The sequence below is a fragment of the Mustela putorius genome, unplaced genomic scaffold, assembly GCF_011764305.1.
Source record: "Mustela putorius furo isolate JIRA1106 unplaced genomic scaffold, ASM1176430v1.1 tig00000407_pilon_pilon_pilon, whole genome shotgun sequence".
NCBI classification, from domain to species: domain Eukaryota; kingdom Metazoa; phylum Chordata; class Mammalia; order Carnivora; family Mustelidae; genus Mustela; species Mustela putorius.
The window spans coordinates 11,707,369-11,995,726 of NW_025421373.1; the positions used below are offsets into that span (position 1 = coordinate 11,707,369).

Below are 288,358 nucleotides of genomic sequence, written 5' to 3' on the forward strand. Positions count from 1 at the left end.
TGCTGGGGGGAGGGGCAGAGGGAGAGAAAGAATCCTCAAGCAGATTCCCGGCTGAACACAGAGCCTGGTGACACAGGGCTCGATCCCAGGATCCCAAGATCATGACCACAGCCCAAATCAAGAGCTGGTGGCTTCACTGACCAAGCCACCCAGGTGCCCCAAGGGAATCATTTTATATTCAGAGTCTTCTACTAGAGGGTGTACTTATCCTTGTTTTATTTTGAATAACAGTTCTTTTCAGGGAAGATACATTATCCCCGAAACACCCTCAATCTATGCAAGATTCAATGTTTGTAAGTGAAATCGGTGAACTTGAACGCATATTTAATTATTCTTTCACTTAGGTGAAAGGCCTCACATTTGCAAGAGCCAGCGTTAATGTGAATAAGCCTTTTAAATATCACTTTTTGCAGTATTACAGTAAGTGGCTGCGCAGGGGATGTTGAGATGCAACAGCAGGACGAATAAAAGAAAACAATCCTCCTAATGCTATGCTGTTGCTTGGGATAAACTGAAATATGAAAAATATGTGGGGAAAAATGGGATTATAGAAATATTTCTTTATATGAACTGTAACATATATACAAAATAGTATTAGCATATCCATTTTATAAGCACATAAAATGATGTTTAAAGTCTATGTAACTAAATTAATAAATTAAGTAGATGGTTGGTGTTTCTTGCTATATCTTTGAAAGTCAGGGCAGGGGAGGGAAAGGGAGGACTTACTTGGAAAATGGAAGAGGGGCTCACATTTGACATTGCCTTCTATTAAGATATATATGGTAAACACATAGACCAGGACTGAATCCTACCTGGGGTTCAGGGAGGGAAGAAGAGCCAATGCATTCACAGCGAATTCTTTTCTTCCCTCAGAGTTATGGAGAAAGTATGTGCACCTGAGTGTAAAGTCAAGATATCTTGACTTTATCAAGATATCTTGACTCCAGATCCTCAGTAGAGGATGGCTCTTCTCTACACATGCCCACATTCATTCATGAAATAAGCACTCTTCCTTTGACATCAGAAACCCCGGGAAGCCCTCTTGCAAAAGGAGCCACTCTCAGAGACCCTATACATTGATTCCAAGAACGCCGGTCACTAGCCAAAGCTGCGTGGAAACGCCTCTTTGAGGGCTGCCTTCAGAGTCCATTCATAGGACAAATGACAGAGCCAGGCTCTGCACTTTATAGACAGCATTTTTTCTTTTTTAACCCCAAATGGTTATACTCACGCCATTGACCAGATTGGCCTCTGGATGACTTTCTGCTCTTTCCAGAAATCATTAAATCCACTCCCTTGCACTGGCTCCCATCCCCCACCCCACCCCAAAAGACGAAGACTTGGCACAGAGTGGGACTCTCAGAAAAATGCTTTGCAGGCTCCGAAGACAATTCCACAAGAGGAGTTCCAAATGCTTAGAGGAAAACAATGCAATCAGAAGTCTATGACCTCCCAATGAGAATGTGCTGAAAAGAGAGTGTGCTGAACATTCCTTCGGGTTCCAAGTTCTGGGAGATCACGTTTTAAGAATCATTTTATATTCCTACTTCATGTTTCAAATTTATAAGCCTTGCATTAGACACCAAGTAGCCAGGTTTGGTCTGCTTACTTCTTAATTAAAATAGAGAGCCTTAAGCTCCTTCTTCTTTTCTTCTTTTAACAGTATGCACAATGGCCCTCCTTTGCCTGCTAGCTTTTTTAGCAAAAGAGTGAGACCCTAGTCCCAAGTCACCACACTGACCTCAGAGCTATAGAGGTAAACATGTGATACAAGGTAGGAGTCATGAACTCTGTCTTCGTTCTGCATTAAGGAGGGTCTGAAAGCTACAGTTACATGGACTTGTCTCATTTGCAGGCCTGGTTAATACATCTTTCCTCTCACATTTTGGCCCTCTGTGTATCATACTCTGGTCCTACTCTTTGTTGGGCAGTGATTTTGTCGTGAATTCTTTACTATTCATTTTTCAACACGGTCTCTCAGAGCACCTAAGCTACTCCTTATTGGGAAATTACACGGATTTAGAAACATACTTTAACTCTTTCAAGCTACAAGGATACTATTTAGTAAATTCACCAAAGCAATAATTACCCATGTAGGAGTAGCTGACCTTTTAAAGGCTGTCAAGTGCCCACCTTGTCACTTGATAGGAGGATCTGAAAAACACAGACCGAGGTAACCAATCCCAGTTAAGAAATAAGTTCCTTGAGGGATTTAAAAAGAGAGGATGAGTCCAGGGAAATTTGCTAATGCTTTTGGACAGAACTCTAAGACTAGGAAATAAAGGAAAACAAATTAGGCTTTTACATTTTTGGATTTAAGAAGAGCATTTGATTCAGAAAAGTAATTTTCTGGTTAGATTAATTCAAGCTGGGTTGACTAGATTTGCAGCCTAAAATACACGATTCTAGTATGAGACTCAACAGCTTCCCATTTCCCATTACCTCTAGAGAGCGCCTATTGCCAAACACAGACATGTAAGATAAGTCCTTTCACTGTGCAAAAGTTTTAGGAAACTTTTTCCAGGAATTTAAACTGGAGGAAAACCCAACAGAAACAAAAACAATTTACATTTGTCCACACTAGAGCATTTTCTCTGGGTTCTGCCAGACATTTTTTAGATAGTCTTCCATCAATTCCTCTGGCATCTCCCTACAACAATATGAGACATTGATAGAGTGTTTGCAGCTGTCACATGCTTTCTTTGTACCTCGTGAGGTTGGATCTGCACAACCATTTGTGGCTTTACACACTCGGCTCCACCTGAATGGAGGCTCCAAGAACGAGGGATTTTGTCTACCTTGCGGACTGTCCTATCCTCAGAACCCGGAAAAGTGCCTGGTCCATGGAAGGCATCAGCAACCATTCGATGGCTTGTGTAGAGGAGAAAGCTACGGGACCTCCAGAGGGATAATAATGACACATTTGTTAAACTCCCTAAAGTCTTCAGACAGCTGGTCCATTTATTCTGTTTTTGCAGACTCCAATATTTTACGAGGACAGTACCTCCCTTTTTTGTCATAATTACGCCTTGCAGGCACCCCCCCCTCCAGTGCCCACCCCCACCTCCACCTACTCGCACAGATATACTCTCTATTGTCTCTTGCTTTTCGCTCGAGCCTCTTCTTGAGAAATGTTATCTATGAGAGACTTTTTCTAATACCCCTAAAAGTAAGGACAAAGCTGTATATTCAAAAGTAATAAAAGTGGGGCACCTGGGTGTCTCAGTGGGTTAAAGCCTCTGCCTTCGGCTCAGGTCATGATCTCAGGGTCCTGGGATAGAGCCCCACATCCAGCTCTGTGCTCAGCAGGGAGCCTGCTTCCCCCTCTCTCTCTGCTGGCCTCTTTGCCTACTTGTGATCTCTGTCAAATAAATAAATAAGATCTTTAAAAAAAAACAAGTAATAAAAGCTTTAGCCCTGCACTGTCAGAAACCATTGTTCACCTGGCACAAAGTTGCTATGCCTACCACATTTGAGGCAACACTATTCTACGGGTTCCTTCTAACAGTCCCGTGGGAGAAACCCCGGAGCCAAGCAAAGCTGGCATTGTTAGCTCCAATTTACCAATGATTCAACGGAGGGGAACGGACTCGGGGTCATACAACCACCAAGCCATAGCTGCTGGACTGGGACCAAGTCTCCTCATTGCCGGTTCAAGGTCTTCCACTCTTTTACCCCTCCCCCAGCATTCCTGGGAAAGCTCGGCCGCTTCTTGCTCCTTGTTAGGGAGGCTGCCTGTACGGAGGGTCTAGTTTCTAGCTGTTTGGAAGCAATCATGAGAGGATGAGGGAGACACAGAGAGGTCACCTTAGGCAGGCCTTAATTTGTAGCTCGATCCAAGAGAGGAAGCACATGCTAGAAAACTGTTGGGGAAACTCTAATTGGTAATAATGAGCACAGGATGGAAAAGGGTAGAGAGGTGGAAGGTGAAGGGGAAAAAAATAACAATTAGCTTGGAAAAGATACACTCCCTGGAAGCTTGTTTTCATGTCGTATAGAACCAAGTGAGGCCTGTTTTAGGCGAAGATGCCAACAGCAGTTACGGCAGACGACCATGCCCACTAAGGGCCACCATGTCACCTGCGGAGTTGCAAGTACTCCTCGGGGCAGGTAGGCTTCCCCACTCACAGGGCTCTTCTTCGGATCCCACACCTCAGAGGAAGCAGAGCTAGACTTTGGACAGGGTCTCCCCCCCCCCCCTTGTGCAGATGCTTTCATTTCACTCTCCATTGGCTCCATGTTGTTAGCTCAATGGGGATGAAGGCCTCCATTCATCTTCAGCACGGGGGACTAGTTTATGGTCAGATGATGAGACCGAATAATGCTGCATGCTGGTAGATAAAAGCTTACCTGGCCTGCAGGCCGGTTGAGATGGGCAGCTCTGAGATGTGGTCATGGCCTTGTGGTCCAGATTCACCTGCGATTTTACCCGAACGTCTGGATGACCACGGAGGAACCGCAGGATCTCCGTCTTCCAGCCCGCTACCTTGAGTGAACCCACACACGCTGAGCTGTGCGATGAGGTCCTGACGTTGCCAAAAGTGCTGACCAACTCTTTAAGATGAGTCTGGATGACCCTCGGTTTGTTTTGTGAGATTAAGAGTCACTTATGGTTTGTCTCCCTCCCAATCCCATCTTGTTTCATTTATTCTTCTTCTACCCACTTAAGCCTCCATGTTGCATCACCACTTCCTCATATCAGGGAGATCATATGATAGTTGTCTTTCTCTGCTTGACTTATTTCGCTAAGCATGATACGCTCTAGTTCCATCCACGTTGTTGCAAATGGCAAGATTTCATTTCTTTTGATGGCTGCATAGTATTCCGTTGTGTATATATACCACATCTTATTGATCCATTCATCTGTTGATGGACATCTAGGTTCTTTCCATAGTTTGGCTATTGTGGACATTGCTGCTATAAACATTCGGGTGCACGTGCCCCTTTGGATCACTACATTTGTATCTTTAGGGTAAATACCCAATAGTGCAATTGCTGGGTCATAGGGCAGTTCTATTTTCAACATTTTGAGGAACCTCCATGCTGTTTTCCAGAGTGGCTGCACCAGCTTGCATTCCCACCAACAGTGTAGGAGGGTTCCCCTTTCTCCGCATCCTCGCCAGCATCTGGATGAACAGAGCGAGCCAAGGTCAAGTGGCCAAAGCCCAAAATAAGTCTTTCCCAGGCTGCCATAATGCTGGCCTGTATTTTTTATAGTGACTTGGAAGGATCCTTGCCTCTGGACCCAAGAAAGGATGACAAAGAGAAGAGCAAAAATCTGTCCTTGCCTCCCCTACCCCCCACCCCCCCACCCCCGCTGTTACTCTGTTGACAGATCGCTTCTCCTACTGTTTGCATGCTCGAGGTCCGGTCCATGCCCTTCAGCACTGGTTTCCAATGAACTGCACGGAGAACACATAGTCCAGGGAGCAAAGGAGATACTTTGTTCTAATCCATCTCCCATCTTTAACCTTTAAGAAGGCAGTGTATGAAAAAAATATTTTAAAGTTTTTTTTTTAAGATTTTAGTTATTTATTTGACAGACAGAGATCACAAGTAGGCAGAGAGGCAGGCAGAGAGAGAGAGAGGAGGAAGCAGGCTCCCTGCTGAGCAAAGAGCCCGATTGATTGGGGCTGGATCCCAGGACGTCGGGATCATGACCTGAGCCGAAGGCAGAGGCTTTAACCCACTGAGCCACCCAGGCACCCCTGAAAAAATACTCTAAATCTTTATATTTTTAACCACTCAATGTTTTAAAGCAAAGAGAGTGACAAGAACAAACAAACAAACAAAAAACAAAAACAAAAATGGAAAACAACTTCTTTGGTAATACATCCCAGCTCAGGTAACTTAGGAAGTCAAACAAAAGCCCCACTGAGATTCCAACCCATGGTTCTCCCCTCAAGGGAAACTAAAGAGAAAGCTCTCATGAGGGGCACACTCCCACATTTTGAAGGAGCAGGCAGGAAGTTGCTGTTGGCTACTTGCAAAGGAGGTGGAAGAAAGTTAAGACTTTCCAGGACTCATAAAAGTCTGGTGGCCTCATATGACAAGGAGGGAAGTTCACAGAACAAGCTAATGTCCAGGGCTAGAGAAAGACAAGTGCCATATGGATGGGGGGAGGAGATGGTATCTGTGGAAGGAATACAAGGCCTGCCTCTGTCTCTTCAGGCAACGCCTCCTTAGAAGAGCAAAACTTGTAATTAGGTACATCATTTCCTAAATTCTCTAGCAATGGTTCTTCACATCAGAGTGTCCCTTAATAGCTATCTTTTTTTTTTTTAATAAAAAACTTCCTTTCTCTAGTTTTCTCTTTTTTATTGAACTAAAACAAAACTGTTTCCGTGAGAAGTCTAGTGGCTCTAACTCAGAAGTGTCCAAAACACCACTGTTTACCTGACTTTAGACAAAGTACCTCAGAGGACCTATGAATACCTCCTTCTTCCAATTTCTGCCACAAGACTGATTTTATAGCATCATAAACATTTGAAAACATCATAATCCTGTATCCAAGAACTAGTCACTGGAAGTTACTCCAAGACCCCTGACCAGCCAGCCCGGCGGAGGAGACTCAAGGAGAAAAGATACAGGTCAGTATTGGTAGCTGTCCTTGTCTGCTCTCCTATGGATTCTAAGAACCAGCTCCCCCAAGTCTTCTGCTTCCTTTAGAACACCAAGCTGGTTCTCAAATTCTCTTTCGTAAGGTCTGACTTCTTCTGTGGTAAACCACCTTTGCGTATCCCCAGTGCACCTTCTGATGGCTTCACTTGGTTTCTACAGCTGCTAACACTTCTGCGTAATGCAGGAGGTAGATCCGTACCCATTTCTGCAGGGTCCTTTTCCTCTCTCTCTCTCTGTTAGTGGCTCGGTATGGCTCACTCTTTGGCAGAACTGCTTCTGCCTCACTGAGGTGGAGAAAGGAGGAGGAAAACGGGAGGAGGGAAGAGTAGGGAGGCATCAGCATCGGTGTTACGACTCTCCCTAGGCTCTTCAAATGCCGGGCTTACCCTCCCGATTTCCTACTGTGCCTACATGGACCACTGTAATGGTCCACTCTTCTACAAACCACTATCTTCTTGGGGGTTTTGGAGTAAGTTCTGTGGGACATTTGAGACTTTGCACATGATGTCACAATCTTAAGCTTTCCTCCCCACAATCAGCTTTTGATGCGTTGGCCCCTTTCCCCCTTTCTGCTCCAGGATAAGTTGTTGGTCCCATTCAGGAGCCTTTTGAGAAAACAACATGTCCGTTCCCCCACATGCCCCATTGTGTTGGACTGGCAGTATAAGCCTCCAGCCCTTCCTGCTTATTATCAAGTCTCTGACTCCATGACTGCTTCTCCCAGGGATCAAGAAGATTCTCCAGCAAATGGAACACTCAGAAGCATACCCGAGGCCATAGTGGTTTCTAAAATGGGTGTGTGGATTAATTTCTCACTTTACCCCAGGACTCTTAAACAATAATGGAAATAATATAATAACTCAAAGTCAAAGACACTAATTGGTATATTTTTTACATAAGGTAAAATATATTATATAAAGCACGCCCAGCCTTCTGCCATGACTATCAGCTTCCTTTGGCAGGCAAACCAGTCCTCTTTCTGGTCACCTGTCATACCTGGGGACTTTACATAGCAGGAGGTCAGACCAAGGGCAGAGGCAAGTCCCTGTCCTTGAACTACTGATGACAAACTTGTTGTTGTCACCTGTGGGCCCCTGCTCTCTCATCTTGGGGCCGTTCTTCTTTGTTGGAATGTAGGTCTAGCCTCTTGAACTTCCTCTCTGAAATCATATTGCCTTCAGCATCTTTTGAACATCTAGCTGGAAACTCCCATCAGTTTACAGAGAAATAGATTCCTGTCCTTAAGAAATTCTCCAATTCTGAGTTCATCTCTGCCCTCTGGAGCCAAGAGCAGACCCTCTTTCCAGCTACTTTTTTTTTTTTTGAATGAGACCCCGTCGAAATGGCGACAGTCCGAATCTACCTTTCCCGAACCTTCTACCTCCCTGACTTCCCTTGTGTTGACCTTCTCCACCACCCAGAAGCCTTCGATGCTGACAAACTGGAGAAAAGCAAGTTCCAAAACAACCACATAAAAATGTGTGCATGTACACCCCCTCTCGCTCCCCACCCTCTGCCTTGCACGTTTCATTGTGTGACAGTGGCCAGCAGCCATCTTTGACTTTTAAGAATTGGTGGAAGCTCTTTAATTAGGAACATTAAAAACCAGAAGAGATTCAACATCAAAAGGAAATAATGACAATTTTGAAATAATAACACTTGAAGTTGGAGTCCTTTCACAGTTCCAAAAGGTCACGGGTATGTTCACATTTATTCTTTGATTTTTAAAAAAATCTTTCATGATGGTAATTCTCGAGCATGAACAAAGTATAGAGATTAGTACACTGAATCCTTATGAACCCAACATCCAGGTCCACCAATGACCAGCTAAGGGTCAATCCTGTCTCATCGGTAACATCCACACTTTTCTGTCTGACCCTTCCTGGGTTGTTTTGAAGCAAATCCCAGACACTCTATCATTTCATCCATAAATATTTTAGGATCTATCTCCAAATGATAAGATTTCTAAAAAATTACATCTAAAAATGCTTAGAATAATTCCTTAAATGTCATAAAGTATTCAATTAGTGTCCAAATTTCCCTCCAATGTTTATAACAATGTTTTTATAGCTGCTTTTTTGAAGCCAGGGTCTAAAAATTTCCACCCATTGCATTTGGGTGGCATGTTTCCAGACTCATAATCTACAGCCCCCTCCCCTCTTTTATTTCTGCAATTTCTTCATTGAAGACACAGGTTATTTATCCTGCAGAGCTTCCCACTGTGGGTCTTGCTAATTTTATTTCCATACGGTCGTATAAGATGTTCCTCTGCCTCCTCTTCCCTGTAAGCCGAAGTTTGACTCTCGAGGCATGAGCTGATTCAGGATCCTTTTTTTCTGTTGCAAATACGTGCTAGATGGTGTTGTGTGCTCTCCTCAGGAGGGTCACCATTACTGTCTTCTTGTCAAGTTGGCAGCCATCATTTATTCTTAAAAATTCAACCTACCCCAATTTTTTTCTGGGGTGATAATACACTGATTTCCAAATATTTACTAAACGCACCTCCGAATTTTATTGTGCTCTTAGCGCATCTTCGTTTCCATTAGTTCGGCTACATTCTTTAAGCTCAACTTTCAGAATTCCCATTAATCGCATTACTGTGCCCCCTAATCTGCAACGAGAGGTTCACCCTTGCTCCAGTTCTCCCTTCCTCCACTTCCTGCCCCGCCCCCCTTCCTCTAGGAAGAGGATAGGAATATCTTGATGGTGCCTTTGGTATTTTTTTTAAAAAAAACTTATTCATTTATTTAAGAGACAGAGAGAGAAAGAGAAAGAGAGAAACTGCTGGGGACGGGGAGGGGCTGAGAGAAAGTATCTCAAGCAGACTCCGGGTGAGATCATGCCCTGAGCTGAAATCAAGAGTCCGAGCTCAACCAACACCACCACCCAGAAGCCCCACATTTAGTATTTTATTGCCATTCTTTTGGATTATTGTCTTATTTTAACAACATTTTTCTCTGCCTGTCCCATAGTGCCTTATCTTAACCTGCCTTCCTTTGCCTTCTCATTCTTCTACCCACACACGGTACTCCCAGTACATGAACATATTTCATTTCTATGCTGCTGAGAGCTAATGTCCCACAAATTGGAGGTCCTGACTCAGCCTCCTCTTTGGTTTCTCTCCAGCCTCTTACCCCACCCAGGAGACGCTGAGCACTCCCTCCTTCTTGAAACCACCTTTCTCTCCCAAGCACCCCTCTCTCCTGGTTTACCCCCTGCCTTCCATCTCACTCCCGCTTAATCTCCTTCCAAGTCGCCTCTTCCTCCACCCGTTCCTGAAACAAGAACACCACCCAGATTTTAGCCTTTGCCCCTTTCTGTTCACATGATGCTGAGTGATCCAATCCACCCCCTTGGCTCAACATCCACACAGGAGCCTGACTCCCAATTCCAGAACTTCGGCCACGCTTCTCTTCTTAGCTCTAGGATTGCATATGCGACTGTTACCTAGAAATCACTCTCAGGTAATTCCTCGGTAGGTGCAGAGTGGAACCCATGACCTTTCATTTCTAGCTGGCCATCCCTGCCTCCAATCCCAAACCTGCCTCACCTCTGTCTCCAACCCCTTGAACTCCACCGCTACCGACCACCATCATGAGATCAGAAACCTGGGCTCCTCGTAGGCACTTTCTTCCATCAGATCTGACCGTCACCATTCAGGCTGACTGCTCCTATTCTTGCTTTCTCATGCTTGTCCCTTGTAGCCATGCCTGTCACCTTATCATTGCTCACTTTCCTTTCCTCCTTCCTGCTTTGTGCCCCCCTATCCATCTCTGGCGCAGCTGCCGATATAATCTTTCTGAAACACAAATCTGACTCCCATCACTTTCCCATTTGAAGTCCAATCTCCTTGATATGACAGTCTTTCTTCCAGCCATGACCACTGTCCCTCTAGCCACCACAATGTACACCCCAATGTTCATATCCAGTAACACACATTAGTTTCCACAGAGTGCCCTGCTCCGTATCCAGCAACTATTTTCAATTTTTGCACAAGATATTTGCTCCCTCTCGCGTGTCCTATGCCACTCCATGCTGTTACGTCTTTGTACCTGCTTTCTCATCCTCCCCACCCCTGCTGGGCCCCTCTTCCACTTGGTGGCTCTCACTTCTCTCTTAAGCCTTAGCTCAGGCGTATTTACCTCAAGGAGCCTTATTCTGAAAGCACATGTAACTAAACACCTCTCTTCTGTGCTCCTCAATGTCCCTCCATCGCTTCTGTCCTGGCCCCCACTTGGTTTAGTGTTGGTTTACTCGCATCCCAGATTGTTAGGCAATGGTAGGTCCTGAGGTTTAATGTTTGTATTCTTCAATAACAAACACACAGTGCCTGGCCCGTGTTAGGTGTTCAATGAAGGCAAAGATGGATGAAGGCTGGTCATTTCTACCTCTACGCATTCCTGACTATGGTGAGTTCAGACCCTCATCATCTCTACCCAGATAACCATAATTACTTCCAAGCTGATCTTCCTGATTTCAGTCTCCATCCTGGTTAATTCATCTCGTAGCTCTGACCCTACCAATTCCCTCCCTAAAAGGTCCACCATCTTCTAGTTCCAATATGACTTCAGCAGGGTGGGTACCTGTCGAAAATCTGGGATTGTCATACCATGGATATAAATGGTATGGAGGCAGAAAAGCGGTTGAGGAACACTAGGAACACTAAAATCCAGACTCCTCAGTATGGCTCCGAAGTGCCATGTGATTTGGTTTCTGTTCTAACTTCCAAACAGCCTCGGACCCAAGCCATCTAGGCTTTCACACTTTCAAAATGCCCAGGCTCTCGGGCATTCATGTCTTGACCAAGAAAACACACGAGGACGCCTGGAATTCCTTTCTTTCACACCATCTTCATCCTTCATGATCCATCTGAAATGCCACCTCTCCCGCCAAACTTTTCCTGACTCTAGGTTCCCCAACATGTCCTGAGTCCCATGACTCCCTCACATCGCCCAGAACAGAACTTGACTGTCAGCCTTCTGCAGATCCAATTGGCATTTTTCTTAGCAAGAGTGGTTCTTCTCTTATAGCCCAAAGCTACTAGAACTCACCACGCCCTCCATGGGTGAACGCTAATTTGCCAAATCTCTTACTTCTCCTTTTCTACCCACTGGGGACCTTTGGCCTCATCTCACCTCGAACCTCCACATTCTTCACATTTCCTTCTGCTAGAACTTTCCTTTGCTGGGAAAGAAACATTCTACTCTAATCTCTCTTGAAAACATAATATCTGGGCGCCTGGATGGCTCAGGTCATGATCTCAGGGTCCTGGGATCGAGCCCCACATCGGGATCTCTGCTCAGCAGGGAGCCTGCTTCCCCCCCTCTCTCTCTCTGCCTGCCTCTCTGTCTACTTGTGATCTCTGTCAAATAAATAAATAAAATCTTTAAAAAAAAAAAACCATAATATCTTAGCATGCTCAAGATTTCTTCCATCTCATTCTCCTCTATGTGTCAGATGCCACATCTGTTTCCTTGAAGAAGCCAAGCATACCTGGCATAGCCTGCTTTCCCATTCAAGCCATTAATGCCTCCTCATTTCTGACTCCCACCCTCTCCAGAACACCATCATCTCTTCTTTTAGATCTTGGCTTTTTAAAAATTCTTAAAAAAAAAAAATATTTTATTTATTTATTAGACAGACAGAGATCACAAGTAGGCAGAGAGACAGGCAGAGAGAGGGGGGGAAGCAGGCTCCCCACTGAGCACAGAGCCCGATGTGGGGCTCGATCCCAGGGACCCTGGGATCATGACCTGAGCCAAAGGCAGAGGCTTAACCCACTGAGCCATCCAGATGCCCCTAAAAATTCTTATTCTCCATCCATTCTGATGTCTTCCCAACACAACAATGGGAAACAGACTCCTCGCATTAAAGAACCTTGCGTGGAGAGAGCCCTGGCCCCAGTGTTCCAGCCTCCTTCACCAGAACTCAAGTGTCATTGCCGTCCTTAATCACATTTATTTTATTGCATCTATAAAGCAATAAAATATTTCAATCCACACACTGCGCAAACAGTTGGCTGCAGCCAGCTACAACTTAGGAAGATTAAAAGCGGGTTCCTGGGCTATTGGATGAGGTGGCCTGGGGTTACAGAGGGCATTTCTCCTCTAAGTTTTCCTCTCCTCTCGCCTGGCTGAGGGTCCCTCGGTTGTCTGGGTTTTTTCCAATTTGCTTTTGCACGGTGCTTCCTATCCATTTGGATTTGAGTTGGGCCCTCGTTGGCCTTTCATTCTCTTTAAATTGCTTCTGCTTTCCACATCTCGTCTGCACTGATGTGAATAGTCTGCAGTCTCTTCTCTGCATGTTCACTGGAGATTCTGTGTGGTCTGTTTACTGCCCTATGTCTGCAGAGGGGGCACAGCATGGGGATCAAGTGTCCTGTCTGGGGCATCTTCTATTTGTGTAATCGTGGGTGAGTTGTTTAACATCTCTGAGACCCAGTTTCCTCATCTAGGGAGCAGGGCTAGTAAGATTCCTTAGCTCATAATGAACATTAACACTAGAGGTCATCATCATGGGCTGTTTGGCTCCAACTAGATGATGAAATATGGGTTTTTCCTGCAGTATTTGTATGCTGGATAGTTTCTTAATATATTGCTCCCCCCACCATTTTAAAAATGTGTGTGTGTGTGTGTGTGTGTGTGTGGCAGGGGGTATCTCTACAAAGAAAAAATAGTAGGTTCTACACTCGTCTCTATCTTGAACTATTTGACCCCAGGACTCAGGGGTCTGTGAGGTTTCTGGGTCTATCCGTAGGCTTTGGAGCCACCAAGGATGTCCTTGGAATTTATGCTTGGTTTGCTAGACTCCCCTGAGAGTAAAGTAGGCCTTAGTACCCACCAGCAGCAGGATTCAAGGTAGGGTGGAAAGATCCAGGGCTCTTCTCCCACTGTGAGGTGTTAACCAGTTCTCCAGGAATAAACAAGAGCTCAAACTTCCAGGGGAATCCCATAATCCATTAAATCATTTAGAATTGGGCCCAAAATAAGCACAAAACAAGCTCCCTCAGCCAATTTTCCAAGGACCAGAAGGCTAGATCTTCAATTTGGACAGGGGGGAAAAAATTCAGAAGTTTGGGTGACTTGGGCATATTTGCTGTGTGACTCAAGGCAAATCAGTTGCTCTCTCTGAACCTTGGTTTCCTGATCTACGAGGAGAGGACCGGATCTGTGAGGAGGCTAAGTTCATTCATCATGAAGATCTACTCCATCATGACCATTCTGTGACTCTACAAAGCAGTTCTTCATCAGCCAGGCCAGTCAGCTGTCCATCCCCATAGGCATCGATACCTATCCCAGATTTTGCAATATAGCAATGGCTTCAAATAGTTTCTCTAGTTCTCAAAGCACATTCAGAAAATATTGCCAATTCGAGAGGGGCTCCTGCACATTGACAATAACACTCTCTGATTTGCTTAATGGGCTCAGTTGCAGCCCTCCAGGTCAGTGTCCAACAGAACACTGTGATGCTACTCATGCCCTCATCCCCAGCAGCTGGCCAAGCCAGCTTAGGAGCAAAGCCTTTTACTTATTGAACCAGCACTTATGTGGCGCTATTCTAAAACTATGCAAATATCAATTCATTTAATGTCCATAACCATATCAGTCGAAGATTTTTATTATTCCCCTTATACAAATGGGAAACTGAGACACAGAGAGGTTAGGTGGCCCAAGTCAGGAAGTAGATGATCTAGTTCTTAACTCTACAGTAAGCTGCTGCTGTCAGCTCCAGGCGCATGGTAGGGGGAGTGACGATAAGCGTTGCTGGACACTCAGTTCTGGCTCATGGTTTGTATTTCTTCTCAACATCACTATCATCAGATTCTTTTTTTTTTTTTTTTCTTTTTAAGATTTTATTTACTTATCTGATAGAGACAGACAGAGCAGGAGTGCAGGGGAGGGGCAGAGGGCAAAGCAGACTCCCCACTGAGTGGGGAGCCTGACGCCAGGGCTTGATCCCAGGACCCAAGGATCATGACCTGAGCCGAAGGCAGATCCCCCACTGACTGAGCCACCCAAGTGCCCAGTGTCTTCATTCTAAGGGCTCATCATAGCGAATCTCTTAGTAGACCTTCAGGCTTCCACCTCTAAGTGGCTATGGTATAATGGCAGATGCTCATTCTTATGGCCCAAACATGTGGGTCACATCCGCAGTCTACCTTTTACTGGTTCTGTGACTTCAGTTACCCATCACCTGCATCAATTATTTCATTTTAAAATATGTTAAAAAAATATGTTAGTACCTGCTCAGCAATGGAGGGAAAATCAACAAATCACAAATGGTGAAGTATCTTAAAAATTATGAAATGTGGGGGGTTCCTGGGGGGCTCAGTGGGTTAAGCCTCTGCCTTCAGCTCAGGTCATGATCCTAGGGTCCTGGGATTGGGCCCTGAATCGGGCTCTCTGCTCACAGGAGAACCTGCTTCCTCCTCTCTCTCTGCCTGCCTCTCTGCCTACTTGTGACCTCTGTCAAATAAATAAGTAAAAATCTAAAAAAATATATGATGAAAAGTGAAATATAACTGAAGGGATAATTGGGACCATCTCATCCCTCGCATGTTATGGTCATTTATTACTCATTCATTGACTTGATCACAGACAAGAGGCAACACAAAAATTAGGAGGGTACACTAAGGCACGAATACATCCAGTAGGCAGTGGTAGCCTAGCTAGGTTTGCAATAGGAAAACCAAAGCCATGATTTTCCTAAGCCCGTGTACCTTTAAAATGATCTGCTCTAAATGGACACATTTTCCTCAAAGAAGCTCAGAACCTGGGTGCTCAGGAACCCACGTGTGTGTCCAGTGGAGCCAAGTGATAGGTCGAGCCCAAACCACAGGCCTGGGCTCTGGGGACGGATGACGGAGGAAGCTGCTGGGTGTGGTTAGGAGGGAGGCCTGTGTCTACTGAGGGCAACCGTTCCTCCCAGTCGTCCTGCGAACTTGGTGACAAGAACCCAAATGGATGTAGCCAGAGCCCAGTTTTAGCTAAATCTAAATAAAAGACTTAAAATATTTATTTTTTAAATCTCTGAAAACAGAAGCTTGAAACAGCAACCCCTGATTCCACCCCAGTCTCAAGGTCAGGCCATCCAGGGGGTCCCAGCTGGTGACCATCCCCGGCCCCTGGGTCAGCCCTGGCTCTCGGTTCAAGTGCGCCTTGACTCTATTGCCTTGAAAGAATGCGTGAGCCACTGAATGTGAGCAGTGTCCCCTTTTCAGTGAAAAATAAATTTTTTTAAAATAATAAAATAAACAGGTCCTGCTGGCTTAGAGGAAACCCTGTGAGCTTCCAGGAATCAACATTCCCCAACTCCAGCGCATTTTCGGGAGCTGAGCCTGCGTGCGATCGTGGTGACTTGTTTAGAAACCATCTGGTCCGTGTGAAGTGAGCAGGAACGCGACCACGGGGGCAGCGAGGGCTACTGGAGACACTGCCTGTGGCTGATGAGGGTTAAAAACACGGCCACACATACATTCAAGGAAGAGAGAGTGCGGGCTTGAGGTGAGAAATGTAGAGTCAGCATTCTTGAATCCCCAGATATTTTTATAGGGGGTTAAGAGGAAAAAAAAAAAAATTACCAAAAACTCCCTACAGGCCCAGACAAAGCCACAGTGTGTTCCCATTTACCGCCAGCCTGATAGTCACACCCTTCATGTCTTTTCCACTTAGGCTGCAGCCCAGCGAGTGGAAGGCACTTCCTATAAACAAAGGCTAGCTGAGATCCCATCGCCTTCCTCCTCCTTCCCAGGCAGCCTCCTCTGCCCCCCTCTGCAGAGCCCAGAGGTCAAACAACCGCTTAAACTCTTGGGTTAATTAACATTTTGGCTCCCTTTTGCAAAGGAAGAGCCAGAGATCAACAATAAATAAATCGGTCATTGGAACTGGTGGAGGAGAGCTTACAAGCAGGCTGAGGCTGCCCTGTGTCCCAGCCCCCCAGCCCCACCGCGGAGTCTGTGCCCACTGAGGCTGGGGCTCGTTGGGCCTCCCAGGCCACAGGGTTTGGATCTCCATGGAACACAGCATTGCTCTGCCCGCCGGGCCCCGAGCAGGGGCAGCAGTTCTTGGAGGATGGCGTTCTGGATGTGAGATGGTGGAGACTAAGATTCTCACCCACAGCCCAGCCGTGGGAAGGGAACCGCATGCCCAGTCTAGAACTGGCCTCCTCTCCCAGCCTTCGCTCCCCAGGAGGGAGCCCTCTCACTCCTCCCTCCTTCCTGTTTATTTTCAGTACCTTCCTCTTCACTCCCGAAGTTTAGCTCCAGACCTGCTGGCCTTCCCCCACAGTCTCACCATCCCTGGGAGCCCCTCACGTCCTCACTGGCCTCCAGATCGGGAACTCTGAGGATTCGGCTGTGTGGGCCCTACAGACGAGCTCTAGCTGTCCCTCTTTGTGAGTCCCTTCTCACTCTGAGGGATAAGTTTGCCTTCCTCTTGCTTCATCCTCCTTCCCCGCTCACAACTAGAGGTGAAGGCAGCTAGCTACAGAGCAGCAAGTCTTTAATATATCACCACCGCCTATAAGATAGCAACCACTTTTTTAAGTTGAATACCTGGCCAGTCAAATGTCAGCTGATCACATTCTCCCCAGTCCCTCCAGGCCAGGCTTGGCGTCTGCCCATCTGGGTGACTCCGTCCACACAGCACACTGGTCTTTCATCCTATGGTCAGGCTTTGTCTTTGCCTCTTTGTGTCATCTTTCTCACAGGCACACTCCCAGGGAAAGGGTCCTGGATGGACATCTTCTCTCTGCCCCTCCAGCAACCCGTGGACTCCCCAGGAGTCACTGGTCACCGGACTACTGCTCCAGAAGGTATGGGATTGCGGTGCCACCTCCGCTTTTCTGTTTTCTGTGTGTGTATAAATTTTGTGTCCTTCCGAAGACTGCAGAGGAGTGGTTGTCAATCCCCAGAACATCTAAGTATCACTTGGAGGCTCAGGAAAGCAGATGCTGGCTGCCCGCCCCAACCCCCAAGAGATCTTAGGAGATCACTGGTGGAGAGTTGGGGCTGGGAACCTAGCTTGGAGGACTGCATTCAGAGTCAGTCACTCTCACGCTATTCAGTGTAGACAGCTCAGCTCTTAAACGGCTTTTGTGTCACCCACGGGATAAGACAGAGTTGACCCAGGATAAGGTGGCTGCTCAGAGCCACTCGCTGGTTGATTAAAAGGAGATGGGATTCCCATCCAAAACCGGTCTCCTGAGCCGGCCTGTCCTCCACTATAGGGTTAAGAATTTTCACCTGGGCCCCTCTGAACTAAATGACCTCCACACAACATATCAGGAAAATCCCTTAAATTCCAAGCTAATTGACAGATTCCAGGGATAGTTGGTAAATACTTCTCCCTTCTCTATTGAGAATCAGCAAGAACAATAGTTGGCCCTCGGCCCACATAGCGAATATCATTCCACCAAGGTCCTCTGCAACTTTTCAGGCTTCTCCTACAACATCGATGAAAATAGAATTTTTCTGAAATAGAATTCCAAGTCTAAAAGAGAAAGTTTTATGATACCTGGAGGCAAACCATTCAGATGTTTTGAGTTAATTTGGCATGGTGGAAAGAATTTTTACATTTGTAAAAATATCAGGTCATTTTCTGCCTCCAAAGAGCTTTCAAACTGTAATGAATTTGACATAAACCCTGAACTCCATTTCTCAGTACGGGATTTTTGTAAAGACTGAAAAAAAAAAAAAATCCTCCCAAACAAACAAAGAAATGGAGTGTGAACTAATATAGTAACAGATTTCAGAATCAGAGAGGGCTGAAAGCAAGCCATGCTAGACATTTCCTAGTCCTGACCCAACATTTAAAGTTGGGAAAACTAAGGTTTTGTCTTAGGCATATAAGTAGTAACAAAACAACAAGAGAAACCACAGTACTCAAAGACTACTTTATCCCAAGAGGGGGATTGAAGCGAAATATAAACGCAGTGTACATAGGATGCTAGAATTTGAAATGCTCTTAGTGGGATAAGATGATCTATGGATGCAATACGTTTGCAGAGTGGGGGAGGGGGGGCAAAAAGAATGACAGATTGACAGACAGGAGGCAAGGGTTCAATATTGCATCTTCAAAACCTAGCGCGTCAGGACTGAACTTCAGTGTTTTCATCTGTAAAATAAAGGTAACAAGCAGCTTGTTTTAAGGATGAATAAAGCAGTGTAAGTGAAAGCACTCTCCAATCCTATCGTCTCCAAGATAGAACAACATGCATGGACTGTGTCCAGATGGTCTGCTCAGAGGGAGGTCTTCCCTTAGCTTAGTTTCTTCTGCCTTGCCACCAAAGTATAGGCCAATTTTTTCGTGGTTCTTTCTGGCCCTTTTGTCTTCTCTGATCCCACCTGCCTCCCAAAGAGCCCCCCTTGGCCCAGGGATGCCCATTTCCATTCTGGATCCAGAAGAACAGAAGTATAAGCCAATATCTTTCATTTCTGTCTCCCAGGACCTACACAGTTGCCGACCTAAAGCAGTTCCTCAATGTTTATCAAATCCTACTAGAAGGAATAGAATCAAATGGAAAGGAATTGAATTCTGTAAAAATCAATTCTACTCCTTCCCTGGTCCAAACTGGTCTGCCTTAAAGAGCAGAACTAACTAAGAGACTCTTATCTGATGAGATAAAGATCAAAGGCAAAACAAAACAAAAATAAAAACAGTGAATTCTACCTATTGCCCCAAAGCAGAAGAGACTTTTTTCTGTTTATTTTTTTCTAAACTGAGCTCTTCCCAGATCTACTGTCTACTTTTCCCAGGGAAAACAAAACAAAACAAAAACTGTCTTCTTTCTTCCAGGAGGAAGTATATAGGTTTAGGTGGGAGGATTCTGTTGATTTGGCCCAAGATTTCCTTTGCAAGCTCTCATTATGGGCAAAATGATCACTATTTCTCTTGGGTGGTTCTGAAGTTTTTCTAAGAGCCATCATGAGGAGACTCCTAGGAAAGCCAGACAGTAACTCAAAGTAATAATTTTTCTGCTTTGCTTTTATTGTCTAGTCTAGAAACTGTGGCTCTTGCTACACTCTTATCTGTGGGTTTGTGTTGGCTCTCCCCAAAAGAAGGTTCTCACTTGAACAGCACCTTGATACAATCCTAACTCAGCAAAACCTCCAACAGCAGGTACAAGACACTAAATATGCCCAAGTCAAAGACATTACAAAATGTTTAAAGACCACAAGGGTTCATCAGCTTCTTAGCTTGGACTGTTTACCAAGACAGGGCTGGTCTCTCCTTGGAGATCTCAAGTCATTGCCTGGGGAGGACTCCTCCCACCCCTTACTGGAATACATGGAATGTTCTAGAATGTCATGGAATGCCCTGACCTCCTTGGGATGAAGTCTTCCCCTCTGTCCCTAAGGAGAAGCCTCAACACTTGCACCTAATCTCTCTCCTTCTCCACCCACAAGACAATGAGACCTCAGTAAGAAGGGAGGACAATACCACTACCTGAAAAGCCATTAACACACATTTTTATTTTACCCAAGAGTTACTAGAAGACAGGAGAGTGATGTCTGAGTGGTATTGGCTACTCTGGGTCATGACTGGAGCTGTATATATCTTCTTCTTTTTGTTTTTTTTTTTTTTTAAAGACTTTATTTACTTGACAGAGAGAGAGAGAGATCACAAATTGGCAGAGAGACAGGCAGAGAGAGAGAGGAGGAAGCAGGCTCCCTGCTGAGCAGAGAGCCCCATGCAGGGCTCCATCCCAGGACCCTGAGACCATGACCTGAGCCGAAGGCAGAGGCTTAATCCACTGAGCCACCCAGGTGCCCCTGGATATGTCTTCTTAATAGCACTGGATATTTGTCCCAGATGTTAGAGTTTACAAAATTGTTTTTTTTTTTTTTAAAGATTTTATTTATTTATTTGACAGAGAGAGATCACAAGTAGGCAGAGAGGCAGGCAGAGAGAGAGGAAGGGAAGCAGGCTCCCTGCTGAGCAGAGAGCCCGATGCGGGACTCGTTCCCAGGACCCTGAGATCATGACCTGAGCCGAAGGCAGCGGCTTAACCCACTGAGCCACCCAGGCGCCCCTACAAAATTGTTTTCATGAGCATTGTCTCATTTGATCGTGGCGCCCCCGCTCAGGGGATTGCGGTCCTCATTTTAGAGATGAAGACACAGAAACTCAGAGAAGGTCTTCAGGTCCAGCATTTTTCACCCTACCTCCACCCCCAGGCGTCCAGCAATGACAGAGAACAGGCGGCCGGACAAAAGTCAGGTCAGCTGACCACCATGCTCAGCAACACTGTGAAAGAAGGAAACAAATCTTGAGCCCCCCCCTGTGTCAGGAAGGGGCTGTATATTCTGTTTTCTCACTGAATTCCCCCACTTCCTAGGTTCAAATCCCAACTCCAACACTTCTTAGGCCAAGTGACAGGCTCAGTCTGTGCCTCAGTCTCTCCACGTGGAAAATGAAGATACCAACATGTCCTCCTTAGAGTGTTATCATGAGGTTTAAATCGGGCAGTTCCCTAGAACACATAGCCCGGTGGGAAGATAAGAACTCACCGCATATTGCCAATTATCACCACTGTTATTTCCCCTTGTTTTAACAGGAAGGAAGAATGCTCATGAAGATTAACATTGCAGAGATTAGAGTGAAGTTCAGCTCCAAAGACCTGATTATTTGCTGCCTTCAGGTATCTGTTGACTTCCTATGTGCTGCTCTTTTTCTTCCTCCTGGACCCTCCCCCCTTGGCAGTTAGCCCAGTGTCCTTCGAAGAGTTCCTGTTCCTGGGGTGCTTGCATGAGAACAATCTGAGACCCTCCCATATGGACAGAATCAGAATTTCTAGAGCCAGGGGCCCAGAAATCTGCATTTCTATACAAGCAGAGCAGATGACTCTTTTGCACTAAGAGAAGGTCAAGAGCCACTGACCCAGATGGACCACTTAGGCAGCTGTCACTGCCCAGTCCTCCCCACCTCCCCCTTCACCCAGGAAGTGCTCCAAATCTGGATTGCCGTAAAGCCTCCTTCCCCTGCACAGTCCCCATCTGCTCCTTCACGATTAGCCATGATTAGCGATAAAAGGCTGATGCCTGCTCGCTCTGTTGGTGACTGGCCATTTAATCACTTTGAATAATGGCTTATTGCAGTGATGGCTTGTTTTGCCTGCAAGTTAGGCAGGTTCATGAGAGCAGGTAGGGCAGAGAGAAGATGGGGAGAGGCAGAGGGTCAGGCAACCTCCATTTCATGCACAAAGACCCACCATGCACAAGAATGCAACAACTACCCGCCTAGAAAATCTCCAACTGCACTGAGGTCAGGCTTACAAAAATGAGATAACACATCATGGCAGGACCGCACAAACGAGGAGAAACTAACTCGGTATTTGCATTCGAGCTTTATCTTATCTCACAAGCACAGCAGATCCCTTCCAGAGTGGAGGCCAGGTGTCAGTAACCACGTGCTTTCCCTTGTGCTTGCTTTGCAAATAATAGTTAACTGCCCCCACTCCCATCCGTGTGTCCACCAAAAAGCTCTTACCAAATGACCTATCAGAAAGCTTTTACCAAATGACCCTCTGAGGATAAGACTGCACCTCAAACTGCAACCCCAAGGCAAACAATATTTCTGCTTTTTTATGGTAATTTTTTCCCCGAATGTCTTCTTAACTGGACTTAATCTCTGGTTATGTAAACAGCTGAAGATATCCTAATTCCTGAGAGGATATCAAAGATCCGTACTTGAGAAGGAGAAAATGTTGAGGGTGTGGGGAAGAGTAGAAGGAAAACAAGCATTAATTATTAAACATGTGCAAGATTTTAAAAATTACATACCATTTGGCACTTTTCCTCTCCAAAGTACTCTGTCCCCATTAAAGGCAAGGAAAGGCAGGCTTCTTGCCATGACGAATTTGCCTAATTATGTTTTCTCTCTCCTCAAGTGGGAAGGATTCAGCGTCACTGGTTTAAAAACACCCTTCCTCTGGGTGGGATGCTCTAGATGGGAACGCAGTTGCCTTCTGTGTTGATCTGATGCAGTCTCTTATTTTACAAACTGGACTTGGAACCACTTAACAAAAGGCACTCTGCAAATACATGTGGCCAATATGCCAGTCAGCTCTACAGCCCAGAATCCAGGGCATGATCTTAGAACAGAACAGAAACCCTGTTCTCAGCTTTATTTCACTGGCTGGGGCTTGGGACAAGGCAACAGCTCAGGTCTGCCTCAGGAAAGCAAGGCTGGACCTAAAGAAGTTCCTGAGGTGACTTGCCCTCCACAAATGGCTACGTAGACTTGGGTCTACCCACCATGTTTTCCATATCATTGAATTTCTGCTGCAGGTTTCATGTTACTGTTGCAATTATTGTCACCCCATAATTCAGATAATAGGTGTTGGGGTCTGGGGCTGGGAGGTCCAGTCACTGCCATCATGGTGCAGTGCATTCCATGATGCACTCAGATCTCAGGTTGGAATGGCCCAGGGGAGTCATGCCCAACAGCCCCCTTAGACCCTGACCAGACACCCAAAATCAGTGGCGAAATCATCCTCAGACACCATCTAGTCCAACTCCCTCATTTTCCAGATGGGCAAACTAAGGTCCAATGGTCAGGGGTCACTGTGACACAGTGAGTTGGTGGCTGCACCAAGATAAGAATTTGGGCTCCATGAATCTTAGTCCAGAAACCTCCATGTTGTTTTTTAAGTTCACAAAGAAGAGAGACAATATGAACATGTTTTCTGAATTCTCTGTCACTTTAAGAAAGAGAGAGACAGAAGGGGTAAGGATGAAGAAGCAAGCTATGTGTAATAGTGGGGTACGGTGGGGCAGAGCCTTTTGAGCTTGGGCTCTGAGATGGCCCACAACAGGGATCAGCCACTTAGCTGATGGGTGGACCTGGGATTTACCTAATCTTGTTGAGCCTTAGCCCTCATCTTTGAAACAGAGAGAACAGTGCCTACTGCATGGGGTTGTGTTAGGATTGAAGGAGATAATACTCAGGTCCTGGCACACACAAGATACTTAATAAACGTTGGCTCTTGTTACAACCCCAGTGCAGACGTCCAAGAACTTAAATAGACTGCCAAGGCATCAGTCCTGGGGGGCCTGTCCTTAAGCCAGACTTCCTCCTTGCCAGCTCCTCTTTCCGGGTCACGACCCTGGCTGTCCCCACCTTCCCCTCCATCCCTCCAAACAAGACAGCCATGATGGCGTTAGTACCCACCATCATGGATCTTTCCAGAGGGGAGGCAATGTACCGACTAGAAATGAAGTTGTAAAAGGGCATGGGATAAAGGATAATGGTAAGGAAATGACAGTGGGAAGGTTAGAAGAGCTCCTTATGGGGTGCCTTTCATCTGTTATCACATGCTAGGTCATGTACTAAAACCTTTATAGTATAGGGAATATGAAATATAATCAGCAGCAAGTCAGTCTCCTTGGGAGAAACACCGGTAACAAAATGAATGCCCATGACTTTTCTCTCTCCTTGCCTAAGTCATGAGACACTCCGGCTTCGTGTGTAAGGTTGGTTGGTTTTATCCCCTCCAAGACCGTTAAAGCTGTCCCCCAAAAGGTGACTTAAGTGGCATTCTAATCACCAGGTCTTTGTTCGGTTACTGTACAAGGATTATTAATATTTATAAAGATGACCCTGGTTCAACACAGAAAGATCAAATTAAAATTCACTCACTATAAATAATATGCTAATACACATAATATTAATGCAATAGAGTTTTCCCAAGAACTACATCTGGTCATGTTCTGAGTCTCCGAAAGCCCATTCTACATCCGTGGGGCATATGAACCACAACAGCCTATCTTCTGGCTCTTTCAGAAAATACGATTCAATCTTTCTTAACTCCAGATCTGTAGTTTTCCTTTCGAGTCCCCACTTATCTTCTTGCGAAATATGTGCCCAAAAGGACAACAGGATAACATTTTCTCAAGACTGTATTTGTTTTGCTGAGCATATCCCAGCTGCTGGCCACCGCCCAGCAGCTGGAGACCCTGGGGGCTGAGAGCCTGAGGCTCCAACATCGCAATTGAAACCCCAAAGCACAGCGGATTTTCATCTGGGTTTCAGAGGAGTCATTATCTTCATTTTGTTTCTGGACACTGGCGCTGACCGCCCCCCCCCCCGCCTCCCCGAGATAAGAACAAACAGAATGGGTTCTGTCTTCCCAAAGATGCTACATCAGCATGTGTTTCCCACTTAAAGCTTTTAAGCATTTGACTTACACATTTATGTATACCCCCAGTGGACCGTTAGGGTTTGGTTTAATCCCCAAGAAAACTGGCATTAAAATAGACCTTTTCCCGGCAATAATAATCTCATTTACGATAAATTATTCTATTCTCAGTACCTTTGAGACACATGAGAGCTTTTATGTAATAAAGAAGCCATTTATTTCCGAATATTTTAATGCATGTTTCCATATTTTCCTCATTTTTAATGCAAGGGCCATTGACAGTCCTGTAAGAGAATGTCTTTTAAAAGCAAATTTATGGCAAATGTTCCAGCGAAATGGGCAGCAACATGCATCATTGTACCACTCTGCCACTGAGAGGAACAGGGCAGAGATGTTCTAATTCTCATTTACGTGCATAAAAGTGTAACCTCTACAGAGAAAGACAATGTTATTGGGTAAATTAATAAGAGACAGAGGACCTCTGTCAGTTTGGGCCCCATCCTTTGCTTTGCTATAAGCACGTAGCTAGTGCGTGGCTCGCAGGCCACATCTGAAATACAGGAAGGAGGCCAAGGAACAGATGCTGGGGGAGATCATGATAGCTCCTGACAAAAAGAAAGTCAAGTCGGAGCCTTTACATGTCAACTGGAAAGGGAAGCTGTTTTGAAAGGGCAGAAAATCAAGGAGCAGAGAGAATGCCCTTTGCTAGAAGTTGGATTATTTTTATTTTCCAAACTTTCATGTCAGAGTGAATTATTTGGTTGCTGCCATGATGGGGGGTCTTGACAGGGAGGGTTGGTAGCAGGGTGTGGAAGCAGAGACAGTGTCAGAACCAAAATATACATATATCTCTAGTTCTGTGAGATCCATTCATGCTAGACTCTTGGAGCGGACAAATATTTTGAGAAATCTCCTCAGATATGGCATTCTGATAGGCTCCCTGACTAAGAACCATCACACGTGTGTAGGTGTGAGACTTATTTTAACCACTATCATAGGTACTTCTAAGAGACAAAAAAAGTGGGTCCCTGACCTGAGCAGTACAGCATTTCTGAAATAGGAAGCCAACTCTTAAGGTTAGCTTCCCGGTGTTCTTCTGATAGAAAGCTCTGTGCCTTTTCTGGGCAGGAATACCATCCATCAGTTCTACGAAGCCTGTGTCTTTAGTCTAGTTGGTCTGATAAACCAGATAAACCCTCCAGATAAACCACAAATGGGCTGGATAAACAACACAACAGTCTCCAGAACAGGGTCTAGTTTGAATTCTGGCCAAAGGAGCCATGGTGGCCTTGGGGATATGTTGGAGGCCACGGCATGGTTGGAGTCGAAGACCAAACCAGGCCCTGACTTTGTCTCCTTCAAAGTCCGGACAAGGGGTTAAGGATGGGAAAGTTGAGTAACACTGAGAAAGGGTCTGTGCTATGTGTCTGTGCCTGCCTAAGTGACTTCCCACACCCTCTCCCTACAGAAGGGAACAATGTGGTCAGGGTCATGAATTCTTAGTTGGTCCTTGTTGTTCCTGTACCTCTCATAACCCACTCCCTGGTTGACTGTCTTGCTAATGGCATTAGCTGAGACTACCTGGCATCACGAGGTTTGCTTGTAGTTGATGTAAACTTGTTATAGAAACTTGCGGTCATCTGACTAGGTACTGATGTATTACTCCTTCTATTGTGGTTTACCTTATAAATGATTGTAAGATGTGGAATAAAATCGGCACTGTTGGACATCCTCCTCAGTGTCCCTCCTGCCCCCATCTCTTTGTCTCTGAATTTCTTTTCACCATCCTCTTAACCCTCAAGTTTTCCTGGTCAATTTGTCACGCCGGCCGCGACAGGGATGTCACCCAACCCTGCACTAAATATCACCTCCATGCTTCCCAGTGCCCTTCCCAGCACCTGGGAAAGGTGAACAATGGAACAAGGTGAGAAGGAAAAGATAAGTCAGTTTGAGGATGATTTAGTGAAAGCAAAAGCTAGAAGGAAAGAGTAACCCAGGCTTCGCCCTCCTCCGTGTGCCAGGCTCTGTGCTATGTGCTGACTCAGCTAGGACAGAGACCTGTCGTGGAAAACATCTAAGGAGCTGGGTTCCCACCACTGACGGTCTGCTACCATACTGAGTGGCATGTACACTGCCAAGTTCTTGACATGAGCAGTGCAAATTAAGATGTGTTGTAAGTATAAACTACATAGCAGTTTGAACAATTTAGTACAAAATTTAAAAAATAATACGTTACCTCATTAATAATCTTTAGACTAAATATATGTTGATCTGATAATATTTTGGACATTGGGTTTGATAAAATGTATTGGTAAAATGAATTCACCCCTTTCTTTTTTCCTTGTTTAAATAGGCAACTGCAAGCTTGCCTGGGTGGCTCAGTTGGTTAAGCATCTGCCTTCAGCTCAGGATCCCATGGTCCTAGGATCCAGTCCCATGTCAGGCTCCCTGCTCAGTGGCAGGAGTTGCCTTCTCCCTCTCTGCCTCCCCCCTACTTGTGATCTCTTTCTTTCACTCTTTTTCTCTCAAGTAAATAAAATCTTTAAAAACAAAACAAATGGGTGACCATCAGAAAATGCAAAGTTCCCTATGTGAGGCTTGACCTTGGGGCTCTCATTATATTGCTGGGGGGTGCACAGGCTCAGACTCTTAGACTCAGCGCTGAAGTCTAGCAGTGGAAACCCTCTGACTGAAGGCGATAATCTGCAGTTCTCCAGGACCTCGCAAAGGTTCCGATGCTCTTCTTATAGAATGAACCTGTGAGTCGCTACATGTTATTGGAGGCACTTTGCACCCATGAGGGCTACACCAATGGCACAGGCTTTGACCAAGGGCCACTGGGAAGAGTTCTGCATCCTCTCCACATGGAGAGAGGAGCTGCATCCCTGTGCAACCAGGAAAGTAGTGACAGGAAAGTGTGCAGTGCGCCAAAGCCACGTGAAATGGCTGCACAGGGAGTGGCACTGAAACGGGGAAAATGGGAAAAGGACCTGGAGAGAACAGGAACCTAAAGAATCTGTGTTTGCAATTTTCAACCTCAAGCTTTTGAACACCGAACAGGAATTCCATTGGTAATAAAGCAAATAATCAATGCATCCTTTGGACTGCCAAGTCCCCTATGAACTGTTGCCATGCACCAGCCCCTCGAAGCCTATGAAAAACCCTATTAGGCAGGCATTAGGACTATCCCATGTTACAAATGAACACTGGCTGTTCTTACAGCAGGGCGTGTTTAGGATACAGCTCTCAAGGCTGGCTGCCCATCACCCTTCTCACCACCTGCCCCCCACAGGTATGGGAGGCAGGATGTTTAGAGTCACGAGACATAGAAGTACTCAAGAGCAAGCCAGCTTTGCCCCGTGGCAGAGAGAAGAGGAGCAAAAGAAAACTGCTGTAGGCTTGAGCCTTCTTCCTCTGGAGATGACAGAGTGTTGAGATGCCTGAGGACACCTCCTAGATGTTTCTCAGTGCAAGAGCTGGGGTCAGTTTGACCTCCCCTTGCCTGAGGTAAGGAAAGAGCACTTTTCCCCAAGTAGGGAAAGGATCGTTCTAGGGGAGAGGACCTCCAGTCCCCCGCCAGGACAGCCCCCTATTGGCACAGCTCCATGGGCTGGCATAGCGAGGTGGGCCAGCAGTGTGCCGGGTGGGCTGGACCAGCACACAGGGAGAGGCAGGACTGAAGAGCCTCCGGAGGCTTCTTAAGTAGAAACTCTTTCCACTTACAATTCATGTAACCCACTTCCTTATCTTTGGAAGGGATGTTTAGAAGTTAGAGATACGTAAGTGTGGTTTTCCAAGACTTGGTGCATCACTGAGGAGGAGTTACTCTGGCGCTCAGGCCAAGATGACCACACAGAAGGAAATCGGATGATCGCCATTAGGAGTGTGGGGCACTTCAGAATGAGAGGCCTGCCTGTTGCATTACAGAGGGGTCAGGTGCTGCTTTACCTTGGATGGGAACAAGGGAGAAAGGGAAGCTGGGGCCAGACCTTGAAGGGTGGTCTCTCCTTCCTTCCTGTTTCTCTGTGAAAGACTACACGTGGGGCGCCGGGGTGATGCAGTCAGTTCAGCCTCCGACTTGATTTCAGCTCAGGTCATGATCCCATAGTCAGGTCATAATCTCAGGGTAATGAGCGTGCTGAGCTCCATGCTCAGTGAGGAATCTGCTTGAGTTGGTCTCTCCCTTTTCCTTCACCCCTCCCCCCACCATGCTCACCCTTGCTCTCTCTCTCTCTCCCTCTCCAATAAATAAATAAATTTTTTTGAAAAAGAGTACATGTTACAGACAGCCTAGACTCTGAGCAGAGAAAAGCAGGGCCCTGGCTACTACTGGCAGGAATCATAACATCTCATCAAGGAAGAGATTCTCTATCACAACAGGGAGTCTCAAATTAGTCAAAGACTTGGAATGGTTTCCTGATAGATGAAATGTAATCAATTATGGTGACTTCTTTTGGGGATGTTAAATGTCTTGTTCCTTCCCCTTTGTTTTCTTTGGATTGCCACTGAGGTCAAGTGCAAAGTTGTTGATCTCATCACAATAGCCCAGAATACATGAGCACATCTGCCGCCCAGGATACAGCACTCAAAGGACCAGATGTATAATATGGTGCTAAGTGAACCGAGCAGCTAAGGAGACACAATCTGGCAACAACAACAACTGTGAGCTATTCGAAAGCTATATTTATTAGAAAAAAATATGTATATGCTTTTTGTGTGATATTTTATTTTTTTTAAAGATTTTATGTATTTATTTGACAGAGAGTGGAAGAGGGAAAACAAGCAGGGGGAGTGAGAGCGGGAGACGCAGGCTTCCCGCTGAGCAGAGAGCCCAACGTGGGGCTTGATCCCAGGACCCTGGGACCATGACCTGAGCCAAAAGCAGATGCTTAACAACTGAGCCACCCAGGCGCCCCTACGTGATATTTTAAAAAGAGATATGACAATACGAAATGTTGGAGCAACTTCAACTCTCATGCATTGCTGGTGGGAATGGAAATAAATATTACTGCTTTGGCAATACCTCCTAAGCTTAAACATGAGAATATCTACTTTCCAACAATTGCACTCCTATGAATATACCTAACAGAATTATGCACAGATGTGCATCAAGACACATGTATAAGAATGCTCACACATTCAAAAAAAGCCAATACACGGACATCTCTTTAGCACAACTTCAAAATCCATTTGACTTTACCTTTGTTGTCCCAGCTGACTCCATGCAGCTTTTGGTAAAATCCGTAAGGCCTTGTCTATGACGTGCACCGCATACATCGGACTTCCTACCACGTAGCCTTTCTGACTTGGGATTCCCTTGGGAAACTCATGCATGCACAACCTAGAAGAACAGAAATTATGCTGGTGGCATCACTGTTGGCCAATGGGAGGTAGGAGCCAATGGGCAGTGGATAAATGTTTCTACTTCTGTTCTCCCTGGTGAACAGTTCTGAAATGCATTTCACATGGCCCTTCAGAAGATGCAGGACTGAGCACCAGCAGCCTATAGTAGTGGTTAACTTTGAGACACATCCATAAACTGGGCTCCCTGCTTCCATGTCACTGTCCATGGCCTGCATACTAACTCCCCAGAAACACATTCTTTTTTTTTTTTTTTTTTTTTCAGAAACACATTCTTGAATGAACTGTTCAAAGGTAAACCTCTGTCTTAGGCTCTCCTTTTGGGGAGAGCTAAAGTAGATCAATTTTGAAAACCCCCATAGTAGACTGAATGAATAAATTGTGGAATATTTATAGGAAGAACTGTGGAATCCATCCATTCCCAATAACGACAGGAACTCACAAATAGAATGTCGATCAAAGCGGCTAGATATAAAAGAATATATAAACTCTAGATCCTATTTAAATAAAGTTCAAAAGCAGGCAAAATGAAATTACAGCGTCAGAATTGGGAGAATGATTACCTTTGGGAAGAAGGAAGGGGGCTGTAAGGCGGAAAATTAAGAGGGGGCTCTGATTATACCGCCAATATTCTCTTTCTGAAATTGGATATTGTTAAGTGAAGCTCACTTTATGATAATTCCTTGAGCTGGGCTTTTAAGTTTCGAACATTTGTGTTATACTTGAATAAGAAAGGCTATGAAATGGCCCCAAATCAAGATTGTGATGACTGGCCTTTCCCCCTTACTCAACAATGTACAAGCTTTCTTTAGGAAGATCACCATTGATAGCCATAGTCTATTATAGGAGATGAAAATTCCAGTTCCTTCCCTAGCCAGGCGGTAACATAAATGGGTGATGATGGCCCAGTGGGACTGTGTTTTTCCAAACAGGGTGAATTCTCTTTAGTTCCAGCCTGTGAAGTTATGGTGTCAAACGGACACTCCCAAAGAAAGGAGGAAAACAGTAAGTCAGCAAGCGAACAAGAGGAGAAAGAGAGACAGAGAGAGAAGGAAAGGTGGAGGGAAGAGGAAAGAAACAAGGAAAGAAAGAAAAAAAGAAGGATGGAAGGGGGGGAGGGCAGGGGAATTAAAAGCTCTCACTCAGTCACCTGGCCTGTGTCTGTGGTGTAAACAATCCTACTGCTGGCTTCAGGCTATCAAGCATTTAACGGTTGGCCCACAGCATTTCTGAACACTCTAGAACTGCTTCTCATGGGCCATTCTGAGCAGGCTCCAACACACCACCAGCCCGGCCAACAGTCACCATCTGTGAGAATGGTTCCAGTGTGCCCCCATCTTGGAATTTTTCAAAAGAAGCCAGAAATCTGGATTTGTAGGTGAAAACCCTTGCTTTTTAAAATGAAATCAGCTCGTTTAAGTTTTTCAAAAACACTTCACAAACTCAGAAAAAAAAAAAAAAAAAGCACATCTACAATATAGATTTAGCCCAGAGAATGCCACTGTTTGACCTCTGGCCTATAAGCTAAACCTTTTAAGGAGAGTCTCCAGGCTCCCCGATGCAGCATAGCCCTCTGGCTACATAGGGTGAGGACTGCCTCCAAGAGGCTGACGGGAGCAGGAGAGTCCTACCTGGGTTCTAGCCCGAGTTTTCACTATTGAAATTGTTTCACTGACCTGAGCCTCAGTTTCCCCATCTGTGTTAAGATGCCTTCTGGACTTCTTGCATCAGAACTTCTTCTCATATCAGAACTACTAGGGTATCTTCTTGTATCAGAACCTCTAGGATAATGTAATGAGCATAAAAAATCCACAGGACTATCCTTTGGGACTGGACAGATGTCACAACATGGCAGAGATAATCCAGTGGGGCCCGGTCATTGGACAGGGATTGCAGGTCACTCATCAAAGAGAAGTGAGGCTTTCCTCAGGCCTTCAGTAGAATGATGTCCATTGGCCTGCCAGGAAGTCCCATCTTGGTGCTCCATAGTCCTCAGACTCCTTGATTTTTGGAAGATGACAAGTCCACTTTCTTGAAAGGAAACAGATTATGGCAGGAAGACCTGAGCCTTGGAGTTGGTCAAACTTGGGCTTATACTTTGGCTCTGCCATTTGCTAACTAGGGACATCAATCTCACTTTCCTCCTGAGCTCCTCCTACCCTACAGGGATTGTGACAAGAAGCATCAGCTGCTTAAAGTGTCTAATTCTGTTTCTGGAACAGTGTCAAATAAACGCTAATCATCATTATCATCATTACGATTTATCAAGGCATCGACGTAGAGGGGCTGGACAGCCAGCGGCCTTGATAGTCATGAAAATTTAATCTTATGTTTCCCTTTGTTTCATTCTGTCTTCTTTACTCTGTTATTTTAGAGATCCAGCCAGAACTAATATTTCTGCAGATCCCAACAGGTCTGGACACAGATATTCTGATCTAATCCAAATTTTATGGGCTCTGGAATGCTCACAGGGAGATGCTGCTATGTATTTTGTTGGAGAAAAATCACATACCAGGAGGGAGAGATTCAAACTTGGAATATCTGAGAAGACAATTATGTCGCTTCATTTGGATTGTTAACTTATTTTAAAATAATATATACAGGTTCCCTAAAGATAGGATCTGTAATTACAGCAGAACTTGAGACAAAGGGAAAAATCATTCATACCAATCCTGTTCTTATTCAAAAGTTTGATATTTTGTTCATCATGGCTTTTTTTCATTAATTTTTATTTTTTAAATATCCCATTAAAGTATTGTCTCGATCACTGGATTGTTGGGTTCCCATTACATTTGTACCTCCTCACCTTTGTCCCAGTCCTACTCACTGTCCTAGCAGTACCGTAAGCCAACAGCTACTGGGAAGGATATTTATGTTTTTAAGAATTTCCAGTTGAATTCAATCAAGAATAAGATTCAAGTCTCCTTGCATAGTGAGGCAGGTTTTTGTGGAGAAAACCTTGCATCAGGAGTTAGAAAGCCTGGTTCTAGTTTTAATCTGGACATACTAAATCACTTGAGTACCTTGCTAGACTTTTCTGAAAAGTCTGTTTCTTTGACTCTAAAATAAGGATAAGTGCATGCATATTTTCTTTGCAAGGCTGGAATACCCAAACATTTACTAAAAGAGTACATTAAAATATTCATTTTGACTGCTGAGTTTTTGGTATGCCCCCTATGTGCAAGGAGAGTTAGTAATATGCTTGCAAACACCTCCCCGTGGCTGCTTCTGGGGCATTCACTGCACTCCCCTGGTTAATCCACAGGCTATCTGGAAAAGCTGGATAATTAGGCTTGGCAGCTGCTTAGCTAGGACCAACACTCTAATTGTCCCAGGAGAGACTGCTAGTAACAATGCTGCAGGGGAACTGCTATTAGGACCTTCAAGAACCTGTGCCTCTGCAGACCCAGTCTCTCTGTCACCCTCGTGGAAAGGCTTCCACTCAGCACTCTTGGTTCTGCATATTCTCCTCCTAAATCAAAGTCTTGCCTGGGTGCATTTAAGGAGGCCAGGCCTGTGCTTCTATCCAGCTGCAAAGGAATTTGGGAAAAGAAGTCTCTGGCTCCTTCCTGGGGAAATGGAATTATAAATCTGGAAATCTTCAAACCGACAAGGGGTCCTGGGAAAGTGCTGAGCTGTTAGATATCACGATGGATGTCCACGAAGGGGTACATCCACCCACAAACAGGGTGGGGGAGGGGCTTCTGCAGGTCCCAAAAGCATTCAGGCGTACGTCCAAACACAGAGGCAAGGGACCCAATATACACTTGGAAAAATCACCTCCCTTTCCCCTAAAGATGCACAGGCTTGAAGCAGCCCATTCTCCCTGCCTATCCTGGAAACAAAAGTGTTTATGGCATCCTAGGCTGATAACTCCTGGTGTCCCATCATTCACTTCAACCCTTAGATCCCCCTATTTCCTGGTAATCTGATAATAACGTGACAGTCTTGCCCCATGGGAGGCTCTCTGGACTCATTTGTCTGAAAATCCTTGGGAAATGCATCTTCTGAGGCCTATAGCCAACTGTCACCATGGTCAACTTCCAGACAGGCAGCAAAATATTTTCAAGTTCTAAAATCCTGGCCCTAGCCCATCACTTTACCTACCCTGGCTAAATTCTGGAGGACACAAACAACTCAAAATGACTGCCTTGTCTCTTTTAAATAGATTACCAGGGGTTCAGGACACCAGCCCAAAAAGGTGTGTGTGAAATGAAATGGTGAAGTTCCCAGAACTTCTCTGAAGCTTCTCCTCTTCGCGCTGTGTGTGTGTGTGTGTGTGTGTGTGTGTTTGCTTTGCTCCTTCTTTCAATCGTGAATTGACTGATATTAAGGACCAAAAATCACCTCTGCCTCCTCCACCCAACAATATCTCAAAAAAGAAAAAGATACTTAATTTTTAAAAAGATTTTATTTATTTATTTGACAGACAGATAGAACACAAGTAGGCAGAGAGGCAGGCAGAGGGAGAGGAAGAAGCAGGCTCTCCGCTGAGCAGGGAGCCTGACTTGGGGCTCGATGCCCAGACCCTGAGATCATGACCTGAGCTGAAGGCAGACGCTTAACTGACTGAGACACCCAGGTGCCCCAAAGTTAATTTTGTTTGAAATAACTTCTATTTTGATGCAATATTAATCTTCCTTTTGCTCGTTTTCATCACAAATGTTTTGTTTTTTTCCGTAGAAAGAATGTAATAAGTGGCGATTATATCCTAAGGGGAACATCATAAAGGCCTACTGAGTCAGTAGCATTGCTGACAATTGTTTATTATAGAGGAAAGAAATAAGAAAACTTTTTTTTTCCCCCTACACCGCTACTCAAATGAGACATAAAAGCAATACTCCCACATAAATTATTTCAGGAAGAATCTATAACTTGAAGGAGGCTGGAATTCAAAGATTGGGTCTCTTCAGAGGCGAAGGAACATCTGTGGGTTCCTTAAAAGGCTCTATAGATGGGGGGAAGGGAGGGCACCTGGGGGTCTCAGTAGGTTAAGCGTTCAGCGTCCAACTCTTAATGTCAGCTCAGGTCATGATCTCAGGGTCCTGAGATGAGTCCCAGGTCCACCTCCACACTCAAGAGGGGGGTCTGCTTGAGATTCCCTCTCTCCCTTCTCCTCTGCTCCTCCCCCTGCTCCTATATGCTCTCTGGCTCTAAATAAATAAATTAAATCTTAAATTTAAAAAAAAAAGTCTCAATAGATGTGAAGTTCTGGCAAACCAGAAGATGCCAACACTGGCTCTTTGTTGAATCTAATTTCATTCCAAACCAGGGCAGTTAAATCTCTAGAACTATTCTTAGGCTTATTAGACTTCCAACAGCTTGTCTTTTGGCTCACAAATGGGACCAAGAAAGGAGAAGGAATGCTCTTCTCCAGGAAGCCTTTCCCATCTCCCGCCTCCAACTTCAGAAACAATGTCTCCCTCTTGGGCCATTCCATAGTTTCCTTTTTTTTTTTTTCCTCTCTCTTATATTATTGATTACATTTTCCTGTGTTTTCTGGTTAATGGGGTATACATCACTCTTCTTCACCAAAGTACACATTTCCTAAAACATAGAAGGGCTTGCGTCTGAGTTTGTTTGGGCTGCTGTGATAAAAATATCGTCAACTGGGAGGCTTATGAACAACAGAAATGTGCTTCTCATAGTTCTGGAGGCTGGAAAGCTCAAGATCATGGTCCTGGCACATTCTGTGTCTGGTGAGAGTCAGCTTTCCCCCTGATGGCTATCTTCTCACCATGTCCTTACATGCCAGGAGGGACAATGGGACCCTCTGGGGTGTCTGTTATAGGTGCTAATCCCATTTATAAGGGCTCTGCTCTAGCAACCCAGCATCTCCCAACAGCCCCAGTTCCTACCTCAACTACCTTGGGGGTTTGGTTTCAATACGTGAATGTCGGGGGGACACAAACATTCAGCCCTCAGCAGCTTGGAAGAGGGTGGACTCACAGAAAGAGTTCTATTATCATTATTATTGTCTTGATGCATCTAATTCCTAAGTCAGGCTGTTCTGTGGGCATTCGACCTGTGCTTATTAAAACAATGAGTGGGCTCTGGAGGCTCTGTTTTTAAAGTGACTCCTCCAGTGCACACATACTTCCCAGTACACACACACACCCCACACACTCTCAGAATACCGTGACACCATTCCTACCACTCACAGGTACATGGGAGCCCTACTTTACAAAACACGGAGGACATCTGTTTTAATGAAGTAAGATGCTTCATCTTCCCTGGGGGACCAGAAAGTTATCAGACCACACTGACTGCAGGGAGTGACTCTAAGCCAGGAGGCTGAGTCCTTGAGCAGTTTTCTCCTCTGTATTTTGGGGAATACTGCCAAAGCTTAATGAGGGGTTTATTGAGATCAACGGGTCCCCTACAAGACCTTGATCTGGATACCAGTATCTCTCAACCTTGTTTATGACTGAGCTGCTAAACACACTTTGCTACAGCTGAATGCTGCAGAACGAACATGTTATACTCTGAAATCCCATGCCATGGAACGGATACCGTTTTCTCTTACTTCACTCATGGCTGCCCAGGACCATCTTCCACACGGCGAAGAAGGCAGGAGCCTGCTCTGGCATTGGGTAGTGTGTTGGTGCTGGGACCTTGGCATGGCCACTCTTGCAGGACAACCCACGTGGAGTTTTGTGCATTTAAAGGTATCTTCAGTGTTACAGGAGACAATAATAATACTACACCAGCAGCTGAATTGGCAGGCAAATCCAGACAATGTGATTATTAACTCTCTGAGCGAGGTGTCCGATTGGCCGGTGTGTGAGTTCCGTTCCAGCTGGAGGTGGGCATCGGCCCTATGGGAGGGCTCTGGACACCTACTCCTTTAAATGCCAACCAGCAGCTCTAGATCAAAGGTGAGTCCTTGGGGAAGGGCTACTGATAAGGTAATTCTTGGAAAGACTGTCTCAAGCTGAGTGGAGAGAGAAGGCCCACCGCCACACATGGGCAGGCAGGAACAGGGCCTGTGGGACTCCGCTGCTGGCCAACCCACCTTCTTACTTCTCTCCTGCCTGTTGGCAGCGCCCCTCATTTGTCCTTTTGGTATAAAGCAAATGCCTGCGAGGAAGGCAGCTGGCCTCTTCACGCCTGCTTGTCTCTGCCTGAGTTTGGAAGTTCCTCCAAGGCCTTTCTGTAGCAGACATTCAACCCGTTGGCTGGAAAGCAGCATGGCTCCATGAGAGCTGGGGGGGGGGGGCCCGTGCCAGGGATGCTAAGGAGTCTGCAAGATGGAGACAGAGCCGGGTCCCATGGCAACCCCCCAAGGATGTCCTGCTCCGAGCCGGCCTGTCTCGCAGAGCCCACTTCCTCACCATCGCCCTGAATTATTCATCAGCTCTTGCAGAGAAACAAAAGGCGAAGTCATTTTATTTCCTCCAGAACTGACTGTCCTCCTCACTGACCTCGGGGTATCTTAAAATTCAAGACAGAGCAGCCAGCACTCCCATGCACTCTGGGAAGGGACAGGAAAATGCCCCATCAGCTTCCCCTTCCAGACTAGACGAGTCCAACTGAGCAAATGTCTCTGGTCGCTTGGTCCTTCGGGCTGTGCTTGGTCCCTCTTCTCATTAATCATGAGAAGGACAGGCACGTAACCTTGGCTTCTTGTTGAAAGACCTTGACATGTTGATAGGTACCAGGGGTCAGGACAAATGCCCTCCCTTGACCCTAGGGCCATGCTCAGCCTCCTAGGCTTCTCTTCAGAGAAGCTCTACATTCCTGGTGCCGGCAGCGCTGCTTCCCATGAGACTGTCCGTGGAGACACAAAAGGGACTCTGTCTCATTGCCACTACCAGTCCCGCCCCCTTTACTTCAGTCTGAGCCCTTGATTTCTAATTCACCAAGGAAATGCAATCCACCAGGCACAAGCTTTTCCTCCCTCTACCTCTAGAATTGCAGGCACACACTGTCTTCACACTATCTATCAACTCCTCCTTTCCGGACTCAAAGGAATCTTTCCTCTGAAAACACTACTGGCTCCAGTGATGCTTTTGGCCTGAAATCCCCGCCCCTTCGCCAGTACCCTGCTTGCTTTTGTTCGCCTCCTCTTACAGAGTGGCAAGCTGGTGTGCTAATTAGGCGGTGAGCTCTGGGGCTGTCCCCTCTGCCCCCTACCAGCCATGTGACGTGGGGCAGTTTTAGGCTGCCCTCAGCAAAGACGTAGTTAGGCGACTGTCAGGGTTTGAGGGAGACAATAACAACCTCCAGTGACCAGAGGTAAAGCAGTCCCGGACAAGCCCTCAAACAGGTACCCATGGCCATGGCAGCCAGTCTTAGATCGAATTCTGTAGCAAGTGCAAACATTTATTGGCAAGCAGGCACAAAACTGTTCCCTGACATCCATTCGCATAAGTTTGGCTTGGCCCTGCTCACTCCTCAATCACGCCAATAAGCACTTTGTATGAAAGTTTATATCGCACTTTTGGGGTGCCTTGGTGGTTCGGTCAGTTGAGTGTCTGACTCTTGACTTTGGCTCCAGCAGTGATCTCAGGGTCATAGGATGGAGCCCCACGTCGGGCTCTGCACTCAGCACGGAGTCTGCTTGTCCCTCTTACTCTGCTCCTCCCCCACTCACATGCAAGCTCTTTTCCTCAAATAAACAAATAAATAATAAAATTTTAAGAAGGAAGGAAGGAGGGGTGCCTGGGTGGCTCAGTGGGTTAAGCCTCTACCTTCGGCTCGGGTCATGATCTCAGGTTTCTGGGATCGAGCTCCTGGTCAGGCTCTCTGCTCGGCGGGAAAACTGTCCCCCCCACTCCATCGCCTGCCTCTCTGCCTACTTGTGATCTCTGTCAAATAAATAAATAAAATCTTTAAAAAAAAATAAAAAAGGAAGGGAGGGAGGCAAGAAAAGAGAGGAAGGAAGGAAGGAAGGAAGGACCCTTCAAGGCCGACGGAACAATATATGACAGCAGGAGCAGCCAGCAGGACTGGGGAGAGGAGCTGGGGGGGACACTGCCACGTCTTCAAATGTCACACGGAAGGGTATGCTGAAGTATCTTCCATCATCACACACACAGTCTACCAGTGCCGGACTTAAGCTCTCCAGGCATCAGTTTCCTCACTCTGGAAAATGGCAATAATGATGCTATGTGCTTTCCGGAGGTGCTGGGAGAAGGAAATGAGTCAGTCAATACCTGTACAACATGTACGACAGAGGCTGGCCGCAATAAGCACTCGCTCAATTTGTGTCATATTATCCCATCCCTTAGAACCTCCTCATTCCTATGCACCTCCAGGACGCCTCAGTTTACACCCTCGGCGCTGCTTAACTCCTTCGAAGGCTCACCCTCATTCTCTGTCTCTGCTGAATCGACTTGACATCAGCCTTCCACGGGACTCCACATTTTCACAGAATTTCTTACTCAGTTCCTCAAACATCTGTTACCCTCCTCCTCCTCCCCTATTGGGCCTCCTGGGGCAGGGGCAGGAGGGCTTTCAAGGGATGAGTCAAAATGGAACTCTTTAAGGAGCTCCCAAGAGTTGGAGATAGGATGCCACATGGTACACTCCCCAAAGACCAGGGCCTCATCTTCAAGGGTGACTTTAAAGTAAAGGAAGGCCTGTCCATAAGTCACAGACAGAAATGACTCACCACCCCCAGTAGCACATGCATCAACACCTTAATATTCCTAAGAGCCGTGAGGTTCTAGAAACAGAGGTGATTGACCAGGGTGGAGTCTCTCCATTCAAGGCTGTTTTGGTATAAAATACTTTTACCACCAAAATATATTTTACCAATACTATCTTATAATGCAAAGAAAAGTAAAACCCAATCAAATGACCACTTTGAGGGAAAGCTCAAATTTTCTTTGAGCAGCTGAGTCAGTAGCTACCTAACATGAATGCTAAAGCCAAGCCTGGGGACGCCGCTCAGGGTGTTTTTGACAATCAGGGCAACAGGGAAGGATCGAGTCAGTATCTGGGTAATCTCTAGCAGTCTAAGAAAGTCACCCCCAAATTTCCCTGGAAGGTGACTCCCAGAATATGGCAGGATGACCTGAGTGATCCCCTAAATTCTTCTATAGGAGAAAGACGTCAAATTTGGCACAGAAATGTTCAAGCGTACCAAAACTACGGTATTAATATTTTGCCTTAGGAATCTGTGCACATTTGGTATTTTAAGTATGTGAACATTTAGGATAATGTGGCCTAGTGGAGTTATAAATAGATCAGTGTTAAAATTTCATCTTTCAATGTTAATTGAATCACTAATTTAGACTTTTGATTTTAAGTCAAGATCTCACTAAGTTTATATTGCATTGAAATATCTGAGAAAACTTAAGCTTCACTACCTGTGTAAGACCAGGATCTGTTAATTCCTTAAGAGAGTATTCAGGTACTCAGGATATTTTGTTAAATCAGGCAATTGAGTTACTTAGAAAGGAAACCAAATGTATTAAATTTGTATGCACAGTCTAAAATATTTCAAGTAGTTGAACTAAATTTGTAAGCGATATAACATCCATCTAAGGTCTTAAAAAAGGATTTTTCAAATTTTCTAGATTTGTAAGTATGTATCTGTAAGCAGAATTTAAAACTAAGAACTTGAGTTTTACATGTGTAGCTTAACAAATTGAACTTTAAAGAAACAAACAACAAACACAAAAATGAACCCCTTGATTTTTTTTTTCTTGCACAAAAACTGCCCTTAAGTCATTAAAGCAGTTAAATAAGTACTTTCGATTTACCTTGCCTGTGCCCTCTAAATCTCTGTAACAACAACTTGCGCATAGTCTCATCTCTCTAACAAGCTCATTTGTGGCACAGACTGGGTTGCCTATTTCTGCCATGTCCCCCAGAGGGTGGGTAGGCTTAAGGCATGTGCTCAGCAAATTCTTTTCCCACGTGGCTGTGTGACTTTGGACAAGTCCCTTCACCTCTCTGAGCCTCGGAGATCAGCATCAGAAAGGGAGAGAGTGGAGCATCCCACTAAGAGGTGGTGTCCATGAGAGAAAGGTCCATATCTGTCTTGTCACATAGCAACCCCAGGACCCAGACCTGGCTGAGGCACACAGCGAGAACTCAAGGAACACCACTGAGTGAATGAACAAATGCACTAGAAAATTCTAAGGTTCCTCTTACATGTCCCCCAGCTGTTCTGTTTCATGATATCTGAAAAGGCCACGAGAGCAGTCCATGAACAGAAAGACAGTAACTGCAGTCCAGTCACAGCAGATTAGGGTCACAACTGAGATCCAAGAGATGAGGCAAGGGAGATCTTGACTGTTCCTACCTGGTCACCTTTCAATCCAAATAGTCTGCTGCAGACCAGTGTGCCCTACTCGGCTGCTTCAATCTGACCTATGCTGTCTCAGGATGACCTACTCCTGGCTCCATCGGAGAAAGCTACCATCCTTCGGAGAGAAGCATGAACAAACCCGGCTTTACCAAATTTGCTTCTACAACGGGCTTCTAGTAGCGTTGTTGTGCGGCATTCTCAAACTAGAAGATCCTGTGCTCCCCGGGGTGATGGAAAGGGAGGCAGGAGGTAAAAGGGGCAGGTAAGCTCCTGTGCATACACTTGGAGGGAAGTAAAATGTGTGAGTTTCAGTGCTGTAGCCAGCGGTTAATCCGCAAAGTGACCTGGGCAGTGTGGTGGCACAGTCTTCTTCCTGAGCAATTAATCTTCCTGAGCAATTAATCTCCTCTTTGGGACCTCCTTCTCCAACTCTATAAAACAAGTGCTGAAATACAAGATCCAAGGCAGAAATTCTCAAACCTTTTGTCTCAGGACTCTTCAGTACCCTTAACAATCACTGAAAACCCAAAAAACTTTTGTTCTATCTATTGGATTATTATTTACTGATATTTACTGTAGTAGAACTTGAAACTGGGAAACCTTTCAAACAGTAATTCAGAAGCACACATTCTATTTATCCTCAGGGCGAAGAGGCGATTGCCCTAAAAGAATTCTGTGATACACTTGAAGAAACCCAGAATATACGTCCCCTGGATACACCTCCTTTTTTTTTTTTTTTAAGATTTTATTTATTTATTTGACACAGAAAGAGCGCTCACAAGGAGGCAGAGAGGTAGGCAGAGAGTGGGGGGAAGCAGGCTCCCTCCTGAGCAGAAAGCCTGATGCGGGGCTCAATCCCAGGACCCTGAGATCATGACCTGAGCCGAAGGCAGAGGCTTAACCCACTGAGCCACCCAGGTGCCCCTGGATACACCTCTTTGACATGAAAAGTATTTTGAGCCGAAGACAATTAGAAGCAGTAAATGCAGAAAAAGCTGTTGGTTTTCTGCCCTAAGGGAGGAAATGCATTCCTTCTCACTTGAGACAGATGCCCATCAGCCCTGAGAGGCTTCAGAGGAATCTGCAACCAAACCTTGATAAATTCACTCTCACCTGCCCAGTAACTCTTCAGCATTCCCACTCCTGGCTCCAAAGTCCTTGTTTCGTCAGCTCTTCACAATGTTATTGTTTCTTTGTCTAAAAGCTATAAAAGCTGCTCCACGCCTTGCACGTCTGCATTCACCTCCCACCTCCCAGGGCGAGATCTATAAATGTTCTGGGATCTCCTAACATTTTTGGAAAATCTCACATATCCTCCTCACATATTTTTTTAAGTTAACGTATAACATTTTTACTGTAAGTTTAAGTAATTGAGAAATAGGTAACTTCTGGCATTTTGACTTTTACAGGTGGTTCAGTCACTCGATAAAATGTATTGAATACCCACCTTCATCTATCCAAAAGACACACATATTGGCTCTTCTTAACAGCTAGAAAGTCTCCATCACTTATTAGTCCCCCTTGCGTGCATATTTTCATCTATGTTACCCACAGAACTTTATCTCAGTAGGATATACTTTTAAGCTTGAAAATCCTGTACTGGTCACCATAGCATAATTCTTGGTTCTAAAATAGGTACATAAGTTAAAATTTTACATATTAATTCTTCTCCAGGTTAAGTTTAAGAAGAAGAGTTTAAGAGATTAAGTTTAAGAGATTAAGAAATCTCTTCTTAATTCAAAACTGAAAAAGTGAGAACTTCCTATCACCAAAAGAATTTACATGTCATCAATATTATAGGTTGATTTATCACTATAGTTTATATTAGTAAATCATTGGGTGAAATAAAATAATGCTAATATAAAATTTCAAAATAATCATCAAGCATAAAATAAGAAATGAGCTTTTTTTCCAATATGAATATTGCTTATTGCTAGAATAAGATAATATTTTGTGGGAATTACTAGCAGCAAAGAAGAGAAGCTAGTCATAGGGCCATTATATGTACAGAAAAACTGAAGCAAGCAGGAGACTGGTACCAAAGTTAAGAATGTCTATGAGTTCATAATACATAAAAATCTAAAGAAGATTGTATCTCCATGTGATTGAGTAAATGTTTAAGAAAACATTCTATATAATTTACTTTAATTTAAAACTATAATCTTAATCTCGCACCTCCTCCTACTTGAAATCAATGCCAAACGTGTCCTTGAGATCAGACATCAATCTTTCAAGTTGACCCTTTATTTGGCACACTGGGGGATTCTCCTATGGGAGGCAGTGCACCCAGTGACAGACAGAAGCAAGGGGATGGGGCTTCCTTTTGAGAAGTACCCAGGGGCACCCTGAAAAGGGGGAGAGTTGGGGGAGAGAACCCAGTCTGGCACCTAGGATGTACCCCCATAGGGATCAGTTTTAGGGAAAAGCACATATGGAGACTAGGATCTGGACACTCCTTCTATTGAAATTACTCCTTCATGGGACTCTGTGTGTCCTGGCGGTGGTCATTCTCGCGTACTCTCTGGCCATCCTCTTCCCTTGACTGTACCCACCCCCATATCCATGTCTTCAAGCCAAAGATCTAAAGCCCTGGTGTGGGCAAGCCAGCGAGAGAGCTGTCCTCTAGCAAGTCCCAGTTGCTCATTCTCCCCACCGCCCTACCCTTCACCTTGCAGGCACCATTCCCACCCCCAGCGACCTGGGGTCTTGGTTCCTGATTGCTGCACAGTAAGTGGAGTCTGGTGAACAGCGGAGAGGCTGATCTGCAGTCCAAAGGTAGATGATTTCTAAAAGGCCTGCCTCTGCTCTGTGACATAAGCAACGCTGTACCTATCTTCTTATGTCCTGTGTTCTTTCCTCCTGCTTTCCCACCTCCTGGAGACTCTGCTGTATCTCTGTGTTTCTAGAAGCAATCAGCTGCAAACACCCACGACACCAAGCAGAAATCCAAACACCAGCTCAGTTTGCTGGGCAGAGTCAACCTTGGACCCCTAGCTTGGAAGGCCCTCCAAAGCCCAGTTTCTGCGGGGAGTGCCACAGAAGGGAGATGGGGTTTCTCAGATGCCGTCAGGATAGAAGCGCAGAATCAGAGGGTGCTGGATGCCTCGGTGAGTGAGAGGCTTGGCGTTAGGACCTACGAAGCCCCTTGGGTTCCCCATCACCCCACCTCTCCCCACACCGGTCCTGCCGCTGGAGAACTGCCATAGCCGAGTGGAGAACACGACTAGGAAAGAGGGCAGGAAGAAGGTGATGACTCCTGCTCTTGAGTTCTGTTTTTCTGGATGAAGGGAAAAGGAAAGGGACTGGCTTGAGGCCACATCTCTAAGCCAAACAGAGTTTCCTTGGCATCCTGTCATCTTCTTTCCCAAACTCCTCCCATCGCGCCTCCCACATGGTGTCTGCCCTTTCTCGCCCCAGCTCCCTGGCAGATATTTTTAGGCTGAGAGGCCCCCCTCGCTGGCAAGCAGAGAAGAGGAACACCCAAGCACCTGCACCCCTGCGGTTTCCTTGACTCAGAAATCCAGGGATTCCTCCTTCTTCAAGCCTCAGCCTGACAGCTCAAGATGTGTCAAGAACTTTCTGGAAGTAGACCACTGGATCTGGATGAGTGATCTAGTGAATAATTTTGTAGCTATAAAAGGACTCCTTCATTTATCATTTTATCAAGGCACAGTTTATAGCCTCCTTAATGAGGCCATTAGCCATACATCTTACAGCATGTTATGCTTAAAATATTTAATGACCTCTGCGGAGAAACAAGACATCACTGTGTCTTAGGTATGATATCAGCTCTATGATCCTCATTTGACACATGAGAAATAAGTAGTTTGCCCAAGACCGCATGGTCAGTATCTGATGGAAAGGAAATGTGAACTCGGGTGTTCCTTTTACCCGATTCCAAGGCCACACTTGTTCTTGGCCCCACACTGCCTCTCAGCCTCCTAGCCTAGGCCCTCAATAACCCCTCTTCCACCTTTCATACCTTTTCCTTCTACCTCTTGTAGAAGAGCCAAAATGCATAATCAGCAACATAACAGGGCAAGCCTAACAAGGGATACTGTCAAAAACACCCCAATTTCAGCCCTGCACACCCATGCAAATTCTACTGCCCTCCCTGAGCATGTCTGCAATCCTGTCCTCTCCATCTTGGCACTCAGCCCTACCCCTCTCTGGGTACTTTCTCTTCTCCTCCTTATGACCCCATTGCTTCCCACTGTGGGAGGACAGGGCTCTCCCCAATCAAACCTTCTCTCCTTAAAGCTCTGTTTCAAATCAAGGTAGGATATAGATACAAAAGCAGATAATGTAGATGATTCTTAGTAAAGGAGGGAAAAAGGTAGAATCTCTGTTAACGTAATAATACACTGGGGTAATGCTATTAGTCCATATTGGCGAAAAGAAGGTGGAGATTTTTTTTTTTTTTAAATATCTGCTCAAACAATTGTTGAATGAATAAATGATGCACTCTGAAGCTAGACCAGGAAAGCTGCTTCTCCTTGCCTATGATCAGCACAAGCCAGGAACCAAACGGAAGGGCCCAGGAGGAGGGTCAAGAGGGTAAAAGCAAAGAAGACCCTGTAAGAGGAGCCCAGAGTGAAGGCAGGACTATTCCTGAGTCCCATCCGAGGTGAATCATCCCAGACTAAGAGCTATCCCCAGGGCAGAGTCAAGGGCTGCTTTGAGCCACTTTTCTGTTGCTTGTTTGCACTTGATTGACCCATAGCAATGTTTTCTTTCTGCTAATGGGGTTTCTTCCACCCTCCAGCAGGTAAAGGGATAATGAAAAGCTTACACCAATGTGTGTGTTTTTCACCTACAAGGTGAAAACTTCTTGAGAGCAGAATCCCAGTCTGGTTCATCTTGAGTCTCCCATAGACTTGACTCCACACTACAATGTCCTTGTCAGTAACAGGCATTGGATACTCATTACTGATTTGTGAATAAATGGGCAAATAACCCTTTTTTATGGAACAGATGATTACATCTTGGTGACCAGCACCGTCCTCCAATTTGCCTTCCACTTAATGTATCCATGATACACAGCTGAAGCCACTTGTAACAGTTTTCAGAACTATATCCTTTGATGACTCTATGCTATCTATAAAGCAATTCTGTGGAATGAAAATAAAACATCAGGGGCATCTGAGTGGCTCAGTGGGTTAAACCTCTGCCTTTGGCTCAGGTCATGACCTCAGGATCCTGGGATCGGCCCTGCATCGGGCTCTCTGCTCAGCGGGGAGCCTGCTTCCTCCTATATCTCTGCCTGATGCTCTGCCTACTTGTAATCTCTCTCTATGTCAAATGAATAAATAAAATCTTTAAAAAACAAAAAGAAAAGAAAACGTCATATTACTGAGCTCCAAATGTTCTTATTCTACTGCCCTAGAGTTTGTTTACCAACGAGAAGAATATGAAAGCTGATTCTGCAAATAAACACTTGATACCTTCTTGAGTAACTTGTGTTCACTGAATTTATAAACCGTGATGCCCCCAAATGGGATATTTGGGGGGAGCAGGGATTCCTAAACTGAGATAAGAGAATATGGGAGGGGAGACAGGTAGAGGGTGCTGGCCATTGAAAAATGTAAGGTACTACACCTGCTTTTGATAAACTGGTAATCTCATTAGACCAACCACACACTGAAATGATAACCTAACAAAACCCCTCTCGGTGCCTAGTAATGAATGCTTGGGCTGGAAAGGGAAAGCTTCTGAGGGAGTTGAGATGGGAGCAGGGCCCTGAAAAATGATGAGAATTGGGGGAGGAGATGGAAGGCCTTAGAGAAGGCTGAGTGAAGCCTGGGAAGGGTCCAGAACCAGAGAGAAGCCAACTTCCCACCAGCGTTGTCCCACCAGCTCACACCCATCTCTGCGTCAGCCTGCGTCCTGGTGCTCTCTCCACATTTACTCCCCTCCCAAACGGCACCATCTCCTCCTCCCCGAGCTGCTACTTTCTCAGCCCCAGTGGCAGGTGGAGATTTGCTGTGTGTGGCAGAGGCTGCTGATCAACATGATAGTCCTTCTCCCTTTATTCCCCTTGGATAGAAAACAAAGTGCTGACCAATGGGATATAAACACAAGTGAATTGAAAATGTCCTTCAAGAGAGGTGGCTTATGCCACCCCCAGCGCCATCTCCCCCTGCCAAAGGGAAAGCCAGTCATGAGGTAGGAGCTCGTGTGGAGGCTTGAGCAGAGAATAAATTCTACAGAACCCAGTGATGGGTATTAAGGAGGGTCCACGCTGTGATGAGCACTGGGCATTACACGCAACTGATGAATCACTGAACATTACATCTGATACAAATGATGTACATATGTTGGCTAATTGAAGTTCAATAAAAAATTAAAAAAAAAAAAAAAGATCTACAAAGCCTGGGTCCCTGACAGCTTGGAGTGCAGCCGTAGCCCTGGACTGACCCCAGACCTCTTTCCTGTGAGAAAGAAAAACAGCCACTGTTACATTTTGTATTGTTTGATTTTTTTGTTTTTGTTTTTGTCATTTGCTTCCAAGCCTAATGCTAATTTGACACTCTACAATTGGAGCAGATGTGACACATGAAAAGTTAGAGTAATTGAACAAAAGGAAAGATGCTTGTCTACTTAGCAGTTAAAGAAATGGAAATTAAAACCACGAGATGCCATTTTGTCTGCTAAATTCTAAAAGGAAAGAAAAACAGTAAAAGTGTAAGTCTTCAGGTAGGCTGACGACAGTGTCATAAGTTGGTACAATTCTTCTCGAAAATACTGGCTTCTTAGCTCACTTGCCTCAAATACGTTTCTACAGTATGACACAGTGATCCGATTCTGGACCAAAACGATGACAGCAGCGTTATTTTAACAGCAGAAAACAGAAACTGCCTAACTAAGGTGCTCTAAAGGAGTGGTAAATGATTTCACATTCATTCGATGGAGAACCATCCAGCCATCAAAAACCGTATATGGGGGCGCCTGGGTGGCTCAGTGGGTTAAGCCTCTGCCTTTGGCCCAGGTCATGATCCCGGGGTCCTGGGATGGAGCCCTGCATGGGCCTCTCAGCATTGAGCCTGCTTCCCCCTCTCTGCCTGCCTCTCTGCCTACTTGTGAGCTCTATCTGTCAAATAAATAAATAAAATCTTTAAAAAAAAAAAAACCGTATGTGACAAATACCATGAAATAACTTACAAATATCTTAAGGAAAAAAACTACTTCAGGAAACTGCATATACATTGGGACAGCAGCTTCAAATCATGGTTCTGTGCCCAGTCAGATGCCTTTAATCAGGCTCAACTCATCTACACAGAGTCTGGTGAGAACTACATGTCCCAGATCTGTTTAATCTGTTTATCAGGAATTCCAGTTCTCTTTCTACGTGGCTACCCTCGCAGAAACAATGCCTTCCCATTTTTTTTTTTTTTGCTATTTATTTGTTCTTGAATTTGGGGTTTTGGGTTTTACAAAGTGGTTTCCAATGGAACATCACAGGTAGACAAAAGAACTTCTAAGAATTTTAATGGCATTGCCTCACAGCCACCAGACATGCCCGAAGAAGAGAGATGCCAATCTCAAAAAGAATTTATGGATGTGGTTTCGGAGCATGTAGCAAACTGAAGTGACAATAATAGAACACCTATGACATTTTAAAGAGAGTTGTACTGGGAAAAAACAACAACAACACAGCTACATTTTGGAAAATCTAAGAAGATAATAAATAGATCGGTGGTTGCCAGGGTTTGGTGGGGATGAATAAGCAGGAACACAGAGGTTTTTTTAGGGAGCTGAAAATAGTCTGTATGATGCCATAATGGTGGTATGTATCATTTGTCCAAAACCAGAGAATGCACAGCATGAAGGGTGAGCCGTAAACTCTGGATTTTGAGTGACCACGATGTGTCAATGAAGGTGCATCCATAGTACAGACGTACAAATTCTGCTGATTGTGGCGGGGCTACACATGTGATGAAAGATTTCTGTACTTTCCCCTCAATTTTTCTGTGAACCAAAACTATTCTAAAAACAAAACAAAACAAAACAAAAAATAAACAAATAAAAAACCCTCTTCAATAAAAGCAAACAGACTACAACAGGAAAGTAATAGCCAGCTTGGAGTAAAAGGGGCTGAGGTTTCACAAACTGTAAAATGGCCTTTGGGCCCCCAACTTTTTTATTTTTTTTTTTTTTTTTTAAAATTTTTTTTGTTAAGAAGCTACCTCAGAAAGCTACTTAGAGGCCAACACAAACTATTTCTTAAGCAAAAAGGAAGGCTAAGTCAAGAGCCAGGCCACAGGCGCCAAGAGCGATAGGGAACAATGGATTGGGAAGCTAGTCCCAGGGACAGAACAGGGTCCTACTCTCAGAATGGAAAGACCTGGCAACACACACCTGGCAGGGTGCCAGAAGTCTTATGAATCACTGCCTGCTACATATCTTCCCTTAATTCCATTTTTTTTCTATTTTTTTTAAATTTTTTATAAACATATATCCTTAATTCCATTTTTGAAAGGAAATATTTACTGTGATTGTCCTGGCCTGATCTTTCCATGTTTGTTGAGTATGCAGAACATACAATTTGTCTTTTCCACTTACAGGTTTCTGAACACAAAGGAGCCACAGCCAAAGAGCTCAACCTCATTTGGACTTGACAGAAATCACAGGACCCAGGACTTTGAGCCCAAAGCTACAGATGATTGAGATTTGTAGGGATGCTTGGAGGAAGGCAGTATTGCATATGACAGGGACACAAATAATTGGCATTAGGGGGGAAGCTGTGGTCTACTTTTGTAATCATGGCACCAGTGATTCATGCCTTCAGGTGGCCACCTCCCACATTGACTTTGGGCTTGGCCATGTGACTTGCTTTGATCAACAGGGCATACGTGAATGTAACACAAGCAGAGGCTTGAAGAAACACTTGTTTATTGGGGCTTGCCCTTTCTTGTTTTTCCCATGGAGCCCCTCCACCACCATATGAAGAAGCCCCGAGAACTAATGGAATGACAGATCAGGTGGGAGAGAAGCCCCACACTGTTCCAGCCAGTCCAGGTGCGATTTCAAAGATGAGAGAAGGTCCCACTCCAGCCCAGCTGGTCCACACAGACAGCTGACCCATAGAATCATGCTTGTTGCATTAAGCCATCCAGGTTTAAGGTGGCTTTTTCACCCAGTTAATACAATGAAGCTCAAAAAAGGGTAAATCCAGCATATGGAAGCTGGGACAAGTGACTTTGCAGCAGGGAAACCTCTGGGAAGAAGAAGCCTACCTGGGAGGGCAGTTTTCCAAGACAAACTAATGCAGAGTCACCGTGGGAGATCAGACTATGGCTAATGAGGAGCTGAGAAGAAAATGCCAGAAGTTAAACCTAATGAGAAATGCGATGATGAAAATTAGAACATGAGCAACTCATTTGGAAGTTTGTGGGATTAAGAAAAAGCAGGTAGTGGGAGGAATGAATGGGTCAGGACAAGTAATTCAGAAATAAAGCACTGAACACAGAGAGCTATAGGTCTTCCTTCTATGGAGTAGTTAACATGTAATTAGCATGGTGTGCAATTAACACTGAATCAGAATCTGGGAGGGTGTGAGCTTGGAATCTGCACACTTAGCAAGCTCCCCAGGGAGATTTTAATGTATGCTTTCCTCTCAGTGAGCTGCCCTATATGTCAACAGGTATTGAAAGATAAACTTTGTCAAGTTACCAAAGTTCTATTACACCCTTTCCCTAGGACAATAGGTGCTTGGTCACCTCAAACAAAACCAAGGAACATCAGTGGTTCTCAAAACTAGGTGCACATTAGAATCATCTGGGAAACCTAAAAAAAAAAAGAAGAAGAAGAAGAAGGAGAGAAAAGAAAAGTAGAAAAGTCTAGGTCTTACTGCGTAAGAATTCAATCTGACTCTCTGGGAATAGCATCTAGGCATCAGTATTTTAAAAGCTTCCCAGGTGATTGGATTATGGGGTAGAAGAAGACTCTGGAAGAGATGATGTAATCTCTACACCCAGAGTCCATCAGGTTTCTGAGAAATGAGTAATAAATGCAGAATATCTCTGAACCTCCTTGTTTTCATATATTTGGCAATTGATCTAAACTGCCATTAAACTCAAAGAACAGTGTGAGGGATTTGGTGACTAATGGCTATTTCTGAGTCAAAAATGAAATAGCACTCATTTTCATGATGTAATAAAAGTCAGGAGAACATTAACTCAGACTCAATGAATCAGCAAACATGACTATTTGAACAGAGCCTGAGCGAAATTTTTGGTGAAAATATATTTTGCTTAATTTGTTATACAAAGCTTCAAAATTTTGGTAGTAATGTTTAAACTCTACTAAAAAAAAATGTCATATAAATGAGTAGAGCCAGCCTGATGTCTGAAACAATAAAAAGATCTATGACAAATCAAATTTTCAGGGATGGGGAGACTTCTGTCCCAGCTAAACTGAAAAAGATTGAAGCCCAATTTAAGTCACAGGCTGCCAGTCTATGGACCTCTGAGTCATAAAATAAATGATTAGAATATAGACACGAATATGAAATAATGACTTGTGAAGGCAGAGGCTTTACCCACTGAGATACCCAGGCACCACTAAATCATGATTTTTTTCAATGTAATATTCCTTCATTTTTATGATAGCATTATTTATTTTGTTGTTCAAATTATCCTTGATTTAACCATTGGGGTTAAATGTGTTTTTGGTCAGGAAGAATAATTTGAAAGAAGGGGGCCATAGGAATCTACATTAAAAATTGAATTATAACCTCTATTTCTAAAATATATATATTCATTCTATATATTTATAATTCTTTTCTCACATTTTTGATACTCTATAATTTATATAGGATATATAGTGGTTTTAGTCTACCCCCTAGTTCCACTTAGTCCATCTGGACTTATGGGGAGAGGAAACTTTCTTCTTTCGGTCTGTCTGCAGCTCCTGCTGGTTGGTTAAAGTATGGCTAAGACAAATGTATCAATCACCAACATATCCAATATATAGAATAGTAGAGAAAGATCAGGGATGACTACAATTAAAGAAATCTCAATTATGAAAGAGGAGAGTTGGGAAAGCATGCATGTGTGCACACACACACCCCAACACAGACACATTCCGGACAATAATACATGTAAGACATTACTCCCCTGGGGTGGCTATGTGACTTGGAGGTGAACATGACTTAAACAGTCTAATCAGGGTGAATCTCGGGACTCTGGCTCAGAAATACTGGTACCAAGGATCTGCTTTTTTCTTCTCAGCCTCAGGTTCTGATAATTCTCTGACAGTTGAGGAGTAGGTGAATTGATCTGGCAAGGCTCTGGTTTTCTTTTCTTGGAGGCCTTTTGTTCAGTGACATAGCTAGAGAAGTTTCCCTTTCTAGGAGCTGCATAATCCCCTTTCCCATGTGTGACTTCAAGGAAGCTGAGGTTGCCATAGGAGATGAACAGTCCTAGACCGTGGTCTGGACTGGGATTTCTTAGGCCATATAGCTCCTTCATAAACTTAGTCATCATGAAGGTATTAGACTCTTCACTTCCAGAGGCTAGGAACCATAGACAGAGGGCTTGTCTCTGGGCGTTGTATTTGAGTCTGGGACTTTATGTTGTCTAATGCCAGCCCTCTGTTGTAGGATCATCCCCTAAAGCTGCAGTGTAATGGCTGCTACTTTTGTGTTGGCTTCCGTTTCTGGCAAGTTTCTGACATAACTTGGTGTGGAATGATTTCTTCCCTGACCTCAGGTTCCATCACAGCTGCTCTTATGTGCTTTGTCAGGTGAGGGCTGTTTAGTAGGATGTTTGGGGAGTGACCTCAGGTTTGTCCTTTGCCCCAGTCTTATGTCCTGTCTTTACACGTATGAAACTTCTCTTGGAGTAGAGTGTTTGCTCTTTGCAGAGCTAGATTCCAGTAGTCTTGATTGCAGTCCAGACCCAGAGACAGCCTTTCTAAGCAAAACTACACTTCCTTCCTTCTCTGCTTCAGACGGGTCACTTCTCTTAGATTGTTTCTTTATTGTAGGAATGTTCTGTAATCAACAATCCTGGATATTTCCTACCATTTCCCCTGATATGCCTCTAGGTACAGGCCTGGCTCCCAACAGGCTACTGCTGTTCATCTCCTCACTTCTGTTTGGCCAAATCCACATTTTAGGGTTTGTATTTTACTGGACCTCATTCCTGAAACCAAATTTCTATATCAGTTATCCCATCTCTGGCGTGAGAAACAGGGAAGTTGGTTTGTATCAGCCAGGCAATAAAGGAACCTATTAGTCCTTATACCTTGAAGTTCAGACATGAGGCAAACCCCAGAGCAGGGGACCACTTAGCTGCACCCTTCTCTTCACATTGGCTTTGACCTTAAGCTCTTCCCATCCTAGCAGCAAAATGGCCCCAGCAGCTCTTGATACTACATCTTCATCCTCTGGTGCTGCGAGGAAAAGCACTGAAAACAACTTTGATACCAGGATTGCATGCCAGAGTCCCAGGATTAATGCTGATTGTGATGAGGGAGCAGAAGGCTGGCTGAGGACAAAGCAAAAGCTGGCACCTTGCAACCCCTCTCCACCTGCTCCCCTTGCTAATAATGTGTGTGACAGTCCTCACACACCTCTGGCTGCCCTAAAAGAAAAACAAATAGTTAACTTGCAGAGATCACAATCCTGCAAGGCAGGAGTCTCCCTTGGTTTACAAATGTCTTTGAGTTTTACAACAAAGAAGTTACCTTATCAATAGCCCAATTTCCAAAGGCACAGAACTCAATTCCTCAAGCCCTAATGTCACCCTCCCCTCCATAAAAACTGAAGGAGGCTGAGGTAGAAGGAAAAGTAAATAAAGTTAAATTTCTTCTAAACCTAAATCTCACTAACAAGGACACTTGATAGGAGAAATGTGAAACTTTATCTCTAAATCTCCAAGATAGTGTAGAGAATCATTCCCAAGCATATGGCCCACTGATAGACATCTAAAGGGTCTCACAAGAAGATTTTTACTACTAGTAATGAATAACCTTTCTCCCAACAATAGCTAGCCCCTCAAGGTCCTGTAGACCTTGCTTCCAAAATTCCTTAGAGACTAACATCGCCCTTTTTGTCCTCACCTACCCAACTCCTGTGTATATAATCAGCCACTCCTCAGGATAACGGCGCAGCAGCATCTCCATCTGCCCAGGGGTCCTGTCCCCGTGCTCTAATAAACAACCTTTTTGCACCAAAGACGCCTTAAGAATTCTTTCTTAGCCGTCGGCTCCGAACCTCACCCCATTGAACCTCACCTAGGTTCAAGAACTTCATCAATTGGACTGTTTAGATTACCTGGCAACTCCTAAACCAATGGGGAGTTGAATATATGTGGCCTAAGCCAACCAGTGCCCCTTCCATGGGGGGTGTGTGGCAACCCTAGACAGAGCTCTACTTGAAAATAGCATGCCCAGAGAAAGGGGAAAGTGATTTTTGGGTAGGCAATTAATAATAATCCATTACCAAGCCTTTAAAAATAAACTTAAAAATAAACTTAAAAAGTAACTTCATGTTATTTTTTTTTTTATAGCATTCATCTGTATTGAACTGATGACCCTCCCAAGAATCTAAGGCTGCATGAGAACAGGGACCTTATCTGTCTTGCTCATTTCACTTGAAATACAATGCTTGGCATTCAATAAATATTTGCTTAATAAATGAATGAATGCATTGTGTTTATCCTGCATCTCTGAGACCTTCCAGCATAATGTCCCAAACCTCTAGGGCATGCATATTTCATCTGAGACGCTTGGGGCTTAAAGCTTCACAGCTGGTAAGTGGACAGCCAAAACGTGAACTCAGGCTTGCTGACTCCACATCTCTTGCCATTTCCGGCTAGTCCAAGCTGCTTTCATGTGTTAAAATGAGCCCTCAGAGTTTTAGCACAGCTGTGCTCAGGAGACATGTAGGAAATACATAAAATATGCTGACAGCTAGTGTCCAAATAACAATCTGGAAGATTAACAGGACTCTAAAACTGGCATGAATTGTTATCTGTTTTTCTGTTCTGCAGTTATCAACATGCTCCAAGTTAAAATCATATTCTGCCTGATAGTATATGAAGGAAGAGAATTGATCAGTTGCTTGTCTCCTTTCTCACTTTGTCATGGCAATAATAGAGGCACATTATAATTTTTCTTATTGCATGTTGCCTCTGTTGAAGACGAACCCTTTTTATCTGATGGTGTTAGCAGGAAAGACTGATCAACAGGGTAGGAACACCAACTGATTGTTTTCCAGAGCAAGATACTTCAGTCATTCGTTCATTTACATATTCTAATTTTTATCCAGTTATTGAATATTCATTGAGTACCTTCCATGCAGCAGGCATTGTGCTAAGGGCTAGGGAAATAACATTTAGCACAGGCTAGGGAGACAGTACAATGCATGGACTAAGATAACAAACTTAAGTCCTAAAGATTCAGAGTTCAAATCCTGACTTTGCTGTAGCTTGTGAGAGCCTCGGCATATACAGTTGACATATCTTTGTCTTATTTAAATTTAAATGTTTCATTACATGAAATTGTTCTTTTTTTTTTTAATTTTTTATCGCTAAGTAATCTCTATACCCAACATAGGGCTCAAACCTACAACCCTGAGATCAAGAGTTTCTTGCTCTATGGACTGAGCCAGCCAGCAGCCCCAGGAAATTTCTCTTTAACTTACGCACAGTTATTTTGTGAGGCTTATGTGGGATGATTTAAATGTACTTGCCATGTCTGACACATTATAGTTTCTCAGTTAAGTGTTATTTTTATTACTAGATGGTCCCTATCCCAAGTTGCTGACTTACAAAGAGTACAGAAAATGGAAGTCTTCATGCTTAATTTCCCACCAAATGTTCTAAGTGTTATTTTCCCCCATAGATGAGCAAGGAAATTAAGAACTTCAAGAATTTGTTCAGGCCTCAATTAATGAGTAAATTAGGCAGAAGTAAAAATTCAGAGATGTCGGAGTCCAAAGCCATGTTATTTTCAATTATCTACACGAGGAAATGAGACAGTGGCTCTAGTCCTGACTTCAGATTAGTGGTTCTCAGCCCTGGAGAGCACTTACAAAGCAGCAACTGCCAGGACCCTGTTCCAATTCAATTAAATCAGCATCAGGATCAAGGCTCATGAGGCATGGAGTATTTTCAAAATCTCCTCAGGAGAGTCTAACAGGCAGCCTGAGTTGAGAACTACTCAACTCTCTCAAGGCTCTTCCAGCCTTAACAGTCCATCCCTTTTACATAGACAGCAGTTGTCAGAATGAGATGGGCACTTGTCAAAGTGGGGACATTCCCAGGACTTTCCTCCCCTGGGGTTCCATGTCATTACTGTGTATGTTAGAGGAAAGGTGGGTGCAAGTAGAGCTGCTTACACCTAAGGTCATTGCTATGGAGTTTTAAAACAGAGTAGAGAACCCACACAGAGTCCCCAGCAGCTGCATGAGGGCTGGTGAAGGGGAGTGATGAGAACCCAAGCTCCCTCTTCAATGTAGGGTTGACAGACCAACAGCATCCTTCACACATGGAGGAAGGAGCAGCCTGGGAAATGTCCCAAACAAATGCAGCTGTTCTTTGTTTCTGGAGAGGATGCCAATAACATTTTGTTCCTTGGGGTTCTCAAGAGTGAAAAGTGTGCATAGCTATAAAAACAAATCCATAGGGATAATGATCATACTAACCTAAATGTCATTTAGACACTTATTTAAGTTAATTAAGTCATAACATTCTGACCTATAGTCTACTACAGACTTTGTGTCAGGACATTCAATAAAGGGAAGAAGAATAGTTCATCACCCACTGGATCTCCTCTGGGATATTTCGGTCACTCAGAGTCAAAGTTTTTGCAGCTGCTGAAAAGGGGGTCATTTCAAAAACTAATCCCAGAGTCTGGTCCACATACATCTAATCTGTCCCCTGTCTGATTTCTTCCTTATAGCAATTCTGGGAGACACGTAATCGGGTAGCATTTTCCTATTTTACAGAGTTAGAAACTGAGGCTTAAAAAGGTTAAGTGAGGGACGCCTGGGTGGCTCAGTCGGTTAGGCCGCTGCCTTCTGCTCGGGTCATGATCCCAGGATCCTGGGATGGAGTCCCGAATCGGGCTCCTTGCTCAGTGCGGAGCCTGCTTCTTCTCTCTCTGCCTCTGCCTGCCACTTTGCCTGCTTGTGCTCTCTCTCTGACAAATAAATAAATAAAATCTTTAAAAAAAAAAAAAGGTTAAGTGACTTGCTCAATGACTAAAAAATGCACATCCTACATTCAAGCATAACTGCCCAGATTCTAAATTCTCAAGTTGATGTTCATCTGAGTCAGGGGATATTACCCTACACAGGCACTCCATGGATGCGAAAACATACCAACCAAATGAATGCAGAGACGTTCCAGTAGAGGCACAGGTATTGGATTCTGATTATTTATTACAGACATGTTAAGGCTTAACCACTGCTCTCTCTTCCGGAATCCAAGAAGAATATGCCTAAGGCTAGCACAGGGGACCCAGACCCTGGGGTCTTCCTCATACCTCATGACCTCCACCCCAGTTTCAAGTATCAGGCAATGCAAGGCTGAAGCTTCATGTACCACCTCTGGTACAGGCCCTGGACCCCCAAACATTCAGTTAGGGGATGAATAAAAATTACCACCCATGAGAAACAGTTGAGAAAAAAATCATAGTTAGGGATGGACTGTCACTATCCAATAGAAATAGGATATAAGCCACACACATAATTTTAAACTTTCTAGTACATACCAAAAAGGGTAACAAGAACAGGTGAAATTAATAATATATTTTATTTAACCCAGTATAGCCAAGATGTTTCAAATTACGATATAGAATTCAAATTATTCAAATTCTATTTGAACATTACTCAAATAATGCATATTATTTCAAGAAATGTTCAGATTATATAATCTACAGAAAAAATTCATAATGAGATAGTTCATTTTTTTGTTGTTGTTTTGAATCTGAATCTGAATCTTCAAATTCTGGTGTGCACTTTACACTTGTACCATATTACAATTCAAATGAGCCATGGTATACGTGTTCAGTACCCACATGTAGCTAGTGGCTAGGCAGTGCTGCTCTAAACCACCTCAACATAAATATCGGGCTGCTGTCCTTACTATATAAAATTAGCTCTTTTTTTTTCAAAGATTTTATTTATTTGAAAGAGAGAGTGAGCCAGAGAGAGAGAAGGAGCAGGGGGAGGGAGAAGCAGACTCCCCACTGTGCAGGGAGCCCAATGTGGGTTTGATCCCTGAAACCTGGGATCATGACCAGAGCCCAAGGCAGATGCCTAACTGACTGAGCCACCCAGGCATCCCTATAAAATCAGCTTTCTGATGGCTTTCTCGTTATTTGGGGTTTGATTTGCAGCAAGCTAGATTCTGATTGAACATGAAGGATAGGATTTCCATTAGTAAGGCCGCAGAGTTTTTATAAAGTATTGTTATTGCCAGATGCTGCATTTGGCTCTGGGAGCATGGGGGTGAGGAAAACAGAGCCCTGGAATCCTCTGAGTGGAGATATTTAAGGATAACTATCCATCCATCTCAAGTTCTGGGAGGACAGTTCTAATTAGAAGCTCGTGGGATTACAGAGAGAAATAATGAAAAATGGAGATGATATAGAATTACAATTTAACAAGTATCCTATTGTGAGCTCTGCAACTACTATGGGTGGTAGGTTATATGAAGAATATATAAGATAGGATGTTAACCACCTAGAAGACGTACATATAAAAGAGCTGTGTTCTTTGGTTCCCACAACGCTTCCCACTCACACAGGATTTGAGTTTAAGACATTCATCTTGGATGCAATCTTAGGAAACAGGGTAAGGGAGAGGGGGCAAGCAAATCCATGATGCATGAATGAGGGGGAGGGCTCGATCCCTCTGGGGATCCTCTCAGAGGCTGCATGGAACACGGAACCCCCTCGCTGGGACACGAGGGAGCTGAACACTTTATCCTTTAGCCCAACCCTTGCTTATTAAAGGTCCTTTCTGGAGCATTAGCACCTGCGCTTTCAGCCTGCCGTGCCCTTGGCCTGAGCTCACGCCTGCTGCCAGAGAACACCCACAGGAAGGGAAGGAAGGGACAGGAAACTGTGAGTGTGCGTGAACTTTGACAGGCAATTATGGAGTAGGCCAAGAAGATAGGACTTGGGTCCCAACAGTGTCTGCAACAAGGATCGACATTCCAAAGCTCCTGTGATCACGGTACCAGACACTGTTCTAAGCACTCTACAGGTCAATGCACTTAAGCTTTACAATTCTAGGCGGTAAGACACCTATTACTATCCCCATTTCAAAAAGGAGAACATTTAGGCGTAGAGAGGCCACGTAGTTGTCCCAAGTTCATACAGTCAGAAGACAGGGCCAGGCTCAGAGTTGGGTGTTTTTTTTTATTTTTTAAGAGTTTGTTCATTTATTTGTCAGAGAGAGAAAGCAGAAATACAAGCAGGGGGAGCGGGAGACAGAGGGAGAAGCAGGTTCCCCACTGAGCAAGGAAACTGATGTCAAGCTGGATCCAACCTGGACCCTGCAAGCATGACCTGAGCCGAAGGCAGACGCTTAACCGGCTGAGCTCCCCAGGCATCCCACGGTGTCTTAATCACTGTGTGTCAAGCTACCAAATACTAAAGCTACTCCCCCAAACCAGCCCAGCCTTTCAGAGAAAGCCTTCCGAGTCATGCTTCACAAGTACGGAATCTTCTGTTTCAACAGACTTGCCTTATGAGCGCTCCTCTCCATTTTACATTCTGGATGATCTACACAACTCTTATCATCAAAATCTCTGCAGAGAAAGTGGTAAGCTCCAAACCCAGAGCTAGGCTAGAGTTATCAAAGATAGAGCTTTGCTGAGCTGTGTGTTCTAGAAATAAAGGGGGTATTTTATATGACAAGTACCAAGACTGCAGGTCCCCTAAAGTGTTCCTAAAACCATAATATGCAAAGGCAGTTTTCTCTGGAAAAATAAGTGACACACTGAGGGGCCGGATCCTCATGGAACAAATTCAAAGCTCTTTTCCCACCGCCTGCCCTCCAGCCTCCTCTGCTGCATCTCTCTTCCTCAGCGTGGAGGTACCTCAGACAGACCCCTTATCTCTTCCAGTCAGTCAGACATCAAGGGTGTCTCATTTCCCAGGTATTAAAAAACCCGGTTCATCTAACACAAAACTTCAATCTCCCATATATTTCAAAGCTCCCCTTCTCCCCCATTCAGTTCTGACCCAGGCTCAAATACTTACATTAAGGAAGGGAAGTGGGTATTGATCAGCTCCTTAATTGCCCTGAAACACCCTCTCCTCAACTTACTCTGTGGCTTCCAACTCCTCCAGCACTAGGGTAAGGAGACGGAGGAGAGGGAAAGGGGCCAAAAGCTACACTTGACCAGCCCTATCGCAGTAATGTCATGGTGCCCACTACTTGGCAGATCGTGGCTTTTTCTCTCATACACCACTTCTGTTGGTTGTTTGGAGACCTCCTTGCTGGGGACCTCTCCCTGAACAGAGTACTATCCGCGCCCCACCCCCCCGGACCTGCCGGCGGACCAGTCCAGATCCTCTTAGCTCCTATAAAACAGCTGACCTTTCTGTCTCTGCTAGGCTGTCTGGTCGCTGTGGGCAGACCCTTTGGGTGGGGTCCTTTCAAGGAAACCAGAGCCTGGCTTTTATCTGGGGTGTCCCCCCGCCCCCCAGCTGACAAGATAACACCCATCCCTGCCTGTGACAGACTGGAAGTGTTATTTGCTGGCCCTACGGCCCTTCTCTTCACCCCACTATTGAGGACAATTCTATCAATCTTTCTCCCTCAGACTGCAGACTCTGTGCCCTGCCAACTCTAGAGAACATTTGTCAAGCTTGCCCAAGGATTCTCTCTGAATCTATGGTCATCTTGGGTTTCTGTAGTGAGGGGTGCATGGTCAACAGCCCATATCTTCAACCCTTTTCCAGCTCCTCTCACACATTTGATTTGAGTGGGACACTGTGAGGAAATACTCTGTTCAGGAGAATTCTCTCCCACTGACCTTCTTTTAGCATTGTTATTGCCTTTTTTTATGTGTGGGTAAGGACGGGTGATATGCTATGGGTAGCAAAACTCATTCCAACTTCTTAGCAAGTCTTGCTGATGGTCTAGCACTCACTGCCCTCAGCTTTGGAGCCTGAGCCAAAAGGACCACGCCATTTCATTTCATGCTACAGATAAAGTGAGCTGGCCACCTCTCCAGGCTGGCTTAAATACAGTCCTGCTTAGTCACCCAAGGAGAAAATTGTAATTAAATCAAGTAATCAATTAAGGAATTGAATTTGAGCAATCAAATTACCTCAAGTTGTTTTCCAACACTCAGTTTTAATATTCATAAGCTTAAGCTTTGTTTGTCTTTTCTAACCACAGGACAAGCCCTAAAACAAGCCTTGAAAAGTGGAGGAAATGCTTTTTCTTCTTTTAGACATATGGAAAAATATGCCAGGTGTAATAGAGAAAAGTGGGCCAAGGACCCTTAGTTTCACCAAAATATCAATCACTTAACCATGAAGAAGCCTTGGCAAAAGGGGCATCAGAATGTAAGCCTTTGGGGGCGTCTGGATGGCTCAGTGGGTTAAGGCCTCTGCCTTCAGCTCAGGTCATGATCCCAGGGTTCTGGGATCGAGCCCCGCATCGGGCTCTCTGCTCAGCGGGGAGCCTGCTTCTCTCTCTCTCTGCCTGCCTCTCTGCCTGCTTGTGATCTCTGTCAAATAAATAAATAAAATCTTTAAAAAAAAAAAAAAAGAATGTAGGCCTTTGAAAGCTGTGTTCCCCTCCTCCACTAGCACTTATCCGCAGAAAAACTTGAATTAAGTTGAATTCCGAAACTAAGTAATTTCTATTTCCATCCCTGGAGAGACAGAGGGAGAAACAGATCAAGAGAATACATTTTTAAATGTTTAGTGAAACTTCACGTCCAAAGAATCACAGATCTGTCTTCCTCTCTGATCATATATAAAAAATCTCTTCCACTTGAATAGGTTGATCTATAGACCATTCTTTCCATGTCATTTTTCTTCCTTCTTATAGAGAATCTGTATGAATCACTGTGGCCATAAAACTATATGACTGAATACTGATAATTACATTACCTTCAACTGGAAGAGAGCAATGTTTTAGTCCTCCATCTCCTCACAGAACCATCTTAGTCAGCCATAGATTTTCTGTCAGTGAGCAGCCAAGAGTCGGGCTTCGTTGGCCAGGGGGTCTCCTGTCTGTGGAAGACTCAGGCACAGCAACCTACAAGACTCAGAGGGGCAGCTTGCTGCGCCTTCCTAGAATCCTTGTTCAAGCGTGGCCTCTGCCTGGCCTACGGGGGCGGCCATGTTCCAGAGCTGGCAGCACCCCAGCCCCCCGCACCCCCAAAGGCTCTTGGCCAGATCTCTCTGCCTGACCCTGCCTGGAAAACCTGGGCACAGAGGGACAAACCTTCTCCCCTTCCACTCTGACGTGACACCAGCCAGCACAAGAAGTACCAAAGTACAGGAGATTGGTTTAAATTGTGATTTAGCCTGCTCCCTCAAAATAAAAATGATGTGCCTTTAATTATAACATGTTCCCTTCATAATACTGAACACAGTATTTACAGGACAGCAGTTCCAGCGGGGGGCACCCCACTCAGTATCTTCCATCCAAGTGCCCTCAGATGCATTAGCTCGCTGGAAGGGGTGGGGGGAGGAGATGGCCCGAGTGTTACAACCTCTCTTTAAAGCCATGGAAACAGGTCATCACACTGGATAAGTAACATGCCTCACCTCACGAAGCCAGGCGCTCCCAGGGTCAGAACTGCAAGCCCAGTCTCCTCACCCTCCCAGTTTTACTGCATTCACTGGGGAGAGGAAGACTGCGCGGCATTTGTTTAAAGAATAGTTTGTATTTTTTCTGATTACAGAAGTGATGTGTATTCATGGCGGGGGGGTGGGGCGGGTGGGGAGGAAAACACAAAGCACTAGGAAAAAAGAAAAAAAAAGAAAAATCATCCATATTCCCAGACCCACACAATGACTACTATTAACATTTGGAGGTATAATCTCATATGCAAATTTTTCTTTAAAAATGGTTTCCCACTGTGCACACTGTTGTTAAATGAGGTTTCTTTCCTTTTCTTCCCAATTCTAAAGGTATCACACACTTCTTACAGGAAAGCCAGAAAAGCATGAATGATCACAAAGAACTCAAAACCATCCTCTAAACCCACCACGACGCCACCCTTGCGAAGTACTTTCACTGAACTTGACATTTAGAAAGGCCATAAAGTGGCCACATGCCTCTAAGGCAAGGGTTAGATGTCTTAAAGACGATTAAGGAACCAGTCCTCTGTCCTTTAGGATCTTAAGCTGATTTGTCTCAAATGAATGTCTCTTTATTCCAACTTCCCGATTCATGAACACAGGCACGGATTTCCAATTAACTTCCCAAGAATATTTTGAGGATCAATGACATAACATGGGTTCGGAGTTCTGAATGCTCTGAAGGACATCTATAAATTTCCAGGCCACGAACTGTACTCATTCAACTGATGTTTCTCCTTGCCAAGCCAGACCACACGGAATTGGGGCCACATAAAAACAGCAGAAGGTGGTTTGGCCAGAGATACGCCCTCGAGCTTGATCTCAGCCAGGGAAAGGAAGGAGCTGACGAAGCAGAGGAGCATGTGGAAGCCCATCCTTCCTCTCTACAGGCAAAACCACCCAGGCCCCAGCCACGCACAGGTGCTCAAGGCTCTGTAAGGGACACCGCTCTCTATCCTAGAACACATGCTGATTTTTCTTCAAAATCTTTTTTTCTTGTGCTGTGTATCTCTCTAAATTCCCTTGAAAACGACAGTCAGCATGCAGACTGGTCTGCCATGTAACTTAATAACCATCTTAATCAGCTTACATAGCCGTACCTACGTAAACTGAATAGACACAAGGGCTTAACCAGCCAAACGGCAGCACCAAGGTGAAAGTACTTTGCTGCTACAGAACATGAAGTCTCAATGGCAACTCCTGAGAGAGGTAAATTTTTGGTCATGGCCTCAAAGAGTCCCCAAGAGTAAAGCACTTAGGACTGTGTTACCGGCTAAGATAAAACAGAACATACAAAACAAATGAAAACACTAAGCATCATTCTTGGCACCTCCCCCTTTCTCATTCCCCATATCCAATGAGTCAGCAAGCCCTGCTGAGTCTCACTAGGTCTCCAACCCCCCCTTTCTGCCACCCCCACTTCTGCCAGCACCGTCCACGCTGCACTATCTCTCATGTGATCCGCGGCTCCCTACGTCGCGGTAGTTCCCATTTCCGCTCTCGCTGTCCCCCTGCCAGAGTGATCCTCCCAAAACACAGATCTGACAGTGCCTGAAAACCTTCCAAGGGTTTCCCACGGTTCTTTGAATCAAAGAGTCCTTTCCATAGAGCAAAAATCGCTCTTTTGAGTGTATGATTTTGACAAACACATAGTGATGTAACCATCACAGCTTTCAAAATAGAGAACAGATCGCTTTTGTGATGAAAGATGAAGCTGTGATAAAAATTCAGGGTTTTGCATGTGAAAGAAAGTTTTCCTTCCCTTTGGGTAAATACCCTGGAGTGGTGTTTCTGAGACTATGACAAATGCACAGTTCATTTCATAAGTAACTGCCAAGCTGTGCCCCAAACGGGCTGTACCATTTTGCCTCCCTGTGTTGTTGGATAGGGTCTGGACTCACTCCATAGTAGGTTTGCCAGGGTTCTCCTGCCTCCCGCCTCTCTCCCACCCATAACTCTCTCCACTGCCCCACCCCTGCCCCACCCCTGCCCCACCCCTTCCGCACCCCAGGCCCCAGCTAAGCTCAACTTCTTTCACCACTGCTGCTCTGCTCATCTCCAGGACTTCTGACATGCTGTGTCTTCAGCCCCGACTACCTGCGCACGTGCCCCCCGTACCCTTACCTAAGCATCGTTTATATCTGACCAACTCATTGACTTAAATGTCAACTTTGTCAGGAAGTTTCCTGCGCCTAAATTATTTCCCCATGTACTTCTTTCATTTCCTCATTCAGCAAAGGTTTGATGAAAAACCGCCAGGATCTAGGTTCTGCTCCAGGCACCGAGGAGGTGGCAGGGAGGGAAACAGACGAAAGTCAAGGCTTCTGACGACAACGGATGATGTCACCACCAATGACAAAGATCCGTACTAGAATGTCAGGTGGCAGCAAGGACTATAAAAAATGAAATAAAGCAGAGCCATGGGCAAAACCAGAGTAGAATGTGGGGCCATTTGAGATAGAACAGCTGGTGGACGCCTTTCTGGGGTATGAGCGATACAGGGGAGCAGCTCCGCAGTTGCTGGGGAAAGGTCATTCCAGGCAGAGCGAGCAGCAAGGACAATGATGTGAAGGCAGAAAAGAAGAGGTATGAGGAAGCTGGCATGTTCAGGAAGTAGCCTGGGAACCAGTGGCAGGAACCCATGACCCAGGGAAGAGGCCCAGAAGACGGGGCAGGCAGAGAGCCAGGGGCACACCCCACCCCGTCTCCCGCTTAGGACGCTGCCGGGCTACGGCGTCCCAAGTTGCTCATCTTTCCCATCCGGCCATGTGCTCAGGGAGGCTCAGATCATTCGTTCTGTCATTACTGACTGCAAGGGCTTAGCTCGGTGTCGGCCACACCGTAGGCTCTTACTAAATCTCTGAACGGACGAATAAGTGGGCGAGATACTCAACCACAGGAGGTCTCCTGCTTGAATGAGAAACCCCTGAGAGGTCGCATGAGCCCACGTCACTGGTGGAGAAAGGGAGGCTCAGAGGGCTTGACACGACTTTCGCCGAGGGAGAGGGGAGGAGCACAGCGGGAATTCAGTCCCCTTCACAACACCTGCACTGTGTGTCCCGGGCCAGGAAGCAACGCACTCTCACATCCAAACATCTTTCTGCCTATCCTTATTCTCTGTCTGCTGACCAGGAGGAATATGAAAGACTAGCTCTGGACCATCCCTTAGGGCGGCAGTTGGTGGGGTCGGGGGGATAACCCGGAAGTCAACAACTGTTTTTTATTTGACCCACAGAATGATTTCAAAAAACTGGAAAACGTCTTCATTAAAAAATAAATAAATAAATAAATACTTGAAAAATTTGAAGATGTGGCAATGCTGAGTCTGTGATCTCCCAGCAAAAGCCCACCGAGCTGCAGAAGTGACTGACTGACCCCATACACAGCATGTGTCCCCTAGAGTTTGCCACAGCCCTCCACGTGTTGGTACCAGGGACCACTTCTCTAGCTTCTCCACTGGTCTGCTTCTCTAGCTTAGACTGCTTGTCTGCAGGCAGTGGGTTTACTGCCCCCATAGCCCGTGCTTCAGGGCCTAGGTAGAGGGAGTTTGGAGACCAGGGCCGGTGCGCTCATGTCTTCCATTTCTCTTTCTGGCATATTCAAGGGGTTGAATCCAGAATGGAATGATGACCCAGAGCAGCCAAAAACTCAGGAAGTCAGGAAACAGAGGAGATGCACCCCCAGAGCTCTGTGTGGCAGAGGAAATCCTAAGACACAGGCAGGGAAGCAACGATGAAGACGGAACCCAAGCTGGCCCCGCCCCCAGCCAGCTCAGGGCTCAGGCTCTTACCTGCATAGTAGCCTGTGTGGTTTGTGGCACCAGCTCCCGGCACCTCTGCTTCTCCCTAGACGATTTTACTCGGCATTGAGTCTAGACCATTGTTCTACCAAAGCATCGATGCGTAGCCGGCAGGACCGATCGGAGTGACAGCCTGGCTCAGGAGAACTCTGGAAAGGAGCTAGAAGAAATTTTCCATGCCAGCTTATGTCATCCAGCATCTACCACAAATCCTGGCACACAGTCACTGACCGAGTTCTTGTTGAAGATGAATGAACCCTGTGTGAGTTACTTCTCCTGCTTCTAGTGGAGAGCGAGGGGTTTTCACTCCACCAGCCCTAAAGACTTCACGTGGCTCCCACACTCCGGACTTCTATGGATTTCTAAGGACTTCCGAGCAGAGGAGGGGTCAGCAATAAATACCACGGGTCTCCTCCATTTCCTGGTCTTTAATGAGGGCAGAAAAAGAATCAGGAAGGCTCCGGTTTTCTGGGGCTGAGCTGAAATAATGCCATTAGTCATAGCTGCGTTTCTCAGCCTTGGTGTCAGGGCGCACGGATCAAAAGTTCACATTTTGCGTACGAGCAGAGTTTATTTGCCAAAAATGAATTCATCAGAATTTGCCTGCAGGATTCAAGACACGTGGCTGGAACGGGTGTGAGACGCAGGTGAGGCCTGTGTGGGCCGGCCAGGTGACGGACTGGGGCCGCCCGGCTGGGGCAATGTAAGGAGCACGCTTGAAAGGCTCCTTGCCCAGTGGTTTTCTTCTGTTAGGCCGCTTCAGTGCCTCAAATTCCCACTGTTAGTCCCACCTTTGAGTTAAGACCTTGGAACACGCGGTCCAGATGCTCCAAGGTGTGGAGAGACGTTAACTCAAAAACATTTGCATCTGTTCCCATGTTCGGAGAATAATTTTCTTGGACAACAATGGTGATATTTGCACGTCCTGGACCACTAACCCTGCACCCAGCACTAGATGCACCGTGAATGCATTTCATTTCGTGTCGTGCACGCTACCCTTGCTTACGGGGTGAACGGAGGCTTGGCGAGAGCCAGAGGTCACACAACCCTAAATGGATTCAAACCCAGATCTGCCAATTCCAGATTCTCTCTCTCTCTCTGTTTATGGTATAACTTCCACACAGCAAAGTACACAATCTTAAATGCATAGATGGATGAGTGATTACATAGGCATATAGCTCACACAACTTGTACTCAGACCAAAACAGAGAACATTCCCAGCACCCCGGGAGGCTCCTTCATGTCCCCTTCCAGCCGGCCCCCCAGGACCTCTCTCCTGCAGGCATAACTCTTTGGTTCTTTGAAGGGGGCTGGTGGCCCAGCCAAGCTCAGGGAGAAAGGAAATGGTGCAAAACAAAGAATATGGGGGGTGGGGGGTGGGGAGGGAGGCAACACAGGGGAACTGCCTTGAGGAAAGACAAGGGCTTGTCCTCAGGCACCACCTGCTCCTGCAACACAGCCAGCCCCTGCCGAGGTAGCTGGGACAACCAGCAGCTCCTCCAAAGCATGTGTGCAGAGCCGCGGCGGGAGCGCGAGACCCGCCTAGCAAGCAGCGCCCCGTCTCTCCCGCTGCCGGGAATCCCGGTCTCTAACAAGAAGCAGAGTGCTGACAAATGAAAAGGAGATGTGTGTGCTGGCACAGTGTCCACGGAGTGGGAACACGGGCCAACCCAGGGCTCCCACAGGAAGTCTCAAGCCCACTTTGTAATTCTTAGTTGAGCTATCATCAACTCTTCCCAGATCCAATATTGTGTTTTTACTTTTGCTCAGTTTAAGTCAACCTTCTCTGATCGTCTTGCCGTCTGCCCTAGGGTCTGGGATGCCGGCTGGGAACTGCACAGCCTCCTCGGGCTTCTGTACAGCATTTCGGCGGGGTGCTCTCTGCGAGAGCTCCCCCGCAAGCTGTCCAGGGTTGACTGATGGCTCGTTGGTGATTCTTTCTTATCTGCTCTCCTTAAACATGCCTCGCTCTATCTCCAGATCTGAAGGCTGGAGAGTTGGCAGGTTGCAACACCCCTCAGGGAAACTCTGTGTCTCGATCTGTGGGGCCTCTGCAGACCAAAAGGACAAGCCACGTACACAGCTTTCTGCGGATGGGGAAAGAGGAGCGAGGTTTGGCAAACTGGGACAAGGTGGAAGAAAGAGGGAGGAAGAGGAGGGTGACGGGTGGAAGGAGAGAGGGAGAAGCAAGAGAGGGAGAGGGAGTGGGGGAGGCAATGAGAAGTGGAGGAGGGAAGAGGGAGGAAGACGAATACGGAGAATGAGTCCAGGAGAGGAGAGAAGTAGTGCAGACTCTGAGAGGACAGGAGAAGACTCTGTAAACTAGCCGCAAGGACTTCGGAAGGCTTAATTATCTATGTTAATTGTCAACAACCAATAGCCCAGTAGTGCCAGACACCTACCCCAGGGGGTGCCCACAGGACACTGGGCACCGTACATGGCAAATATCATTCGCCCCAGGGTCACTGTAAGTGCCCTCACACTTAGCAGACCATGGGGCCACTATATAGGTAGCAGTGGAAATACATTTGGCCCTCATCAGCTGTGTGCAACTTACATAGCTGAGAAACTGTTACAGGTGGCAGAAATAAGAGCAAACAGAAACAATTCAGGGCTGCTCACTCTCTACAACTGCCATGGAGGAGATTTCTTTTGCTGTAGTCAGTTACGCTAAACTGGACACACTGCTTTCCAGAACATTCTAGAGGTCAGGGAAGCATGAAATTTACCTTGAAGAAAGTTCTAGCTAAACTGTTTTAAATATTCTGTTTCATCTTTATAGCTAAAAACCGAGCTCCCACCCAAATGCTGCATCCCCGCCCCTGTCCCCCAGGGGGTCTCCAGAGCCCAGGTTTTCCTGCATGCATTTGTTATCAAACCTGGAGAAGACCTCAGAGATCTGCTGGTGGTGGGTCTGTTAAGCTAGGTTTGGGGAGCAATAAAACATTTCACTTTTAGCACTGACTTAGCATTCAGTAACATCCCTTACTATCCCTTTAAGTATCAAAAGATACTTAAAGTTCAAAAATTCAACTTCTACCGATAAAGAAACTCACTTTGAAGCATATAAAAATAGTGGCTGAAATGTATAATGATATTCTCTTGGCATTTTTCCTAAATCGGCAAATAGAGAAGTGCTGATCATTATCACACAGAAGTCAGAATTCTGAATCTAGCAATCTAAGTTCACATCTTAGAAAAGCTGCCCACGGAAGGCATCTTAGTGAACTAGAAGCACTAGAAACCAGAGGATTTTAGTTTTACTAAATGTGTAAAAGAGGAAAGAGGAGGAGTGAAGGAGTGACTAGCAAGCAGTGCTGGTCTCTCCCCGTGCCGGGAACCCCAGTCTCTAACAAGCAGCAGAATGCTGACAAATCCTCGAAATGGGTATTAATTAGTGGGGGGAGGGTAAGTAATATATTTATTTATATATACATATATATAATACATATAATATACTTATATATAAACATATAAGTATATAAATATATAAATTATGTATCTATTAATTACATATATTATATTTTTATATAAGTATATCTATAATATATATAATACATATTTATACATTATATTTATCATATATAATAAAACATTCATATATATTTATATAAGTATATAAATATAATATATGAATTATATTATATTTATATATAATATATGAATTATATTTATATACTTATATAAATATATAAGTATTTAATATATAATATATATATAATATATAAATATACTTATATAAATATATATGAATGTTTTATTATATATGATAAATATAATGTATAAATATGTATTTTATATATGTATGTATATATATATATATAAAAACAGAATGTTCTGTTTGTTCCAGAAATAGTTTCTTGAGCACTTAGTATGTGCCAGACTCTACTGATCTCTGAGGATATAGAAAGGAAAGGCTAGTTCCTACCACCCTCTCCTTCTTCACAGAATGTAAGCAAATTGTACCTGATAAATGTGAAGCCGATCACGTAACATTGCCTTCTCGAATTAGGCTATAACACAGCACAAGAGAGGTAGCTGTGCTATTTATTGTTCACCTTCCTTTCTCCATCAGCTAAGGCAATATTGGGCACATGATATTTGGCCAGCAAAGATTCATCAAATGAAGTTTATCATAAGTTAACATTTACATAACTTAACTCATTATTTCATTCAATCTTCTCAACAACCCCATGAGGTAGGTCCTGATCTTCCCAAGTTACAGTCGGAAAAACTGGCCACGGGGCACAGAGAGCAAAACTGGAATTCAGACCCACACAATCTGGTGCCAGCCTCCATGCTCTTCTCCACTATCCTTGACTACCTCCAAGTAGACTGATGAATAAATGAACTAATAAATCAGTGAATGAATGAATGAATGAATGAATGAATTTAAGTAGTTCACAGACTCTGGGCTTTAGGATCATTATTTGCAATATGAGGATCCTGGACAGTGCTCCTTAACTTTTCCACCAGAGTTTAATACAAGTTCTTTTAACCAACCACTTGCCTAGATCCCCAGCCGGTACTCTCCGTTCGTTATTTGACATGTATTATCTGCTGCACTGGAATGGTGGAGGCTAGGGGCCTGCGTCCTCTCTCGCACACCCTTTTATTTCTGTTACTGCCACCTGACTTGTACCATTCCCAAGTCTGGGTGTGCTTCTGTACTTATTTCAATTATGTGTTTCAATGAAATATTATTTAAATGTGGAGATTATGATTACAAAAGAAATAGAGCTGCGTGAAAACTGTCCTGATTAGGTGGCAGTGAATATGCAAGAATGGATTCTCTGTGTGTTTGAAATATTTTAAGATAGACAGTGAATGCTGGAAAGCTAAGTAAAAACTTTGGAAATATTTAAAAAATGCAAGTCACTTGCATTTGCAAATTGCTTCCAAATATTCCATGAAAGAGACAACCGTGAAAGAATTGTAAAACATCTCGACAGATTTTTTTCACTTAGATTGCTTTGCCAGTGGCTTCAGATTCTCATAAGGACCAGACACTTAGAGATATTAGGCAATAAGAAAATCAAATCAATGAACTTACTCTTATAGAAATCCCCTTAGACTGACATAAAAAGATAAGGGAAGGAATATACACTTATGTATTTTATATGTGTGTGTGTATTTGCTATATATTATACTTTTATAAATGTATATACACATATTTTAAGATAAAATAAGACATTTCAGGCAAGCACACGTCTTTCTCTAGGATTCTCGTATTTAATCATTTTAGCGGGTGCACATATGTTTCAAGAAACTTCTTCAAAGTCTTAGGTTTCATCCTAAGTTTATATGAGATTTGCACCCCATTCTGTGGTAGACATTAATATTGTTCACCAAATATTTCTGATTCTCCTGGGCACACAGTAGAGCTGCACTTCTCTGACCCTCTTTGATAATAGGTAGGTCTATATTACCTTCTTTGGCCAATGACGTGTTTGAGTGGAAATGATAGGTGCCCTTACCAGGTGAGTATATGATGATCTAGCTCATGATTTACCCAATGTCTTTCCCTCCACTAAGACAACAGACAAAGTTCTACAGAGAACCTCTTCCATCAGTCTGGATTCCGGGATGAGAACAACATGGAACACAGGCTTCAGCTGACCCTCATGGACATGTTGCATGAGTGAGAAATAAACTTGTCTTAAATCACAGAGATTGGACATTTTTTGTTAGCAGAACACAATCTAGTCCACCCTAATACACACCCCATGATATTTTTGTACTTGTTTAAACGTATAAATGTATTCCCCTCCCAATTTGAAGATACACGGAGCACTCCGGAGACACACCCCACATTTACCTAGTGCTTTAGGGAACTGCTTATCCTTTTTTCCCACAGTAGAGAACCAGATGTCTCTAGAATCCCTACAAATACTAATATTATGTCATATTATGTATGAGGAAAGAACAGGCACCCATGAACATTGTACCTATGTCGCTTCCCTAAACTAAATAAAATAAAATTAATTTGATTGGAGAGATGTTATATCTGATTGTGGAACAATTGATTAGATTCCCATAGAGTCAATCTGATTTGGTCGTTCTTGTTTCAATCGTCTTAATGAGGGCACTGGATGGCACAGTGACCCAATTGATTGTTTTGGCCACTGGCCTACCAAGTGTTGGCCACTTAGCCAGTGATGCAGCTTAACCCTAGGACAGAAGGTAAAATCAATGCACTTGCATGCCAAATTCAAGCATTTTCCCCTAAAAGTCGCTATGTGTCAAGTACTGTCCTATAATGAAAAATGTTTATCAGCTGTAAATATTTAAAATGTACAGTCTCCCCCGTATACATGCCACACCAAGAGATCTAAATATTTTGTAATGTTATAAACTTTGGGTCAAGCTTCAATGTTAAACTCTGCGCAGACCTCTCCCTCCCTACAGAGCTTCATTTTCACCTCTCTTAGAATCAAAAATGGATTATCCCTTGCCCTTAAAAACAACTGATTCTGAGTCCATTGATTCAGAATGAAAGTACTTGTGCCACGGGTGGAGGGCGGACTCCAGCCCCAAGGACTTGTTCATTCTCATCATCCCCGTATGCCCTTGAACAATGCATGGGCGTATTGTAGAAGGTGAAAGATGGTGAACAAAGAAAGGAATGAGCCATTAGCTAGTGATGGAGAAGAACCAATATTCCTTGATTTTAGTTATTTTCCAGAAGTGGAAGGAGTGTTTTTTGAACACACGAAGAAAAAATATAGGTCACGGTTAAGTGCTCTGGGTTTGCAGTTAGTGGAGTCTGAATTTGATTTCTGATCTTGGCAGCATGGAAGATTATCTTTCCCAAAGATAGTCACAACGATACCTCCCATGCCTCGCACTTTTTTTGCGATATGAACTTGCCACTCCCCTATCATGAGGTCATCCCTTTTTCTGCCATATTGAATCTGCGTGAGCTCTAACTAGTTTGAGCAACAGAATCAGCAGAAGTTACAATGCGCCAGTTACAGATGCCACTCTTAACTGATCGGGAGGTTTCTGCTTCTTGTCTTTTGGAAACCAGCCACCAGGTAAACAGTAGAACCCTAAACATGAAGGTTCTGGTTGGGCTAGTCCATGGATGATGCAAGCACAGATAAATGATACATTTTGAGAGAAAACAGGGTAGATTCATTTTCAGACACGTTGAATTTGCTTTGCCTTTAGTGCCCACAATTTTAGTAGGCAGTTGGCTGTTCGGATTTGAAACTCAAAAGACAGCTATGTATTGGAAATGTAAATTTGGTGGTTAACATCAGATAGAGAGTACCTGGAGACACGGAAAGTTGGGAAGATAGATAGCAAATGAGATCATCTTTAAAAATAAAAAGCATACAGTGTGAGAAAAGAAAGTGGGCCTGGGATAAAAAATATGAGGAACACCATCATTTAAGAGGAGGGCAGAGGAAGAACAACCATAAAAGAGATTAAGAACAGAGGTTCCAGAAAGGTAGGTGGCAATCCAGGAGAATCCTGCATTACAGAAGCAAAGCAAAACGGCTTGGAGAAAGAAGATGCTGTCAATCAGGCCAAATGCTGCTGAGAAGTCCAGAGAGCTGAGGACAGAGCTATTTGGCAAGACTGCAAAGCTAAAATCTCTGTTTTCCACTATCTCTGGCAGCTGGGGTTTTAGGTCTGAATGAAGCTTCACTCATTAGATGCATTGTTTGAAATTTGGAAAGTGAAATTGAGTAATCTTTCTGGAGTTTTTGGCTGTTTCCATGCCCTTTGGTGGTGCATTTGGGAAAGCTGTATCTCCGTGCTGCTTCCAGAGAACACATTAGCCAATAACAATCTGACCATGAAGGCCATCAGAAGCCAAGCCCAATTGTCTAAAATGCTTTTTTAAAGGACACAGTGGATGTCATTTATCTGCAAATACTATAAAGTTGAGAAGCCACAAAGTGATGTTCCATCAGGCTTTCAGATCTGGACATGCCATCGTAAAAAGACTCTGGAGTGCCATCTGCCTTCAAGTCAAAGAACGAGACCCAGTTAAATCCTAAAACTTGTCAGTTTACATGAACTCACTCTGGCCAGGAGAGCAGAATATGAAGAATCAAGATGGGGAGAAGGAATGTTTGAACAGTGGGCATGCAGAAACCCACCTCCAACTGATAGGACGGGGTTTGGGGCAATGGAGATATTAAAACAACAGATAGACTTATATAAGAACAGCAGAGGGACTCAGGCTGGCTTTTCCTGTGCATGGAAAAACTCACACAGACTGCTAAGAAGGTACCAAGTGCAGCAGACACTGGTTGCCTCCTGGAGCTAAAGGGTTATGTTTCCTTGGATCCTTTCCGAGGATGAGAAGAATTTTCAGCTGCTATAATGAGTGGCAGCTTTAGAAAGAACTCTAGGATGTACAAGGGTTTTCCCATTTAGTATCTCTCTTCCACAGCTTTCTTCTGGGAGAGATAGAAAAGAAATTAATCTCATTACTTCCTGGGCTAAATTTTGGCAAGGCAAGGTTGAAGAATTTCCTAAGGTCATAACCAGAAATGATCTTAAGACTTTCGTAAGTTGCTAAGTAATTCCCAGGAGACGTCCCAGATATGTAGTTGTTTACAGTTTTTGAACTCTATTTCATTTCATTCTTGCCAAATTCCTAATAAGAAAATAAGGCGAGTGTTCATACTTGTTTCCATTTCACAGATGAAGAAACTGAGATCCTACAGAGTTTGACCTAGTGAGATCATATCACTAAAAACAGCAGAGCCAAAGTTAAAATGTTGGTTCTATCTTTCCCAGTCTTTTGGTGAACTCCATAGGTTCATTAAAGACAGTCCAGCTTGGGGGCGCTGGGGTGGCTTAGTGGGTTAGGCATCTGACTCTTGGTTTCAACTCAGGTCATGGTCTCATGGTCCTGAGATTGAGCCCTACATCAGACTCCACACTCAGTGCAGAGTCTGCTTGAGAGTCTCTCTCTCTCTCTCTCCCTCTCCCTCTGCCCTTCCCTATCCTCACATGTTCTTACTCTCTCTCTCTCAAATAAAATAAAACCTTTAAAAATAGAAGTTGATCCAGCTTGATTTGCAAAAGTTGAGGTTTGCTCAGTTACTGAGCCTATAAAATTCACTAGAAAAAACCAAGAAATAACATTCTGAGATAGCCGGGGCTTCAAGGTCAAGAGAAATATTCAGCGCTATTCTAACCAAGCTGTGTAACAGCTAATTTGATATGATGAGAAAATGATAATAGGCAAATAATGGTACTGTAGTTAATGGTTTAGCCTCGATGAGCAGCACCAAATGTCTTCAATGTCCTCAGTTTCTTTGTACCCTAAGTTTTCCCTCCACCGTTGGTGGAGGGTGCCTGGAGGCTCGTGAGGATCACAAGTACTCCTAAGAAAATGGCCAATTCTCTGCCGTGTCTTCCTGCTCTACAGGTTCCCTCTCCCCTCCTCCCTTAAAACTGAAGTAAAATGCAGCACGACTACAAAGTACGTGCAAACCTTTTCCACAACTTTCCCTTTCGCCCCTACCAGAGATCAGAGTTTTGGCATCTCTACCCTGTCGTTAATTTTAGTCTATGTTCTGAACACAGAGTCAGGAGGTCTTCAAGGCTATGGGTGACTGACAAAGTTTAGATAAGTCCAATTAAGTTTCTTATGTTTAGATAATCTTGGGAAGATAAATAAATCATTGCAACTTTCATTATGAAAACTTCATTTGGCAAAATGGTGATGTTTCTACTGGGAAAGCAATGAAGATTTATGTCAGGAGGAAGGGTACAGCCATTCAAGCGTAGCCTGCCAGGAGGAGCATTCCTATCATGGAATGAGCTGAACAAAACATCCAGTTCAACTCTGTTTGTGTGTGTCACTCTGCTCCCTGTCCTCAGACCCCTTTTCCAGCCTTTTTTGCTTGGTAAAGTTGTGAACTGAAGATACTTCCTTCACTAGAGTCCTTCAGTCAGGTCTGTGGTAAGGAGGCAGTGGCCAACACACCTGCAACCTGTTATCTGGTTCCCAGGCCCTCCCTCTACCCTGTTCTGCCCCTCAAGTGTCTGTCTGTCTTCTCCCAGGCTTCCTTTCCACCCAGGTGTAGCCCTAATACAAGTGAAAATTGAAAGAGTTTTCTAGTTCTTCTGGAATTTTCACCTGGAACAGTAACCATCCTCCCAAGTGGCTTGTTCCTGTTCCCTCCATCTCCAGGGCATCTGTGAGTGATGCTTATGAAGATGTCAGAAGTCATTAGGAAGATCAAGGAAATGTGCATGTGAACTAATTATTCAATGGCATTACGGGATATTTGTTAAATTTGTTAATTCCTGTTGTGGTTATGTAAATTTTTTAAAATGCTCCTAAGCTGGGGATACATCCTGAAGCGGTACAGATGAAATGTCCTAATATCTGAATCGGCTTTTAAAATACTTCAGAAAAAAGCAGTCTTGACAGAGACAGAAACCACACTATTTATTGTAACAGGGAATGAAGAATTATCAACCAGCTCATGGACAAGCAAAGAGAACCAGTAGGGTCATGAAAGGACCCTGGAAGTAGCAACTGCAGGCAATGCTTACTGCCCCGGGGTCAAGAAACAAGGCGAGGGTTGGGAATTGTCAAGACCCAGAGGCTTGGAGGAAGCTCCCCACTCAGCTGCACACAGACCTCTGAGAAGACCCCTGGAGTCTGAGTTCCAGGACTGGCTCTGGAGAGTGCTCTCTGGCCTCCTAGGGCTGATGAGGCTACTCTTGTGAACTTAGAAAACCTGCAGCTAGTTACTGCCATTACCCTGGGCAAGGACAGCCACTGCTGTCCCAGGGAGAAGCAACCTGCAAGACGGTACAAGTGGGAAGCAAACAGGAAGAAGCAAGTCCCTTCACCCTTCTCCAGCCTCAGTCTCCCTCTGCACCCGCCCCTGGCAGAGTCCAGCTGGGAGTCAGCTGACAAAACCAAAATGAGGTTTGAAGCTCCCCAGTTCCAGCATCTCAAGGAGAACACACGAGAGGGTTTGGAGGTGAGATAATAACTCCACAACCAGGACAAGGGGGGGCAATGCAGCCTAGAATGGCCAGATAGAGGCCAACGGTCGGACCTGCGTGATCCACACGTGAGGCTGGACCCACTGTTCTCTCTGCTTTTGTATATGTTCGAAATTTTCCTAGAATATGGAGTTAAGATAAAAAGGAGCTCACTTGAAAAAGAAATTTTTTAATCTTTTGGTGTTATTATCATTTTTATTATTATTATGTCAAAAATAACAAAATGATTTTCATAAAGTTTTTTTAAGGTCACTATTCTGCCATTCAAAAAAACCAAATTTGCTTTTTTAACAGCATTAAAGCATCCCAAACACCAGGGCAGGGGTGGGGGGAGCTGACCCATGTGGTTTACGGTCATCCTCCCCGCCCCGCCTCTAAGACAAGAGTTCTCAGCTTCTACCTCCATTTAAAGACATAACCTAGCTCATTGTCAGGCTGACAAAGTGATACATAGAAGTATGTGTCCCCTTATCTTCTCTCCATGCCTCTTTCTCCCATTCCTCTAGTCATTACCACTCTCTTTTTAAACCCCTTCTAGTTAATCCATGGACGTAGTGGAATCTACAGGGTTCAGTGGAATCTCGAAGAATGGTTGTTACTAGAAATGACCCATTAGCCCAGATGGTGTTCTCTGTGTCTCCTAGGCCAAGGCGGGGCATTTCATTTTTCTTTCCAGGCTTCCAGCTGCCTCTTAGGCCCAATGTGAAAATGATCGTAAAATGGGTTGGGTGGCAACTGGAAGAGTATGCATGGTTTCTTGCAGACTCCTACTCTGTCCAATTGGAACAGCTCGATGTTTTAGAAATACTGCCCTTGCTGGAACGTCGAGAACGGCTGGAAGAGGAGCAAGACGGGGTCCAAAGAGGAAAGCCAGGATGCTGAAAGAAGGCTCCAAGCAAAAGTGGATGATAACCTGAACTAGAACTGAAGGGGTCCGAGAAATACTAAGGACATAGAATTGACAGGGAGTGAATGTGGATTGGAAGTAGTGAGGTGGAAAGAATAGCCAAAAATGACTTCCATAGTCCTTGTTTGTGTGGTTAGGTAAGAAAGGGATGCCCTCATTCACTGGGACAGAAAATACAGGGAGAAAGAAACTGGAAAGAGGAGATGGTAGAGTTTTTTGGGGGGGACATGAATGTGAGGGTTCTGCGGGATATCTAAGTAGAAGAATACGATAAGCAGTTGGGTACATGGCCCTAGAGACCAGGTTTGGAAGGCTTTGGGATAATGTCATAAATGAAGGGTTATCTTTTGGTTTTCATAATTATATTTGTTTTTAATTCCACAAAGAGATACACACACACACACACACACACACACCCCACACATGAGTTGTAACACATTCAAACAACACACATAAATAAAGTATCTCTTGAATGTCCTCGCCCCATCCTAGATCCTCCCTGAAGGTAATTGCTATTGTCATTTTCACCTATACTCTTTCAGATTTTCCCCCCTGCCTTTATATATGTACAAACTTACAGAACTACGTGCTGTTTGTGCTTGTTTACCCCAAAGGTATTGGACAGCCCTAGGTTCCCCAGAAAATAAAATCTGAGATGGAGATTCCCATGCAGGAGATTTAGTTGGGGGGGGTGGGGAATGAATCATTGGAAGAACACCAGCAGGGAGGGAGGGAGCAGGGGTGGGCAGAAGGACAAGTTGAACTGTGGTACAGATACAACTGATATCTCCGCTGATCTCATGGGGGACTCTGGAACTGGGATAGGCCTTTGGAGTTGACCCCATGGAGGCGAAGTGTACCCTCACATTAACCAGCCATTGGGTGAGAGATGTTCCTGAGGAGGGCATGTATTTCAGAAAGCATGACTCCCTTCAGCTGAGGGATACTCCTAAGGAGGGATCCCACTGTGATCCGTCAACAGCCCGTGCCCTTGGCAGCTGGCCAAAAGAGCACACTGATCCTCAAAGGAGACCCTGGGAGGCACAACACAGCACCCTCGACATAGACTATACAAACAGTTTGGAAACTTGCTTTTCACCCTAGGATTATGTCCTGGAGATCTGTCCTTTTTAGTAGTTAGATTGAGCTTATTCTTTTTAATGGCTACATAGGATTCCAGAAGATTACAAGATAACAGCTTTGTTGGTGGACTTGAAGTCAAGCTGTTCCCAGCTCTTTATGGTTAGAAACAATACTGCAGTCAAAAGGGTTTCCAGCTTCCGGTAATGAATGGCTAAGTCCTTACCAGAGGATGCTCTTTCCCTTCTGGAAACAATGATAAAACCCACATGAAATACAAAGGCAAGTAGCTGAAGTCACTGGAGAGTGAACAGAAGCAGATAGACTGTGGTGGGGAGTAAATGCTTGGAGGAGAGGAAATGCTAGGAGATGGGTCCCCAGTTCTCCTGCTTTTAGTCCAAGATGAATGTGGTCCATTTGGCATTTGGCAGCCTAATGGTGAGGGCACTGATGGAAAAACTCATCATCTTTCTGGTTAGCAGAATCAGAAAAGTGAAGCTGGGGAACTGTTACTGAGCTTAATGGGGAGATCCTGGAAGGAAAGAGAGAGGACACAGAGAAATGTTCCCTAAATTTTATCCACCCACATCTCCCACTGACCTCTGAACCATGGATGCATGGGGCAAAATAAAGCAGCGTAGCTGAAGCAAATGACTTAAGCCAAGAACAGAGCTGCTGCCTAAAGAAAAAGAGTTTGCAGTTCAAGCCTAGCTGGGAAAACTGCTTGCTAACGCAAAGAAAACAACACATATTAGAAAAAAATAATAGAAACCCAAATCTTCATAATTTCATATTCATAATATTCATGATACTTTCCAAAATAACTTGACATATGAAGAATCAAGAAAACGTAGCCCATTCTCAAGAGAAAAGAAAATGAACCATATCTGACCCCAAGCGAACCAGACATTGAAACTAACAGATAACCAGCTTTTTAAATTATCCTTGATAAGGAAAAGCAGAATATGCCCTTAATGAATGAAAACATAGAGCAACTTAGCAGAAATATTTAAACAATAAAAAAAATAAGTGGAAATTCTAGAGCTAAAAAATACAACATCTGAAATTTAAAAACTACCAGATGAACTCAATAACCAAATGGAGATATAAACTTGAAAATAAAATCAGTGAAATTATCTAAATACACAAACAAAGAGAAAAAAGATTGGAAAATAATGAACAAGGGACCTCTCAGATAATAACACACAGGTGGCCTCACAAGAAGAAAAGAGAAAGCATAGGGCTGAAAAAGTATTTGAAGGAATCATGGACAAAAGTTTTCCAAGTTTGTTGAAAACCAGAAATTTACAGACTCAAGATGTTTTGTCAACACCAATTAGAATAGATATGAAGACTAACATTTAAATGCATGATAGTTAAACTGCTGAGCCAAAGATAAAGGACAAAGCTTGAAAGAGAAAAAAAAATGACACATTACATACACACACATTTCAGATGAAATTCAATTAAGAAATGAATGAAGGGGGCGCCTGGGTGGTTCAATGGGTTAAAGCCTCTGCCTTTGGCTCAGGTCATGATCCCAGAGTCCTGGGATGGAGCCCTGCATTGGGCTCTCTGCTCAGCAGGGAGCCTGCTTCCTCCTCTCTCTCTGCCTGCTTCTCTGTGATCTCCATCTGTCAAATAAATAAATAAGATCTTAAAAAAAAAAAAAGAAAGAAAGAAAGAAAGAAATGAATTAAGGGGGCACCTGGGTGACTCAGTCATTAAGTGTCTGCCTTCAGCTCAGGTCACGATCCCAGGGTCCTGGGATCTAGCCCCACATCGGGCTCCCTGCTCAGCAGGAAGCTTACTTCTCCCTCTCCCACTCCTCCTGCTTGTGTTCACTCTCTTGCTGTCTCTGTCTCTGTCAAATAAATAAATAAAATATTTTTAAAAAATGAATTAAGAAATGAATCTGGTCTAAGAAGGCCAGAAGAGAATGAAATAATATCTTTAAAGTGCTGATTGTTGGGGGGACTATCAACCCAGAATATCTTATCCGGCAAAAATATCCTTCAAAGATGAAAGCCGAATAAAAACAATTTTAGATAAAAGAGAACTAAGAGACTTTGTTGCCAGCAGATCTGCACTATAAGAAATGCTAACAGAGGGGTGCCTGGGTAGCTCAGTTGGTTAAGCGATTGCCTTCTGCTCAGGTCATGACCCTGGAGTCCTGGGATGGAGTCCCACATGGGGCTCCCTGCTCGGCAGAGAGTTTGCTTCTCCCGCTGACCTCTCTCCTCTCATGCTCTCTCTCTCTCTCTCTCAAATAAACAAATAAAATCGTAAAAAAAAAAAAAAAAAGAAAAGAAAGAAAGAAAGAAATGCCAAGAGAAATTCCTTAAGCCAAAGGGAAAAGATGCTAGATGGAAATATGGATCCTCAGAAAAGAATGAAGTGCATAAGAAATGGTTTAAAATGCCTACACACACACACACCCTAAGAAATTGCAAAAAAATCTTTTTTGTTTTTTCTCTTAATTTTTAAAATAAATCTGTTTAGAGCAAAAACTATGACATAGACTTACAGGATTTATAATTTGGATATGTATAAATGTATATGTATATAGGTATATGTAATCTACGTAACAACTCTAGGACACAAAGGACACGGCAGGGGTGGATATGGCTCTATGTATTCACAGGTTTTCCACATTTTACACAAACCATTATCATGTTGACTGTGAAAAGTTAGGCATATATACTATAATATCTGGTTAACTACTAAGGAAAAAAATGAAAATACCTATTCTTTACCTATAAAGAATAGGTAAGGGTCAAAAAGAAAATTTAAATAGAATTTAAAATATCCAAATAATTTCTAAGGCAATGAATGAAGAATCTGGCTAAAAAATAGAGGAGACAGGTAAAAAAATAAACAAATAAAGTGATAAATCTACCCAAACAAATAATTACACTAAATATTAATTGATTAAAAATTTCATCGACTGTCAGAGATTTTCAGAATGGATTTTAAAAACTCCTGTTTATAGGTGAGACACTTTAAATCTGAAGACACAAATAGGCTCAAAGCAAACGAATTGGAAAATATAGATATATACAATGCAAATAGAGATAAGAAGGCTGCAGTGGCTATATGAATATCAGACAAAATAGATTTCAAGGTTGAATTGTGTTTTCCAAAAAGATGTTGAAGTCCTAACCCTTGGCACCTGTGAATGTGACCTTATTTGGAAATAGGGTCCTTAATGATGTAATCAAGTTGAGATAAGGTTATAGTGGATTAGAATGGACTCTAATCCAAAAATCAACGTCCTTCTAAAAAGAGAGAAACTTAGAGGCGCCTCGGTGGCCCAGTGGGTTACAGACTCTGTCTTTGGCACAGGTCATCCTGGGACCGAGCCCCACATTGGGCTCTCTGCTCAGTAGGGAGCCTGCTTCCTCCTCTCTCTCTCTCTCTGCCTACTCTTGATCTCTATCTGTCAAATAAATAAGTAAAATCTTAAAAAAGAGAGAGAGAGAGAGAAACTTAGACCCAGAGATATATGGAGAAAGGAAGGCACGTGATGACAGATGCAGACGTTGGATTGATAACATCCACAAGCTCCGCCACACCAAGTGTCAAAGGCAACACACAGAAGCTGGAAGAGGAAAAGAAGGATTCTTGCCTAGAGCTTTCAGAGGAAGAATGGCCCTACCAATACTTGGATTTTTGGACTTTGAGCTTCTAGGACTAAGGGAGAATATATTTCTATTGTTTAAAACCACCAAGTTTGTGGTACTTTTTAAGTGGAATCCTAGGAAACTAAAAACTTGAGACAAAAAGTGTTATCAGAGATAAAAGGGAATATTTCATTATAATCAAAGGGTCGGTTCATTGAGGAAGACAAACAATCATAAATGTGTATACAACTAATAAAAGTACATGAGGTAAAAACAGCATTAAAGTGAAATTTGAGGGGCACCTAGGTGGCTCAGTCAGTTAAGTGTCTGCCTTTGACTCAGGTCATGACTCGGAGTCTCAGGATCAAGTCTGACATCTGGCTCCCTGCTCAGTGCGGAGTCTGCTTCTCTCTCTGCCCCTCATCCCGCTCATGCTCTCTCTCTCTCAAATAAATACACAAAATATTTAAAGAAAAATAAAGAGAAGAATTGACAATTCCACAGATTTCAGCAATCTTCCATCAGCAATTAATAGAATAATAAGGCAAAAAAATCAGCATAGGCATAGAGGATCTGAGAACACTACCAACCACATAAATATATAAAGGAAGGAAGAGCTGTTAGGCTTGGAACATTATTTTTTTCTGCTTTCTGCAATTTGCCTGATGTCCTCAATTATAGTCTTGGCCTTTTCTGATATGCAACATATTTACCCTATTTTCCCTTTAAACTTGTGGTTGCAAATGTTTTTGATTTGCTTTTAAAAAATATCTTTCATCTTACATCATTTGTGCTTTTTTTTTTTTTTTTACTCTTCTTGGTCAATCATTTTGAAGTTCTCTTTTTCTTATCAATGTATATCTTCTACACGTTTCTCCTTTCTGTTTTATCCTAAATTCATACTTCTTCTCGTAGATTTCTCATTTCCTTAAAAATATAATACTGAACACTTCCAAATGCTCTAAATATATTCAGTCTTTTAATTGTTTACAACAACCATTAGAAGTAAGTACAACTTTATTCCTATTTTATAGATGAGGACACTAAGGCACACAGAAGGTGAATAATTTATTCCAGATCACACACGAGGAAATGGTAGAGCCAGAGTCTAACCAGGCTGTTGAGTCCCAGTATCTGTGCTCTTTAACTACTGGGCTACAGAATCTGCCTTTCTAGACCATCAATTAAATATCTTGGTTCCTTTTTTTTTTTTTAATAATAACTCCTCTTTTATTTCCTCTTTACCAACTTCCTCATTTTCAAAGATTTTGCTCATTCTATATTATATTAACTTCATTAAGTTATATTATATTATTAATATAATATTAACTTCATTATATTACTTCATTATATATTATATTAACTTCATTATATTATATTAATGTCATTATATTATTATATTAACTTCATTAAATTACTTCTCACTAGTTCCTTTAACATCATAAAAACAATTTTCTCTCTAAGCCTCCTGAGGCCGATTAAAACACACCCCATTCAAATATATCCATTTCTTAATCCCTGCAACCTGTAAATGTCATTTTATATGGCAAAAATTCTGCAGGTATGATTAAGGTGAGAATCTTCCGGATGAGGATATTGTCTTATATTATTTGGGTGGGCCCTAAATACTATCACATGTATCCTTACAGAGAAGCAGAGGCAGATGTGACCCACCCAGGGAGGAAGAAGCAGCAGGAAGGAGCAGATAGGGTTTGGGAGAGGTGAAGAGTGGAGTGATGTAGCCAAAATTCAAGGGATGTGGTAGTCACCAGAACCTGGGAAAAGCTACCAAAGATTCTTCCCTACAGCTTCCAAAAGAAACACAGCCCTGCGGACACCTGGATTTCCACCTAGTGATGCTGACTTCTGGCTTCCAGAAATTACCCAGGTGTGGTAATTTGTTACAACAGCTGCAGAAAACAAATACACTCCTCTCAGCTATACTGTTACAACCTTTCATGTGTTGCCTTCTTTCATGGAGAAAAAGAATTTTAGTCTTGTGTATTAACACATATGGGATGTAGGCCTACTGTGTGCTAAGCTATAGGAAAAACATGTAATATAGAAAGTGTCTTTATGCTGAAAGAGTTTGGGGCAATAGAGGGCAGTGCTGGGCAAAGCAGTTTCAAACAAAATACAATAAAGTATATATTGTAAAAGCGAGAAAGACTAGGAGATCACACAAGAGGGGTATGTATGGACTTGAGAGACCAAGGCTGGCTTCTTCATGGAAGAGGAAGGGAAGGGAAGAGTGAACCTGGCAGAGCGGCATTCCAGGCAGAAGGAACAGCATGTGCGAAGGCAATTAGGTGCTTTCTCACGTCTTTTGCATCTTAAGACCCCCTTATTTCCTTCAATTACCTGATAAGACCCACAAAGTATCATTTCTTCTATACCAGATGCTTGGTAGTGCTGTAATAACTGAAAAGATAAAGCATAATTTTAACATAACCAGTTTCCCTGCCTTCTCTTCTGACAACATTCTTTGTAGAAGAATCAGCAGCTGAGGGCTGGAGATGGGGGTCCTGGTTCCCATTTCCATTTCTCACGTGTGCCTTTTCACCAAGTCATTTCTGCACAATTCATGAGCTTCTTGATAGAACACATGGGCCATAATAATCATGATCATATGTGCAGAAATAAAAGGTGTGACCAAAATGGACGCCACTCTTACTCTCATTCAACCCTTAAACATGACCTTCAAGAATTGACTTTTAATTTTCAATATTCCCAAAGACTCGGGAAAGCCACTAGATGCTTCTTCTGCCTCCACTCAAAAGGTCTTAGCCAGGGCGCTTGAGTGATCCACTCCGTTAAATGTCTGCCTTCGGCTCAGGTCATGATCCCAGGGTCCTCGAATGGAGCCCCGCATCAAGCTCCCTGCTCTGTGGGGAGTCTGCTTCTCCCTCTCCCTCTGCTGATCCCTCTGCTTGTGCTTTCTCTCTCTATCTATCTCTGTGTGTCAAATAAATACATAAAGTCTTTAAAAATAAATAAAGGTCTTAGCTATCTCTAGGCGCATGTTAGCAGAACCTAACCATCCTGCAGATCGCTATCTCACCATGGGCGGGCACTGACCCCCAGCCCTGACCCACCCCCCACCCCCAGATCCCTGGTGTGCTTGTATCTGCCCTGGCTCTCCAGCCAGAAACCACACATAGAAGGTGACGACGAAAGGGCATGAACAGCTGTGTTTTCTTTCCCCTCGCCTCTGCTGGGAGACACCCATGTTTAGGTCCACGTGCACAGCCCGGAGCTCATGACCGGCGTTTATCAGCGTCTGCTAAGATACGTGAAGGTGTTTCGTTTATGCGCTGTCCTCACTAACATCATCCTGCTGACGTGATGACGAGCCAAAAAGAACTTGGAAGATGGTCTTCTGTGAGCTTGGAACTCACCAAACAACGCCGAAGGTCAGAGGAAGAAGTTGGATCACCAGGAGATAAAGACCTGGGCCCTAGTTTTAAACTTTCTTTCGGACCTGAGGGCAGCTGGTAGGAGAGGGGCCGGAGGCCCAGGAGGGGGGTCACCGTGGAGATGAGATGGTGTCATTCGGGCCACAGCTGAACACATAGCACTAACCACCACCCCCACAGCCCCCCCTACCTCTTCAATTCGGCCAACATGTGGTTGGCTGTTAGGCTGCTCCCAGCTCTGCCCCAGAAGGTCTTTGTTTATCTTCACAAGGACAATTAAGTGACAGGAATGTGTAATAGAGTGAAGTGCTGCCAAAACAAACAGCCCTCTTAGAACATCTAGAAGCGGCTCTTCTTGCCTGTGTTTCTGCAAGAGTCAGAAACCACTTGCTAATAGCTTAATTCCATTTCTCTGCAGACGGGCCGATCCGATTGCAGGAGAGGGAGTATGTGGTCTGCTGGGGCCTGGAAGCCGGGGCGGCCCGCATTCCCTGACCCCGTGGAACTACTGACTCACTCTGTAACCCAGGGTGACGTCGTGAACCCCAGAGGGCTTGCCGTCCACCCAGCTGGAAAATTTGGTAAGATGGGCGACGGGACTGAAAATCATTTGTGGCACAGCTGTTCCCCTCTGACCATGGGGTACGGCCGGAGACCGCTGGGCCTGCGCCTTGGAGGAGCAGCCCGGGGGGCTCTGAGTGGCGAAGGTGAGTCTCACAAGGCCCAGTGAGAGGTCCCGCCGGTGAGACTATCCTCTAAAGACGGAAACCTCCCTGTGGGGTATGTGGACTCTAGATTCCCCTCTGACCTCAGGCACGAGTCCTATTTCTCTATGAAATGGGTCTTAAATGGGACTCAGCGGCACCCAGATCCCCAGCTCACCGGCACATGGGGGCCGTGGTTCACAGGGTTGGTCCCCTGCGGCACCCTGTGCCCCCTGTGTGTTCCGTGCGCACAGCTGCAGCGTCCCCAGAGACTTCCAGGGTCAGGTCCCCTCTGGTGGGACAGGAATGAGCTTGAGGGGAGTGAGCACTAAGCCCCTCCCTGGATCTCCAAAGGGGAGAGAGGGGACATACAAAACGGGCACCTGAATGGAAAGATAACTGATTGAAAATGGGTGAGTTAAGCTAAAAGAGAAAACAGTGCAAGGAAGGGAATATTCATCTCCTAGGAAAGGGACATTCGATACCTCGTCTGGGTTTCTGAAGGATGGAAACCTATCCCAGGAGAGGAAGGAGAGTGACTTCAGATCCTTGAAGGGACAACATTACAGTCCTGCAGGCCTCACCTCTGAAGGTGAGACTTCCGTCCGATAAAACCGACAAAAGTCTAGACAGGTCACGTGCAGTTTACCCTCAGGCACAAGGGAGTTTCCAGGCTGCCTGGGAAACCAGTTACCATACCTGAATCCACAGCTGATGTTATTTGGTTTGTGTTTAAGACATTCATTGGCCAGTTTAGTCCTAAACAGGACAAAGGAGAATGGTTTTGGGTAACAACCATGGGGAGGGGAGGAAGGGGAACGAGACTTCACAAATCCACAGGCAGCCACGGACTGGGGAAGAGCCTTCATCTCTTCATCCTGCCACCAAAGAAAACTGTCACCCATTTGAGAGGGACTGAAAGGACAGTCTGGGTAGCCATGTGAGGTCCGTCCTCCACCTGGTGATCCTAGACATGCCCTCAGGGACTGGCTCAACATTTGAAGCCCGTGATGTCGGTCATAGGAGGCTGCGTGGGTCTACCATGATCTCCCCAAGAAGCAAGAAGAAAACATTGACATCAGCCTGGGTTGAATGAGCTTAATGAGAATGGTAAACGTTAAGAATGAGAACACTGCGTGTTATACGCAAGTCATCAATGACCGAACACTAGAATAAAAACTTACGATGTGCTATATGCTGGCTAACTGAACATAATTTTAAAAAATGAGAAAAAGAAGATAAATTCAGGGGAATCCAAGAGAATAAATGCTTAATAGTAGGATTTTGAGCCTAATTTACCTGAGTAGAGAGGTTGGGCGAACAGAGGACTTCCCAAGACCCCTGCACTCGAGTGACTGATGACCACCTGTCATCGTCATTCACTGAGCAGACATTATTGACGGCCATTCCCTGGCACAACACTGCCACAGGTACTGTGGATTCAATGACAGACAACATGACTATCTGAAATACATACTACGTGAGCATGGCAAAAGACACAGGATGCACGATAATGTACACATGCCAAATTAATTAATTAACTCATTAATTCAGAGTCATGTGGGCATTTTGATTAAAAAAAAAGATAGAGAGGTCATTTATTTAAATATAATTGAATTGGAAAGGAGAGAAAGAATAGCATTCATGACGAAAAGAATAGCATAAATAAAGGGCCAAAAGGCTGGTAATGCAAGATATGTTCTGTATTGAGGAGGATCCAATTAGTGGAAAATAGGGCATAAGATTAGTAAGAAACCTTGAATGACAGATAGACTTCATTCTACAGGCAGTGGGAATATTTGAGTGTTTGGGTTATTCATTTACTCATTCATTCAACCATTGCTGGAGAACCTTCCGTATGCCAGGTCCTTTGGCAAGCTTTGGAAATTTAAGAAAAACAGGAATTTGTCCCTGCTTTCAAAGCACATACATTATAGGAGGAAAACATTCCGCAAACAAGTAACTGGCCAAAAGTGATGCAATCACACAGCAAACATGGCCGGCTCTGGTATGAGACAGAGCTGGATTTAAACTTCACCTCTGCCACATACCAGCTATCGGACCTGGACAAATCACTGACATTTCTCATCTGTAAAATGAAGCTAACAATGGTCTCTATTCCAAAGGGTTGTCATGAGGCTTAAGTAATGAATATAAAGCATTTAACACAATTCTGAGCACATCGAAATGCTCGATGCATGTTTACTATCATCAAAATGATCATTTTCAGGACTGTTATTAGTATCCAGAAAAGGAGCAATCCGCACTACGGGAGGGAGAAGAGATGAGTCCAACAGGAAAGCTTCTCGGAAAACACAATGGTATGTCAGGTTTTGAGGGGATATGTTGAAATTCACCAAACGTGGCGGTCAGAGCATTCTAGGCAACTAGCAGAACGGCATGGAGGCAGACAACAGGACTTCAAAGGTATTCTGCAGAGTTCTGTGTGGCTGGCCAGCAGGGCAGAAGGGGGCATGTGGGACAGTAGCTGGGACTGGGACGGGCCGATCGTCTTGAGTCTGGTATGCATGTGAATCACGCTTTCAGTTCCAGGGCTCCTTGTCTCCAGAGACCCAGAGACTCTGCTGCCCCTTGTTGGCTTTCCCACCAGTTTGCCCTTTGAGATCTGGTTTCCCCTATGACTGGCTCAACAGGGTAACAATATTCACCTAGCTCCTAGCCACTAATGAATGAGTTTTACACGTAGCAGTCTGTGAATGAGTCCCTAGTCTCTATACCACTCCCCTTGGTTTATAAGGACTATCCCCTGACTTCCACCCCAACCCTTGTCATGCAGGTACCATGCTATATCTTGTCTGGGTGACATTCCTTCCTTTTTACCCATCTATTACCTGTCCAACTTCTAAGACTCAAATCAAGAATTTCTTTCCATCTCTATTCTTAGAACAATTCATCACCAAAAAATGGACAGGTTCCCCTAAGTTAATTTATAAATACAAATACCTAAAACAAATACCATATACCAAAAAGTTTTTTCACAATGGAGCTACATAAGTTGATAGTAAAATTAGAAAAACGAAATAAGAAAAGATATAAGAGGATTAGGCTATTAAAACATATTATAAATCCTCTATAATTCAAACAGTATGGTACTGCTGTGTAAACAGACAGTTAAATGAGAAAGGAATAAAAAAAAAAAAAACTAGACCCAAGTACCCATGGAAAATTAGTGTATGAAAAAGGTAGTATTTTATTTTATTTTTAAAAATTTTTTTAAAGATTTTATTTATTTATTTGACAGAGATCACAAGTAGACAGAGAGGCAGGCAGAGAGAGAGGAAGGGAAGCAGGCCCCCAGTGAGCAGAAAGCCCAATGTGGAGCTCGATGTGAGGCTTGATCCCAGGACCCTAAGATCATGACCTGAGCTGAAGGCAGAGGCTTTAACCCACTGAGCCACCTAGGCACCCCAAAAGGTAGTATTTTAAATCACTAACACAAAGATGAGTGTTTTAATGAAGCTGTGAGACAAACTGGATAGCCATTTGGCAAAGGATAAAACTAGACTCATATCTTATGTCATAAATAAGAATAAACATCAATGAATCAGAGACAAAAATGAAAAAAATGAAACCACACAAATGGGAGAAGAATATGTGGGTGAATTCTCTATAATTTTGGTGTAAGGAAAGACTTTTGACTGTGACTTAAAATTCTGAGGCAAAGAAGATTTAAAAATTTACAAAAAAATGTTGCATGGGGGAAAAAAAACCATTATAAACAAAGTCGACCACGACAAACTGGAAGCATTTTGCATATATATTATAAATAAAGAGTTAATATCTCTAATCCATAAAAAACTCATTTAAAAATCACAGAAGGAGATCTGGGCCTGACTAAAACAGAAAAACAATAAAAACAAGCAAAAGACATAAACAGAATACACACATAGTCATATTTGAACACCACTTGAAAATATGAAGAGAAAATTTTAAAAGACTGAGGTACTATTTCTCACCTATGTGACTGGCAAAATTTTTAAAGTTTGACACTATATTTTATGGGTAAAGTTTTGGGGAAACAGGAATCCTCAATACCTTGTTGCGGGGAATGAAAATTGGTATAACCTTTAGGAGGAGAGTGTTAGAGTATTGAAGAACACACGTGTTTACCTTTTGACTCAGCCATCCCATATCCTGGAACTTAATTTGAAGATACACCTCTGGAAACATGCAAATATACATACAAAACGTTACTCATGAAGCATTGTTTGTGACTGTAAATATTGGAAATGTAGCCAAGTCATTAAATCAGCTATGTTTTAGCCACATGATGGAGTACTACACAGCCATAAAAATAACTGAGGATGATATTTGTGAATCACATATTTTTAACTGAAAAAAGAAAAATATAAGAAGTTATTGACATGGTGCTGCCTTTTCTACAAAAGTGGAGAAAATAAGAAAATACACATGTCTCTCCTTAAAAAACAAAAGATACTCAGAGCTACAAGAGATAAATGTGAAGGTAGAAGAAACAAGAGGTGGGGAGGGACACTTCTCTGAGTATCTTTGTATGGCTTTGACTTTTGGAATTATGTTTATATACTCAAAGCAATTACGCAATAATGAAGTTTTTATAAAGGGGGAAAACAAAACCTAAAATGGAATGCAAACAAAAACAAATAAACTTAACTGTATTTCAAATCAGTGACATAATCTCAGCAAAGGAGGGGGAAAAACCAACCCAAGTAATTTTTGAACACAGTATCATATACCCTCAGACTAAATATAACAAGAACTATAAATAAATATGAACTCAAGTTAGATGAATTAGCCACAGTTTGTCACAGTCATATGGGTCAGTCATTTTAAAACTGACTTCAGTGCAGTAAATACATTACAAAAGATACATTACATACAAAGTAAATACATCGAGGATAATGGGGCCATATTTCTCATTTTCAGAGAAGGTTGTATTAGATTAGAATTGGAATTTTCAGATGGCCTCATGGTTTATTTTATATCTATACATTACAGATATATTTTACTTCTATATCTTTGTAAGTATATAGACATCGATGTTATATCTACATCTATGTAGATACAAGTGTGTGTACACATATATCCATTTTTGTGTCCACTGAGAAGACCCAGAAGCCATTGCACTCCAGTAGCAATGAACACTACTATGCCCAGACTTAGTTTCTGAATTTCAAACCATTCTCCACTAAAAGAAAATAGAGTCACTTGGAGATACGGCTGTTTTCACAGCCAGCACAGGAAAAGTTCAAGATGAATCTGCAGGATTTTCTTATATAAAAAATTAAGGAAATTCTCCAAGAATAAGAGCACAGAAGGAAGTCAGAAGGAGTTCCCACTGCCAAATCTGAGATAATATGAGCATCAGAATAAATGATATTTACAGATTATCTATTGAATAAAATAGGAATCCATAAGTTCACACTGAGATGAATGAATGAATGAAGTAGGAAAAGCTATTCCCTATAGTATATTGCCACAAAATAAATAGAGAAGAAATAAAAGAGTTTTAAAAATCATTTCACAGGGCGCCTGGGTGGCTCAGTGGGTTAAAGCCTCTGCCTTCGGCTCAGGTCATGATCCCAGGGTCCTGGGATGGAGCCCCGCATCGCATCGGGCTCTCTGCTCAGCAGGGAGCCTGCTTCCTCCTCTCTCTGACTGCCTCTCTGCCTACTTGTAATCTTTGTCTGTCAAATAAATAAATAAAATTTAAAAAAAATTTAAAAATCATTTCACAAATATCCTTGTAATAACCTATTCAGCAAGAATCATCAATAGATGTTAAAACTAGTAGGTGAAAGTTTGATAAGAAATGGTATAACTACACAATGGGATACCACCTTACACCATGTAGAATGGCAAACATTAACAAGACAGTAAACAAAATGTGTTGGCAAGGCCAAAATCTGTAACGAACTCTAAAGATCTATAAAGAACTTCTCAAGCTCAACACGCAAAAAACAAATAATCTAGTCAAGAAAGGGGCAGAAGACATGAACAGACACTTCTCCAAAGAAGACATACAAATGGCTAACAGACACATGAAAAAACATTCAACATCACTAGCCATCAAGGAAAACAAATCAAAACCACAATGAGATATCATCTGGCACTCATTAGAATGGCAAAAGTTAACGAGACAGGAAATAACAAGTGTTCATGAGGCCAAGATCTACAAAGAACTTATCAAACTCAACACCTAAAAAACAAATAATCTAAGAAATGGTATATCTACATTGTCTCAAAGTATCTTCTCACAAAATACATATTAATGACAAGGGGAAATGGCAAATTTAAAGAAAAGAACCTGGTGAACACCTTCTGACCCTTGTAATCCAATTTAATATTGCCAGTAATGGGGCACATTGATATCATGTATCTACTGGTGTGATGCACTAAGAAGGTCACATCTGTGGGGCTCCTGCCCAAAATGCATCAACTTACTCTCATCATGAATGAACATTATGGACACAAGTCAGAGCTTCCTCTTTGGTTCATATTTCTCTGCAAAGATTTCTATCATGCATTTATCACATGCATTGTAAATATGCAAACAAACAAAGTTATTTATCTCTGAATCCTTCTACGTATGTTGCCTTCTTATGCACAACTCAATAATCACATTTATTATACTATATTTCAAAACTCCTTTGCCTGGTTTTCTCTCTCATTTTAGTAAGAAAACCTAACTAGTAATGGCTTAAATAAGAAAGGCAGTTGATTGCCTTATAGAAAATTACATCTAGATGCACACAGCTCCAAAGTTGGGTCAGCAGTTTAATGATTTTATGGGGTTTCATGAGCATCTCTCTGATTCGACTGGCCTTTCCTTCAATTTCAAGATGGCCATTACTGCTTTATACTTCATGGTCTTGGGAACAGGGCACCAAGAAGTAAGAAAGTAGGTGGTTGGCTCAGGCCTTTTATCAGGAGGAGAATGCTTCCCTAAGTGCCCGGTAGATTTCCCTTGAAGTTTTGTTCATATGCTAACTCCTAGATAAATTACAAGTCATCCTCTTTGGCCAAACACCTTACTATCTGAACAAAATGGGGAGGTCTCTTAAGAAGAAAGAACAAGGAGGATCTACTGAGTGGGCAGCATTAGTGCCTGCCATATTCATTCACAAAACTATAAGTTCTCTGATGGCAGAAACTGATTCTTACTCATTTTTATTTATTTTTTACCTCCAGGGTATAGCATAGCACCTGACAGCAGAAGCTCAATAAATGTTTGCTGAAAGAATGAAGATGACCAAGCGTGAATAGCGTAATATCGTAAGAAAATACCAAACATGGGGAAGTAACAAAGTTACAGAAATGTACAAAATCTTATAATCCTGGACTCAGGCCTCAAACTCTCAACTCCCTTCACAGAAGGTGACTCGAAGAAAGGAACGAATCATAAACATGTTTCATGTCTCTGGGTGGTTAATCTTGCAAAAGTATGAGGGGAAAGAGGAAGCTTCTAGGCAGAGAGGCTGGTCTATCTGTGGAGATGGTTCATGTTGGAAAATGGACAGCTGAGACTGCACATAACAAGAAATGCAGGAGAAGGGCAGGCTCCGTGTGCCCCCCACAAGGCATGGTTGCGGGAGGTTCCGCCATCACACCCAGAAGCCACACACCCCAAGGAGGCAAAGATGGATGCTTCGGCATTTTAGGCCCAAAGAAACCTTTGCCAAAAGGCCCATGGTAGACCTCTTGTCCTCACACTTCTTTGAAAAGAATGTGGCCACGTACTCATTCGTAAACCAATCCCCGGAAAGGGGAATGGAATCCGTGCAACCGACTTAGGTTCTTCGTTCGGGGTGGGGTGGAGGCCGGTGAGAAAATCTGCATGGAGGCTCTTCTGGTTGAGGAGTCATTGCTGCTACGTAGCTTAAGGAATTCCAAAAGTCTGAACTTGTTTTATTTATTGTGGGTAAAATAGTTATGAAAGTAGGATGGAAGAGACATTTGCAAGAGAGGACAGTCATCCACTGAACATGGGGGGAAGGGCAAGCGAGAGGGGGAAATCAAAGAGGTTCTGACGTTGAATTTCTCCTCAAACTTGATCTACAGCAACAGCCGAGAGATAGGGAGCCACTTACTGACTATTTCCAGAAACTTGGAGACTATTCCCAGACTGAAAGTTCACTTGTGGTTAACAAGGAACAAACAAACAAAACCCAAAGCGACTCTCAGAATGCGGGGTTCAGAGCACTTCATTATGCGGCAGGACAGGGGTCGGGTCAGCTAAGAACAGTGCAGGCAATAAATTCTTCATGTGGCTCACGACCACTTCACCTCCCAGATGGTTGAAAAACTGAGAAGGAGACACATTATTCTGCTTCAAATTTTGATCAGCTGGGACAAATTAGGTAAGAAGAACAAGTAGCAGCTCTCAGTTTGGGAAAGCAGGGAGGAAAAGCATTAGCTCGCTCAGACAGAGACCTTCAATATTGGCAGGGTGGATGCTCAGAGTTCAGAGAAAAGAGAGGTTAGAGACTCGCATGAAGACATTCTGACTACAGTTCCATCTGGTGTGGATGGAAGGGGAGCCACAAGACATTTTGTGGCTTCCCAAGGTGCTTTCTGATGATCCTTGATTTTCAAAGAGTATCTATTAAAAGATGGAAGGAGTTATCATCCCAGAATGGCTAAAATCTTGACCATGGCATTAGACAGAATATGGAGTAAATCCTATACTGACTCTTAGTGGCTGTGTGGCCTCAGACAAGTTGTGCAACTGCTCTGTGCCTTCATTTCCTTATCTTTAAACCGCACCTAAGAAGTCCTTCCCAACTGGGTCGTTTAGGATAAAGAAGATCATGTATGTAGAGCACCTTATCATGATAGCAGGCACAATGTAACTGATATGTTACATTGCATGTATCACATGTATCTGTATTCTACAGATTATAGAATCCCCAATGTAGATTGTAGAAACTATGGTAATGAAAAAGAATTTAAAAAGTCAGAAACATTTTCTACGATTCTATTTTTTAGAGGAGTCTCTTCAGCATGCCCAGAGAATTCAATCAGTAGACAAAAACGCCAAAGGAAAAAAAATGGAAACTCTCTGCCCCCAACGAGCCTGCTGAGCTCCCCTCTCCAAACGTAACCACTGCTAACAGTTTCTTATGATTACTTCTAGAAAACATTCCAAAACAAGTTTTATTTTTCATTAAATGCCACACAAGATGCAAAAAGAAAAAAAAAAACAAGTTGGTCAAATACGGTGTGTGGTGAAATCTAAGTTAGCAGTAGAAGCAACAGAACACACACGTCCAATTCGCCTCCCCGTCCTCCCCTTCTCCTCTTCCCTCCCTTCTGCTCATCTCTTCCTGTCCTTCCTTCTCTTTTCTCCATGCCAAGTAGGTAGACTGGAGCCCAGTGGCCCGAGACCATGGAAGATCCAGCCAAGAGAGGAGGCCGCCATGTGCCTGGCAGAGCCACACGAGGTCAGCAGGGGGGCCTCGGTGATGGAGCTCCAGGAGCTGGGGGCACCCAGGAAGAAAGGATGGAAGCGCTGCCGCGAGTGTGTGAGGAACTTTGGTGACCGGAGAATGGGCTCCCAAATCTCAGACAGTACATCAAAGTGGATGCCCCCGGTAGTCTAGTAGACTAGTCACTTCAGCGCAGAACCTGAGCACCCTCTAGAATGGGTCAGTAAAGGAGAGGTGAGCAACTGGGAAAGGAGATGTAGAAAGCCCCAAATGGACCCAACACCTTCTCTTCTCTGACTGGTTCACTAGACCTAGAATCTACAGGGAATGTTGGAGACACAGTAGATCTGGCTGTCACGAGGCAGTAGACCAAGTTGGGAGAGTAGAGAGTGTGATCTGGGGATAAAGACATTCATTCATGCAGCTTCCTAATTATCTGAGGCCACCAGAGGTGAAGGATGCTGAGGAGGGGACCTGACGGGTGGCAGCCAGGAAACCATCCACATCATCCTACCCAGCAAGCCCATGGTTGGCAGGAGAACTTAAACTTATCTGATAACCTTTTTCTTTTTTTAAAGGAGAATGTGCTTTAATGTTACATGTATAAATCAAAATGAAGTTCTAATTTTTAAAAAATATTTTAGTAATAAAATGTTTTACTATAACTTTAAAATAAAATTTTATTATTAAAAGAACATAATAAAATATCCTTTTGGTGTTTCCCCACCTCTCTCTAGGGAAATTCCAAACATCTAAGTTCCTTGTGCCGAAATGATGGCAAAAATGGCTAGAATTATGCCCCCGTTCCTATATAGCCATAATTTGCACCAAGACCTTGCAGCATCTTCCGTCAACAGCTGTCCCTATTCCTCGAATGGCAGGGTTAGTGACTTGCTCTGGCTAATAAAATGGAAAAGGGTGGTAGGACAGACCCATTCTGAAAGAACTGTGCTGCTCGTTCCACAGGCTCACAAATGCGAACCCTCTGCCCAGTTTACCCCCCTGCTCCCTCGCCCGTCCTCATCCCTGGACACTCATCTTTAGGCACCACCTTTGCCAGGCAGCTTTCCCAGGGCTCCCTTCTCCAAGGCTCTTCCCCCCTCCCGCCTTCCCTTCTTTGTGCCGATGGTCCTCATCGTGCCTCCAGCCCAAGCCCTTCTCCTGGGTTACAGCTTCTCTGCATTCAGCTTTCCGTTCTCGCTTCACTGTGAATTCGCTGCAGGTAGAAATTGTGTCCTTGTCTGTTATCTCAACAACGACTTCAATTCCTTATGCTCTCAAAGTGTCTATTCCACAGTATGACTAAGTGTACAAGCAAACCCAAAACTGAAGAGAGTGTATTTAGTTTTGAAAAGAGAAGATTTAAAGGATATTAATAGTATCAGTTTAGTAAATATGCCAGGGACTTGGGAATAGCTACAGGTTACCAATCAGATCTTCAAGGTCCAGGGTAAACCAGCTGATACAGTTTCAAAACTTTAGTCCTCCTCCCCTGGCAGGCAAAACACGTGTTCCCCAATGCAGAGGTCACCACTGATGAAAACCACCCTATCGATAAGGTGTCCCTGAAAATATCCCATGAAATCTTTTTTTTTAATAAACATATATTTTTATCCCCAGGGGTACAGGTCTGTGAATCGCCAGGTTTACACACTTCACAGCACTCACCATAGCACATACCCTCCCCAGTGTCCATAATCCCACCCCCCTCTCCTCACCCCCTCCCCCTAGCAACCCTCAGTTTGTTTTGTGAGATTAAGAGTCACTTATGGTTTGTCTCCCTCCCAATCCCATCTTATTTCATTTATTCTTCTCCTACCCCCTTAACCCCCCCCCCCATGTTGCAACTCTACTTCCTCATATCAGGGAGATCATATGATAGTTGTCTTTCTCTGCTTGACTTATTTCGCTCTAGTTCCATCCATGTCATCGCAAATGGCAAGATTTCATTTCTTTTGATGGCTGCATAGTATTCCATTGTGTATATATACCACATCTTCTTTATCCATTCATCTGTGGATAGACATCTATGTTCCTTCCATAGTTTGGCTATTGTAGACATTGCTGCTATAAACATTCGGGTGCACATGCCCCTTCGGATCACTATGTTTGCATCTTTAGGGTAAATACCCAGTAGTGCAATTGCTGGGTCATAGGGTAGCTCTATTTTCAACATTTTGAGGAACCTCCATGCTTTTTTCCAGAGTGGTTGCACCAGCCTGCACTCCCACCAACAGTGTAGGAGGGTTCCCCTTTCTCCACATCCTCGCCAGCATCTGTCATTTCCTGACATTTTTAATTTTAGCCATTCTGACTGCTGTGAGGTGAAATCTGTCTTTTAGTTGGGGACCAAGGTCATGCAGCCCCATGTCTTGGAAGCCTAGTTTCCATCAACAACCAAGCTGCTGTTCCCATCACTTTGAGGAATCAGGGAAAGGCAATCCTCCGCATCATATGATGAGTAGTGCACAGACAGCACTTACTGGTTCCCCAAGGAAAGTACTCCAAAGTAACATGGTAACTTTCTTCAAAGAATTTTTGAAGGGTCATCATATAGAAGAGGAATTCTCTATCTAGGATCCTAACAAAGCAGAGTGAGGACCAGTGGAGGTTGAAGTCACACAGATAATGTGCATGGGCTGGTCTCCTAGTCATTCAATTTGTTTTGTTGGTTTTTTAAAATTTTTTTATTAACATATAATGTATTATTTGCCCTCGGGGTACAGGTCTGTGAATCATCAGGCTTACACACTTCACAGCACTCACCATAGCACATACCCTCCCTAATGTCCAAAACCCAACAACCCTCTCCCTCCCCCCACCCCCTGACAACCCTCAGTTTGTTTTGTGAGATTAAGAGTCTCTTGTGTTTTGTCTTCCTCCCAATCTCATCTTGATTCATTTTTTCCTTCCCTACCCCTGGAGCCCTCCACTTTGCCTCTCAGATTCCTCATATCAGAGAGATCATATGATAATTGTCTTTCCCTGATTGATTTATTTTGCTCAGTGTAATACCCTTTAGTTCCATCCACGTTGTGGCAAATGGCAAGATTTCATTTCTTTTGATGGCTGCATAGTATTCCATTATATATATATGTACCACATCTTCTTTATCTATTCATCTCTTGATGGACATCTAGGCTCCTTCCATAGTTTGGCTATTGTGGACATTGCTGCTATAAACATTCTGGTGCACGTGCCCCTTCAGATCACTACATTTGTATCTTTAGGGTAAATACCCAGTAGTGCGATTGCTGGGTCATCGGGTAGCTCTATTTTCAACTTTTTGAGGAACCTCCATGCTGTTTTCCAGAGTGGCTGCACCAGCTTGCATTCCCACCAACAGTGTAGGAGGGTTCCCCTTTCTCTGCATCCTCGCCAGCATCTGTTGTTTCCTGACTTGTTGATTTTAGCCATTCCGACTCGTGTGAGACACCTGAAAAAGTTCTCCACATCAATGTTTTAAAATGGAGTGAGCAACCCTTAAGAAACAGTGCCTTTGCTGGTCCTTGGAGATGTCCACAGAGAAACTGGCTGACAGCCTATCAGCAAAGTTGAAAGAAAGTTTCATGCTAGGGAGTCCCCTGTGCTTGGCGATTCAGCAAAAGATAGTGCTATTTGGGAATTACCACGTGCCCACTTCCTGCAGACTATCTGCCCTGATGACAAGTACCTGCCCAGGCGTGGTAAGCACATGAGATGACAGCGGCCCAACTCTGAGACTCTCTTTTCACACAAACAGCGTCTCAGCCTCAATCATATCTGCAGAGCACCCCATCCTCCCGCCGGCCGTGACGGCCCCGGGGGTGGACAGGTGACCCATTCAGCGATGGGAATTTGGGTGTTGTGAGGCAACTGCCTTCGGACATGCCCACTGTGGGACACAAGCTGCTCTTGCTGAGGAGTACAAAAATAAGTGCTGACCCAGCGAATGCTATGTGCCAGGCACTGTGTGCTAGGCGTGGGCGAGCCTGCAGGAAACAAACCAGATAAAATCCCTGCTTTCATGAAACTCGCCTTTACTACAGGGCCAGGAAACAGAGATAAGAGGCAGAGAGAGAACGAGAGAGAGCAAAAGAACAAGGCCTGAGTTTCCTGGCAGGCCCCTGAGAACTGCCTGTGGGTTCTATGAGAAACCCCAATGGTTCTCCAGTAAACTCCCTGCTGGCTTATGCTGATGAGCTGGTTTCTGTCCTTTGCAACCCCGAGCGTCTTGAACTGAGATTCCATATGAAATGAATTTGGCTTCACACCTGTCCTCTTCACAAGCACTTGGGGGCGGGTGAACAGAGGATCTTAGTGGGTCAGAAGCTAGTGGAAGAGAATGAGAAAACTTTTCTGACCATCCTTCCACCTACCCGTTCTTGAATTTAGGGGTTCTGGCTCTCTACTTTCCAGCATAAGGAAGACCGAGGGCAGTGGCTTCCCAGATACTCGGGATGGCAGAGCAAGGGTTACCCGGACGGCAGAGTTTCACACTCCCCCCGCATCCACGTATTATTGTTATTCAATATTCCTACAGAAGTGTGTGATAAGCAAGGAAGTACATTCTCCACCCAGGCTTACAATAATAAATAAAATCATTCCAAAACAAGGGGAATAAAAAGTTCATTCCGCCAAGAGCTTACAGGGGGAGAGACAAGTCAAATAATACAGGACAGCCATGTGGCCTGAGATGTGTTCAGGAAGTTTTCAATAGACCGTATCCCAGCGTGGTCAGGTTTCCAGGGACTTTCTGAAAGAGCTGAGGGAGAGCTGTGTGGATGGCCTGGGGCTGGCGTGCATATGGGGGGGAAACGGGGTGCAGGTCCTAGGACCGTGTGTCCCCCTCCTCCAAGGAGCCTCTGGTCCTCAGGCTTTAAGTTTTGGAATCTTTAATTTATTAAGAAAGAGCGTAGGAGATTTAAACATTTTTTTTTTAAGCACCTTCTCATTTTACCAAAACCTGCTCTTATTTTAATGACTCTGAGATGCAGATCTTCTTTCAATATTCTACTTGCTGATTAATTTCCTGTTGACTCTGAAGGTAACTAAAAACCTTTTGGATGAAGCAGAAATTGCCCTAATGCAAGTGATTCTTAGTAATGGGACTGAGTCACTTGGGACCGTCTTTGGGGGCTTCCTCCAAGCTCCGTGTGAGTGGGTGGTTTCTGGCACTTGACAGCTTACAATGTGTCCACTCATAAACATGTTCAACATAAAACCATTCCCCTCTCTCTTTCAGCGTCCTGGGAGGGTCCAGCTTGTGTTCAATTCTGGAGGAGCAGCCCTTGTCCAAGTTGTGAAATCAGCTCTGTCTGCCTGCATCTGCCTCCACGGCCCACATTTCTTTGACCTTTCCCATCAGTCTTGACACTTACCTCTCTCTCCACGTCCAGGTTCCTCTTTTTTCTGTCTTCACCCAGTATCACAACCTGCAGAAAGAAAACACTTTTATATCTCTCATGTACACTTGAGTATGAACTTAAGTTGATTACTTCTCCTGGAGGCACCCCCACATAGCCTTGCATTTGAAGGGCAGGGAGTTAAGGGAAAAAACAGGGGGATGGTTGTTCAAAGATTCCAAACGCCCTTCAGCTGGGTTTCCTGGGCCGGGCACTTCACGTCTTAGCCTTGATTTATTTTTTTAATTCTATACTATCAGATGTTTAACTGGATAATTTCTAGTTAAATTATCGCAGGGGGAGGGGGATATTTGAGGAGGGCTGCAGCCTTCCCAGGTCTAGGAGCCAATCACACTGTGTTCAGCCTCTTCCATCTAAATGCCAAGGGATTCGGAGTGCCTGGGTGGCTCAGTGGGTTGAGGCCTCTGCCTTCGGCTCAGGTCATGATCTCGGGGTCCTGGGATCAAGCCCAGCGTTGAGCTCTCTGCTTATCAGGGAGCCTGCTTCCCACTCTCTCTCTACCTGCCTCTCTGCCTGCTTGTGATCTCTGCCTGTCAAATAAATAAATAAAATCTTTAACAATAAATAAATAAATAAATAAATAAATGCCAAGAGATCCGAAGGCACCTTTCAGCAGCTGAGATCCAATGTCTGCAGATTTTCTGTCTGGGAAATTTCCCGCCAGGATTTTATGCAGGGAAAGCCACATATATTATTCTGGATATTTATTCACACCTAAAGTTCCTAATACTAACTTCCTCACATTACCTAAAACAGCGTGAGCACCATGAAGTCAGTTTACAACTAAGAAATGTAAGAGCACACAAGCCCAGAGCTCTCCACAGAACTGTCAGCCACCTCTTGGCGCCACGCGGGTGCTTCCCACATGGCTCTGCAGACGGGACAGCGGTTCCCAACCTTGGTCACCCATAAATCCCCTGAGGAACATTTAAAAGAAGTATGGTGCCCAGGTCACCTCCTGGACCAGCTACGTCAGCGTTTCTCTCTGCAGGGAGGCCAGACAACCATATCTAAAAATCTTCATAGTTTCAGTTTTCCTCAGAATCCAGGACCTCTTTCAGGACCCATGCAGGACCCAGAGATCTATCCACTGCCCAGCTGAATAAGCTACTCTACCTCACCTTTCTTCTTTTTCTCAAAACCTAAGTAGATTAAGGAGTCTCCACTTTATGACCCCGTTTCACTGGGGAAATCAGACTTTGCATGGACCTTCTTCTATTGCAACCTCATTTTACCTGAATAATCTGTGTGTCAGCCTCTGGCCCATCCCAGCCCCTCAGACTCTGGGGACTTCCTGTCCTTTAAGTTGCTCAGTTAAATTTCTTTAAGTGTTTGCCCAATATATCTGAGGATTCCTAGGGACCTGCCTTTCTGTCCACACCTCTTCTTGCTTTTCCTGAACTGTCTCTCTCAACTCTCTGGGCTACCTCCTGCCGCCATCATCCATTTTTCCCGTCGTTCTCCATGGTCGACATCCTCCCTGTTCCTTCATTTTTTCAAAGCACTACTCGGGAAACACTGCATGTGCAACAGGTTTTATGGATAGGTTAGTGCTAATAAAGGGCATTAGCACACAGGACAGCACAGGCATCAATCTAAAATTGAACATCAGACTTCATCATCCTAAGATCCAGAAGCCATGGAAAATTCCAGTCACATAGAAGTATTTTTTATCTTTTGGCCACACCCACACAAGAGACTTTGTCCTCTCTTCTCTTGCTGTGAGACTCTGTTCCTCCAAATTCCTGATCACTTATTTTTTTTTAAGATTTCATTTATTTATTTCACAGACAGAGATCACAAGTAGGCAGAGAGGCAGGCAGAGAGAGAGGGGGAGAGCAGGCTTCCCACCAAGCAGAGAGCCCGATGTGGGGCTCGATCACAGGGCAGTGATCTCTGCAGGGCAGAGAGCCCTATGCGGGACCTCGAGATCATGACCTGAGCCGAAGGCAGAGGCTCAACCCACTGAGCCACGCAGGCGCCCCCTAATCATTTTTTAATGCAAGGAAATTCACCTTTCAAGATCTTAGGCTAACCTAGTGTCTGCTGACCTTAACACATCTCTCTGCTCATTTGCTTGGCAAAACAGAGGGCCAAAAGCATAAAGGAATGCACGGTGATTAACATACCATTTTCCTTCTAGCCTGCACTGTTCTGAGTAGAGACAGTCAGTCACCAAGGTCATGGCTTCCATAGGTCCGTTCTCCTAGTTCTACGGCACCCGTTCTAGTCTGATCTTGGTTCCCTGATATAGCCATCACCCCAGGACTGAGCAGCGACTTAGCAGTCTCTGCTAGGGGCTGGTGGGGCCAGCAGAACACCAAAGCTGGGCTGGGGGGCTCAAGGAGAGCCCAGCTCCTCCACTCAGGGGTGAATAAAATCAGGAACAGCCCGTCATCAGCCTAGGAGAGTGGTGTGGCTCATGGTGGGCACTCGGGCCTCCTGGATTCACATGCAGATACAGCAGCAGTGTGGCCTTGGATGAACTCTGTGTGTTATTATTAGCTTCGAGGCTAATAATAGAGTGCATCTCATCGTGCCGATAGGATAAATGAACTATTGCATGCAAACGCACTGGGAATAGTATTTGGATATGGCACATGCTCGGTCTTCTTATGACCTAAGTTCCCACAGCCAGTGAGGAAAGAACAGAACGAGAATCCAAGCCTTTTGACCTCCTGCCCCCCCCCCACCACCGTGCCTTCTACCCTGCCAGGTAATAAAAGATAACACAGAGGCGAGTTCACAAAATCCTACCAACTAGCTGGGTGAACAAAACCAAAACATCTCAAACAGTCAGGGGCGACCATTAAGGAATGACTGCTGGAATAAAGCAGTGATTCCTAAGAATACATCTCTATACGCATGCACACATGCACACACACCCGGTAAGTTCTGTTCCCTCGGAGAACCCGGACTAATAGGGTCCCTCACGTACCTCCCTATTTCCTAACTCTCTTTCTTCTCTCATGCAGGAAGGGCTCTGGGGGAACCAGAGCCTGGGGCACAGAGCGTTTATCAAGTTGTACCTTTGGTGTCCACAGCTGGGAAAAGGACTTCATTACAGGCCAGGCTGGACCCTTCTGGAGCCTTCCCTCACTGACACTGCATGACGATTCACGGAGGCCGGTTCTATGAGACCTGCCTTATGGAGCTGGAAACCCAAAGCTTGGAGGATGAAATGACTTGGCCAAAGTGACACAGATAATGTTCTTGGAGCTGAGACTTAGGCTTAGGCCTTCCGACCCAGAGCCCAGGGGAGCAGACCACGACTCCCTCTCACTGCTCAGCGCCCAGAAGCATCCTTTCTCAGAAACGCTTCTCTCCCCTGCCCCCCACCTTCTGCAGGCAGAACACTTCCCACTTTGTTGCCCTACCTATACCCTCTTCCGCTTCGTGCCCCAAACTCTGGTGTATAAGATAGAGTTCTGCTTTTGCCTTTCCTTCACTCCCTCCCCAAGACAGACGAGCTACCCCATCTCCCTGTCACAGATACTTATACAGCCTTTTTCTTGTTAATTCCCATGTTAGTTTCCTCTCTCCTTCTAGTTGCTTTTCTATCGGGACTGCTGAGCTCCCAGCCTTCTTTCCAGCCGCCCAGCCTACTCCTACGGAAAGTATTCAGCACAGTGTAAGGCGAACCTTTGTCCTCGGCTGCTGTGTTTCCATCCCCAGTCGTCCAGAGTATAATATAATTATCTCACTCTGAAAAGCCTTCACCAAAAGAGCATGCTTGCATTTTCTTTTCCTTTCTAAGGCCAAATTTCTTACTATAGATGTATTAATTATCTACTGCTGGGTAACAGTATTACAGCAAAATTACTGGCTTAAAACAGCACACATTAATTACCTCGTGGTTTCTATTTGTCAAGAGCCCGGGAACAACTCAGATGGGCGCCCGGGTCAGGGTCTCACAAGGCTCGAATTGAGGTGTGGATTGTGGCTGCCGTCTCATACGAGGCTTGACTGGGGAAGGATCCAGGGGGAAAGAACACTGTGGCTGCAGCGTTCCAGGCCTTGCAGCTGAAGGAGTGAGCACTTTGGGTTCCTGTTGGCTACTGGCCAGAGGCTGCCCTCAGCTCCTTGTGGTAACATATCCTCTGCAGACAGGTCACAGCAATGGCAGTTTTCTTCTTCAAAGGCAGCAAAGGAAGGGGTCTCCTTGTACTGGGATGACCTACACATAATCATAGTCTGATTACCTTTCCTGTGTCCTACCGGTTAGAAGGAAGCCACAGAGTCTGTCCACACTCAAGGGAAGGGATAAGGGCATGCATGGCCAGGAGGCAAAGATCATGAAGATAAGCCTCCTGAGGCCTCCTCTGCTACAATGGGGTGTGAGCACCTCACCCCCTCCCTGCTCCTTCTGAGGGTTCTCTCTTCTTTCCACGCATCCACTTCCTGGTCTTTGCCCAGATTGCCCCAAATTTGGAGGGAAAGGGAAGTAAAATTTCTTCCACCCCCAATGCTTACTCTAAGGGCAGGAAAGGTATTTACTTGAGAAGAAGCCCTTCATTGTCAGTTAAGATAATAAAATTTGGCAATGTAACCCAGGGTAAAAAGGGGCCAAATTCTGCCCAACATAAAAGGGATCAGCACAAATTTACATGAAATAGAGTCGGATGTATGTAGATGAGAGGAAGCTGAGTTGTTCATGATAATCCAGTGGCTATAGCTGGAAAGAAATGAGTGCTGTTATAATGAGGTGAGTTTAGTTTTTGGAGATTAGAAGAGGGAATAAACCACAAGTAGAGTGGGAGCCCTTCCACTCTTCCCCACTGGCCCAAATCCCCCTATATACACACTGCCCCTCTCCAGGCCTGCCATCTCAGAGACCAGGATTCACTATTTCTGCCACTGAGCCAGCAGAAGTTAGGCTGAGGGGGAAGGAGGCCATTATAGAGGATGCAAAAAACAAGAAAGGACCAGATGGCATAGGCCTTGATTATCTCACTTGGGGTTTTACCTTGGGGGAAAAAGGTATATGAAAGTGTAAACCAGAATTAATTTCAGCTGTAAAACCACAACATTCCCAGATCAGAATGACTTAAACAAAAACAAAGGTTGTTGTCTCTCGCCTTCAAGAAGTCTGGAGATAGATAGCCAGAGAAGCAGATAATCCCCCGGGGCAGAGAAGCAGACTCCTCCCGCCATACTGCCCTGCCGGGGCAACCTCCATTCCCAGGTAACTGCCAGAGCCCCCTTCTCTTACTCCATGGAGGGACACCGTGTGGAAGCTACACACGCAGACTTCTGTTAACATTGCCCTGGTCAAAAGCAAGTCATATAGTCACACCCGGCCGCTAGGGGGGCTGGGAGCTGGAGTCTGTATTCTGGTCAGCTAAGTCTCCAGATAAAAATCATTCACTTCGTGGGGTGCCTGGGTGGCTCAGTGGTTGAAAGCCTCTGCCTTCAGCTCAGGTCATGATCTCAGAGTCCCTGGGATCGAGCCCCGCATCGGGCTCTCTGCTCAGCAGGGAGCCTGCTTCCCCCTCTCTCTCTGCCTGCCTCTCTGCCTACTTGTGATCTCTGTCTGTCAAATAAATAAAATCTCAAAAAACAAAACAAAACAAAAAACCATTTATTTCGAAGGAGGTCAGTAAATGCCTGCTGGTGGACATCAAGCATCCTCTTGCCCAGGTGTGGTGACTGAAGACACAGCCCCTGCCTGCCCCTGCCAAGGAGGACGCATTGCCTCCCTCCGGGGGGCTGCCATCAGCTCAAGCCCCTGCAGGTCTGCCTCAGCTGCAGGGCGATGCCCGACCCAAGGCCTTGTCCACAAGGAGCAGCTGAGATGGAGGCATGGAGACTGGCCCTTCAGCCAGGTGTGGGACAACTCAGACAGGCCAGTGTAGCTCCGGAGTCCCTGTGAGCTCGACTAAGGTTGCCGTTGGGGAACTTGGAGGTTCTACTTCATCTCAATCCTCCTCCCACTTCCTCCTTTTCCCAGCTGTGGACACCAGGGGTACGACTTAACAGACACTCTGTGCCCCAGGCTCCGGTTCCCAAGGACCCCACCTGCAGGAACAGGGGGAAGAGGATTTAAAGAGAAAGCACCACAGGAAGTAAAGGGAGAAGAGAGAGAGTTAGGGAATAGAGAGGTACGTGAGGGACCCCATTAGTCCGGGTTTTCCGGAGGAACAGAACTTACAGGGGGTGTGTGCGTGTGTGTATAAATACAAAGCAATTGATTAAAAAGAACTGGTTCGCACGAATTCAGATGCTGATGAATCTCAAATCTGTCACGGGGGCTGGCAGGCTCAAGACCCAGGACAGCCAATGGTGCCGATGAAGCCCAAAGGCAGTCTGGAGAATTCCCTCTCACTCCGGGAGGCTCGGTGAGGTCCTTGGAGCCCTTTTAGGCCTTCAACTGATTGGGTGAGGCCCACTCACCTTATGCAGAGTACTCTGCTTACTCAAAGTTCCCAAATTTAAATGCTAAACTCATCCAAAAATACCCTCCAAGTTGACCTGTAAGATCGAGACCCAGCGAGCTTCCTTCTGGAACCTCCACGGTCCTCCCCTTCCTCCCCCAACACACACACGCATACATGTACCAGGCCAAGGTGGTGCACATGGGCACCTTGGGTGGCTCAACAAAGCCAGACCCCCGATTCCAGCATCCCCTCTGCTGCCCTGAAAAGCTGTCAGATTTCCCAGAAAGCCTAGGGAAGGAACATTCCAGGTACTGCATATTAGCTTCAGGAAAGGTCACAGGGGTTGGGATCTAAAAATACAAAACGGAGAGCGTCTCCCTCCATCCAGGGCAGAGACGGCAGCAGCTAGAGGTGTCATGGAGCATTAATGTACAAACACTAACCGAGCTGGCAAAGGCCCTTCGGCCCTGCTTTCCATGCCCCAGTGGGAACAGAAAAGAAGAGGCCACCAGGAAAATTCAGCAAGTGTCTCAGCTAATGCCCAGCGCATCCCCCCGGCTCAGGGCTGGCCTGACACTTGTCAGGTTTCCCTGCCCAGCTCCAGTCCTTCCTTACCCTGCTCCGACTCTCTGTCCTCTTCCAACTCCTTTTTTGTTCTGTTGGATCTAAGTATGTATTGTGGTCATTTTTGTCTTTCCTGTTAGAGGATGGGCAACCCAACTACAGTGACCATGTCCACTCTTTCGTAGGTACTTAAAGAGCCATGGGTGATTTTGCTTCTCGTGTGCACTCATAAAGGTCAGGACCAAGATCCTGTCATTAGGAATGCAGGTTACAACAGAAGGGGTTCCGGTCCTACGTCACCATGTCTTTCCTGCCCCCTGCCCCCCGCACAAAAGTGTATATACTCTCTAAACTATAGCGGGAGGTATAGAAAAAAACAGTTACTTGGCCTCCTTTTCTTTGTTAGGCTATACCCAAGATACAAGAAAAGAAACTTAGAAGACACAGAAGAGAGTTTAAAGCAGGGCAGCTTGTCCTGATTAAAAAGCCCCAGCCCTCCTGGGAACCGAGACGGAGCAATAACATGATTTGTTCATCGTCAGACAGCTCGTCAGTTATGGAGCTCGGTTTTTAACACAAGTCTTAACTGCCATGATATGCTATAAATGGTACTCAGGTTTCTTGGCTTCTTATTTCCATTCAATAAACCCATCATTTTCACAAAAGTAGTATTGTGTACCAGTGGGACTTTCCGGTGTTTGCTGATGGACTGGCAGATGGTACACGGACTCTCACTGCACGCTGACTCTTCTTCCCATCACGTCCACAGCAGGGTCCCCAGGACCCTTGCTGGGCATAGGGCAGGGAGAGGATCCTACTAATGCTTCCAAGTAGTGGCCCCAATAGCCCCAGTCTTTAGGGATTTGCAACACCTGGCATTTTATTGGATTACAGAATAGTCATCGCCCCCCACCCCAACCTCCGTCTGTGATCAGACACATCCAAATGACTTAAAAAAAAAAAAAAAAATGATGGTCAGTATGCCTCCTTGAGACAAACACAGCTATACCCCTGGTGTTGCAAACAAAGGCCCTTGCTGCCCCTCCCTCCGAGAAAATTAATAATACATAAGGATTTTCAGGAATCGCTAGAAGTGTGACACCCCCTTTCCAGATTTCCTGGAAGAATCATTCGTTTCTGACAAATAAGTTCATTTGAGCATGTAATGAAATTTGATTTGATTTTTAGACCTTTGTAAATGTTTCACGTCCATCAAACTGTGCATCAGAAAAAATAACTCTGCGTTGGACCTTGTGGGGGCTCCAACCCGGTGTAAAGAACAAACTAGAGCAGGAGAAAGCAGCCTGAGCCCCTCCACACGCAGGTCTGGCCTCCAGCTCTGTACCCCCCTTCCAGCACCCAGGGCACAGACCACAGGAAGGCAAACACCTACACTCCCATCTGGCACCCAACCGTGGGGAGCTTGCTGCTCTCTTCCCGCAAAGCAAATTTCACTTGGCTTTTTGCAGAAGATGAATGTGACTCATTTTCCCTGCTGAGGGCTATGTGATGACCAGACATGAGCCACACATTCAACTGAGTCATGAGTGCTCATATGCCAGTCGTGCCCACTCGGTCACATTTAATGCTCAGCCATTCTGTAAAAGCGCTAAACCCACAAAAGCAACTTGACGGCAGGGCTCAGACCAGATGAGCTGTGGGGGGCAGGGAGACACTCACTGCTGTCCCCTCAGCCATTTTCCCCTGAGCCCCACCCAGAAACCTCCCCATCCTTCCTTCTCTCTCCACGCCTGCATCTCCAGGCTGGTCAAATCTGGGTTTAAATGCACCAGCATGATTTACCCTTTCTTAAGGATGAGGCTGCTGCCAGTTTCTGGCTGCAGGACCGGGGACCTCACCAACAATCCTCAGCCAGAGTTCTCTGTGCTCCCAACCTTTCTTCCTGTCACCATCCGATCCATTTCCTGTACGCCATGACCCCTTCTGGGGAACATTAATTAGCCACCGTGTTTTTCATTATCAGAATTCTAGGAAAGTGACATCTGTATGACTCACACTTCTGCAGTGTGAAAAGTATTTACTATAGTTGATTGAAGCAGATACGTTTGTGCTAGATACTTACTATATGGATTTATGACCATCTGTAACCATTCTGGGAAAGGGAAAAAAATCAGCACTATTAGCTGTGAAGAAGGCTTCACTGTATCACTAAAACTAAGTGAAAACATATGGGATGAAATATCTCTAAATGATCTCATAAATGTCTTTACTTAGAAATACAACAGACTTCCTCTATAATGCTAGTTTCCAGAATAAAGTTAACACTGCCCTAAGACATCATATTCTACCTCTCGTGGCTCAATAATATAAGAGGATGATTTTACCACCTATATTGTCATCTAGCTAAAGGGTTTTACAATCCATACAGTAATAATAAACTATGCAAATTTATGTGGACCAGGGTCTAAATTAATTCAGGTCTAAATAAATCAAACCCTAGCTAGACCGTGATTTAATTAAAAATTGAAAATCTGACTCATGGCACTTAAGTCTGCTGGTGTGTCCTCTGCCAGGAGAGGCATCCCTGCTGTAACAGACACAAATGCTGGGAGGGCTGGCAGATTCTTAAAGGTCTAAATAGAGGGGGGTGGGGGGCATCCAGATAAACGTGGCATTCTGAGAGTTCTGTAATTGCTCAGATGGATGTCTCGAGGGCCATTTCAGAACAAGGAAGCTCACAGCTTTGTCCAGCGAATACGCATTTTTATTGTCAGTTTCTCTCCCCTTGCTTTTGGGTTTTTATGGTTCTCCGTACCTTCTTGTGAATATGTATATATTTTTTCAAACTTCATCTTTGTTCCGTTTTAAGTTTGTATGTGATTATTATCAACTCTCTTCTCCCTTTCCATTTTCCAAAATAGCTTCCCTGCCCGCAGTGCCCCTACTGTGTCCCAGGGGGCTTGGACAAATCTGACTGTTTAGGAGGCTTCCCTCCCTGGCTGGACTCCTTCTTCAGCCCAGTGCTCCCAACAAGGATCTGTGACCACCGTTGGGTGACCCTGGGCATAAAGCAGATTTCGGAGCAGGGCATGTGGAGCAGGGCATGTGGGCCAGGGATGTCTGCACCCCAACCAGGAAACAGGGGCAGACCGTTCCGCGTGAGACTATAAAGATCCTGGGACAGTCTCTGAAACCTCGGTTCTCCTGGAAACCTTGGGGCACACAGTTCCCACGTCCCCAATGGTGCAGGTGGAGAGGAAGCTACCCCATTCAGAACTGGCTCCTCCCCGGAGGGCTCTCTGGGCAGTGCCATCTTGCAATAGATTGTTCCTCCAATGTTTCCAATTAAAACCTTGCCATCACATTGGTGTTTTGAGAAGAGACTTTCATTCATCCCTTCAGGCAAAGGAGTCAGGAATTTGGGAGTTTGGGGTCTCTGGTAGGGTGAGAAAGGGGATTCTCATTGAAATCAAAAGGTATATGGGTATCCACCAGACCAGACAGGGCATCTGGACCTGTGTTGTACCTTGTCTCCCCAGCCTCCACCCCACACCCCCAAGCAGGGCCTTCCATTCTTCTGCAAAGGGCTGGCTCGGAGAGCTGCTCAGACTGCGAAAGGTTATCCCGTAGAGGCTGGGAAACACTGGGCTCCCAGGGGCGGACAAGGGTTGGGATTTCCCCGCAGGCTGACCTTGCTCAGAGAAGGTGAGGGAGCTGATGCAAACCTCTGAATTACTGTCCCTTCCTTTGGTCCCGCTTCCCAAGCTCCTGAACAAATTTTGAGAGACTCGGAGAGAAACAGGGCTTTTGGGATCAAGTTGAAGATGCCCCAGAATGATCCTCAAGAATAGCCAAAATCGAGGGCCTGGATACCCCGTCCCTGCCAGCTGTGACCAACCAGGCAGGGGAAGGGGGGAAATAAAGAGTTCCTAAAAGGACAGAAGCCAAAGCCTTGGCAAATGAATCTCACCTCCTGTCAGCTGAGTGACGGCCCTGATGAACTCCCAAGGAAAAGTGCTGAAGCCGAAGCCTCCTTCTTCTCTTCCTTGCGACCCTCCCACAGAAGGTGGCCATCCCGGGAGCTGAGGAAGGCCCATCCATGAGCCTGTGGCGCCACCTAGCAAAAACCAGAAGGTACTGGAAAAACGCCGAGCTGGGAGGTTTTTGGGTTTTGTTTTGGTTTGTTTTTCCACCATCAGAAAAAGGGGGTTTCCATTTCATTCACAGAGTTCTGGGAAATGGGATTTGTATAAAACCTTTCTTGCACATGATGGAAAACATGTATTAGCATCTAATGAGAGAACTTGGCCCAAAGGCAATTATAATCAAAACATGAGGATAAGAGTTTAGTTCTCTAAACTTGCGTTTTTGTTCCCCCTGTGACAGCTGTGACTCTGCAGTTTTTGCTTCCTCAACTGGATTCTGTCTTAAGCTATACATTTTGAAAACTGACAGAGCTACCATTTCTCCTGTTTTCTTTTCTTTTCCTTTTTTTTGCTTTTTCCTCCTATTCTCTCCCGGATCAGAGTTACTTCTGAGTGATGCCTGTAAGTCCTGCAGGGAACACAGGCTCACCGAGGACAGATTCCACAGGCAATCTGTTCAGTCGAGGGGAAATTCTGACAATTTTACGATGTCATTGTGCCCCTCTGGTTTCTGGGGACAGAGATGAAGTTACCTCTGTTCCCACAAACCCAGCCCCACAAGGAAACACTTGCCATGCATCATGAAAGCCAGAGCTTATCAAGGGATCCAGGTACACCCGAACCATAAACGGACATGGCCCGGCACAGAAAGCTACAGCGGCCTCCCACCAGAGCTGCCCGAGGCTCCAGAGGAAAACAGAGACTCAAGGAGGCCGCTCAACATCCAGCCAAAAGCTCTTTTGACGACCACATTGGGAAGAGGCAAGTCATTGCCTTTGAAAGGGTCAGGAGAGCATAGAGGGTGTGACTACGGACTCTGGAGCCAAATGCCTAGGGTCCAGGTTTGTTTCTTTTAATTTAAGCCTCGCCTCAGTTCTCTAAACCAAAAAAAAAGTCATTCTAGTGCCTGATGTTTCCACTAGGTGAAGTTTCACAGGGTGAAGATTAAATGAGATAAATCACATAAAATGCTTAGGATAAGGCCTGGCACATGGCAGTTGCTTCATAAATATTAACTAGTGTTTTGTTTTCTCAGAGTTTAAAGAAACACACCTGATTTCCCTTGCACTCTAATAAATCAATCATGGTTTTCTTTTTCATCCGAAGGTTTTCGTTACCCAGCACAGCCAACTGTTTGTGTAGCACACCCCCCGCCTTTAGGGGCAAATTCTCTGGATATTCCCACACTGGCAGCAGAAATAGGAGGAAATAAAGGAAATAAGCATATTCTTTTTTTAATAAGAATTAAAAAAATTTTTTTAGGAGGAAGCATGCAAAAAAATTTGAAGACCACCAATCTATCTCAAATGGATGTTCGATTAATGCTATTAGGGGATTGCCAATCAGCATGGTTTCTCTTCTTTATAATGTTATGCAAACCCAAACACTGTCTCTGGTTGATTCATTGAACATTCTTGAACAGTCCAACCACAGTAAGTCTTTCTTTCATGTTTATCTATTAGGTTTGATGTTTCCCAAGTGCAAGGATCCTACTTAGCCACTCTGTGCCCCAAGCAACTAGAAACTGTTTTGTGCTTTTGGGTTAAACACTTAGACAACTGGAAAAGTGGAGATTTGGAGGCGGAGATTCCTTGTCCACTGAATTGATTCTACAGCCAAATGGAAGTAAGCCTTAACTTTCAGAGCATCTCTGCGGGGTGCGCCTCTGTGTGCTGTCCTTGAACCTGGTCCAGTATCATCGTCCATGGGTGCCTCTCAAGAATCAGATTACAGCACAACATTATAGACAGCCCATTTCATAGGAAGTGGCAAACTGATGGCATTTCCCGCAAGGTGGGGGCCTGAAGAATTTACCAGAAAGCCTTTGACAAAAGTGAATAATGCCAGTGAACCAGCACTTAATCTTTAGAAGTCATGGGATACACATTCACATACAAGGCTTTTCAAGCTGAAGCCAGAGTGTAGTGCGTCCTCGAGTTTCACTGACTAAGACAAATGAGGTTGTGCTCAGGCACTGGTGGTGGGGAAAATGGCGTGACAAGTTTCAGATGTCTCGTATCTTAGGCTTCACGTGGCTTTTTAATGCAGCTCTAATTGAACTGCAAAGCAAAGATTATGAATATTGATTTGATCTAGCAACAGGGTCTACTCTCTTCCTATTTTTTATGCTCATCCCGCCGCTCTGTGGCATGGTCACACATTCTCATCTGAATCAGGTCAACAGTTCTTGATGAAAAAGTCTCACAAACTCTAAGTGGGGAAGACATGGACAGATGGAAAAGGCTTTCTTGCCTGCTATGTTATTTAACATCTGCTTCCAAGTCTAGATGCAGGGTTCATGCGAGGCATACCAGAAATACCCTCTGCACCCATTTATATTGGCATACTTGTGTAAAAGCAGTTATAATCCTTGAGGTCTTCTGGCTTAGGAAACAGCTCTTTATATGTGAAAACTCTGTCCATGGTGATTTAAGCACAGGATCTCCTTCCGTGTCATTACCTTATAGTGAAATACTGCAGCCAGGAAAGAGATATGGGCTTCATGTACCTTCCTACCGAGCCAACTCCCTGCCTCTGATATGCCCCAGGATCTAAAGAGGTATAATGCTGTACAAATGAACTGTTTGCAAGATAGATCAGTTGCGAAATATGGTTAAGTTCATATGCACATACACTTGAAGATATACGACTTTCTGAATTCAATAGAATTCTAATCAAAATTCCCCTGGGCTTTTGGGGAATCTTGCAAGCTGATTCCAAAATGTGTATGAAAGAGTAAAGGGCCAAGAATAGGCAAGACATTCAAAAAGAAGAGAACTTGACTTCCAGATATTAAAATTATTATTAAAATTATTCTAGGGCTAAAGCAATTGAGATAGCATTGTCCTGGTGGGGAGAAGTGTAGATGGACTAATACAACAGAATATAGAGCCCAGAAACAGGTCTACATTTGCATAGAAATGGGAACCATTTTTTTTAGAGCTGACATTGCAGATGCCTGGGGGAAAGATTTTTTCAGTATATGGGTATGGGGAAAACAAATTACCCATATGTTTAAAAAATAAAATTGAAACCCTCACATTAAAACTTCTGGTGTATTAAGAACTCAAATGAAAAGTAGAACTATAAAACTTATCAAAGATTAATATACTGGTATAACTTTATGTTTTTCTGGTTTGTTAATATTTCTTTGAAAAAAATATGTACTACAAATGATTCTTTTTTTTTTTTAAAGATTTTATTTATTTATTTGACAGAGAGAGATCACAAGTAGATGGAGAGGCAGGCAGGGGGGGGGGAGGGAAGCAGGCTCCCTGCTGAGCAGAGAGCCCGACGTGGGACTCGATCCCAGGACCCTGAGACCATGACCCGAGCCGAAGGCAGTGGCTTTAATCCACTGAGCCACCCAGGCGCCCTACAAATGATTCTTAAGATGGGATCGACTATATTAAATTAAGAGTATATTTCCTTAAAAGACACAACAAACAAAGTAAAAGAATAAGGCAGAAACAGGAAGAAGGTATTTGTAACACAAAGGATTAATCTCCAGAATATATATAGAATCCCCATAAACCAGTAAGAGAAAGACAACTTAAGTGATAAATGCGCAAAAGTGCTAAATGTGTATTTCTCAGGAGAAGAGAAAGAAATAGGTAATAATGTATTATTTTGAGCAATTTTATTAGATATTATAAAAGAAAATTTAAACCACAATGATCAGATACCATACACACAAGCAGTAAGAATCCTGATAATAACCAACATCACTGAGAACGCACAGCCAAAGTTCCACTTTGGAAAATAATCTAGGACTATCTACAAAGTCAGAAAAGTGGATGAACTCTCTGACTCAGTCATTTCATCCCAAGGTATAATCCCTTGGGAAATTCGTGCACTGTGGACTAGCAGACATTTGGAAGAATGTTTCATAGCAGCACTGTTTGTTTATAATTGGGGAAAGAACTCTGATAACAGACCGAATGTTAATAAACAAAAGAATGGATAAATAAACCGCGGCATATTCACAATGAATACATCAATGAACATATCAAAAAGCTGCACTCCTTATGGACGGAATTCAGAAAGAAAACTCGCGGAGTGTTAAAGCAAGTAGCAGAATATAGGCAGAATATGACTTCATTTACATAACATTTGAGAACATGCAAAACTAAACAGTATGTTCTGTGGGGATGTAAGTATATGAGATAAAGCTGTAGAGAAAAGCAAAGGGGTGATGAATAGAAAAATCCAGATAGCAGTTCTCTTTACCAGAGAGTCAGGAAGGATCCCATGGAGGTTTGCAAATAATGGTAATGATCTTTCTTGAGCTGGGCCATTGGTAATGGACTCCTATTGCATGTTTATTATTTAAACTTCCCACATTTAAAAAATATTTTTATTTTGAAATTTTAATCGAAATATCTTGACATTTATTTATTTATTTATTTATTTATTAGGGGGAAGCAGACTCCCTGCTGAGCAGAGAGCCCGATGTGGAGCTCGATCCCAGGACCCTGAGACCATGACCTGAGCCGAAGGCAGAGGCTTAACCCACTGAACCACCCAGGTGCCCCAAATATATTTAAAAATATATTTTTATATTCACATAGAAATCTTAAAAAGAACAAAGCGAACTCCCATGTATCCTCCAGTGATTAGTGTAGTTCAATGACCAAAACCAGAAAGTTGACCTTGGTGCCACACGATGAACTAAACTGCAGACCTTATTCAGATTTCACAGTTTTTCACGTGGACTCTGTGTGTGTGTGTGTGTGTGTGTGTGCTTCCAGGAAGTTTTATGGCAGGCTTAGATTCCTGGAACAGCCACCACAGCCAAGATACAGAACTTCTCCATCATCACAAATAAACTTGATGGTCACATCCTCCCCCCAGCCCTAATCCCTAGCAACTGTTTGTCTGTTCTTATTACTGTCATTTTGTTACCCTGTTTATTTTTTTAAATGTTCTTTTGTATTTCTCTGATACTTAAAATAAATAAATAAATAAAAAACAAAACCTCAAATTCAAAAAGGGAGGAATGCTTAGCTCATGGACCGGAGATCCCCACCATCTGCTTTAGCCTACGCAGTGAGGTTTGCTGAGTCCCCAGGCACTGTGGTCCCGACAACTCACCTTCCTGGCCGCCTAAGAGGCCATGCGTCAAGATAAAGTACCTGTCTGTACCACCCTGTCTTCCCCAGCTGGCCCCTCCCCCTTGACCTCCGGCCCCTGCCAGCGGGTAGCAGCTCCTGACAGTTTCTGTTCCAGAGCGTGAAGTTAGCCCCGCATCGGAACGCTCACCACACAAATGAGACACAGACAGAGATGGTACAGATGCCCTTTGAGTCACCTGACTGACGGACAGCTCAGCACCCAAGTCACATTTTCAGTGTCCAGCCCTGCGCCCGCAGGCGGGCTGGGTTCTGCTCCTGCAGTGTCCCTGCAAGATCTCAGGCGGCTCCAGACCCAACCAGTTTGGGTTGAAGCGAAATGTTTCCATCCATTTGAACCCCAGCCTCCCGCTTGCCTGCCCCACCTGCTCGGTAATGTGCCTCCTTCTCCTCCAACCAGCCTCTCGGGGATGGAGCCTTCCCCTGCTCTGTGCCTTTTTACTTAAAAACAAAATTGTATCTCATTTGTGCTCCTGTAATTCCCATGAGGTTTACTGCCATCCTCCAAACCTGGTTCACAACAGCCTCCCCCTCCTCCCGTCTGTTTTTCCCTCTTTCTAGTTGAGGTGTGTTTTGTTTTGTTTCCATTTTACAGTGCTCAGGCAGGCATGTGTAGGCAGACCCTGTCTTTGCCACAGTCAGTCAGTTCTTGGAATCCTTCTCATAAGAGGAATCGTATTTCCTTCTAAGAACAATGCCATAATTGGAGATTGCATTCCTAAAGAAAGTCCAATCACAATTAAATAAGCTTATTAAAGTGTATTCCTTAAGATAGTAACACGTGATTGGAGAAAGGGGTTGTAGGCAAATAAATCTGGGAAACATTGGATTTAACAAAGTTAACCCCTGACCCCTGCCACTGGGAGAATGCTCAGATCTTTCGGTGACCTACAGACCTTTTGGGGGTGAGAAAGGGGAGTTTTCTATGGACTACTTGAATGTAGAACCACCACCAAATTAAAGCATATATATGACAAATATGTATCATTTCTTAAAAAGCAAAGTTAAAAGACCTGAAGAGGCTATTTTCCAACTCATGTAAAAAGGAGCACAAGCACGTTCCCCGCGCTGAGGACGCCCCTGCGTGCTCTCCAGACCTTCCCTCCGCCTCGCCATCTCCCCACCCTGGTGAAGATATGAATGGCTCCCCTGCTGCTCACTCGGGTCTTGTCCACAAGCTTTGATCCCAGGAGCACTTCCCAGAAAAGGCATTCCAGAGGCCTCAACCATAGACAAGAGTCAAATTGCTCTTCCGATCTCAGGAGAAGACTCAACTCCTCCCCTTTCATTTCCGTTTTCCAGAGGCAAGTAGTTCCAGCTCCCTGGATGTATTTTTTGTATAGCTCTGAAAAAAAACTTATGTTGCTATTTTTTATTAATTCTGTTCTCGGTATTACGTATCAGCTTTCTTCCCTGGAGACAGGCTATTGCTCTCTTTCTCACACATACCCGCACACACACACACACACACACACACGTGCGAGCACACAGAGCACACTTCTCATCCACCTATGGTGTTGGTAAAGTTGGAATCAATACTCAAGGGCACCTGAGTGGCTCAGTCAGTTAAGTGCCTGCCTTCTGCTCAGGTCGGCTCAGGTCCTGATCTCAGATCTTAGGGTCCTGGGATCAAGCCCCGCAGCCAGGTTCCCCACTCCCCAGGCAATCTGCTTCTCCCTCTCCCTCTGCTCCCCCTCACTGTTTTCTCTCTCTCTCTCTCTCTTTCAAGTAAATAAATAAAAGCTTTAAAAAAATCAATACTCAATAAACACATTATTATGACTATACATAAATGATAAAGTTAGCAGTGTAATATAACCTGACTTGCTTTTTTCCACTCACATTTCCTTTCCTAAATTTCCTAAAGTTAGTATGTCTTGCTTTTCCATTTGCTCAATTTTCTATATATTTATTATTTATTTATTTCCAAATGCTTCCCCTCTTGATAAATCTCCTCTTGATAAATACAAATAAAGCAACATTCCATCCACTTCATCTTCTTGAAGATATCTCTCTTAGAGACTCTGGCCTGCAGTTACCTGATCGGGTTGACTTGTAGTTCTGTCCCCTATCTGTTTTCTTGGTCTCCTTTCCCATCACTTCCAGGACTTCCTTCACATCTGTCTTGCACTGGATCTTTAATTTTCCTCTCCGCAGTTTACTTCCTTGTTTTGGTGGATCACACCCTTCAGTAGTTTCCTTAGCAACAATATATGGGAAGTCAAGTTTTTGCAATCTTGTTTGTCTCAAAAAATGACTTATTTTACCTTCGTACTTTGCTGACTTGGGATCATAGCAGGCCTAATGCCTCCTCCTTCTCTAATGTGTCTTTGGCAAAAAATCTCTTCACCCTTCTATGGTTTCTCTATCGCCTTAGGTATCCATGCAAAAGGAATCTTGAACCAAGACCTCAGTTTATAAGTTAAACATGTCCTCAGGACAAGAACTTGATTTTCATACCATAGCTAAATATCAGTTAGGTCATATGAAGAACCAATTATTTTTTAAAGTCAAGTTCACTTTTACTTAATGGTTTAAGCTTGGATGTCCAATTTCAAATATTTTCATTCCTCAAGAAAGCCTATATTTCATTATCATTGATATTAATGAAAAAATATAAATTCCCTCCTGAAACACAGAGGTCTTAGTGAGCCTACAAAAAGCATGAAAAGCTAAAGAAGTGCCAAAGTAAAAGTTTTTGTATTAGGATAAATATACAGAAAAACAGTTATATCAGACATTATTGCATTTTATTATTTGTATAGATGTATTTGTATGTATATGCATATTAGACACACATACATATGCATATTATACATATATATGTATATATGTGTAATACACACACACACACATACTTGACCCTTGAACAACATGAGTTTGAACTCGAACTGCACAGGTTCGCTTTTATCAGATCTTTTTGATAAATATAGTACAATACTATAAATGTATTTTTTCTTCCTTAGGATTCTTAATAACATTTCCTTTTCTCTAGGTTACTTTATTGTAAGAATACAGTATATAATATAGATAGCATACAACATATATGTTAATCGACTGCTTTGTTCCAGTCAACCAGGAGGCTGTCAGTAGTTAAGTTTTGAGGGAGTCAAAAGTTATATGAAAGGGTCATGTATGTCTGGTTGGGGGGGTTTGTTCAAGGTTTAACTGTATGTATGTAGCTAATGCATCTATATCATTCAAAAGTCAAAGGGTTCGGGACGCCTGGGTGGCTCAGTTGGTTAAGCAACTGCCTTCGGCTCAGGTCATGATCCCAGCGTCCTGGGATCGAGTCCCGCATCGGGCTCCTTGCTCAGCAGGGAGCCTGCTTCTCCCTCAGCCTCTGTCTGCCATTCTGTCTGCCTGTGCTCGCTCGCTCTCCCTCTCTCTCTGAAGAATAAATAAAATCTTAAAAAAAAAAAAAAGTCAAAGGGTTCTAAGAGTGCACAATGAATTATTTTTTTCCCACCCAGTTTCCTAACCCATAGAAACCATTACTTGTTTCTTGTGTATCCTTCCAGATATATTTAATGTACGTGAATATTGGAAAATACATTGATAACTTGAAAGAAGTGTAATAAATACATTATTCAAAAAGGTATGAACAAGGTAAGAGGAAATGACAATCTTCCCATGGTTTCTTCAGAGCCCACCCAGGCCAGTGTTCCCCAAGGGACTGTTCGTTGTGCACAATACGGTTTAAGGTGAGGCAGGGATGAATGTTCATAATTTGAAAATTTTCTGAAAGAATCGCAAACTACAAAGAAAATTTATTGCTACATAGAGAAGAATATTTTTTCCCTGAGCCATTAGGTAAATGGCTAAACTAAAGCCCCATTACCACCAAATTCTTTAGTATTTTTCCTACAAACAAGGGCATTTTCCTAATACAACCACCAAAGTCAGGATACATTGTTACCATTCAGTCCTCAGACTTTTGAAACCTAATTCCCAATGTGATATTAGGAGGAGGGACTTCTGGGAGACGACTGGGTCAGGAGGGTGGAGCCTTGTTAGTGAGTTTAGTGCCCTTATAAAAGGTGCCCCAGAGAGCTTCCTTGTCCTTTCTGCGATGGGAGGTTTTGGTGAGTATACAGTCATCTAATGAAACAGAGAGTTTGATCCTGAACCTACCAACATCTTGATCTGGAACTTTCCAGCCTCCAGAACTGTGAGAAATAAAGTTCTGTGGTTTATAAGCCACTTAGTCTATGGCATTCTGTTATAACAGCCTGAACAGACCACAACAATTACATATATCAGGGGCGCCTGCGTGGCTCAGTGGGTTAAGCTGCTGCCTTCGGCTCAGGTCATGATCCCAGGGGCCTGGGATCAAGTCTTGCATTAGGCTCCCTGCTCTGCAGGGAGCCTGCTTCTGCTTCTGCTTCTGCCTGCTACTCTGCCTGCTTATGTTCTCCCTCTCTCCCTCTCTCTCTGACAAATAAATAAATACATAAATAATCTTAAAAAAAAATTACATATAGCAGAAGGCATATGGGGTTAGAGCAACCGGGCTAGGTGGGAAAGATTCAGAAAGCAGTTCTAAGAAAACATATTTCTTCATTGTAAAGGCACATGTCAACTTCTTAGTTCCTGCTATTGCAAAAAAGGCCAAATAATTGTAAAGAAAAACAAGAAAGAAGTACCATATGGTGGTGAAAGTTTGGTATTGTTGGTGATTTATTGAACGAAAGGGCGAGCAAGCCACCGACGCTTAGAGCTAAAATGGAACCTCTCCAACACACGCCACTCTTCTCTTTCAATAAGCCACTTGGTTACAATATTAAATGTCTTGGGACTTAAGCCTTGGACACTTGTCAGAGAGGCAGTGATAGACTAATACAGCAACTGAGGCTGAAGTCTGACTGCCAGCTGGTGAAACCACTTTGAAAATGTTTTCTTTCTGTACAAAGAAAGAATGAAGTTCAAAGGAAATTCTAACACAGACACTATGAAAAACAGTTTTGTAAAGATAAATAATTCTCCAGAAAATTATTCAAGAGCAGTAACAGGAAGCATTTAACAAGCTGACAGCTGAGCAGAATGTGAAAATCTCTTGTTTTTAATTTATTTAAAATATACAGAATCGAACTGTTCCAATTAAAGTGAGTAGCTAAAGTGACAGGCCCAGTGACAGATTTTATAGATTAATGCCTCTGTGGTTAACACGTCCTGATACCCAGAGAGAACTATTTATTGTAGTTATTTGAAACCGTTGTAAGCTGCGTCCTATGCCAAGAAATAACTGAATGTTCTCTTTAATAGAAATGTATACATTGCACTTAGTTAATACATGATATTGGATTTTTTTAAGTAACTGAATTTTTTAGAGATGAGATCTTTATAGATGGACGTGCTTCAGAATTGCCCCGTGTGGGCACCTGGGTGGCTCAGTGGGTTAAGCCTCTGCCCTCAGCTCAGGTCATGATCTCAGGGTCCTAGGATCGAGTCCCGCATCAGGCTCTCTGCTCAGCAGGGAGCCTGCTTCTCCCACCCCCCGCCTGCCTCTCTGCCTTCTTGTGATCTCTCTCTCTGTCAAATAAATAAAATCTTTTAAAAAAAAAATGCCCCATGGAATGAAGGAAAGGAGATAACCATACAGATGGTGGAACACTGGCCAGGAATATATCATTGTTTAAGTTGAGTGATGACTATGTGGGCTCCTTATACTATCTTTTGTTACTTCTGCATAGGTTTGAAATTTTTCATAATACGAAGTTTAAAAAAAAAAAAAGATTAGACCCCTTAAGTAAGAGTCTAGGGAGTTGTGATGGTTTCAATGGTCACAGTTTCTAGAAGGCTGAGCATAGACTATTTCTCTTGGTCTCCAGACACGACCTATGGGGCACCTCCGTGCTGATGCAGCTCTCAGGGCCACCTGCAAAGATGAGCGTGGCCCCCATATTGTTGAATAACTGCCAATTTGCAAAACAAAGTCCTCTTTCTGGTGGGTGAAACATTCAGTCCTTAGAAAGATAAAGAAATAGGGGGGCCTGGGTGGCTCAGTGGGCTAAAGCCTCTGCCTTTGGCTCAGGTCATGGTCCCAGGGTCCTGGGATCGAGCCCCGAATCAGGCTCTCTGCTCAGCAGGGAACCTGCTTCCCTTCCTCTCTCTCTGCCTGCCTCTCTGCCTGCTTGTGATCTCTGTCAAATAAATAAATAAAAATCTTTAAAAAAAAAAGAAAGAAAAAGAAATAAAATTTGGCTGCCTATTAAGGGGTCTTTAACCCACTTATATTTACTCTTGACTCACGCTAAGGCCAGGACTGTGGGTCTCCCATGACTCCGATTTTCCTAGGCATGGGCTGTTCTCACCTCCAAGATAGGCATTTTCTTGACTCAGAAGCTTCCCACCAGCCTTTACTGGGGATTCTGCTAAAATATATAATTGCTTCAAGCAAAACCATGAAGCCTTCAGAATAAGTTGTTTTGAATAATCTGTTAAAAAAATACATACATTCCTTTGACTTCTTCCAAATCAGTCTTCCCATTCCAAGTTTCCTTGATTCCTTCTGTCTCTCCCGATGTTTTCATGTCAGTCCATCTGATTGACAGAATCTAAAACACGACGGGAGTCCTAGCTGCAGGGGAGGTTAGCATAGGTAACTCTGTAGCTTTCCAGCCTTTACAACCTAGAAGGAGGCTGTAATGGGACTTGAGTGGGTCATTTCACATTTTCTAATAGACCACTGAGAGGAGGGGGCATTCGGGGAGGAAGATGAAAAGATGAAGCCAGAGAGAACTGGGAGAACCTGGGGTCGTAGAAATGACGGCAAGATGGCGCATGAAGAAGTAAATTGTTAATCACTTAGATGACGCAGAAGACCACCATATACAAATGTAAAGAAGCTACTGAAGTGGGCAATAACCAGAGCCCCACAAACATTGGTATGGTGAAAAGATAAGGTAGAAACAATGAGGTCTAAAATAGTCCTCTTTCCAGAAACTTTGGTTGGGAAGGGGAGGGGAAGGATGTGGTTACCATCCATGGGTTCTTGTGTAATAGTGAATCATTCCTCACTAAGGGATTTGTAAATTTGGTCTGCCCTGAACTGACTAGAAATAGTCTTAATTTATCTCCTCCTTGCCATTTTTTTTTTTAAAAACTTGTTTTCTCCTTGTTCCCTGAATCAAGGATGTTCTTCTTGGGGCTCCCAAGTCTTCTTGTGAGTCAACAGAAGTCAGTCTCAGATTCCCTGTGCATTTACTTACTGTCAAATGATCACAGCCCACAGCTGTGGGAAAAGTCCCTGAATTTGCTGCCATTGCTATGTCTGTGCTCCCCTTGCTCCCCGGCCCACACAGTCTGCATCTCATTACCTCCTGGCCAGAGCCTTCTCTCCTACTCACTTTCTTTGTCCTACAAGTCACACTACCTCTCACGTTGTGCTCACAGAGCTCCCGTCTCACAGTCTTCCAAGTCAAACCACGGCCTCAGGGCATTGGTACACACAGCAAATTATTTCCCAATATCCATCTCCCCTTCTTCCTCACCTCTAGACTGTTAAATGAGTAGGAGATAAATGCAGGTTTTAAGTAAATCACAAAGTTTGTTTTAGACTGTACCTTACATAATACAAGGGCCACAAGACAAATCACTCACTTTGGTGACAATGGCTGTGACTGGCTTCACAATGACTCCTGTGTCTTCTGAACCAACCTCCATGATTTGTTCTCTGCCTCTTATCGGTCTCCTCTGACTAGAACAACATCTAAAGATGTTTCACATCTATTATGACATTTGGAGATTTGGGGGCAAGAATGAACAGTACTTGGTAGGATTCTTCTGGAAGCTCTGTCCCCTTGGAAACAATATACACATGGCCCACGATTTTCTGGTGTTGGTGTCAGTTAGCTTGCAACGATTCTAGGCTCTACCATTTAATAGTAATGCTATCTAACCTTTTTGTGTCTCAGTTATAAAATAGAGATTATTATCACCATCCCTGTCTCCAAAAGTGGCTATGACAATAGTTTGAAGTGAAAACAGTTATATTACCTTACTTTTGCACGTTTTAGGACAAAATATGACCATTTGGACCTCTCCCTGGATCTTGGAAAATTCTGCGCCATTATCTTCACAGTAAACTGATCTCTGTCTACCCTTTAGGGTCATTCCAGGGTGACACAAGATGGACCCAGGGCCACTAGCACCTAACACACAGTTTGACCCCCCAGACTGACACAGAGCTTGACTGACAGCCGAGTGTGGCTAGATTTCAGCGCTCGCTCTTTCCCCTTGGCTGGAGCCTTCAGTTTTGCAAAACCTCAGGCTGCTGACACAGTGTGAGGTGGGTGTGCGCCACCAATGGGTCCAGCCGACTGGGTGGCGTGGGTGGGAGCTGAACTCAAGTCCCCTCCTCTCACTGGCTTGTGAGTCTCAGCACGCAGGTACGTATGCCTGAGAAGAAGGCATTTTTGGCTTCACACAATGGCTGTGTCTCCTTGCCAAGTCCTGCACCCACTTTTCGCTAATGAGCACAGAAGCACCTTAGAGTTGCGGGTGGCCCAGTAAATGCCACAGGGGCCTGTGGCAATCCCGACGGCTGGCTCACACGCAGCCTTCTACTCTTGCGGGACCCCTAGTCCTGACTTGTTCAATCCCGTAGAACTGGAGGCCATTTCAAAGGTTAATTTGCGCATTTCCAAGGAAGTTGGAAACCTAAGTTGCTCCAGGGAATTGCTTTACGAGTGCTTCCCTGGGCTGCATGGAAGGTCTACACAGGACATGGCTCTGGGGGATGCGGCCGGCTTCCATGGCTACCTGCTTCGGCTCGCTGCTGGGAAGGAACACTGGGCTGCCCCACCTGGGGAACGCCCTGACCTCATTCATGGCCAGGTTGAGCCACAGGGCTGTTCCTGGCCAGTACCAGAGCCTGCGGGTGGAGAGTGGGGAACAGGCATCAGGGTCCTGTGAGGTCAGACTTGGCTTTTAGCGCCAAGGCGGGAAGACACCCGAAATTCCTAAAAGAGCCTGTTCGCTAGACAGCTGGTGGCCACTAGAGGGCTCTAGAGTACCTCTTTCTTTCTCTCTCTTCCCAGCTTGTCCCGCTTTGAGCTGAGAGGTTGACTGAGCTGTTTTAGATTTTACTAGGTCAGCTATGGGATTAAGAGGGGTAACTATATTTTACAGATTAAGTTATGAAAAAGAGTAGAAGCATGGCTCACCCCTCTCCACCACCAATTTTATTTCTGCTGAGGGAGTTACCCTGAGGCAAAGGTGTTCCTTAGAAGCTCAATCTCTCCAAAGTAAACATGTATTTAAATTTTTGATAATATAAAGGTTGACCAACTTATACTTCTACCAACAACATTTGAGAACTAACTGTTGTCCATGCTCTCATTAACATTGAACATGATCAATCTTGTAAATTTTCCAACACAATGGATTAAAACTACACATTAAGCAAATTTCCTTGTTTTTAAATGAGCATCTGCATTTTGTCTTATTTCTATTCTCTCAATGTTCTTTGCCCTATAATTAAAAATAAATAATAAAAATATTTTATTAATAAAATAAAGAATTAAAAATAAAGATAAAGGTAATTAAAAATGGTATCTATTTTTTAATGCACAAAATCTCCCCACGCAAAGGAAAAATGACTTTCATGTAGCCCTTTCCTACCAAAATATCCGAGCATCTTGGCCTAGCCCTCATTCTCTCCCCAACACACTGTGGCTGTCCTCCTACAAGGACAATGTTCACCGTGTGGATTGCTCTGTTCTCATAGTTTTGCGACTGAGCCTGTCAATATGTGAACTGTCCGCTTTAGATTAAAACCACCTAAAGGGCAAACCTGGTTTGCTGATTTGCTCTGTTCAGCCAAATGTATCCTTTCAGTAAGCACTGCAACTGCCAAAGACAGGTTTCAGACTTGGCTTCTCCTTCCCAACACAATAAATCTAATACGCGATTTTGGCCACAGTTAATGCGTAAAACAGGGGATTTGGCTAGCGTCTACTCCAGGAGGAAAAATAAGCACTAAAGCAGAGAGCCGCCCTTTCCTGATTAAAGAGGGGAAAAAAAAGGCTTACTAGCATAAGTTCAAACTCATAGTCTGTAGCAATTTATAAAGGAATGTGAAGTGTTAGCTCCGGTTTCAGATGCTCTGAGGATTTCTTCTTCGCTATGAAAAAAAAAAAAATCCTGTTTTTTGATTATACATATTTCTTTTCAAAGAAATATATGATCACTGGAGAAAATCAGCCATTTCTTCAAAAGTATAAAAAAATGACTTATAACCATGTAAAGATAACCACAAATAACATATTTTATATTTCCTTCTCATCTGTATAAGTATGCATACTCGTATATAAATACTATGTTTTCCAAAGTTAGTAAGATTCAGTATCTTGCTCTTTGCACTGAACACTGGCCTTTTCCCATCATTAAATACTCTTCAAAACCTAATTTTTCATGGCTATTTCACTGTAAAGGCGTATCGGTAATTTGTTAATTAAATTCTTCCCACGCCCAGACAACGTCTTCACGCCTCTCTGCTCCTGCTTCCTCTTCTTCCTGTCTTCAGAAGCCAAATCTGAACACACGAGGCTTCCAGGTCCCAGCCTCTCTTGCGGCTCTGTCAGGACCACGTGACTGAGGCCCAGCCAATGGAATATGGGGAAAAGAGGCCCCGGCCTTCCAGCCAATCTGCGCCACCCTCCCACCCTCCCTTCTGCTACTGCAGCAGTTGGGGCAGTTCTGCATCCAGGAGGCTCAGCTATCCCTTGGAAGCAGCCTTCCAGCCACTTGGAAGGGGGCTGCCTGGAACAAGGGCCCCCTCTGCCCCATGGGAGGATCTATGCCCCAACCCAGGCCCCTGGGGGTTAGGGGCTCTCCTTCGCCCAGCTCTGTGAGGCCAAGTTCTAGAACAGTCTTCGGGGGCCAGAAGACACATTCTCAGACTCCTGTTGCACAGCCTGGGTCTCAACACAGACTACTTGGAATCTCAGGTCTGTCTGTTTGTGACGAATAAAGCCCACAGTTGCCAAGCTGGGCCCATTTACACACTACATTCAGATAAGTGTGTCCCACTGGGGGGGGGGCATGTCATCATAGCATTTTAAATTTTAATTTTTCTAACCAAATATATTTATGTATACAAAATTTCAAAAGATACAAAAGGGTAGAGTTAAAGCTCTCCCCTCTGCTCCTCAGTCACCTAGTTCTCTTCCCCAGAGGCAATTAATTTCATTTCTTCTATGTCCTCAGAGGGATTCTAATTGATTATAACTTACAACAACCAAAATAAATAAATGTGGTCCCTTCTCAATTAAGTAGGGCATTCTTTGATTTTTAAAATTATTACCTTCTATGGTGGACATTGCTGCTATGAACATTGGGGTGCGGGTGCCCCTTCTTTTCACTACATCTGTACCTTTGGGGTAAATACCCAGTAGACCAATTGCTGAGTCATAGGGTAGCTCTATTTTCAACTTCTTGAGGAACCTCCATACTGTTTTCCAGAGTGGCTGCACCAACTTACATTCCCACCAACAGTGTAGGAGGTTCCTCTTTCTCCACATCCTTGCCAACGTTTATTGTTCCTTGTATTGTGTAGCCATTCTGACTGGTGTGAGGTGGTATCTCATGTGGTTTTGATTTGTATTTCCCTGATGCCAAGTGATGTGCAGCATTTTGTCATGCATCTGTTGGCCGTTTGTATGTCTTTTTTGGAGAAGTGTCTGTTCATGTCTTCTGCCCATTTCATGGATTATTTGATTATGCTGATTAAGTCAGGGGATTATGGCATATGTAGAATACAGGAAACAGCTCAGAGGACCAGAGGGGAAGAGAGGGAAAACTGAATGGGAAGAAATCAGAGAGGGAGCCAAACTGATTGACTCCGGAAAACAAACTGGGTGTTGTGGAGAGGGAGGTGGGTGGGGGGATGGGTTAACTGGGTGATGGGCATTAAGGAAAGCCCGGGATGTGATGAGCACTGAGTGTTATATGCAGCTAATGAATCATTGAGCACTACACCAAAAACTAATGATGTACTATTTGTTGGCTGAGTTTAAATAAATAAATAAATAGAATAGAATTACTACTTTTATTGTGTCCCACAGATTTTGAACCGTTGTATTTTCATTATCATTTGTTTCCATGATTTTTTTCAATTCTTCTTTAATTTCCCGGTTGACCCATTCATTCTTTAGAAGGATACTGTTTAGTCTCCATGTATTTGGGTTCTTTCCAAACTTCCTTTTGTGGTTGAGTTCTAGCTTTAGAGCATTGTGGTCTGAAAATATGCAGGGAATGATCCCAATCTTTTGATACCGGTTGAGTCCTGATTTAGGACCAAGGATGTGATCTATTCTTGAGAATGTTCCATGTGCACTAGAGAAGAATGTGTATTCTGTTGCTTTGGGATGAAATATTCTGAATATATCTGTGATGTCCATCTGGTCCAGTGTGTCGTTTAAGGTCTTTATTTCCTTGCTGATCTTTTGCTTGGATGACCTGTCCATTTCAGTGAGGGAGTGTTAAAGTCCCCTACTATTATTGTATTATGGTTGATGTGTTTCTTTGATTTTATTATTAATTGGTTTATATAGTTGGCTGCTCCCACATTGGGGGCATAGATATTTAAAATTGTTAAATCTTCTTGTTGGACAGACCCTTTGAGGATATAGTGTCCTTTCCTCATCTCTTAAAGTCTTAGGCTTAAAATCTAGTTGATCTGATATAAGGATTGCCACTCCTGCTTTCTTTGATGTCCATTAGCATGGTAAATTCTTTTCCCACCCCCTCACTTTAAATCTGGAGGTGTCTTCGGGCTTAAAATGTGTTTCTTGGAGGCAACATATAGATGGGTTTTGTTTTTTTATCCATTCTGATATGTCTTTTGACAGGGGCATTAAGCCCATTCAATTCCGGTAACTATTGAGAGAGATGAATTTAGCCATTGTATTGCCTGTTAGGTGACTGTTACTGTATATGTCTCTGTTCCTTTCTGATCTACCATTGTAGGCTCTCTCTTTGCTACACCAAAAATATTTCCTGTAGATGTATTTGCAAATTCTTTCAGTTGTTGTTTGGCTGAGTCCTTTAAATGATAATAGCTGGATATAGTAATGTTTTTCTCGTTTAGTGAATAAATATCATGCCAGCTCTTTCTTGCCAGGTCTCTGTGGAAAGTCAGCTGCCAACTAAATTTTTTACCATTGTATCTACAGACTTCTTTTCCCGGGCTGCTTTCAGGATTTTCTCTTTGTCATTGAACTTGTAAATTTTACGAAAGAACAAGCTATTCTTATTGATTTTGACATTCTCTGAACCTCCACTTCATATTGGGGAAATTCTCCCCAATAATTCTTCCAGAGCTCCCCTCTCACTTTCTTCTTCTTCCCCAAGAACAACCACAGTTGTTACCAATTTCTTGTTCCTACTCGAATTCTCCCCTCGTGGTCCAAGACTGTTTGTTTTTGCTCAGCTTGCATCTCTGTCATTTGGTCTTCTATATCAAACTGCCTCATTTATAGAATTACTACAAAGGTGACAAAATAGGTCTACACAGCCAGGTCTAGAACATACACACCAAACGCACATTTCCCTGAACAACCTCTTACCAATTTTTTTTCCACTGAAGTATATATCAACAAATGGGTACATTTCTGACTCTTATTTTTCCATAGCAGTTATTTCCATACAGATAATCTTTCTTTTGAAAGGGTAAGTCATAAAGTTTCCTATCTTCTGTTGGAACCTCTTTAGGCTTTTGCTACTTACCAAAAAATGCCCTTTTCTCCCACCCTTGTATACCCCCATTATTCCCACAGTGTTTTTCTTTCTTTTTTTTTTTTTTTTAAGATTTTATTTATTTATCAGGGAGAGAGAGGGAGCACGAGCGAGCACAGGCAGACAGAGTGGCAGGCAGAGGCAGAGGGAGAAGCAGGCTCCCTGCCGAGGAAGGAGCCCGATGTGGGACTCAATCCCAGGACGCTGGGATCATGACCTGAGCCAAAGGCAGCTGCTTAACCAACTAAGCCACCCAGGTGTCCCTCCCACAATGTTTTTCTAATGAGTGTTGAGGTGTGATGTTTCTGTGTGTGTATTATAATTTTACCACTATGAATGTTTGTAAGCCTAAATTTCCAGTCACATAGAATATTCTCTCTTCCTAAGAACAGGGGAGAATTTCAGAAGAAATTGTCTATTATCATTATTTTTCAGAAAGTTTACAACTTCTTCTTTAGGCATCATTTTCCAAAAATTTTGAGGAAGACAAGTTCTTATAATTATTTTTGCTACAAGGTTTAAAAACATTGGCTGAATAACATTTCTGTCCTTTTGGGCTGTTTCATCTTCTTCTAGTTTAGTGCAATTATTTTGTATTGAATTCCAGTGAATATTTCTCCTAAAATGCCTTGGGTGTGTGGAAACTACCTGATCATTATTCCAAAGTGACTAAGCATCATCTGATATTTGGTAATGGACAAAATAATTGCTGTTGTGTTAGAACTGGATGAAGATGGTGACATTTGAGAAGCTGACAAAACTGAATACAAAAGTGAGTGTCTTTGGGAAGTTTTCATTTCCATCTGGGCGAAATTAATTTGGTTTAGGCTTTTGAACAAAGTTCAGAGGAAATACAAAGGTAAGTCTGTTAAGCAACTTTGTTGCTTAAAACTCTTTCCTTCCTGTTACAGTGCTATTGAGATGTATGTATCTTCATTCTAAAGTGATGCTTAACACAATGGATTGACCTTATTGATTCCACCAATTTTCATCAATTTCCAGATTGAAGTCAGAGGCAAGTATACTTTAATCTTTTGAAAAACTGGTTTGTTTCCAGAATATTTATGGGAAAGAAATCTAACCTAGCAAAGGAAAGGAGTTGACACAACTTTTCCTCAACAAGCTAGTCATTTAGCAGGTGAAAATACAGCTAGAGACATGCCACTTCTAGTCATCGATAGATAACTCCTTCTACAAAACAATGTAAAGGACTAGAAAAAATACTTCTTAAATTTTTTTTAAAATTCATTTACTTGACAGAGTGAGAGTGGGAACACAAGCAAGAGGAGTGGGAGAGGGAGAAGCAGGCTTCCCACTGAGCAGGGAGCCCAATGAGGGGCTAGATCCCAGTATCCCGGGATCATGACCTGAGCCGAGATGCTTAGCTGACTTAGCCACCCAGGTGCTCCTCTTAAAGTTTTTAAGAAAAAAAAATAGATTTAAAAAACCCACATCCAAATGAAATGGAAAATAACCAACAGTAGAAATAATTTTTTGTTGGGGGAAGGGGAGCATCAACACTTGGAGGAAGGAAGAGTCAGTTTCCTACATTTTATAACCTTTAGTCTGAGACCAGCCCAAGTCTGAGTAGTGAGGGGGGTGCCTAAAACTCTGTTAGAAAATACACAATATATCTGGCTTGAAGAACCAAAGGTCAGAGTTTGGGGAAAACATACCACTTGGAAAATGAGGGGAAATTGCAGAAAAGAGAAAGCTAAAGAGGAAGAAGCTGTGTGTAAAGTCTATATCATGCATAATGTCTGAACCATCCTTATCCAGGACAAACTCAAAGCAGCCTAGCTGAGCCCCAAAACACTGAACTCAGGCTACAGCTGCTATTAATGCAAGCAATGTCAGGTTTGCAGCTTGAGTCTAACCATGAAAATTGTCCATTTAAAAAGAAAATCAGGGGTTCCTGGGTGGCTCAGTGGGTTAAAGCCTCTGCCTTTGGCTCGGGTCATGATCTCAGGGACCTGGGATCGAGCCCCGCGTCGGGCTCTGCTCGGCAGGGAGCCTGCTTCCCCCTCTTTTTCTCTGTGCCTCTCTGCCTACTTGTGATCTCTCTCTCTGTCAAATAAATAAATAAATAAATCTTTAAAAAAAAAAAGAAAAAGAAAATCAGTACCATTGACAGAACATAACAGAATCCAGTCTTCACAACATTATATTTACAATGCCCACGTTATAATCCAAAATTACTAGACAACACTAAACAAACAAAAAAAAAACAAACAAACAACCAGAAAAATGTGATCTGTTCTCATCATAGAAACAATCAGTGGCGACTGACTCCACCATTATCTAACTACTGGAGCAATCAAGCAATGCTTTAAAAAGCAGTAATTATAACTATGAGCAATGAAGTAAAAGAAATATGCCCATAATGAACTAAAAAATAGGAAGTATCAGTAAGGAAATGTAAACTATTAACAAAAGAATAAATAAATAAAAATTCTAGAATTGGAATATACATCTTTTAAACAAACCTTGCGGGATAGATTTAGTAGGGGAATGAAGATGGTGGGAGAGAAGTCAGAAAACTGAAAGCGCAATAGAAATTATCTAGTGTGAAAAACACAGAGGGAAAAGATTTAAAACAATAGAGGGGCATCTGGTTGGTTCAGTTGATAGAGTATGTGACTCTTGATCTCAGGGTCGCGAGTTTAAGTACCATACTGGTGTGGAGCTCACTTTAAAAAGTTAATAGAGCCACATGGGTATTTGGGACTATATGAAGAGGTCTAGCATATTTGTAACTGAGTCTCAGAAAGATATGAGAAAGATAACGGGGCAGAAAAAACATTTCAAGAAGTACTGAAAATTGCTCACATAAAGGACAAATGTGCAAATTCAAGAAGCTTAGTAAATGCTAGGCAGGATGACTAATGACAAACAGCACATTATAAATACCGTGATCTGAATGACTGATGATTTATCAGAAACAGTGAAGGCCAGAAAATCATAGAACAATGTTTTTAAATAGTTGAATTAAAAACATCGTCAACCCAAAATTCTGTATCCAATAAAAATATCCCTTAAGGATGAAATGAAATAAAGACATTTTAAAATGAAACCAAGAAAATGTACTCTAATGGGCCTGCACTAAAATACAAACACTAAAGGCAGTTCTTCAAGAAATGTCAGCAGGTGGAAACGCAGATCTTTGAGAGGGACTAAAGAATACTAAGGTAAATATATGGGTAAATATAAAAGACTATTTCTCCTCTTAATTTCTTTTAAATATATATCACATTGCAGATTTTATTGTGTTATAGATATAATATATTTTACAACTGTAAGGTCAAGGACAGGTCATGTAGGTAAATGCACCTATTAAGTGACAGAGTACAATATTATCTCAAGTAGACACTGAAAATTAGGCTATATATTGTAATTCACAGAGCAAACACTAAAGAATCATGCAAAGGCAAATTAAAATAGAATTCTAAAAAATATTCCCATGATGTAAAAGAGGATAGAAAATGACAAATACAGGGACAAAAACAAGAGGGAACAAAGAAGAAAACATATAGTAAAATGGTAGGCTAAACCCAACCATATCTATAAATGCCTTAAACATAAGATTACTACACAGTCTCTATCAAATTAAAATAGAGAGACTATGAGACTGAATTTATTGTTCTGTTTTATTTATTTATTTATTTTTTAGATTTTACTTATTTATTTGACAGAGATCACAAGTAGGCAGAGAGGCAGGCAGAGAGAGAGGAAGGGAAGCAGGCTCCACACTGAGCAGAGAGCCCGATGTGGGGCTTAATCACAGGACCCTGGGACCCCAGGACCCCGGGATCATGACCTGAGTCGAAGGCAGAGGCTTTAACCTACTGAGCCACTCAGGCGCCCCAGACTGAATTTTTTTTTAATTCCCAACTACATACTGTCTGTAAGAGATGCTATTTAAAATATAGATAGGACTATAGATTTAATTTAGATTAAGTTTGGCAAACAGCTTTCAAAAGTCCCAAAAGTTCCCACTGAATTCTCTCCAAGTTCTACTCCTATTGTATTAATGTAACAAATAAAGTCCTAGCCTTTAACATTAACTACCTCATTCATATTTATTAATTCTCATCAACACGGTCCAAGAAAATTAAGCAGCAATCTGAACAAACACATACTCATTATTCTTCCTAAGCCCATGGGGAAAGAAAGTAAGAGATTCAGAAAAGCTCTTCCAACTGTCTGGTTTCTGATGATTTCTAGGACATAGTGTGAACATAATTACAATATCTAAGAGACAATAGATTATGTAGAATCGATCAATTAATCTAAAAATCAATCTTCAAGTAATATTTAATTCAAAAAAACCTTTTAGAACTATTAAGGATAATATTATCCTTCACTGAAATTCATTTCACAGGTATCGAATGGAATGTAATTCATAATTAACTACAAAGAATTACCTGAAATTATAAAATATAAATATTCCATGTGATTCTAACACTCAACATCTTGCTTCATCATTGCTGGCTAAATTTTATATCTATACAGTTGGAAGTGACAGCTATCTCTTAAATAACCAAGCTTTATGATATATCAGACTAAAAAATTTTCTGGAGGCCTACTTAGTTTTTCACAAGAATACATGCACATAACATCATTTTCATTTCCATTGAGTTTTCTTAGAAATAATGCTGACTTCAAGCAGTGGCATCACATACTTTAGGCATACTTTAAGACCTAAAAGTGAATCTCTAAAATAGCAAATGGGGTGTGTAAGACTTTGTCTCCCAAATAGAGAATTCTTATCCACGAGGCCAATTACAGATTAGCATCTCCTACTTACCTGATGATGCCACTTGCTTCAGAAAACTCCCAGCTCCTTCCAGCTCCATCAGTGTGGCTACAAACACTGCCAAACATGTAATTTTAGATATTTGTAGTAATTGAAAAAAGAGAATTGTGATTATATTTCACAATTTACATAACTGATTTCATACATCTCTATGTATATCTATACCCATACCCAGATCTAAGCTAGTGTCCCTGATAACTATGGAAATGTTTTTCCTCCAAGGAGTTGGCTAGGATAAGGGAACATCCCACTTGTGCCTTCCCTATAATTGTTACACAAATGATGAGAACCTTCTGGTGGACGACGGATGACAAGGATCATTTCCCAGGTCTTTTAACTTGGTGTCTACAGTCTTGGCCGTTCACTTAATCTCACAGAATCATGCGGGGATAAGTGAAGAATTTGAACTTGGGCATATTGATTTTGATGTACAAATAAAGTGGCCTGGAATTCAGATGAAATAATTGGAATCAAAGATTTGAGGTCATCAGTGCACAAGTGATCATTGAATTCGGGAGCACGGATGTGTTCACTTGGAAGACTGGGGATCAGAGAAGAAGGTCAAGGATAGAGCCCCAGACACAACAATGTCTAAAGGAGAACAAGAAGACCAAGAAGGCGATGGGGAAGAAAATCAGGGAGAAGGGGGAAGTGGAGAGAGTTGAGCTACTGAATTCAACAGGAAGAGAGAAGAGTGGGCAGGAGGGTCAGATGGAGAATGAATATGTATTTTCCCAGCATAATCTTGTGGACACTAAACAAGGAAGGGTATTTCAGCAATGCCTTTGGTATTTTTATCTTTTTCATTTCAGTTATTTTTGGGCTAATTTTTAATACTAACCTTCAGAACACGTATGTCATGCATGCTTTTATGTATCAGCTTGCTAGGCTTGCTATAACAAATTACCACAAATTAAAATAATTTGTTCTTGCATAGTTCTGGAGCCCAGAAGTCTGAAATCAAGGGGTTGGCAGGGTGAGTTCCTTCTTATTGAGTAAGGAAAGGGTTAAAGCACAGGCAGGGAGAGACAGGAGGCCCCTGACTAGGCTCTGAAACTATTCCTGGCTCAGACAGAGCAGAACAAGAGATAAGCGAATAGGGTGGTTTAAGCGTCTTTGGCTCAGTTCACAATCCCCATCTTGGGGTTTGGGGATTGAGCCCAGTGTCAGGCTCCCTGCTCCCTGCTTCTGCCTCTCCCCAGACTCTCCTCCTGCCTCTCCTGGTGCTCATGCACTTTCCCTGTCAAATAAGTAAATAATATCCTTTAAAAATATATTTTAAAAAAGAGAGAGCCAGCCAGCCAGCCCTGGATGTTAGCGGGGTTTTTTTTTTTTTTTTTGCAACTACATTTTAACCACAGAAGATGACAAGACCCCAAAGAAAAAGTAAGCCATTAGGGATATTATCAATAGTCTTGGCTCAAAGAAAGAGGGCACAAGAAGAATCTCATGGCCATAAGCTTCCCTGTCAGTTGTCAATAAAAGACCTTCAGTAAAAGCCCACAGTGGCAACCCACTCAGAACCCCTCTCACTCCAGAAAGCGTATTTTTCCTTCCTTTCTATTCTCACCTTCACTTAATAAATGTTCACGTCACCCTTTTGTGTCTGCAAGGTTCATTCTTCGACTCCGACGAGAACCCTGTGATGCTGCAACATTAGGGGCTCAGAGGGAGACTGTTCTGTACCTTTCTCCTAGCTTCTGCAGATGGCCAGCAGTTCCTGGCATTCTTTGGCTTGAGACAAGATAACTCCAATCTCTGCCTCAGTATTCAGATGGCATTCTTCCCACGTGTGTGCGTCCATATTTCCCTCTTCCTATAAGAACACCAGTCATTGGATTAATATGGTAGGACCTCGGGACGCCTGGGTGGCTCAGTTGGTTAAGCAACTGCCTTCGGCTCAGGTCATGATCCCAGCGTCCTGGGATCGAGTCCCACATCGGGCTCCTTGCTCCTCAGGGAGCCTGCTTCTCCCTCTGACTCTTCCTTCCACTCTGTCTGCCTGTGCTCGCTCTCATTCACTCTCTCTCTGACAAATAAATAAATAAAATCTTAAAAAAAAAATATGGTAGGATCTCATCTTCCCTTAATTAAATATACAGACACATTTCCAAATAGGGTCATATTCTGAGGTTCTGGCCCGACATGAATTTTTAGAGGATACTATTCAACCTAGTAGAATCACAAATTTACAGGTACTATAGCTACTGGACTCTAGAAAGACGGATAAATTTAAGTTATTAGAATGTTACACAAAATTAAGGGATTTTATGTGGGCACCTGCTGCAGGAGGTCATTGAGAGGACAGGACCTCCCGTTGAATTGTGGACTGGACCTGGGGAAGCAGAGGCTCCTTACCGCCTTCTCTGTCCGTGGATGTAAATTCTGCCCACAGGTAGACCCTGCAAGGACACTGCCTTATGAGAGTCATGTGCTACTGAGACCATTCGGACTCTACACTGACTGAACCCAGTAAGGCTTCTACATAACGCTTAAGACTCTGGCGGGCAGGTGCAGAGATCTACTCACCTTGCAGAGGCCCAAGACAAGCCTCATCTGTGAACTCCCTTATGAAACCCGTCAGGTACTAAGCTGGAGTGGTCTGCCTCTTTCTTTGGCCTTTCCTTCCCTTCCAGTATGGGGTCCGTTTTGAAATTCGTAGCAGGGCACTGGCCCCAGATTAAAACCCACAGCCTGGAATTTTTTGCAGCTTAGTTTCCTTCCTTATTAGGAGGAGCTCAAAGTAAGTTTAGACTCAGGTTGCAGAAATTCTTCACACTCAGTATTTTTTAATTTGGCATCACATCTGCCCTAAGAGACATCCCTCAGAACTGTTCTTATAAAGAAGAAATTAAAGTTTTTCTTTTCTTTCTTTTTTTCACTTACTAAAATACAGACTCCGAAAGCTTTTCCAACCCTTTGGGATCTGGTCAAGTAATTTCCATAGCTGAGCAGATGACTGAACTAATGGACACTTTAAAACTCTGGAAGTGATGAGGTGTGGCAAAGGACCACATGTTTGTTTAGACAAAAGTACCTTCTCTTCATTTTCATCAAATATTTACGGTGCACCCTGGTCTTTGTGGCACCATTAGGTAGTAAATGTATCAAAGACTAAAACAAAACTCTCTCCCAGGGGGGACACTGGGAGGAGCAAAAACTGCACAACCCAGAAGTAACATTTAGGCTGATTCTGACATATTTTGAGCCATTGGGTCAATTCCAGAAGTGATCCTAAGATAAAATAGGATTCATCATGAGCAATCCTTCTTAATCACTGCTGGGTTCCTTTCCCTCCTACAGTGCGTGGCATTCATGATCCTGCCCAGGTCTCCAAACTGGACCAGAACAGGTCTAGCAAAGCTCCATGATCAATCCTTCATCAGGCACCCCAGTCCTCCAGACACTAGAACACACCGCTCTCTTCTCCAGGTCCCAGCAGGCCACAAAAACATGGTGGATCTCCACCCTCCCCACCTGCAATCTGAAACTGGCCAGTACTTGGAGGGCAGGAGAGATACTGGCCCCTCCCGGGTGGTAGGTGCAGCTCTTATAAGCAAAGGGAACTTATGCAGGGGACTTGTCTGGAGTGCCGGCAAGATGAACGGATCCTGGCATCCCTCAGCCAAACCTTACAAGCTGATGCAGAGGCCTGAACCAGGTCTGGTCAGGTATATCCTGTAGGTGTTCTCGCCTCACTGCCTCAAGGCTATGTGCATGGAGCAGCTCCTGGCTGCCCAACAGGCAAGCAGAACCCACTTTCCAAGAACAGGGGAAGGGGCAAGGAGCCTTGGGTTTTCCAGGTGCAACTCAAGGGTCAACTGGAGGTCATGTCCCTCCCATGACCTCCCCCAACAGGGCAATACTAGGATGGTCTCCATTCCAGCTCAGGTTCACAGGGCTCTCCATAGTCCAACACATAATTATGAAAGAGGCGTCAATAGGTACTTCAAAGGCCCTGTATTTAAAATACGCATTTCAAAGACTGGACCACATTTTTAAGAGGAAAAGCAAGTTGTAGCATACACGGCTCTTTTGGGAAACAAAGGTTTTAGGACTGTGGCTCTGGATGAAACTTGGTCAGACAGAAGCGTTTCGAGATAGGGAGGAGAATCAGGTTCCTAGAACTGTCCAAACACATTTTTTTTTTTTTAATCGCTCTGGACGCCTAATGGACACACAGTTTGTCTGGAGCTCTTGCCTTCTGCCTGAAGATTTTCTGCCGGGACCCCAGGGTTCTGTCTCTCGCTTGGAGTAACAAGTGGCCGCACGCGGTCACCCTGGCTCCTGGGTCCCTCGGCTGCTCTCAGCGTCCCGCCGCCGCGGGGCCCGCCGGCCCTGGCCAGAGAGGCCGGCGCGCGATGCCTCTCCCGGCCCCACAGAGACTTCGGTTCCACTCCTCCTTTCCAGGCCTCTCCCACTTCCTTTCCCACCGCTCCCCGCCCGGCCGCCCGCCAAGCCCCGGACCGCACCTCCGCGGGGTCTCGCCCGCCTCCCGCAGGGTCCCAGCCGCTTCCCCCGGGACCTAAAGGGGAAGAATTCCTGTGGGTCCCAGGAGTGCCAAGAGTGCGCAGCAGGACGGGAAATTGCAAAAGTCCTCAGCCCTCTGCCCTCCCCCGCGGTTTTCCCGTAATTCCCGCCCCTCGGCGCTCGCCCCGCAGCTGATTCATAGCCCGGGCGCGGGGCCGCCCCTGCACGTCCACACCGGCGTCCGCACCCGCGGCCCCGCGCCGCCCAGGACCCGGCCCGGCCCGCGGAGCCCTCCGCCCGTGCGGGGTGAGTACCCCGGCCGCCCGCTCTCTCCGCGCCCCGCGGCAGCCTTCCCCGCGCCCCGACAGCTTTCCCCGCGGGCGGGCCCGGCGCGGCGCCCGGCGGGACCCGACAGCTTCGCAGCCCCTTCCCGGTGTCTGCCCGGCCGGCCGCGGCCCGGTCACGGCCGCCAGCCCGCCCTGCCCCGCGTCGGCTTCGGCTGGCGCTTCGACCTGCTCCGGGACGGAGCTCGGAGGGGTCCCCGCCTCTGGCCCGCCCGCCCGCCCGGCTGCTGCGTGTGTCCTTCTCCCCCGAGCGCACGTTGCCGGCGCCCCCGCGGCGTCTCCCCGCTGCTGGAAGTTCACGGTCCCCTCACTTCTTGCTTCGTAGTCGGGGATGTTTATTGAGTTAAAATCCCCAAGCAACCCACTTTCGCGTCTCTCCCAACACATCGCCCCGGGAGTTCATTTTCCCCAACCAGCCCCGCGCCCCCGGAGCTGCCCCCGAACATTCGCTGGGCTCCGCGCGGTCGGCGATGCCCCTCCTCCCGGCTGTGTTTACACCTGGGAGTGGGCGGCGCTCACGGCCGGCGCCGCGCGGGGATCCCGGGGGCGCGGTGCGCGGGCGGGCGCCGGGCCTCCTCCGCCACGTGAATGGAGGGGCGGCCGAGCTGGCAGGTTGAGCAGCGGCAGACTTGCAAATGCCAGCGCTCCACCCCTCGCCGGCGGAGAGGGGTTCAGGAACTTGTCCAAGACATAGAGCGGGCCGCGGTGACTCCGAAAACGCCGCGTAGCCCAGGGGCACTGGCGCTGACACGGTCACCGGGAGTCCTTTCTTGCTGGTCCCCGGGCGGGCACTTCCTCAGCCGGTCGGTGCCTGCTTGCGTGCGGCCGCCGGCCTGCCCAGTGGTGGCAGGCTCGCTCTTGGGTGCCACGGGGGACAGGCAGGCTCGAAGACGCTCTGCGTGCGGATAAGCTTATCCTCCACTCCAGAGGGGTCCACTGTAGGGGATCGGATCCACGTGAGTGTAGTGTATTTGATGTGAGCTGGAGGGAAAGAAGCTCGGGTCGTATGCCCCTGTCTAACGCTGACTGTGGGACTGGGCTGGAGTTACTCATCCGGTCAGCCTCGGATTTCTCCCGTGCAGAATAATGGTGGTTCCTACTTACTGTGGATCAGGCACCGTACTAAGCACTTTACGTATGCCAGCTCCCTTAAGCTTCACCAGTGAGCTAGGTAGTAGTTTTGTCATTCTCCTTTTATCAGGGAGGACACCAAGGCCTAGAGAAGTTCAGTAACTTGTCTGGGATCACACAGCGAACAGGTGAGAGTCAGGAATTGGCTTTGGCCGCTTGCTTATAAGCACTATGGTGTGCCTTCCAACTCTCGGACCCTCTCTGGAGTGGTCCTGGTTGTGGTGCTTCCTTACTGCTCTCCTTTGTCTCTCTCCTGGGCTGCTTTAAAAGGCACTCAGACACCTTTGAGGCTGAAGGGCTCCAGACTGAGCTGAGCCTCAGAATCAATCTTGGGTCTTTTTAAAGCTTTGGACTCCCACTTAACTATTTAGAATCTTCAGGTTATGCTCAGGTTGTGTCTGCCCTGGTAGCATTCAGAAGTATTAGAAGCCAATAGTGACGGGGAGCTCACCACCTAATATTTGATTGCTGGACAAAGTGAATTCTCAGCTGTAACTTGTCTCCTGGTAAATTACATCTTGGTCCCAGTTCTGCCTCTTGTTGGCCCCAGAAATGTGTCTGAGCATTTTGTATCAAAGGACAGCTTGACAGTGTCCAACAGGACTCCGACCATACGGGGCAAAATACTTCCTTGCACACTGGGTCTCTCCTTCTACCTCTCTCTTTAACCTGAAAGACCAGGAGCACCTACAGAGGTGCGTGGAGGTGTTCCAGACTCTCTGATATTCCTTGTAATCCTTTTGTCCTGAAAAAGGAACCAAGTCAGGAAAGCTACTATGGCTTTGAAAGAGAGATCACTGGTAATAGTTTCCACAAGAGGAAGGAGTAGGTTTTCCTTGTGGGAACTGGGCTGGGGTGTTGTTGGCTCCCGTAGAAAAAAATCTGAGCAAGTGTCATCTTGCTCACTTACAGAACAGTGAGACCTGGCACTCCTTTCCCTGGAGAGGGAAGCCCTCCTCGATTAAAAAAAAGGGGGGGGGGATAAAACACAAACAGTATTGTGAGAAATATCCCTTGCTCCCAGCAGGCTTCTTTGTAGTTACAGATGTTCGTAAAACAAGTGTTTTTTTCCCAGCAACTGTGTTCCGGGTTCACAACCTTCCTTCCCTTTTCATTTTCGTTTCTGCAGTTGGCCCTGGAACAATGCAGGGTCTAGGGGTGCCCAAAAATCTGCATGTGAATTTGGTCTCCCCAAAACTTAACTACTAGTAGCCTACTGTTGACCAGAAGCCTTACTGATAACATGGTTGATGAGCGTATCTTGTATGTTACATGCATGATATACTCTGTGTTGTCTATGAAGTAAGCTAGAGGAGAGATGTTATTAAGAGCATCATAAAGAAGAGAAAATACACTTATAATTCCGTATTGTATTTATTGAAAAACAATCTGTGTATAAGTGGACCTGTTCAGTTTAAACCCACATTGTTCAGGAGTCAGCCGTACTTGTTTTTCAGCATTTATTTATTCCAGGTTGTCAAAATTTCATTTTTATGTTTTAAAAATAATACAAATAATAACTAAGTATGTTCTCATTCAAAAAATAGAGAAGTATATGGAATGAAATGTAGAACTACCATGTAGAACTCCTATTCCCACTCAGAAGAGGGAAGACGAAGTTTGGTAAATACCATTCTGAGATTTTATTTTGTTTTTTATGCATTTGCATAATAATGTGTTTATAAATATTTCTTCATATATTTAAATGAGATCTTACTATACATTATGCAGCTTACTTTTTCATTTTCCAAGTCCTAGAGATTTTCCCATGGCAGTACAAATCTCTTTTGCTAAAGGCTACATGTTTTTCTAAATTAGAGATATAATTCATCTATTTTTTCTCTTATTAGTGGACATTTGGATGGTTTAAAATTAGTCAGCATTAGCAACAATACTTCAGGAAAGACAGTGCATTCGTCTTTATGTGTCAGCCTGACTATTTCTATTCAATAGAGTTCTAGGGTCAAAGGGTTGGTTCATGTTTCCACTTGATAGACACAGTCCTTCAAATGATAGCACTGCCCCACCCCAGGTACTAATTTAAAATCAGTGCATGAGAAGCTGCTTCCGTCATCCTGCCTACCATCAGCTATTATCTTTTTTTTTTATTTAGATTTTCAAATCTGAAACCCAGTATGGCATTTTAATTTGCATTTTACTGATTACTACTGCGGTTTAATGTCTCTTAATGTTTATGGGTCATTCAGTGTCTTCTGTGAATTACCTGTTCCTGTCTTTTGCTCGTTTTTCTATTGAGTTGCCTTTTCTGATTCCTGTTTACTGCAGATGCTCTGTACCAATTCAGGATCTTAATTCTTTGTCTGTTGTAGATGATTTAAATATTTCTTCTGCTGTGATGCTCTTTTTTTCTCCCAGTATTTGTGTGTGTGTGTGTGTGTGGTAAAATCCGTAATATAAAATTTGCCATCTTAATCATTTTTAAGTGCACAGGTCCCTGTTATTAAATACACTCAGTACTGGGCAGCCGTCGCCAGCATTCATCTCTAGAACTCTTTCCATCTTGCAAAACTGACACTCTGGGGGCACCTGGGTGGCTCAGTGGGTTAAGCCGCTGCCTTCGGCTCAGGTCATGATCCCAGGGTCCTGGGATCGAGTCCCGCATCGGGCTCTCTGCTTATCTGGGAGCCTGTTTCCCTCCTTCTCTCTCTCTGCCTGCCTCTCTGCCTACTTGTGATCTCTGTCAAATAAATAAATAAAAATTAAAAAAAAAAAAAAACTGACACTCTGGGCCCATTCTCCCGAACCCCTGCCCCTGCCAACCAGCATTCTGCTTTCCGTCTCTGTGATTTGACTACTCCAGGTGCCTCATATGCATGGTGGAATCCTAGAGCATTTGTCTTTTTGTGACTGACCTATTTCACTTAGCAACATGTCCTTACGACCTTCCATGTTGTAGCAGGTGTCAACATTTTTTCCTTTTCAAGAATGAATAATATTTCATGGTTTGCATTTACACATTTTGCTTATCGATTCATAATGCTTTTGTTTTTAACTACCTTCTGCTTCGTGGATGTTGTAAATATTTGTGTCATCAACTCTGCAATCTTATCTTTTTTAAAGGTTTTATCTCTTTGTTTTTCTTTTAGAGAGAGAGCGAGCTAGAGCGAGCAGTGGGAGGGGCAGAGGGGGGAGGGGAGAATCTCAAGTCAGATGCTGTGCTGAGCTCAGAGCCCTCCACAGGGCTCGAGCTCATGACCCTGAGATCATGACCTGAATGGAAACCAAGAATCGGTCGCTTAACTGACTGAACCACCTAGGCACCCCTGCAATCTTGATTTTTGTGCTTAATCTGACTTGGGGAGATCTTTTTCACCAAAAAAATTATTTTTAAATTATCTTATTTTCTTCTAAAACTTGTATTATTTTGATATGTACAGTTAGCTCTTTGTAATACCAGATTTTTGTATGAAGTAAGAAGTAAGGATATAACTTAATTTCTTTCTACAGTTTTAAGCAGCTCACCCGACACCATTTCTTTAAGTATCTGTCTTTTTTCCAACTCACTTGAAATTCTGTTTTTATAGTAAAATAAGGTCATGTTCATACATGAGTCTATTTCAGGACTCTCTTCTGTTCCATGGATCTGTTTTCTCTCTTCTTTTTTTTTTTTTTTTTTAAGATTTTATTTATTTATTTGGCAGAGAGAGATCACAAGTAGGCAGAGAAGCAGGATCCCAGCTGAGCAGAGAGCCCGATGTGGGCCTCATTCCCAGGACCCTGAGATCATGACCTGAGCGAAGGCAGCAGCTTAACCCACTGAGCCACCCAGGCTCCCCTGTTTTCTCTCTTCTATGCCAGTACCACCCTGTGTGACGTGCTACAGCTTTGTTCTTATATCTAGTCATATATACTTGTACTTTTTTTCCAAAAAATTCTTTTGAAATGATTCTGGTATATTTTCTCTTTTTATAAACTTTATAAATAGCTTGTCAAGTTTTAAAAAATCCTGTTGGAATTTTTGTTAGGTTTTCTTGGCTTTGTAATTGTTAATAATTCTTTATGCCTTGGAATCCATCTTGGTATGAGCTCCAAGGGTGGAGGAAGCAGTGTGAGGTGGGTAAGTGCTGTGCTCTGGGGAATGACTCACCTGGTTTCAAGTTCTGGATTAACTCTGTCAACCTGTACCAAAGTCACTTTAACCTCCTTAGCCTTCATTTCCTCATCTGTGTGTGAGGATAATAATAGAATTTCTTCTGTAAGACTCATGTGAGGATTCAGTTAATAAATACATGTAAATCACATTGCAAAGCCCCTGTCAGAGAGCTAGCATCCAATTTGTGCTAGCCAGGATCATTTTCATAGTTACTTCATGTCTTACTATGAGCCTCTGCAGAGCCACATCATGGAAGGCACTGGTAGATCTTTCCTTTATGTATCAATAGTATCCTAAGACACAAAAATATGCAATAGATATTGTAAGTAGTAGTGCTTCTCAAACTTCAGTGTGCCTTTGAAATCACCTAGGGATCTTGTTTAAATGCATACTTTCATTCAGTAGATCAAAGGTGTGATGTCAGGTTTTGCATTTCTAGCAATTTCTCGGGTGATGTCTTTATCCAGGCTTTGAGTGTCTGGTCTTTGACTGGTATTTAAAACCACGCTACTAGGGATACCACTTCCTGTTGGGTTAAATGTGGATGACAGAGCTTGTAAAGTGCTTTCTTTTAATAGTACGTGCTAAAGAACTAAATTATAGTTGTGTTGTTTCCTGCCTCCTCCTCTTCCTCCTCCTCCTTTTCAGAGGAAAGAGGGTTTGAGAGCGCTAAATATGATACCAAGTTTTAGTCTTAGATCTGAAATCACTGAGGCAATTAACTCTCTGGATTATTTAAAACTTGTTTTAAGATGAAGCCAGCTACCTAAAATCTACCCAGAGTATAAAATCTAAAGCCAACTTAAAGAAAAGCCATAAGTTCAAATGTCTTACCAAATTGAAATGTGTAAGGTATAAGGAAGCACTTGGAAAAATGTAAGACAAAAAGCACTCTTGGAAAACTTGGAATCCGGTCCCACTGTGTGAGAACATGGTGTGTGGCAAGTCTTGAGAAGCGGTACACGAGCAGATGCTCTGCTACCGAGAGTAAATGTTTCACACAGAGATCATGTGATCTCTTGCTCACCTCTTTCTACTACCAGGTTTCCCAGTGGGGGACTTTGAACAAGGTAGCTTCATGTACCCTAGTACACTGGTCTATCAGGAGGGAATGACAGTATATTTTTCTACCCAGAACACTGATTGATTACTTGAACACTGATTACTTTCTGTGTTTGAAAATGCCCTTTTTTTTTTTTTTTTTTTTTTTGCAGGGGAGATCAGGGAGAGCAGAGGGCAGAGGGAGAGGGAGGGAATCTTAAGCAGGCTCCATACCTAGTGCAGAGCCTGATGGGGGCTCGATCTCATGACCCTGAGATCACAACATGAGCGGAAACCAAGAGTTGGAGGCTAAACTAGCTGAGCCACCCACATGCCCCTGAAAATGCATTTTTAAAGTGCCTGTACTCTCTCGGGAGAGATCACATTTTTGTACAGAAACACATGACATGCTCATAGGCTGATCCAGTACCTAAAACATTCCAACTGTTTTTTAGGCCTGTCGGACAGCTCTGCGTTGGATTTGAATCACAAAATACCATCAGCTAGTTTAGCCCTGCTGGGATATATGGTTCAAATATGAAAATAATGGAATTGCAACTACTTGCATTTATAAATATATGTAAAACACATGCACCTTTTAAAGAATGCTTTATGTGGCCGAATTACACAATGTGAGAGAGTTGAGCACGGTTCCCTCATCCCAGCTCTAAATCTGTAAGTGTTCGTTGTTGGGTGTGTCTTTGGGGGCCAGTTTGGGTCCTTGAAGTAGAAGACAGCAAGGCAGAAATAGAAATAGATGTTCAAGAGATCTGGAGGGAGAGCTCTGGGGAGGGAGGCCGGGACAAGGGCGCAGGAGGAGACAGCCTCAAGGCAAGGTGACAGGGAACAGGGAAGACTGGAAGGAAGAGCTTCCCCCTGCAATGCAGTTGTGAGAATGTTTTGCCCAAGCCAATGGGAGACTTCGATCAAATGTTGCCTGTTAGAGGAGTCCCATGTTGGGCAGAAAAGGTTTGGTTTGCTCGCTGCCTGGGAGCAAGCAGCCTGCAGGAACCGTGGGCTCAGGTGTGAATGTGCATGGATCCGATGTACAACAGGGGAAGCTGTCAGGCATCTACGTTCCTGCAGCAGATCCTTCTAAAAAGAAGTACCAAGTGGCACGGTTGCACACCCCTCTCCCAGAGGTGTTTGTGTGCACACACTGTTCTGCAACTTGCTTTTTCACTCAGTATGTTTGGGCTATTCTTCTACAGCAGCCCATAGATCTGTTTCATTCTTTTGACAGTTTCATAGTTTTCCTTTGCAGAAATGTACCGTAATTAATTTTTTGGATCCTTTGTCACAATTAGTTGGGTTGTTTTCATTTTTCCTAAATATTAATAATACTACAATGAACATTCTTTAAAATACATAATTTTTTTAAACATTTTTTTAAGATTTTATTTATTTATTTGACAGAGAGAGAGATCACAAATAGGCAGAGAGACAGACAGAGAGAGAGATGAGGAGAAGCAGGCTCCCTGCTGAGCAGAGAGCCCGATGTGGGACTCCATCTCAGGCCCCTGGGATCATGACCTGAACCGAAGGCAGAGGCTTAACCCACTGAGCCACCCAGGTGCCCCTAAAATACATAATTTTTTTTAAAGATTTTATTCATTTATTTGACAGAGAGAGATCACAAGTAGGCAGAGAGAGAGGGAAGGGCTCCCTGCTGAGCAGAGACCCTCGATGTGGGACTCAATCCCAGGACCCTGGGATCATGGCCTGAGCCCAAGGCAGAGGCTTTAACCCATTGAGCCAGCCAGGTGCCCCTAAAAGACATAATTTTTGTGTACAGACACACATATATAAGGATGCTATCTGTAGGACAAAATTCCAGAAATAGGATTTCTGGATCAAAGGGAAGGCACCCTGAAATTTTAATAGGTACTGCCAAAACGACCTTGATAAAGTTGTGCTTTTCAACCATCATTGAGTAGCAATACTTCTTCAAACTCTTACCAGTGCTAGATGGTAAAACCTTTTTAGGCTTTGCCAGTTGGCCACCACACAGACACACACGCAGACATACAAACTACTATTATGATTTGCATTCATTTAATTACTAGTGATATTGTCTAGTTTTTCCTTATTCCCTTTTGGTTATTGGCATTCCCTTTTGATATGAATATGTAATTTATGAAATTACATATTCATATCATCTGCCGGGTTTTCTACAGGGTTGCTTGTCTGTTTTTGATTGATTTCTAATTTCTAAGAGCTCTTGGTATTGTAGGGGACAGTAACCCTTTGCCATCAGTATTGAAACTATTGTTCCCAGTTTCTTATTGGGCCTGATTGTAGCACTAAAATTTTTTGCAATGTTCATTTAATCGTTGTACAATCTTTATTGCTTCTAGGATTCATATCATGCTAAAACGGATTATACATGACCTTTGGCTCAGGTCATGATCCCAGGGTTCTGGGATCGAGTCCTGCATTGGGCTCCCTGCTCAGCATTCTTTAAAGCATTCCTTTCTCTCTCTCTGACAAATAAATAAATAAAATCTTTAAAAAAAAAAAAAGTGTTCGGGCGCCTGGGTGGCTCAGTGGGTTAAGCCGCTGCCTTCGGCTCAGGTCATGATCTCAGGGTCGTGGGATCGAGTCCCGCATCGGGCTCTCTGCTCAGCAGGGAGCCTGCTTCCTCCTCTCTCTCTGCCTGCCTCTCTGCCTACTTGTGTTCTGTCAAAAAAAAAAAAAAAAAAAAAGTGTTCAAAAAAATAAAAAAAAAAACAAGAATTGGATTTTCTGTATATAGGTTCTCATAATCTCATGTAATCCTCATCCCAGTCCTATGATGTAGGTTCTTTATTCTCATTTTACAGGAAAAGAAACTGAAGCTTAAATGGGTAAAGTACCTTGTCTCTGGTGAGACGATTCCTAAGTGTCCGAGCAGTGATCTACCATCAGCGGTCTTCACATCCTGAGCCCGCGTACTGGACTGTTACTACCTCCTTTTCCCATAAATGTCCAGATTATTGTTCTACTACAACTTTGGGGGAGTAATCTGTCTCTTCTTTAGTGTTTTAAAAGACTGTCGTTAGCATATGCTAAATCCCTATGTATTCTTTGGGTCCAGAATATTCCTTGGATCGAGGTTTTCTCTTCCTTTCTTTGGTTTCCCTGACCATCTGGGGACTCAGCTTGAATGCTAGCTGGAGTCCCAAGGTCCAGGAATCTTCACCTGAATACGGCTTAAGAAAAAGAAAATCAGGCGTACGTAAGCCAGTTCAGTCTCCTAAATAAGGGATGACCTCACGAAACTGCTAGAAACCCTTAGGCAGGTTTAGACAGAGGGGAAGGTGTGCTTGAACATTTCTTTAGGAGGAAGAGGGTGGAGGGAGGGTTGAGGGGAAACCTTACAGGTGATCCGTCCCATGCTATAATGGCAGTGCCCTTTGGAAGGGGTCCCCAAAGACAAACAGCAGTGCTCATAGGAAAAAAATAAAGATAGATGGATCTGGGAAATGTGGGGACTGTGCCGCCAGCCCTTCATACTGCCACACAGAACTTTCTCACAGGGAGCACACACCCAGCACACGTCCCAGATGAACAGCTTCTTTCTTGAAACTGGGATTTGCATATGACGTCACGAGGCATCCGGCCAATTCCGCTGCGTTTGGCAACACACACCCATGTTCTTGGGAAGCAAATGACTGGTCATGTTGCTTCTCAAGGGGTTATTTACAGTGAGGAAACTTCCCAGGAATAAATATTTTAGTAATGACGGAAAAAAATTGCTAGCGAAGGAGGACAGGCTTCTACCCCTGGCAAAAGTCGTGTTTTGTTGCACATGTAGAGTTTGTCCTGGGGGACAATCGAAGGTGGCTTCTTTTTGCCCAGAGATGACATGTGAATGGGAAGTTCTGCACAATGAGGGGGTAATTTTTCTTTGCTCTCGTCCCTTTTCCTCCCCAGAGAAGACCTGTCAATGAAAGACTATGAATTAGGCAATATTTGGCACTAGAAAAAGTGGAAGGGCCTGAAAAGGAATCTGTTTACTAAAATAAAATTGAAAGCAAAGAAGAACGAATGTAGAACGAATGTAGAACATTGGTACAGATATTTATTCATTCACAAGATAATTCCTGGGGAACAACTGTGGCCTGGGATGGTGATGGACAGTGGGGACTGAGACCCAGGCCTGTCCTCAAGCAGCTCAGTCTGGCTGGGAATGGCGGGGATCTGAAAAATCGAAATAAAGAACCAGGTTGGGCGTAGTGTGGGTGAGGCGGAAATGTGGGTTTTGCCTTTCTGAATCTTGCCCCTTCATCCTTCCCTGACTTCCTTTTCCTACGACACAGTAGAGGCCATGCTCCTCGCAGACAGCTGTGGGGGAGAGAGAGGGCCTGACGAGAGGAGAGGGCACGGTGGCCTTCTCCTGCCCGCGGCAGACCTCTCTTTCCTATGTGCGCTGCCTCTCCAGGCCATCATCCAGTCCCCACGGTTTAAAGACCATCTGTATATACCCAGGATGACCGAGCCCCCTGCCGCGTCCTCTCCCAGGGACTCCAGATTGTGTGTCCGGCTAACTCACTCCCTTGGACATCAAACCAGCAACTCGAATTGAGCACGCTGCCACCGGAGCCCTTGCTAGAGCCCATGACATCGGTGCTTCTACCTCTCTGTGAACGGTAATTTCCATTCTGCCAAGGGCTCAGGCCATTCAGGGGGCTGTCCCTGATGTCTTCGTCTGTCACCCCCGGCATGTCCTGCCTGCTTTGTCAAGTCTCTCCCAAATCCCTCACTGCACCCACTTCCAGTGCCTTCATCCCGGCCCGAGCCCGCACCAGTGTCCCAGCCTATTGCACGACCTCCTAGCCGCCGTCCCTCCCACTACTCCTGTCAGTGGCCATTTATGCCTTTCCCAGAGCCCCCGGTGGCTGCCACCTGGCTCGGGGTAGAAGCCACAGCGGGAGAAATGTTTCCCGGGCTGCTCTCCGTCCGGGGCCCTCTGCACCTCCGGCCTCTTGCCTCCTGCGACCCCGGCTCCTGTGGTTCCTTGAATAAGCCCAGCACAACTCGCTCCCTCGCCCCCAGATCCGTCGCCACGCTAGTGGGGAGCTCGCCAGCAAAGAGCTGGTACCCTCCGAATAGGGCACACGGTAACTAGAGGCAGATTTACAGGGGAGGGGAGGAGGGAGTCCTCGTGGGCCGTGCGGTCAGTCTCCTGGGGCTTGGAAGCAGCTGGCTCGGGGTCCTCAGTGTCCGTGTTCTTCCCGCAGCATTAGGCTCTGATGCATCGGGAGAACTGTTCATGCAGCATTTCCCAACGGCTGACATGTGTGTCTCCGGAATGTTCTTCCAGTGGCCAACTCTCATTCTGAAGCTAACCTCCTCAGGTTCACAACCTGCCGTGTGGGAGGAGGTGGGGCAGGGCGGGACTTCCAGACGAGACTGTCCCCGTGCTTCTCAAGGACTGTCCCCGTGCTTCTCAAGAGTCCAAGAAGTCTCGTCTGGAAGTCAATATTCCTGTGATCCCCAGACCGTAGATACCAGTCCTTTGTAAAGACTCCTAGTTTTCGATTTTGTTACGTGACCACTCCACTTTTATTCTTTAATTTCTGATTACCCTTAATTCATAGGTGGCTACTAACTTGCCATTTCAAGTTTCTCTGTCTTAAGTTTCTCTGTTAAACACAGATTTGTTTAAATTCTGTGACACGTGAGATATTTGATGCACCAGAACTCCAAAATTTGAAAAAAAAAAAAAAAAACATTTTAAGTAGCCCTTTCCTACAGAGAACACAAGGCAACCTACATTGCTCCCAGAATCACCTGGTTTTCAATTTACGGGATGAGATTTCCTCACAGAGAGAGGCGCCTTGCGCTCCTCAGGGTAGGCCGGCCTTAGGACAGGCTCCTGCGCCCATGGACTAGGACTGGAAGGATGGGTCTGTTGCTCACACGCTTCATGCTGGCATTTTCCTTTGCCTTCGCCTTCAGTGCTGAGCAGAAACAACTTCCTCTTGAATTCCTTTTCTCCCTGGCTTTGATATTTAGTTGTAATAGGGGCCTCTCTGACGTGGTAAGTAGAGATCTTAGAGAGGCGTGAGTGACCTGTTTGCCAAAACTAGAAGTAGCAGAGAGCAGGCCTAAAGGACTATGAGGAAAAGCTGTTGTTCGCAGACTTGCTGCTGGAGATTGGGTCCGTCTGTAAGCAGATGTGACTACACTAGAATAATTTAAGGGCTGGCTGTATTCTTTATCTGTCATCACTGTTGTTCCTATTTAGTGGTGGGCAGTGAAAGGGAATGGTCTGGTTCGCTGAGTTTCTGGATTTGATGAAGTCTGCGTGGCTAGACCGAGGTGAAGGGGACTCTGAACAGTTTCATTGCCCATCAGTGGGGTGAGTCAGGCTTTGAAGTAGAAAAGTGAAACTCAGGGCTTCCCTTGACTAACACTATTACTATTAAATTAAGAACGAATTAGCCTCCTTGAGGTCATCAGCGTTCGCTCTTTGTGCCCTCAGCTTGTCCTGTGGTCAGAGGACCCGATGAATCAGTGAAGCTCTTTGACCTTCCCTTTACAACCCTCCTCTAAAGTGAGGAAAACCGGAAATTATCTTGAACAATGAAACACTGCCTATCTCTTCAGGTGGAATGTGCTGGGTTTTCTTTGGTGAAATTGTAACGAGGGAGAGAGGGAAGAGTAAAGATGACTCCTCTCTAAGTAGCTCACTCAGATTTAGCTCTTCTGAGACCATGGTCCACTTTTTTACATTTCACTTCTGTTTCTTTGTTTTACCTTTCTTCACAAACCTTCTCTTGGTTTGAAGAAATTGGTAGGCCGCTTCTCTCTTGCCACACGACCTCCGTGGCACGCGGCAGTGAGCGTTCATGGCTCCTGCATCTGGGACCAGTCACTCTTGGCCAGCAGCTGGCTGACCTGGGCTGACGCCGGTGAGGATGGGGGGCAGCCATGGTGACTCAGTGCCGCCCCGCCCCCCCGTTGCTCCTCCTCCTCCTGGGTCCAAGAGGGTAGCCCAGAAGGGCTCTTTTCTTGCCAAAGGTGGAAGCACAGAAGAGCAAGCAGAATGACACAGGGGTTTTGAGGCTTAGGCTCCAAACGGGCTCACCATGGCTTTGGCCTCAGCAAGTCACCGGGAGCAGGGAAATAAGCTCTTACTTTGGAAGGCAGGGGGGACTCCAAACTCTCATGACAAGAGGCATGGCTGGATGAAAGGAGAGAAGAATGGGAGCCTTTAATACCATCATCTACCACAGTGGGGTCAAAGACACCTACTCAGAGCTAAAATTAAATGAAAATTTTCTCCTGTAATTTATCTTTTTCAGAAATCCGGAACCTATGGCTCTCTTTTCAGTCTCTCAGACAGCATTCCTCTTGGCATTTCTGTCCTTGAGAACTTACCAGAGTGAAGGTGAGTAGTGGGAAGAACAGTAAAGAAAAAAAAAATGCAGAGAAAAAGAACAAGGTAACTGGTACTTTGGAGGAAAGTTGCACAAGTCTTGTCTTTGGGAATTACTTGGAACTGGTGAGTAGCAATGGTTTCCTCAGTTTTGACTTCCTGATAGCTCATGGTAATAAAGCCACACCCTAGCCCTCATTTCCTAGCCGGTGCTCTGGTCATCCAAGTGCTTGCGAGTGGATCTAATCCCGCAGAACTCGTGGTAGATACACTGTGAGTGACATCTCCAAAGGAGTTGCCTTGTCCTGTGGGGCTGAGGTATAACCAGACCAGTGCAGGCCACTGGCTTAGAACAAGTTGCAATGTCCTTCAGTGACATTCATTGAGAAACTATTTGCCGCAAGATAATATGCTAAGTACTGAAATGCTGTTTATGGGAAAAAGAAACAGCATTTTTCACTTAGCTACTCTCCCCAGGGAGGGTATTTTTCAATAAACCGACTTTGTAAATAGTATCAATAAGGACACTTGTAAAATGTTCATAATGACTTTGGCTAGTGCTTTGAACCAGGTGGAAGGTACTCAGGCTCGAGTCTGTTGCCTGTGATTAACAAAGCTTTGCACTTTCCTCATCCTGTGTTTACTCTTTGCTGTCCTCCCTTTGTAACAGAGCGCACAGATGTACGGCCTTGTAATTATTCACACAGCCCCCTCCATGGATTCCTGAAGTCATGTTTCCAGGAAACACCCACAGAAGGTTTCTATTTTCCCTAACATTCTGTGAGAAGATATTTGGAAAGAAAAAGATTTTGTTCTGATAAGAGCTCAGTTCTATGCCGGGTGTTCTGTAAGTCTGGGTCTCTATCTTTTAGGTTCAGGGCCCATGAGATGCTGCTGCTTTTTTGGCTTCTTAAAATTCATAGTTTATTGATAAACTTCCATCATCTGGAGCTGAAAGTTGGGAATTAGGACTTCTCATTCTCACCCTATGTATCTTACTTGCTAAACGTGAACAGCCGGGCTGAGGGGGTGGTCCATACCATAGGGATGTTGGGTCCAGCTAGAGCCTCTGATTCTCAGACAGATCCATGCCCCCGGCTCCAGGCTCTACAGAAAATCCAATGCATTTAATCCCAAATTTTTGGCCCAGTTCCCTTCCCTAGTGAAGTCTCATTATCTGATCCAATGACGACTGAGTAGGTACCTTCTACGTGCAAGACACTGTTCTCAGAAGAAATTGCAGGGAAGAATGGACCTTTTCTGCTTCTTTCATTTACAACAGACATTCACTACCCATTTCTCTCTTCACCAGTCTTTGTTTTTGCTTTCTCAGCTACGCATGCCTGCCTTGCCACCTAATCCTGTCTTTGTCCTTGTCCTCACACCACTTGGGTTTCTCGTCTCAGTTTTTGCCACCTCTGCCAGGTACCCACTAATAATGGGCCTCCCACGCGATGGCCCAGCCAGGCTCAGGGCTGAGACTTGGGTTCTGAAGTCCTAGCTTCTCCCGACCCATGAGACAGAACCCAGACTCACTTCCACTTGTTGCTGGGCTCGTGTCTGCTTCCGTCAGAGATCGTGACTATAGCATTTGGTTTATTTTCTTCCATTCTCTCATGTAAGTACCATATAGACCAAGACAGAGATGTAAAAACATAGATTTTTTTTTTTTTTTGGTAGAAGTGAAATTACACTATACATACTGGGAATATTTATACCACGTATGGACTTTTAAAACTCTATATAAAGTATATATGTTGTATCTAGTGTAAATATATATACTGGGAAATTACACTATAATATGTAAATATAAGTAAAATATAAAAGTATATACAAGTAAAATATGTATATTTTAGTATGTGTACTTCAGTATATGCTTTTTAAAACAATACAACATACAATGAAGCTTTTTAGCTTTGATCTCAAATGTTCTTTTAGCAATAACATTCTATTAAATGGCTGTGTGATGTCCCAAGTTATACATGAACCGTGGTTTATTTTCTTAAGTAGTGTCGGGGCCAGACAAAGAGCCTAGATGAGAGAAGTATGAGAAGAGTCTGTGATTAAACCCGGGGCTGTCTGATCACCCACTTCTCACTGTAAAAAGAAAGGTGGGTGAGGGCCAAGAACCCTGGGTTTGGGTCTAGTTGGGTGCTCTTGGGAGGTCACTTCCCTTTTTTTAAAACTCGGTTTCCTCATTGGAAAATAATGGGTTTGGATTTAAGAGTCTGCACAGTCCCTTAATCTCTCTGACTTTACCTTGACGTCTCCCACTGTTTCCCAAGGAAGTCCTCAATTGCTTTTGACCCGAATTATTTCTGACTGATGTCTCTCCCAACTCCTTGAGTTACTCAGCACTCACGGATCGCTCACGTCAATAGAGTTCCTCTTTTACCTAAAGCATCACACAGTAGCTTTCTCGACCCTCCAGAAGTAAAGTTGATTTACTGTAAATCAACTTTAAATTTTACTTTACCAGATGTAAAGTTGATTTACTCTTTGTTGACTCATCCTTTAGCAAGGAGTCTCTGGGTGTCCACACTGTGACAGGTGTGTGATTGGACTTGGTTTCACGGAGCTGAGTAAGACTTAGTCCTGCCCTTGTCGAGTTCATAGTCCTTGGGGAGACACCGGGAGACACACTGTGATCAGTGCTCAAACAAGGGCTTAGAAAAGCAGCCCTGGGGAGAAGAGAATGCCACGGACGAGGAGAGACAAGCTGTTGCTTGTTGTGCTCTTGAGAACTTGTGGAGATCCTGAGTCCCTGTGATTTGAGGTCAACATCGCTGTGGGGAAAGAGGTTGTGCCGAGTGCTGGGGACAAGAGCCCGTTCAAAGATGTCTCTACCTCGGACCCTGCCTTCCAGGAAGTTTGCATCTAGAGTGTGAGACTGACAGCAACAAATTACTACGCAGACAAAATGGAATGAGGGCCAGGGGAGCTGGGATGATTTTGCAGATCCAGCCTTCTCTGTGCTAGTGGTTATTATTAATTGTTAAAAATATTTTCTCCTATTCCCTAAGGGATCTCCTCTTTTGTCCCCCTAAACCTCCTTTTACTTAGCTTAATCTTAGGCTTGGAAGACTCCCCCAACTGATTGGTATAAGGAGAGGATAAATAATGGCCATTGCTTTTAACTAAAGAGTAGAGAAATTTTATTCACAAAGGAGAAAAAAAATCTCTAACCAAATAATAATAGAAAGTGGCCATCATGTTTTGGGCTTCAAGGGTTCAGAAATTCCAGCTGACTTCATTTAACTTTGTATGAATGGGGTCTGATAAATGACTCACTCTTCCAAAGTTCATTGAGAATCAGAATGCCAAAAAAAAAAAAAAAGACTCAAAATGCCAATTCATTAAGTTGCAGTGGGAAATAAAACTGGAAAAATGACTGGTGCCTAGCCTTTTGGTGCAGATGGACCCAGAGGACTAAATTCTGCATCCTGAAGTATCATCACAGTGGAGTGAACTAGGTGTCTTAGAAGACTAGTTCTTGTAAAATCTAGCGTATTATGGGGTCCGAAAGTAATGCATGCTTCTAAAGAACATTTACAAAATACAAAAAAAGCATAAAAAAGTAAAATCACTCTGCTTCACCATCCAGAAATAATGAGTAGTAGCATTATAGCTTTACTTCTCTTTATAGCTTTCTGAAAAATAACCCAAGCACTTTAAAAAATATAAAATGGAATGCACAGTCTAGTGTGTTTTTAAGTGTATGGGAAAGGTCGAGAAAAGCATCTGATTTAAACATGGCCATAGAGTGAAGTTGGTAGGACGATAGGGTCTCAATCTCTGTATCATTTGAATGTTTTTATCATGATCATGGATATGTAAAAAAAAATTTTATTGAAGGGAAATTCACATAACTTAAAATTAACCATTTTGTGGTTAAAATGAGCAAATCAGTGACATTTGGTACATTCAAAAATATGCAACCAGCACTTCCGTGTAGTTCCAAAACATTTTTATCACCCCAAAAGGAGACCCTGTAATCATGAAGCACTTACTCTCAACTGCTCCCGTCCTCAGCCCCCAGCGATCACTAGTCTTCTCTACTCCTCTATGGATTTACCTGTTCTGAGCGCCTGTGTCTCTCCAACTGGGGTCCTTCCTTGAGCTAAGAACATCATCACAATTATTTCATTTCACGCAAGTGCCTTGCTGGTCTTATCCACAGAGTTCAGTAAATTCTTTCCAGCAGTGTTTTAAGTGTAGTGCATTGAGATCTAAGCAATCATGTCTAGAGATAGGGTATGCTCCCACTTCAGAATTATTTAATAAACTATGAAATACAGATTTTCAAACAGAAAACTCATTTTTGATTTCCAGGAATATGAAATTTATAGCCAAGATTCCTCTTTATATAGCCTTTCATTTATCTAGGCTTTAATTTCTTTATCTACCAAATGATTTCCTAATTCCCTTGCGGACTTTCAAGATGGCTAATTCTAAGAGGCACCTGTGAGCATTATTTTCCAAAACTAGACGGTGGTGATACTGACCAGTTTATTATCTGTGACTCTTCAATTGTGTTCCTATTAAATGTTATTTCATATCTTATTTTTGACCTTTCAGGCTTGTCTGAACCTTTGCCATGGGCCCCTGAATCCCTGAAAGTTTCCGTCAATACTACATGTCAGTGTTTGCATTTACAATGGACTGTCCACAACCTTGCTCATCATCAGGAATTCAGAATGGTTTTTCAGATAGAAATCAGTAGAATTAAAACATCTAATGTCATCTGGGTGGTAAGTACATTTTTTTTTTTTTGGCTCAACATTTTAATCCTTTTCTGACACCAAGATCTTTTCTTTTATAACATCCACAAAAATCCCAATATAGAAACATTTTAGCCACTCAACATGGTTTTCCAAAACAATTACATTTCTGTGTTTTTAGTTAAGAGGGTATGGAACCAAATAACATGACAGCTTTGGTTCAGTAGGCTGGATGCTATATGTTATGGAAACAAATCATTTCCTCATTTCTGCTCTATCTCCTAAGCAGGCTCGTGGGTCCATCCTTGAGTCCTAATTCCAAAAATCCATGAACACCAACCTTCTTTTTTCTCTTCCCTCTTTCTTTCCTGTCCACCAGACATTTTCCTCAATTAGATGTACTTATTTGGCAGCATTCTTCTTGCTAGTGTGGCTTCCTGTCTGTTGCTTCGCTCATACTGTGCTCATACAAGGAAGGATGAGTCCAAGCACTATATGTTCTCTCCAGCAAAGAGGTTCTTCCTGGACCCACCATGTTGGAGAGTAACTTAAGATGTCCTTTGTTACCTCACTTCTGGCTTTTTCTACAGCAAATTAAGTTATGAAAATCCTTCATTTCACAATCATTTTTGCCTTTGAATTATTTGGGATTTGTCACTTGTCTTGGTTCAGATCATGGTTGGCCCATTTAGCTGACGCTTCTCCATCTCGTGCATTAAGTTTCCATTTTATGGTCTGGGGACCCTTAATGATCTACCCACACAGCGTGCTCAGTCATTATCAGAGGATGCTGAAGGACAACACAACGGAATGTTGTCTCCTTGAAGGGGAACAAAATATTTGCCTGGCGTGAAGGGAAACACAGGGATGTTTCCCCACGGCTGGGGATCTCCATTTGCTCAGCCAAGGGCTACTCTTCTCTCAGGCATTGGAAGCGTGGGCGCAGGGATTCGGAATGGTTAGTTCCTTTAGGAAAGTGGAAATGCTACTCATTTTGAAGCCTCCGGTTACTTTCCATGTTCATGCATTTGAGATCTGGGTGAGAGGCCTTAAGTATAACTTGGACTTTGTCAACCCAGGTTGATAGCAGTCTGCCATTCCATGCCGCCAAGAGTCATTTCCCGCAGTGAGAGTTGTTTAGTGTTCCCATTTTTTTTTTTTAAGATTTTATTTTTATTTATTTGTCAGAGAGAGAGCGCGCGCGCACAGGTAGGCAGAGTGGCAGGCAGAGGCAGAGGGAGAAGCAGGCTCCCTGCTGAGCAAGGAACCCGATGTGGGACTCGATCCCAGGGCACCGGGATCATGACCCGCGCTGAAGGCAGCCCCCCAACTGACTGAGCCACCTAGGCATCCCTAGTGTTCCAATTTTAAGCAAAAGCATTACGTGTTACAACTGCTCACTTTCTACCATCAGCATATCTGCCCACTGGAGCTCATACTAATCGTTTTTGTACTTTCATTTATATATGTATGTATGTATTTTTTTTTTTTTTTAAGAGAGGAGAGAGACAAAGAGAGTGCATGCAAGTGAGCAGGGGAGGGACGAAGGGAGCAAGAGAATCCCAAGCAGGCTACATGCCCAGTGTGGAGCTTGATGTGGGGCTCGATCTCATGACCCTGAGATCTCAACCTGAGCCGAAATCAAGAGTCAGACGCTTAACCAACTGAACCACCCAGGCGCCCCCATATTTTTGTATTTTTGATGGTTGCACTCATTGGTTGTCGATTTAGACCCAGGAAAATATCGCCCAAAGGTCATATTGAGGCTAGTTGTCTAAGAAAAGGAAGTTTGAGAGAAATGCTGGAAGAATTCATGGAAAACTAGTACTTAACACCATGAGAAGAAGTAACGCTAACCATAGACCAAGTGGATCCCATTTTTTATTTTTCTAACAGGCACTTGTTCATTTCTGTTTTCACCTTTGATTGGTCTAAGAGCTCTTTTTTCTGGGGAGAGCAGCTTGTCAAACCTGCTTCTGTAAACTACTAAGGCTCGAGATCTTCGCGACTAGAGCTCTGCCTCGTCCAATATCTGGACCCCATTATCACCCAGCTTAGCCTGACAGGGGAGAGGAGAGTGGTGTGTTGTGCCGGGCAGCTCCCCGAGCCAGGACAATATCCTCCTTCAGTCACATGCCCAGACAGGGGTGAGGCCACAGGCACGCCCCGGGGAATCAGCGGCCAGGCCTCCCAGAACAGACAATACCACAAGAAGCCTTTGTCTGACCCTTCCAGACCTAAAGTCAAGGAGAGACATGAGATCCCCCTGCAGGTGAGGGGAAGGAAGCCAGCCCAGGGGACTGCTTCTGAAGAGAGTGCAGTCTCCCTTTTCATCAGGTGGCTCCCCGTAAGGCAAGGCTGGCAGCTCGCTTTCCTGCATGCGGAGGAAGGACAGCTTTCAGGATTCCTGCCTCTGGTGGTCATGTGCCTAACCAAGCCAAGGAGGACCGTCCTGGTCCCAAGTGCTTGCAGCCGGGCCGGGGACCCTGGGCTGCCTCCCGGATTGTGAGGGCCACGCAGAGACTTGCTGGCAGCCAGCCGCCTGCCCGCACCACAGGTCTCGCCTGGACCCGCTTCTGCCCTCGGCCTGCCCGGCTGCTGGCCTTCTGGTCGGGTCAGTGGCCAGGGACGGCGGCGTGGAGTCCTAGCGCAGGCCCGGAAGGGGGCCAGGAGCGGAGTCTGCCAGGGATCTGCGCTCGAGTCTGTGACCTCACTTGGACTCCTGGAGAGATGAATGTGCCAACTTCTTGCGACTTACTGGTGTCTGCCAAATGAAACTTGCCACTTCAGTGAATGAAAACAGCCCCAGCACAATTCATCACATTAAAAAAAAAAAAAATCACTGAATTGGTGCATTCAAGGAAAGTTTTATCTCCTCCATGACAAGGCTATGAGCAGCGCAAAGCACAAGTGTGTGGTTAGACAGAATCCGCACAATAGCCTCTGAGGAAAACAGAGTCCACACCGCCTGTTAATGATGCAGTCACTGAGCGCACAGTTGGGAGACTGGGAGCCGGGGTCCAGCCATGATTCAAGGCGTAGGTCTGTCAGGGCTGAGCGGGAATGAGGAGAAAAAACACACAGACCAGAGTGTCCCAAATGTGGGATGTGCCGTGCTGGCGGCTGACAAGGTGCTGTGGGGTTCCGACAAGGCCTGACCTTCTCCAGCAACTTGAAAGAAGGACTTTCTGAGCCAAAATAAGGAAGAGGATTAGAAGCTAATTTAGAAGGGAGGGTGGAGAAGAATATTCTGGGAAGCGCCCACAGGTGTGAGCTGAGGCGCTGAGGGGAGGGCTGTGAGCTCCCAGGCCTGAAAGCTTGGAGCACAGAGGGGCAGGCGTGGCCCCAGGTGGACCACACAGGACGCTGGAGGTCATGCTCAGTTTTCCTGTTTTATCCTGAGAGCCACAAAAAGAAGAGGAATGACAGGATCTGGCTGGAAGTGTTTGAAAAGTCTGCTCTGGCTCACAGCGGAGACCAGGTGGGGCAGTGGGAGAAGGCAAAGCATTACCCGTATGAAGGGGGCTGTGCGATGGGCCCAGCAGAGAGGTGCCTGGAGTGACTGGTGACACTCCGGGATGACAAAAGTGGCTCAATTCCCAAGAGATGCAGGAGGAAAAGCCCAAACTGTTGGCTTGTGGACAGCAAGGTCGCCATTACTGATGCAGTTTCTGGGTTGGTGTGTTGGTTGGTTTTTTGGTATTTGCTCTTAAACAAGATTTAATCAAAATGGACTCAAGATTGTTTGTATTAAATAGGAAAAGTTGTGTAGATCGGGACCTCAAATCTTGTATTTAAAACGTGTATTTTGTAGTTTGGGAGTAAAGCAACACAATAAATCAAAAGAGAAATATTTTGTAACTTGGAGTCCCACATGGAGGGCAAGGGCTGTGCACTGTGAGGTGGGCCGAGGTGCTCTCACCCCAAGGCTGCGCTGGCTTCGGCCCAGGCTCCGCTGTGGCCCGGAAGGGGGGAAGGAGAAAGTGGAGGGAAGGCCTCAGAGTCTGTCAGCACTGGCTGTGTGTGACACGCACGTCACCCCCATCCTCATGACTATAGGCTTTTAGATTGGTCTTTAGAAATGGGGCTGCAGGCTCAGTTTTCCCCAGGAAGTGCAAGCATTTGATGTTCCCATCATCCAGCAGTGGGGACAGAAAGCAAGTGTCCTGGAGGGGCCCACCGGGGAGCCTGAGTGCCCGGAGCCTTGCAGAATGGGAAGAAGAACAAAGCCCTGTGTCCGTTCTCTTGGGGCCAAGCTCCAGCCAGGGACACAACCCAACCACAGATGAAATGCCAATGACTATACCCAGTATGCAGGAGGACTTCTGAGGGGGTAGGGGTGGGTATAGCCTGGACTCATTCCTAATGCAGAAGGGGCATGGGGACCCTAAACCAGGGACACTGGGTGAGCAGACACTGAGGTGTAAAAGTACAAAGCTATTCCCCAAGTGCAAGGTAGACCACTGTGTCCAGAGAGGAGGTCCTTGTGAGGGAGAGGCAGGTTGGAATCAGCATGTAGATGGCTGAGAGGGTAAGGTATAAAGGAACCATCGAAGCCCATTGAATGAGAGAAAGAAGACACCAGAATTTTAGAAAGATCAAGATGAAAGGCTGTATGGAGGGGCGCCTGGGTGGCTCAGGTGGTTAAGCATCTGATTCTTGATTTAGGCTTGGGTCATGATCTCAGGTCATGAGATCAAGCCCCACACCGGGCTCCGCACTGAGCACAGAGTCTGCTCAAGATTCTCTTTCTTCGCCTGCCCCTCCCCCACTCACGCACTCTGTCTCTAAAGTAAATAAATAAATCTTTAAAAAAAAAAAAAAAGGCTGTGTGGGAAGAGCAGTTGCAGTTCAACTTGAACAAGCTTCCCAAGAGCACAGTGTAAGACATCTTGTGTGCTTGACCTCCCTGGGGACTGAAGATTCTAACAGGCGGAGCTCAGAGGACGTGTCCCCTTGGCCACCATATCTGCAAAGACAAGTAGACCAAATGAAACCAAGCAGAAAACAGACAAACAAAGCCCAAAGGCCTCACGGAGAGCCTCCTACTGGCTTCGGAGAGCCCTCGGTACTCCTGGGTACCATGAGGGCCTGCCCTCTCTACAAAGATTTGGCCAACTTGATCTGGCTGTGGCTAAAAAAAATTATTAAGAAAATACTCCTTGGTCTTGCTTATTTTTAAAGAATGACTGAATTAGTGGGCGCCTGGGTGGCTCAGTGGGTTAAGCCGCTGCCTTCGGCTCAGGTCATGATCTCAGGGTCCTGGGATCAAGTCCCACATCGGGCTCTCTGCTCAGCAGGGAGCCTGCTTCTTCCTCTCTCTCTGCCTCTCTGCCTACTTGTGATCTCTGTCTGTCAAATAAATAAAATAAAATCTTTAAAAAAAAAAAAAGAATGACTGAATTAGTTCTTAGTTTGCAAAAGTTTTCTTAGCAGCCTCTGTGTGTGACGAGTCCCTTGCCTACCTTCTAACTCTGACCTCTCCCCCCAAGACTTGAGTATGTTCAGCTTTCTTTAACTTGTTCCCCACAAGTCCCCTAGAATCAGAGAGCCATCGGCGGGTGGGAGATGAGCTCTCAAAAGGCAGGAGGCTGTGGAAGGTTCTGCTGTGACGCTGGAGTGGGGGAGTGGGCTGCTTAGGGATGGACCACTCTTGCGTGTATCTGGGAGCTGCAGTGGGCTCTTGGCTGAGTGCTTGGGGGTAACTCTAATCAGGCCATTTTCCAGGACAGCATGGATCCACATTTCCAAATTTTTCCCTTTCTTTCTAGGAGAACTACACCACCACTGTGAAGTGGAACCAGGTTCTGCACTGGAGCTGGGAATCCAAGCTCCCCTTGGAATGCGCGAAACATTTTATAAGAATGAGGAGTGCAGTAGATGCTGCCAAGACCCCTGGGCCAAGGGTCTGGAGCAGCTGGAGTTCATGGGAGGAAGCAGATGGTAAGAATGGAGGTGGTAAAAGAATTAAAAGCTCAAATATTTAATATTACTTAGGGATCGATAGCCAAATAGTAGAAGTCTTTTGAGGAGACCGAGTAGAAACCGACATTATTTTTCTTTGTCTTCCCTTGGAATGAAGAAGTCTGGGTGTGAACCGTGCCACCAGGAGATAGACGTCTACGGTTTTGCCTCACAATTTATTCTCAGAGATAATTATGCAAGTTCAGACAATTTCATATTTATTTTCCAAACATGGAACCCGTGTTTATTACAACTACTAAGAGAACAAAGCAGGACATAAATTGTACATATGCTTTTATTAGAAGAAGACAAAATGTGTCTGCACCTAGAGCAGAGGTTAGGAAGCTTTTGTGTAAAGGGCAAGATAGGAACTATATTTTAGGCTGTACAGACCCTGTTAGTCTTAGCCATGACTCTGAGACGTGTAATTATAATGGGAAAGCCATCTTAAGCAATATGTAAACAAATGAGAATTGTTGTGTTCTAATAAAACTTTATTTACAAAAACAGATGGCAAACTAGAATTGGTCCATGGGCCCGAGCCTGCCAACCCCTAAGGTAGAGAGAAGCAGTGAAATATGGAAACAATGAAATCAAGTCTTCATTTGAGTAATGAGATTATGGAGAAATATGTTGTATGTATCTCCTAATTTTGATAATTTAATTTTGTTATCATTAAAATCTAGAATGGATTTTACCACAGCTTATTATGCTTCATTTAAACTATAAGCTGGTTCTAAAGCAAGGCCATTTGGCTCTCTTAATGTACACCATTTGCCAGATAATCTGGAATTCCTGCCCATAGAACCATTCCTTTGTTGTGTTTATACACATCTTTTAAAGTCAAACTGATAGCAAACATTAACCCATGAGTAGCCTTGTTATTAGTTTAGTACTGCTAATAGAATTAAATCTTCATTTTAGTCATGTTCTAAGCACTCTCCATATTAATTTAGCCCTCAAATCAGCCCTTTGGAATTGTTCTTATCCCCACTTCACAGATGAGGAAACTGATCACAATTAGCTTAAAGAACCCATGCAAGTTCATCGAGCCTGTAAGTGGTAGAGTTGGAGTTCCAGCCTGGACCAGCCTAGCTCCAGAGCACCCCCACCCCCACCGTTCACATTACATCCTACTGCTGACAGAGGGACACACAGAAAAAACAGACTGAAAAGATAGTAAGAGACAGGACAACATTATAAACAGCTTTGATAAAATAGGCTAGATTTCTCAAAGCTGTAACTTCTGGTCTAAGTCAAGGATGAATGAAAAACCCGACTGTGTATTCTAGCCCCCAAACATTGGTTCTCAGCCGTGTTGCCCATGAGACTTGCCTGGAACCTTTAAAAAAGCTCCCCTGCACAGGCCACACGGCAGGGTGAGGTCCGTGGTGGCGGTTTCCGTGGCTATGGTGGGCTGACTGAGTGGGAGGCAGGGAGCCAAAGCAGTCAGAGCAGGCAGCCCCTTCGGGGGTTGCGACTGGGGGGAGCGGGGCTGAAGGGGCGGGAAGGAGGCAGAGGGAGGGCAGCGAGTTGGCTTGAAATGGGAGACACCTGGGGATTTTTATATACTGATGGTCGTACAGGAGGAAAGACGGTGGAAAAGGAGCTATTTGGCATTTCCGAGAAGGTGGGCAGAGATGTGGTCAGTAGTACAACGTAGAGATTAAGAGGGACACGTGGAGGTGCCTGGCTGGCTCAGTCAGTTGAGCATCCGAAGCTTGATTTCAGCTCAGATCATGATCTCAGAACATGATCTCATGATCTCAGGGTTGTGGGATCGAGTCCTGTGTAGGGCTCTGCACTCAGCATAGAGTCTGCTTGGGATTATCTCTCTCCCTCTCCTTTTGTCCCTCCTGCTCATGTTCTTTTTCTTGCTTAATTTCTCTAAAACAAGTAGATAAAACCATAAAAAGGGGGGATGGGGGACACACATGGCTATGGAGATGGGCAGGCCTGGCAGATGTGAATGTGGCCTTGCCACCTGCTGGGTGAGTGAACTTGGGCTCGGTGGATCCTACCTGTGCTGGTGGTAAGAGATATTGTACGTCCTACCTAATGCAGAACCTCTCTCGGGGCTGTGGCCCATAGAGGCTGTCACAAGCAAAGCTGGCAGGGACACCTGATCCCAGGGCCGAGGGATGCACTGTCTTTGCAGTAGGAATGTCAGCAACATTTTGCCTAACAGTAGGAACCCTTGGAAGAAGGAGTGTTTGCGCAGCCCTGAACTTTTCTAGGTTTGCCCAGAGGTTTAGGCTCGGCTTTTCCCCAACAGGTAGAAGAGGCTAAAGCTGTCATTGTTTGTTTCAAACCAGAGGGGCTGATTTGAAACTTGAGTGATGTTCTAACTGATCGGCCTTTTGTTTCTCTTGCAGTACAGAATTCTCTTGGACAGGACCCGCTGTTCATTTTCCCTAAAGATAAGCTCGTGGAAGAAGGCTCCAATGTCACCATTTGTTACGTTTCCAAAAGCCATCAGAATAACATATCCTGTTATTTGGAAGGCGTACGGATGCAGGGAGAACAGCTCGATCCAAATGTGTCCGTGTTCAACTTGAATCATGTTGCTTTCATTAGGGAAACCGGGACAAATATCTATTGTAAGCCGGGCCAAGGAGACGGGATAAAGGGCACCGTTCTCTTTGTGTCAAGTAAGTGTGCACATGCTCTGCGCTCTTCTCTCCTGTTTCCTAGAATAGATGGAATTTCCTGTCCCAGAGGGCAAGTAAACATTTCCACCCGTGGTCTGGATCTTCTTTTGTCTCCCCAGTCTTCTAGAAGAGATTCTGAAAAAGATCTTGAAGGGTTTCCTATTGTTATCTTGGCCTTATTGACCGTTTTATTCCTAGAGACCAAGATTATTAAAGGGGAGAAAGTTCGGCCCATTTCCTGGACCACTGGGAAGGGCCCTGCCTGCCTCAGCCATGCGGCAGGACTGCAACATGGTGGGGGGCCGAGGGGGTGGAGTGGGAGAGAGGGCAGGGCACCGACTCCAGGGAAGCAACCAGTGTTGCACCCAGAAGACCTGGGTTCGAATCATCTTCCTGTGCCTGGGCGTGCCACCTTGGCCAAGTTTCCCCCACCTCTCTGAGCCAGTTTCCTTCTCTGTGAAGTGAGACCAGGACTGGCCGTTTGATGGTGAATGAACACAAACAGGCCTGGCCCCAACACTGTAGCCAAGGAATCCAGAGGAACCCGCTCTGAAGTGGGTGTGGAAAACGTCAGGTGCCTCCGTGGCTGGCAGCAGGGAAGGGTGAGCACTGCGCTTTTCACGGAGGTCTGGTGCACGTGCCCGGGGGCCTCCTGCATGTGGTCAGGAGACCTCCCTTCCCTGCACTGGCGGGGGGGCAACATCTGAGCCTGCTTTCTCCTGCTTCTCAGGCCCGAGGCGTGCTCCAGGCTCCCGGGCACCCACGTCCACTGTCTCCCAGGGCCAGGCTTCTGAGAGCTGCAGGCATGCCGAGTGGGGGGTGCAGGGAAGGAGGGGACGACTCGGAGGTACTGCACTTGACCTTGGAACTCTCAGCGCCCTGCTGCCCAGCTTAGCAGTCCCCCAAATCGGACTTGCTGGCATCTCAAGCCTAACATCCCCGAGGCTGTCTGCGAGCCCCAGCTTCCAGGGGAGGCAACACTGACTTCATTCATTCATTCATTCATTCATTCTTCCTCTCACTCCAGCTGTCTGTCAGTCAGTGGTAGGTGTTGAGTGCCTCCTAGCAGGCCCTGGGGGTATGACTCCCGGGACAGCTCCCACCACTGGTCCCCGGTGATGCCTCAGAGAAGACCAAGGGAAGGGAGAAGGGGCCCAGATGAGCATCTAAACTGTGACTTTCTAGAGGTACGGGTGGAGTGTGATGCTTTTATCATTCAGAGTGATTCTGTGGCCTGAAACCCAAAAGGAGCTCTATGTTTTCCTTGTCTTTCATTAAAGGGATTTAACTAGGCCTTTCATCTGTTTTTTCCTTTGTATGGACAGAAGTCCTCCAGGAGCCCAAGGACTTTTCTTGTGAAACCCAGGACTTCATGACATTGAACTGTACTTGGGATCCGGGGAGTGACACCGGCTTGCTCAAACAGCTTTCCCAGAGCTACACGTTATTTGAATCGTAAGTTAGCTCCCATGGCGTTCTTGACAGGGTCTTCCTTGTTTAAGGTGCTTGTGACAGCAACAAGAGCCACATTCTGATATTGAGGAAAATGTGAACAGATAGTTTACAAGCATCCTGCCAGAGTGAGGAAGAAGTCCTTCAGTGGTGTGTGATACTTTCCACCTGAGTTTCGAGAAAGGAAACTGTCCCATAGAAATGATAAGAAAACCTGTTAGTGGTGAATCTTGATGTGAACATAGTTCCATCTGGTGTTCTGGGTCTACCTAATTTCTAACTTTTTAAGAATATTTAAAATAGGGGTGCCTGGGTGGTTCAGTGGGCTAAAGCCTCTGCCTTCGCCTCAGGTCATGATCCCAGGGTCCTGGGATCGATCGAGCCCCACCCAGGGCACCCAGCTCTGCAGGAAGCCTGCTTCCTCCTCTCTCTCTCTCTCTGCCTGCCTCTCTGCCTACTTGTGATCTCTGTCTGTCAAATAAATAAAATCTTTTAAAAAAATAAAAGAATATTTAAAATACATTAAGGAGTCGTCTCATCCCCTATGTTGGTGGAGGGAGGTGGTCATTACATGGTCATTACACATTTCACCACAGAAGTCGAATTTGTTGAAACGTTTTCACTTTTGACATTTGTTGATGGCGGGGGATCGACACCGTCATGTGGAACATAATTTGAAGGCTACTGAGTGTGCCCTGAGTGTAGGGATATATCTCTGTGTTGACAAAAGTATAAATCCTGAAATTGTCGTTTTGTGTGTGTGTGTGTGTGTGTGTGTTTTTTTTTTTAAGATTTTCCGGGAAAAAGACCCTTTGTAAACCCAAAAGCTGGTGTCTTTGGCAAGTAGCTCCAGAGTCGCAAGACATGTATAACTTCACACTCACGGCTGAAAACTACTTACGAAAGAGAAGTGTTCACCTTCTTTTTAACCTGACTCATCGAGGTGAGACCAGTATCACAACCCACTGTGGTTACGAACTCATTGTGTGACACACTCTGTGATCAAGGAAATGTTGTATATTTTTGCCTGATTCACATCCTAAGTGAAACTTTTAATTTAGGGGCACCTGGGTGGCTCAGTCAGTTAAGTGTCTGCCTTCAGCTCAGGTTATGATCCTGGGGTCCCAGGATTGAGCCCCACATCAGGCTCTCCCTCTCATGCACTCATGTGCTCTCTCTCTCTCTCTCCACCTGTCTCAAATAAATAAGTCTTTTTAAAAAAGTTTTCATTTATAACTTGTTGAAACCACACTTCTCTTCATGGAAGCATGCATGGCCCACAGTCCCTGGTTATTTGTTTTGATAATGTAATAGGCACCTGCCTGCTTACTACTCACCTTCAGACTAGAACTCTGACTGGAACTCACAGCCTCTCCCATCCCACAGCCCCCCACCTGGGTCCTTCCACCAAGATAAGTACAGATTTAAATCTCAAATGTGCTGGGGCGCCTGGGTGGCTCAGTGGGTTAATGCCTCTGCCTTCGGCTCAGGTCATGATCCCAGGGTCCTGGGATTGAGCCCCGCATAGGGCTCCCTGCTGAACAGGGAGCCTGCTTCCCTTCCTCTCTCTGCCTGCCTCTCTGCCTACTTGTGATCTCTGTCTGTCAAATAAATAAATAAATAAAAATCTTTAAAAATAAAATAAAATAAAAAAAAATCTCGAATGTGTGTATATATGTATAGGTGTATGTATTCTTATTTCTAATGTCATCCTAAAAATACTGTTTTTATTTTGATTGGTTTTTAATGTTTATAAGAGACATCAAGCCACATGTGATAATTTGGTAAGTACTGTTTGTGTGATAGTAAATTACAGATATTGACCCATATTATTGAGTGTTGTTATAGTCCGTTGGTTTTCATTACCGTGAAGTATTTCATTGCATAAATCTATGGTATTTTGGTCAGGCATGGCTTCTAATGGTTTTTCAGGTTGTATCAAGATTTTTGTTCTCGAGGATGGTGCTACTATGAGCATTATGGATGTAGGACTGGCCTCCTTTTGTTTTGTATGAGTTCAAGGGCCGGGGTAGGACCAAGGCAGCCCCTTTGGAAAACCACTTGGCTTTGTGTCTGTTTTCTTTAAGTTGTTTTTTATTTATTTGACAGACAGAGATCATAAGTAGGCAGAGAGATGGGCAAATAGAGAGGAGGAAGCAGGCTCCCCGATAAGCAGAGAGCCTGATGCAGGGCTCGATCCCAGGACCCTGAGATCATGACCTGAGCCGAAGGCAGAGGCTTTAACCCACTAAGCCACCCAGGTGCTCCCTCCTTTTGTTTTCTTGAGTGTATACCCCAAAGTGGAATCGGTGAGGACATAGAGCATGTGAATGAGCAACTTCAGACACAAAGCCAAGTGGTTTTCCAAAGGGGCTGCCCTGGTCCTACCCCGGCCCTTGAACTCCTACAGCCTCTCCATGCTGGGGGGGTTGCCCTTTCCATTGTGTCAGCTTCCTGGCTGGTGTCTGTCATGGTTTTGAATACAGATCCTGAAGGTTGAAAATCTCTTACTATGTTTTGACATGTTTTCTCTCTTATGAAATGCAGAATCTTCACACATGTTCCTTTTTTCTAGATTGCTCATCCCTTGCTTTTTACTTTCTTAATTCCTCCATATCTTCTAGATTTTAGCTTAATCGCCAGTCAGTCAGACAATGACAGAGTGCCTCTAGTATAGCTGGCACTGGGGACTTGGCAGTGAACAAAACAGGGTGACTGCCCCATGTGAGCTTGGGTGTAGGTGTGTTGGGGGAGGGGATGAGGGATAAGAGTGGGGAGTGGACACATACAGTATTTCGAGTATCGCTCCACACTGTGGAGAAGGTCAACTCGGGTCATGCGGTAGAGAATGCCCGATGCCTTTTCAGTTAGGATGAGGCTGCCAAAGAATGAGACAGAAACAGAAAACATCTAGGGGAAGAGCATTGGAAGCAAAAAGAATAGGATTTGAGAAGGTCATAGGATGAGAACAAGCTCTGGGTTGTTTGAGAGACAGAAAGAATGCTCTTGTGCCCATACTATGAGAGAGAGGAGATCGGAGTGTCCTGGTCACGCAGGGGCTGTGGGACGAATGGGGTAGTCTTACCAGCTGTATTAGAAGGTCCCCATTGGGACAGGTCAGTGACGTGACTTAAGCTGTAGGAAAAGCTCGAACAGGTGGGGCTGTCAGAGGCGAGGGTGGAGAGAGGGAGCTGGATGGGAGGCTGTTGCAGTCGTCAGGCAGAGACTTTGCACCAGGTGGCATGATGAAGTTGGTGGGATGTGGTCATATTCTGAATTCACTTTGGAGCTGGTAGGACTTACTTAGGGAAGGCATGCAGGTTACAAGGGGAAGAGGAATTTAAGATGAGTCTTAGAGTTTGGGCCTAAACAGCTGAGCCTGTGGATAATGAGATAAAGACGAAGGCTCAGGATAGGGGCTTCTAGAACTCCATCTTTTAAGTCAAAAGGCCTTTTACACTTTCACTGTGGTCACCCCACTTTCAATGTCACATTTGGTTTTGCGGTTAGTGATTCATGTTTGCTTCCCTGTTGCACTTTGAAGGCAGGTCCATGACTGGTTTCAGTTTCTCTCCCATCTGACAATTTGTCTTTTTATCGGTGTGTTTGGAACATTTATATTTGACATAATTATTAATATGGTTGGACTCAATCTGCCATTTTATTATTTATTTTATATTTGTTCCCTCTGTTTTTGTGTTCCTTCACTCTGCCCAGCCTGCCCCCTTTGGGATTATTTGAATATTTTTTTTAGTATTCCACTTCAATTTGTCTACTGACTTTCTCCTACATCTCTTTGTATTCCTGTTTTTTCCCTCTGGAGATTATGTTACTAATATTTCACAGTTTTCTTGGAGTTAATATTTTCCACTTTACGTAAAATATAGAAGCTTTACAACCCATGTCTTCCTTTACCCCCCACTACCGGCACAGCGATATTTCACATTCTGGTCTTCTCCAATCTGCCTGTTGCTGTCTACCTTTGAGAGTTCTTAAGTAGAATATTTGAGAATGCTCCATGCACTGTATTGACTGGATTCAGGAAGAGAGACAGGATGGGAGGTACTTACTTTGTCTTTTTAAAACCTGAACCTTATCCAGTCCATTTTTCATTTCACGTATTTTTTAGTTCTAAACTCCCATTTGATTTTTTTAAAAAATAGTTTATATTTTTCTGCTAAGAAGCATTTTCCTCTATTCATTTCAAACTTGTTTACTGTTATGACATGGGTCTCTCTTAAAGTCTGTAATAATTGTAGCCATGAGGGCCATCTTAAGCTTGGCATCTGTTGATTATCTTTTCCTTTAGAAATTGGTGACATATTCTGGGTTTTATGTATGTAGAATATGTATGGATTTTACCTTTGACATTGTTGATGTTATTTTGTTTAGACTCTGGGTTCTGTTATATTCTCCCCATGAGCCACTTCTCCACGTTTTGATCCTCTTTCACAATCTACCTGCTTTTGTTTAATTTCAGGAATCCTGGTAGTTTCTTCTTATGTTTTGTTCAGAATTTCTAATATAATCGATGAGAGAGGAAGGCTGTAGTTGGCTTACTCCATCTTGGCTGTAAGTCTGGTTTTGTTTGCTATTTTTTCAAAAGCAAACAACAAAAAAATACCAGTGAATAAATAAATGTAGATATGAACTGCTATTTACCAAAAAGCCTTTTTGGATTTATGCTTGAATTTTTTTTTACTTTGTTTCCTTTTTTTTTTTTTTTTTTTTGGCAGTGCACCCAATGGCTCCCTTCAATATATTATTTAAAAATGTAAGTGCCACAAGTGCTACCATGACGTGGAAAGTACACTCCATTGGGAAGTATTATACACTGTTGTGCCAAGTTGAACTCTACGGTGAAGGAAAAGTGACACAAGTAAGAATGCTGCTTAATTTCCTATTTTCAAAAATCCCTTTATGTTCTGAACAGAGAGACTTATGAATAAAGCCTCTTTAGAATCTTATTTCTGGGGGAGGTGGGTGGGAGAGGGATAATTGGATGATGAGCATTAAGAAGGACATTTGATATAATGAGCACTGGGTGTTATATGCAACTGATGAAGCATTAAATTCTACCTCTGAAACTAATAAATAAATTAATTAATTAAAAATAAAATCTTGGGGCATGTGGGTGGCTCAGTGGGTTAAGCCTCTGCCTTAGACCCAGGTCATGGTCTCAGGATCCTGGGATTGAGCCCCGCATCATGCTCTCTGCTCCGCAGAGAGCCTGCTTCCCCCTCTCTCTGCCTGCTTCTCTGCCTGCTTATGATCTCTCTCTCTCTGTCAACTAAATAAATAAAATCTTTAAAAATAAATAGATAAAATCTTATTTTTGTGCAGGTTCAGATGATAAGGTTAATCTGTTTAATTAAAAAGTTCATGGAATTAATCACAAACTTTAGAGTTGGGCAGAGGGCTTTAGAGATTTTCTTTTCCCAACAAGAAGAAGTCTTACCCCAAATCTGATTGAACCATGCTATGATTTGACTTTGCAATGAAGTATGCTCACCACTACACCTGTCTCCTCTGTTCCTTCTTCTGCTTCTTTCTTCTTGTTTCCTTTTTTCTTTTAATTTCATTTCTTCTTATCCTTCCTTCTTCCCTCCTTCCCGTTCTTTGAAACAGCACAACGTTTCCGTCAAGGTGGATGGTGCGCACCTCTTCAGTGGCCTGGAGCCAGACACGGAGTACCTGGCCCAGGTGCGCTGTGCTAACGGCGACTACTTCTGGAAATGGAGTGAGTGGACGCATCAGAACTTCACCACAGCTGAAGCTGGTATGTTCAGCTCCCTACAGTGTCACTCAAGGATCTCAGCTGACCCATGGGAGGTGGGTTAGGGTTTCCCTGAGAGCTTTTGACTGTATCCAGACCCGAGGGGAACATATTGCAACAGAGGCTGAATACTCTTTTTAAAAAGAACCGGATTAAATGCTTAACAGCATGTGAGTGGGAAGCTGTCCACCTCAAACATGCGTCAGTCAGTGTGCTTTCTTTTATACGTTTTCTCTCTCGTCTTTGATTTTGCGAAATGGTTTCTAAGCTAGTATTGCTGGGTCCCCATTGGATTTTGCGAAATGGTTTCTTTTCTTTTTTTTTTTTTTTTAAAGATTTTATTTATTTATTTGACAGACAGAGGTCACAAATAAGCAGAGAGGCAGGCAGAGAGAGAGAAGGAAGCAGGCTCCCTGCTGAGCAGAGAGCCTGATGTGGGACTCGATCCCAGGACCCTGAGATCATGACCTGGGTCTAAGGCAGAGGCTTAACCCATTGAGCCACCCAGGTGCCCACGAAATGGTTTCTAAGCTAGTATTGCTGGGTCCTCATTGGATCTGGAGCTATGTAAATCAGTGTAGACTTTTCAAATTAAGGGCTAGGGACAAACAGTAGTGTCCATGCCAAGGAAAGCTTTGTTCTCATACCAAACAACTTCAGGCTGTGTGTGGAAATGTGATGATACTTGCAAACTGAATTTTTAGTGACACGTCATTCGTTCAGCAACAGCGAGCTGTGAGTTTTCTCCATCATTCTTGCGGTGGGACTTTCCTCACCCTGACTGAACCACGAGTCTTTCTGACAAATAACTATGGCTTGTGGTGCCTTCCAGTAGGGCCTCCAGAGATGAGCTGGCCCGGCCCAGCTTTCATCTCCTTCCCACTCAAAACGACAAATCATCGTTGTTGCCCAGCAGACAGAGGAGGCAAGTTCTGCCTGTAGATTCCTGGTTTGTGGAGTTACTAAAGGGCAGAGATGTAACATCATGACAGTTAGGGCAGCTGGCCCTTACGGAGTGCCCCACAGAGCTCCAGCACTTGCTGGGTTTTTCTCTTACGCCTCACACCAGGCAGGAGACACAATGGGTAACCATTCTCGCTGTGTAGGTGAGGGCCCCGAGGCGCACAGAGGAGCAGTGATTTAATTGGCCTCACCAGGGAGTGGCAGAGCTGTTGACTGTGACCTAGACCCCGGCCCTCTGACTCCAGAGCTCTACTCTCACCTAGAACCCGATTCTGTGTGTTCAGTCTCCTGATGCAGTTATTACAGCCTCCGGATCTCGTCGATTCAAGTCTGGCCCTTTTACTGCCAGAGGAAGGAATATATGTATTTATTTGATTCCAACTTCTCTTCCTCTGTGTGTGTGTAGGCGTGTGTGTGTGTCTGTGTGTGTGTGTAGGCATGTGTGTGTGTATGTGTGTGTGTAGGCGTGTGTGTGTGTATGTGTGTGTATGTGTGTGTGTAGGTGTGTGTGTGTGTGTAGGCTAGAGGGGCTCTTTCTGTTTCGCCACAAGGGGACCATTTTAAAGTAGTGACTGGAGCTGAGGGCTGACGAGGACAGCTCTTCCGAGCCTACACGTGCGGTGGTCACTGGTTCTCCTCCGCAGCCTTCCTCTCCTTGTCTGGTGTTCCTGCCCCACCTCCCGCCACTTCCCCCTCCCAGCCCGCTCTCCCACCCTCCTGGGGGCCTCCAGTAATTTTTTTCTAGAGGCATAGACTCCTCAAGAATCCCTGCTGTAGAAAAGCCCTATTCCTGACAGTAATGTGGTATCCCCCTTCAGTTGTGTTTGATTAAAGAATTTTTACTTTAATGATAGTGCTCTGCTTTGGTTTTTTTTTCCTTCCAAATTTATTCCAACATTATAACCAAAATTGAGTATAAAAGGATAGTGGCAAAAGGGTAGAGTTTTTAGTAAATTGTATTTCTTTAGTGCAAAAAAATCTGAAAATAATCAATTTTGCTTTTGATAACAAGAGAATGAAATGAAGCTACTGGTAGTGAATCTGTGTGTATATGTATCTATATCTACATTTTTTTAACCTCTGACAACACTTTGCTTGATGCTGGAAAGGTCAAGCTGTAGCGTAATCGTAGTGAGCAGATGGAAGTGGCACCAGGAGAAATACAGCAGAAACTATATTGACCCAAACACAGAGTGCAGACAGCTCTGCTAAGGGCACTGTTCTCACAAAGACTGACTTACCAGCCTGCTGAAGATTTTGCATTGAGCTTAGAGTCCTGTGTCCTTTCTGAGTATTTTAGTAAGTTTTTTCTTGCGTATTGGCTTCTCCAGTGGATTATTTAGCAAATTGAAATCTGCTTCAGGGCGCCTGGGTGGCTTAGCCATCTGAGCCACCTTTGTCTGCCTTTGACTCAGGTCATGGTCTCCAGGTCCTGGGATCCAGCCCCATGTCGGGCTCCCAGCTCAGCGAGGAGTCTGCTTCTCCCTCTTCCTCTGCCTTTCCCCCTGCTTGTCCTCTCTCTCTCTCAGATGAATAAATAAAATCTTTTAAAGAAATTTAAATAAAATAAAATCTGCCTTAATACATTTTTAAAAATACACAGTCATCTTTAAGTTGAGAAAGTGTCAGTAACTAAAAAGGGACTTATTTAAGTTTCAATTATTAGGCACCGTAAACTAAATTTTTATAAAACAGCTAAGTCTTTGTGTTATACTCCAAAACAATTCCTCTTGCGTTGAGATGTTTAGAATCAAATCACAAATCATTTGTCCTACAATTTGCTGGTGATAAATACAGACTTTTCTGGAACAGTAGAGTAAGGGAGTGAGTGGGTGCCCTGAGTGTCCAACTGGCAGGCAGCTTCCCCAGGCAGGCCGGGAGCTGGCGGGGAAAGAAGCGTGGGGAGGAGGGAGTGTGGGGATCAAGGAGGGGTGCCAAGGCCAGGCGAGAGGACCAGTGAGAGGAACAGCCACTGTGAAATCATGAACACACGTCAGAGAACCACCAACTCCTAGGGCTCCCCATTAGTGCACCTCCATTGCAACCTTCACAGATGAAGCAAGGAAGTAGCAATGGTCTGCTGCTCTTAGAAATTCAGCAAATGAGAAATTTACCTAACTAACCTCCTACAATTGGTCTAACTGATGAATGATTCCACAATTTTCTGGTGACTTCCAGAAACTCAGGCTTGGTGTTCGTAAGAGCTTTCAGTTTGATGCAGCAGACCTTTTGTGAAGCACCTACTGTGCTGTGTGCACTTAGTGAGGTGTAAACAGTTGGCTGTGGACAAGTGGGTAGAAGTCACAGAGAATGAAGAAAGTGAGAAGCAAGCCTCAGGTAGGCAGGTTGTCCTCACTTCTTCTGACTGAACTAGAAACAGGTTGTATTGTTCTACATACATATAACAGGACATACGATCTTTCCTTTGGTTCCTTTCAGCTCCCTCGGAGGCTCCTGATGTCTGGAGAAATGTGAAAACAGTGCAGGGACGTTGTGTTGTGACTCTATTCTGGAAGGTAAGACATATGGATTTCACAAGATAGGTTTGCTTGTCACTGTCTTCCGGGGTGACACCAGATACTGGCGCCATCTTTGTTGGGGGAAGGGGGTACCTTAATGCGAGCCCAGTAGAACTAGAACGTCTTACCCAGGGGAGGAGTCCCTGCCTACTCCCATTTCCCTAATGCTGGGACTGTTCCTCCTTGACATCCCGTTCCACAGGTGGCCAGTCCTGAACCTCTGAAACTTCTCTTCCCACCTCCTCTAACTTTTGCAGGGCTCAAGGCCTGAGTGTAAGTGGAGAAGCGTATACCATATTTAAAAGTTATAAATATTAAATACAATATTTACATACAGGAGTTATGCATCAAGCTGAAAAACTTTAATGTAAATATATTTGGGAAAAAAAAGTAAAATCTATTTTGACATTCTCCCTAGCCCATTAAAGCCTGGCAACCTGGAAGTCCAGGTTTGTGTTCAGAACTCTCAGACCCTCAGATCATGTTTTCATAACAAACACAACAGTCCTAGGAGAGTTGGCCCCAAGCCATGCCCCACGCCCGCCCCGGCTCTCCTTCCCACCTCCAGGCTGGCTCTCTCTGCAGGGAGCCTGGCTCTCACATGGGCACAGTCTCTGTGTCCAGGCTCTGGCCACACCTGGGTAAACAGCTGCTCACAGTCCATTTTCAGGGCTAGGGGTGTACATACCAGGGCCACCGTCTGCCCTAGAAAAGGCAGACTGGAGGGGCAGGCCCTGGCAGTGAGCTTGAGACAGTGTGGGCAGGGAACTCTCTTGAACCTGGAGGATGGTCTGGAGGGGGCTGTGTGCTCCAGGAATGGCTCAGGGCACAACTGTGCAGGGAGAAGACCCCTGAAGGGAGAGGGGAGGCCAGAGGCCAGGCTCTTCCTGCCGGGATCTTCTCGTGTCTTCCCTTCTCCGCGCTCACTGACTCCTTTCTTATCCAGGCTGAAGAGAAGCCCTTCCTCTCTAGCTTGGTCCCTCTTCTCTGGACACGTTGTGCTCTTGAGGAGCTCAAATGGTCTCCTTTTCTACTTAACTTCAGTTAGAGTGGAATGCCTGATTTTAAGCTTGGTTTAGAGTGTTATTTTCTCAATTAAACTGTTTTTTAATTTGCTGGTGGTGTGTGTGTGTGTGTGTGTGTGTGTGTGTGTGGCAATAGAGGGACAGAAAAGTTAAAAAAAAAAAAAAAAGGAATTCTGCAAATTCCCTTCAAAGGAAAGCCCATTTTGAAACGGTGATCTGGTGATCCGTATTTTTTTTCAGCCACTATCAAAACCGCAGGCCCACGGGAAGATTCTGTTCTATAACATAGTCATAGAATATCTAGACCGAACATCCGTCTCCGAGGTCCTCTCCATTCCTGCTCCGGCCAGTGGTACAGAACTACCTCTGAACCAGTGTTCATCCCAGATCCGCATCACGGCTAGTAACAGTGTGGGCACGTCCCCTGCTTCGGTCCTCGTAGTCTCCAGAGAGCCTGGAAACGGTGAGTTTTGTTTTGTCTCATTTTGATTCTCTGGTAAAGCGTCAGTGATGCAATTAAGCAGGAATGGGCCAGTTGGAAAGGCAATAAATAGCCCAGGGGGACAAAATGTCTGGCTGCCAAACACTGTCCGTCCTTTTCTTTTGGGCTCAGGCCGGGCCGCGGGCTTCCTGGGACGGGCCCGCCGCGTGCGGGAAGAACGTCCGCCCCGCTGCAGCCCCGCACATGGCTGCCCCGGGCTTCCTCAAATTCAGAGTTCCCTCCCGTTTACCCAAGTATATGCAACACCAACGAGCAGCCTCCACTGAGAGCCGTCAGCGTGCTTTGCAGCTGATGAAATATGGGTCGCGTTTCTTGTAGAATAGTTTGTCAGTCTCTGTCACCCGGGAAGAGCCCATGAGCGCGGCCAGAGGTGATGAAAGGAGAAACTGACTGGCATCCGCTTTCCAGAGGGCTTTGCAGAAGCTGCAGAATGAAAGATGGTAACTGGCTAGTCTCGTAGCCCGTGGGAGACCGGGCGAGGCGGAAATGACCTTACATGTACAGTCGGTGGCCTCGTGAATGACCTGGTTGGGACAGCTGTGGGGAGAGGCTTGACGCATTATCCCTTTGCCACCTGCACGCGCATGCGCTCGTGCACGGGCGCGCACCGTGCGAGTGCGCATGCTCGGGCAGACCGTCCTCCGCATCCCGCCCTGGGTCCTGCACCTGCCCTGACCCGGCTTTGCTTCCTGCAGCACCTCCTTCCAGCTCTGGCTCCAGGGGCTGTGGCAGGCTGGGTTCCACTGGTCTTCCAGGTTAGGCTTCCCTTTGGGTTACGTAGGCTAGATCGGAGGACGGTGGTGCTTTATTTGTTTTTAGAACTATCCAGTGTGTCAAGGAAGAAAAAGAAATCCGGTTTGTGGCACCAAAGGAAAACTAATAGTTCCTTCACATGATCTTTGCTTGTCAAAACTGCATTAGAAAAGAAAGTGGGGGCGCCTGGGTGGCTCAGTGGGTTAAGCCTCTGCCTTCGGTTTAGGTCAGGATCTCAGGGTCCTGGGATCGAGCCCCGCATCAGGCTCTCTGCTCGGTGGGAAGCCTGTTTTTCCCCCACTCTCTCTGTCTGCCCCTCTGCCTACTTGTGATCTCTCTCTGTAAAAAAAAAAAAAAAGAAAGAAAGAAAAGAAAGTGAACAAATAGTACACTGTATGTTAAATAACTGAATTTAAATAAAAAATGAGTTACTTAAAAAGTTAATAATAATAATCATAGAAGAAAATGAAAGGTATAGTATATCCTATTTTCTTTAGGACAAGATGAGGAAAAGTGGGCATTTTAATCACTCTGGGGAGCTGATAAAGACAGCCTGTGTGAGGCCCGGTCCAAACAACACTGCAGAGCACTTGGTTGTTGGGGGGCCTTCTACTGTACCTTCCTTCCCCATACCCTGCCCTCAGACCCCCGCATACTTTCCCTTGTGAGTCTCTATCTAGCCTTCCTTGGCCCACATTCTTAAATCACCACAGTGGATAAAGTCACTGATGAGCTAAGAGGCCAACTGTTAACGTTAAACCAATTCATACTAGAGTGTAAATGATTGAAGAAAAAGATTTTCTTTCTCCTTCCCTCCTTTATCTCTGCTTCTCAAAACACATTTGCAGTTTTCAAAAAGCAGCTTGATAAGGGCTATGGTTCGGAGTGTGGGATGAAATTTTAGCCAGTGTGAATAAGTCAAGTGAAAAATGTCAGCTTTGATGTGAAAGAGATTTATTTCTCTAATGGAAGAAGACAAGAAAGCCATGTAGGTGGTGTATACAAAGACCTCACAGAGAACCCTTTGTCTTATACCTAGAGTTACATGTTCCTTTGGGTATCCCGTAGTTATTGTCTAGAACAATTAAGAGCACTGTGCTTTCACACCAATGTCCAGCTGTAATTAGGGGTGCCAAAGGAAATACAGGAGGCCCAGTTAAATTCAAGTTGTAGGTGAGTAATGAGTAAATGTTTAGTTAAGTCTGGACCATGCAATATTTGCTCTTCATTGATTGCTTTTCTGAGCGGCTGCCGGCAGGCCCGCTCACTCTTTGGTCTGGGTACTCTCACGTGAGCGACCAGCTGCCCTATGAACAGTGGCAGGCTATAAAGGCAGCCTGGGGAAATAGGAGAAATTCTCATCCCCCAAGGTGACTCTGCTTGAAATCAGTAGAACCGGGAGTCCATTGAGATCTTTTTACTTGTTTCCGGTTGAAAACTCCCCTGGCATATGAAATTGGTTGCGGTGACAGCCTGACCATGAGGACTGTGCACATCCCTGCAGAACCCAACGTAGTACATAGCTGAACTTGTTTACTTCTGTCGTTCTCACTCAATTTCTACCCCTACCATCAAAGAAGTAGTAGTTTGTCCAGGAGCAGTCAGCATTACTTGGGGGAATTAAGACACATTAATCATTTGGCCAACAGAGATTTTTTTGTAAGTATTAAGCACCAGACATGGTGTCAGTAATTTGTTGGGGAAAGATAGTAAATATTTTAGACTTCACAGGTCATATGGCCCCTGTTCTATATCCTATATTCTTTGTTTTTTTTTTTGCAACTCCTTAAAAATCTTTTTTTAAAGATTATTTATTTATTTACTAGAGAGAGAGAGAGAGAATGAGAATGAGAGAGAGCATGAGAGGGGACAGGTCAGAGGGAGAACAGACACCCCGCTGAGCAGGGAGCCCGATGTGGGACTCGATCCCAGGACTCCAGGATCATGACCTGAGCCGAAGGCAGTTGCTTAACCTACAGAGCCACCCAGGCGCCCCCGTTAAAAATCTTAAACCCCTGCTTAGCTCAAGGGTCATAAAGCAGGCTCTGGAGGCTGGATTTGCCCTGCTGGCAGTAGTCTGCTGACCCTTGTTTTAGGGACTAAAGTCTGGCTGGGTCTCAAGATTAGGACAAGAGGCATCCAAAGGGCAGAAGTAAATATTTGCTGGGAAGTGAGAGGCAGGAAAACATTACCTTGTCCCCAAGCTTCTGTAGCCACCACAGTGACAGGGCTCTTCACTGTCAGAGACAGTATATGCTCAAGTTGGTTTTCTTCTTTAAAAACTTTAAAAAAAATGCGATTAATTCTGTCTGAAGCATGGCTCTATTTGTAATGTAGAAGAAGTTGAAGAAGAAAGAGTTAAAGGCACGGAGGATGGATTCCCTCTGTCTTGGAACCCCCAACCCAGGCACGTCACAGGCTACCTTGTGGAGTGGTGTGAGCAACCCCGGGACCCGCCCTGTGATCTCCAGTGGAAAAACCTGGGTCCCAATGTCACAAGCACAGTTGTGAGCTCAGGTAAGAAGAACCCCGCACGTTGCCATCTTTTTCCATCCGCCTCGGAGCAAGTTCAACTAGGACCTCTGGACCATCTCTCAGCTAGTTGGTGCTAAACTAGTCATTTTGAGATGACAAATCCAGCATGGGTGCTCAGAGCTCAGATTTTACAATGATGTAGCCTACGATTTGGCCTTTTACACAGATAATCTGGACCTAAGGCTGGGATAGGTTTTCATGATTTATATGAACTCACGCCTCGAAATCAGTGGTCTCAAATGAATGGCAAAGGGACATTATAACCCTGCCTTTCTAGAGAGCTTTTACAAAAGCAAAGAAATGTAGGGTTTGGGGAAGGACACAGAGTTGTAGGAGTCAATCGTCAGCTCCTTCACTTTCAGTGGAAAATGTAGAACTTGACGGCCTACCTTCCACATTGGAGTTGTAATTTCAAGATTGCCAGTTTAGCAGTCAAAGAAGCCTGGGTTCGTGCCTGCATGGTGGGATCAGCAGCGCCATCTGCTGGGCTCAAGATACAGATGTGGGCCTTGTCAGCGTCCAGAGCGTGCCAGAGGCCAGGGAGGACATTCAGTTGCTGCTGGGGCATGAGGAAGTGAGGCTGCCCTTGGCTTGAGCAGGGCGGCGGCAGCGTGGCTGGTGTTGAAGGTGAACTGCAGAGCTGCAGGTGTGCGGGCAAAGTGAGGAGGTGCCGGCAAAGCCTTCCAGATGCTCAGCTTTCACGGGGGCAAGAGAAGACAAGTCTTCCTGGGGGGACTTGGAGTCAGTCACAAGAGACTTAAAAATGGTTTTCTGTGTCTGGTTGAATTCCGCACCCCTTCTGCATTGAATTTCATGCACGCGGACTAGAGGGCGTTGAAGAGCTCTTGTTGGAGAGGTCAGTGTAGAGGACAGGCCCTGCAGGCTTCGCGGGACCCAGTAGAGGACTCCAAGGCCAAGGGAAACAGGGAAGATGGTGGAGGTGCAGTGCAGGAATTCTAAGGAGGAAATTTAGGAGCCAAGGCATTTTTCATTCTCTTCCTTTTCAGAAACAAAGAGACTGTCACTCTGTGTTACTGACAATCTGCTGACCTTTCTTCTCTAGATGCTTTCAGACCGGGGGTTCGATACAACTTCAGAATTTATGGAATTTCTACAGAACGGGTTCCCTATTTATTAGCGAGAAAAACAGGATACTCCCAGGAACTGGGTAAGTTGACAGTGTGTAATGTGTCTGTGGGCACACTTGTTCAAAACGATCCAGAGAGCCCAGCCATGAGTTTAGGAATATTTCAACACCTTTCCTAATTTTCAGTGTCTCATTTATTCTGTTAATTCGGTCTTAACATTATGAATCATAAACTATAAACCATTTTCATTAAAGACCATTTATAAAATATTACACAAGAGAAGAAAACAAACTCATTGCTAATTTTACCATCCAAACACAAATATCCAGTTAATATTTGATAATATCCAGTTAATATTTGATGTATATCCAGGTATTGCTTTCTCTGTACAGATACATATTTTTAAATAAAAATGGGATCTTACTCCATGCAGTTTTTTTACTCCTGTCACTCAGTATTATCTAACTACATCATTGCAAAGTGTTCAGTTGTTTGCATTTGTCAAACCACCCGTTGGTAGACATGTAGGATGGTTACAGTGTTTTTCAACAAGAAACTGTAAAATTCATCTGCAGGTGTCTTTCCGTGTGCAATGCTCAGTCCCTTTTCTCCCTAGCCCAGTCTCTTATGACCTCTGAGTCCCCATGATTTTAGCAGTATCTTTTCATTCATATCTACAATAATGGTTTTTAAATGAAGTCTTAGAATACTTGAGTCAAAGGCTTAACTTTAGTTTCTTTTCTTTTATAATTTTCAAGAATTTTGACACATATTGCAAAATCACCCCCTAGAAATTTCACTGTGATTCCACCAGCAATGGAAAGCAATTTGATGCCGCTGAAATCTGGGCACCCAGGACCTCCCCTGCCTTGCACTCATCGGCTCACGTCTCCCACAGCTCCGTTTGTGGGAGCCGTCTGGGGCGTGCCGCGCAGGTGTGTTGCTGGTGCATGTGTCTCTGTGCACCGATGTGTGTGGGAAACAGGCCCAGGAGGCTTTCAGAATGAGCCCTCGCTCGGAGTATTTCAGTGACACTTGGATGGCGTGGCATTGTCACCTGGGGACTAGAGCTCCTCAGATGCCCCCATCAGCCCGTTCTCTGGCAGGGTCTTCTGTCAAACGTTATTTAGAATTCAAGAGCACCGTGAAGTCTAAGACACCCTTTATTCTCTTTCCTACTGTGTGACCTCGTGCAAGCTGGTGAGTGTCTCCGGCTGTCCCTTTCTTCACCCATGAAAGGCCAGGCTTGGATAGGAAGATGGCTCAACTCCTCCCAGCCCTCACAAACCGTGTCAAGGCATGAATCCCCTAGAGAAAGAGAGAAAACCCCTGAACTTGGCAGAAGGGCCCTCAGCCTCCAGACTTGGCTGCGGCTCGACTTTTAGTTTATGTGTGTGCTCGCAGAATATTTCCAGTGATGACTTTCTTACCCCAACTTCCTTTTCTAGCTCCTTCAGACAACCCTCAAGTGGTTATGACTAACCTGACCTCCCACTCCTTCACTCTGAGTTGGAAGAATTACTCCACTGAATCCCAAACCAGTTTTATACAAGGGTACCACGTCTACCTGAAATCCAAGGCGGGGCGGTGCCACTCAGGATCTGAGAAGGCGGTTCTTTCAGGTGACATTTTTGGTTTGTTTACTCTTTCAAGACCTCACTCTGCAAGGCCATTTGAAAGGTGGCCAGGGGCGTCTGGGTGGCTCAGTCGGTCAAGTGTCTGCCTTCAGCTCAGGTCATGATCCCAGGGTCCTGGGATGGAGCCCTGCGTCGGGCTCCCTGCTCAGCGTGGAACCTGCTTCTCCCTCTCCCTTGCTTATACTTTGTCAAATGAGTAAAATCTTTAATAATTTAAAAAAAAAAAAAAAAGGAAGGTGGCCATGTGTGACCGTGGCCAGGCTGAACCCTCTTCTTGCATGCTTCTTGCATGGTCCAAGGTGCTCTTAACAGATTAGTGGGCAAGAGGGCAGGGGTCAGTATTGTAACTGACTCAAAACAAAGTGCCTGGTATTTTTGACTCATTTGAGTACCATCAGCTCCTTAACCTGCCAATGATGAAACTTTCTTGCTAACTCCCTTTTCTTTTTTTTTCCTTTAACCTTGTTAAGGTTATTACAATGTATTTTTAAGTCTCAAGCTCTTACTGTGTCTGGAAGATTCGTGTGCTCTTTCTGGATCGCCAGCACCCCTTGTCTCCTTTGCTTTGCTTGCCAGCTCCTAAATATTTTACCAGCGACCCAGAGTGATGGACTCAGGCTTCAGTTCTTGATTGGCGTAGGATGCTGACGGTGTCGAGTCAACAAGAGTATTGGTGCCCAGCCCTGTCACAGGATCTCTAATAATTATTTTTCCTGATTTTTTTTTTTTTTAATTACAGATGATGTAGTGTGTTGCAAATACAAAATTGACAACCCAGAACAAAAGACATTTGTCGTGGAAAACCTACAGCCGGAATCCTTCTATGAGTTTTTGGTCACCCCGTACACCAGTGTTGGCGAGGGCCCCCATGATGCTTTCGCAAAGGTCACAACTCCTGATGAATACTGTGAGTTTTCCCGAATCAACTCTTCCCTTCGGTGTTGCTGGGAAGCTAACAGATAACACGCACACGGACATTGGCTTTGTTGAGATTAGGAGTTTTTAAATTTTCTGTCTCTCGCTCTCTAGATGAGATTCTCTTTCAGAAAACAATGTACATAACCCTACTATATTAACCAGAAAACCGTGGGGCCAGTCTGACTGTCACGACCTGGAACCTTCCTCTGGCCTGTCTCGGTGGCCCTGAGGCAGTCCCTGGAACTCAGTCCCAACATGGTTTGAAAATCCCACAAGGCATGGTTTCGTGTCCAGTTCGGAAGAGCCCCAGACCTTCTGTCTGGAGGAGGGTGGGTGTTTTCTGCAGCCGGCCTTCTGGCTGGTTTCCCTCAATGGTGAGCCAGCTGCTTCCTGACTTGGCCTTTTTGGGGGCAGTTGAGAGAGGTAGGGTGGGTTGTTGGCTGCAGATCGGGCAGAGGCAAGAAGTGTTCCTTCAGGAGCCTGGTGTTTGCTGATGGGGGTGGGTGGTGGTGTGAGATAAAGAGATCCGTTTTTCAAAATGCATGTGTTTTGGAAGGAGAAACAAGAGGGAGGGGAGAACAGCAGGACCCCGTTGCCAGGAAAGGCAGACCTCGGGCCACCAGGAAGGTGGTGTGGGAAGAAGGGGAGAAGCGCGTATCCCATAGTGGATGGTGGAAGACGCTCCTCCCCGAGGAACAGACCGACTGAGAGTCTGCCTGCAGGGACCCGCGGTCCTTGGGCCTCGTGCAGGGTCCCTTTGCCGGCAGCGGAGCTGTAGGGACAGGATGGCCGCGGCAGGGAGAGCTGCTGTCCGGGCGCTGTCCAGGGCTGAAGACACCTGCGACTCTGCCGGCCCGCGGGGACCCTCCATGCTGCTCAGGCCTCAGGTTTCCAAGGCCAAGGTCAGAACTCTCAGAGTCAGATTAAGATTCCAATCAACGATTTCCATTATTTGAGCATTCTTGCTGTTTGAGGGTAATTTTAAAATTTTAAATTTATTTCTAGGCTATTTTTATTCCAGCTTTGGTATTCCTTTTAGGTGGTAGGTGTGTGTGTGTGTGCGCGTGAGAGAGAGAGAGAGAGAGAGAGAGAAACAACACAAATAATTATCTTTCCCTCAAGTATGTTTTCTAGCTTTCATTTATCTCCCTCACTCATGCTAAACCTCCCTTAGCCTTCGCTGCGACTCTCTATTGATGATATCGGTTATTACTAAAGAAGCAGCAATTATGCAGCAACGACAGCGACACTCCGCAGTCACACTAAGAATGGGGGCGAATCTCACAAATGCCACGCCACGTGATGCGACGGAAGCCAGACCCGACCCCTGCTGCAGGGTGTCCTGACACAAAGAGGCAAACGCCGTTTGTGTTCTTAGCGGACAAGACAGAGGTTACCTTGGGAGGGGACCCTGGTTGGATGCGGACCCCAGGCCGGCTCTCCGGGGAGCCGAGCATGGTCTTTCTCTTGACCGGGATGCTGGTCCCATGACTATTTTCAGATTGTGAGATTCCTCGAGCTTACTTCGTGAGCACTTTTCTGAATGCAAGGATTCCATTTCAATAGCAGTTTAGCAAAAACGGCCCGAAACTTGGAAGCTATCATGGTTAGGCCCCCAGGCTTGTTCTCAAAAAAGTTTTAAGTCCATAACTTAGCTACATCTTAAAACCAATTATAATTGTCAAAAGTATGGATCTGAGAGCAAACTCCTCTCTAGTGGGGCCATGAGGAGGGTTTCCTTCCCCTCCCCGCTGCCGTAACCGAGAGCCAGGTGCTAGCGGCTTGCTTTGCGTCCTGTTCCCTTCAGACAGGAGCTGTGCTTGCCTCCAGACCCCCATGCTGCCCCATCGCACTGGGTCGGGCATCTCCCCAGGCCTGCCCTCCCTGACAGAATGCCGGCATTATCCACCCCATCCCCATCCCCAAATCAAACCCCTGTGCAGGGGCACTTAAAGCAGGTACTAGGATTACAACTACTACCAGCCCATTGGCCAAACACAGTCATTCTGCTGAGCCCCCAGTGAGGGGCAGAGAAGTACACTCCGCCCACCAGGAAGCTTTGGCAAAGGCAGGGAGTATAATTCTAATAGGAGGAAGGAGTGAAGAATTAGAAGTAGTGATCCAATTTGTCAGAAGAGAAAACGAGGGGTACCCGGGTAGCTCAGTCCATTAAGCATCTGCTTTTGGCTCAGGTCATGATCCCAGGGTCCTGGGTTCCAGGCCCACATCAGGCTCCTGGCTCAGCAGGAAGCCTGCTTCTCCCTCTCCCTCTTCCTCTCCCCCGCCCCCACTCATGCTCTTACTCTTTCTCTCTCCCTGAGACCCTCCTTCCTGCTTGTGCTCTTGGTTGTGCTCTCTCAAATGAATAAACTTAAAAATCTGGAAAAAAATAAAAGAGGGAACGAATCCAAGTCACAAGGTGCTGACAGCAGATGTTCCCTGTGTTGGTTGGTTGATAGAACCCCCACCCCAACAGCCAGAAATCAGACTGAATCTAGCATGAATAGATTTTTGAAGAATAACTGAAATTATTTCAATTTTAACTTACTTTTGTTCCTTTGAGGAGGGAAAAGTACTTGTTAAAAACACCATTTTGTTTTCTTCTCCAGCCCCTACACTGATACGTATCCTACTCCCTACGGTTTTCTGCATTTTGCTCATCATGATCACGTGCTACTTGAAAAGTCAGTGGTAAGTGTGTGGGGGAAGAACTTATCCAAGAAGTCAGAGAAAAAAAAAATCTAGAAACCTAGAAAGGAGTTTCAGAAGCTTGAAATCATATTAAGTAATGAGAGGTGCTGAAAAAGCAAAGGACAGAGACTTAGATGAAAATATGAAAATTTTAAAACACTTTTGCTTTCCAGTTCGATACGTAAGGAAGATGATAGCCATCTGAAAAGACTGCAGAGCCTGTTCAATAACATAGCTAAAACTGGTACTGCACACCTACTTGGCAATATTCTAAGTGCTTTACACACAGCTCATTCAGTCCTCACACCACCACTGTGAGCAGGAGAATTACCTCCATTGAATCAATGAGTAGATGTGAGCATAGCCTGCCCAAGGTCACATAGTTAAATGACAGAGCCAGGTTTGGAACCCAGGACTCTGGCTCCAGAGTTCTCTTAACCAGTCACTAACTGTAAAATTTAGTCCAATTTTTCACTGTTTTCTAGGATGAAGGAGAAGTGTTATCCCGACATTCCAGATCCTTACAAGAGCAGTGTTCTGTCATTAATAAAATCCAAGGTAAATGGTGGGAAATTATATGTGTGCCATATATCTATTAAAGACCAATTTAGGGTTGGGACTGTAGTCATACTTTTCTAGACCTCCTCAGGAAGATATAACAAAGCAACAGCCACCTTGGCTCCCGTAGCCATGAAGTGGGTGAATGGAACTTTGAGATTTCTTCCATTGGGAAAATCCTTTGGTTTGCAACACCACCTCCAGTTAACCTGTGGCTAGGATGAAACACACACACACAGAACTGAAGATCTGAGTGCATTTCACATACTTTATATACTCAGACACACACACACACACACACACACACACACACACACACACACAATTTCATACTCGCATGTTTTTTGTTTGTTCCAGGAGAATCCTCACCTAACAATAATGAATATCAAGGACTGTGTTCCTGACTCTATTGAAGTTCTAAACAAGCAGGAAGGCACTAGGAAGTCACTCACGGAAACTGAGTCTACCAAGCCCACCTACCTTTACCTCCTTCCAACAGAGAAGAGATACTCCAGCCCTGGACCCTGCATCTGTTTTGAGAACTTTACCTATAATCAGGCAGCTTCTGACTCTGCTTCTTGTGGCCATGTCCCAGTACCCCCTAAAGCCCCACCAAGTCAGCTGGGACTGTTGACATCACCTGAAAATTTACTAAAGGCACTAGAAAAAAACTACATGAACTCCCTGGGAGAAATTCCAGCTGGAGAAACTAGTCTAAATTATGTGTCCCAATTGGCTTCACCCATGTCTGGAGACATGTCCAATCTCCCCACAAATCCACCAGAGCCAGCACTCTGTTCAGAATATAAAATGCAGATGGCCATACCCTTGGGTCTTGCCTCTCCTCCCTCGAGTGGGAGTAGCAGCCTCTCTTCCATTACCCTTTTAGATGAAGGTGAACACTACCACTGATCAGTATACCCATTTCATGCCTTTATGCTATAGACGCAAAAAAGGAGCATCGCCAGCACCATTCCATCACCCGATGCCTCGGCACCTATTTCCAGTGAGCAGTCACAGTTGGCACAGGAGACCACTATAGTCTGGCTTGGTTTCAAAGGTCAGAAACTATGGAACTTAACATCTCTCCTTGGAGCAGGCTTGCCGTAGAAATGGTGGGATCATGGGAATAGGCTTATCTTGCTGCTGTGTGTTTCAGGCTCACCTTTGGAAGAGCAGACCTGGCACTTGGCACGGGGATAGACCCTGCCCACTCAGTATTGGACAGGGTGGCTATGGTTGCGGAAGTTCAGTTTTTAGAAAGGAAATATTTCCATTAAGTTTTATCCCATGTCCAGTATCTTAAGGGTAAAGAAACTAGATTTAAGGTTTTCGCGAAGGCCACAGAAGATTCGTTACTAGACCATAAAATGCCCAGATTAATTTATTCTGGGTGTGTTTACTAAGAGAGTCACAGATGTTTGAGAATAAAACAGATTTGACACTTGCCTTTGAGAACAATTTGTAGTTCATTGATGGCAGTAAAATGAACTCTTCTGGGCCCATAGACCTTATCTGAAAGGTAAGAAATGTGAATATAAACTAAGATCCCCACAACTGCCTTCCCATTTAGCTTACTACAGTTAAAGAATGGGATTGGCAAGGAACTTAGTGTCGAGACAACAGCACTCCTACTTGGTAGACATCAGTCTTTGGCCATAATTTTTGACAACTACCTCAGAAATGAAAAAAGAAAATGTTATTATTAATTCCATTCACATTTTATGGTTACTTTTTTTTTTTTTTTTTTTTTAAAGAACTACTATATATAAGGACCTGTTTTCATTTAGTACCCTTTGGTCCTTGCAATTGTCTGGGTCAGGAAAACACCCTGTCTCATTTATATTCCTATTATGCTAACAGTGAATAAACAGAAATGTCATTTTTGGGCATGGTTTCGACAGAATTGTGAAAAGCTATATAGAGTGGGAAGTTCTGTATTCACTCAGCAGCAGCTTTGTCTCCTTGAATCAATATATACAAACGCACCAGATGCTGAACAGGTGTTCGGTATGTGCCCATTCCTTTCTCTTCCTTCTACCCATCAATGCTTCCTGTTTATTGATCACATTTCTAAGCAAGCATGATCAGGAGTTCCTTGTTTGCTGTGGTGGAAATGACACCATCTAGACCTCTGGCACCAAATGCCCTGCAGTGTGTCATCAACACAACACAACCAAAAGTGAGAGCAAAAGATCCCCATCTGCAAGGGAGGTGACTGCCAACTGGCCCAAATATACCAGCACAAACCAGGGCTTCTGTTCAGGCTTTTCAACTTTTTTCTTTTGTAGAGCTAAACCTTTTGTTGGAAAAGTTGGTTATGTACTACTAACACAGTACAAACGACTATCTCCATTAGTCTGATAGTTTCGAGATGACTTTGGGGGCCAGTATTGTCATCATTTAGCCTCTTTATTTCTTTCTCATGGTTAACAATTACAAAAGAAATGTCAATGGCAGTGAAGACTGATTTGTAAATAGTATCATTCATAAAGATTTTCTTTTAAAAATAACCCATGAAAGCTTGAAGTCATTTTTGTCACAAAAAGTCTTAATTAAAATAGTTCCCCACTGCATTTTGTATTTTCTCTACCTCAACGAAATAAGAATCTAACAGTAAATGTAGTTAATAAATCACCTTGTGAGCTTACTAAGAATGTACATTTCTGGGTACCACTCCACACCTCCTCATCAGAATCTCTATGGTATGAGGCATGAAGTCTATATATTTCATCAGCTTCCTCCCAGGCATTTGGGGACACACTCAACTTTGAGACGCACTGTCCTAAGTCAAATCATAACTTTCTGAAATAAAAGCAACACACCAACAGGAAATGCTGGGCTGTGTAACTTTATGCTTACAGTATTACCGTGACTACACTTCTGGCTATACACATCCCTCTCCCATGCCCATCACATCAAATACATTCATATTTAAAACCTTCATGTCAATACTATGTGCCTTAAAGCATTGCTTTAAGAAGTGTTCTTCAGAAACTCTGAAATTTGTATTCATGTCAGTAAAATCAGGATTAAAAAATACTCCTGGAAAATTTGAAATGACACAAAAGTATAGTTTAATAAACCCTTATATATATCATCAGCTCCAACAGCTACTAACCCATGGCTGTTTTAGCCCATCCAGATCCTTTTTCATGAAACTCTCCCTCCTGACAGTATTTGGAAGCAAATCATACAATTTCACCTGCAAATATTTGTGTTTCTCTAAGCTCTATTTTTCCTAATATAACCATAATATACCTTAAAAAATTTTTTTACCTAGGGTCACCTAAGTGTCCAACCCTTGATTTTAGGTCAGGTCTCAATCTCAGCGTCATGAGTTTAAGCCCCACCTTGGGCTCCACGCTGGGCATGAAGCCTACTTAAAAACAAACAAACAAAACAAAGTACCTAAAGCCAAATTAGTAATAGCTCTTTAAAAATATCAAGGTATTTTGATGGTGTGCAGGACTGGCATTAATGACCTATAAATATCACATCAACCCGGAGAGTGGTCCTCAGCTGCGTGGGTACCGTGATCACTCAGAGCAGGGACTTAGCCACACGGCAGAACCACGCACTTGCCAAAGGAGCTTGCTTGCATTCTAGCATCTACCTGACTCAATGTTGATTCTAGCAAAACGGATTCTCCACTAGAATGTGTATTTATTGGGAAAATCAAGTTGAATTTGACAACTAGTATTTCTTCTAAGAGCTCTGTCAAAAGAAAACTGGCTTTCATATCAAAGAATCTACAAAACATATTTAACATTTCCCATTAAGTAGAACTTTAGAAACCCCTGAAGAGACACAACAGGAGAAAAACCCTTCTGAATTAGTAGTTAAAAGATTTACAACACAGTAACTAAATATATTCAATTTAAAGTACCAAGGAAATGCAGTTGACTTTATCCTCTAGGATAAGCATTAAAGAGACCAAAGTTTTAGTGTATTTTGCTTTTTTTGAAATCAACACAAAAGTACTTGTTATGATCTCAATGACGGTCCCCCTCAATGTATGATGAAATCCTAGCCCCCCAAAATGACGGGTATTAGGAGATGGGGCCTTTGGAAGGTAATTAGGTCACAGGGCTGGAGGGAGCCCTCATGTACTTGGGATTAATGCTCTTGGGATACCCTGCAAGGCTCCTATTCCTTCTGTCATGTAGGGACACAACAAGCACTCTGGAAGAGGTCCCTCAATCAACTGTGCTAGCCCTCTGGCCTCAGACTTCCAGCCTCCAGAATGGCAGAAACAGATTTCTGTTGTTTGTAAACTACCCAGGCTGTGGTGGTGTTATAGCAGCCTGAATGGACTAAGACGATACTTTATTTTTGAGAACTTTTATGTACCAGAGAATCGGGTTTTTTCAAATGAAACAAACTTTCTGAAGTTTAGGTCCACATTTTCCAAAGATCAGCTGTCTAATGATTATTAAGTCTGCTTTTAGTTTATTTTGGGGCCAACTCTGTTTTTGTTGACCAACAAACATACACAGAAGGTGATGGGAAAATGATATACAGAAATGTGCCTAAAGACCAATCTATCCAAACAAATCTATTTCTGAAAGTGAGATATATATTTTACCACATTTAGACAACTGTAAACTAGCTTTGACCTGGCTTTGACACTGAATTTTATTTTCCAGCCTTGGTAATTTCCCTCGTGGTATTCTCTTTTGCCACTAGGTGGCTGTACTGATAGCCCATCTGATCAAGACAGTTTCTGCCTGAGAAATCAAGTACCTTCCACAGAAACGTCACCATCATACTCATCGTCTTTATTGTATATTATTTCCTCAAAAAATTCAGAACTATTCTGGCTAAAGATAGATCCATTTTTTCAAACACTCCATAATGATTTCAAGTTAAAAATAAAACCTGTAAAGTTATTTGTTTGATTAGATTATGAAGAATGTTTAAGTGTAGATCTCTCAAAACATCTGGATGAGCCACTAATGTATTACTGAACTAGACTCTTATCTTTGGTACCTAAAAATCATTTTTACTGGGAGTCACATGTGTCAGCCTCTATGGTACATAATTAAATCAACAGCGATTGTTTAAAACTTCAAACAGAACACAAGTTTTAAGAATTTTAAGTACATTTTATTAACAATGTATCCCTTTGATAAGACTATGCTTCAGGAGGCTTTTAATGCCCTTGACATAAACTGTACACATTATACAAAAACAAGAAAACCACACACACAAAAAAAATCAAGGTGAGCAAAACCATTTGGGGACAAACCTTCTTTAAATTATACAGAACTCAATGAAATATTCTTACGGAAAATATATAAATACTTTTTCTTCTATGTTACAGTTATACAATATAAATCAGATTTCAATGTCTGTTCAGTGACCTACAAACACCAGAACCTCCAAATATGTAGCAGCTTATTACTAAATAAAAAAAGGATATCATGTGGCTAGGGAGCAGTAAGTCTGAGATTTTTTTCACAATCCCTTACCACTTTTCAAAACTAATTTACACCATTTGTTTTACAATGCAGCTTCAGGGTTTCTGTCAGGCCAGTAAAGGAGCATTTTTCAACTATTATCTATGAAAAATTTTCATCTCTCCCCCGCTCTGCCCCAAGACTTTGTATTTTGTGCTAAATCAACCTATTTAGTGGCAAAATTACAAGGTATAGTTTTTGGCATAAATTATATTTTTCAAATTAAATATTTTGTAAAGAAAAACAAGATGTGCAATTATTGCATGCTGTGGCATAGCTATCCACCTACATTATAAAAATACTCCAGTGCGGGGGGAGGGGGGAGCCACATCCTGCATGAGTCATAAAAACCTACTATGAATGAGAAATACTTTGGGAACCTGGAACTTAAAGTAAAAAAAGAATGTTCCTAGAAAGATTCTCACAGATTTCAATATTGTCTGATAAGCACTGCTATCCATTTCACTAGGACACTGTTATAATGATACTCTCACTGTAGTGATACTCTTGAAATTAAGCTTGTGATAATGGATTTCCTGAATGGGGAGCCAAGGGAGACCTTTCCCAACTTACATTTTGGAAAACCTGAAATGTTCTTTTATTTCATCAGTTCTTCTCATAAAACTCTGTTAATTCTACCTTTTCTTTTTTCCCAAGTTTAATGGACTGTGAATTTTAGACAACACTGGAAGCATAAAACAAAAGGGGGAAAACCTTAACTCCAAAGGACTTTTTCCCAAGGTAGTTTTACAAAGCTAATCTCACACAAAATTAGCACCTCACTCTTACCATGCAAAAACAACTACAGTTATAATTTGGATGACAATTTGATTAGTTTTTATTGCTCAATGATCTGTGCTTTAATGTGGGGATAAAAGGCATCCTCTGAATGGAATGAAAAAAAAAATTTATAAAGAGCAGTAGACAAATCTAAATAAGCATTGAAACCTCACTGTTGAACACTTTAATATGCCCTGAAAAACTCAACTTTAATTATCTCAAGCTCTGGATAAAAGAGCTAAAAAAGCTACCATTTCAAAAGACCTTGTACACATGATGTTAGAATAACTAGTATAAGAATGTATATCCCTCCAAAGAGCCTCTTTTAATGTCGCTGTCTTACAGAATGTACTTATGCTACTAATCTTTATTAGAAAAATTTTTATTAGGGAGACTTACCCCTTCAAATCTACCTAGGCATAAATAGGAAATAAAAGTATAAGAAATTTTAGACCATATTTAATTATTAATACTAATTTCTAATTTCCTTATTATTTACCAGTATTTACTTAGTATGTGAAGCTGAAATCTGTTCTTGAAAAAAAATTTCAATTAGAAATGACAGTTCACTTTACAATTAGATATTCACAGTTTACAACCAGCACAACTGCCCAAATTCCTCCAAATTGTTCAATAATTACCAACAGTACAAATTTATAGGACTAAGATTAATTCTAAAATCTTGAAAAACTACAGTATTGACATTATTTTGGTATTTTATAGTCTGGTAGTATCTATTATTTATAGATGATTTTTTCAATTATTTCTATTACCACTGACACCATTCCTAATCTTTTCTGCTATAATTTAATATTTTTAAACACTAAGTTAATCACTTGGCACTGCATGTGAGCATTTTTCATCATAAAAGTCTACCTTTATACAGATGAGTACTTGAAAACGTATTAGACCTGTCAGTGAAATATGGATAAACCAAATAGCACTATGCATTTAAGTACAGACATTTTTTCTTAGATTACTGATAACCACAAAACTCTTGTCTCTCCAAACTAAGTGCTACAGACAATTATTATAATGTATACATACATGTCTTTCAAGGTAATAGTCAAACTGTTCAGGCTAATAGTAACAGAGACTTCATTTCAAGATGGATGAGTGAAGTGGGGTCCAGGATGGGGACAGTTGTGTGCGTGCGTGCGTGTGTGTGTGTGTGACAAAGAATTACTGTTAACTTTTGAGGGATTAAACCACAGATTTTATATTCTATATTAACTGAGGTAGTGTTTAAAATGAATGTCTAAAATATGTCAACCCCATTATGAATAAGATTACTAAATTACCTCCTTTGGAGTTTTTAACCACTATTTGGTCTAGTAACTCTGACATTTGGTTCTCTGGAAGGCATTTTAGTCATCCAAGACCAAAGACCAAGGTGACAGGCAACGTTCTTAATAGTACTGTTAACATTTAAATAAACACTTGGGTTCAGTGATAAATTAAAGTAAAAAAAAATATTTTATTTTCACTTGGATTTTATGAGAGAAAATCTGAAGAACCACTTTTTAACATAAGCAGCAGCTTACAGCCCTTATCTGCTTTGTTATAAATGTAAGTTGCTACACAGTGCATGTAAGAACAATTCACTGAAGTGCAGTCGAAGAGGTGTTACGAAGTGAGATGAAATGTTTCATCCCAGTTGGAACTTTCAGTGCCAGTAAATTAAAAAGAAACAAAACCAAAACCAAAACAAAAAAAACAACAAACAAACAAACAAAAAAAACAAAAAAAAAAACCTATCTCTGTGAGTTACGTTTTCTAGTTCACAGGGTTCTTTACAGAGATCTCAAAGAACAAGCCTGTTATAAAAAGGATCTGTACTATGGGAAAATATTACTCAAAGTACTAGGACTGTGTCAAAGCTGATGTGTTAACTGTAAAAATGGTATAAACAAATGAATTAAAAAAAGGTTCCTAATCAGTCCAGCTGGATTTTTTTCTATTTATATATAGACCTCAAAAAAGATAATCCTTTCATTTACAAGCATTCTACTGGTGATGGCCATGCTATTTTTATATACAAATTTGCATATATGTTTAATTCCTGTAAAGATTTCCAAATATCTTTAAACATATACAAATTAAACACACAAATAAACAAAACCTTGCCCTCATCAACTTAATAACTTCACAAATATGATAAAGGCAATGACTGTACTGATAAACTCACCTATCACTGCATTCAGTTTGTGCAAAACAAGAACACTGATAGAAAATAATTAAATTACTGCTGCTTTAAAATTTGGTACTTAAGGCTTTTCACTACAATTTTTAATCATAATTCAAGTTGCATTTATGATTTTTTAAAAAGGAAATATGGCTCTTCTTTTCCCATGGAATGTGTAAACCGAAGGCAAACTTCTCTGTCAAGGGATCCAAAGTGTTACTGCTTTCTTTTGTTTTAGGTCTCAATTAATAGCACTTGTTCAAGTTCCTGTCTCAAATGGTGACATGGGAAGTTGATGAAAAGGAGGAGTCCACTGAAAACATGTGCGTTTACAACTGGGAAATACTTTGAATTATAAAATGACATTCTGATTTGAATCAAGAACTGTAGTGAAAAACCTTAATTGGTTCAAATAACCTATACTAACACACTGCCACAAAACTGAAGAGACAGAAAACAAAACTGTTTGCAAGTCTAGTAACATAAAAATAACTTACAAGTCCTGGGTTGTTGAGGCTCTTCTTTTGCTTTGAGGTTACAAACCTCTGAAGTAGTGTTACAAATATTAAGAAAAATGTGGAAGGGCCGAAGTTCCCCCTCTAATACCAGCAGTTACAGCACACCCCACTGTGGGACAGGGTGTAGCCTCAGAGACACTGATTCCTGGTTTCCAGGAGTTAGTTAACAAACAAGGCATCTTTATATTTATCCTAAAAAAAGAATTCAGAAATAACTGTGTGAAGGGTGCTTCTGGATATCCTATTATTGTTCCACTGTTATTATGCTCTTAAAATGAAAAAATAGAAAACACCTATGTAGGTATTCAGTGCTTGGCTCTTGCATATTATGGAAACTAAAACTCGTAAAACTGTGGTAATTGAGCAATGAACCCCCAGAGGGTTCAACAGAGAAAAGAGGAAGTTGTTTTGGTTAGGGAAGTCTGCGGTTCCAACTGTGCGTGTACCAGTAATGGCTGGAACAGAAGATACTCCTGTCTTTGCTGCCCAGTCAGCCAGCATTTTCTGAGGCTTTTAGGAAATCCACAAATATGAATATATATAGCATTCATCTATATACATCATAACCATGAGGTCAGGATTCAGCAGATGTATCAACTATAGGTTGCTTTGGTGGTGTTGCCAGCACAGCCTCTGCTTCTTCATGCATCTAGGAAAGAAGTGGTGAACTGTGAATGACCTTCTAGTGTTATTGACAGATGGAATCTCTCTCTTAACCCCAAACACAGAATTATTCTTGAAAGTTAAATTTCAGAAATACAAATCTTACTTACTTGTAAAAACTGTACATCTTGAAATAATTCTTGTATGAACCTCCGACATGGAAGTCTAAATGTGCAGTGTGAGAGCAAATGGGAAACCTCAGAGTAAAGGCAGATGTCATCAAATGTTTGAGGATACTTCTCTTTAATTCTAAAACCAAAGAAAAGATGATGGTGTGATTAAAACTATTAATAATGACTTACTATTTTTCCTTCCAAAATACCACTTTTTAAATATTTTTTTCCTCCAGACATTGATCAGATGGTATATTTGGAATGATGGCATAAGAATATAAAATATTAAATATTTCTACCTCAAACTTTAAGGAGATATTTTAAGTTTGGGGTTATTTCTTAAGATGATTAAGAGAGTCAGAAATATTCTTTTTCAGTAGCATGAGAAATGGCAAAACTTATTTATCAGCCTAAGATGACTAAACTATTTTCAAAATTAAGTTTAAAATATCCTTGACTGGGCTCTTTGTATCTTTCTACCTTCCAAAACTGGCTTTTAGCTAAGATAGCATCCCAGAAGCGGGGGTAGGGTGGCACTGGGGTAACACACAGGCTAAGGACCCACTATTGTTGGAGCCTCTGGCCAGGAGGTCTGCAGGGGGACCCTAGCATCTGAGTTACAGTTCTTTTAAAAGATCCACAGGAGACTCTGAGCTGCATTTCTTTGGGGGACCGCACTACTTTTAATAGCATAGATCAATGATGGTCATAGTTCAATCTGAATTTTCCTTTATTGTGTTGCTATGATTTAGGGGAGAAAAAATTAAAATCTTGCAACTTTTATTACAAGAAAAGAGGAAAATTAGGGATAAAATTAAACCAAGAAAATATCACTTATTTTTGTGTAGGCCGCCTTTCTCAAACTGTTCACTCTCAGGATTCTCATACTTTCTTAAAAATTAAAGAAGACCCCCCCAAAAGCTTATTTTCTGTGGGCCTTGGCCATTGCTAATTACCATACTAGAAATTAAAATTGAGAAAACTTCAAAATATGTTTTAATTCATTTGAAAAACAAACCCATTATGTGTTAACATAAATGTGTGTGTATATATATATTTTTGTTTGTTTGTTTGTTTTTTCGTTTGTTTTTTTTTGAGAGAGTGAGCAAGCAAGGGTGGGGGTGTTTGGGTTGCGGGCGGACAAGAAGAAGGTGGATCCCAAGCAGACTGCCCTGAGGGTAGAGCCCAAAATGGGGTTCGATCTGAGATCATGACCTGAGCCAAAATGAAGAGTCGGATGCCTGACTGAGCCACCCAGGTACTCCATAAATATTTACATTTTAATGAAAAATAATTTTTTTAAAACCAAAAATGTGAGAGGAGTGGTATTTTACATTTTTTCAGATCTCTTTAAAGTCCAGCTTAATGGAAGATAGCTGGATTCACATACTTATTTCTGTGTTCAATCTTTGACCATACGTTATTTTGGTTGAAGTATGTGAAGAAAATCTAGCCTCACACAGATATACCATGCAGAACTACTGATGTAAGCTAATTAGTCTAACTTTTGAAGTATTTCAAGGATCTTTTTCACCCTAAAAAGCAGAACAAAGAATAGCCATGTTTATAGTTTACTTACGTTAAAAGGCCAGTTTCATGACATTTAGTTGATACTGAACTACTCAAATTAATGACTAATCTCAAGACTTCTTTGCGAAGGAGTATACGGCACATTGGTGTATCATCTGGAATTGTTTTAACACCTAAAAAAAAGATGAAAATATTCTATCTTTATCATAATAGAAAATGATTGCAACTTGTGAGATTCTTTAAATCTTACCTAAAGATCTCAAACTGAGATAAATTGCACCTAATCTGTCAATCATTTTGGGATAAAAATTCTAATGCAAGAGGAAGGCTAAAAGGATACCCAAGAGTAGCTCTAACAGTTGGCTAAGTACACCTGAATAAAACTGACTTGTAGTTTTGAGATAATTTCTAATACTTATCAACAACAACAAAACTAAGTATGGTTTTATTAACAATGCTTGGATGTAAATCTGCAAACTAACCTAGCAGCAGTTCTGTGCTTTTGGTGCTGCTGGCTGAGCCTTCTTGAGACACTCCATCACTGCATCCAGAAATCCCCGAAAACTTAGAAGGAACCACTTCTAAGGGATTATGGATCGTCTGCTCACACCAGTCAGAATATGGAATGTCTTGAAGGTCTGAAGAAAAAAATCAGTTATTTCTATTAAGGTATCATAATGGTTTAATTCCTATGCTTCATTATATACCACAGAGGAGTAGGTTTCTTATGATTTCTTTCCAGGTTTCAACAATTATTTTCCATGATGATCTTCTAAAGTAAATTTGTACTGCTCAGATAGTGAAATTTGTTGAATTCTAGAGACATTTATACACGAATTTTATTTTCCTAAATTACAAAATATATGAATATATGATTAAAGAATTCAAATAAAAGATGTACATAGAATAAAACAGAAATATATCTTATCGGGCGCCTGGGTGGCTCAGAGGGGTAAGCCGCTGCCTTCGGCTCAGGTCATGATCTCAGGGTTTGGGATCGAGTCCCGCATGGGGCTCTCTGCTCAGCAGGGAGCCTGCTTCCCTCTCTCTCTCTCTGCCTGCCTCTCTGCCTACTTGTGATCTCTGTCAAATGAATAAATAAAATCTTAAAAAAAAAAAAAAAGAAATATATCTTATCTACCCCATCCCATATTCCCACCCACACAATAAATACCTCTCCAAAGGGAAATACAGTTCAAAGTTTGACACACACACACATATGTGCGTGTGTGTGTATTTTTTAAGGTTTTATTTATTTACTTGAGACAGAGAGGACACAGAAGGAGAGAAAGAGGGAAAGGCTGACTCCCTGATGAGCAGAGAGCCCGATGTAGGGCTTGATCCCAGGACTCTGAAATCATGAACTGAGCTGAAGGTAGACATTTAACCAATGAGCCACCCAGGCACCCCCAACATTTCTATCTTTTAAGATCTTTTGCTACTTTAACTTTGTTTTTCTGGTTCTTTGGGTGTGTAAGTGGGATTATGTTATATTTCTTATTCTGTGACTTTTCTCCCCATTTAATAATTACCAATATAAGAATTACACTTCCCTGAGCTTATCAGTTCATTCCTTAGAATTAAATTTACTACACTACCCATGCATTGCTAAGGTACTCCTAGATGGGATTTTGAAGTCAACCAAATATCTCAGTATTGTTAAACTGACATTAACTTTTTTGATTTAAAATTCTCCTGAGCACTTACAATGATTAGAGCAAATGGACACCATCAGGAAGTCTTTGGCTATTCTTATAGAGAGTAACACTGGGCAACCTATAGTCATACAACCTTGGTACTATAAGAAATACTGGAAATTAATTGAAGTTTTTATCTCACGAAAGAAGAAAGATTCAGAGAGAGGAGATACAACTCAGCCAGAAGGTAAGAGCTTTTGACAGATGGTTCAGTACTCTTTCTACTATAGCATGTTGTCACAGTAGAGAATAAAAAAAGCTCTATTTTTAAAACCCAAGAAACCAAACCGATGTCAATCTCTCCCAATGTTGTTTTCCTTTGAAGAGATATGACCCTTTCACCACACCTCTAAACACTTCCTATGATGATAATTTATAAAATAGTAAGTAGAAAATGCTTTGGTTCCTTGGAATAGATGATCTATGAATTTAGCATAGTTTTAAAATTTTGCTTATTACGGAAATCATGTGCCTTTCAGGCACTTAAAAGTAACACATGCTATTTAATCACTCATTGATTTAAAAAATAAAACTTAGGCCAAAAATCTGAGAACTGAAGATGTATTTAAAAAACAGTAATGGGGGGGCGCCTGGGTGGCTCAGTGGGTTAGGCCGCTGCCTTCGGCTCAGGTCATGATCTCAGGGTCCTGGGATCGAGTCCCGCATCGGGCTCTCTGCTCAGCAGGGAGCCTGCTTCCCTCTCTCTCTCTCTGCCTGCCTCTCCGACTACTTGTGATTTCTCTCTGTCAAATAAATAAATAAAATCTTTGAAAAAAAAAAAAACAGTAATGGGAGCGCCTGGGTAGCTCAGTGGGTTAAAGCCTCTGCCTTCGGCTTGGGTCATGATCCCAGGGTCCTGGGATCAAGCCCCATATCGGCCTCTCTACTCAGCAGGGAGCCTGCTTCCTCTTCTCTCTCTCTGCCTGCCTCTCTGCCTACTTGGGTGATCTCTGTCAAATAAATAAATAAAATCTTTAAAAAAATAATAATATTAAAAAAAATAAAAAACAGTAGTGCTGAATAACCAGATAAGAGATGAATATATTTTAGAATCAGTAGATATGCTACCCAGGGACTATGATGTCAAAGTATTTCAGCACAAGGAACAGTAAGAAAGGTCATTCATTCAGTCAACATGTTTCTGGAAAGTTATAAACTATTTCAGCCTCACTTTTAACCTACCATGACTCCTAGCATTTCTAACCCGTCAGAATCAGGTCCTATCTCTGAACATGTCAAGCATTCTCATTAAGAAAAACAAAAAACAAAAACAAAACCAAAAACGAACAAACAAAAAAAAAACATTCCTCTAGGCACACTAGAACCATACAATACATAAAAATCTATGAAGGTGGCAGATGCAGAATACAGTGTTACCAGATATCTTATTCCAACAGCCTTTCCTCTGAGCTTTAAATTTCTGAACCATTACCACCAGACTAGAAGTTTTAGACAAAGAAATGTCTTATGTTCAAGTCTAGATGTTCCTTTAAAATGATCATTAAATAGCACAGGGATTATTTTTTAGTCATCTGCCATGGACAATATGGAAGTCTTCTTCCTGATAAACAAAATCCTCGATATGGCCTACAGAAATGCTTCTCAAACTTTATTATGCATGTGAACAACCTGGGAGTCTCATGGAAGTGCAGATTCTAATTCTGCGCATAGCGTGGAGTTTGAGATTCTGCATTTCTGACAAGCTCTCAGGTGATGCTGATGCTGCTAGTATGCTGGCCATACTTGAGGTACCAAGAGTTCTGCAGGACCTGCTCTCTGCCCATCTCTCCAGGCTGATCATATACCTCCTTCCCTCTGTCTAGGTTTTACTCACACAGATGTCTTTTTGGTCCCTACTACTCTCCATGCATGCTCTCATGAGAGAAAACGATTGCTTAGGCTGTTCACTCTGTCTTTAAATTTTCTATATTCCATCTTTACCTTTTTTAGCTTCTATTCATTCTTTACATCATAGCTCAATAGTAACTTCTTCAGAAATCTCTTTTTTGACCTGCCTACTTGGTTATATTCCCTTGCTGATACCATGTACCTATTCTTGACGGCACTTGTTACAAATGCAGTACTATATGCACATATTTGATTCACATATATTCACATACTCGACTGATCAAGTGATCAATCCATTCACCCATTTCTTTCCCCACTGAAAGCTCAAAGAGTGCAAGAACAGTGTTTATGTGTTTTGTTTTTTACTTTTCCCTCTCACAAATTTTTCCTGGCATCTAGTTTAATGCCTGACCCATGGCAGTAGCATAATAAATATTATGTTGAGGGCATGAATGAATGAAGGTTTGGCAACTTTTTAACCATTTGGCCTTCCTCCCTTCACACTTCTAAGATGGATATCAGTAGTAAACTGTAATCATTTCCCAATTCAGAGCTATTCTTCCCCTACTGCTTCTTACTCTAACACATCTTATCACTGGCCAACCAGCTGAGAGGCTCTTATGGCTTCCAAGGTGAGCGCCTTTCCGTCTGCAGCACGTCTTTCGCAAGTCCCAAACCTCATGATGCTCTGCCTGATCACTCTCCCCACAACAGGTCACAAATGGATTACAACAGAATTAGCTATCTTGTGACCAGGTACATGAAAGGTGGTTTCCCTATTTCTTATTTGATAAAATAAGTAGAAAACAGTAAAGTCAAGTCCATAGTAAGTACTTCCTAAGTAGCTGATGAATAAGTATACTAATGAAGCATAAACTAAAAACATCATAAATGATGGGAGTCAGAATGACTTAAAACACATTATTTTTTACAGTGTGCAATACATCAGAACAATACTGCCCAAACTTCTCACTCACAGGAAATGACAATAATTACATTTCGGAGCCCTGGACAGGGCTGTTCACAGTGTAAAATGCCTAGTCCAAGGGTCTGTCCAAACCCAGGCCCCAGAGGCATGGAAACATGGAGGGAATTAATGATTTCAGCACACCCATATCCTGTCTGTGGTGCATCAGCATGCTATATAACCCATCAGTTGGAAAGCTCTTAATCAGAACACCAAGGAAAATTTTAGAAGAGTGACTCAGAGAACTTTGATATCACTAGGTTTTTCTGAGCATGGCTAAGTGATACTCACCAAGAAAAGGTACCCATGGAAACACTTTAAACACATATACAAACACCTATTAGTTGGAAGTTGCTAATATACATGTTGCCCAACTTATGATGGTTGGACTTTACAATGGCGCAAAAATGATACACGTTCAGTAGAAACTCTATTGCTTCAAATTTTGAAATTTGGAAATTTTCCTGGATAGTGATGTGTGGTACGATCCTCTCTTGTGACACTGGACAGTGACAGTGAGCCACAGTTCCCAATCAGCCATACGATCATGAGGGTAAACAGTCAATACACTACAACCGTTCTGTTCCCAAACACCTATTCTGTTTATCACTTCAGTACAGTATTTAATCAATTACATGAGAGAGCCAACACTTTATAAAATAAACTTTGTGTTGATGATTTTGCCCACCTATAGGCTAATGAAAATGTTCTGAGCAGGTTAAGATAGACTAACCTATAATGCTTGGTAGCTTAGGTATATTAAATGCATTTTTAAATTATTTTTATTAACATATGATGTATTATTTGTGTCAGGGGTACAGGTCTGTAAATCATCAGGCTTACACATTTCACAGCACATACCCTCCCTAATGTCCATAACCCAACCACTCTCTCCCTACCCTCCTACCCCCTAGCAACCCTGTTTATTTTGTGAGATTGAGTCTCTTACGGTTTGTCTCCCTCCCAATCCCATCTTTTCTCAGTTTTTTCCTTCCCTACCTCCCAAATTCCTTGCCCTGCCTCTCAAATTCCTCATATCAGAGAGATCATAACTGTCTTTCTCTGATTGACTTATTTCGCTCAGCATAATACCCTCCAGTTCCATCCACGTCATTGCAAATGGCAAGATTTCATTTCTTGATGGCTGCATCGTATTCCATTGTATATATATACACCACATCTTCTTAATCCATTCATCTGTTGATGGACGTCTAGGCTCCTTCCATAGTTTGGCTATTGCAGACGCTGCTGTTATAAACTTCCAACTTCCATTTGGGTGTACATGCCCCTTCAGATCATTTTATCTTTAGGGTAAATACCCAGTAGTGCGACTGCTGGGTCATAAGGTAGCTCTATTTTGAGCTTTTTGAGGAACCTCCATGCTGTTTTCCAGAGTGGCTGCACCAGCTTGCATTCCCACCAACAGTGTAGGAGGGTTCCCCTTTCTTTGCACCCTCACCAACATCTGTTGTTTCCTGACTTTTAAATGCATTTGACTTGTGATTTTTTTCAACTTAGGATGGGTTTATCGGGATGTAACTCCATCATGAGTTGGGGAAGATCTGCATATGGCATTTGTTGTATCTATAAGATAGCTCAATCTGGATCTGCTCTCACCAAAAACATACTGTCTACTACAAAGTGGTATGTAGGTAGGTATTAGAAATATAAAAATGAAAAGACTTGACAGTCCATACACTGAAAGAACTTAATGAGTGGAAGGGGGAAAATAATAATGACCAATATTGATTATAAGAGATCCATGTACAAAGGACAATGAGAGTAAAGACGAAAGAATGTGAACATCTGACTTAGACAGTGAAGGACAGCTTCACGTGTAAAATACTGACATCCAGGATGAGGTGGACCAGTCAAAGGGACTGTATGTTAGTTTCTATATGGGGGGCAGGGGAAGAGGGAATAGCAGGGAAACACATTTTTCATGCCTGGAATTATGAAATACAAAGAAATCTGTTGCATTCCTATACACTACTAATGAGGTAGCAGAAAGAGAAATTAAGAAAACAATTCCATTTACGACTGTACCAAAAATAAGAAAATATCTGGAGAAAAAAATTAACCGAGGAAAAGACCTATATTCTGAAAACTTCAAAACACTGATGAAAGAAACTGAAGATGACACAAACAAAAGGAGAGATAATCTATGTTCATGGATTAGAAGAACCACTACTGATAGCACAACCATACTACCCAAAACAACCTTCAGATTTAATGCAATCCTATCAAAACAGCAACAGTATTTTTCACAGAACGAGACTAATACTAAAATTTATATGGAATGGTGAAATACCTCAAATAGCCAAGTAATCTTATAAATTTCAAGATATAATACAAAGCTGAAATAATCAAAACAGTACGGTACTGGCACAAAAATAGACTCACAGATCACTGGTACAGAGCAGAGAGAGGCCTGAAATAAACCCACACTTACTTGGTCAATGAGCCTAAGACAAATTATACAAGGGGGCCAGATTGTACAAGGGGGGAAAGATAATTTTATTAACAGATGGTGCTGGAAATACTGGACAGCTACATGCAAAAGAATGAAACTGGACCACTTTCATTCCACTTTCACACCACACACAAAAGTAAATTCAAAATGGATTGAAGACCCAAGGTAAGACCTGAAACCACAGAACCCTTAAGAGAAAATAACAGGTACTAATTTCTTTGACATTAGCTATGGGAACATTTCTCCAGATACGCCTCCTAAGGCAAGGGAAACAAAAGGGAAACAAAAATTTAAAAATTACTGGGACTACACTAAAATAAAAAGACTTTTATTTTTAAGCAAAGAAAACCATCAACAAAAGAGTAAGTTAACCTACTGAATGGGAGAAGACATCTGTAAGTGACATATGCAATAATGGCTTAAAATCCAAACTATATGAAGAACTTATATAACTCAAAACCAAAAAAACAAATAATCCAATTAAAAATGAGCAGAGGACCTGTACATTTTTACAAAGAAGGCATACAGATGGCCAGCAGACACATGAAAAGATGCTCAACATCATTCATCATCAGGGAAATGCAAATCAAAACTACAACGAGATACCATTTCACATCTCTTAGAATGGCTAAAATCAAAACACAAAAAAACAACAACTGCAGGTGAGGATGTGGAGAAAAAGGAACCCTCATGCGCTGCTGATGAGAATGCCCTTTACAGCCACTGTAGAAAACAGTATGGAAATTCCTGAAAAAAAGATTAAAAATGGAAATACCACATGATCCAGTTATACTGGGAATTTACTCAAAGAAAACAAAAACACTAACATACATTCCTATGTTTACTGCAGCATTATTTACAAAGGCCAAGATACGGAATACCCAAGTGAGTTTTCATAGTGACTGGCTAAAGATGTGGTATAGAAATGCAATAGAGTATTACTTGGCTATAAAAAAGAATGGTATTTTGCCATTTGCAACAGCACCGGATGGATGGACCTAGAGAGAATAGTGTTAACTGAAGTCATCAGAAAAGACAAATACCCTATGATTTCACTCATATGTAGAATTTAATAAAACAAGCAAACAAAGAAACACAAATAAAAGAGACTCTGGAACACAGCAAACAAAATGGTGACTGCCAGAAGAGAGGTGGGTAGGGCCATGGGTGAAAGAGATAAAGAGGATCAAGAACACATTTATCTTGATGATATACAGAATTAATGACTCACTATACTGTATACCTGAAACAAATAGAACACTGTAAGTTAATTATGCTGGAATTAAAAAATAATTTAAAGAGAAGAAAAACAGAATTGCTGAATCATCATACTGTACATCTGAAACTAATGTAACATTTTATGTTAATAATAGTCCAATGGGGGAAAAAAAGACAATATATCACACAAAGAATCTTGTGTGATCTTGTGTGGTGGGCATGAATAGCCAGTAAAGAACTGTCAACAGACTAATCCCAGGGAAGACTATGAAAGATGAATTGGAAGGGGCCAAAACTGGAGACAAAACACTAACCTCCAATCTTCTAATAGGGAAATGCTGAGTGACTGAACTAAGGCTGAAGTAGTAAGAACTGAATTAAGAGGGATGGTCAACAGAAGTGGGACATGGCTTGTGACTGGAGCACATTCAAATTAGGTAGAGAAGGACATAATCACTTACCTGAATGACTGCATATTGCACTTAGTTGATTACTGGGCTGAAAACCCAGAATTTCGATACAGACGCAATAAAGGCAGTTATCATCTGTATGCTCCTGTAATCCAGTGTCTTCTGTACTTTCTAAAAACAGAGAAGCATCTGAATGGATTGAATTCATTATTTCTGTAAGACTCATCTGCTGTCGTAGCAAGTGAAAAGAGTTTTTTACAAGACCTCCAGTTCCAGATGGAAGACCTGTGCATAAGTAAATATGAAACAAAATCTGATAAAGATAGTATCAATGACACCTCTTTTCAAGATGTCTCGAACTACATGAATTTTTAAAGGAATATAAGCAAAGAAAACCAGAACTCTTTTTATGACTCAAAATCTTAACTTTAACTGGGGAGAAAAAAAGAGTGATTTGCTTAAAATTAGGAAAATAAAGTTAGCAGATAAGCTTATATTACTTTAATATAAAATTTTAAATGAAAATGGAAAACTAAAATCATACAATTAAGACATAATTTCAATTATTCTCAGTAACTCTATAAAAAAATGTAATAATTCTGAGTCTAAAGAGGTACTAAAAAAAAACAAGATTATGAAGCTTTAAACCTATGGCTAACATGCATATATTCATTATAATCTTATTGTTCATTATAAAGAGAATCAAGTAATATTTAAGTACATTTTTCTCTCTCTCCTTTCCCCCAAACACCTTTGAGAATCAGAATCACAAATTTTTCATGCATTCGTTTTTAAAAATAGAATCAAATGATCTAGTTTTTGTCTTCTTGAGAGGCTGGGTAGAACAGTTACAGTCCCTCACAAAAATATACTGTGGTTTAGTTTTAAATTGACTCAAAAAATTATTTTGGCATAATTTTTAAGTTGACCCAAAAGTAAGTATATCTGAATTTTTAATGTCATCCTACTGAAAAAATTTTCTTTTTCATCAACTTTGTTTTAAAAAGAATTTTCTTTTTAATACAAAGAAGAGTCTCATGAAAACAAAAACCATGCATTACCTCCTGCCTCATGAGCAAACACTCTGGCACCTCGATCATCGTGTGGAGGTATGTTTTTTGTCTGGAAATAGGGAATATCCTTTACCTAAAACACATCAATTATGAAGAAGTTCACTTTATGAAATTAGCAAAATTAAACAAAATGCAATTTAAATACAATTACTACAGCACATGAACTTAAAACAAAAAGTTCACTAAAGGAGGTTAAATTACCAAAACTTGATAAAATAACAAATAATCCTTAAAGTTTTCATCTACTTTTAGTAATTTAAATAAATATTAAAATAATTGCTTTTAGAATTTATCTAAAATGTCTTTAGACTCCTGAACAAATGTGGATTCTTTAGTGCTGTATCATATAGGTATTTGTGAGTATCTCGTGGGATTAGGACAACTTTGTATTACTGGACACATGTGGCTGTCCTATGTAGGATAAACAGGTTCATGGATTAAAAAACAAAAAAACAAAAAACAAGGAATATACTGTATACCTCGAACTTACACAACTTTGTGTTCAATGTCAAAAAACAAAAAAAGACAGAAACACAAGGATAAATCAAATGTGATTAAAAAGCAAAGTAAGAATTCACTAAACTCCTATAGAGAATATACTGGTAAAGAAATCAAACAAGATGCTGTTTTACTATGGGAAGAGAAGGAAGTATAATGTTCTGGGGACTTGGAATGGTGTATACCACCAAATGGTATACACCTCAAAAAAGCACAGAACAGTTGAGAAACGTGAAATAATTTTCATCACAAAATGTTTTTAAGCAAAACTGCCTTAAAAATAATTATCTTCTCCCCAAATAGTAATCACCTAAATTGTAATTTCTAGTAAGCAGTTATACAATATGAAATAATAAGAATACAGAATTCATGATACCTGGAATATATCATTGATGTCTACTGGAAGAGCAAGACCAATATAGTCATCGGAACTACCATATGTTGCACTGGACACCATGGACCTCACTGAGGAGGATCGCTGCAGGGTATTTTGATTAATAGGACTTAATAAATCTTCTTTATCTAATGAAGCATAACTTAAAGCTTTCATGAACCTATAAAACCATAAAAAAACCCATTTGCATTAGTTTCTTGATTTGTAGTATTTATCATAAAGAGAAATTATAATTTTTGTAACTTTTTAGCTAGCCAAGTACTAAACAGTGGTACCTTTTTTATTAGGAGCATATAAACACTTGGAATCATTTAGCTGTTATAAAATGATATTTTACATTCGTAATGGGACTGTTATGAAAAACAACTACAATGGCCTCCTAGGTTAAAGTGAAAAGGTGGGCAATTAAGATAACTTTTAGTATCTAGAATTTAAAAAAAAAAAAAAAATGACCCTAGAAGTCACAGGTATGATCCAAACACTATCTTCACAATCATTTCAAACTAGTAAATTTGCTATCATACAACCAAGGGCATTTAACATTATTTTTATGAAAAATAAGAACAATTATCATCCTTTGTGTGGTAATTACTTTAATGGCTATAGGAATAAGATTTATGTAACACAGCAGAAAGACACAAAACAGCAATTATGTTATCATTTGTAAATATTACAAGGCACTTTTATTTAAAGCACCGATACTTCCTCAATGCACTCCTTGCTCGTGACTCCATAATAAATATGGTATGCTGATTATTTCCATAAGATACCGATTTCTTATTCATGCAACATACATGCTAAAATATTTATTAGGCACTTGCTTCATATACACAAGGCACTACACAAGGCTCCAGTTAATGTACATTGGCATTGAGAAACCCAAGTCATTTAAAATGTAACAATGTAGCCTGATATTTAAAAAGGAATTATTTAATAATGCACACAAAAGAAATCCTCTAAAATTGTAACTATTAAGATTATCATACTGGGGATCCCTGGGTGGCTCAGTCAATTAAATGTCTGCCTTTAGTTCAGGTCAGATCCCAGGGTCCCACACAGAGCTCCTTGCTCAGTGCAGTCTGCTTCTCCCTCAGCTTGTGTTTCTCTCTCTGACAAATAAAAAAAAATCTTAAAAAAAAAAAAATTATCATAGTAAAAACCACTAACTGAAATTGACAAATTTCATAAAATGGGTCAGTGGTTTTAAAATTATATTGTTAAACCTCTCTTACTTCACAGAACTCTTACTTCAAAGGAGTACTGAAGGTGAAAGGAGGAATTATTGGATTACTTGCCCTCCCAATCCTTACTTCAACCGACTAGCTCCGTTTTAATCTATTCTGCAAACCAGGTTTTCACAGAATTGCTTTTGTGAAGAAAGAGATTCTCTAGTTAAAATGCAGTATTTGAAAAGCTTAAAACCACTGATCTAGTCCAAATTCTCTTAGATAAGGCAACTAAGGTCTAGATATTTCAAAATTCATGAACCTTCCCACACAGATTCATAACAGTGAGCAACTGAGGTCTGCCTAGTTTTGTTCTGGGCTGATGAAGTGTTGCAAAGCTGTTGGAAGTCTAGGCAGATGAGACATCAAGGCATAGTTTATGAAACGTTGTTTCAAGTTCATTCACTCAGTGCCAGGATTAGTTAGGATTAAGAACTCCTACTTCAGTGTTTGTTCTACCATGTCCCAAGGAAATAGCTCAGTGAGATATGATTTTTAAGACTGCTGTGTCAGGCTCTCCATTATACCACAGGCATCTGCATGCTTACCCTTTTAATTTTATAAGGAAACAAAACAAGTAACAACAGTCCTTCTTTGCCTAGATTCCAAACTGTTATCTTAAAGTAAATTTGTAGTTAGCTTCCATCACTTTCATTTTCTCTGAACTAACCAAAGGTAAGAAGTAGGAACAGAAACACTAATGCCAACACGACTTTTTTCCTCCGTGGAACCTGGTACACACACAATAGGTACGAAATACAATTTGAAAAACAAACGAAAGATTTGATAAACATAAAGTTCTGCTATGCCGTTATGCCTCTGTACAAGCTGTTCCTGTCTCCTGTTTTTTCTTGTTTTTATTTTTTTTCCCTCCCAATAAAAACATCCATTCATCTTTAATCCAGGAGTAAAATTTCCAAATAACTTTCTCCTGATCTAACAGAGAATACAGGAAATAAGATTCTAAGAACCCAGACTGGTTAAGATATAAGTGACTGGGGGTAGCTATCTTTTCTGGTCTATTCTTCAGAATATTTGAACAGTGCATCTCTCTTTATGCCTTCAACAATTTGAACAGAAATGCCTGCTTTGACAGGATATAATCAACCTAACTGAATGGTTCAGAGTTAACAGCACCTTGGTTATTTTACTGAGCTGTATGACAATACTACTTCTACTGCTTATTTTGCTGTGCTAGGTTACTTACTGGCCCTGGCTGTGCAGTGACCTTTTGAGTTTTTAAATTTTTTGTTGTACTACAAAAGCTTCCTTCTTTGCTACCAATTTTATCAGCTGTCCTTTCCCGTTATAGTGTTCCTACCAATCAGAAGCTTCTAATTGTTGCTCCTATAGGCCTAAAAACCTGATATCCAAGCTTGTTAGAATAAGTATCAACTTTGACTATGTGTTGGAGGTACCTCTTCTGAACACAATTCATGAACCTTACTGATAGATTTAGAGTAGTGAGCTATTAAGAGATCTGCCTATCTTTGTTCTGAATTGGTGAGGCTGTCAAAGATGGGTAAGTTTCTGTATGAGACATTATTGCATAATTTATAAAATTCTATCAAACAGGGTATAATTTATTATCTGCTACAAAGGAACCCCTTCTACTAAGTGCATTAGCATTACTGAAATATTAAGAATATTATTAATATTATTATTACTATTAATATTATTAAGAATTTGGTTCTATAAAACCCAAATGGGTTACATAAAGAAATAACTACCCATAATGCCAATGATGATGATATGTGTCAAGCATTATTCTCGGTATTTCACAAATATTAATCCATTTAAATAAATGGGAATTAATAACCAAAAATGAAGTAAATTTTTTTAAGTATTTGGCCCAAAAAACCCAACAAAACAGGGGTGCCTGGGCGGCTCAGTTGTTAAGCATCTGCCTTTGGCTCGGGTCATGATGCCAGGGTCCTGGGATAGAGTCCTGCATCAGGCTCCCTGCTCAACAGGAAGCCTGCTTCTCCCTCTCTCCCACTCCTCTCTGCTTGTGTTCACTCTCTCTCGCTATGTCTCTCTCTGTCAAATAAATAAATAAAATCTTTAAAAAAAAAATAGGTATAGAAATCTTTGCAACAAATTTTACATTTCATATATTTTAAAGGTAAAATCAAATTATTTATTTTGATCGACTTGGTCACAGTCTTTAGACATGGCATAGAAATTCCCTAATAATAGTTCTTGAGCATAGACAAACTGCTACTGCTGAATTCTGAGGGCCAAGTAATTCATGTAATGTTTGTTAGGTTCCTACTATATAATCACAGCTACTTAAGACAAACTGAGAATTTTACTAAAATTTGTAGTTAGAAAATATAGTAAAAATAAAGGTCAACTTTTGGAGCCTTAAATTGACCTACCTGAAAAAGTTGTTTGTTATTGTAGGTCTTAAGCTCCTGATTCCCCCGACATGCTTCTTTTTAAAATCGATCCTTGCAGAAGCGAGAAATAAAAAAAAGCTTGTGACTTGTGTGTCCTTGCAAACCATGTATGTTTATTTTCAGGGCCTAAAAGAATTTCTTTTCCCCCCTCGCAGCTGCAAGAATCCATTTCAAATCATATCGGGTAACTAGGAGCTTATAGCCTACCATAGTAAGCAATTATAATTGGTCAGTTCTGAGGCTTATGTAGATGTAAAACCTGTCTACTAATGCTTTCCATTTAAGTCTGTTAAAATGCAACCATAATTGTTCATTAAATGTGTATTTGCTCACCTGCTTGGTGTTAACCTGGACTCAAAACTGTTGGCCTTCATGGTGATGGTATCAGTAAATAGCACGTCTTTTGCTGGAGATGCCAAAGCTTCAGAATGAGATAAGGATGGATGCATTCTTTGTTGCTGTAATCTTTTCAGCGTAGCGTAGCCAAAGGCATCTCTAGAACTCGTGTAACTAAAGTTACAATCTGCTAGACTTTTAATCGTAGCAATTGAGGGTGCTTTAAGGGACTGTGCTCTTCTAGGAAGTGTATGAGAAGAACCTGGAGGCACCAGGGACACTGAGTTTGATTTGGAGAGAGACAGATGGTTAGACTGTGGCGTCAAATAGTGGCTTGTCTTAACAGTTTTAGTACTTACCACAGTACTCATACTTCCACAGTCTGTGTCCACAGTTGTAGCATCAACACCTACTGTCTCTCGTGAAGGACTTGAACTCATTGAACTTATGCCACTTGTTGTAGTGTCTGTATTAAAACTTTGGCTACGTATCTTCATTTGTGAGCTTGTTGAACTTTCTACAACTAATCTCTCTCGGCTTGTGTTTTCTCTGTGATTCTCTGTACCAAGACTCTTGGTGAATTTTAAGTCATTCTCTCCAATACTTGGAGTACTACCAGTGTCTTCAATGTGCTTATTCCCAACAAATGAAGTTTCTAATTGTAATGTTTTCTGTACTGTGGATATGGGTGTGAAATCATCACTATGATTAAAGTCAACACTGGGCTCCGTAAGCGTTCTGATCCGCCTGTTGTTTGCCTTATTTTCAGATGACAGTTTCCCTCCTTTCGGATCACTGCTACTGCGATGTTTTTTATTAGGCAAAGTAAGTGAATTTAAGATACGATTCTTCACAAGTTTACTAGAAGCAAAGAAAGGGAATGAATTTTTATCCTTTATAGGTCCAGGTCGATCATAAAATGCTGGTTCTGTATCTTCATTGATGTCAAGAAAAAATGTACTGGTAGAGCTGCTTCCAAACCGGTCATCCTCCATTATGAACATACCTATGATCAAAAGACTGTTAATACAAGCACATCAAAAATGACAAAACAAAATCATGGCAACTATTTGTGACATATTTCAATAATTCTTTGTCGAATAGTCATCTGGGGAAAAAATTTTCAAAAATAAAGGGTTAAACTGCTGAGGAGCCACGTTAAAAAAAAAAAAAAAAAAAAAAAAAGAACTTCTTGAGACCAAGTGTTTGAACTTAAATAAAAATGTGGTATTATGTTATTGTGAGGAACTTCTGTTATTTCCCAAGAAAAACTATAGGGTCCCTTACAGCACAGTTTACATGAAGTAGTTTTTTGCTTGCTGTTTTAATGGCACAGAGTTTCCAAAACCTCCAAATATTCGGGATAAAATTAAAGGAAAAAGGAGATTTGACCATGGATGTTCACTCAGTTGGCAGAGATTCCTGTTAGCTTATTTTTCAAATCATAATAGATGGGAGATATTAATCTTATAAGAAGTGAATTCTTCTTCTTAAAATATACTTATAATGAGCCAAGTCACAGCATTTTAAATTCATGTTTAAATCAATTAGGCTTATTTATTTTGCTTTAGGTACTAAGGATCTCATCTAAATTCAGTGTCTAATAAAAAAGAAAAAGACTCAATCTGGGTGCCCAATGACATCTATGATATCCTATCCTATTTTTATTTTTAACTTTTTGTTCAGTAATTATAAACTACTTGAAATTTATTTTGAAAGAAAGCAAAATAAAATCCCAAAGAAACTTGCATATTGTATTTTCAGATTTTGTCAATTCTAAGATACATTTTTCCACAGATAATTCTAAAATCAGAATGCATCTTATAATCAGTGGTATGTCCTAGTTTAATAGGCAGTATTTTTTTCTTCTTTTTTAGTGGTTCATAAAATACTGATGCATCTTATAATTCACAGCATCTTAGGCCTGGTGAAATACAGTTTGAAAAATGATGCACTATCTTTTTAAAAAGAACTATGTCTTAAATTTTGTACAACTAACAATATTTAGCACAAAGCTTAAAACCACAAACTTTTTTATTTAGTTGATTTTTTGATACTCTTTTAAGAGTTTCAATATTTAGTTTAAATTTAGCTCTTCTCTCAAAAATGAATATGTAAATTTAGTATCTTAACAAATACATTCTGGTTCAACAATCTCTATCTGAAAAATGAGTGAAAAAATTATGTAAATGAAAAAGGTAAGCAAATAAACATTCACTTTTTAGATTTTATGATAAGCAAAAATGGGAATGGTTCTTTTGGCACATGGCTTATTTTTTAACTCTGTCAGTAAGCTTTTCCAAAGGCTATTTAGAAAAGCAAGGAGAGAACAATGTAGTCTGTTGGCTATCACTCTCTGTTGTGAAAAGATAACATATTTTCCAAGACCCCATGACTGCCAAAGTATCTTAGAAAAAAGTACATTAGGAATGTAACAAATACATTTACATTGTGATATTATAAACACAAATGTTAACTACAGCTAACTGTACATGACCTTGTCAAGAATACTCACTTGATGGTGCAGATTCACTTTCACTATTATGTCTAGAGCTGGTTGACTCGGAGTTCAAACTCAGGGTGCTTGGGATAGATGAAAGTTCATTACAGAGTTGTTCTACATCATCTGGAACCACTGGCCACAGATGTTTGCGACTGTGCCTTACAGAATCCCAGTTGTGACATTTCAAAATATCACAGCCCTGTTTGGTTTTGGCTATGAGCCCAAGCACATATACACAGGTCCTATATGTAAAAGATGTAATGACAGTTTATAATTCCAAACTGAGATTTCTTAAAGCAACCAAAATATTAGTTTGCTATATGTACATTTGAATTTTTGAAGTCATTAAAAATTACTTAGCTTATAGAAAAATGTATTAAAATGAGTTAGGAGTAACTTAGAAGCCGTAAGTAACATGAACACCTTCTTAACATACACAGTAATTACAAAGAAGTAATTTAAAAGGACATAATGAAATCTTAGAGGAAAATGGCATACACAAACTTTTCTGGGATAAATGTGAAATATAAGGGCTACTGGACTACTGCATATCCACTATACTTTCACTGTTTGCCACTTACTAAACTTCAAAATTATAATGATAAAAATGCAATGGTAACATTAAACAAGGAGCTCCTTAAGATGTTAAACAGTGCATTTAAAAATCTTTTTTTTTTTTTTAAAGTAAACTCTACTCCCAATGTGGGGCTCAAACTCATGACCCCAAAATCAAGAGTAGCATGCTCTATTGACTGAGCCAGCCAGGTGCACAACCCACCCCCCAACCTTTTCTTTTTAAATCTTGCGTCATTAGGATTTTCAGTGAATTAATAGTTCTAATGGACTACATAGAATACTCTTCCCTCACAGCTACTTGTGAACAAGAATATATACACTAGAAAGATTTATGAGTGAAGTAACATACCCTCTGATTGAAAGAACCTCACATTGCTTTGCAAGTTTTAGTATATCGGGAATCACATTTTCCTCCTGTAGTAAATTGAGACCCCAATTTGATGAGCCAATATTTCCCTGAAAGAAAAGAAATCACTTATATCCAATATATTTATAAGAGTAACTCTTTCAAGAAATTTGGAAAGCTAAGAAGAAATTTAACCCCATCTATGAGAGAGAAAAAAAAATGTGAAAAGAAACCTTAAATACAGAACTTGAAAAATTAATGCTTCATTTGTCTTAGCAAAAAAACTAATAGCTTAAAAATGTTTAAAATGGGCAGAAACAATTTTGGTCCTAGAATATTAATCTGAGAATAAGTTCTAAATAAAATGATTTTTATTTATTATTAATGGAAAAAATTTTAAAAATCTAAAAATGATGAAGATCTTATAGAAGTTTATTACAAACCAAGGCCCAAAGAGATGCTTTCAGTTTTTTAATTTCTTCCCATTTATCCAAATCTGGACTACGAACATTGTGACAGAGTTCAGTAATGATATTCTGGAGAAAGAAAAAAAAAAAACATGAGTAACAATATGTTTTCAAAGCATCTTAAAATCAAATTTTTAAGGTTTGCATTTAGTAACTTTTACGTATTTAAAATAATTTTATGTAAACTTTTTTAAGCAGCATTAATGAGGAGGTTCTAAATTCATATTCTACAGTGAGCACTTAGGAGCTATGTGGTTTTGAGCAAGTGAGTTAATCCCCCATCCCTTGATTTCCAATCTCTAAAAGAGAGATCTGTTTCATATGGTGTAATGACGTAAGCATTACATAGGAAGTCCTTAACAAAGCACTTGGTACCTCGTATTATAAAAATATTAGTCATAATAATCAGTTTTTTAAAATAGAACCTAATACTAATGAATAAAAAAAATACTGTAAAGATATGTGCTCCAAAAGTCTTCATAGACTTAATATAAAAATAGTACACTATAGAGTACATTTATGTAAAACATTTTTTCCTGGGATGAACACTGATACAAAAATGAACTAAACTGCCAGATTACTATTGTTCAAAAGACACACATGCAAATACTTCTGTATCTATTTCTAAAGTAAGAAAAAAGTTGCATTTATTGAAAACACTTAATAGCCAAGACATATTCACAGCCATAAATTTGGTGTGCATATAATCAAAGAATAACTGCTTGACACAAAGCCTGTTATATTCCATAAAACATATGAGAATAGGGAGGTACAAACAAACAGCAATTAGTATTTCCAGTTTGTTGTTCACCAAAAATTTAGGTTCAGTTTAAATTCCCCAAAAGAACAATGAAGAAATTCAGTTTTTCAGTATGTTTCTACAAAAGAGATGAACTTTCCAACAAACTACAAAGGACAGAACTCAGACTTTACTTTAAGTGGCTCACTTACTCTACATAACGTATTAGCTATGCAAAAGGTGACGGGTAAGTCAGGGAAAGGCATGCACACCAGTGCTACACCTAAGGATTACAAACACAGCCTAAGTCAGTTATAAGATAGAAGGCTTTAAAAGCATTATTAATGCTGCTAACTTTAAGGCTTTTGAGAAGTTTTTGCAAAGGTACTACACTTTAGCAATATTAAGATTTTTTTCTATGATTGTAGCTATTTAAAACAAATAAATTGTGTTTTTACCTGTACTTCCAACAAATGACAGCCTGTTTTGTGGTGTACCAGTTGTCCATAGAGGTGTACAGGCAGGTAGACATGAGGACGCTGTAATCTAGCATAAATAAAGATGATTGATATCCTACTGCCTCATTTACAATATGCTAATTAAAGCAAGGACTACTAATAAAGTAGTAAAGATATAATCTCTTGGCATACATAAAAATATGTAAGTGGAAAAGCATGAGGAGCTCCAGAAAAGTAACAGGTTAGCTGGCCTCAAAGTAATGAGTAAATTGTGAGAGCTGAGACCAGAAAAACAGGCTAGGGTAAGAGCATGGAAGATACATAATTATATTAGTAAGGGTATTCAGCATGTTATGAGTGCCACTGGAATTCTTGAGCAGTCAATGCTATGCTTTTAAGATTTTTTTCTTATGTCAGTGAAGGAAATAAAATTTCCAAATACTTCGAAAATTTTTAAAAATAAAGAATATTATGAACTGGGTTTGAATTTTATATTAGAGGACCAGTAATAAATTATTCCATTAACTAGACTGTACCTTTGGTTACTCCGACGAACATAGTTATCACCATCAATTGGCTTTCGATAAGTAGTAAGTGCTTCATTAAGTTGTTCCTCAATCAAGTCAACGTATTTTGAATTATATTCCTGGAAGATAATATTGCTTTAGTTATACAGAGTATCATATTATTCACTAAATTTATAACATGTTAGGTACATGCTAAATCTTAAAAGCATAAATATGAGAAAACTGAACACCTGCACAGGAAATTTAAGACATTTTTAAAATGGTAGAACACGTATTATGATTGCAAATGTTCTATCATATCTAAAAGCTTTCTGCTTATACTCTTATTCCCAATTTCAATTAGTATTTTAGAGTCCACATAAGTAAGTTACTAGTTTTGTTTTTTATCTTCCCCATTAAATACAAACAAAAGCTGGCCTCGTATTATTAAACCATAAGCATATTCACTAGAAATCTTAAAAAGAAAATTAAATGAATTGTATCATTTTAGCATCTTTTGGCAAAAACTAGTATCGCTTTCCTTACTGATTTAAATCAAGTCAAATGTAAAAAATGTTGCCAACCAAAACTTGAAAAACTTTTAAATTCTTTAAATTGAAAATCAGTCATACTTCCATCTTTATTGCAAAAGATCTCTACTTTATTTTTTCCTTTTTCAAACTGTTTTTTAATTTAAATTCAATTAGTTAACATATAACATATTATTGGTTTCAGAGGTACAGGCCTGTGATTCATCAGTCTTATATAACACCCAGGGCTCATTACATGCCCCTCTTAATGTCTATCACCCAGTTACCCCATCCCACCCCTCCACCAACCCTCAGTTTGGTTCTGATAATTAAGAGTCTCTTGAGGAACCTGTGTGGCTCAGTTATTAAGCATCTGCTTTCAGCTCATGTCATGATCCCAGAGTTCTGGGATTGAGTCCTACATCAGGATTCCTGCTCAGAAGGAAGACTGATTCTCCCTCTCCCATTCCCCCTACTTGTGTTCCCTTTCTTGCTCTCTCTCTCTCTCCAAAAAAAAAAAAAAAAAGTCTCTTATGGTTTGTCTCCCTTTCTGTTTTCATCTTGTTTTATTTTTTTCCTCTCTTCCCCTATGATCCTGTTTTATTCCTTAATATGAGATCATATAACACCTGTCTCTCTCTGATTGACTTATTTTGCTTACTATAATACCCTGTAATTCCATCCACATCATTGCAAATGGTAAGATTTCGGTTTTTTGATGGCTGCGTAGTATTCCTGTGTCTGCACATATACCACATCTTCTTTATCCCAGCTGTCAATGGGACATCTGGGGTTTTTCCATAGTTCGGCTATTGTGGACATTGCTGTTATAAACACTGGGGTATGGGTGTCCCTTCAAATCACTACATTTGTATCTTTAGGGTAAATGTTAAAAGATCTCTACTTTAAACTGCTCAGAAGGAATTGGTAGAATTCTCTGGAAAGCAATTTGGCAGTATGTATCAAAAATGTTACTTCACATAGTTTTTGACTCAACTACACTTTTAGAAATTTATCCTACAGAAATACACGTACAAGCATGCAAAGGCATACAGAAGAATATCCAGCAAACATGGTTTACAAAACAAAAAAAGTTGAAAACAATGTCAATTCAGGAGTGGTATAAAAGCTAAGGTACATTCATACAATGGACGACGCAGCCATTAAAAAGAACAAGCTAGATTTAAATGTACAGCCCTGAAAAGATCCCTCAAATATACTGCTAAATGAAAAACTTATTATCTACTCTTGAAAACAGAACACATTCGTATTTTTAAATAAAGAGTATATACTTATAGAGAGATAGAACATCTCTGAATGCACACAAAATAGACTATTACAGACATTACCTTCAGAAAAGACAGAATAAGCGCACAGAGAAACATTTTTCATTCAAAACCATTTCAGACAACTTTAATTTGGTGAGTTACCTTAATTCCCTTCTTAAAGCCTTTAAAAACGTACTTTTCCTATTTTTCCTTTAGGTTCCATATTTACTTTGTAATAGTAATATGAGGTTTTAATACTATGAGCATACCATAATTATTACTACTGCTACTATTACCACTACACTACTACCAAACTTTCCTCTACATATGAAAATCTTAGAGGCACCTGGGTGGCTCAGTGGGTTAAGCCTCTGCCTTCAGCTCAGGTCATGATCTCAGGGTCCTGGGATTGAGTCTGCATAGGGCTCTCTGCTCAGCAGGGAATCTGCTCTCCCCACCCCCCACCTGCTGCTCTGCCTACTTGTGATCTCTCGCTATCAAATGAATAAATAAAAAAATCTTTAAAAAAATTTTTTAATGAAAATCTTATGGCAAAAAAGGCAGATATTCTGAGCTTTGCACAGGAGTAGTTACATTCCTGTGGTTAAATCTTTTCACCAAAGGCATTCATTTGGAAAACACTAGCCAAAGGTCAGGGGTATGGTTTATAGCTGTGAAATATACTGAGTTTCTTATGCAGGTCATCCTGAGGATTCTGCCCAAAAGGAGCAATCTGGAGGGGCAAGAAAATCCCAACTGAGGGGTGGACCTCCACCTACCAGGAGGCAATGTAAGTGTGTAGGCAGAGGAGCCCTTGACTGCCCTAGTCAAGGGAACTGAAAATGAGAGATGCACAGTGGTGAGATCTTGAAAGTAATGCTCACGTAGAAGAATTAACACCTGAAATCTGCCAAACTCAAAGCTAAACAGCCCAGATAAAAATTGCACCAAATAAGTCAGTCTGTTCTTAGCCCCATGCCTCTTCTTCCTCCTCCCGCTCTCAAGCTGAAGAGGCCCTAAACTGGCAGACAGCTAGTAAATGGAGAGGAGAAGGAGCACAAAGAGTGATGAGATAAACTGAATCATCCCTCCACTGCAGTGTTTCTATGTCTGGATGCTAGGGTGAAGTTTTAAATTGAATGAGTGAGTTTTTAATACTGTACTGACCTGGAGGTTTTATTACCTTGAAACAGAGATAGTCTCAGTCCATGTTGGCATGCCATAAGCTACTGGGAGGAAATCAAATACAGTGAACATGGGCTTTGGAATCAAAAAGCATCCCTGTTCTGCTATTTTTTAAGTTCTGTGACCTAGGATAAATTACTCATCTAGGATAAAGTTTACTCTTTTTAGCCTCCAAATTTTCATTCACAAAATAGAAACAACAGAATGTATTTCACAGGACTGCCCTGAAGATTAAATGAAGTAAGACTTGAAATGGTAGGTAATCAGTAAGTTCTTTTCCTTTCTCCTTTTCTCTAATTCAAGAGAGATTATGTTGTCTTTATTTTTACACCTTCCATTAACTGCTTAACTAACTGTAACTGCAATTCAGCATGTTTGTAACTTTCTACTGAAAATGCTCTAGCAAAATTCACCAATGACCAAACTGTCAAATTCAACAGCTATTTTCTATTGTTCATCTTATTTGACCTCTATCAAATATCTATCACTGGCCTCTCCTTCCTGAAGCATCCTTTAGTGACACCATTCTCTTTGGCAATTTTCTCAGTGTCTTTGTCCTTCTATTCTGCTCATTAAACCAGAATGTTCTTTAGGGAGCAATTTCCAATCTTTTTCCCTCCTTCTTTCTCTCCTTCCTTCCTTTCTTTTTTTTTTTTTTTTTGTTCTTTATATCTTCCCTGATGATCTCACTCATTTCAGGTTTCAACTACTACTATATACTGAAGACTCCCAAATTGTGATCTTCTAGCACATACCTGAGCTCTAGATCCACAATTCCAAATATATTCTGGATACCATCTTTGGTGATCCCAAAGCAATACAATTCAACATACTCAATTCAACATACTCAACATACTCAAAATTCATTATCCTCAACCTGCATACCATTTTTTGTGATCACAATCTCTTTTTTGAGGATTTTTAAAAATTTATTTATTTAAAATAGAACATGAGTGAACACCAAGTGGGGGGGAGGGGCAAAAGGAAAGGGAGAAGCAGACTCCCCACTGAGCAAGAAGCGTGACCTGGGGCTCCATCCCAGGATGCTGGGATCATGACCTGAACCAAACGCAGATCCTTTACCGACTGAGCCACCCAGGCACCCCTGTAATGGCAATCTCTTCGTGGTGGTTCACTGCATGCTCAGTCACGCAGATTAGAAAGCCAAAGAGTCAAGATGGACTCTTCATTCATTATATCCAATCTGTCCACACATCCTGTCCATCTTAGTTCAAAGATGTCCAGAAAATGTATCCCTGCCTATTCCATCTCAGCACCACTGAAGTTCACATTCTTATCAAATCTTTCTTCTTAACTGGTCTCAATATTCCTAGGCTTTACCTTTGATAATCAAATATCCACTCCTACACTGCGACCTGTCATGTTTCTAAAGCACAGCTCTGATTACGACTACTCTTTAAACACCTATAATTCCCCCACTTCCAATTAAACTGGAATACATTAATGACATAATGTGGTTTATAAGGCCTTCTATAATCTAGTTCTAACTTACCATTCTAGCCTTATCTTGCCACTCCTCACTTAGCCTCACCGCAACTACAGTGGAATATAGCATTCTTCACAAATCTGAAGTTCCAATAATCTATACAGATTTATTATTCTGCACCCTCGGCCTTGAATACCCTTCATCCAACTTATTTGCCTACTCCTCAAGACCATTTCAAATAGCATATCCTTTCCTCAACCCACCCAACATTTCTTTTGCTAATTCTAATCCCTAGGCAGAATCATTAACCCTTCCTTTGTGTTTCCTTATATGCACAGGCCTTTGTTACAAGTTATATTTTATACCTACTATTTGAAAGTACTATACTAGATATGCTAAGCAATTTTCTAATACTATAAATTGTATAATAAGGTGACCAATTTTACTATGGTAATTTGTTTAAATAACTTCTATTTATGAAATAAAACTATCACATCTTATTTTAATTCTCCAATTCATTAATTATTGAAAGACTTAATCCCTAAATCACGTTTTTTTTTTTTTTTAAAGATTTTACTTATTTATTCAGAGAGAGAGAGAGAAAGCAAGCACAAGCAGGGGAGAGGCAGAGGGAAAAGCAGGCTCCCCACTGAGCAGGGAACTGGACATGGGGCTTGATCACTGGGATAACGACCTGAGCCGAAGGCAGATGCTTAACCAACTGAGCCACCCAGACACTGTGCCTAGTTTTATAGTTACAATATTTTTTTAAAAATGAGAATTTCTTGTGAAATATGGTTCAATATAGACAATGATTGAAATTATGAAAAACCTAAAAATTATTTACATTAGCATTGCTTATCCATGGGTTTCTAAGATGTTTGACAATTAAGAATGCTTCAAACAAAATAAAATCACGATGATGACCAACTAAAGAAAAGCTAGGAAGTTAACTAATAACTTCTCAGTTATTCTGAAGTACATTCTCAGATTTATGTCAAGTAGCATCTTAAAATAAAGTTTAATTAGATTATTAGATCTGCTTGGTAGAATCATTTTATAATCTTCCTTTATTTAGGAAAATTGTTTTAGTTATAGCTTAAAAGGGCTATCAAAAAGGACCCAAGAATAAAAGAAATGATAGTAAATAGGGTTAAAAAATTAAACCAGTAGATTATAGCAATTAAAGTGAAAGAAAAATTACAATAGAATGGACACAAAATCAGTAGGTTTGCTATAAAACAAGGTGGTTTAGAAAATGGAAAAATAAACACAAATAATTACATAGAATTTAAGATGACTTCATATGAATGTTTAAATCTTGTTGTTGTTGTTTTATTTCTTTTCAGCGTAACAGAATTTATTGTTTATGCACCACACCCAGTGCTCCATGCCATACGTGCCCTCCATAATACTCACCACCTGGCTCCCCAACCTCCCATATGAATGTTTAAATATTTGACCTCTTAAGCTTCAAAACACTGATATAAAAAAATCCTCTAAATTCACAGATCTATTTCCTAAGATATAAACTGAAGCTTACTCAACAGAAAATTACCTTGTGCCACTTTTCCAATTGTTTTGCTACATAACCTCTTTCATTCAGATAGGAAAATCCTTTTGGGATGGAAAGAAATCTGTAAATTAAAACAATTTAGTTTAACACAGAGCCTGACCACAAGATATTGCAAAAATATCTTAAGCAATACCATGTTTAAAGAGCTAAAAGACTTTAGGAATAGTTTCATCCTGACAGTAAAAGGTCAACTATTATTTACTATAATTTCAAATATAAATAAATTTTCATAATCTTGCAAAACACATGAATTCAACCACAGTAAAGAAAATGTCATGAAAATTATGAGGAGATATAGAAATGTAAAATAAACATTAGGGAAAACAATGAAAAGACAGAGTTTCAGTATTAAAGGATATCTAAGATTCTAAAATAGGCCTCTTTCAGAAGTTAACACTAAACTCTTTAAAGTGTTTCCTGTTTGGATTGAATCCAGCTTTAAAATACACTGCTAAAGAGAACAGAACAAAAAACATAACTACAAGAAAAATTTACTTAACATTTACTTAAAATTTACTGAACATTTTAAATTTACTTAACATTTACCTCAGGAGAAGAAGCAAACCCTTGTCTCCAAGGTGGGATAAAGCTGGCTTCATCTGAATAAGAGCATGAAGATTGGCCTAAAGAAAGTAATTATCAGGCAAATTAACAATTGCAAAACGAAAGTAAGTTGTTTCCAAAACACCTATATTAAGTACATTATAATTTTACATAATTTTCTATTAAAATTCAGTACTTTAATAAAGTTTAATAATTAAAATAACTGAATAAAAATCATGTCCAAGTATTTTATTATAAAGTAATAAACCTTCACCTTGTCTTCACATGCTTCATCAAGAATATCAAGAGCTTCAGAAGAAATCGTTTTGTTTTTATCATGTAGCTGGGTAACTAGTAATTCAATGCCCCAATTATTGAAGAATTCAACATTAGCTCTCAATAATACTCTTAAATGTTTTGTTGCATACAGCCTGCAGGCCTACAAAGAGAAATGAAAATATAAAAACAAACAAATAAAACCCAAACTTCATGGATAGTCTATTTGGACACTGTTTTGGGACAGTTTTGCTATTTGAAAAGAGCAGAAGAAATGGAATTGAGGGTCTAGCCCCTGATATATTTTCTTAGTACTAGGTAAATAAAATATTTGCTTTAATCTAGCTGCTTCTTCCCCTTTATAGAAAGAAATGAGTACTGTATATGGTTCCTTGGAGGAACTACTGTTTTATTTTTATTATTATTTTTAAAGGTTTTATTTACTTATTTGACAGAGAGAGAGAGAGCAGGAGAGCACAGGCAGAAGGAAGTGGCAGAGGGAAAGGGATAAGCAGGTTCCCCTTCACTGAGCAGGGAACTTGATATTGGGCTTGATCCCAGGACCCTAGTATCCTGATCTGAGCCAAAAGCAGTCGATTAACTGACTGAACCACCCAGGAAGGCGCCCCATGGAGGAACTACTATTTTAAAGTAAACTCAAACCCCATACCCTATTCTTAGAATTAGTAATTAATTTTGCTTGGCTAAATTTTATGAAGTAAAATAAAAAAAATACAGCTATAAAAAATACAGTTCTGTTAATGTTATACTCACATCAGTGGCTGCAGTAAGGATTTTGGAAAGGATAACTCTTGCCAAGCCATCTCTGCTGTAGTCCAAGCTAGAAACGGTCAGTTTCAGTAAGTGATCTTGGTTTTTCAAGGAACAGAGATTAAGGAGACTTTAAAAAAAAAAAAGGGGGAGGGGGGAATGAAAATATAAACAAGCATTTCTAGAAAAAAGCATTTAATGATAAATATCACATAAAAAAGAGTAACAAAGCAAAAGATAACTCTAATTTTGGGGGCGTTTTAACAGAATTTACCAAATTTATGTACATGGAATAAGAAGCATGCTACTTCTGACTACATTAAAGATTAAGTTCAGGAATATACTGAAACAACTACCATTGAAATACGCTGCATTTTTCCAGCATTTTGACTCCATGAGGGTGGCAAGAAAGTGTTCCAATAAATAAAAAGTAGTGTTGACTAAGGGTAGTCAATAAACCATTATTTTGAAGACTTCTTTCAGGTTTCATTCCAGATGAAGCATTGAGCCACTGAACAATATCTTTTACCAGATCTTCTAAGTATCCTTGCCCATCCTAAAAGCAAATACATTGTGATATTACTGGAAAAGCACTTAGTGACTATAATTAGAAAATTAATTTTAATCAAATCCAAAAAATGTAATGATAATGATAAAGTTACTAATAATGGATATCAACCACCAAGTATGTTCTTTTAAATTTCATTCAACACTATCCTGCAGGAAGATGGTATTATCTCCCATTTTACAGAGAAAACCAGGTCTTCTATAAGACACATAAGCTGTCTAAAGTCACATAACTACCTAGTGACAAAGTCAGGTCTGAGCTCATTCCTTATGTTTCTAAATACAACTTATATACTCAGAAATAAAAGGAAGAGGGAAAATTTAGTGAAAAACATTTGCTCTGGAAAATACTCAAAATGCTTATTACCTCTTCGGACTCAAGAAGAAATTCTGTAAACTGGCAACCCACAACTGTGAGCTGTTTGGACTTGGCAAAATCCAGATCCAGGTTGGCATATAATTTACTGCTGGGCTTATAAAAGTAAAGTAGTCTTCGTACAAACCTAAGAGCAAAATAAAATTAGCAAAAAAGAAACCAAAATTACTTTAAAATCTTAACCAAAGCTTAAAATAATAATAAAGTCTTGAATGTGTCTTGGGTTTAAAAAAAATGGCAAGGAATAAAAACATTTGGTATATTACACCCACATGCACACATGCAAAAACAACAAAAAAAAAAAAAAAAAAAAAAAAAAAAAAAAAAAACCACAAAAAAAAAAACCGCCTTAATTGTGAAGAATAGTTTGTAAAATAAGAATTTTATGGCGAGATGCCTCAAAGAAATATCAGAGAACAAAGACACTAGCTGGCTAAATGCAGATGTAACACAGCTAGAAGATAGGCTTGGATAATACAAAGAAGAACCCTGAATAAAAATTTTCTTCTACTGTATTTTGTGACAATCTTTGTCCCATGACTCTATAAAATAATCCTACACTGGATAATTGTAAGCAAAATAAATCATACTACAATTCTGTCTGTTTTTCACCATTAGGCAAAAACAAAAAGCACAAGCTGCAGGTAAAATTTAAGAAACTGAATTTATGAAGCAATGAACATAATTTATATTTCTTTTTTTTTAACATAATTTATATTTCAATGTTATAACTTTCAACATTACGGGCATAGCTTCTATTTAACTCAGTTCAATTTAATTTCATGCATTACAATCCAATCCAATAATGGTGCCAATTCCAGAATGTGGAGAAACAAAGCTGAAAGAGACTTCGTCCCTGTTTTCAACCAGTATGGAAAGCTGAGGCTAAGCTTCTTTATTCCAAGTTTACATATGTTTTGTATAAACTGAATACAGATATTAAGTTAAATATCATGAGTAGATGAATACAACCAAATAATAAAGGACATAAATTTTTCAGAAACATGAAGTAAAGGCTCTCTTATCGAATGAGATCAGTAATGGTAGTGGATTAGTCTAAACTCAGAATGAGTAAAAAATGCATGGGGTTACTAGGGAACAGCACAGTAGCTTGAAGTACTGTGTATGCCATGAACATTAGTATGTTTTATGAAAGGTGTGGAGAACACCTTACCTTGGTTAAGGGGAATGAATGTAAAGAGGAAGACAAATGGCTAACCCTCCAAAGTCAGATGCAAATGCAAGTAGAAGCAGAATAGTAAAAATGGCCATCATTTTAGGAGGGTAACACTATCTCCTCATTATGTCATCCTCATGCATTAGGGCTAAGATTACACATGGTTGAAATTACCCCCATTTGAGAAACTTTCATCTGAAGTACTTCATATGTTCCAAAAGTAAAACCAGAATATAAATACTAAGAAAAGAATTAGCTGATGCTTTTGGGTTGTTAGAATATACACAAAAATGTATACATGTCCCTACTGAATACCAACTATTAAAATGTATGTATGTGTCTTTTTTTTTTTTAAGATTTTTAAAATTTATTTATTTGACAGACAGAGATCACAAGTAGGCAGAGAGGCAGGCAGAGATAGAGGGCAGGGGAAGCAGGCTCCCTGCTAAGCAGAGAGCCCGATGCGGGGATTGATCCCAGGACTCTGAGATCATGACCTGAGCTGAAGGTAGAGGCTTTAACCCACTGAGCCACCCAGGTGCCCCTGTATGTATCTTTAAAACACCAATTATTACTTTTCATGGGTATCAGGTATAATTCAAATATAAGTTCTTTCAATTTAAATGCAAAAGAGTTGTTACATACCTATGCAACTGTTCATCTTTATAGTTTCTTAGATTTACATTTGGCCACTAGAAAAACATAATATATTATATCATATATGTATTTATCAATTCACAAAATATAATTATGATGAATTACAATGAATAATACAATGAAGCCATAACCAAGAAGTAGTCTGTCCTACCTTAAGAATGGTCCCTATAAGATTCCAATTCCATTCAAGATTCTCTTTATGTTGAAGGACTTGGCTATCTCTAAGGTTCATTAGAAGGGCTTCCTCTGTATCCTAACATCATCAGAAAGTAATAAGGAAAATTAAGGCAAATTATCTTCACATTCAGAAAACTAAGTTCAAATTTTTAAAATTCAATTTCAATTTAAATTTCATTTAAGGATGAATTATCAAGGCTTTTTAACTTTGAAAAGCTACAAAAACATAACTTTAAACTGCCTAGTCATTATAAAACTAGAAAGCCATTTGAAATTCCATAAGCATGAATAAAACTGCTAACTCAAGCAAGTATATGCATAGTAAAATCCATCAGTGAAAAATTAAGAAACTAAGTTAAAAACTGCGACATTCCACTTCAGTACCTTAAGAACAAATATATCTTTCTGAACTCGGAGATACTGATCCCGTTTCTGGTGGGTTGCAATTGCTTTCTGAATAATGTGATCTAAATGAAGGCTGTAAGGTTTAGGTCCTCGTTTCTTCATTTCATGGAAGCGTTTTAAACAGTTCAAGGCTGCACTGGCTCGCCTAATTTTAAAAAAATGAATTAATTCTGTAGCAAAGCTAGCATAATTTTACAGATCACTTTGGTAAATTAGTAAAACATTTAAATTCAAGGCTAGAGATTATTACTAAAAAGTAAATTATTTAATCAAATTTGAACCACAAAGAAAAAAAATCAAGAACACTGCTGATTTGTATGAAGAAACACTATGTAGGGGCGCCTGGGTGGCTCAGTGGGTTAAAGCCTCTGCCTTCGGCTCAGATCATGATCCCAGGGTCCTGGGGTCGAGCCCCACATCGGGCTCTCTGCTCAGCGGGGAGCCTGCTTCCTCTTCTCTCTCTCTCTCTGCCTGCCTCGCTGCCTACTTGTGATTGCTGTCTGTCGAATAAATAAATAAAATCTTAAAAAAAAAAAAAAAGAAAGAAAGAAACAGTATGTAGACCCAACTAAATATGTATTTATTAATCTTTTCTTCTGTGGTGGTGGGCACTTTTTGAATACTGGTTTTAAGAACTCCTAAAAGTCAGGAACCCAGTTTTCTCTCTTTTCTTATGGAAGTTTAAAAATTTGCTTTTCACATTTAAATCCTTAATCCACCTAAAAGGAATTTTTGCTTATGGTAAAAGGCAGGAATATTTTATTTCTCCCCATCGTGTGGATAACTGATGATTCCAGTATCAGTTTGTACAGTCTCTATTTTCCCACACTGATCTGCAACTGTTAATGGTATCCTTCTAAACATTATTTTTAATTCCTTGTTTGTGGTCCATAAAAGCACAGTTTTCAAGAATCTGGTAGCAATCAAGTCTCAACTCCAGAACTTCTGGTAAAAACAAATCAGATTTAAAATTTTAAAACCTTGAGATGTGCTCAGATTGGGAACTATTGAAGGTAAAGAAAGCTTGCTGAGCTAAAAAAACAAACAAAAACAAAACCATTATAAGACTATTATTACTGAAATTTTGAAGGTAAATTTGAATTCCTGATGAACCCTGAAATTCATGGCCATAATCTGACCCAGAGAGGTTAGCTCTACCAGGCTTTAGAAAACACATTCTTCCATCATGAAACTACTATCCATCATGAAACTTAAAGGGGCTTCTGGCTGGCTCAGTCAGTAGGGCATTTAGCTCTTGATCTCGGGTTTATCAGTTTGAGCCCCACAGTAAATACAGAGATAGGTTGCTTGAATAAATAAATTTAAAAAAAAAAAACACCTAAAGCTACCATTACCTAGAGTTATAACTGAGATAATCCCTAGTTAACTCTCAGTTTATAATACAAGTTCATTCTATTCATTCTATTAAATAATAAATTTATCTAATTGTATTAAATAATAAACTTAATAATAAATTCACTGGCAGAGTTAAAATTAAAAGAATGTTATTTATTTATAGTGAGGCCCATATATGTACTTCTGAATTAATAAAGCTAACTGAACTTTTAAGAACTGTATAACTGTCAATAAAATTCACAGTTCTGAACAGTTAATGAACTATATCTCACTAATACTTCAAAAAAGTCTAAATATATAGATTTTTCTAACAGATAGAATTAAAGAAAAAAAAGAAAGGAAGGAAGGACGGAAGGAAGTCAGACTTCTGGCTTAGACATAATCTTAACCAAATGAAAAAGATTCCTACTAGCACTTTCTAATCAAGCTTCTCCATCTTTACCTTTTAAATTATATTTTATTATTAGCACTGAAATTCCAGCAGACCTACAGCTGTATTAGCATATTTTGTTTATAAATTCTGTTTGCAGTATCTCCTTCAGATTTAAAAGTTTAGCTTACTTCAGTGCCTATAGTATGGGTTACTAAATTCCAAAGTTTTTAACCACACATACAAATGAATACATTGCTATTCTTGGTGCTTTATTAACTTTAAGTACTTTAGACATTAAAGAGCCCGAGTTGCTACTCAAAACATAAAATAGTCCAAAAAATTCTCAAACACCATTTTTAACGATGTGGTAGAGTTTATGTCCTGGTTCAGAAACATGCTAGAAAAACTTGATTTTATTTTACTATGCTATAATACTTTGTAGACTATATTAAATAATACTATCAATTTTCCTCTCATCTGTAAGGCATCCCAAAAGAATTCCACCCCTCCGCCCCCCACAAAAAGCATTTCCAAGCAAACTCTTCACATATACACACAGAATTTTAAAAAGAAGAGAAGGTCATCTAAATGGGTATTAAATATACCAGGCACAGTCTTTGCTAGAGCTCTGATACTTACAGTCTCTTTTCCTTGGGAATATCAAAAGATGCAGCCATATTCATTAGGGTTGGCAGGCAGTGCAAATGATGGCTATGTGAATGAGGAAGTATTGTATTTGCCTAAAAAATGAAAAATAGTATTTTTTAGGAGCTGACAAATAGGAATATTTTATATAATAGATTATCCACAGATAAATACTAAAGCTTTTACTCATGAAATGAACTTAATGATTCACTTTCCAATACATACTTATTTATAATTTATCTTATCTACTTTCAGTAAGGATGAGACTGAATGAAGATACAGACTCATATAACATTAATAAAACTCCAAATTTTTACAGATCCTTTATTATAACATTAAGTGGTAACTTAAAATGAATTTAGTTACAATTAAACTCAATTCTTAAATGATCTGAAAGGATTACATATCAAAACCTAGATCCAGTGCTATAATATTACATTAATCCTACTTTCCAAACAAAACCCACCACACAATCTGCTTTCTACCAGTGAGGATAAGTAAATTAATCAAATGTGGAAGCCAGAAAATGTAAGCATAACAAGCAATGAACTAACACCACTATATTCAAAATGAACAGCTTTTTTATTTCAAGGGAATCTAGAATTCTGGTCATGGAGGAAGGAAAAAATGAAATTTATAAAAAAGATTCCTTCATAAAGAACATGAAATTTTAAATATTGATAATCTTACAGGAAATGATATATTAAGAATTAAAATAAAAGGGACGCCTGGGTGGTTCAGTCGCTTAAGCATCTGCGTTCAGCTCAGGTAGTAATCCCAGGGTCCTGGGATAGAGTCCTGCATCGGGCTCCTTGCTTGGCGGGGAGCCTGCTTCTCCCTCTGCTTGTGTTTGTGCGCATGCATGCTCTCCCTGACAAATAAATAAATTAAAATCTTTAAAAAACTTAATCAATTAAAAAAATAAAAGTCAGATCTGAAGGGACGCCTGGGTGGCTCAGTCAGTCAAGCGTCTGCCTTTGGTTCAGGTCAGAAAGGGTCCTGGGATCGAGTTCTGCACAGGCTCCTTGCTCAGGAGAGCCTGCTTCTCCCTCTGCCTGCCGCTCTCCCTGCTTGTGCTCTCTTTCTCTAACAAATAAATAAAATCTGAAGAAACAAAAAAATCAGATCTGAAAACCTGCAGTATTACTTATTCTTCCATGGATGGACTGAAGGAGAACAGAGCATGTGGCTAAATAATTTGCTGGTAAATAAAACAGTTACCATTAAACTCTTTAATTCTCTTTACCTCACTCACAGAACCCACCTATTACATGGAAAAAAAAAAAACAAAACAAAATACTAGAGGTGGGGAGGACTGAAACAACAAAAACAAAAATGTACTTTGCCAATATGAGACGATCATAACATAATTTTAAAAAAGATCTGCTACAAGGTTACTTCTTCCTTAACCAGTTAAAATGGTTTTTATTTAGTATTCTATTAACAAACAGGTGACCTAGAAATAGGAATTCTATCTTGCAAAACAATCAGTTCTCCCATTGCTTGATTTGCTGGGAGTAGATAATGGTTGGATCACTTCCTAAGCGCCTTATTTCCAGAAGTTACTGACGTCATAAAATCAAGGCAAACCACCCCCCAAAACAAAACAAACAAACAAAAAAACACAAAAAACTCACCTTCTAAGCCTAAACTCACAAGTTTGCAAAAAATGTTTTCAAACAAGGGAATTATACTTAGAATTTTTTTCAGTTTTCTAAAATTCAGGCACTAATTGCTGCATCAATTCCACTGCTGCCTGACTGAAGCAATATCTAGTTTTGTAATTTCTTGCTTATTAGGCAACAAATCTTTTTGAGATACATTAAGATTTTTAAGACTCAAAATGTTAACATTAAAAGTGGGTATAAAAATCAATATTCAGTACTTTTTGATTTTTACATGTTCCATTTAAAAAACTAGCTTATACTATATATACACATTATACACACACACATATATGTATAGATAGATACAAGGCATCAAGGGTTCTTCACACCGTAAAGACAAACACTCAAAAAAAGTAAACTTACTTTTTGAGATACTACAAAGTAATATTATTTTATAAATTAAAACATTAATGGTATAAAACATAATCAGAAGTTGTTCAACTTACCATATGTAAAAGCTCTCCTAAAAGGATGGTAGCTCTAACTGAGATATGGTCATCACTGTTTGTTATCACTTCAACCAAACCCTTTGAAAATACAAAGAAAATATTACCGTTGCAAAAGCAGTACATAGGAACACATTTAAGCATCACATATGCTTATTGCTCTGAAATAACTCTGTTAGAGAAAATTTAAAAAATAAAATAGAATAAAATAAGGTTTGTAAGTCTTACTTCTAGAAGCCCATTACGAATAAACGCAGAGAGTATCAGTGCCAAGTAATTATCCATAAGGTCTGGCCTAGAAATAAACATAGCACAGAATCAGTTTAAGAACTGCTCAGTATATTACATGATTTACCAAAAAAACGGTAAATTATAATAAATTTGAACTATTTCCCTAAATTCTACCTGGATCTGGCTCGATGAGGAAGAATAGTTTTTGCTTCTGCTGCTACAAAGCCATCTGAAAGCCTCCAACTGTCTTGGAATCTGCCTGGATCTAAAATAGTTAAAATTAGGTAGTTAGAAGAAAGTGAGAAATCACTAAAAGACATCAGTTAACCATTGGCTATTCAGGCTATAAAGAATGTTGTAAAATGGTTAAAAAAACAGAAATTGGTTAAAAAAAAGGACTGAGGGGCACCTGGGTGGCTCAGTTGGATTAAATGTCCAACTCTCGATTTTGGCTCAGGTCATGATCTAGGGGTTGTGAGAATGAGCCCCACATGGGGCTCTGGCCTTAACGAGGAGTCTGCTGGACATTCTCTCCTTCTCTGATGCCCCTGCCCCACTGAAATACATAACTAAATCTTTAAAAGATGTTAAAAAAAAAATGAAAAGGCATACAGCAAATAAATGATTTATCGATACACACAGATCTAAACTTCTTTCATTCTGGGACTTAGGAGTCATTTGGGTAAAATACAACTATAGCAAGGATTAAATAATCTAATTTGAGAACTACATCAGTTTCTTATCTTTGCTCTTTCTTTCTTTGTTCATTTTTCTATGAATTTCACTGCTCATTTGCAATATCTAGGGTGATGGTAAAGAAATTAACATTTCTTATTTTTTGAAATTTATTTAAGGTTTTGTTTTTATATTAATTTATTATGCTATGATGATGCCGTAAGAAAATGTTCCATTTAATATTCAATATTTAGTTCAGTATTTTGCCTTTGAGGGACTCCGTGTATTAGATAAACCATTTTAAAAATCACAGTATATGAACAGATTCAAATGGACTTCAATACTTACCTACACTGAGCAATGCTTCTATGAATTCTTCAGTCACAACAGGTAGAGGAAGACGAAATATATCATAGAGCACTTCAAGCAGACCTCGCTGCAAGTGCAAATAAATACAGTTCATTTATTTTTATGGAAGGATCTTCATTTAAATTAAAAAATTTAAAACAGATGTTTTAAATGTCCTATTCACAGAGAAAAAAACAGATAGAAAGAGAACTCCTTATTTTAGAAAACTGCCATCTCAGGTCTATACTAGAGCAGAGATAACTATGGTGTGCTTACTACATACACGACTTAATCTTTTCAATTAATCTTTTATTATCCCCACCGTAGTACATATGGAAAAAGATTTAAATGTAATTTGCCCAAGGTCACGGAACTATAAAGACTAAAATCAGGAATCAAATAGTGGGTCAAACTCCAAAAACCACGTTCTTTCACCACCTGCAAAGCCAGCCACCATGAACTGGCCCCAACCTTTAGTTCCCTGCTTATATCTTTCCATCTAAAATCATATCCTTCCATTTCCATGGTCTAATGTTTCTCAGTTCACATTTTAAGCAAGGAACCCCTAGCTAACATCTTCTAATGTTTTTCAACTCCAGGTTTGGCTCATATAAAGAAAAACAAGAAAAAGGCAAGTTTTATTCTTTCAAGCACAATTAAAAACATTTAAGTAGAAAAGGAAGAATCACCGAAGAGCTCGTATTTTCCCCTCCAATTTCAATTTCTTTTAGCTGTTTGGTAGAAATTACAATGCACTAATAATCTAGGAATATATCTAATAAATAAGCACATAAATATTAACGACCCAATTTTAATGAAAACCACCACTCATTTTATAAAAACATAAGTTAGAAGGCATGGGGCGACTGGGTGGCTCAGTGGGTTAAGCCGCTGCCTTCGGCTCAGGTCATGATCTCAGGGTCCTGGGATGGAGTCCCACATCGGGCTCTCTGCTCAGCAGGGAGCCTGCTTCCCTCTCTCTCTCTCTGCCTGCCTCTCCGACTACTTGTGATTTCTCTCTGTCAAATAAATAAATAAATAAAAATAATAAGTTAGAAGGCATAAGATACATAAATACTATATTTACTTTTTACTAAATATATTTCTGTATTGCTTGAACCTTTCACAATGAGAATGCCCTCCTCTGTCTGCATTTTTAAATGAATAAAGCATAATTAATTTTGTATTTTTTAATCCAGTTTTTAATTCAGTCATAGTTCCTAACAACATCACTATTTCAAATTATTTGCATTAGTGTTAGGGTTCATTTAAGTAGCAAATATTTATTCAAGTATTTTTTTCAATGCTCTATGATAGAGATGAACAATTCATGAGGAAAAAGCAACACGTGAAATAAGTTTTTTTAATAATTAATTTCCTCTGTTAAAAGTCTGGGAATAAAACAGTAAGAGTAACTTTTGCCTACCCTTATTTCCATATTTGGTATACAAAGTACTCCAATTAGAGACTGGATCCCAGAGTTTCCAGGTTTACACAAATTAATAATACCTAAAGAGGATAAAAAAGAAAAAAAAATCACTGATTTAAATGTCAAAAAATACATAGAGCAATGTATTCATAATATAAAATCTGTGATATTTTTCCAGATAACTTCAAAATTATGCTATTATTTGGTTATCATAAGTAACATTTCCCTACTGACTAGAGATTATCAGTAATTTTATCATTTAAATTTTATCCTGTATCATTTAAATTTAAATATTTGTTGCATACTCAAAAAAGTTCATCAATGACTGCATAGTATTCTTCCTGTTTGCCGATGAGTGAGTCCCAGAGTCGGAATACTAGAGAGAGTAGAACAATGTTCTGTCTCTCTTACTTAATACCTCCTTAACCTAAAGTGAAATGAAAAAATTTGCTTGGCATTTGTCTTTTAAAAGCATACTTCTAGGGGCGCCTGGGTTGCTTAGTGGGTTAAGCCTCTGCCTTACGCTCAGGTCATGATCTCTGGGTCCTGGGATGGAGCCCGCATCGGGCTCTCTGCTCAGCAAAGAGCCTGCTTCTCCACCTTCTCTCTCTGCCTGTCTCTCTGCCTATTTGTGATCTCTCTCTGTCAAATAAATAAATAAAATCTTAAAAACAAAAAAAAAGTGTAATTTTAAAATTTACTGAATGCACAAAAAAACTATAATTGGCAGAATTCAAATAATCTGTATAGATTGAAATTTTAAGTGGGAGAATTAAGTCAAACAATTTAAAGCACATTAGTATGTCACAAAGGAAGTGAATAGCCAATAAACACATACAAAATTAGTATCATTAGTCACTATGGAAAGCTAAGTAACATTCACAATTAGATACCATGACACATCCACCAGAATGGCTAAAATGTAAGACAACGTGAAATGCTGGAAAGGATGCAAGCAACTGGAACTTGTACATGCTGATGACAGGAGTATAAAATAGTTTAAGTATTTTGAGAAAAAGTCTGGCAGTTTCTTATAAAACTAAACATATATCCACCTTGTGACTCAGCAATTCCATTTGGGTATTTACCTAAGGCAAATGGAAAGCTCATGTCCACAACAAGACTTTTTAATCAACCAGGTAATCATTAGCACACAGATTTACAAATGGTCAATTTTAGTAATTTTGTACAAATCCCTCTCTAATAATAACATACAAAGTTAAGACCAGGTTAACATCTAAATTAGATGCTGCAATAGTAATTTAACATGTGAAAAAATGAATCAAGTTTTTCTTATTAAGCAGCACAAGTAACTTACCTGCCCATGACCGGAATGTTGCTATGATTCCCATCTTACTGGCTAGAAACCTCGCTTCTCTGTCTTCTCTGAGAGCCGGTGGGTGCAGGGCGCAAAAAATTAAATGTTAGAATAAAAAGTGAGATTTCCCTCTACTATATCATGAAAAAAACCCTATCATTAGTTAACATTTAAATATTTACACAGGAAATAAAACATGTTTTTTTAAAAAAAGGTCAGATCTACCTCAAAGAAAATTACCCAATTATGTATTGACCCCTGCCCCAATTTAAAACTCCCAACATAGTTTAAAGTAAGTTATAAATTCCACTTTTCAATTTGGTTCTACTTTTCCTGCTCTTCCTGAAAATTATTCTTAGATACCTCATTAATACCTCTAATTGAGCACTACAGACAGCACCACCCTATTTAATAAGCATTCCTGTCAAAAGGCTACCCCTTAGCAAAGAAAATTATCTCTTACTTTTACCACATGCTGCTTTCTTTTTTTAAAAGTTTGTTATTTAAGTATATATATGTATGTATGTAATCTCTACACCCAATGTAGGGCTCGAACTCATGACCTCAAGATCAAGAGTCATATTCTCTTCTCACTAAGCCAACCAGATGCCCTACCACACATATTCTCTTCACTTGAAAATTCTTGCCCCAAGCTTATTTCAGCATTTACTTTTCTTTTTTTATTTTAGCATTTCTAACATGTAAGCTCAACAACCCATATACTCACTGATATGAAATAACTAGATATTATTAATATCACAGCTATTTTCCTCTAATTGAGTATTCAAGTATCATACTGTTTTCTTATGCAATAGTTTTTGACCATTAATCAAGCAACAGAACTATTATATTCATAAATATTTTCCACACATGACTTATGGCCGGTTTCAATACTTAATAGCAATCTTACACTATTTATGCCATGTCAACCACCTCTATTTTCTCAACTGTCTGTGTTTTTTTGTGCTTTTTGTCTTCCCTAATAAAGGCCTTAACAGTTGTGAGAATACAGATATCCGAGAACTGGGAAAGAAAAAAATAGAGGGGTTGGATTTAAAAAAAAAAGAAAGAAAGAAAATCAAGCTAAAGAACAGTGAGCAGTCTGTGAAAGAGAAATGAAACACTTAAAAAGATACACAAACGAGCCACACTAAGCTCTGCAGCATCAAATACATGAGAATGTAACAGAAACTAAAATGAGAAGATAGGGTGGTGGAAGAAATGAGAATTGGACAATTACGGGATAAAGTTTTAACAGCTCCTTCTTGTAAAGATGTTAGTGACAGGGGCACCTGGGTGGCTTGGATGGCTGGGCATCTGCCTTTGGTTTGAATCATAATCTCCAGGTCCTGGGATAGAGCCCCATGTAGGGCTCCCAGCTCAGTGGGAAGTCTGCTTCTCCCTCTCGCTCCGCTTATACTCTCTCAAATAAATGAATACATCTTAAAAAAAATGTTAGTGACAGGAGTGCCTGGGTGACTCAGTCAAATAAGCATCCAACTCTTGATTTAGGCTCAGATCATGAGATGGAGCTCCGCATCAGGGTTCAGGTTGAGCGAGGAGCCTGCTTAAGATTCTCAGTCTTTCTCTCTCCTTCTGCCCCTCCCACTTGCTTACATTCCCTCTCTCTTCAAAAGAAAAGAAAATGTTAATGACATACCTACAGTGACTGCCTAGTAATCCATCTCTAACCTACTCAAAAAATTTGTAATATTAAAAAAAAAAAAAAATCACTCCATTTTCCCTTGTTCCCTGGCCATAATGTATCAATGCTCCAGAAACCACCCATACTCCAGGAACTAAATCAAAGTAAAGCACAGAACCAAACAGGTAAGGAAGGATTTTGGTAGAATGTACCTTATCCCTCCAACTCTGAAAACAGCCAGGCTCATCTCTCACTCATTCTGGTAGGCAGAATTCTAAAAATGTCTACCATGCCCTCAAGATTCCATGCCCTATCCCTGGATCCTGTGAATATGGTATCATTGCTATGACTGTGACTAATTTAACCTTATATAGCCTGGCAGATCTTAAAAGACAGGGAGATCATCTGGTAGGCTTGATCTAAATGGAGCTTTTACTAGCTAATGGCAGAAGAGAAAGATATTCAAAGCAAAGGATTCCAGGAATTTCTGCTCTGTTTGAAGACAGGGGAGCCAACTGCCAAGGAAGAAGGGTGACCTCTGGAAACTGAGAGTAGGCCCCAGCTGACAGCAAGGAAACAGAGATCTCAGTTTTACAATAGCAAGGAAGTAAATCCTGCCAACAACGTGAATCAGCTTGGAAATGGATTTTTCATCAGAACTTCCAGATAAAAGCTATGCCAGCTCTTATATGACTGACCTCTTCTGACCTACTGAACTGTGAGCTAATAAATTGATTTATTTAAGCTGCTACATTCATAGTAATTTGTCAGTTAACAGTGGAAAGTGCATTTCTGCCATCAATAAGGAGAATAGTAAATGTCATCAGGAAAAGCCAGGAAAGGAGCCCAAGAATCCCAATTCACAACTCAGCAGGAGGAAGATTTGAGAAGTCTTAAACAGAGAACATCTATTTTGATTTCTTGCTCAGGTCATGAAATGTTAGGGTGGGATCAGTCCATAGTTAAAGAAGTAATTAAAGATATAAAACCACTCACTATCTTCCATAAAAATGAAAAACAGTGAAAAATGAAAAACAATAAAAATATCCCATTTCACAATATTCTAAAACTTAAGAATTTTAAGTTATATTCTACCTATTAAATAAGTGCTTATGTCTATAATTCAATAATCCTACTAGAAAAACACTTCATAGCACATTTATTATCATCACACCATCTGCAAAATCTTTACAGATAATATGTTAATATACTGATCTCTAAATCAATTTATAGTTATCCCAAAATACCCCACGAACATGGGCTTTTCTCTCTAAAAAAGATGTTGAAAATTACCCTACCTCATTCCTAGAAAACAACCTTTACTTTATCTCCTTTTACTTTCCCACTAACCTTACTTTCAAAATTCTACAGAATATCTTTCTGCTTAGTCAATTTGTTAAGGCAGCTCTTCATTCTATTCCCTGTTGTTATTTCATTCTTTTAAGTCTCTTAATATAATTATGCTAAAAATACATACAATAGAAAAATAATTAAAGATCTAGGTTTTTATTGCAATCTAGCTTACATTATTTTAAATAAGAAATTCTGAGTCATTAAATTTCTCATAACTTTTTTCTTTTTTAAACCACAGCTAATTATGAGAATCACAACATAAATTTCCTATTAGTGAAAATTTACTTATACTCTCATTGAGGAATTTACTTAAACTCTCTTTGCTCTAACTCTACATGCAATCAGACAAACCTAAAAGTTTTAACAGCAACATACACACTACCTTATAAATTACTAGGAACAAATGGTACTTACTTGAGTTGTCCTTCAGCTGTATCTGGACTGTGTCTGTAGTGAAAATCAGTATAGGGTGCTAAAATTCGCTAATGGAAAAAAAAGAAGAAAAAATTTAGTGTTTATTATAAAACACATTCTTCCTGTAACAAGCTAAAATTAATTTCACTTCTCTGTATCTTTATTGGGTATGCTGTGTGAGAAACTTGGTTCTTCAAACTAATCATCAAGGAATGTATGCGTGATTTTTAATTTTATTTTAAGATTTTATTTATTTGACAGAGCAAGAGAGCATGAGCAGGGGGAAGAGCAAGGGGAGATGGAGAAGCAGGCTCCCTGCTGAGCAGGAAGCCAGATGTGGCCTCAATCCCAGGACCCTGGGAACATGGCTTGAGCAGAAGGCAGACTAGAATGAGCCACCCAGGTGCCCAATTTGAGTATTTTTAATGTATCAATTAAATTTCAGATGCACAACCCATGAATCTAAGATTTGGTGTATTTTCTCAAACTAAGTCCATCCCTCTAACTAGCACCAGATGAAGAAGACATTAGAATCCTTAAAGCCTCCTTATTCCTAAATTCAGTCACCACCTAACCCAAAATTATTATCCTGACTTTTAAAACCATGACTTAGTTTTGCTATTTTTGAACACTATTAAGTGGTTTATTACACCCTCTTTTGGGTGCTAGTATAAAAAAATCCAAGTTATTTGTATTATCCTTGTATTTAGAAATCTTGCTAAAGTCACTTATTTTAAACTTTTAACCACTGTACCTCATTTATCAACTCTCTCACCATGGCTACTGCATTACTGTGGTCTAACTTTTAATATTAAATATAACTTAAAATACATAAGACATTATTAAAATTGCTTTCGACAATCAGTATTTTTTTATATTTAGTCATATATGTGCCTTTTCTGTCACTACTCGTTCCTTCCTAAATTTCTTCATTTGTTTTAGATCATTTTCCCCTTGATGACTCCCTTTACTCTTTTATTCTTTGTGTGTGTCATTTTTTTTTAATCTATTTATTTATTTGACAGAGAGAGAGAGAGATCACAAGTACGCAGAGAGGCAGGTGGAGAGAGGGGAGGAAGCAGGCTCCCTACCGAGCAGAGGGCCCGATATGGGGCTCGATCCCAGGACCCTGAGACCATGACCTGAGCCGAAGGCAGAGCCTTGAACCCACTGAGCCACCCAGGTGACCCGTGTATGTCATTTTTTAAGCAACAATGAATATTTATTATCTCATATGGTTCCTCGGAGACAGCCGTCTATGACAGGCTTAGCTATGCAGTTATGGTTTGGGGCCCTCATTAAGTCTGCAGTCAAAATACTGGTCAGGCTACAGTCACCTGAAGCCTTGACTGGAGCTGGAGGACCTGTTTCAAGATGGCTCATGCACGATGTGCTAATTGACAGTGACAGAGTTCAGCTCCTCTCCACAGGTACCTCCCCTTGGACGCTGTAGTGTCTTCCTGACGTAAGCACAAGTAATCCAAGAAAGAGTAGTGTTTCTTTACATTCTGTATGGTCTTTTTTTTATTCTTAGTCTCAAAAAATCTTTTATTTTACCTTTGTTTTTGAAAGACATTTTCTTTGGGTTAGGCTGGCATATTCTCCTTTCAGTGCTCTAAAGATGCCATTTGACTGTCTTCTAGTTTTCAAGAGTTCTGCTGGGAATCAGCTATCAGACACATTCCTTTGAAAGTAACAAGTTTTTGGTTTTTTCTCCCCCTCAAGCTGTTTTCAAGATTTTTATTTATCTTGGTTTTCAACAATCTTACCATGATGTGCCTACATGTTTTCTTTGTATTATCTTATTCAGAGTTTTGTGAGCTTTGTGAGCATAAAGTTTCATCAGTTTCAGAAACAAAAGTCTTGGCCATTGTCTCTTTGGATATTTACTTCTGCCCATTTTCTCTTTCTTCTCCAAAGACAAAATTATATCTTATCACTTTTGTGTGTTCTATTCATTTCTTTCTTTTTCCTCTCTGTGCTTTACCCTGGATATTTTTATTGACTTTTCCTCTAGTTTACTATTATCTTCTTGTCCAAAATGCATTTTTCATTGAGTTCAGAATTCCAAGTATTTTTCAGTATAACTTCCACTGAAATCATTTATGTATTTCAATTATCTGTTCAAATTCACCATTTCATCATTTTCTTCCTTTTTTCTTAATTTTCCTGAACAAATTACACATGGTTGTTTTATTTATTTATTTTCAAGACTGCTTTGAGAGACAGCAAAAAAGAGAATGTGAGAGTGAGCACGGAATGGGAGAAGCAGAGAGTGAAATAGTCTTAAGCAAATGCTATACTGTGAGGCTGGATCTCACAACTCTGAGATCATGACCTGAGCCAAAACCAAGAGTCGGACATTTAACCAACTGTCACCCAGGAATCCTGGGTGTTGTTTAAAATAACATCCATGGTTGTTTTAAACTCTTTCCCTCTAACTGCACTATCTGGATCACCTGTGGGCATGGTTCTATAGAATGTTTTTCTTTTGGGTATTTAGTCAAATGGTCATATATTTTTGCATGATATTCAATCAAATTAGTAAGTGAATGTCAGACACTGTGAATATTCCAAATGATGTTACCACCATCAGAAATGGTTTATCCTTTCCTCTGTTAGGTAGAGTAAGGTGGGGGGCTGATCACCTTAATCACCAGCTGTGTTAAATTGAGACTACACTGTCATTTTGAGAAGACTGAGGATACCTTTGGTTTTCCCCTGTTCCTCAAGGATGGTCTTCCAGGATTTTCATTAGAGAACTTAGCAAATATTTTGCTCCTTAGCAATAGAGACTGGGAATCTTTTCTACGTACTTCTTAAGTTTTGAACTTAAATCTTTAGCTACCCATCCAGAAAAGCTTCAGAATTTGGGATACGTCAAGAACAAGAAATCAGTGTTTTAGTACCACACAAATGCAGAAAGCTACTTTGGCTTTTCTGATCCCAGCAAAGGCCTACCTGCATTTTCAGTTTCTAATTATATATTGATCAATAAATGGCCCCAAGAAAAAAAGTAATTACATATAACCAGTGTAAATTCACTACTGCTTTTGGGCCTTCCAACTTTAGCCCATGGCCCCTCCTAAAAGGTCTTTGCATTCTATGCACTGAGGACTACAACATGTTCCTCATTGTGCTTATCACCTCAGGTTCGGACATCATAGTTTTTGCCCCTCACAGTCTTGTTTCAGCAAATATCTAAAGGGGTATATCAGACTTAGTGTGGGATTTTTCCTATCTCTAGGCTTACCATATTTGCACGATTGCCAAATACTCTGGTCTACTAGGCCCACATCATGTTCTTAGCCTTTAGCCTGTGCCCCAAATCTGCAAATGCCCCCAAGAGCATCTCTAGATCTTCAGGGCAACTCCCAAAGAATCTTCCCTCTCACAAATTCCACTCTTTCTGGCTCTTATTGCTTTCACAGCTCTATGCTGCTTTAAATATATGACTTTCATAATTATTCCAGTTTTGTATTTTCCATAGCAGATGCTATGAGCGATCGAATTTATTCTACTCTGAAGTATAACTTTAAAAGATAAAGTTTTAAAAATTACTATAAAATTTTTACAATTACAATTTGTAATTTACAATTACTATAAAAAATTACAACTGATTTACAACCCTTATAGACTGTCTATAGTATATACATTATATACATTATATTAAATGCACACATTTTTCTGTCTGAGGTCAAAACATATCACAGATAGCAGAAATTAAAGTGAGAGTAAATTTAAAAAAGGGATTTTTAAGAGGAAGACAGACCTGAGCCTAACAACAGAGACAGCAACACTGAAAATAGTTCTTTTGTATGAAGAAATGGAAATCAAAGTATCAATTTAGAACCAAATTTTGTAAAATATAATTAATAAAAATGAGGATAATATTCTTAGTGACTATAAAATGAAGATGATGATATTAAAGTGGATGATGAAGAATGATATCTAAGGTAAACAGTATTTGTTGAATATTTACTATGTGCTAGGTACTGAAGTACAAAGATCAGAATTTTATGCAGATTAAAATTAACATATGTAAAGTGCCTGGAAATACTAACTCATTATAAGCATTACATGAGTGTTAGCTGGTGTTATTACAACTACTATTATTATGACAGTATTTATTGTTCACAATAATTCTTTAAAATGAAAACCATGACCTTCCTTTTACCTAAGAAAAAAATGGGTCCAAGAGAGGCTCATAACTTGTCCAAGTCATAAAGCTAGTAGAATACAGGAGCAAAAAAATCAAAACCAGATCTGTATAGTCCAAAGTCTATGCTCTAAATCACTATGCTATTTTGGGGAAATCTTGTTAGAGGAGTAAAGAACAAACATTTGTGGTTTTAAAGAAATAGAGACATAAGCAAAGACACTCCTGTACTTAAATGTCTACCATATTCTTTTGAGTTTTGTTTTTTTTTTTTAATTTAATAAAGGCTTGGCTAATTTGTTTTATAATTACATAGGAATAAAAAACCAGGGCTTTATTATAATCATCTCACCAATCCTAAAATTATATTTCTACCTGATTAAAAAAAATTCAGACTAAACATACTATACTATACTAAACATACTATACTATACATACTATACAGGCTAAAAATACTATACCATACTAAACATACTATAAAATATCAAAAATGCTAGTCCATTGGGAAATGGACTCCCATGAATAATGACTGTATTTGAAATCACTTATTGAGAAGAAATTTTTACTTATTTATTAGTTAATGATAAAAGCTGTCACTTACTAATGATAAAAGCTGTCAAATACTTCTACTGGCCTTAATAAAACCAGAACTGTAAGACTGAAGACAAATTCAATGTAATGATTTAGAATAACATGCTAGAGAACAATTTATCTTTTATACTTTGCATAATTTCATACCCAAATATAAACAAATCCTTAGTTTAATCTTACTCTGAATGGTATCTACAATGGACAACAATGTAGTGCATTCACACACATAAACTATAAGATCAGTTTGTAGTAATTCTGTTCTAACCTCCACTACACACTTTATTATAAAAAAGAGTACAAAGCAATCTTATTATTTTAGACTAACTGTAAGAAAACACTGAAATGCTAAAAAAATTAAATTGCACTATATTTTGAAAAGAAAGGATTCATATTCTTTTTCTTTCAAGTATATATGGTCATTAGTTGCTAACAAGTGCCTCTAAGTTCAGAGAATTTTAGCATGGGTTAATAAATAAATAGTATATAATTAGCAAGAGCTATTCACACAGTTAACATACTGAAGTTCTTAAAAAGAAACGGTTCTCTTAAATAAGCAGGTAAATGTATATGCAACTTTACTTGTGCTTTAATTGGCTTAATAAAGTTTTCACAGATAAAAAAATAAACTTCACTTTATATATTGATGAAATATTCTTTAGAATAATATTTCCAAATCAGTCCAAATGGAATGAACTATAAAATATTGCTGAGGAAAAGTCAGTCTTAATTTATGTTTGGTAATTAACTTTGTGCTGCATCTGTTAACTTTAAAATTTCAAAGCAAGAGTAGGTATGTATTTAAAGTCATTATTATAAAACTAGAAAAGGATATTAAAGTTCCTACCTCTAACTCTACATCAGCTCGCACATATTGTCGGGTCTTTGGATGATTAAGGAGGTGCAAAATTGTAGTAATTAGGGCCTCATTTATTCGACTTAATTGACAGTCGATCACATTTTTCAGGATGGTGTTTAGTCCACCTCGAAGGGCCACCACCTCTGGATTCTGAAGTGCTAAAATAAAAAAGAAAAACTTAATAAAGTATGTAGTGGATATATAATAAAAGTAATCAGAAATCTGGAATTTTATGGTGAAACAACTTCCTTTCTGACTTGAAAAACTTTCTACTCAAAGACATTTAAAATATGGATAAAATTATCTAATAAGAGTCATTGAATATACTCTTCCCAAAACCCTGATTTTTTTTTTAATGTCTCTGAACTGCTTTTTTATATTCTTTGTCCATATTTTACTGGAATGGTTTTTCTTCCCTATCAAAAGCAAGAAGTTGTTCATTTAATGGGACTATATTAGCTTTTCATCTATTTCAAATCTTTCATCTTCTTTGCAATTTAACTTTGGATTTTAAACTCAGAAACTCCTCCCTTACTTCAAAGATCAGGCCTTTTCTGATCATGCCCACACATACATCTATGTGTTTTAAATGAGTTCATGATTAACATTCCAGCTTTCAATCTCAGGAAACTGATCTCAGGAAACTGAGTTTTGCTTAATACTGATAAACTCAATCTTTTTCCAAATGTTTAATCAATTATCCTAGCATGCTTCACAAACTGACTTTTATTCTTCTGATATGCTAATTCCCTATATACCATAGTCTGTAACTCAATCTCTTTTCATTTTTCTCTCTTAATCACCGAGCTTAATAAGTTTTTATTAAAAAAAACAAACAAACAAAACCCTTTCCCTTCCCTTCATTATTGTTTCTCAAAAATGTTCTCATGGTTGGATATCTCATGTTTATTCTAGCCTTAGCCTAATTCTAGAATTAGGTTGCTTCTGTTTTTTTTCTACATTGTGGTATGTATAATTACAGAAAGTAAAATTCACATATTTTAACAGAACAGTTCAATAAATTTTGAATTTTTATATTCTTATAACCAATATCCAATCAAGATACAGAAATTTCATCATCCTAGAAAGTTCCCTCATACCACTTTTCAATCAGTATCCCCTCTACTACACAACCAATGTTCTCATTTCTACATTATTAAGAATTAACTTGACAAATTCAAATGTAAAAAGTATCCCCCCAAACACAGGCACAAGTCATACATTTCTTACTAAGTTCTGTGATACATAATTTTCTTTTCTACTCTGGAAATAGTATTTTTGTCCTAATATATTTACTAACTTTATCACTGAAACACAAAATAAATTTATCTGTATTTTCACATTTCTCCTGTCTTGAATTAGTTAAGTTCTGTTTTTCAGCTGATTCAGAGTTTTCTAGATACATCATCTACAATATGTAAACATTATTTATTATTCTAATTTACTAAACTGCTCAAAGTTTTTAGCAATACTAATTTAATTAGGAATTAAAAGTTTATAGTACTTACAGAAATTTACCATTAAGAATAATACAGTACTAATCTGAAATATTCTAGAATGTTAACAATGTAGAATGTTATATATGTGAATCTAGAATGTTATGTATGCGTATAGGTGTGGGTATATGTATATCTATGTCTATATGCATATAAAATGATAGTCTCATTAAAAAATTGGTAGGTTTCCATATTTTAATACTTTCAATTAGCTTACATTATATAAGAACTCTGTTCCTTGGAACAATTTTTTAAAGACAAAACTACCCGAATAAGTCTTTTTGAAGGCAATTATTTCATCAAGTACTTCTATGGTTTTTATCTTATTATGTTTTCTACTTTTTGAGTTAACTGGAAATAAAATTTCCTCCAAAAACCCATTCATTTCAAAAAGATTTTCAAATATTTATAAAAATTATTTCATTATTTTAGAAAATTCCTATTTCTTTCTTCCTCATTTGTATATTCATCCTGTGTTTCTCTGACTTCCATGTTTTTCAAACATTAGGACATCTTTGGGTATCCATGTATGTTTCTCTCCAACTAACAGATTATTTTAAATTATCAATCTTGTTCTCTAATTAGGACTCTTAATTTCATTGTTGCTTTCCTCCTGCTTATCTGAAGCTGATTTTCTTTCCCTTTTTTTTTTTTTTTTTAAATTTCTTGGGCTCATGCACTTTTCATTGGTTTTTGCTTAATTATAAAAGCATTTTACGTAAGTTAACTCTGAATATAGCTTTCCAAGCATCGCGTATCAGTACATGTCAAATTTTTATTATTTTTAAATGTCCTTGATTAACTTTCTGACTTTAATAAGTCTTTAAATGAGTATATACTGTAAATGGAACCTTTAAATCTTCAATAATAGGGTTTGAGTCTCTTAAATTTAGTTTATGATTTTGTTATTAACTTTATTATACCAAGAGTGAATGTAACCTACACAAGCTCTACTTTTGGTGGGAAAAATCATCTCTTATCATTTAAAAGTGTGTTTTCTGGTTTTAAGTGAGGTTGAACTTTTAAAATATGTTGATTAGTCATGTTTCTTTGAGAATTATTTATTTTGCCTACTGATCTGCATATAAATAAGTTACTTACCTATCATGTTTGTAACATTTATTTTTTGTTTGCTCCAGCAATGAGCGGTTTTTTTTGTTTGTTTCCTTTTAACAAAATCTATAGCTGCTGAAATCTGTTTATTTCTTTGGTAACTCAGACTCTTTTTCTTTACAATCATCAGTTCAATGCTCATCCATTTTTTTCTGTTTTTCCCCACGTCACTCTTTGTTTTGCATTTAGATTTTTTTTAATGTATAATAATAGATTGTTTTTTAACCCACATCAAGATACAGTGTGGTTAACTAATTTCTGAGAACCAGACTTTAAGCAATTTTATTCTCAGCAGTGGAATCTGGACAATTCTTAAATGCATATAAACTAAATTTTTCATATCTTTGTAGCAATAACTAAGAATTCATGTATGAAAGGATTTTAAAATGTCATAGTCTTATATTTGTTCTAAAACACTTTATTTTTATTACTTGGAGAAAATTCTGACCCAAATCACATTAAAAAATGTTACATTCTTTTATATATATATATATATATATATATTCCTAAAATGCTTCATTTTCATTACTTGAAGAGAATTCTGACCTAGTTCACAGATAATGGCAATGCATGCTCGGACCATTCTGTCTCTTTCTTGAAGTCCGTCATTTCCAACTGCTATTAATGAGTTGGCCACAGAGCTAGGAAACAAGGAAGCATTCACAGTAATCATCTGTAACAGGGAGGAATCAGAAAAAGAAGTTATTTACTTCATAACACATGTTTAAAACCTGTTTTGTTCAGATCAAGGTGTTTATAACCACAGAACATTTATAAAATCCAGGCATCAATTTTAATCTTCTTCATAAGAACATTTCTAAGGGTTACTAATTGATGCAATAAGTGTTAATAATTGTTACTATGGGAAAATGTTGGCTATTTTCCCCTAATAATTCAGACTATAAGTCAATTAAATGACAATATTTAAGGTTTCTGAGATTCTCAGTTCTCTCAAATAGGAACTATATTTAATACAACTTTACAGTACCTAGACAAAGAAAGTCAGTGGTAACAACAGCTGTCAACACACTACTGTACTATTCCATTTCTAACTCTTTCCCATATATAGCCACCAAGTCCTGTCCTACCAATTTATTCACTATCCATATTCTCTCTCCCATCAAACTCTAATTTGGGCCCTCATTCTTCCTCACTTTACTGCAACAGATGTCTGATAATCTCCCTCTAACCATCACTTGTTGCTATGCCAAAAGGTAAAATTAGTAATCCATAATTTATGTTTAATATTTCAAAAAGCATGATGCAAATAGTATGTTTCTGGTGACAAAACTTTGGATAAATCTAACTTTAAATGAAAAGTATAATTGGCAATAATATATTTGTAATAGTGAAAATAGATAACATTATCTTCAGTTTGGAAATTAGAAAGAAAACAAATTATATAGGTAATGACTGTTTAATAAATAAAGCCTGGTAGGTGAATAATTTCCAAAATAATAGGTCTCTGAGTAGGGATAATTGATCTGTATTAGATGTTATTGGATTTATAAACCTATGTATCAAGGGCAAGTAATTCCCTAAATGAATCTCCTTCAACTGTAAAAAAATATGTGCTATGTAAATCTCTTACTATATGAATAAAGAAATAATATATAAGGAAAATTGATGGCTTAAATCAGGCAGGCAGTGAATAGAATTTCAAGGGGATAAAGACTAGTAACAGCTGAAAAGTGGGAAAATTATACAGAAGAAGAGAAAGACAAAAACCAGGAAAGATTCTCTGGACTGGAGAGAAAGGGGGAAAAAAAAAATCAAAAACACTGAAAATGAGCATGGAAGCAAAAAATCTTCCAAATGAATGAGACAAGTGAAGACAGGTGAAAAAGGAAGGAAAACCCATGAAAAAGTTATCCTAAAGCAACAGATGTTTCTATGTTTTCTTTAAAATAAATAAGATTAATACTTACATAGAAAATTTTAAAACTTTCAAAATGCACACAAAAAATCCATCGTGACCTAGCCATTATAACATTAACATTAATTTCTACTAGCTCTTGCCAAGATGTTGCTGAAAAAAAAAAAAATAGGTGCTTTGGTTGTTAAAAAATACTACTGAGGAGCACCTGGGTGGCTCAGTCATTAAGCATCTGCCTTTGGCTCAGGTCATGATCCCATGGTCCTGAGATCGAGCGCCCCATAGGGCTCCCTGCTTACTCTGGACCCTGCTTCTCCCTCTCACACTCCCCCTGCTTGTGTTCCCTCTCTTGCTGTGTCTCTCTCTGTAAATAAATAAATAAAATCTTTAAAAAAAAATACTACTGAAATTACAGTTCCTCTAACCAATAGAGGTCACTATTGATTCAGCAAGTATGCTTCCTCTTAATTCTATCTTCTTTTAGCTAAACCAAGGAGGAACCTTGCACCACAATTCTTCCTCTGAGTCTACATCCTACCATCAGGTATAAGCAATTTTCCTGCCTTTGGATTCACAAATGTTATCTGCCTCAAATTACTCTGTGTTTTAGAAGATAACAGAAGAAAAAAATATTTTTGCAATAGCATTATTAAATTGTTAAGTGTCTATTTACTTCTACTGGGCTGTTTACAAGCTAAATTGTAATGTGCCAAAACATTTTACAAGGGGTGCATTGGTGGCTCAGTGGGTTAAGCCTCTGCCTTCAGCTCAGGTCATAATCTCAGGGTCCTGGGATCAAACCCCACTTCGGGCACTCAGCTCAGCAGGGAGCCTGCTTCCCTCTCTCTCTCTGCCTGCCTCTCTGCCAACTTGTGATCTCTCTCTGTCAAACAAATAAATAAAATCTTAGAAACAAAAAATCTGAGGAGTGAAATCATAGCCTCAATATGACACTTTACCCACAGACAGAAATATTGTAATCTATCTTCAATATTACTCTTATTAGAATTGTAAATTTCTTTTAAGCCATTCATCCATTTACCTCTTCCTTACTATGCTCACCTGTGGCTACTACTACTAACCCCAAGCTGGACAATTGAAATAAAAGAGAAAAAGAGGAGATCTAGTTAATGTACAAATTCAACACTCTACCATTCTGAAGTATACACTGAATTCAAAGGGGAGTAAAGAGAAGGGTTAAAAATCTTATTTTTTTAAATAATTTAAATAATTTTTGATGCTTTTACATTAAAGCAACCATATACTGCATAAGTCTCATAAATGTTTAGGATGAAACAGGATACTTAGGATGAAACATGAAAAAATTCATACATAACTGTCCTTACCAAGTTAACTGTTAGTTCAGTGTTTTGCCATGAGGGTATCACATTAATTAACAACAAAAATTCCTTGAAAACCTCTCATTAGAAGCATTATGGGTTATCCTTACCACGCTCTAATGCAGAATTTAGATTCTGACCTATCCTATAAAATGCTTATTGAAATTGCTATGGACTGAATTGCTTATTGAAACTGCTATGGACTCTACCTAAATTTGACCCCAAAACCAGCCTGTAATACTCTGTGACATTCTTTTAATGGTTAACTCCAAGCATACAAGTAAGAAGGAAGTAGAGTGGGAAACAAGTAATCCTCTTTCTCCAATACTACATCAAAAAAGCTGTAATTTCATTTACGTGTCTACTAAGGAAGAAATACAGTAGTTCTTCCCCACCCTCTTATCCATTGGGGATATGTTCCAAGACCCCCAAGTGGATATTGAAACCACAGACAGTACTGAACTCTATATACAAACTATACTAAAAGTCTACTGTTGACTGAAAGCCTTACTGATAACATAAACAGTTAACACATATTCTGTATGTTTTATAGACTATGTTCTTACAAGAAAGGAAGCTAAAGAAAATGTTAAGAAAATCGTAAGAGATAATACATTTACAGTTCTATATTTATAGAAAAAAATTTATGTAAGTAGACCCATTAAGTTCAAAAGTCAAGTATACTTTTTTTTACTGTACATACATATCTACAATAAGTTTAACTCATAAATTAGGCACAGCAAGAGATTAGCAACAATAACAATAAAATAGAACTGTAACATACTACAATAAAATTTATATGAATAGGGTCTCTCTCTCTCAAAATAGCTTATTGTACTGTACTCACCCTTCTTGTGGTGATGTGAGATGATGAAATTCCTATGTGATGAGATGAGTGAGGTGAAGATGTAAGTATTGTGATGTAACATTAGTCTACTACAGACCTAACCATATGCAGAAGGAAAACCATGGTTGACCTCAGGTAACTGAAACTCCAGATAATGGGTGGGGATGGGGTGGGGCAACAACTGTATTCCTTACAGTGAATATTTTATTAAAAAATATTGTCCTAGCTGTACCCAATCACACAGAATAATTACACAAAATATTTATGCTTAACTCTAAGTTTAACAGGCCTATTCACCTCATATAATTTTAACAAAAATGTTTAATGAGAATTTAGCCTTTAAAATTTTAATATAAAGATTTCACAGAATAGTCTAAATCTAAAAATGTAAAATACTTAATGTAAACACCAAAAATCTGCCTTCTCTCTCACACATAGAGCATACCTTTCTGACTAATCGAAGTGCTTGTGTCCTCTCTACCTCGTTGCTCTGCTGTATGTCAATGCACCTAAATAATACACAAAATATTTAGTTATTGATAAAAATCTTATTAAACAATTTTTTATAATACCACCAGATCAGACCCATCTTCATAATGTTAATATGGTATTTTAAAATTTTAACATGATTTTAAAACTAGCAGACATTTATTTTCTTAACTTACATTCAGTTCTCTTGTGATAAATATTTGTTATAAGGCATTTCAAAATTATTTCATTTAAAACTCCAGAAAAGACTATAGTAAATAATTTACAGAATTATATACATCAAAAATAGAGAAACAATAAACATACACATAAAGCAAAGTATCAGAAATCTAGTGAAAAAACAATTCACCTATTTTTGATAAAAATTCATGATTTTATAAAAATTGTGAAGAAAAAACATTTCCACCTTATTTTAGTTGAAATGTGATTTTTTAGGGGCATATGGGTATATCTGTCGGATGAGCAACTGACTCGATCTCAGCTCAGGTCTTGATCTCAAGGTTGTGAATTTAAGCTGTGAGCTCCACGCTCAGTGTGGAGCCATTTTTTTTTTTTAGGAAGTGATTTTAACCAGGACCTACATTTTATATATTATGATGTTAAAAGTCTTATATAGCCACATATTGTAGCCACAATAATTCTATTTTACCAAATATAAATTTTATAAATTCACTTCAAAAATCAGTGGTCAATCAGGTATCATTTAACTAACACTTCTCTGTAAAATTTATTAAATTACTCAATTTTTAAGCGTTTTTGGTTTATGTAGCCAAATAATTTTTACTTATGGTAGTTCACTATTATATTATATTATTCAATATTATATAATATTGTATTGATTAATACATATAGTTTGTTTCTCAAAGAAGAATTTCTTCTATCTGAATGCAATAAAATCTAAAAACAATTTTATAAAGAAGTAAATAACAGAATTCAATTTGTGGCCACACCAGAGAGGCTGGATCAGACCACCCCTCTAGTCAAAGACAACTGTAAAGGGTAAACAAAATACTTGTGAAAACTGTTAAAAGGGCAATGGATCCCTGGAAAGACATGCACAAGCTCCACATCCAATCAGGCTTTGTCCCTAGGGGCACCTGTCAATTCCCAGTTTTAGAGGAATAGAGTCTTAGCAGAAAGCAAAAATCTTTCTAGACTGGAGAGACAGAATGAACTTTAATGCAGCCAATGTGGCCATGACTGGACGGAAAAAAATCCCAAAGAAAAGTAAACATAGGAAAGTGAATGCAAATCTTCATGCAATCTCCTCTCCAAGGCACTTGCCAATCTCTATACTGTGCAAAACAGAGATGTGGAGAATGTGGAACCCTCCTACATTGTTGGTAGGAATGCGAGCTCATGCAGCCACTCTGGAAAACAGTATAGAGGTTCCTCAAAAAGTTGAAAATAGAACTGCCCTACGACCCAGCAACTGTACTACTGGGTATTTACCCAAAGATACAACTGTAATGATCTGATGTGGCACATGCATCCCAATGTTTATAGCAGCAATGTCCACAACAGTCAAACTATGGAAAGAGCCTAGATGTCCATCAACAGATGAGTAGATAAAGAAGACACACACACACTCTGGAATACTATGCAGCCATCAAAAAAAGAAATCTTGCCATTTGTAATGATGTGGACAGAACTATTATGCTAACCGAGATAAGTCAATCAGAGAAAGACAATTATCATATATCTCACTGATATGAGGAATCTGAGAAACAAGACAGAGGATCATTAGGGGGAAAAGAGGGAAAAATGAAACAAGATGAAATCAGAGAGGGAGATACAATCTCAGGAAACAAATTGAGGGTTGCTGGAGGGGAGGAGGGTGGGAGGGATGGGGTCGCTGGGTGATGGACATTTGGGAGGGTATATGCTATGATGAGAAAATAAATAATAAATAAATAAATATAGTATCAAGATGGGTGGAAAAAAAAACAAAAACAAAAAGAAATCCAAGGAACCAAACAAAAAGCTATTCCTAGGAAGCTAAGGAAGTAAGCAGAAATTTGAGCAGGTATGTAACACTCTAGATAGATATTTCAGCTTAAGACTGGTCAAGGTGAAGAGATTCTGTTCAATATCAACAACTGTCATTTGAGGTCCCAAACAGCCATTCCTTAGATCAAAGAGAAAGCTAAAACTAAACAAAATCAGTGTTATAAGCCAACATTATAGAATAAAGCTTAACTCTTGTAAGAGGAAAACAGCATGACCCAGAGTAAAATATTCTGAATATGCAATGTTCACATCCAATCATGTAATAACATGAGGTATGCTTTAAAATAAAGGGCCAAGTAACTAAAAACCAAGAAAAGAGAACAACAACAGAAATAGAACACAGGTGAATCACATATTGGTGTTGTTCTAAGAAGGCTATAAATCACTATGATAAATATGATCAAGTAAATAGAAGGAAACATGGAAAAAGAAAGCAGCGACCTGGAATCTTTAAAATAAGAGTAAAACAAATGATAGAAATACAGTAACTGAAATTAAAACTTGAAGAGACCAATTTAATAGCAGGATAGAGGAAAAAACAGGTGAGTAGAAAGTAAACACACTGAAGCCAAAAGTTAACAATAAAAACTGAAAATAACATCAGAGACATATGAGACAGTGAACAGATTCAATACTATATAACTGGAGTATGAGAGGATATGAGAGAAGAATGACTAAAACAGAAGAAAACCTTTAAAGTAGCCAGAAGAAGCAGTAAGAAGGAACTACTTGCTGTTCACCAAGTTAAAAAAAAAAAAAAAAAGAACCCGAACCCAGACGATAATAACTTATATAAAGCATAAAAAATAGGAGCCAATCATAAAAATAGCTTTCAAATATCAAGGCAAAACAGAGGCATTTACAGACAAAAAAAAAAGGTGAAAGAATTTATCTTAACTAGACCTGCACTAAAAGGAACAGTAAAGGAAATTTATCAAACAGAAAGTGATATACGATGAATGAAAATGTACACATGCCAGAAGGATACTGGAATACGTAAATAATGTAGGTAAATGTCTACAGTTCCAGTTTAGGGACACCTCAACAGGTTTAAGCTCTTGGTTTCAGCTCAGGTCATGATCTCCTGGGTTGTAAGACGGAGCCCTGCACTGGGCTCCACACTCAGCAGGGAGCCTGCTTAAAATTCTCTCCCTCTGCCCCTCCCCCCATGCTCTCTCTCTCTCAAATAAATAGATCTTTAAAAATATGTATCAGTAGGGGTGCCTGGGTGGCTCTGTTGGTTAAGCAACTGCCTTTGGCTAGGGTCGTGATCCCACAGTCATGGGATGGAGCCCTATATCAGGTTCCCTGCTCAGCAGGAGGCCTCTCTCTCCCACTCTCACTCCCCCTGCTTGTGTTCCCTCTGTCACTGTCTCTCTGTCAAATAAATAAATAAAATCTTAAAAAATATATATATGTATGTATCAATAGATCCAGTTTAAAACAACAACAAAACTACCTTGTAGGGTTATAAATATATGTAGAAATAAAAGCAAAAGCAATAATATAAAAAGCAGAAGGAAGATGATATAAACTGTAAGAGGTTTCCTGAACTGTTCTGATTGCAATAAAACACTAAACCTTAATATCAACTGCTAAAAGAAGAAAATATTTTATAACCAAGGTATTAATAGAGGAGGAAAAGAAAATCTTGACAATTCCAAAAGAAACAGAAAAGGAGAAACATGAGAACAAAGAACGGATGTGACAAATCTCAAGACAGCAAACAAACTCAAGTATATGAGAAAATTAACAAGATGAAAAAACTCAAACATACACAAAATTACAGTGCATAAAGCCCACAGACCATACAGATAAAAATCCACTAGACACAGTCTAAATATTCCAATTAGAAGACAAATTAGATAGTCAAACTAGATTTAAAAACAAACAAAAAATATCTATATGATGTTTATAGGCCAGAAACTTAAACGTAAGGACATACGCAATAGAAAGTAAAAGGATGGTAAAGGATTTATTCTGCAAGCCCTAAATCAAAGTGAGTATAGCCATTTTAATATATCATGCATACTCATAAGAGAAGTATTACCAGGAAGAAAAAGGGACATTTCATAACTATAAAAAGATTAGTCCAATGTGAAGGTTTAACAATTATAAATATGAATGTAGTAATAAAGATTCAAAAATGACTAAAAAAAGGAGAAAATCTGAATAGTACTGTATCTGCTGAAGAAATGGAATCCATAATCTTAAAACTTCCTTAAAAGGGGAGGTCTGCGTGGCCGGATAGGTTTAATCGGCTGCCTTAGCATTATCCTAGGGTCCTGGGATAGAGCCCACATTGGGCTCCTTGCTCAATGGGGAGCCTGCTTCTTCCTCTCTGCCTGCTGTTCCCCCTGCTTGTACACTCTCTCTGACAAATAAATAATAAAATCTTAAAAAACAAAACAAAAACACTTCCTAAGAAAGAAAGCCCTATGCCCAAACAGATTCACTGGTGAATTCTACTAACCATGTAGGAAAAAATAATAAAATCCATCTTATATAAATTCTTCCAGAAAATATAAAAATAAAGTAAAATTTCCCCAGTTGTTTTACGAAGAAAAATACCACACCTAAACAAGGACATTAGAAGAAGGAAAAAATATAGGCCAATACCACCTCTCATGAACTTAGCTACAAAAATCTTCCAAAAATTAACAAACTGAAGTCAGTTAATATTTAAAAACGACAAAACACACAGTGAACATGTGGTGTTTATTTCAGGAATGCAAACAAGGAATATAAAAAAAACCACAAAAACCTACAGCAAGTATCATAAGTAACAGCAAAATACTGAGTACTTTTAACCTGAGTTCAAGAGGAAAACAAAGTTGTCCACTATCATTATTGCTAATCAATGCAATATTAACCAGTACAATAAGGCAAGAAAAAGAAAGATACAAAGATTGGAAAGGAAAAAATAAGAGTCATCATTTGCAATTAATGCTATGTATACAGAAACTCTAAAACAAATTTTAAAACAATTAGAATTAAAAGTGAATCCAGCAAGATCAACAGGTAAGAGTTTAGTATCCAAACCCACAACCAAAACCAAATACTCACAATTATTCAGCAAAAAAATATGAAAAAGAAAAATTTAGCTTACATTAATACTATCATAAAAAAATACCTTAGAATGGAACCAGAAAAGACCTCGAATAGCCAAAGGAAATATTGAAAAAGCCAAAGTTGGTGGCATCACAATTCCAGACTTCAAGCTCTATTACAAAGCTGTCATCATCAAGACAGTATGGTACTGGCACAAAAACAGACACATAGATCAGTGGAACAGAACCGAGAGCCCAGAAATAGACCCTCAACTCTATGGTCAACTAATCTTCGACAAAGCAGGAAAGAATGTCCAATGGAAAAAAGACAGCCTCTTCAACAAATGCTGTTGGGAAAATTGGTCAGCCACATGCAGAAAAATGAAATTGGACCATTTGCTTACACCACACATGAAAAGAGACTCAAAATGGATGAAGGACCTCAATGTGAGAAAGGAATCATCAAAATCCTTGAGGAGAACACAGGCAGCAACCTCTTTGACCTCAGCCACAGCAACTTCTTCCTAGGAACATTGCAAGGGCAAAAATGAACTATTGGGATTTCATCAAGATCAAAAGCTTTTGCACAGCAAAGGAAACAGTTAACAAAACCAAAAGACAACTGACAGAATGAGAGAAGATATTTGCAAACAACATATCAGATAAAGGGCTAGTATCCAAAATCTATAAAGAGCTTAGCAAACTCAATACCCAAAGAACAAATAATCCAATCAAGAAATGGGCAGAGGACATGAACAGACATTTCTGCAAAGAAGACATCCAGATGGCCAACAGATACATGAAAAAATGCTCTACATCACTCGGAAATACAAATCAAAACCACAAGGAGATACCACCTCACACCAGTCAGAATGGCTAAAATTAACAAGTCAGGAAATGACTGATGCCGGCAAGGATGCAGAGAAAGGGGAACCCTCCTACACTGTTGGTGGGAATGCAAGCTGGTACGACCACTCTGGAAAACAGCATGGAGGGTCCTCAAAATGTTGAAAATAGAGCTACCCTATGACCCAGCAATTGCACTACTGGGTATTTACCCTGAAGATACAAACGTAGTGATCCAAAGGGGCACATGCACCTGAAAGTTTATAGCAGCAATGTCCACAATAGGCAAACTATGGAAAGAACCTAGATGTCCATCCACAGATGAATGGATAAAGAAGAGGTGGTATATATATACAATGGAATACTATGCAGCCATCAAAAGAAATGAAATCTTGCCATTCGTGACAACGTGGATGAAACTAGAGGGTATCATGCTTAGCAAAATAAGTCAATCAGAGAAAGACAACTATCATATGATCTCCCTAATATGAGGAAGTGGAGATGCAACGTGGGGGGCTTGAGGAGTAGGAAAAGAATAAAGAAACAAGATGGGTTCTGGAGGGAGACAAACCATAAGAGAGTCTTAATCTCGCGAACAAACTGAGGGTTGCTGGGGGGAAGCGGTGAGGGAGAAGGTGGTGGGGTTATGGACATTGTGGGGCGTGTGTGCTGTGCTGAGTGCTGCAAAGTGTGTAAACCTGGTGATTCACAGACTTGTACCCCTGGGGCTAAAAATACATTATATGTTTATAAAAAATTAAAAAAAAAATACCTTAGAAAGAGCATAGCAAGTAATGTGCAAGGTCTCTACATAAAAAACTACAAAGTACTGTTGAAATTATGTTCCAAATAAATAAGGACTTAGAACAGTCAATGTTATTAAGATATCAATTCAGCCCAAAATAATCCAGCGTTTCAGTGCAATTACTACTAAAATTCTAGAGTGTTTTAAGGAAATGGACAAGCTGATTCTAAAATTCATATGAAAATGCAGAACATAGAACAGCCAACAGTCTTAAGGAAGAAAAACTGGAAGACTTATACCAACAGATATTAACATTTACTATCAAGCTTCAGTCATTAAAATAGAAACGGGCAAGAATAGACAAACTAAAAAGAAAAAGGGAATGCGAAAACAGATCCATCCTTACCAGGTACCTGGTTTACAACAGAACTGTCACTAACCTAGACACCAGAGGATAATCTTTTAAATAAATCCTGCTAAAATGTACTTCATTATCCATAAAAATAAAAATGAATTATGACCTGACACTTAATTAAACATATAGAGGAATAAAACCTTTTAGAAGAAAACAAAGAATAGTATCTTCCAGAGAGCCCAAGAGCATTAACTATAAAACTGGATTCTACTAATTGGGAAGAGAGAAAAGGCAAACAGACAGACTTGGGGAAGAGACTGTCAAAACATATACCTGAAAGGAATCATATCCAGAACATCAAGAACTCCTATATAATGAGATAGATAATCCAATTTACAAATGAGCAAAAGACAAGGAGGATGTTCAAACAGCCAACAAACAAATGAAAGGTGCTTAATATCACTACTCATTAGGGAAATGAAAAAATTAAAACCACAATGACACTCACAAAAATGATACAGCAGAAAGTCTACAATTAAAAGCTAAAAGCAAATGCTGATGAGAATATAGAGACTGGAGCTCTCAAACGTTGTTGGCAGGAATATAAACCGGTATAATCATTATGGAAAACTGGCAGTATGTAGTAAAGCTAAATAGTCATAAACCTATGACCCAGCAGTTTGTTCCACTCCTACATATATATCTAAGAAAAATGAGTGCTTATGTCTGCCTATAAGAATGTTCGGGGCAGCTTTATCCAAAAGAGCAAAAATCTGAAAGCAACCTAGAAAACCACCAATAGAATGGAATAAATTATAGTCTATTCATTATATGATATATTATACAGCCTTTAAAAAAAAAACGAACACAGATACATCTGACAAATAACATTAAGGAAGGAGTAACTATGTATTTTTCCAACATATGATGCTCAAGAACAGGAAATACTGGTTTACAATAAGAAAAGGCAGAATAATGTTTACTACTGGTTGGAGACACATGGGAACTTGACTGGGATGAAGAAAATATCTTATTCAGGATAATGGGGTACTTGGTTGTATCTATCTCTAAAAATTATCAGGCTTTACTCTAAAAACCTGTATACTTTGTGATATGTATGTTGAAACTTAATATATAATTTTAAAAACATAGACAGCTCTAGGAAAATTACCTTGCTATTAAATAGTCCACTTTCAGTTTTAGCACCTTCTGCAGAATACTGGAGTCTTGGATGAGATATCGAAGAGCTCGCAGCCCTGCTGCCCGCACTTCTTTTGCTTCATTCAATAAAGCTAACCGCAAACTGCACAAAAACAAAGTTTTGCTTCCAAATACACATAAAATTATGGTACCAAATTCTTCCTCAGTTAAAATAAGCAAAACTACTAGTGATTTTCTATGTATATAAATCATTCACTGTAAGCCATGGAACTTCACTAATACTGTTATTTTTTAAATCTGTGGTGCCTTAGCATATTCTTACTCAAGAAAACATTATTTTGTTCTACCTTCTGTACTTTATTTCCTATAAAGAATGGGAAATTAAATATGCCTTTTTGAAGGTGTATCACATATGTCTCTATAATTCATTTCCCTCTGCCTACCTACTTCCATTCCTCTCAGTAAATCATTGGTTTAAATCAATTAATACTTTCTCATAGTAGGCACAGACAATATAAATTTTAATTCCCAAGCACACCAAAGAGATGGCTATGAAATTAGAAAATTATGTCTTTCTGTTGACAGACTTGAGAAAATAGTTTGGCATAAGCATACTTTGTCTCAAGTGAGGTCTAGAGATAATCATACAGGTTCTTCTTGTTCCAAGGAAAATTTAAGAACTTTTGTTCTGTGAATTTCATGTTTAATTTAGAAGTTTAAATTACAGAAATCCAGGTATTTCTCATCATTAGCTTTGATTCTTTAATTATAAAGCATCAGTAAGAACAAGAGGATAACCAAAAATATTGGCAATCTTGAATTTTTCTAATGTTCAAACAACTGTTTCTACAAAATCAAATACAATGTGTTATACTATCCTTTTAGTTTAAAATTACTAGAATTGAAATTACTAAAACCTAGAAGGGTGAGGGAGGGAATTAAACTATACTTACCAAATTATGATATCCTCATAGTTAAAACCCAGTTTTTCTTCACTATGGCCAATATCACAAAGGAGCTGTCAGAAAAACAAAAGGATGTGAATATGTGTTAACTATTTTTATTTACATTACTTTTTAGACTGAAAAATGAGGCATTTTTCTTTAACAAAATTTTAGAAAATATATCTACTGTTCAAATACACATGTACCTATCACCTTACTGGTTTTCTATTTGACCTGCCAGTTTTAGATTTAACCATCCTTTTTGCTTTTATTTGAAGCAACCAATTACTTTTTATTATTCTATTTTCCCCCTCAATAAGTTTACTGTTTTAAATGGTTACCATTGAGCTTACAACATGCACTATTAATTAATCACAGTCTAAAGAGAAACTATTACCATGTCCTCAACAATGCTAGACCCTTGACACTTGAACTTCATTACATGCCTCACCTTTCACCTTACTGATGTTTTTTCTTTCAAGCCCTGTAATACATTACTGTTATTTTTATTTTCAGTTAATATTTAGTCAGTATCCATTTACATTTACCCACAAATTCACCTTTTTCATTATTACTCATGTCAGCTGTATCTTTTTTTTTTAAGATTTTGTTTATTTATTTATTTGACAGAGAGAGGGATCACAAGTAGGCAGAAATGCAGGCAAAGAGAGAGGGCGAAGCAGGCTTCTCGCTGAGCAGAGAGCCCAATGTGGGGCTCGATCCCAGGACCCTGAGATCATGACCTGAGCCGAAGGCTGAGGCTTAACACACTGAGCTACCCAGGCACCCCATGTCAGTTGTATCTTAATGGGATATTCTTCCTTCTGTCTAGAGAATCCTCAGTTTCTTGTTGATTTGTTTTATCGGTGTTTTCATTTATTTAATTTTTAGCCAAGGTTGCTGGTAAACAGATTCTTTTGACTTTTGTTTGCCTGGAAATTTCCTTTTCTCTTTTCTTTTTAAAGGTTATCTTCCTGGATTTATAGATTTTTAGGTTAGCTGCTATTTTCTGAAGAGCTTCAAAATGGTTTCCATTGTCTCTGTTGAAAAGTCTTATTATCAGTCTTACCATTGGCTCCTTTGAAGGTCAGATCCTTTTTCTCAGACTCCTTTCAAGATTTTTTCCCCTTTATCTTTGGTTTTCAGCAATCTTACCATTCAGGTGTATTTTCTTATCTATCCTGCTTAGGAAAAACAAATTCCCGGATCTCTGGGTTGATATATTTGATTAGTTTTTAGAAAATTCTGTACATTATCTCTTCAAAATTACTTCTGCCCAATTTCCTCTCTTCTCTCTTTCTGGTAATTCAAGTATCAGATCTTTTTGTGTATACTGCAAATCTCTAAAACCTCTTCTCTATTTACTCCCTTCTCTTTTATCTTAGTGCTCTGACTGGACATTTTCGATTTATCTGTCTTCCAGTACAGCTAATCTTGAGTTTCCATTTTAGATATACTGTCTTTCCCTTCTTGCATTTTCATTTAACTACACAACTCCAGTAATTAAAAAAAAAAAAAGAAATCTTCTTTTTCACCTATGTTCTCCATGGATCCTCTATTTTCTTTACATATAAATCATATTTTAAATATTTAAAATGCTTATTATCTAATGAATATGAATGATGTAGACCATCTCTGGATCTGTTTTTCCTTTTGCTGTAGTCATGTAGTCCTGCCTTTTGGTGGATTCTGTAAACTCTGTATATAAATCCTTGCAGAGATTCCTGATGTTATCGTTCTCCATTGAGGGTTTATCCTTCTCTTTGTTAGGTCACTGGACAATACTAAGTACAGACAAATTGCTGCTCTGGTAAGACTCAGTCTATCTCCCCTTTTTCCTTTTCTTCCTTGATCCCCAGGTTTCAAATGAAAGCTCGTTTGTTGTTGAAGGGATTAGGCCCAAGAGGATGGCATACCTAATTTTTGTCTTACGAAAACACTACAAATACTTTCAAATATTTTACTTTCAAATATTTTTTGTTTAGATTTTTAAGTGAACCATCTCAGATAGTTTCAGGATTCAACAAATGTGTAAAGCCAACAATCTCCTTCTACTAGATCTCCCCTAGGTCTCCACCAAAAGGTCTGTGCTGTCTTTTTCCTTTTTTGTCTTTTAGTAACAGTACTCCTGGGCCTAAAGTCTGAGTCCTAGTTTTCTGCCCATACTCTACACTAGCCAGTATCTCTTGGCAAAAGTTGTCGGAGAAGTAAAGTTCACCTCTACAAGACTGTCCCTTCTCCGAAGCTCTGGCTCCTACATTTCTTGTCCACTGAGCAGTTTCCTGCTACCTTCAAACAGTCTTTCTTGTTTTCATTAAGAACACTGATCTAATACTGGCACTACTTCCCTCCCACCTGGATGACTATATACCACTTTAGTCTGAGTTTTGAAAAATAAGTTATATAAGTTTCTCAAGTTCTTCAATGGGCCTAACTAAAATGGATGAAAGAGAAGATTGACCATTTAAGTAACATGCAGAAGGGATTTCAAACGCTATTATTCTTCAGTATGAAGTTATGAACATGTTAACGAGACAGAATAAGCCAACCAAAGGGCTCTCACATTTGTCTGGGCAAAGAACGGGCCCAAGAATATATTTCAAAGGGCACAATAGTGCAGGGTTAAAAAAAAAAAGCTAATCCTATCCTATTGGTAGGCTCCTTATAAAATGTCCTATCCAGTTTCTTCTTTAGAAGAAAAGAAAAAAGAAATGTTCCAAATATAATAGGTAAGGGGATCAGAACAGAGTAGCTCTCAGATACTACAATATTTCATAGCAGAAAAGGAAACTATACAAATGATCACTCTGTGTGGTAAGAAAATGCTGTGTAAATAAGCAAACAGGCAAAACAAGGTAAAAACTTTTGTTCACAGGTCTTTATACAAAATGGTAATACTGGTATACCTCTAAAATCCTCAAAGTTCTGAAATATGACAAAGAAGCTTTAGACTAAACTTTCAAATGGCATAAAAAATTTTGTTATTTCTATTGCATTTTGTTGCACAATGTTTGAAGTACTTAAACATGGAGGATGAGGATTTTTTAAATATACAGATTTAAAATAAAACGTAAGATTTCTTAAGTTTTGAGACAAAAGAGGAAAGTTTATATATATCTAAAAAACCAATTGCATACCTAAAATTAAAAGTTTATTAACATATTAGTCAAAAATATTGTAAAATTATGATAAGCAAAGGTTACAGCCCGGTATTAGTTTGCTGGGTCTGCTGTAAATAAACATAACATACACATACCACAAACCAGGTAGCTGAAATGTAGAAATTTATTTTCTCATGATTCTGGAAGCTAGAACATCAACGTATTTTGACAGAGGTTCTTTGCTTTGGGGTCCTCTCTCCTAGGTTCTCTCAAGTCTTTACATGGTCATTTCTCTGTGTATATCTGTATACTAATCTCCTTTTCTTATCAGGACACCAGTCACACTGGATTTTAGGGATCACCCAAATGACCTAATTTTACCTTCACTGCCTATGAAGAGCCTATCCCCCCATACAAACTGATACTGAGGCACTGCAGGTGAAGGCTTCAACAAATCAATTAGGGGGACACAATTCAGCCCCTAACGTTAGACCCTCACATAGCAAAGTAGGGCCTACAATGAGTAGGCACTTACAATGTGAAAGGCCCAAAGAAATTAGAGAGAGATTACTGAGAAGAGGACAAGAAAATGTACAAAGAGTTTAATGAAGAACAAAACTGATAAATAAACATAACATACTTCCTATGCCTTAAAATCAGAACCAAAAACAATGAAAAATATCATTGGAAATAAAGCTTACCAAAATGCCATATATTGCTTTTTTAACATGATAATACCAAATAAGACAAAATATTGTCAGTGGGATTATAAACTGAAAACATTTTGTAAAAAAAAACTGGAAAAATGCTCTAGGGTAGGGATCTAACTTTTGGTGATTTATATTAACAAAATAATCTAAATATAGGGTGGGTTGTAACATTATAACAATGGTAAGGAACCGGAAGGAAAATGTTCAAAAGGAGCAAACGCCTGTAGCCATCAATATTATATAATATTTAAATTTATAATATAAATTTAAAAGGAGGAAAAACAGACATAACGTACTGGTAAGACAAAGAAAAAATTCTAAAAGATATATATATTTTTTAAAGATAGATTTTTTAAGTCTAAACATCAAAATTTTGACACCAAAAATGAAAGTGTGGTCAAGGTGATTTATTTTCCTCTCTGTGCTTTTCTGTATTTTGGAAATGTTTATAATTAATCAGTATTATATAACCTGGGGACGGTTATCCATATATAAAATTCATGAATCGGAATGGAAGTAACATTTATTCACTACTAATCTTGCTAATCCTAGAAAATAATATTTTTAGAAATGAAGACAAATGAGTTTTAGACATAGTAGATAATATGACTTCTCAATGCCAAATAGCTAGTAAGTGATAAAACCAGAAATCAGACCAAACTAGTCTGAGTCCAGAGTCCACTGTGAAAAATATTACTACAATTCTGTATTAGAATTATTTATACAGGGGCAAAGGGAGAGGGGAGATTTGATATAAAAAATAAATAACTGAACATTACCATCTTTATTTCATTTCTCCAGCCTCAAAAATGGTATGATTTTAAAGTCTGGAGAACTGCACTCTGGTTACATATGAGTAAGTGATATTATTTTTTCCAAAACAGTTAATTAAAACACACATAACAAAAGCTGCCCATTTCAAAGGATCAGAACACACACAAAACTATTAACTAATACTGACAGTATTAAACAAAATTTAGCATTTATTTGAGATTTCCAGGTATTTAAGATTACTAGCATTGTTATTATATGGTACATTACTTAAAAAAAAAAAAACGAACTGCTTATGATGCATCATGATCACTTAGACTTTGGACACATTCCAACTCAAATTTAATAGAAAAGTGAAGCTTATAATTTATTTGTATCAACATATAAAATATTGTGTTTTGGGATGCCTGGGTGGCTCAGTCGGTTAAGCGACCAACTCTTAATTTCAACTCAGGCTGTGATCTCAGGGTGGTGGGATAGAGCCCTGTATCCGGCTTCATGCTCTGTGTGGAGTCCACTTGAGATTCTCTCTCTCCTTCTCCCTCTGCCCCTCCCCCCAAATCTTTAAAATAAATATATTGTGTTTTTAAAATGGGAAAAAATGTTACTTCTTGAAACAATGATTTACGTATCAACTCAAGTTCTAAAAAGGCACTATTTCCGTTTTTTTATTACAGTAGCAATGCATGTTAATAAAACAAAATGCTCTGAAATCCTAGAAAGAAAGTAAATGAAGTCTTGTCCTCTCAAGGGTTGGTTTCTCCCCTAAATGTGTACTTGATTCTCATTTCTGTACTATCTTTTTCACATGTGCCAGATCCTTGTAGAAAACTGTAGATTCAGGGAAACATATAGTTTCTAAATTACCCACCCGCCTAGACACAAAATATAGGACTGCCCATGATTTAACATTTGTTAGAGTTAGCAGTTTTGATGAAAAGCTAAAAGAAACCCTCAAAGTTATTATTATGGTCTTCAAAACTCACATTTCGAAAAGTATTTTGAAAAGGGTGTAATTTCCCTCGTTAAAGCTTAGGAAATCTTCCATTCTACTTTAAATCTGTATATATATATAAAAAATCCTCAACCTCCATTTTGAAAAAGAAAAAACAATGCAAGAGAAACGTTTCAACTGCAAGAAACACTTCTGAAAAAAATGCCCAGTCAGTTGGAAATGAAGATCACAAGTAACAACTAAAAAGATCAATTTATGACAAAATATAGCATGTTTGTCATAATTGCTGTCTATTGTCCAGGGATAGCAACAGATGTTAGGGCTATGTTTTCAGTGGTGGTTAGTAATTATTGCTTTTAAGTTGTTTTAAGTTATTAAAATGTTAACACTGCCTGCCCTATCACATAAATGTGTTATATTGAGAGCCAAATTATGGGTTACATTCAGAAGTCAGTAAAGACCTTTCAAAACGTTAGAATTAGCATCGTAACAGTCACTTAATATGTAAAATTATTAGATATCACATTTTCATTGGGTTTCCGTTGCTCCCATCCCATTTGTTTCTATGACTATCGGTCACAATGCCTAGCTAAACATGACCAAAATGATAGTTCATGTAGAAGATGGTTAAGAGAGGGCTACCCTCTGCTTTTATGATTAAAAACTGTAAGGACGGGCGCCTGGGTGGCTCAGTGGGTTAAGCCGCTGCCTTCGGCTCAGGTCATGATCTCAGGGTCCTGGGATCGAGGCCCACATCGGGCTCTCTGCTCAGCGGGGAGCCTGCTTCCTCCTCTCTCTCTGCCTGCCTCTCTGCCTGCTTGTGATCTCTTTCTGTCAAATAAATAAATAAAATCTTAAAATAAAAAAAAAATAAAATAAAAAAAATAAAAACTGTAAGGACGATGTATCTTAGCTAAATGGAAAGTGTTTCAGAATGAAGCTAACTTTAAAAAAAAAAAAAGGCAAGTCAGCTAAGAAATGGAAAGACAAAATACAATTAACATTTTTTCAACCCTTGGGTTGTTTTACCTGAAATTAGGACCCAACATATGTTTTTTTCTCATCATGAGAGCAAATAACTTCTTTTTACTTCAGTTCAGTTTAATTAAGTTTGTTGAATTTATTTTTTATAAGACTTTCTTATAAAAACTAAAATATGTAATAGGAGCAATCAACAATAGCATAATCTTACAAAGGTAAGACAGAAGTCTAAACTACTTCTAGGTAATAAAAATGTCTGAGATGCTTTTTAAGATTATTATTTTTTAAAAAATATAAAGATCAGGGCGCCTGGGTGGCTCAGTGGGTTAAGCCTCTGCCTTCAGCTCAGGTCATGATCTCAGGATCCTGGGATAGAGCCCTACATCGGGCTCTCTGCTCAGCGGGGAGCCTACTTCCCCCTCCCTCTCAGCCTGCCTCTCTGCCTACTTGTGATCTCTCTTTCTCTATCAAATAAATAAATATAACCTCTTTTAAAAATATATAATGATCAATTAAAACAGCACAATTGATATTCACATTTTACTCATATTGTTCTGAAGGTTAAATGAATAGTTCTCACAAATAAGAACAGACAGAATAACCCAAACTTAAAAGAAAATCTTATCACAGATAAGAATTCTACAACATGGTCTTTTCAGAGTGCATTTTAGAAGCAGGTTTTAAAATAAAAAATGAAAATGCTTTTTTTTTACTTTTTTTTAGAAATCACACTTCTAAATCCTACTCTGCATAAGAAAGTACACAAAAGTGTTATTATACATTATTTAAAATAGCAAAAAGAACTAGGAAAAACATTTTTTAATGGTGGACTAAGTCACAACATATGTATGTATGCATATGTACAAATATGAATATATTTGTAAACATACACAAATATATATGTAGATACATCTACACACATATATGCAGCTTTAAAAAAGTAGATCTATATTTATAGAAAAGGAAAGGATCCTATAATATATTAGCAGAAAAGTACAAACTATTAATCAATATATGTCATGATCTCATTAAAAAAACCAGGGTGCCTGGGTGGCTCCGTGAGTTAAAGCCTCTGCCTTCAGCTGAGGTCATGATCCCAGGGTCCTGGGATGGAGCCCCGAATTGGGCTCTCTGCTCAGCAGGGAGCCTGCTTCCCTTCCTCTCTCTCTGCCTGCCTCTCTGCCTACTTGTGATCTCTGTCAAATAAATAAATAAAATCTTTAAAAACAAAAACAAACAAAAAAAACCCTTTGTGCACATGTAATAAATGGTAAATAAATTCAGTACTCTATTAAGCACACATTTTCGTTTAGCTCATTTAATTCTCACAACTCAGTGGAACAAACACACACATACACACACACACACACACACACACACACACACAATCATACCAGAGAAGGATAACTACTTCCTGGTGGTTACCTCTAGAGAATGGTACTTTTGTCATAGTGGGGAGGTGGATGGGAAGGGTATGTGAGAAAGGACTTTCACATTTTAGTATAAATTATTCTGTGCTGTTTTAATTTTTTATATTTAGCTTATACTATTTTTGAAGTTTTTCAACATAGAACAAAATAAAGATTCTTTTGGAGCTTTCAGTATAGAATATAGGAGATTAAACACAGGAAAAGAGAACTTTTAGAATGTAAAAAGCTGAAATATTTTCATGTTTAAAAAAAATAGGTCATTAGATTATAAGCATGTTGTCAGTTTTAAAAATAGGATACTAAGATTATATTCATCAGTAGTCTGTTATACACATTACTTTATCTAGTGAAATGATGTCAGAAGGCAAGCATGGGTGTGTGACATTCACATGGTTATAGGATCACATCACTAGCACCCTCTCTTCATACTTTAAAAGGAAGTTTAATTCTGCAGAAGAGGTCTACCCTATACAACATTTTAGCCCCATTGATCTACAAATTAAGTTTATCCTAACAGCAGGCTTATACTAAAAAAACAAAACAAATAGTAATACAGCCAAAACTCATATTTAAAATGCAAAATCTTCTCTATATAATATAAAACCTTTAATTAAATACTTGTTATATACCAGACTTTGGAGTAAAAGGGAATATAAGAGCAGAAGAAGAAAGACTACAGGTTTCTTATGTTTAAGAAACTCGATTTACTTTTTTCTTATAATTTTTTTAATTTTTTATTTAATTTTTATTTAATTTAATATTTAATTTTTTAAATTTTTTTATAAACATATTATGTATTATTAGCTGCAGGGATACAGGTCTGTGAATCACCAGGTTTACACACTTCACCACAGCACACACCCTCCCCAATGTCCATAACCCCACCACCCTACCCCCGGCAACCCTCAGTTTGTTCTGCGAGATTAAGAGTCTCTTATGATTTGTCTCCCTCCAGATCCCATCTTGTTTCATTTATTCTTTTCCTACCCCCCTAAACCCCCCCACGTTGCATCTCTACTTCCTCATATCAGGGAGATCATATGATAGTTGTCTTTCTCCGATAAGAAACTCAATTTAATAAGATAGTAACCCAAAACAAATAGTAATAACAAAACAATAAAATTTAGTAGACACACATAATCTGTTATGGGAACAAAGAGAAGGGTGGCCAACTAATTCCTAACTAGTCTAACTAAGTGACATCAATTATTTTTATTTTCTTATTCTATAGAGATATATATATTCTATAAAGATTTCTTATTCTATAGGGATATTCATAGAGATTTCTGAGACTTTCTAATTTTACTCTGTAAGAACATGAAATACCAGCTATGTAAATGTTTATGAACCTAGCTCTCCATCAAAATGGAATTCAAAGATACATTATATTATGATTAAATTTGCTAAGCATTTATTTTGCACTAGGTATCTGAAGAAATTTTATAATAAAATCTACTGACACTTATTTACAGGAATGGTTCTTACCCAGGGGCAATTCTGCCTCCAGGAAACATCTGGCAATGTCTGGAGACATTTTTGCTTATCACAACTGGTGGAGGTATGCTACTGGCATCTGGGGGTAGAAGCAGGGATGCTATAAAATATACTACAAATGAGAAGACAGCTTCCTAAGACAAATAATTATCTAGTCCATTATGGCAGAATTACTGAGGTTGAAAAACCCTGTTATAGTAACAGCTTACTATTCTGCAACTTGAACTATTAAGCAGATTCATGTCCTTAGAATCAGCCAAAAAAAACCCCCAGGAAAATGGCAAAAAAATTAAAGCAAACAAAAACAAATCCCAGGTTAAAAGATGCTATGTTATCTGTTATGAAGTACCTACTATATACCAGGTACTATAATGACCTTGCCTTTTAACAGCATCACGATTACCTGAGTAAAGAAATCTGCCCAAGACTGCCTTGCTAGTTATGGTCAGAGCTGGACTGTAAGTCTCCATCTACTTGATCTAAAGCCCATGCTTTTCCCATTGTTATCACCAGGCAGCCAAACTGATTTTATCAAGTGCAGTGTTCGTGAACTTCACTAATGAGAGCGCCCCTCAGACCCTGAGTCAAGGTTTAGTCCCGCATAATGTAGACAAATCCTAGTAAATCTGGTTTTCTGGTTTTTAAATCCATAAATAATTTATAATAGCAAATAAAAGAGCTGCTCTAAGCTGGTATGAGGGCCAGAGGGAAATGTGAAAATTACAGTGAGAGGATAAAGCAAAATAAAAAAACAAGAATACAAAAAGCCCCAAAGCCCAGGGCCTTTATTAAGGAGATAAATCATTCTGTACTCTACAGGACTACAATGGGGGAAGAGGAGGAGAGGGGGAAGAGAGAAAGGAGGGAGAAATAAGGAAGGAGAGAAAGGGAAGAGGTTAGAGAAAGGTGAAGAGAGAGGATATGAAGAAGAAGGGAGAAAGAAATAGCAGAGAAGGAGAGAGTGAAGGGAAGGAGAAGAGGGAGAAAGACTAGGAGAACACAAATCAAGGAAAGACCAAGTAAACAACTTAGTGAAATACTGTGGGAAAAATTCAAACAAAGACAGAGGAACAAGGAAAATGGAAAAGGGAAAAGAGAGCACCCGACCCTTAACCCAAAAGAAGCAGGGATGGAGACAGAAATAAACGGAGAATATAGAAGGGAAAAAGAAAAGTATCCAACAGATTCATAGAAATAAATGTTTAAACTACTTCTATTCCAAAGTCTCTATGTATGTATTGTCCATTATGGTTGGTATCTACTAGCCACAGGATGCTATGAGCACTGTGAATGTGGCTATTCTGAATTGATATGCACTATAAGCATAATATACACACTTGATTTCAAAGATTTAGTATAAAAATGTTAAATATTTCATTAATATTTTATACAAATCACATCAAATGATAATTGTAATATACTGGATTAAAGAAAGCAGTTTTATTAAAAATAATTTCACATGCTTCCTTTTCCTTTTTTAATGTGGTATTAGAAAATTTAAAATTATATTTGCAGTTCACATTACATTTCTACTGGAAGGTGCTGCTTTAGAATTTTAATATTGCTTTAGGATCCATACTAGTCATCCTTACATCCATCCCCAACTTTCAGAATCCTAGCTGGCAAAAGATGTGGAACTACATATCTAGATATCAACCTGATTATGACAGGAACCATGAGTTCAAACGGGACATAAATCTGTATTAAGTTGTTTTTAATGGTTAAATCTAGGCAAGTGATAATAGAGTTGAGTGAAGAATAGTCATGTAAAATTGGAAAATTTAATAGAAGGGAGTAAAATGAGGATATACAATTTACAATCATGAACGAATTCTGGGTCTCAAAGACTTGATATTATCTGACAAGCACACTGAAACATGCACTTGGAAGATTTTCATTACATTCATTAAAAAATGCCAATATACCTAGGGATATTTTTGAAAACTCTTTCTCAAGCACCTAATTCAATGTCTTTTCAGGTCATTTAAAATATCGTTTTCTTGTCCCTCATAGATGCCAGAATATTCCAAAACTTCACTAAAGAAAAAAAAACACATTCTTCAACTATGGAAAAAAAAAAAACCAATCTATTTTATATTTACTGTTTGTCACCATATTGAAAAAATGGTTTTGTTGCATAGTGACTATATTCTCATCTCCTTTTAGTTCAGTGAAGTAAAACAAACTCAAAGCCATAGTTTAATTTTTAGTTAGCAAAGAATTAAACATTTTGGAAGGATTAAAAAAGTGCCACTCAAACTTTAATGTACATACAAATTCACCTGAGAATCTTAATTAAAATGTAGATTCTGATTCAGTAGGTCTGGGGTAGGGCCAGCATAGTACATTTCAAACAAGCGCCAAGGTGACAGCAATGCTGCTGGTCTATGGGTCACACTTTTAAGGTGTTAAACATATAATTAATCCCAAATTTAAATGCAGCAGAACAATGTATATAGAGGAAATTAAAAAAGAAAAAAAATTTTCCCAAAGGAACCATTCTGTTTCCTATTTATGGCATCATCTCAAATAACAGGCATTTTTAGTGTTTCCAAGAGTTGGCTGTCCAGCATTACCAAGATCAAAAACATATCAATCCATCTATCAAAGTCAAGAATTCTTGGTTTCTAATAAAGATTAAGTCAATATTTGTTTGGGACAAGGGCTCTTCATTTATCCTGGGCTCTTATCAAAATTAGAATTAGAGTATTAGGGATAACAGAGAGGAAGTTTTAATATTTCTCTGAGAATAATGGTTATGCCTATGAAATGCAAAACACACACGCACTTATGTATCAACATTTATCATATATTATCACATAAAAATGAGTATTAAAAAGGTAAAAGTAATATACCATGTGAAAAACAGTGAAGACCCAATAATAGACTTCTTAGTGACCTTTTTTTCTTTACTTTCTGAACCTACCAAATTTCCTGCAACAAGCACACACTTCCATTATTCAAATACACTGAAATTAATAACACATGACAAAATCCATGAAAATCAGCAGAGGAAAGCACTAATATATTAGGTGACTACTCAAGAATTTCTTGTTAATTTCTTGTTAATGATAGTTAAAAAGCATCTGAGGTAAGTATAATAAGGAATAACAAATTTTAGATGAGTTACTTACTTACCTTAGTAAAGTTATTCAGATGTCCTAGTTTTCTCATATTTGATACTCCTTGCAATTTGGCCACATTTTGGAGAATCTCCCTTAAGTTGTCAGAAGGTTCTAGAAGAAAAGACAAGACAAATTAACATAATTTTAGAAGAGTACTTTCCTAACCAAACACATAAAACATGCAGTTATTTAAGCTCCACAATTTTGGTCTTGGTTTAAAATCTTATTCTCTATCTCAAATCCATCTACTTAGGTGACTTCAAAGTCCATGTGAATGATGTTCACACCTCTGCTCCACTCATACCTATGGTCCAACTCATGTCTCATCACCTGGAATTATTTAACTACTAAACCTTAAAATTCAACATTCCAACTATTAGTTCTGGCTACAATATACAAAAGGCACCAAAAATACTGTCCAAAATATTTGAATCAATCAAAAAACAGGACAAAATATATGAAACCATTGTTCTCAAAACAAAACCATTGTTCCCAAAATATATGAAACCACTGTTCTCAAAACACAGGACCTCAGTAAAGAACAGTGATCCCTGAGAGGTGAGAAACACACAACTGTACCCTAGAACTGCCCCCAGCTAACTGTCTTAAGAAAGTTTCCAGGTGTTGGTACCAACAGGTAAAAATCCAGGCAAACAGTCCACGATTGAAAGACAGAACTCAGAGTCCAAGAAAACCAAGAAGAATTAGAAAAGAGAAAGAATGCTGAAGATCTGCAAAGGGATCCCTCTGGTAGTCTGTACAGTAATGACTAGTCCATGTGTGTGAGGAAATTAACTACTTGAAAGAAGTAAAAAGGAAAGTACCCTCTGTTCACACAGGACAGGGGGCACTGCCTGTTCCTAAGAGCCAGACTGAAAATCTGCACAATTCATGTGCATTGGTTAGAGTCAGAGTAAGACTAAACACTTCTTTTATCCCACCTAACAAATCTTCAAAGCAAAACTTGAAAGAATTAAAGTAATCCCAAGTAACTAAACTGTGTCTCAGACCAATAGTCAAAATTTATACGAAATAAAAAAAAATATGAAGCACCTAACAAGGCAAAAATTACAATGTTTAACAGCCAGTTGAAATTTATCAGATATGCAAAGAAGCAGGAAAACAGACTTATAAAAAGCAGAAAAATTAATCAACCAAAATGACCCAGAACTAATAAAGATGTTAGAATTAACAGATAAGAACATTAAAAGCCAGTACGTGCAAAAACTTTGGGAGAGGCATAAAAGGTATACAAATCATCCAAATTGAATTCCTGGAGATGAAAACTAGGTCTAAATGAAAATATACCAGATGGGAATAAATGCATAATTACTTTTATAGAAAGTAAGAACTGTGAACTTGAAGACAAAGCAATTTAAATTATCCAAAATGTAATACAGAGAGAAAAAAGAAATAAATGAAAAGAACATCAATGAACTGAAGGACTTCAAGTAGCCCAACACAATGACAATGTATAACTAGAATCCTCAAAGGAAAAAAATGGAGGATAAAAAAAATTATTTGAAGAAATAATGGATAAAAACTTTCCAAATTTGATGAAAATAACCCAATAAACCCTGGAAGTTCAACCAATCCTAAGTACAGAAACATGAAGAAAACTAGACCAAAGCACATCATAATCATGTTACTCAAAACCACTGGCAGAGAAAACCTTAAAAGGAACCATACTAAAAAAGACAAGTTATGTGGAGAGGGCAAAGAAAAGGTTGACGGGAGACTTCTCATGAGAAACAAGGCAAATGAAAAGAAAGTAGAGCAACATCTTTCAAAATACTATGGGAAAAAAAAAGCTTCAAAAACATAAAAAAACAATCTTAGCTCACTTGCTCTACAAAAATGGGTAACAGCCAGATATGGCCCTGTGGTCAGCAGCCCACCAACTCCCCTGGAATAGAGCATCAATTTCCTCAGGTTGCTGCAAGCTATTTTCCTTTTCATGTATTCAGCATCCATTTGTTTAAACAAAACAAAAGCACAAGCTAAAGAACAAAAAAGGTATCATCACATGGCTGATATTTTAATCTAAGAGCCATTATGACTTTGAGAATTTTATCTGTTAACACAAAATCAAAGAACTATTTGTTTTGAATTACTGTTTTCCTCAGCAAATGAAACTGCATTGTCCTATTTTACATTTAGCTTGCATCTGCCTATTTTCCTCCATTCTGTTTTACTGGGTGTTAGCCATGACAACCACAAATTGGTTAGTGCCAAACCACTAAGCACACTACATACCCCAGCTATTTCCAAATACTTTAAAATTGCTATACACTGAGATCATTCACAGCATCTCCCACAAATTCTGGATTTTTTAAATCCCAATGTAACTCAATCTAATTTTAAATGGCTCAGTATATGTCTTTATAATTAGTGACTCTGAGGTTATCTTAAAAGTGGAATGAAAGCAGCTCATCACTGGGTAGAATCAGATTACACCAAAAAGAACTGCGAGGTTAAATCAATGTTATTATTTAGTAATACCTTTTCACTATTATAAATGGTATCTGAAGAGACTGAAGAAGAAAATATTAAGTAAACCAATGGTGTCAAAATGGTTTAACTGTATTTCAGAACTTTATATTAATTTTATAACAGCCTTCAAGGTAATTCAGAACCTATAGCATTTGCAAAATAAGAGTTAAGATCACTAAAGCCAGTTGAGAAATTCACCTAATGGAAACATATAACCTAACCAGTTCATATCAACTTATAATTAGGTTTTCAGGCGCCAAAGCTTCACTGAAATGATCATACAGTTACTATTATGTAATGTTCTGATAGGACCAACAGTTAAAATCATTAGTCTGGAAATATTTATTCTTCACAAAGGTTTGTGGATTTCTAATACTGCGTATTATCCAGGTACAAACTGATTATAGACATTTTTGAAAAACCACAATCTTGCTACAAAAATAAAATCTTGTATCTGAGTTCATTCACTCAACAAATAATATTTAAACATCTATTATAGGTAAGTACTATTTTAGGTAGTGGAAATACATCAGTGAGCAGGAGACATCCTTCTTTAATAGACCCCACATACAAGTAGAAGAAAACTGACAACAGCAACAAAAAAATCTCCCTGCACACAAACTGAAAATTGACAGGTGGTGAGAAATCAACACTGGATCAAACGTTTGCCTCATGAATAATAATACAAAATGAACCGAACACTAATAATGCAGGTGTTACAGTTGCCAATCTAAATCAAAATGAACTAGCCTTTCCCCTTCTTTCCCCTCCTCACCTCCTTTCTCTTTTACTTAATTCCCAGGAATCCCCAACTAAGGACAACTTTCAAAGTTTCTTCATAACATATTTGCTAAAAAAAACAAGCTGCTTCCTTCCAGAAGCTACTTCCTAGACCAACTCAAAATAATATGAGAGCCAGTTTAGATGAAATACTATGTAATGGTCATGTTCTACAATGTTCCCATGGAAATAACAGGTTAAAGTTCCTGGAAAAGAAACGAGAAATCCCTGGTTTCTTCCTTACTTGCTACATCAGGAGTCTGCAAACTTTTTCTGTAAAGATCCAGAGAGTAAGTATTTTAAACTTTGAAGGACATAAAGTCTCTATTTTAACTACTACACTCTGCTGTTTTACCAAGAAAGCAACTGTAGAAAATACATAAATGAATGAACGTGGCTTTATTTCAATAAAGCGGACTTGGCTCACATAGTTTGGCTCTATAGTCTGTCAACTCCTGTACTAGTTAGAACTTACACTTGGATGAGTAGTGGGGAAACTGAGCTCAATGTGGTTTTTACTGGGGTTGGTAAGATGGGAAGCAGCAAAAAGAAATTCAGGAAAAAGTTTACCTCTTTTTATTTCTTCCTACTCTCACTTAATGTTTCCAACCTAGTATCTCCAAAACTATCTACTGAGAACAGTGCTATGTGAGAAAGTATAAAGCACAACGAGACAGTCAGGATATTCCCAGAAGCCTTGATGTTTAGGAAACCCACAGATGCCTAGGGGAAGAAAAATTTCGGCTAGCTGGCTATGATGGCAAACCATTCAAAAGCAAGGAAGCAAAACACAAAAGAAGTAGTAGAATTACAGTTGCTCTTTTCCTCTTATTATGTAACTTGTGAGTCCTGAGTATTCCTGATGAATCTCTCTGAGGGTAATGAAATAAACAGCCAACTCTAAATATCTAGCAATTTAATATTATATAAACACATATGCATATACATACACATACATGCAGAAAAACACCAAGAGAAATCTACAGTAGACAAACCTTTTATCTAGATCTATATATGTACAGACACATACATATACACCCATTCCCCTCCAGCTCAAGTCTCCATATAGGCACACATGCACACATATACACACAGATACATAGTGTATGCCATATTTGTGTGAATAAACATGCATTTATTTTAAATGTCTTTAATATTTACTTCTTTGTAACATGCTGCAATAAACTTTATAGAAGTATTTTTATCTGTTAATGAATACAAAACATAAAATTGATTTTTAAATAAATTTAGGTTCAAGTACATGTAGTAAATTAATGACCAAAAACTACTGGCATACAGCTATTTGGGAGTACTGTAAAGAACTATGAAATGAAAAAGAACTGGATTCAAATCTAGTTTATTCATCTACAAAAAACCCACATAGCCCTAAGTCAATCCCATGGGCATCCACTTTCTCCTATCTATAGTGAAAATACTACTTACTTTGAAAGCACTGTTAAAAGATCTGAGGTGCTTAGCACAGTGCCTTAACCATAACAAATACCCAATAAATGGTAGCAACTATAGTTAAAAGTTATTTTTTAGTAAATACAATTTTTATGAATCGTGAAAATTATGTGTTTAGTCCAAGCAAATGCTTAATATCCATGTTAATGTGAGGGTTTTTTGTTTTTGTTTTGTTTTTGTTTTTGTTTTAAGATTTTGTCAGAGGGAGGAGAGAGAGAGAGAAACAGAGCATGAGCGGGGGAGCCACAGGCAGAAGGAGAAGTAGGCTCTCTGATGAGCAAGGAGCCTGATGCAGAACTCAATCCTATGATCTGAGCTGAAAGGCAGGCAGTTAACCAACTGAGCCACCCAGGCATCCCTATTAATGTGTTTAATGAATTTTTGTTTCATGTTTTAGAACATTATTTTATGATCCAAGATTTGCTCATTTTTAAATTTTTTTAAGGTTTACTCATTTTTTAAAAAAGATTTTATTTATTTATTTGACAGCACAAACAGCAGAGCAGCAGGCAGAGGGAAAGGGAGAAGCAGGTTCCCTACTTAGCAAGGAGCCTGATGTGCAGGGCTTGATCCCAGGACCCTGGGATCATGACCTGAGCCGAAGGCAGATGCTTAACTGACTGAGCCACCCAGGTGCCCCAAGATTTGCTCTTTTTTTTTTTTTAAAGATTTTATTTATTTATTTGACAGGCAGAGATCACAAGCAGGCAGAGAGGCAGGCAGAGAGAGAGGAGGAAGCAGGCTCCCTGCTGAGCAGAGAGCCCGATGTGGGGCTCGATCCCAGGACCCTGGGATCATGACCTGAGCCAAAGGCAGAGGCTTTAACCCACTGAGCCACCCAGGCGCCCCAGATTTACTCATTTTTAAAGAAGAAACTGTTATCTCATCTACCTTTGTGAAAATTTCAAAGAGAAATTACAACTGGGAGCAGAGCTGAACAATAATTTCTGTGATTTACTTGTGAATATATGCGAAAAAATGCTAATAAAGCTAGTAAAGTAGGGTGCATTAAAAACTTGATGTAACAAAATTAAATATGACTACATAAATCTGACATGACTTATTGATATCTTTAATATCATCTATTAGATACTATCTATTAGATAGACATAAATGATTAAAAGCATATGGGAATTACTATAGTTGGTATTACCTTTGCAAAAGCCAGCAGCAAATCTGTCCCCCTCTACTAGCAAACATATCAGGAATATATCTTCCCACCTTTATCCACAGATCCAAATGTTGAGGAAGAACTGCTTCAAGCTTTAACATTACCTGAAATTCTCTAACAATTATTAATATCAGAGAGATATAATTCAGTAGGGAAATGATATATCCCATTGATTGCACCCTGGGAAAAGGACCTTCCTTTTACCTCTAATGCAGAGGAACTCAGAACTTGAAGGAGAGCCTGTTTCAACCTTTGGATCGCATGGTAGGATACCTTTTCTTATACCAATGACAAAATATGCTCCTTTCTAACTTTCACCCACTTGCTCTGGTGTAACCACATGGAATGCAAAACAAGTATTATCTTTCCTCACATACTGAAAATATTCATGTTTCCTCTCTATAGCAGGTAATCATCTTCTTTTAATCATTGACATATTTTAAATATAAATACTGTAGTAGAGATGTGCAAGGAAAATCTGATACTACTGCCAGCAAATCAGTTTAATTATAATCTTCTTAAATGTTAGGTTTATCATACTAAAAACTGCAAGTTTTCATAGGGCTGTTTTAGAAGAATGATGGACATGAAGCACCTCTTGAGAGGGAATGATTTGGTAACAGGCAGGGCTACATGGTCAGCAAGATGACAGACACTAGGTTTCTTTAGCCTGGCCTGCCCTCTATCTAGCCAACTTGGGAAAAATCCTTGTCATTCTTGGGGTCTGGCTCAGATGTAGAAAGGTTTTTCCTAACCTACAAGCCCCCCTCTTTATGTTCCCATGACATATCCTTCATACCACTACTGCAGCAGTTATGACAATGTATCTCATCTGCCTGGCTTCAAATTTACATCTGTTGTTTCACTATAATTACTAATACCACCTCCTTTCACTCTGCAAAGTATCCCACATTGTATTATAAATGGTATTACTGTAAGTATAATTAAACTTCAACTATTGTTAATAAGATTTTCTTAAACATGGGGCACCTGGGGGCTTGGTCAGTTAAGCATCTGACTCTTGGTTTCAGCTCATGATCTCAGAGTCTTGAGATCAAGCCCCATGTTGGGCACCCTGCTCAGTGGGGAATCTGCTTGAAATTCTCTCTCCCTCTGCCCCTCCACCTGCTTGGGCAAATACTTTCTCTCTAATAAATAAGTAAATTGTTAAAAAAAAAAAAAAAAAAAAAAAAAAAGAAAAGAAAAAGATTTTCTTACAACTAGGTCTGCATTCTATTTCTTTTCCCAGAGACAGAAGAGAATAGTTTTGCTGGGTTCTTGTTCCCATGTCCTACTTGCATAATACCGATGGCAGGAAAAAGTGAAGTGACTTTTGCTGATCTGTAACATTTTAAGACTGTCTTTCCAATGACCCAAAGGTTCAGATCTCTTTCCTTCCACTTCAATTTTGGATGTCAAAGTTACCTCAGAGAAAAGCTACCTTTTCTTATTCATTCAAAAATACATCTTCCTTTCTATAATTCCAAAGAAGTGCTGATTTTGAATGATTTCAAGAGGAAAAGATTTATATACCAATACAGGAGGGGGATCCTAGTTGAAGATTATCATTTTGTAACTGATTGGATAAATTAAGTAAGTGGCATCTACCAGTTCACTAATGTGATTGGTTTACAATGGTACGAACAAAAATTGCATCTTTAATTGGCTTATTACAAGCATGTCATAATATAACTGTAAGATACAGGCCAAGATCAAGGTACAGAACATGAAACATAAGAGTCAGCTGCAAATAGGTAAATGACTCATCTGAACAGAACCTGTATTAAAAGATGTATGCATACCTCTGAAACTAATAATACAGTATATATTAAATTGAATTTAAATATTTTTAAATTAAAAGATATAGGAATATATAATCTTAATAATTAGACTTATATATTCTGTAATCTTTACTTCAAATCGTAATTTTGAATAAATTCTTAAAAAACTGGGGCACTGGGGCGCCTGGGTGGCTCAGTGGGTTAAAGCCTCTGCCTTCTGCTCAGGTCATGGTCCCAGGGCCCTGGGATCGAGCCCTGCGTCAGGCTCTCTGCTCCGTGGAGAGCCTGCTTCCTCCCCTCTCTCTGCCTGCCTCTCTGACTACTTGCGATCTCTGTCTGTCAAATAAATAAATAAAAAATCTTAAAAACAAAAACAAACCTGGGGCACCTTGGGTGGCTTAGTCGCTTAAGCACCCACTCTTCATTTGACTCAAGTCAGGTCATGAGATCAAGTCCCAAGTCGGACTCTGTGCTGTGTGTGAATCCTGCTCG

At 41.2% G+C, this 288,358-nt stretch overlaps 2 protein-coding genes and 2 long non-coding RNA genes across 17 annotated transcripts in view; 2 read left to right on the forward strand and 2 right to left on the reverse strand.

Annotated features, from left to right (window-relative positions):
- Nucleotides 1-29,668: 29,668 nt before the first annotated feature.
- LOC123391920 lies at nucleotides 29,669-141,854 on the reverse strand. Of its 2 annotated transcripts, none has more exons than XR_006606596.1 (6): nucleotides 141,740-141,854; nucleotides 138,954-139,083; nucleotides 137,259-137,324; nucleotides 113,405-113,551; nucleotides 102,488-102,541; nucleotides 29,669-30,103 (listed from the first exon to the last, which is right to left on the reverse strand). It is a non-coding gene; the product is annotated as an uncharacterized LOC123391920 (long non-coding RNA). The 2 variants fall into 2 exon arrangements; XR_006606595.1 differs by having other exon boundaries at nucleotides 138,838-139,083.
- LOC101675937 lies at nucleotides 87,323-97,741 on the forward strand. The gene is made up of 3 exons (XR_198393.3): nucleotides 87,323-87,576; nucleotides 89,930-90,020; nucleotides 94,891-97,741. It is a non-coding gene; the product is annotated as an uncharacterized LOC101675937 (long non-coding RNA).
- Nucleotides 141,855-141,911: 57 nt separating the features above from the next.
- On the forward strand, nucleotides 141,912-194,062 carry OSMR (oncostatin M receptor). Of its 4 annotated transcripts, none has more exons than XM_045079496.1 (19): nucleotides 141,956-142,043; nucleotides 152,791-152,998; nucleotides 155,660-155,745; nucleotides 160,312-160,484; nucleotides 166,226-166,397; nucleotides 168,794-169,069; nucleotides 170,395-170,524; nucleotides 171,313-171,464; nucleotides 175,258-175,400; nucleotides 176,150-176,300; nucleotides 179,700-179,776; nucleotides 181,045-181,267; nucleotides 184,397-184,576; nucleotides 185,658-185,762; nucleotides 187,131-187,304; nucleotides 188,059-188,226; nucleotides 190,847-190,928; nucleotides 191,414-191,486; nucleotides 191,844-194,062. In XM_045079496.1, the coding sequence occupies exons 2-19, from the start codon at nucleotides 152,967-152,969 to the stop codon at nucleotides 192,396-192,398; spliced, it is 2,952 nt and encodes a 983-aa protein (XP_044935431.1). In that variant the 5' UTR covers nucleotides 141,956-142,043; nucleotides 152,791-152,966; the 3' UTR covers nucleotides 192,399-194,062. The 4 variants fall into 4 exon arrangements, with proteins under 4 accessions (XP_044935432.1, XP_044935431.1, XP_012907174.2 ...); XM_013051720.2 differs by lacking the exon at nucleotides 141,956-142,043 and adding an exon at nucleotides 142,640-143,037; XM_045079497.1 differs by lacking the exon at nucleotides 152,791-152,998 and having other exon boundaries at nucleotides 141,912-142,043.
- Nucleotides 194,063-196,573: 2,511 nt separating this feature from the next.
- Nucleotides 196,574-288,358, reverse strand: part of RICTOR (RPTOR independent companion of MTOR complex 2) — a 129,471-nt gene continuing 37,686 nt past the window's right edge. For 3 of the 10 annotated variants that reach the window (XM_004737978.3, XM_045079492.1, XM_045079491.1), the window contains 37 exons: nucleotides 280,188-280,285; nucleotides 267,617-267,681; nucleotides 266,674-266,805; nucleotides 258,453-258,516; nucleotides 254,491-254,617; nucleotides 251,324-251,493; nucleotides 245,730-245,797; nucleotides 242,318-242,385; nucleotides 240,997-241,079; nucleotides 239,571-239,658; nucleotides 238,722-238,812; nucleotides 238,545-238,611; nucleotides 238,317-238,397; nucleotides 236,198-236,298; nucleotides 233,809-233,974; nucleotides 233,399-233,500; nucleotides 233,236-233,282; nucleotides 231,405-231,540; nucleotides 230,827-231,026; nucleotides 230,474-230,600; nucleotides 229,698-229,862; nucleotides 229,427-229,503; nucleotides 228,863-228,941; nucleotides 222,905-223,014; nucleotides 222,369-222,456; nucleotides 221,148-221,240; nucleotides 220,708-220,814; nucleotides 219,795-220,024; nucleotides 217,277-218,285; nucleotides 216,923-216,994; nucleotides 213,298-213,475; nucleotides 212,412-212,496; nucleotides 211,402-211,635; nucleotides 203,220-203,375; nucleotides 202,787-202,910; nucleotides 201,205-201,343; nucleotides 196,574-201,080 (listed from right to left, as the gene is read on the reverse strand). In XM_004737978.3, the coding sequence (XP_004738035.1) occupies nucleotides 201,006-201,080; nucleotides 201,205-201,343; nucleotides 202,787-202,910; nucleotides 203,220-203,375; nucleotides 211,402-211,635; nucleotides 212,412-212,496; nucleotides 213,298-213,475; nucleotides 216,923-216,994; nucleotides 217,277-218,285; nucleotides 219,795-220,024; nucleotides 220,708-220,814; nucleotides 221,148-221,240; nucleotides 222,369-222,456; nucleotides 222,905-223,014; nucleotides 228,863-228,941; nucleotides 229,427-229,503; nucleotides 229,698-229,862; nucleotides 230,474-230,600; nucleotides 230,827-231,026; nucleotides 231,405-231,540; nucleotides 233,236-233,282; nucleotides 233,399-233,500; nucleotides 233,809-233,974; nucleotides 236,198-236,298; nucleotides 238,317-238,397; nucleotides 238,545-238,611; nucleotides 238,722-238,812; nucleotides 239,571-239,658; nucleotides 240,997-241,079; nucleotides 242,318-242,385; nucleotides 245,730-245,797; nucleotides 251,324-251,493; nucleotides 254,491-254,617; nucleotides 258,453-258,516; nucleotides 266,674-266,805; nucleotides 267,617-267,681; nucleotides 280,188-280,285 (5,102 nt within the window). In that variant the 3' untranslated portion in view covers nucleotides 196,574-201,005. Of the gene's footprint in view, nucleotides 201,081-201,204; nucleotides 201,344-202,786; nucleotides 202,911-203,219; nucleotides 203,376-211,401; nucleotides 211,636-212,411; nucleotides 212,497-213,297; nucleotides 213,476-216,922; nucleotides 216,995-217,276; nucleotides 218,286-219,794; nucleotides 220,025-220,707; nucleotides 220,815-221,147; nucleotides 221,241-222,368; nucleotides 222,457-222,904; nucleotides 223,015-228,862; nucleotides 228,942-229,426; nucleotides 229,504-229,697; nucleotides 229,863-230,473; nucleotides 230,601-230,826; nucleotides 231,027-231,404; nucleotides 231,541-233,235; nucleotides 233,283-233,398; nucleotides 233,501-233,808; nucleotides 233,975-236,197; nucleotides 236,299-238,316; nucleotides 238,398-238,544; nucleotides 238,612-238,721; nucleotides 238,813-239,570; nucleotides 239,659-240,996; nucleotides 241,080-242,317; nucleotides 242,386-245,729; nucleotides 245,798-247,286; nucleotides 247,893-251,323; nucleotides 251,494-254,490; nucleotides 254,618-258,007; nucleotides 258,040-258,452; nucleotides 258,517-266,673; nucleotides 266,806-267,616; nucleotides 267,682-280,187; nucleotides 280,286-288,358 lie in introns of those variants that run through there. The other 7 variants (XM_045079490.1, XM_004737980.3, XM_013051712.2 and 4 more) reach the window with 7 other exon arrangements.

Coding starts and splice junctions, on each gene's coding strand:
- OSMR (XM_045079496.1), top strand. CDS start 152,967: ATGACATCGGTGCTTCTACCTCTCTGTGAACG. Junction 176,301..179,699: donor CTTCACCACAGCTGAAGCTG/GTATGTTCAGCT, acceptor GGTTCCTTTCAG/CTCCCTCGGAGGCTCCTGAT. Junction 185,763..187,130: donor AGGATACTCCCAGGAACTGG/GTAAGTTGACAG, acceptor TTCCTTTTCTAG/CTCCTTCAGACAACCCTCAA.